Source organism: Cornus florida, unplaced genomic scaffold (assembly GCF_030987335.1).
Source record: "Cornus florida cultivar Cherokee Brave unplaced genomic scaffold, ASM3098733v1 CherokeeBrave_3.0.0_Hap2_Chr03, whole genome shotgun sequence".
In the NCBI taxonomy this organism is placed as follows: Eukaryota; Viridiplantae; Streptophyta; class Magnoliopsida; order Cornales; family Cornaceae; genus Cornus; species Cornus florida.
In genome coordinates, this window is record NW_026775573.1 from 7,445,716 (window position 1) to 7,734,073 (window position 288,358).

The 288,358-nt window shown below is 34.8% G+C and overlaps 24 protein-coding genes, 1 long non-coding RNA gene, 1 other non-coding gene and 1 pseudogene across 38 annotated transcripts; 16 read left to right on the forward strand and 11 right to left on the reverse strand.

Annotated features, from left to right (window-relative positions):
- Window positions 1-710: 710 nt before the first annotated feature.
- On the reverse strand, window positions 711-13,493 carry LOC132299269 (serine/threonine-protein phosphatase PP2A-2 catalytic subunit). 2 transcript variants are annotated; one of them, XM_059795786.1, is made up of 11 exons: window positions 13,220-13,493; window positions 11,493-11,549; window positions 9,623-9,706; window positions 6,113-6,184; window positions 5,137-5,208; window positions 4,879-4,919; window positions 3,628-3,694; window positions 2,146-2,337; window positions 1,977-2,066; window positions 1,773-1,880; window positions 711-1,258 (listed from the first exon to the last, which is right to left on the reverse strand). In XM_059795786.1, exons 1-11 carry the CDS (start codon window positions 13,307-13,309, stop codon window positions 1,193-1,195), a joined length of 939 nt encoding a protein of 312 aa, XP_059651769.1. In that variant the 5' UTR covers window positions 13,310-13,493; the 3' UTR covers window positions 711-1,192. The 2 variants fall into 2 exon arrangements, with proteins under 2 accessions (XP_059651769.1, XP_059651770.1); XM_059795787.1 differs by having other exon boundaries at window positions 9,499-9,706; window positions 13,220-13,302.
- Window positions 13,494-17,830: 4,337 nt separating this feature from the next.
- LOC132301028 (uncharacterized) lies at window positions 17,831-18,434 on the reverse strand. The gene is made up of 2 exons (XM_059798322.1): window positions 18,269-18,434; window positions 17,831-18,156 (listed from the first exon to the last, which is right to left on the reverse strand). Exons 1-2 carry the CDS (start codon window positions 18,432-18,434, stop codon window positions 17,831-17,833), a joined length of 492 nt encoding a protein of 163 aa, XP_059654305.1.
- A 24,217-nt stretch (window positions 18,435-42,651) lies between these two features.
- On the forward strand, window positions 42,652-43,311 carry LOC132301029 (RING-H2 finger protein ATL51-like). Its single transcript, XM_059798323.1, has one exon. It carries the CDS (start codon window positions 42,652-42,654, stop codon window positions 43,309-43,311), a length of 660 nt encoding a protein of 219 aa, XP_059654306.1.
- A 12,544-nt stretch (window positions 43,312-55,855) lies between these two features.
- Window positions 55,856-56,515, forward strand: LOC132301030 (RING-H2 finger protein ATL51-like). The gene has a single exon (XM_059798324.1). The coding sequence runs from the start codon at window positions 55,856-55,858 to the stop codon at window positions 56,513-56,515; it is 660 nt and encodes a 219-aa protein (XP_059654307.1).
- Window positions 56,516-69,061: 12,546 nt separating this feature from the next.
- LOC132301031 (RING-H2 finger protein ATL51-like) lies at window positions 69,062-69,721 on the forward strand. The gene has a single exon (XM_059798325.1). The coding sequence runs from the start codon at window positions 69,062-69,064 to the stop codon at window positions 69,719-69,721; it is 660 nt and encodes a 219-aa protein (XP_059654308.1).
- Window positions 69,722-74,306: 4,585 nt separating this feature from the next.
- Window positions 74,307-74,894, reverse strand: LOC132301032 (uncharacterized). Its single transcript, XM_059798326.1, has one exon. It carries the CDS (start codon window positions 74,892-74,894, stop codon window positions 74,307-74,309), a length of 588 nt encoding a protein of 195 aa, XP_059654309.1.
- A 10,420-nt stretch (window positions 74,895-85,314) lies between these two features.
- On the reverse strand, window positions 85,315-85,983 carry LOC132301033 (putative RING-H2 finger protein ATL71). Its single transcript, XM_059798327.1, has one exon. The coding sequence runs from the start codon at window positions 85,981-85,983 to the stop codon at window positions 85,315-85,317; it is 669 nt and encodes a 222-aa protein (XP_059654310.1).
- Window positions 85,984-87,266: 1,283 nt separating this feature from the next.
- On the reverse strand, window positions 87,267-111,894 carry LOC132299270 (putative transferase At1g60990, chloroplastic). Of its 9 annotated transcripts, none has more exons than XM_059795790.1 (10): window positions 111,812-111,894; window positions 111,565-111,670; window positions 111,061-111,094; window positions 109,599-109,731; window positions 109,431-109,495; window positions 107,456-107,543; window positions 107,262-107,327; window positions 95,392-95,557; window positions 87,601-87,684; window positions 87,267-87,530 (listed from the first exon to the last, which is right to left on the reverse strand). In XM_059795790.1, exons 4-10 carry the CDS (start codon window positions 109,599-109,601, stop codon window positions 87,433-87,435), a joined length of 570 nt encoding a protein of 189 aa, XP_059651773.1. In that variant the 5' UTR covers window positions 109,602-109,731; window positions 111,061-111,094; window positions 111,565-111,670; window positions 111,812-111,894; the 3' UTR covers window positions 87,267-87,432. The 9 variants fall into 9 exon arrangements, 4 of the variants coding, with proteins under 4 accessions (XP_059651773.1, XP_059651771.1, XP_059651772.1 ...); XM_059795788.1 differs by having other exon boundaries at window positions 111,767-111,894; XM_059795789.1 differs by having other exon boundaries at window positions 109,599-109,866; window positions 111,767-111,894.
- On the reverse strand, window positions 96,650-101,159 carry LOC132299271 (uncharacterized). 3 transcript variants are annotated; one of them, XR_009480055.1, is made up of 6 exons: window positions 101,068-101,159; window positions 100,821-100,926; window positions 100,317-100,350; window positions 98,842-98,974; window positions 98,674-98,738; window positions 96,650-96,813 (listed from the first exon to the last, which is right to left on the reverse strand). It is a non-coding gene; the product is annotated as an uncharacterized LOC132299271 (long non-coding RNA). The 3 variants fall into 3 exon arrangements; XR_009480053.1 differs by having other exon boundaries at window positions 101,023-101,159; XR_009480054.1 differs by having other exon boundaries at window positions 101,019-101,158.
- A 468-nt stretch (window positions 111,895-112,362) lies between the features above and the next one.
- LOC132301034 (E3 ubiquitin-protein ligase SIRP1-like) lies at window positions 112,363-113,265 on the reverse strand. The gene has a single exon (XM_059798328.1). It carries the CDS (start codon window positions 113,263-113,265, stop codon window positions 112,363-112,365), a length of 903 nt encoding a protein of 300 aa, XP_059654311.1.
- Window positions 113,266-114,288: 1,023 nt separating this feature from the next.
- On the forward strand, window positions 114,289-115,778 carry LOC132299272 (non-specific lipid transfer protein GPI-anchored 13-like). The gene is made up of 3 exons (XM_059795793.1): window positions 114,289-114,927; window positions 115,216-115,311; window positions 115,450-115,778. Exons 1-3 carry the CDS (start codon window positions 114,513-114,515, stop codon window positions 115,593-115,595), a joined length of 657 nt encoding a protein of 218 aa, XP_059651776.1. The 5' UTR covers window positions 114,289-114,512; the 3' UTR covers window positions 115,596-115,778.
- Window positions 115,779-120,253: 4,475 nt separating this feature from the next.
- Window positions 120,254-121,046, forward strand: LOC132298635 (uncharacterized). Its single transcript, XM_059795035.1, has one exon. The coding sequence runs from the start codon at window positions 120,328-120,330 to the stop codon at window positions 120,700-120,702; it is 375 nt and encodes a 124-aa protein (XP_059651018.1). The 5' UTR covers window positions 120,254-120,327; the 3' UTR covers window positions 120,703-121,046.
- Window positions 121,047-124,144: 3,098 nt separating this feature from the next.
- LOC132301035 (eukaryotic translation initiation factor 3 subunit A-like) lies at window positions 124,145-132,349 on the forward strand (annotated as a pseudogene).
- Window positions 132,350-138,494: 6,145 nt separating this feature from the next.
- On the forward strand, window positions 138,495-140,210 carry LOC132299273 (AAA-ATPase At4g30250-like). The gene has a single exon (XM_059795794.1). It carries the CDS (start codon window positions 138,563-138,565, stop codon window positions 140,090-140,092), a length of 1,530 nt encoding a protein of 509 aa, XP_059651777.1. The 5' UTR covers window positions 138,495-138,562; the 3' UTR covers window positions 140,093-140,210.
- A 1,879-nt stretch (window positions 140,211-142,089) lies between these two features.
- Window positions 142,090-142,686, forward strand: LOC132299274 (uncharacterized). Its single transcript, XM_059795795.1, has one exon. It carries the CDS (start codon window positions 142,140-142,142, stop codon window positions 142,563-142,565), a length of 426 nt encoding a protein of 141 aa, XP_059651778.1. The 5' UTR covers window positions 142,090-142,139; the 3' UTR covers window positions 142,566-142,686.
- Window positions 142,687-144,127: 1,441 nt separating this feature from the next.
- TRNAS-GCU (transfer RNA serine (anticodon GCU)) lies at window positions 144,128-144,209 on the reverse strand. The gene has a single exon. It is a non-coding gene; the product is annotated as a tRNA-Ser (tRNA).
- Window positions 144,210-144,314: 105 nt separating this feature from the next.
- LOC132299275 (E3 ubiquitin-protein ligase RING1-like) lies at window positions 144,315-148,628 on the forward strand. The gene is made up of 2 exons (XM_059795797.1): window positions 144,315-145,483; window positions 148,395-148,628. Exons 1-2 carry the CDS (start codon window positions 144,399-144,401, stop codon window positions 148,396-148,398), a joined length of 1,089 nt encoding a protein of 362 aa, XP_059651780.1. The 5' UTR covers window positions 144,315-144,398; the 3' UTR covers window positions 148,399-148,628.
- A 2,849-nt stretch (window positions 148,629-151,477) lies between these two features.
- LOC132298636 (VQ motif-containing protein 25-like) lies at window positions 151,478-152,117 on the forward strand. The gene has a single exon (XM_059795036.1). It carries the CDS (start codon window positions 151,515-151,517, stop codon window positions 151,971-151,973), a length of 459 nt encoding a protein of 152 aa, XP_059651019.1. The 5' UTR covers window positions 151,478-151,514; the 3' UTR covers window positions 151,974-152,117.
- Window positions 152,118-158,444: 6,327 nt separating this feature from the next.
- LOC132299276 (citrate synthase, mitochondrial) lies at window positions 158,445-169,345 on the forward strand. 2 transcript variants are annotated; one of them, XM_059795798.1, is made up of 20 exons: window positions 158,445-158,599; window positions 159,445-159,512; window positions 159,792-159,854; window positions 161,617-161,658; window positions 162,249-162,314; window positions 162,436-162,501; window positions 162,692-162,805; window positions 163,094-163,157; window positions 163,632-163,714; window positions 164,526-164,575; window positions 164,639-164,716; window positions 165,096-165,224; window positions 165,495-165,537; window positions 165,739-165,825; window positions 167,072-167,173; window positions 167,713-167,820; window positions 167,931-167,981; window positions 168,558-168,631; window positions 168,744-168,795; window positions 168,891-169,345. In XM_059795798.1, the coding sequence occupies exons 2-20, from the start codon at window positions 159,462-159,464 to the stop codon at window positions 168,987-168,989; spliced, it is 1,422 nt and encodes a 473-aa protein (XP_059651781.1). In that variant the 5' UTR covers window positions 158,445-158,599; window positions 159,445-159,461; the 3' UTR covers window positions 168,990-169,345. The 2 variants fall into 2 exon arrangements, with proteins under 2 accessions (XP_059651781.1, XP_059651782.1); XM_059795799.1 differs by lacking the exons at window positions 158,445-158,599; window positions 159,445-159,512; window positions 159,792-159,854 and adding an exon at window positions 160,219-160,293.
- A 1,482-nt stretch (window positions 169,346-170,827) lies between these two features.
- LOC132299278 (uncharacterized) lies at window positions 170,828-172,603 on the forward strand. Its single transcript, XM_059795801.1, has 2 exons — window positions 170,828-171,021; window positions 172,256-172,603. Exons 1-2 carry the CDS (start codon window positions 170,879-170,881, stop codon window positions 172,503-172,505), a joined length of 393 nt encoding a protein of 130 aa, XP_059651784.1. The 5' UTR covers window positions 170,828-170,878; the 3' UTR covers window positions 172,506-172,603.
- Window positions 172,604-173,390: 787 nt separating this feature from the next.
- On the reverse strand, window positions 173,391-176,753 carry LOC132299277 (uncharacterized). The gene is made up of 3 exons (XM_059795800.1): window positions 176,512-176,753; window positions 173,936-174,043; window positions 173,391-173,793 (listed from the first exon to the last, which is right to left on the reverse strand). The coding sequence occupies exons 1-3, from the start codon at window positions 176,581-176,583 to the stop codon at window positions 173,572-173,574; spliced, it is 402 nt and encodes a 133-aa protein (XP_059651783.1). The 5' UTR covers window positions 176,584-176,753; the 3' UTR covers window positions 173,391-173,571.
- Window positions 176,754-182,691: 5,938 nt separating this feature from the next.
- Window positions 182,692-228,445, forward strand: LOC132299279 (callose synthase 2-like). Its single transcript, XM_059795802.1, has 43 exons — window positions 182,692-182,861; window positions 183,353-183,589; window positions 185,433-185,533; window positions 187,358-187,479; window positions 187,582-187,675; window positions 188,627-188,737; window positions 188,831-188,947; window positions 189,029-189,118; window positions 189,225-189,316; window positions 189,588-189,714; window positions 201,283-201,420; window positions 201,518-201,594; window positions 201,673-201,769; window positions 202,454-202,576; window positions 202,674-202,791; window positions 203,996-204,330; window positions 204,525-204,577; window positions 204,657-204,717; window positions 205,665-205,746; window positions 205,872-205,921; window positions 206,016-206,102; window positions 215,413-215,547; window positions 215,719-215,813; window positions 215,978-216,062; window positions 216,174-216,334; window positions 216,426-216,549; window positions 216,643-216,740; window positions 216,825-216,954; window positions 218,233-218,384; window positions 221,128-221,237; window positions 221,352-221,477; window positions 221,579-221,647; window positions 222,561-222,750; window positions 222,832-222,985; window positions 223,527-223,646; window positions 223,733-223,848; window positions 223,987-224,070; window positions 225,178-225,290; window positions 225,382-225,611; window positions 225,695-226,489; window positions 226,602-226,652; window positions 227,551-227,736; window positions 227,911-228,445. The coding sequence occupies exons 2-43, from the start codon at window positions 183,403-183,405 to the stop codon at window positions 228,157-228,159; spliced, it is 5,835 nt and encodes a 1,944-aa protein (XP_059651785.1). The 5' UTR covers window positions 182,692-182,861; window positions 183,353-183,402; the 3' UTR covers window positions 228,160-228,445.
- A 1,533-nt stretch (window positions 228,446-229,978) lies between these two features.
- Window positions 229,979-231,624, forward strand: LOC132299280 (uncharacterized). The gene has a single exon (XM_059795803.1). It carries the CDS (start codon window positions 230,399-230,401, stop codon window positions 231,299-231,301), a length of 903 nt encoding a protein of 300 aa, XP_059651786.1. The 5' UTR covers window positions 229,979-230,398; the 3' UTR covers window positions 231,302-231,624.
- A 4,644-nt stretch (window positions 231,625-236,268) lies between these two features.
- LOC132301036 (uncharacterized) lies at window positions 236,269-238,014 on the reverse strand. Its single transcript, XM_059798329.1, has one exon. The coding sequence runs from the start codon at window positions 238,012-238,014 to the stop codon at window positions 236,269-236,271; it is 1,746 nt and encodes a 581-aa protein (XP_059654312.1).
- A 2,492-nt stretch (window positions 238,015-240,506) lies between these two features.
- On the reverse strand, window positions 240,507-242,415 carry LOC132301037 (uncharacterized). The gene has a single exon (XM_059798330.1). It carries the CDS (start codon window positions 242,413-242,415, stop codon window positions 240,619-240,621), a length of 1,797 nt encoding a protein of 598 aa, XP_059654313.1. The 3' UTR covers window positions 240,507-240,618.
- A 2,097-nt stretch (window positions 242,416-244,512) lies between these two features.
- On the forward strand, window positions 244,513-246,051 carry LOC132299282 (uncharacterized). The gene has a single exon (XM_059795804.1). It carries the CDS (start codon window positions 244,650-244,652, stop codon window positions 245,796-245,798), a length of 1,149 nt encoding a protein of 382 aa, XP_059651787.1. The 5' UTR covers window positions 244,513-244,649; the 3' UTR covers window positions 245,799-246,051.
- Window positions 246,052-263,471: 17,420 nt separating this feature from the next.
- LOC132299283 (homeobox-leucine zipper protein HOX11-like) lies at window positions 263,472-265,824 on the forward strand. Its single transcript, XM_059795805.1, has 4 exons — window positions 263,472-263,885; window positions 263,986-264,311; window positions 264,390-264,469; window positions 264,960-265,824. Exons 1-4 carry the CDS (start codon window positions 263,594-263,596, stop codon window positions 265,285-265,287), a joined length of 1,026 nt encoding a protein of 341 aa, XP_059651788.1. The 5' UTR covers window positions 263,472-263,593; the 3' UTR covers window positions 265,288-265,824.
- Window positions 265,825-288,358: the final 22,534 nt, after the last annotated feature.

Below are 288,358 nucleotides of genomic sequence, written 5' to 3' on the forward strand. Positions count from 1 at the left end.
GCGTACATATATGCCCACTCAACACAGTCTAGGCCCACCCTAATAAAAAAATCTAGGACCACTATTTAAGTAACGATGATACTATTAAGTACTTGTAAAATATGTTGCCAGGGACAACAGTTAGATTCTATAGAAGGGGGCCATCTTGAAAGACTTGAAATTCATGCCATTTTTAATGCTGAAACAGGTAATAGAAACTGCCAAGTTGTTTGGTAATATTTTGCATAGAATGACATGCCATTCAAAAGTTTCTGAATTTTATTTTTTTTCCATTTTAATCATTAATCCTAAATATTGTAAGCACCAATGAGAGAAAAAACAAAAAAAATGTAAATACATTATCAATTGCATCGATGAAGCGTACATCTATCAATTGCATGTTAATTATCGTTGGTAAAAACTTCACTAGGGTAAGCAAAAGTCTTAACATGAAATATCCGTGCAAAAATAGATCAAGTAAGAATGTTGACATTGCTTTGAAATGAACCGAAATGAGCCACTAATTTAGGAGACCAAGTTCTTTAATTCCCTCCAAAATGCTAGTACTTAAAATACCGTCATCACGATTTTTATTGCTTATTATAAGCGAGAGCATTACAAATTTAACAATAGCAATCTCGGCAGATTAATGTTTGACACAATAACCAATCCAACACAATTCAAAGGAAAAAGGAGAGTAGAGTAATTAATCACTAAAGAACAACTAAATGTAGAGGGCAAATAAAAGTTCATTAGCTATGCATAACAATTTAATCCATTTAACAAAAAATGGAGGAAAAAACTTAACACAACTCATTGACATTGAATCTCCTCTCACTTCTACAAATACCCCATCTCCCCCACCAACCCAAGAACAAAACAGCAAATATAAAACCAGAGAAAAATAGACCGAAAAATATTAAAATAAAAAGAAAAAAGAAAAATAAAAATAAAAAAGGGGAACATGCATGAAATGTTACATTATAGCATCGCCAGTCTGCTGCTTGATCTGACGAAACTAGGGTTAGAACATAATTTAATCGAAGGAGCCCCTATCTGCCCACTTTACATGCCATTTGGCCCTCCTACAACCACTAACAAGGGTATAGTAGCTTGAGTTTGATCATCTTAAAATCAATCACAGTAAGGACCTGCAACCACCTTATCCCAACCAGCATGCAGCCGCAACAGATCAGTAACTCGAGCAACTGAATTATAAGAAATAATCCGGCGTTCTTCGGGTAACATCAGGTTCTCCTCTCCTTGGAGCTGGCTCAAACTGCAACCATCAAATCATTACACAATTTAAACTACTATTTACTCTTAACATGCACAACTGAAGTCATATCATGGATTACATTTAGCATTTGATAATTCATGATGCCAAGATTTGGGAAAGTAGCACCTATGTATCAAATGGACTTTGGAGGATGGGGAATATTGATAAGCATATTTGCCATTCTGATGTTCAGAGTGATTTTTGACAATTCACATAATTTGAAGTTGTAAAAAAAGATCAGAAAATCAGATATGCTTGGATGGAAAGCCCAGGTGGCACGTCATATATATATATATAAATTTAAAAAAAAAAAAGGCCACCAGGTGCCACTAAGGCCATTTCAAAATCTTATATATTTTTCATTGTTTGGTGTGCATATGGGGCATGTTCATGGACACATTCACATGCTCTGTGAGTGTGCGCGCACGCACGGGCGCGCGGGTGTGTGTGTGTGTGTTTTTGTGTGCGTGTGTGTGTGTGTGTGTGTGTGTGAGAGAGAGAGAGAGAGAGAGACCTGGATAAATGTGTGCCCTTTACAGTCATCAACTTCCAAAATAGATGCCATGTTACCACATCGATAACAATAATTAGGTGCACTAAAAATGGTGACGACCTTTTGATCCTGTCACGAGCATAAAAGTTGTTTAAGCAAAACCAAACATTCCAAACAAATTATAATCAGCAGTGGCCTTCATAGTTGAAAGTATAAAATAATTACATGTCCCCAGTTAAATCCCTCCATAACCAACTGATGAGCTCGAGCAATCAGCTTTAGGTTGTTGGTATGATTGAATTGCTCAGATATGTCCTGAAGAAGTTATTACACGAGTCAGAAGAAATAATTAAGAGAGAAAAAACAGATTAAAGTATGATCATGAAAACAGTACTTGGCCAAAAGTATATCCAGCACCACGCGGAGAGATGCCCCAACCACAACGGTCATCTGGGTCAGACCATAAAAGATCACACATAGGGCCTTCATGTGGAACTTCTTGAACACGATCAAAATTCCGTATATTATCAAGTGTCTCAATGGATGGGGACAATCCACCATGCAGACAAAATATTTCTGACTCGACCTAAGATTTGACAAGAATAATAAAAATTAATAGCAGTTCAAAAACACTGGACATAAACAAAGGTTGGGCTATAACCTATAATAAACATAAACCAAAAACTTGATTTGGCAAATCGAACTGTTTGAGTAATATCTATGAAAGAAATTACTAAATAATTTTTTTTCCATCATGGAAATGCTTATATATACATGTGGCAAAACAATGTTCCTTTCACTATCCTTTTTGTCTGTAAATAAATGCATTTATTTGAAATTTCTAATCCGGGGGGGGGGGGGGGGGGGGGGGGGGGGGGGGGGGGGGGGGGTTGTCCTTCAAGTTCTTAGGAAGAGCAGTACAAGGCATCCAGGCACAGTTCAAGCTGTTCTATGGTTACTGCATCGGACACAATTTCAAATTTCAGATATTGACACTGCCTTACACCATATTACTTATAGAATTTTTAGTCATACTTTTGTTTTATGTTATTCATCTTGCTTTATATACATGGCTTTAGAAGTTTTGGAACCGTACTCTATATTCATCTGTCATTTTGTAAACATTGTAATGCTGCAATTCTATTTTTTTTGATAAGTTGCAATTCTATTTTATTGATACTAAATTATAGCAAGTATTCTATAGTTATGGGTATTTGTTTGTGATGCTGGTTAAGGTTGTTTGGATCAGAATGCTTCGTCAGATCTATGGGGGCTTCCATTGAGTTGTGATGCCAATTGAGGTTATTAGGACTGGAAGACTACATTGAATTTGTTTTGGGTTTTCTGCATTTAAAAAGCCGAAATTAGCTTCAGTAATAGAACAATTTACAACCTGTCTTGGTCGAGAATTGGAGCTTTTAAATTGTTTTATTATTGAAGATAATTTCGGCTTCTGAAATGCAGAAAACCCAAAATTGATTGGTTCCAATCCTAATAACCTCAATCAGCATCACAACTCAATGGAAGCCCCCATAGATCTGACAAAGAATTCTTATCCAAACAACCTTGACCAGCATCACAAACAAATACCCATTACTACAGAATACGTACTATAATTTAGCATCAACAACAGAATTGCAGCATTACAATGTTTACAAGATGACAGATGAATATATAAACTACGGTTCCAAAACTTCTAAAAGCCATGTAAACAAAGCAACATGAATAACATAAAAAAGAAGTATGACTAAAAATTCTATATGCTGATGAATGTAACAAAGTTTAAACTATGTTTTTACTGATTGAAAAACAAAAATGAAAGCCTCAATCAATCAATTAATAACTTGGGAGAAAGTCAAGTTAAAATGCTACTAACCAAGGCAGTCAATGGGAAATAATCAAATAGATCCGTAAATATCTTCCAAACATTAGCATTGCCATACCTGTAACAAAATGGTACAAATTAAGAATCTGATGATGTAAAGAGAAAGAGGATTCTGCACAACTCCACCTAACTAACCACAACAGACCCAAAATATGTATTGAAAAAAAGAAAGACCATGACACTACAAGTCTACAATTACATAAAATACCTGTGACACCAAGTGATATTTAGAAAATGAGCTAAATACGACTAGGAACATTGTTGAACCATAATTCAACAAGATGTAACATTACCCAGACTACTACTTTTTTGGATGTGTGATATTGTCCCAACCATTTTTAATCAGCTAGACAAAACATGTTTCTAGTTCCATTGTATATATTCAAGATAAAAGGTTTTGCAGATTCAGCCACTGGTTCATGAAACCTACTCAAAGGTTATCCATGCTTGGGGAAATTTACACCTAAGAAATTCATAAGTGTGATGTAGTGAAATTTTATTGGATATCCAGGGAAATTGCAAGTGAAAGCCAGCACATGATGAAAATTCATTTTAGTTTTGGATGGAGCAAGTACACAGAAGAATTACAATAGAGCATTCTAAGACCCACCACCAAATATTTGCAGTATTAGAATTTCCCACATTAGTGGATTGGTTGTGAAGAGTCCATGATTTCTCGAGGGAACAGCTTTACTGGTACATCCTTAATTAAATATTTCTTTCTTTGGCTGAGATGAACACTCTTCAACTGGAAGATTTTAATTAATCATCAGTTCTCACTAAAGTGATTTTCTTTTTTCAGCCATCTGTTACTGATATATAATTAAAGGCAAGTAACTTGACATCCAAAAAAATGGACCAACATCAACTCAATTGATGAGTTCTATGTATGGCCCATTCATGTAATAAATTAATAATCACCATAAAGGGAAGATGTTCTCAGTAGAAATGTAAGGCAATGGACGAGGCCTTTCCACCAGGAGGTAATTAAACAGTGCCATGGTAAAGCTTTTAGAATGAGGGAGTAAAGTTACTTGTCTTTACTAGGAATAGGGGTTCTGAGTGAATGATTTTTCTCTTTCTTCCCATGACGTACATTTTATCAGTATATAATAATATATTGTCCTATTTGAAGAGGCGAAAAAGGAGACGTCAGTAAAATTGTCTGCAAAAGTTTAGGCAATGAATCCTGCTGCAGCTTAATTTGGTTGGGACTTAACATACAAGGTGTAAGGAACTCACTTCCGTAGGCATTCATCATAAAACCCATAAACTTGAGTTATCTGCACACAAGTACAAAAAAGTAATATTCAGCTTGAATTACAAATATTCTAGCCAAGTCCCCCCCAAAAAAAAAAAAAAAAAAGGGTAACATGTCAATATCTAGAAAGTTGGCCCCCTAACAAAACTGATAATATCAGTAAACAAGAAAATGAACATCATGATCATTCAGATTTGAATTTTGACAGAGCCCAAGGAGGGAGAGAAGCAAGAGTACACCTGTCGACTTTCATGATTCCCTCTAAGAATTGTTATCCGTTGAGGATAGCGCACTTTCAGAGCCACCAGAAGCTGAAAAAAGAGAGCAAAATGGTATTACCCTAATTGTCACTATGTAAATCAATACCATTTTACAACTTACAGTACATGACAAATTATAATGGCAAATGCCATAAATAAAATAACAATGAACATGTTACAGCAAAGTGTTGAACAGAAAATGCAAATGTAAAAAGCTTTCTATGTACGTCTAAAAGACATTAAGAGCACATATTAGAACTCAGAATAGCATATTATGCATATACATATATATATATCAAGAAAATTTTAGCGAATTAAAAATTTGAGAGAATATTGTTTACAGTGAATGATATTTGACACATCAACTGAAACACTGATAATCCATGCCGTGCATATTTAAATCAGATATTATAGCATGTTTCCCTTCTTGTGATTTCATCATTAGAACCATATACACTTTGTTTTAATGCTGGGCCCTTTTTTTTTTTTTTTTTTCCCCCTTTTCTTTCCATCTTTTTCTTTTCTTTCTTTTTTATCAGGTAAGTACTAACACACTTTCCGCCCACTCGCGGCCTCCTGGGGTCGACCTGCCCTCCTCTGAGGATGGAGAGGTTATACCATTGGGATAGATGCCGTATAACATCATGAAATTCATCCAACATTGTGGTGATAAAAACAGTTTTAAACTAGTAGCAGGCAATTGGCATTATTGAACTATTCAAATTGCTACTCCTGCATTAAAAAGGGAATAAAAGAAAAATAAAAGAAAATTGCTATTGCATCAAGCTGAACAAATGCATACATGATCACTAGTGAATGGTTCCCAGAAGAGTGAATTTATACCAACTCACAGTTCTCTAATAGAAGTTTCTTTCTTTTAAAAAATAAAAAATAAATAGAAGAAAAAAAATATTCGCACAGTGTTAAAAGGACCAATGGTCCGACTGTTACTTACTGAGACAGTCTCGACTGAATAATACCCACGGTCAACATAATCTCCCATAAACAAGTAATTTGTATCTGGGCACTGTCAATAAGAAATGCACAACCATAGGTTAGATCCCTGAATAAAATAATTTGTAAGAAAAATAAGAATAATAGTAATGGTGAATGTATAACGAGATGGGGGTAGGCAACTCCAGATTACAACACAGTAGCAGCTGGGAATTTTTCTAATCGAATCCCTAAATAATAACTCTATCAGTGCACATGCATAGTTACCAAATAATGCATCCAATCGCAAACCAAACTCAACATCGTCTGTATTTTGAATTCTATTGTATTATGTACCATAAGAGACATTTTGATTTAGAATATGAAGTGAACAATATAACATATAAGCAAAAGCATCAAGTGACTGGGAACGAAACCCATGATAAGCAATCAATACATGAGAAATTAAGTGTCTGATATTCTAATATTTATATCACACGAATACAATCAGGCTATTTTTAAGATGTAATATCAAGATAAATTTTATTGCATTGAATACAAAGATAAGGGGCAGAAATGCGAAAGAACTAGAAATGATCACATTCGGGAGATGGTTGAAGTAGCACCAATTGGAGATAAAACCAGAAAAAATAGGTAAAGATGGTTTGAAATGTGCAAAGAAAACCTTTAAGTATGCCGGTTAGGAAAAATGACATAGTCCACATTGACAGTAATGCTAGGGGAAGAAGAATACCAAGTTAATGTGGGAAGAGTTAGTAAAGACAGATATGATAGCATGTAGATTGATTGAGGCTATGGCCTTAAATAGAGCAAAATGGAAACATAGGATTCCTGTAGCCCACCCCAAGTAATTGGGAAAAGGCTTGGTTGTTGTTGGTGGTGGTGTATTGAATATCAAGATAAAATGCAGAAACTTTTTCAATGGAATGAATTCTAAATATGTGGCGGATGATTCTGCCTCGTCTATTGTGATGCATTTGGAAGAAAAGGATAGCTGTCCTTTTGAGGGGAGGAGGTCTATTTGCAAAAGTATCTTTCTTTTGAGCTCTCCGTATTTAGTGCCTGGGAGAGAGATGCAAGTAAATCATTCTTTTGTGATGTTTGTAAAATATGAGAATATATCCATAAAAATATATCATATGTTGTGTTTGTTTTAAACTACTTTTCAATAAATTTCACTTCTCAACCAAAATTTTAAACAGATTATTTGCTTTTTAAAATGTTATTAATGTATTTACTGGTGCAACCTGATCGTTCCAACTACTTGTTAACCATGTAACAAGAAAAATGGTATGTAACTATTCTTAATAATGGCCTGTCATGGAAATCTTCCTTTTTCAAAGAGATCAAGCATGGCAGTTGAATAAACTGTTGATGTAAAGAGCACTCTTTATTAACTCCGTCATAAAACTTAAGATTCATAATCAGAGTAAAACACGTAAGACATGCATAGAAGGATACGAATTGCTACGACACCATTAGCACAAGTTCTCTGTACATGTGCTACGTAAGGTCATCCTTGTTCACGATGAAGTATCATCTTTTGAGCTCTTCGTATTCCGAATACCAGAGGAAGGTACACAGACTTGTCAAGTTCTAGTATATATGAGAATGGAAATGGATCCACAAAAATGCTGTGTTTTCTTTTTTACCTCCCTTCCATTTCATTTTTTATAATTCTGGCACAGTCTTTAATTTTTATTTTTAAAAAATTAGTTATAATATTGAGATGGAATTTTATAAATACAGTGTACCTTTTTAAAATGTCATTTCTAATGTACTTTAAGGTGCAACCTGATCACTTCAATTACTTTTTAGTTTTTACCCATTAAGCAAGTTGTAATAGCCCTTCAATGGTTTTGGAGGTTTGGGATTGAAAGGCATTGGCTTTGGAGGAGAGTTATCGCGAGCAAGTTTGGGGGGAGCAGTGGTGGCTGGTGCTCTCTGAGGTGCGTGGTCCAAAGGGGGTGGGGGTTTGGTCTTTCATTCGGAGGGGGTGGGATGTTTTCTGCAAGCATGTTTGTTTTCAGATTAAGGATGGCAGGAGGATCAGAGATTTTGGGTGGATCTTTGGTGTGGGGAGACTCCCCTTGCCCTCGCTTTTCCACGGCTTTATAGGATTGCTTCTCACAGACAAGCCATGGTGGTTGACTGTTATCACCTTGATAACGGGAGACTGACTTGGCATGTTCAGTTTAGGAGGCATTTTCAGGGCTAGGAGATTCTGTATCGCCAAGTGATCACTGGTGGGGAATCAGATTGTTGGTTTTGGGTTCCTAACTCTCAGGGCCGTTTCGAGGTTAGGTCCTTTTTTAGGTGTCTTTCGGTCGGCACCGGAGGCCCTTTCCCCTGGAAGTCTCTTTGGCGTTCTAAGGCTCTCCTTAAGGTAGCCTTCTTTGCTTGGACTTCCGTCCTGGGTAAAATTTTAACCCAGGATAATTTGAGGAGGAGGAACCAGGTGGTGATCAATCGATATTATATGTGCTTGTGCGATGAGGAGACAGTTGATCACCTACTTTTGCATTGCAGCTTAGCCAGAGACTGTTGGGATTTGATGCTTGGTTTATTTGGTGTCTATTGGGTTATGCCTTGTTCCTCCAGAGGTTTGATCGAGTCTTGGAGAGGAGTCTCTGTTGGGGCTATCATGCAAGATGCCTGGAGGGCTACGCCTCTTTGTATTTGGTGGTGCATTTGGCTCAAGAGAAATCGGAGATACTTTGAGGGAAAAGAGAAACCTTTTTCTATGCTTAAGTTCTCTATCATTTCCACTCTTTTTTGTTGGGTTTCAGGGAGGGATTTTAGATCTATTGAGGAGATTATTGTTTTTTTGGCCTCTTTGCCCTTGTGTTTGTTTGGGTTCCCTTCCCCTTTTGAGCATTTTCAATAAAATCTTACTTATCAAAAAAAAAAAAAAGGTTTTTTTGGAGTGGCCTTTCACGTAGTTCTTCCTTTTAAAAGATATCGAGCATTGTAGTTCACATAAACTTGTCAATATAAAGACAGATCATTTTAACTCCATTATATGATTAAATATTCAAGGTGAGGGTGCAATATATATTACATGCACAAAAAGGTAGCTCACTGGCATAATATGGTATTTCCCAAAAAAACGTACAATATTTGAATCCTAAAAATAATAATTAGTAAAAGACAAACCAGGCTGTATATAACTATATAAGTCATTTTTATGTGCTATTAACCCATTTTCTCAGGAACAAGTATTTAAAAATTCCAATACTAACATCCTGAAAAGAAAAATAAGTATGATGCTATAGCAGATTTTTTTCCAAACTATTAATAATATATAAATGGTTTGAATGACATAAGGGACCTTTTGCAACAAATATGGTATATTAAACATAAATGTATCGCTAATAGCATTTCAACCTGCAGTGATTTCATAAGACCACTTGCATCCTTAATCCCATTTCCTTGGCCGGTCTCAGAATTTACTCCCCCTAGCTCAAGCACAAAAAATGAGGATAAAAATGTTATAGCAAAAAACAAATACCTTCCCTCCAATGCGAAAAAGTTCAGCAAGATCGTGAAACTGCCCATGAATGTCACCACAAATGGTCACTGGGCTTTTTACAGGCTGCATAGAATAAAACGAAAGGGAAAAAAAAAAAAATCAAATAAGCAATCAGACACAAAAGTAGCCTAAATATGGTGAACAAGAACAGTAGAAAAGGGAGGAGGGTATGTACAACACAATAGAAATATAGACTGGCAAACACAAAACAATTCAAGTGCGTGAGAAAATACTAAAACTTTACCACAGAGCTTCCTCAAAGCATACGCTTCACTAACAGCATGTTATAAATAGTGTGAAACAATGACATCTTTCCATATACTCATTATGCAAAACACAAGGTTTATTCATATTTGAGCTTACCGATTCTTCTTTCACAAGTGTCCAAAAAAATTCATGTCAAAAATATGAACGCTCCGCAATGGGGAGCCATATGCAAGACGCACTAAAACCATTTCCATGATTAAATAAAGCAGTAATGTAAGCATTCAACAAAATAAAAAGATTGCATGCCTATTCATGCTTCATGTGGTAAAGAATTGAAAAGTAAGAGGAAAGCAATGTAAATTCCCGCTCTTCCTTCTTACTAAATGGTGTCCGGCATAGAACTTTAAAATATGTTGTTACTTCTAATTCAAACTGAACTCTATTTTCACCTTAATTGATCTATTTAAACGTAATCCTACCGCACCACATTTTAACAGTGATATTAATAAACACTAAGACTACAGCAATCACAATGAGTCACTCCATCCAATTTCTCCACTACACAAAAGATCCCATTCTTTCAAGGACATTTAGGAGGAATTCCAAATTGACATTCTATGTGCCTCTTGCATGCTATTAAGGAAACCCGATACAGTGACCAATGAAATCATCCCTTTATACCACAAAAGAAAACAACAAAAGGAAGGAAAATAAAATCTTGCTTTGGGGACAATGGAAAACACTATTGTTTTTTCCAACTCTTCTTCCAATTCAAAAAAAAAAGCTACATGATTAAGATACATAAAACACCTACAATAACAACCACTGCCTATGCACACATTCTAAAGTTATTTTCACTGCCTAGGGATAGTTGGACATGTTATTTTCAGTTGGAAAAAAGAGGCACAAAAATATACAACCGGAACCAGATTCCAGAAGACTATATCTGTCATATCTTTCCAACACCCTTTTATTTAATCCTCTTCACAGTCTATTAATGCTCGCACAAAAAGTGAGTACAAAGGATAGGGGAAAGAATTTCCCTCTTCAATCTTGTGTCACCAGCAAGAAAATACCCCAAAAACGTAATAGGATCATAATTCCAGATATCCTTGCACAGAGTTATGTGGCTCATTTCCTAAAAAAATCATAATACTTATCAATCCCCACTACATTGATGGGAAGGACTACAAAATACAACCGCAACAAAATAATGTCCATCATAGAGACACAAAAGATTAAATCATTATGGAATTCCTAATAGTTTCAACAATGAAAGGATACAAGAACTTAGCTAGCCACCACAAGACTTCAGAAGATATAGCTATTAAAGCTTAGCTAGCCACCACAAGGCTTAAGAAGATACAGTTATCAAAGCTTAGCTAGCCACCACAATGATTCGGAAGATACATCTATCAAAACTTAGCTAGCCACCACAAGGCTTAGGAAGATACAGCTATCAGCGATGGATGGAAAATTAAGTTCAACAGTAACACACAGAAAGGATATTAAAATTTACAATATACGAGATACGCTTGAAGAAATATTGGATAAAAAAATCCATTACCAAGATACATTATGATAGAAAAAGTAAAAGTAATGATACCAAAAAGGAAAGAAGGAGAAAAAGTATGGTTTATACCTGAACGTTACTCTCTTCCATAAGAATCTCTTTAGCCTTCTCACATAACGTCCTAACCTACATCCACCGAAAGATGGAGGCTGTTAAAACTTATGCTTTTAGCGGCAAGGGAAAACATATGTTAGAAGAAACATGACACACAACAAATACAACAAATCTTTTCTAGAACACCTTCCAGTTACAATCAACCAAAATAATCTCAAGAATCTCAACAATTTATATTTTATTGTATTAGTTAGTCCAACCAGAAGCTAAAATCTTGGATGATATTTTCTTCATTTTTTTTGGCACTGTGTTACTTACGTTATGAGGCAACTCAGATTTTGAGCTTTTGGTTGGAGTAATCGATACAATAAACTCAAACTTGTCAATCAAAATATCAAACTCAATCTAATTTCTATTAAAACAAATTCAAAGCGATTCCTGTCACACTACTTCACCTAAATTACTTTAAACCTTTATAATTAATAATTATAAACATACAAACAAATTAATGTCAGTCATTCTAATTTTTATTAAATTTCAAAGACATATATATATTAGTCCAAAATACTCTTATATATATCCAAAAATCCATCTACTAAAAAATATTGGTAAATCCCAATAATGAAGAAATCATATATAAAATAAAACAATGCCCAGTTTTGCCCCTTGTCACTATGATTTTATTTTGAGAATAACGTAAATGTATATTATAAGATATACAAAAGGAGCAAAAAAAACTTAGCCTATTAAGCATGAATTTCATATTCGAGTTTGAGGGTAGTCATGTTGTGCAACAATTAAGAGGAAACTACAATTAGTAATGGCCTCTATGTACATAAAGGAGGAAAAGCTGAAGATAAAAGATAAGATCAAATCAAATAATACAAAGCCGCAAAAATTACTCTGTACAAAACAAAACTCATAACTCTATAATATCAGCAACATAAACTCTTGAATTGCCACAGGGAACACCAAAAAGACAACACACAAACAATACAAAAAAACCCATCATTATAGACCTCTTCTTTCATATAAAAAATTCCTTTAGACTCCAGTACAAAATCTACATATTTCTCCATGCCCCAAAAAGACTAGTAAAATTGCTTTCTATATTTTCTCACCCTTCAATTATTACTTTTTTCCATCCCAGTCTTGAACTACATCCTTCAGTAGTTCAGTGACAAATGTGAAGAAGCAAGATCAAAGAACCTTCTAAAAAGAGGTTTTTCCATAGACACAGAGAGAGACAGGGGAAATGATTTACTTGTCTATTGATCCAAACGCATTTAAAATAAGCATAAGAAACATTGGTCTACAGGATCCATGCTAAAATATAAACTGAACTGTGAATAGTACCCCAATTATCAATACTTCATGCCCATTTAAAATTTCACACCATGTATTAGACCTTCATCACAAACTTCAGAAGTATAAATTAAAGATCAAAAGTTTGATTTCCAGCTAGCCCTAACAGATACGGAATTCTCATCATTACTAGTACATTCAAGAAATTAAAAAATTAAATTCTAGATAGGGAGTCACATAAGCAAATCTTGGCAAAATCAATGAGATCGCTTAGGGTTCAACTCCAAAATAACAGCAGAAAAATCCTCTCAACTAAAAATAAAGATAAAACACTCATAAAAGAATTAAGATTTATTGCATAAAAACAATCAAATGAAACTGCATATGAAACCAGAAATGGGGACGAAAAAAGTAGATAGATATATATAGAGAAAAACCTCAGGTTCGGACAAGGGCTTGCACTGCATGAGCTGTGAAATCTGCTCATCGAGGTTGCCATGTGAATTCGAAGCCAGATCCACACTCATTTTCTTCTCGATATACTCAAATTTCTTTCGATGAAAATCGGAGTTCGAATGTTCAGTACAACAATGCTATTCAAATGAATCAACAAAAGGAAATTGTGTTGAATGCAACCATGGTAACCCTAACCCTAGATTGTGACTACAGTGACCCGCAGAGAGAGAGAGAGAAGGAGAGAGAGCTAGCATATAGGTGGTGTATAAAAGAGAGAACCCCGTAATCATTCGAAAAAGAATTTGATGTCAACGGGCGGGTTCGGGTCAAGTTATCCATATTACAAACCCGCTCTGCCCGCCCCCATTCCTTCCAGAATTTAAATAAAAAAATAAATAAAAAATGATAGACTCAGTGAGAATCATATCATTTCTATTTTTATAAATAAATATAGTCATAAATATCTATCACATAACTAAATAAAAAATAAAAAATAAAAAATATATATGTTTATAATAATTTTAGATAAAATCTCAAGTGAAAATCATATATACCACCCACAATAATGAATTATATCAACTTTTTATTTAAAATTTTATATTATCATAAAAAATATTAAAAGATACAATGTCGTCATACCTTATCATAAACATATACTCCGACTGCATGAAAATCCGAACAATAGAAGCATATAGGGCCGCATGTGACCAATTAAATTAGCATTAGTAGTTTTATATATATATGAAATAATAATTTTATTTTTCAATTTTCTTAAATAAAAAAAAAAACAGAAAAAAAAAAAACAAACAAAACTTGTAAGAAGGAAAGAAAATTAAATCACATGTGCTCAATGATTCTCCCCTCCTTTCAAATCAAACAATGAATCATGAGTAATCAAATCAAACTTTGATCCGGAAATATCGACTTTAAAAAAAGTAGATGAAAAATTGGTATACCGTTGTAATCCTCCTTTAAATGAATTTGTTCAATTTATCCTAATATTAAAAAAAAAAAAAAAATGAAAGATTCCTAAAATCAATTTATGAATTATTCATATCAATATTGGCAACTTGAAATTAAATACAAAATTGAGAAGAGCAGTTGTTATTATTATTATCATTATTTTTTTTTGAAAGGTAAATTTCAGTTTATATATATTTGGACAAAAATGTAAAGGGCCAACACATTCAGTTAGCCGAAGGGAAAACAATAATACATGAGGCCATTCAACTAATAATAATAATAATAATAATCCATGAGGCCCAAATAGAGGAGGCCCAGTTGGACCAATCCAGGGAAAACAAATCTTGATCAAGTAGACCAATTCCTCCAACCTTCATCATCTTGATGATTGATCCGGCGGCTCTGGTGGGGGACGGAGGGGAGGGGACGGAAGATTGCTTCAGGCAGTTCCCATTCATTTGCAGTTCTTCGAGAGTTCATTGTGGGAGGAATTGTTGATACGATGAGTTTTGATCTTACAGAGTCCAAAGTGAGAGACGAAGGACTGAGTTTGCATATAAGCATTTCTTCTTGAAAATTCTGCTTACGCTCATTCCGCACATTGTACACTAGAGAGGCAAGACACATTTTTGAGATTGGATTGCTCTGGTATGTAGATTTGCCCTTCCATTGTTATTGAATGAACTATAGTCAGAACATAAGTTCATTGAGGTTTGTAACATAGCAGAAGTTCATATTGTGCAGCCTTGTAGTGTGTACTTGTGTTAGTATGTCATGCAATGGTACTGGCCCTTCTGGGATTTAACTGCCCGTATAAGATGATCGATACGTATTTTCTTCATTTTTGGGTACTATTTTTTCATGAAAGTGATTTGCCATTTGTTTTTCTCAGAATCCAATATGATCGAAAAAAAAATCTGTAAGACATGTAATATTTTATACGGGAATGATGGTTCACTAGTTTATTACCTTGGAATTGATTGCACGAAATATAATTTTTAGTTCCTAATTATTTATCATCATTCTTGTCTTTATTCCATATAAATTAGTTGAAACATGAATTCCTTTTTTTTCATTCTTTCCTATTATATACCATGATTCTTTTAGATTTAATTTTTTTTTTTTTTTAAGTTTTTCTTTATTTATTCATAGTTTTAGTCCGCTTGTGTCGCCACTTGCGCGAACTACTTTTCCTCTTTTGATCTTTAACTCCTAGTGATGAGATGAAATATAATGAACATATATTCAGTGAAGAATTTGGGCAGCTAGGTATAACTTTTAAGCATCTTTTTGAGTTTTTTTTTTTTTTTTTTGGAATAATTCTTCTCCCATTGGCATGCAGCAAGTAAGATTCCAGACATGAATCTCAATAAAAAGGTCAATTCTCCAATATCTATTATCTCCTGAACTTTCACATTTAATTACAAAACACTCTAATGGCTTGATTATATTTTATTAAAGGATTATAATGTCATTTCTTATTGAATTACACTTCATTTGTTTTTCCTATTGAAATAAATTATGAAAAATAATTCATAGTAATTTGATGACATATTTTCCATTAAATTTGCATAAAATTTACCTTTGATTTTTTAAATTAATTGTTTAAATAAAAAAATTAAGTAAAATTTTTAAAAACAATTTAAGTAATTTATTAATTTTTCATGAATACATTGCATTAAAAAGAGTATTTTTTATTTAAGTAATTTATTAAATTTTTATGAATTTATTGTATGAAAAAGAAGGTACTTTTATGGTAAAAAAGTTTGAAGTGAGTCGAATAAGTTTTATTACAAATAGTAAAGTTTTAAAAATAAATTAATCATTTTATAAAATTGTATTTACAAATATTTTTATTTATTTATATTATAAATTGATAGTAATAATATAATTAAGATATACGGTATAATTAATATTTTGATAAAAGAAAAGATAATAAAAATAATTTAATAAGAAGTTACAAATTTAATGAGAAATGCTAAAATAGTCTTTTGTGATGCGTTTGTCCTCAATTGCAACAAATTAATAGTTCAAAGGACAATTTGTAGTTTAGGAGTTACTTGAGGACAGCCCTAGGTAATAAATATTGCTGAATATTTATGTTCTGTGTGTTCAACAATAAGTACTGACATATGCACAAACACACAAAACAATCAGAAGAAGAATAGCTGGATGTGTACTGACGTATAAGAATATGAACACGACCTCTCTCGTCTTGTCCATGTTATATTTCCGAATAATTTTCATACAAAATGGGTAGGTTAAATAGTGTATACAACCAAAAATAAACATTTGACTGTTGTTCTACAAGTCAGTTTTGCACTATTTACCACCTAACCTAATAGACTGTCACTTCTGTTCCATCAGACCTGCATGTATGCAGCCACATAAAACAATCCCTCTTAAACCAAATGAAACCTCGAAAAACTGACAACCATATCTGAGGTAAAAGAGCAAAATGGTTCCATTTTTTTTTTGAATTGTAAAGCAAAAATGGTTCCATATTTGTTAAAGTCAATGCTTCATGATTTGACTAGATTTCACTAAAGATAATTGGTTAATTCTATGCTACACAATGTCCATTCAATGGGCTAACATACCATTGCAATTCAAAGACACCGAGAAGTGAGAAGTATACATCACCAACCAGATTCTAGACCTGCTCTTGGTTCTTCAGCTGCATACTTTACAGTCAAAATCACCTACATAGAGACCACAAATTTTATTTATTTATTTTTCATTTGGTAAAAGCTGAAATATACCGACCACATTTCTGTTATCTTTTCACCAGTCATTCAATTAGCTGCTAATACGTACACAGAACACAGAACCTTCATTGTATACCTTAAAACTGAAGCAAAACACATAAAAGAAATACCTTCATTGAATACAAAATATACACAGAACACAGAACCTTCATTGTATACCTTGTGATATCATATACAGCACAAAGAATCACAGAACCTTCATTGTATACAAAATATATTGAAGTGGCTTACAACACACAACTAAAACCTTCATTACATACATTATATACAACATCTAGTTTCATATATAAAAGCATCTTCAATGCTAAAACCTATTTTCACATGCCAATTCTATATTTTGACAAGTGTTACAGTGTCAAAATGTTACATTTTACCAATTCTGCTTAAAAAATAACATTTCACGCAAAATGTTATTTTTTAACACAACCACCATTTATATTTGTATCAGTAATATCAATATTAGACACATTTTAAGTCAAATTGTAGATATTAGAAGTAAACTAAAATTAAACCTAATTAAAAAGAAGTATAAATCTAAAATATCTGGTCAAAAAAGGACCAAAAATATATATATATACAAATTTTTTATAAATTTTTTAACACTATTTGTGAATTAATTTTTTTATTCAAAAATTTATATATATAATATAATATATTAAAAATTTGACAGCTACTATATATGAAAAGAAATTTGAAAATCTCAAAATTTGAGAGTTCAAATAAGAGCTAATTGGAGAGGCTTTTTTTATCCAAGTGTCATATTTTGAGTTTGAGAGACCAAATAAGAGAGCATTGGAGTTACTCTAAGACAACAATTAACCAAGAACATGATATAACTAAAAATAAAACCTAATGGATGAATTAGGTTTGCATCTCAAAACGGCACAGGGGACAGTAATGGCTGGTCTTTAGCCACTGATGAATGCAAATTCCATGATATAGATGATAACATGGCATGCTAACGATCGACTCCCCGTGACAAAACATCTCCAAACAAATCGAACATTTTTCAATAGAACCAGAACTATCAAATATCATCTCCTCCAAGGCGTCTAGAGATGACTGTGTTGCGGGAACAAACTGCAATGCCCTATAATCCTCCTCCATAGCCCAGGCCATTGAAGACTCGGGCTCGGGCTCATCATGTCCTTGAATTGTTACCACAACGACAACGAGGAATACCAGTTCTATCATTGTTCAGGAAACGAGAGAAAGATAGGAGCTGAGGAGATATGCGGTCTATCGTAGAAACTCCCATGCTTTAAGAGGATGGGAGAGAAGAATGATTGTGCCGCACACGTGGAACCAGGGAAAAATCGGAGAAATCGGGATCGGGATACTGACTCTGATTTCTATGTATATCTACTGCAATGCCAAGCATTTCAGACGTTCGCCGTGCTCCGTCGTCCTCTTGCAGCTGCAATTCATAAATATCTCGTTCTATCACCCATTCTTGCCCTACCATCTTCACAAACTGTATGCACAAATCAAGAAATCCAAAACCCTAGATTGGTAGTTCTGAAAAGCGCCTCCGAGACAAGAAAATATTAGCAAATCCAAAACCTAGATAGTGAGTTCTGACAGGGGGAATTGTTAGCAACCTAAAACCCTAGATGGAAGAGAAGAATGATCGATATTAAAACGCGGTATTGTTAGAATAATGATCAAAGTTGGGCAGGCCCAAACCGAACGGGCCAGACCGGGTTGGATCGAGGCTGCCAAACTTCGGCCCCTTTGTTTTTTTTTTTTTGGTTTTTTTTTCCATGCAAAATCACTTTTTCTCCATGGAATTTCTTAAAAAAAATTATTTGTCAATTGATTAATAGTATGCCATTTGAACTCATCAAACGCATGGGGTATTCTGATTGATTTTTTTTTTTTTTTTTGCTTCACTCCAGTTTTATTTTCATTAATAAAACAAAATTAAAATTCACCTTGTTTTATTTTTAAATATAAAAATAAAAATAAAATAAAAAATATCAATTTTATTTGTTATTAAAAAAACTTTTATTTTCAAATTAAGCAAATTAAGTATAATGTATTGAGTTTTCAACAAAATGAAAACTTTCTAGGGAGATAGTGTAATGACAAGACTTCCCATCTCACATTTTGAGGTAGGTTAGAGTTCAAATTTCTTACGTCCAGTTGATTATAAAATACTCTAAGGCACTTAACACTACCATCATTAAAAAATAAAAGAATTAGTACTTACTTGCCATTTTGACTTTAAGATATTTTTATATATACTAGTAAAAGGCACGTGCGATACACGTTATGAATATTTTTTAACTTGTATAATTTATATTTTCATATATATTTTAATTGTTTATAGTTTATATATATATATATATATATATATATATATATATATATATATATATATATAAAATAGGCAAAACAGTTTGAGGCCCAGAATGCCTTAGAGAGTAATAATTGTCACATCAAAATAAACAAAATAAGGTTTTCTATTGATGCATGAATGAAAACCATAAACATTTAACAAGTATATGAAAATAAAATTCTATAATTTACAAAATATTCATAAATAAATACTATATAAAAATTCTATATATTATAAAATCCAAAACTATAACTGTTTAAAAATAAAAGTATTCCTAAATTATTTATTTCTCAATTTTTATCTTTTTTGCATATCTCATTTCTTCATGAAATGAATCATTGTCAAGTGTCAATTCTTTTAATTCTTCTATCGCAAAATAAGTTTTCACGACTTGTTATTGAGTATTATTTATCTTCACCAGAAAAATAAATAAAAATTCTTTGTAGTTTGTCACTTTGTTGCTGAATTCATCCATATCTTGCAAAAAGAATAAATATAATTTAGAACTATTGAGAATTTAGAGCTATTGAGAAATTCAAGTAAATATTTTTTTAATTTAATTAAAATTTTATGAACAATGATGGAAAATTACCTCAATTTGTAATTGTAGTAAATTATTTAGTGAACAATTTATTAATGTTTGGCAATCATTGTACATTGTTAGGGTTGCAAGTGTTCCAATATGTTCCATACTTCACACTTTAATTATTATTATGAATCTGCACATAAGTAAAGACAAAGAATTATGTATTTGTAATATTATTAAACCATTGAAATAAATACAATAATAAGATTAATTTTAAAACATAATAATACTTTTGAAAGCATTTTGAATCTATTGTGTTGCATCAAGGATAGTATACTTTATCTTTTTCAACTTTAATTTTCTTATTGCATTTCTCATACGTGTTGTACCACGGTTCACGATCATTGATGACATTTTCAATTGTTGGAGTAATTTGTTTTCTACAAGTTGTGCAACAAAATATAATTTCTCAATATATAAATATGTGATACACAATTAAGGAAGATTAAGAAATATATTGAAATTTAATACCTCAAAAGATGTTGTAGATTTTCCTATTTCCTATTATGCTTGACGTTTGACTTTTCAGCACCATTGAATATCTTTATTATTTATGTTCTCTTTGGACTTGTCCAAATATAAAATTCTCTCTCTACAAATTTTTTTTCCTAATTGGTACTCACACACACAAGTCTCTTTTGAGACTTGAACCTCTGACCTCTCTTGAGGAAGTAAGAGGCCGATATCGGTAGGTCACTAACCCGTTGGTTTCTGTGTCTACAAATAGTGTATATATAATGTAAAAAAAGTTACAATAAATAACGAATCAATATATTAATGCTTTGACACTTTCAATATCCATATTAAATTGCAATGTAGATCATTTTTGTGTTTGAAGAGACAGGCCTGGAATATACATTGTTATTTGTAAAAATTTGTTATTATAGATTTACTTAATAATATATAGTGTAAATAATATCAATTTGTATGATAATTTACCTTTGTAGGTGTTGATTGCTACATGTCTTTCCTGTATTAGCTCCATGATAAAGTTTATTTCATTCTCAGCAAGATTCTCCCATAACGTCAAAATCATTGTCCTTGAACTGTAATAAAGATTAATTACTTTAGTCATTATATTATATTTGCATAATTATGATTGTATATGTAATATAGTAATAACGTACATCATATCTATTATAATGATTTGTCATTTTTTGGTTGTGCCTTTGTTATTCTTCCTACACATGTTCAATGAAGGAGATACCTCAATAACAATTTCCAAAGCATTTAGCAAGATTAAAAATAAAATATTAATGTTCATTTTAATTTTTTTTATATTTGTACAAGAGATAACATATATATGGAGAGTAGAGAATTAAACGATAACTAATCCATATTTTCTTTTGCATCAATGTATTTGTTCAGCTCCTTGAAGTCCACAAAATTAAATTTTATTGTTTCTAAGTTTACTACTTCAAGCTTCTCAACTTCAATTAAGGTGTTATTAAGAAACTTCAATTCAACAACTTCAATTCTATCGTTTTGAATTTGGCCAATCAAATAGTCAGTTTCTTCTCAGTTTCTTCAGGGTTAAAATGCTGACGATTATTCTATAGAGAACATCATATTCGGAAGGCATAAACCATGGACATATAAAAGAATTCATAACTCAAAAAAATAATAAAACAATGCATGATCTGGGTGTGAGACAAATAAAAATTAATAAAATAATTCATGATCTAGGTATGAGACAAATAAACAATAATAAAACAATGCATGATATGGGGGTGAGACAAATAAAAAATAATAAAACAATGCATAATCTGGGGGATAAAACAATGCATAATCTGGGAGTATAGACTTTTTTAGAAACAACAAATAGATAAAATAGGTAACTTAAATTTTATCAGGGAATAATTTTTAGAGTTTCTATAATTTGAAATATATTTTGTATTAGAGTTTTAATAAATATTTTATTTGAATTTTATTAGGTAATAATTTTTAGAGTTTCTATAATTTGATATACATAAATTGAAATGTATTTCGTATTAGAGTTTTAATAAATATTTTATTTGAATTTTATTAGGTAATAGTTTTATATTTTATTTGAATTTTATTAGATAATAATTTTTAGACTTTTTATAATTTGAAAAGATTAGCCAAAAGACCAAAAAAGTAATACTACACTTGATTTTAGCCAAAAGAAGAGGCTTCCATGTAATCCTTTTTACTTAATACCAATGTGGGACAAGAAAAATAAATTTCATTAAGTAATTTGTAATTTGAATTAAACTCTTTAAATTAATTTTTATAAATTTTATGAGGTAATTTGTAATTTGAATTAAACTGTTTAAATAATATTTAGATAATTTTTTGTTTATAAAAACTCTTTTTTTATATTAATAAATAAAAACTGAAAGTCAAAAGGCCGAAAAAGTTTACACTGGATCTTAGTCAAAAGACCAAGAAAGATTAGCCAAAAGGCCGACCCAAAAAAATTTAGTGCTACACTTGATTTTAGTCAATAGACCGAGAAAGATGTGATTATTATTTTTTTAGGTCTTATAAGAGACTTCCATGTAGTCTTTTTTACTTAAAATTAATGTGGGACAGACTTCAATCGACTTTAATTTCAACTGTAATGTGTGCTTAAGTTTTTTTTTGTACATGGTATCTTTTTCATACGTAAAATTCTGTAAAATATTGACTTTTTTTAAGGAGAAAGGGAAGGAGTTCCACAAAAATCATCCACGTTGCACCTTAATCACAATCTTAGTCGCAGTGATTCCAGCTGTAGTGTGTGCTGCTTAATTTCATACTTAACATTATGTCAAGACTGACTTTTCTAGAGAGAGAGAGAGAGAGAGAGAGAGAGAGAGAGAGAGAGAGCACAAGAATTATACATGCCAGTATCACACAATCTCACTCACGCAACAAGAAGAGATAATCCCCGTCAAACACAAAGTTGGTCCGTGAAAATTGTGGAATAAGTTAAGGACATATTCAATCATGTATGTATATAATTTAAAATAAAGAACAATAAAATCTAAATCCCGTCTAATGCTATACAAAAAATTTAAATAAAATCTTCAGATAGAATAAAATTGCGATGAGTAGAGAAGAGAGACGTTGTATGAGTAGAGAAGAGAGACGTTGTATTAGAGAGAAGAAAAGTAGTCCGTGAGAATAAGGGAAAAGAAGAAGGACAATACTTAGGGCCGAGACGCATTTTTCGCAATTAATTTTTATAAATTTTATTAAGTAATTTGTAATTTGAATTAAACCTTTTAAAATAATTTTTTGTTTATAAAGACTCTTTTTTTATAAAGCCAAAAGACCAAGAAAGTTGTACTATACTTATCTTTGCCAAAAGACCAAGAAAAGTCAAGCTAAAAAGCCAACCCAAAAAAATTTAGTACTATACTTAATCTTAGTCAAAAGGCACTTAATCTTAGTCAAAAGGCTGAGAAATGTGTGATTATTATTTCATTTGGTCTATAATTTTATAAGAGGTTTCCATGTAATCTTTTTTACTTTAAACCAATGTGGGACAAGAAAAATAGATTTTATTGGGTAATTTGTAATTTGAATTAAACTCTTTAAATAATTTTTGGCCAAGAAAGTAGTACTATACTTAATCTCAGCCAAAAGACCAAAAAAGGTTAGCCAAAAGGCCAACCCAAAAAAATTTAGTATTACACTTGATCTTAGCCAAAAGGCTGAGAAAGATGTGATTATTATTTCTTTAGGTTTATAGTTTTATAAGAGGTTTTCATGTAATATTTTTTACTTAAAACCAATGTGGGACAAGAAAAATAAATTTTATTAGGTAATTTGTAATTTGAATTAAACTCTTTAAATTAATTTATATAAATTTTATTAGGTAATTTGTAATTTGAATTAAATTCTTTAAATAATTTTTAGGTAATTTTTTGTTTATAAAAATATTTTTTTATATTAATAAATAAATATTGAAATACTGAAACACTTTACCCATTTAATAATAGTATAGATATAGATATATATATATAAACAAAGAAAAAAAGAAGAAAAATAAATTAATTTAAAAATAACAAAAACAACAAAATTTCATGGTCTGAATATATGAGGAACACAAGAAGATAGAGCCTTTGCTAATTGAATCGCAAAGCCATTGAAGACTGGCCACATGAAGGGATTCCATTTCCAGAAGAGCGACCCGTTGGGAGGAAGTTTGGTGAATAAAGCGAGAAATTTCGTACATATTTGGTGAACTAGGTCGAAATTTTGTTCCAATATGACCTTTTATTGTCATCATCTCTTTAATGATTTGGAACATTTTAGCATCCAAAATAACGTGAATTACATGGAATTAGTCTTGAAATTGGTAAAATTATAAATAATAATAATAATAATATAGTTTAATAGTTTGTAACTTTGAACTAAATTTTTATTTAATTTCAAAACTTCAATTTTATGTAACCGAGTATAGACTTAGTAAACTTAAGGGTACATTGAAAGTGAGACATTATCCTTCACCGGGCAAGTTTTCTCTGATAATAATCTTGCTATTACGTGGAGGAAATTAATGGACGCTGTTGGAACTTGAGAAATTGTACGACTTCCCTAACGAGTGAGTCAATTTTGAAGTCCTTTGCATCAAATGGAACACACAACTGATTAGATAGCTGGTGCAATCTCTAGCCCTAAATTCTTGTTTTTCTTACTTAATTTTCGACTATTCTCATTTTTTTTGTCTTTATTTCCAACAAATTGAGTCAGTATTAATGTTTCCTTTTGGGTTGCACAGAGAAAAACTAGGTTTGACACCCATTTGACACCCAGGGGAAGTATTTATTTTTCAAAAAAACCCAACAACCCATTTGACTCCAATCACATATTTATCCATACAATCATATTTAAATGTAGCCCTTTTCCAAATGTCCCTTGCAATGCATATCCAAGTAGAGATTCACTAATAAGGATGAAATTGCCATTGACCAAGTAGAGCATCATCATTAATATGAGAGAGAGCTATATTGCAGACCAGAAAAAGCACAAGGTTCAACATAGTAAATGGAGATCAACCTCTTGCATGTCAATTGGATAAATGCCATTTGGGTGAACTAAAAGACAAATATGAGAAGATCAGTTTAATTCAAATGCGTAATAAACTTCCATCATTTTTTTCTTTCCCTTTCATATGCAAGTTCCATCATACCTTAAACATAAATTTCAACACTAAAGGATACCATTGCGAATTTGTGACAAATTACATATTCATAGAGCATACCATATATTGTACCATAACATGAACAAGGAATTAAACAAATCTACCCCAAAATATCTACCGTGTGTGGAAAGAGAATTACCGAACATTCTTGGTCCTTGGAGTGCAACTATAAGGCACAACAACAGCCTTCTTTTTTATTTTTTGTGTTCGATCTCCAGAGGAGGGCAACTAAAAGGCACTGCAACTGCCTTTCCTTTGTCATTCACTTTGCCTAGAGGAGGGCAACTAAAAGGCACTGCAACCGCCTTTCCTTTGTCATTCCCTTTGTTTAGAGGAGGGCAAATGAAAGGCACTGCGACGCCTTTCCTTTGTCATTCACTTTGTTCAGAGGAGACCAACTGAAAGGCACTGCAACTGCCTTTCCTTTGTCATTCACTTTGTCTAGCGGAGGGCAACTGAAAGGCACTGCAACTGCCTTTGTCATTCACTTTTTTTAGAGGAGGGCAACTAAAAGGCACAGAAATTGCCTTCCTTTTCTCTGCAGTTTGTCTTCGCCTATAAACTATAAGAGGCTCAAATATCTCACTGTTTCCATCATCTGCCAAAACAGAAGATGAGAGCAGTAATATGTATTAGTCCCCTTCAAAACAAAATATATATACACTAGGGGTTTTAGAAATTACAAACAGATAAAGAGTAGAAATACATATTATCCGCCTTCAAAACAGACAATGCATACGCTATGGCTTTAAAAAATCACATTCAGATAAGAGTAGTAATAAATTTGGTTCCCTTCGAAGCAGACCATGTATACGCTAGGGCTTTCAAAAATTACCGTCCCATATTAGAGCAACTCTAATGGGCTGTCAAATGGGTTGTTAATCTCAAAATATAGCTGGTGGGTTTAACATGGGCTATTCAATGGGCTGTTAAATGAGCTGTCAAAATATAGTCTTGTCAAATCTTGTGCCAAATATAGCACAAACTATAACTATTGCTATTGCTTCTGCCAAACTGAAATATATGGGTTTTGAACTTCTTATTCTTGTAGATTTTGTAGTTTGGTGTTGTGCTTGTGTATATATATATGTCAGTGTTGGTATATATTTGTGTATATATGTTTGTGTTTATATATATATATATATATATATATATATATATATATATATATATGTTGTTAATACAAAAGTTGTCTAAATTTCAAGACTCAATTAGATTTGACAATTATTTACTTTGTAATACAATAAGCTAAATAAAATACAAACACTAAAAAAAAAAAAAACAAATGGTTGTTGAAAACTAATAGTTGGAAATGATACTTGAAAAATAATGGTAATTGTGTAAAAAAAAATAGCATTTTGGATGAAATGTATAATTGGAGCAGAATTACTAAAATATAACATTTTGACACTGTACCTTCTCTCAAAATATAAATTTGGCATGCAAAAATGACATTTTGCATTCGAGATGATCTTAGTAGTCCACTATTTCATTTTTAGACGTTCCAAATTAGTTGTCCACTTTGTAAAATCAAAGTAAAAAAGCTTTATCTTTCCATCATTGTCTTTATATTTTTTAAAAAATTTAGACTTAGTAACTGTACATATCTAAACTAAAAAGGACAAGTTAATTTTAAAAGGAAATAATGTATTAATTGTATATTCCTTTAAAAATTTTAATTTTTAAACATAAATATCTAATATGGGATGGAGAAAGTACATATTTGGGAAAATTATATTTTGGTGACCAAAATTAAACATAATTGTTCTATAGTGACTTTCAAGTCAAGAAAAGGTGAATAGTGATCAATGTTGAAACTTAATTGATATTAAGTGACCATTTGATGGTTTATTACCTAAATAACCTTCTTATAATATATTATTATGTAAGTGGACAAATTTACCCTCTACATTAACCTAAATAAACACTTACTTAAATTGACTAATAAAAAGATGACAAATTATTAGGGTAAGTCTCTGAAGAGAAGACCAAGATGGGAGAAAATTAAGGATGAATATTCTACATAGTTTTCTTCAAGGTTCTAAGAGGCAGGACGAGAAAATTGTAAATTTTCTTCTTATTCATTATTTTTAAGGTATAGTCATTATACTTTATAAGTTGATTTGTCTAAGAGATCTTCCTTAAGATATAAGATTGTAATTTTTAAGAATTTTTTAATACTACTTAGTTATAGTTTAAGAAATAATGACCATTGTTGATTAATTTCATAATTTTGCCAACTGTTAATGGATGTTTCAAAAGTATGATTTGCCACTGTAAATGCTATGAGCGTTTATGGTGGAGAGCCTTGAAAAATAGATAAAGGGTGGAAAAGAGATAATGTTGATAAAGAAATTTTAATTTTTTAAATTGGTAAACTGTAAACTAAAAAGAAAAAAAGAAAACATTAGATTAGAAAAAACATTGGATTAGAGAGAGTAGGAGAATGAATTCAACGACTTATTATTTCTATTAGATGGCAATTTTGTCATCTAAAATTTATTTTTTAAATGTTTATCAAATCTTTAAGTGTTTTTGACCAAATTATCCCCAAATAATCACTTAATTTACCTTTTCTTGACTCTAAAGTCACTATAAACCAATTATATTTAATTTTGGTCACCAAAATATAATTTTACCTACATATTTCACATATCAATTGAAAAGTCGTCGTCATAAACATTTAATCCCAGCCAACTTCACTGTTTCCCAATTAACCATTCAACGACATATATAGACAAAAATAAGAACCATCTATAAGCACTAAAGGGAGCAGAGCAGATCCGAAGGCAGGGATGGACCTAAGTGAGGTCCAGTGGGGGCACTCAGGCCCACTGAATTTTTAAAATACTTTATTTTTGCCTATAAATTCTTGGGTAATTTCATCTATGCCCCGATAAGTTTTATCTTTTGCCCCCATTGCTTTTTCTCCTCACTCGCTCGCACCCATGCACATAAACAGTAGCCAAGAACTCCATCCCTAATTTCCAACTCGACTATCCCTTTTGCATCATCCACGGCTCTCTCTTTGAATTACTAGATAAATAATTTTTTTTTTCGTTGGCAATCTATCTCTTCATGGAAGAAGTGCAAGTCATCCTAACGCAAGAAGAAAAGTCCTAATTAATTTATGATTTGAGATGAAAAGAGAAAAGAGTATACGAGATTGAGAAATACAAATTTAGCCTTTTTTCTTTTTATTTATTTATTTATTTTTTTTTGAAAATAACACATGTACACATTTTACGTACTCTTGTGGGGATTTGAACTTGAACCTTTTACTTTGAAAGGTAAAAGAGATACCATTAGCTATTATCCTTATTTACCAGTGTTAGCAACATTTTTAAATGATGGAACTGGTTGAGAATAATTGTGAATGTATTTTACGAAGATATTATCAACCTATAATCAAGTTTAATATTATTTTAGTTGAAATCTTTTTTTACCTTATTATTGTTTAAAGTCCCCCCACTAAAACAAATTTTTAGGTGCGTCACTGTCCAAAGAAATCACCAAGTATTATACCATTCAAAACTGAAAACTAAACAAAACAGTTACTATTCCAAAATAAACAACAAATTTGAATGTCATTACAAAAAAGCAATTGTCAGTGACGTTCAATGAAGAGTACTTAACTGCAAACCCCAGTGTTCCCAAACAATAAGTCGATCAATAAATTCATTGGAAAATTTAAGCAAACAATACATACATATATACAAATACATAAACATCGTAATATAAATAAATATATATATATATATATATCGAGAGAGAGAGAGAGAGATTACCAGGATTGGTAGATGAAGAATGTGGTGATTGGGCGCTAGGAGGGGTTGAAAATTGGGGTTATGGGATGGTGCTAGGACCGATTGGGGTATTGCTGTTGGTGTCGGATGATCCGACGCTGGTGTCGGATTGGGAGGAATTAGTGGGTGGCTTGTGGAGGATGAATGGTAGGGTTTGGGATTTGGTTTGGGTTTTGGAGTTTGACGACGGAGGAGGCAGAGACATTGCCGAGATCGGTGGAACGGATGAGGTTAGTTCGATCCGATAAGGGCTTTCTCTTCACTGATTTGCTTCTTTCAGCCTCCTTTGCTTCCCATTTCTTCAGCACATCTGACTTGATCTCTCTTTGAAGAAACTCCGAGTGAGAGAAACTATACAATTTTAGAGAAAGAAAGTTTAAGATGTGTGTGGAAGACGCTGGTCCAGAATGGCGGGAAGATTGGTGAAACTGAAATTCGACAAGAGGGAGAGAGACGACTGCGACGATCTGACTTAGGGTCAGTTTGGTGCAATGGCAAAGGGAGGAAAGGGAAGGGAAGGTGATGGAGGGGGATTAAAAAGGTGTGTTTGGCATAAATGGTGGAAAGGAAAGGGAAGGTGATGGAGGGTTTTGAAAGGATAACTCAAGGCATGAATAGTACTTTACTTAACCTCCCAAAAATGGGAGGAAATGGAAGGCTAGGGTTGATATGGGATCTCTGATGCCAAAGTTACCGTTACACAAAATTAGGATTTAGTTTGCAAAGCAAGAATTACAGACCTTGATTAGTTGATTTAGAAACAAAATTAAAACAAAACCCATACATATATACAAGTTAGAAGTTGCAGTGAGAGAGGGGGACAAGCTTGGAGGAGAGACAGCGGCTGAAGCTGGCGAACGGCGAACCCGAACTGGAATAGCGGGCGATGGAAACCAAAAGATATGGGTTTTGATTTTTTGAACAATCTGAAATGATATGCTGATATGGGTTTTGATTTTGTAGATTTTGTAGTTTCCAGTTGGAGAGAGAGAGAGAGAGAGAGGGCAAGTGTAGAGTTGAGAACGAGATTTACAGATAGAGGCCGAGGCTGAATTGATTTGTAAAGGCTGATTTTTTTTTTTTTTTTTTTTTTTTTTTCTTTTCTTGTGGGCCTAAAGACACTATATATATATAAAAGGGTATAATGGTCAATTTATTAAAATAATTCCATTTTTTTTCTTTCCCTTCTTTTCTCAAACGTGATTATTGTCTTTCCCTTTCTTTTCCTTCATTAATCAATCAAACACAATATCAAATTAAAAATTATCCTTCCCTTCCCTTTTTCTCATAACTAAAGTTATCCTTCCCCTTAAAACCCTCCTTACCAAACATAGCCTTAGGCCCAATTTGGTTGGAGGGCTAAAGGAAGGAAAAGAAAAAAAGGCAATGGAAGGAAACGAAATAATGTGTTTGATAAAGTAGTTTTTTTTAAAGGAAGAAAAGGAAAGATAGAGGGAAATGAAATAGCGTGTTTGGTAAAGTTTTTTTTTTTTTTTTTTTTTAAGCAAAGAAAGAAAAGGTAACGGAGGGAAATAAAATAGTGTATTTAAAATAGTGAAAAAGAAAAGAAATGATAACATTAGTTATGAGAAAAGAAAAGAAACAGAAGGAGATGATATTTTTAACTACTTACTATCTTTAGCTGATTAAGAAAGAAAGAAACAAAAAAAAGAATTATAGTAATCATGTTTGAAAAAAAAAAAAAGAAATGAAACTATTTTAATGAATTTATCATCATATCCGGTTTTATAAATTTTGTCTTTTATAAAAATAAGGGCAAAATTGATACTTCATCCAAACCTCATGCCATCATACCTTTTCTTATCTGAAATTTTATTTAATTCTAGTACTTTCTTATCCCTATTATTACACTTAAAGATGGAAAACTTTATTGTGTTTCCTTGCTTCATGACCAAAAATCTTAAGTCAAGTTTTTCAGTTTTATCTCAAACATTTGTTACTCTGAAGGTTACCAAAAAAATTTGACTTTCCCTTTTCCTATCACTCTGCAGAAAAAATGGGTTGATGAGAAGTCTGGCGGTTATTGCTTCATGTTGTACGCAATATCTCTCTTTGTTACTTGGGGTCAACATGAACAGCATTACTACGACTGGAAATGCTTTAAAGAAACAAGGTGATATAACTTATTCATGGGCATACATATATATATATATATATATATATTTCTTGAAAGGATATTTTTGAAGTATACATTCTCAATGAACTCGCTGTGATGAAAACAATGAAGTTGGTGCACATGATCTTTGAAAATTCCTTCTTTAAACGCGCTACCTATCTACATTCAGAAAGGAACAAATTAGAAAATTAATAAGCATGCCAAACTACTCCCACAAGCTTAGTGAACTTAAATGTCTAAGTTGCCTCACCTGGGTGACTAGAGCATACTAGCATAGAGAGGTAATGTGCTGTAACTGCATAGTACTTAAACAACCACCCTGACCAAGCAAGTGATGCAGTGAGATGGACCAGACAAAATGAGCATATAGTTATATATATATATATAGACAGATAGATAGATAGATAGGGTATCCTATAATAAGTCTTGGGATGATGTAGCCCAAATTCTCCATGATGCATGAATGAAATCCATATGTACTCGATCTGGGGAGCGGTTAATGACATAGTGTTAGTACTAAACCAAAATGCAGAAGACATTACCCAAATCCAAAAGAAGAAGCCAATCTCAAATTCATTTTCTATATTTCATACGAGTCAAGTAAAGTTCAAATTTTTATTTACGAATTTGATTTTATTAAATTATTTACGCAAGAAGCTCGAATGACTTACCACTAAAGTCATATTCGTGGGGTTGAAAATTTTTGACAGACGAATATCAAACCCAAGCCCCTTATACTCCAGGAAGGTACACTCTACCCCTTGAGAAAATCAGATAATGTGGACCCCTCCATTCAGTATAATTCCCATTTGATTGACTCTCTCTCTCTCTCTCTCTCTCTCTCTCTCTCTCTCTCACACACACACACACACACACAATGGTACCTAGAAACAGATAAGAACAAATTTAAACTTCACCATCCTTTTCATTATTTACAGTATTTTCTAATTAGAGTCTTTAGAGATAACCTGATTAGTCACCTTCATCAAAAAATAAAGAAAAAAAAAAAATTTAACATATGGTCTTAATGGGACATCTTAACTAATCCGGTCCCAATTGCGTTCCTTAGTCGAATTTGGCCGAGTGAATGTTATTAATTATTTGTTTCAAACCCTGCTTATTGCTAAAATGTTTTTGAATTTTAAGAATTAAAAATAATTTCCCAAGAAAAATAATTTTATTTATTTTATGTGAAATTTATTATTTTAAGTAATATCCATAATTCCATATTGCATTATTAAATATATTTAATTCAATAAACAAATTAAATATAAACTATTGAGTTTTTAACAAGATGGAAACTTTTTAGAGAGACATTGTAAAGAGAGTGTGTAATGACAAGACTTCCCACCTCACGTCACATTATGAGGTTGGGAGTTCAAATTTCTTATATTCACCCTAGTTGATTATAAAATACTTTAAGACTTAACACTACCATAATTAAAAAAATAAATAAATAAAATATTAGTACTTACTTGCCATTTTGACTTTAAAAGTATATATACAAATATATATATATATATACAAATATATATATATATATAAACAAAGAAAAAAAGAAAGAAATTAATTAATTTAAAAATAAATGAAAACAACAAAATTTCATGGTCCGAATATATGAGGAACACAAGAAGATAGAGCCTTTGTTAGTCAAAGCCATTGAAGACTGTTGTGAGATGTATGTGTGTGTGTGCGCGCACACACACACATACATAGAGAGAGATGTTAGAACCCTATAAAGTGGGTCAAGAATAAGACAAGCATAAAGCTGAAAAACGAGGAAACATCTACTTCCACCAAAGTTTATCATAATTGAAAAAGAGGACAGTAGAGGGTAGGTGATGACCCTTGCTTTCCACAATTCAAATATCTCTTTAGTTTAATATATGAAAACATCTACTTCCACCAAAGTTTATGATAATTGAAAAAGAGGACAGTAGAGGGTAGGTGATGACCCTTGCTTTCCACAATTCAAATATCTCTTTAGTTTAATATATGGTATTTCTTTACAGTTGAATTAAAAAATTAAAAGATATAATAAAACAGATGATAGTGCACGAATGAATGAAGTTATTCGAAATTACTTTCAAAAGTTAAATACTTACGAGATGGGATGACGCATAATAAAAAGAGATCTAGAATTCTTTTAACTTGTAGGTTTTGTAGACAATCTTCCTTTTAATATCTCCTGAATTGCATAATAAAACCCTTCAAACTTGGTAGAAATATTAAAGACTTCACAAGGGGTCATCCATCATGGTATTACTTTAGGTTAAACACGCTTAGTTTTGGTGGCCGGGTTCACAGTCATTACGGCTTTAAAATACCTTGTGCTATAAAAGGGTGTTAAACCTACGTATAACACTTGTCTCATTTACACTCAGACGATGTGGAATTGTGTACCTGTAGCTAGCCCAGTGTGATATCTTAATGGTGCTACCTACACACTCTCACACATGTCATAATTCCGATTACGAGATGAGATGACGCATAATAAAAAGAGATCCAGAACTTGTAGGTTTTGTAGACAATCTTTCTTTTAATATCCCCTGAATTGCATAATAAAACCCTCTTAACTTGGTAGAAATATTTTAGTAAAATATTTTAGATGGAATTTTTTGATAAAAAAAATTTAAAAAGAAATTTATTGCAAAACGCTATAAGTAGACACAAATTTTAATGCAATTCATCGTAAAAATAAATTAGTGTAATGCTAATTTTGATTTTTGCTCTGAAGTATAAGTTTGTAACTTTTTGTATTACTGAGTTGTTAGAGCCGATTTGGCCTAGTGCTTTTCTCTCATCCCATTGAAACCTAACTAGGGTTTCTAGTGTAGTACTGTCACACGTGTACTTAATTCTTACAGGAATGTCACACATAGACATATAAAAAGAAGTTTTACTTTATATTCATTTGGCAAGAGGAGGTTCACTTTTGCTACCAGTGATGGCTTTGGAGTTTGAGAAGCTTACCACACAGTGAAGTGGATTCTACCAAAAAAAACTGTCTTTTATTTTAAAAACCAGTGACCCAATTACTGTACGTGGTTGGAAGTGACTGGTAGAAAATATTATGTAGCATGTTATATAGATATACACTTGTTGTGAGCTCCACAAATTTATTAAGTCATACATGTAATCATAGTCTTTATGGCTTACAAAGAAAGATTGCTATGGAAGCGTAGTGAAGAAGCCATTATTGAAGCCTATAAAAGGCATTGGGCATGTACAATTTTGAAATGAAAAAAAATCTGAAGTCTCATTCTCTCTGTCTCTCTGTCCCTCTGTTCGTCCTCTCTCTCTTTCTCTCTGAGTCTCTTTGTTTGTCCTATCTCTCTCCGTTCATTATTCTCTCGCTATATATTTACACATACACATATATTTATTACACGTTATCAGCACGACGCTCAACCCATTTGAGATTTGAAGAAGAAACTTTCTCTCCCTCTCTCTATCCTAACTATATATCTATTTTGTGATATTAGTTTTGATAGATTGTTGGGTTGGTTTGCTTTATCGGATAAAATAATATTTCTGACTCCAAAGGGTAAGGAAATGTTAATTATGGATTATTATTCATAAAATAAATTTGTTCACTTAAATGATATATGTGCTTACACTATGGTCGGTTCTACCACCTTTATTATTTAATGATTTATGGGCCGGTTTTACCGCTTTTTTTTTTACTAATTTATTTACTATAGCTGGATTTACCACCTTTATTATTTAAATAATTTATATTATGTTATTATCTCATTTAATGTCATTTTATTTTATATACTATGCTAAATTATATTTTTATATTGTTGTCACATCTAGTTATTCTGAAAATGTCAAATTTGACAAAGCTGGAATTCGTGGCCCTGGATATTTCTGGCAAAAATTATTTATCATGGATTCTGGATGCTCAGATCCATTTGGATGTCATGGGCCTTGGAGACACAATTAAAGAAAAGAATGATGCATCATTGCAAGATAAAGCAAAGGCCATGATTTTTCTCCGGCGCCATATTAGTGAGGAACTGAAAAATGAATACCTCACTGAAAGAGATCCACTTTGTTTATGGAACAATTTGAAAGACAGATATGATCATTAAAAAACAGTTATCCTCCCAAAGGCCAGGGCTGATTGGCTGCAACTGAGGTTGCAAGATTTCAAAACTGTGGCTGAATATAACTCTGCCCTATTCAAAATCAGCTCTACATTGAAATTATGTGGTGATACTGTTACTGATGAACTTCTACTAGAAAAAACATTCACCACATTTCACGCCTCGAATGTACTCTTGCAACAACAATATCGAGAGCGTAGATTTAAAAAATATTCAGAGCTGATATCATGTTTGCTTGTGGCAGAACAAAATAATGAACTTTTATTGAGAAACCACCAGTCCCGTCCAACTGGATCGACACCGATCCCAGAAACATATGTTGCCTCATCCCGTGGTCGTGGACGTGGTCGTGGTGGTAGAAATGAAATGGTCGTAGCAAAAATAACTACCACAATAATGAATATGGTCGTGGTAGAAATCATTCTTATTATCGTGAAGGATATCAATCCTCACATTTTCGCAATCAGAGATCCACACCATATCCTCAAAGGAAAGATCATAATGAAATGAGACAAGTAAAAAGAAAGGATGTGGCTCAACCTTCCAAGGCTCATGATAATACTTGCTATCGGTGTGACATGACAGGGCATTGGCAAAGTATATGTCGTACACCGAAGCATCTAGCTGATCTGTATCAAGCCTCAATAAAAGAAAAGGGAAAACAAAAGGAAATGAATTTCCTTGATCATGATGAGCCAATTAACACCACAAATCTGGAAATGAATTTCATTAATCATGATGAGCCAGTTAACATCACCAATCTGGATGTATCAGATTTTTTTGATGATCGTGATGGAAGGATAAACTTCCTGATTGGTGATGGAAATGTCCACACCAGTTAATCTTATGTTTCTTTTATGTACTGTCTACTATGCTTTTTATTATCCTTGTACTAAAGTTTTTATTTTCTAGTTTGTGTTAAAGGTTTTTGTTATAAAAGTTTTTTTCTGATAAAGAAATTTGCATGAATAGGAATGGATCTGATTAGTTCCAAAATAAATGGTGAAGACATATGTCTTGCAGATAGCGGAACAACGCATACAATCCTTCGAGATCAAAAATATTTTTCCCACTTAACTCTGACAGACGCTAGTGTCAGTACCATATCAGGTCCCACCGACTTGATTGAAGGCTCCGGACGAGCCAACATCATTTTACCACATGGAACTAGATTACAAATCAATAATGCCTTATATTCTACAAGATCTCGGAGAAATCTGCTGAGTTTTAAAGACTTGCGTCGTAATGGGTATCATATTGAGACTGCAAATGAAAGAAATGTCGAATATCTCTACATTACTTCTATTACCTCAGGCAAGAAACTGATATTAGAAAAACTCCCTGTATTCTCTTCTGGGTTATACTATACAACTATTAGAATAATTGAGTCAAATGTTGTGATCCATAAAAAATCTTGTGACCCAAAACTTTTTATACTTTGGCATGATCGACTTGGTCACCCAGGGAGTACAATGATGCGTCGAATTATTGAAAATTCACATGGTCACCCACTAAAGGATCAAAAAATCATCTTACCAAATAATCATCTATGCACCGCCTGCTCACAAGGTAAGTTGATTATCAGACCATCCCCTTCAAAAGTCATTGTTGAGTCTCCTCCATTTTTACGACGACTTCATGGGGATATATGTGGGCCAATCCATCCACCATCTGGACCATTTCGTTATTTTATGGTCTTAATTGATACATCAACACGATGGTCACATGTTTGTCTACTTTCTACTCGTAATATTGCATTTGCTAAACTTCTTGCTCAAATCATCAAATTACGGGCACACTTTCCTGATTACCCAATTAAGACAATCCGTCTTGATAATGCCGCTGAATTTTCTTCTCAAGCTTTTGATGATTATTGCATGTCAGTTGGAATTTATGTTGAACATCCTGTTGCACACACTCATACTCAAAATGGTATGGCTGAATCTTTATTTAAAAGACTTCAGCTAATTGGTCGTCCTTTGCTTATGCGAACAAAATTACCTGTTTCTGCCTGGGGTCATGCCATATTGCATGCTGCATCATTAGTTCGTATACGACCAACTGCTTATCATAAGTACTCACCATTACAACTTGTTTTTGGACAACAACCAAATATCTCCCACATACGAGTTTTTGGTTGTGCTGTATATGTTCCAATTGCACCACCCCAACGCACTAAAATGGGTCCTCAACGTAGACTTGGAATTTATGTTGGTTTTGATTCTCCATCTATTATTAGATATCTTGAACCCCTGACAGGTGATGTCTTCAACGCACGATTTGCTGACTGTCATTTTGATGAGACTGTTTTCCCACCATTAGGGGGAGAAAAGGTATAGCAGCAACGTGATCTTACTTGGAATGCCCTGAAATTGTCTCATTTTGATCCTCGTACAAACCAATGTGAACGAGAAGTTCAGAGGATCATTCACTTACAAAATGTTGCAAATCAATTATCTGATGCATTTACTGATACAAAGAAAGTGATAAAATCACATATACCAGCTGCAAATGTACCAGCACGAATTGCTGTCCCTGAGGGACTTTCTGTCAGTAATGCAGTAAATGCATCTAAAACACGCCTGAAGCGTGGTAGACCAGTTGGTGCAAAAGATATTGTTTCTCGTAAGAGGAAATCACAAAGAAAAGTTGGCACTCCTGAAGAGGCCACAAAAGAGCAACAGATATTATTGATCAATCTGAGATAATAGCCTTTGATAAGGCAGATGCTCTTGATGAGTCTCAGGTACCTAAAAATGATGAAATAATAAATATTGATGAGGCAAAAGCAACAGATGATGATGTGGCCCTTGATGAGGCACATGTTCTTGATGAGGCAAAGGTACCTGAAAATGATGAGATCTCATTAAATTATGAAACGAGATGGAATAGAAATGAAATTGTTGTCGACAACATATTCTCATATCTTGTTGCTCTTGATATTGAAAATGAGGATCCGGAACCTCAAAACGTCGAAGAATGTCGACGAAGAAATGATTGGCCAAAATGGAAAGAAGTGATACAAGCAGAACTAAATTCATTAGCTAAACATGAAGTATTTGGACCAGTAGTCCAGACACCTGAGGGTGTTAATCCTGTTGGGTACAAATGGGTGTTTGTACGAAAACGTAATGAGAAAAATGAAATCGTGAGATATAAAGCCCGACTTGTAGCTCAAGGTTTCTCACAAAGACCTGGTATTGATTATGAGGAAACATATTCCCCTGTGATTGATGCAACTACTTTTAGATTCATAATACATTTAGCAGTCACAGAAAGATTGCATATGCATTTAATGGACGTGGTTACAGCATATTTATATGGATCACTAGATAGTGATATTTATATGAAAATCCCAGAAGGATTTACAATGCCTGAAACAAAACCACGTAATATGCACTGAATAAAATTACAACGATCCTTATATGGATTGAAGCAATCTGGACGAATGTGGTATAATCGCCTTAGCGATTACTTACTCAAAGAAGGGTATGTGAACAGTCATATTTGTCCATGCATATTTATTAACAAATCAGAATCTGGTTTTGTTATTGTTGCAGTATATGTTGATGATCTGAACCTTGTGGGAACATTGGACGAGATCGAAAAGACAGCCACATATTTAAAGAAAGAAAGATCTCGGAAAGACAAAATTCTGCCTTGGGCTGCAGGTTGAACATCTTTCGAACGGTATTCTCATCCATCAATCAACATATACAGAAAAGATTCTGAAATGTTTTCATATGGATAAAGCATATCCATTGAGCTCCCCAATGGTTGTCCGATCACTGGACATCAAGAAAGATCATTTTCGTCCTCATGAAGATGATGAAGAACTCCTTGGCCCTGAAGTGCCCTATCTCAGTGCGATTGGTGCTCTTTTGTATCTTGCAAATTGCACAAGACCTGATATAATTTTTCCAATCAATTTATTAGCACGGTACAGTTCTGCACTAACTCGCAGACACTGGAATAGAATCAAACACATATTGCGATATCTTCGTGGCACAACTGATATGGGCTTGTTTTATTCGAAGGCACCAAAGTCTCCATTAGTTGGATATGCAGATGCCGGCTATCTTTCTGACCCACATAAAGCTTATTCACAAACAGGGTATGTGTTTACTTGTGGCGGCACAGCTATATCATGGCGATCGATGAAACAGACAATGATTGCCACTTCTTCAAATCATTCTGAGATACTCGCAATTCATGAGGCAAGCAGGGAATGCATTTGGTTGAGATCAATGATCCAGCATATTCGAACAACATGTGGTCTCTCATCAATAAAAGAAAGTCCAACAATATTATATGAAGATAATGCGGCATGCATTGCACAGATGAAAGAAGGGTATATTAAAAGTGACAGGACCAAGCACATCTCACCAAAATTTTTCATGCACATGAACTGCAGAAAAAGGGTGATATTGATATTCAGAAGATACGTTCATGTGAAAATCTAGCAGATTTATTCACTAAAACGCTTCCAACTACAACATCCAAGAAGCTAGTGCACAACATTGGAATGCGTCAACTAAAGGATCTTCAGGGTTGATCTAATGAGGGGGAGCAATTCATCAAAGAGGTATTGGCATGCTGTACTCTTTTTCCTTTGTTCATGTTTTGTCCCACTGGGTTTTCCTAGCAAGGTTTTAATGAGGCAGTTTTAATCTATGCAATACCATTTTCAAGAGACATAAGAATTCTGTACTCTTTTTTCTTCGCTAGGGTTTTGTCCCACTGGGTTTTCCTTAGCAAGGTTTTAACGAGACATATTCTTAGTGTAGTTTTGTGGACCCCAATGGGGAGTGTTATATAGATATACACTTGTTGTGGGCTCCACAAATTTATTAAGTCATACATGTAATCATAGTCTTTATGGCTTATAAAGAAAGATTGCTATGGAAGCGTACTGAAGAAGCCATTATTGAAGCCTATAAAAGGCATTGGGCATGTACAATTTTGAAATGAAAAAAAATCTGAAGTCTCATTCTCTCTGTCTCTCTGTTCGTCCTCTCTCTCTTTCTCTCTGAGTCTCTTTGTTTGTCCTTTCTCTCTCCGTTCATTATTCTCTTGCTATAAATTTACACATACACATATATTTATTACATAGCAAGAGATAAAGGTTAAAGTGCGGCTCATTTCAAAAGGAATATATATATATATACATACACACACACTTACACACACTAGAAGTCACTTTCTCTAGTTTTTGCATCTGGAAGTTTAAAATTGTCAGTAATATTCAACTGGAAAGGGATAAATTTTTTTTTTTTTTAAATATATATTTATGTTGCCCAATTAATCTTTAATAAAAAAAAATTGCTTCAAGAAACTGTTCGAGACACTTAATAACCAAATTAACCATCATTTTCAGTAATGATTTATATCATTAACATAGATCAAAACAAAGATCAAAGAATTCACTTGGCAATAAGTGAACAATGAGCAATCTGAGTAGTGAATTACTTGGGCGGAATCATTTCAATTATGCAAGCTCTCTTGAGTACTTCCAATCTTTCTTTTTTTTTTTTTTAAAAAAAAAAAATACACATTTATTATCCAGGTGTCTCTAGTAAGACTTTTGATGCCTGTGGGACCATTTGTCACAAAGACATAAGTAATGAAATTGATATTATCAATACGCCAAGTTCAAATTCAAGTGATGAAATTGATATTATCATGTGAAGTCCACCTTCGCATCAAAACCGATATCTCATCTTAATTTCAAATTTAGTAGATTGACTTAAAGCAAATTATAAAGATTTCCCCAATTAGATGTTTTTACCCATTTATTGTCGTCTTCCTTTGGGTTGAAATGTTAATTTTTTGTGAAGATAAAACAGAGAATCAAAGCAACAAAACAACTAAAAACAATCCATGTAAGGCGACCAAAATGCTGGCCAATTTTAGTGCAACACTTAGGGGCCCAAAGCACAAGAAGTGTGTTTTTCTATGATGTGTTGCGTATATAAATTATTAACATTTGAAACTGTGGATATGTTAGATTGTCAATTTTGACCTAAAAAAAATTATTAAAATTTCAAAATATCCTTAACAATCAATATTTTAAGCCGTTAGTATTTTTATTTTATTTTTATTTCTATAAATTAATTTTAGGTTTTTCAAGTTTTAAATTAAGAAAATGTCTTTATTTGTTTAATATTTTAGAAAATGTAAGACTATTTTTAGACCAAGAAAATATTTGCACATTCAGTATATAACAGAGTATTTGTTACACTTTAGGAAATGCATGCGGAAAACCATTTCTGTTTTCATTTTCCTCTTTCACTTTTATTTTTTTATTTTTTTATTTTCTTGCTTATTTCACGGCCAATCATTACTCACAAGTGACTCTGTAATAAGATTGACATATTTGATTGTCTATTGGGTTATGATTGGTTGGACCACATGGTCCATAAATTTTCACATCTAAAAGAAAAAACCTAATCAAATTAAGATTTTACGTCATAATCTCAACAAATCCGACCCTTGACTCAAATTCTTATAAATGAAAAAAAAAAAAAAAAAAAAAAAATTCTTATAAACGAGTGCCTCGCTCACGCTCCACACATGATTAATTTTGCTCTTGTTCCAATTATGTGTAACTTAAATTTTATCACTTTCGTACTTGTATTTTTTCACTCTTTCGCTCCGTGCGATTTAAATTAATCCTTCCTTTTAAGTTTCCAACTTTGTAGATCAAATGTTAAGATTTTCACAAAAGTATTGGTTGAGGATTGTTCCAATGTGATGGATTAGCAATTTGCCCAATTTGTTTTAATTTTGGGTCATACACGATCACCCATTTGTGTCATTGGAACCTTCTGTTTGGTGTCTTCCTTCCTCCTAAATAAATTTATATATAAATATGTATGTATAAGTTTGTTTTAGGATTTTCTTTTGAAATAATTTGAAATTTTGGATTTGGTCTCACAACTTGTGTTAGTCGGACTTTCCTAGATATATAAATATGTTTGTTTTATGGTTTTGTTTTGGAATAATTTGAAAGTAAAAGTTTTTTGAATAACAAATAAAATTGTTATTATTTTTTTTATATTTAAAATAAAATAAGGTGAATTTTAATTTTGTTTTATTAATGAAAATAAAACTGGAGTGAAGCAAAAAATAATAATCAATCAGAATACCCATCCGTTTGATGAGTTCAAATGGCATACTATTAATCAATTGAAAATTAAATTTTTTTAAGAAAATTTTATATTTTCAAACATGGAAAAGGAGAAAAAGTGAGAAAAAAGAGAGAGAGAGAGAGAGAGAAAAAAAAAAAAAAAACAAAAAAAAAGGGCCGAAGTTTGGCGGCTACCCAACCCGTCCGGCCCATTCCGTTTGGGCCTGCCCAACTTTCGCCTACAAAAACCTTAATAATTCTTGTTTCGGAGGCAGCCACTGTGCATCCAGTTTGTATCTGGTTTGCTAACAATACGACGTTTTAGATAGAAAGCCCTAATATTTCGGCGGCGCTTTTCAGAAGTTGGGTTTGGATTTCTTGATTTTTGCATACAGTTTATCTGTGTGTGGTTGAAGATGGTAGGGCAAGAATGGCACCTAGACAGAGAAGTTTATGAATTGCAGCAAGAGGACGACGGAGGGCGAACGTCTGAAATGCTTGGCATGGCAGTACACGTGCAAAGAAATCGGACTGTGAATTTCGATTATTCCCTCTTTCCGGCGTGTGCGCTAGAATCTGATGAAACTGCACGATCATTCTTCTCTCCCATCCTTGAGAGGATGAGAGTCACGGTAGACATGATAGACCGCATATGTCCTCAGCTCCTATCTTTCTCTCGTTTCCTGAACAACGATAGAACTGGTATTCCTCACACTGCCATACCTGTAGTTATTCTTGCCATTAATGTCGATGATGAGGTTGAGTCCGATAATGAAAGTCAAGCTATGGAGGAGGAGGAGTCTTCAATGGCCTGGGCTATGGATGAGTCAATGGAGGAGGACTATGGGGCATTGCAGCTCGTTCCAGCAACACAATCATCTCTAGACGCCTTGAAGGAGATGAAATTCGATAGTTCTGGTTCTATTGATCACTGCTCGATTTGTTTGGAGATGTTTTGTCACGAAGACTTGATTACTAGCATGCCATGTTCTCATCCATATCATGGAATTTGTATTCATCGGTGGCTAAAGACCAGCCACTACTGTCCCCTGTGCCGTTTTGAGATGGAAACCTAATTGATCCATTAGGTTTTATTTTTACTTATATATGAAACTGAATTTTGTATAGAAGGAATGTAATGAAGGTTTTAAACTTTTACTTGTGTGTTGTAAGGCTCAATATATTTTGTATACAATGAAGGTTCTGTGATTCTTTGTAGATGATATCACAAGCTATGCAATGAAGGTTCTATGTTCTGTGTATATTTTGTATTCAATGAAGATATTTCTTCTACGTTGACTTTAACAAATATGGAACCATTTAGCTCTTTTACATCAGATATGGTTGCCAGTTTTTGGGAGTTTCATTTGGTTTAAGAGGGATTGTTTTATGTGGTTGCCTACATGCAGGTCTGACGGTGGATAACAAATTTCTCAAGGCTAGCTACTAATCCACTTCTGGTAAATGGTTCTTCATGAGTGTCATTGGTAACCAATTTTCATATACCACAGGACTGGATCGATATGAGATTTGATGATGAACTTCATGAGTGTCATTGGATTATCTTCTTCCATTTGTTTCTTTCCCATAGAGTGAAAGTATCAAGAAATTAATGATAAGAATCAATTAGCTGCGTAGATTAATGAGACCTCCTAATGAATTAAGAGCCTAGGATTAACTTTTCTTGGGGCTGTACGTTTGATTGAGATTAGTGCCTCGCTAGCCAGCAGAACCATATTAAAGTGGATCATAATTTTGGAGTGAATTTTCTTTCCAAGAAACTCAAATCCAAAATGCATGGAAAACATAATCTCACTGAAACCTGTTTGTGATGCTTTTTCGCAAGACTAACTATGCTCTTCCCTCTATATATACTTGAACATAATTAATTTCCTTGGCAAAGTTTTATTGCATCATTTTCAAGTTTATTCAGCATGTGGCAGGCTTTTATATCCAACCAGACAATTGGGTAGACCTCATTGCTTGGTGCTCTAAGTTTTGGACAACAAAACAATTCACCACCCATAAACTTGTACTATCTGCAGCCATTTACTTTATCTGGAATGAAAGGAATGCAGTAGGAAGATCCAGTGATGGCCCTTGTGGTAGAGTAATTGCAATGCACTGTCATTTACTTTGGGATGATTGGGTTGCTGTGCTTGGAGTTTTATCTGGTCCATGGGTTTAATTGCATGTTACTGGTACAAGGCAAGAGATTTGCTGAATTTAGGTTGCTTGATAGTTTGGATATGGTTGATTTGTATCTATGGTTTTTGCCTTCGGGCTGTACATTCATGTAGCTCTTATTTTTTCTTTATTAAACCTTACCCTTTCAACTGAAATAAAAAAAAAAAAAAAAAAGACCTACGAAGTTAGAACAATCTCTTGCAGTACATGGTAAAATATATAAGTCTATTAAATTATCTTGGGGTTTTTTTTTTTTTTTTTTTTTTTTGGTTAAAGATAAGCTTGTGCATAAATAGAATAGAATGTACATTGAGCCCCAAGTAGGGGGAAACACCAAACAAAACAAACAAAGACCAAGATTACAAAACAAACGAAGACTGCAAGTAAGAAGACATAAGAACAAAGTAGAGGGAACAACCAATCAACCCATGTCTGCACAGAGACTAACTAGTCCAAGCCATTGACACCATTTTTAATACCAGGTAAACTAGTGCAGGGCATTGACACCATGGTAAGTTGTGTTAACCTCAAGACAGTAACCAGTTGTGCCCACATGAGCTGTTCTTTTGAAATGAGTCTCAAATCCGAAGTTCTTCTTAGCTTGATGGTAGCAAGTCTTGTCATAGCGCTTGACTTAATCTGTGAGCTAATATGCTGGGGAGGGGCTGCAGCATTCCTAAAAACTATTGCATTTCTTTCTTGCCATAGAAAGTAAATTGCAGCAGACCATAATAGCTTGTGAGTCAAGAACTGAGTGGAGTTCCAGTGAATTGAACACCATTGTACCAAGTCAGACCAGCAGTTAGGAAGTATATAGAAGCCTACAATGCTCTGAATAAAATTCCAAACCTTAGAACTGTATGAGCACTTAATGAAGAAATGGGATGACCCAAAAACTAAAAAAAAAAAAAAAAAAAAAAAAAAAAAAAAAAAAAAAAAAAAAAACACTTCCCTCTCTGAAGCTGTTAATACTGAAAAGTTTATGGCTTGCATAAGAGTGGGTAATGCAATTGCTTCTTACTTTTCATCTCCAAGGACTGTCAAGTCATTGTTTGTGGTCTCTTCATACTCCATCTAACAAGTGCATACTTGGATATTTCTTTCTGTTTTTTTCTTCTTCTTTTTTTATTTGGAGTGGATATTTCTCACTTTTTCCCTTCTTTTTTTTTTCCACAGAAAATGAAAATTGAAAAGGAATGTCTGTCCAATTGGATGAGGTTCCAAACACTGTACGTGGTTGTAACTGTTACAAAAGATTATGTGGCAAGAGAAAAAGGTTAAAGTACTGCAGCTCATTTCAAAAGGAATATATATATAACACACACTAGTAGTCACTTTCTCTAGTTTTTGCATATGGAAGTTTAAAAATGTCAGTAATTAAAATGGAAAGGTATATAAAAAAATAAAAAAATTAAATTAAAAAAAGCACACATATTTACCTATAGTACCAATTGGTAGAGATAACCCACTTTTGCTATTAATTTGAACCCTAAATGTATTGGCAGTGCAACTTCACGGGACAAGAAAAAAATGGGATGTCTACAAAAGACATTCTAAGTCATAAAAATTCTAGTATTTGTGTTGACTACAGTTGTTCTTCTTCCTGTGAGACCCTGTGAGCATAGGTTTGAAATGTGAGGAATTGTCTCACTAGGTGATCACTTTCTGGAGGATGAGTGCATCACATACCCAGCACAGGGAAACATATCCAGTCCAGAGACTCATAACACAACTGATCACATAGAACCATCATCCATGAACATAGAAAACAACAAACATGAACATACAACCTTCATTAATTATATACAAAATTGTCTCATAACACAACTGAACATACAACAATGAACATTGAACAATACTATAGTCTGATTCAGTTAATTGGCATCTGAAACCGGCACAATGGGCAAACATGACTGGTCTTTAGCCACTTAATGATGCAGTCTTCATGGTAGAGGTGGGAGCACGGCATGCAAGTGATCACCTCATCCACTAGAAACGTCTCCAAACAAACCAAACACTGATGATTCATGCAACAAGAACCATCAAACTTCACCTTCTCCAACGTGTCGAGAGAAGATGGACTTGCCGGTACCATCTGCTTGGCCTCCTCCATTGACTCCTCCATAGCTCGAGCTATTGCATCATCATCGGTACTTCCATATATATAGTAATTGGACGGCCATCTTCGAACTTCTACGTCAAGAAAAACAGTGGGTATGGTGTTGTTGGTATATATATGGAAGGTTCTTACATCGTTCATGTGACGACAATGATCGAGGAGCTGATCCAAGAGAGGGCCATCTACAATGACTCCCATGTGAGTGAGTGCGGTAGAGAAGAATAAGCGTGCAGGCTCATCATCATCAGACTCTAGCACACAGAACGGCACAGCGAGCAATTGTGTGATCTCAGTGGGATTTTCTAATTCCACCGAATCATCGTGGTATGTATAGTGATAGGCAGATGCTATCAAGGGAAGAGAATGATCATGTGAGAAGGACCATTGGAAAGCATCAGGGTCAACAAAATCTTCATCTATCCGAAATGATTGTGTGATCTCCATATCGGAGTCAACATCATCTACCGCCTCCATATCCTCGATTGTTACAAGAAGAATAACAACGGGTAAGGCGTTATGGGCAATACCAGTTCTGTTGAGGTTCAAGACACGAGAGAGTGAGACTAGTTCTTCACACATACGGCCATCTACGGTGACTCCCATGGGAGAGACTTTGCCATAGAAATATGAGTACGCGGCTGCCGTGTCATCGGACTCTATCACAGACGACGGCATTAGGAACAAATCTCTTTGAGGGTAATCTACTTCCATCAACTCATTGTTGTCTGTTTGGATAACGTGATGCACACATACTTTCAAGACAAGCCAATCAGACGGCGGCAATTGAAATCCATGAAGTTCCATAACATCTTGATCTAATTCCCAGAACTGGCTTGGGTTTACCATCTTCAAACCACACACAAACTGCAGAATCGAAAGCTATCAACAGACAAAAGTGAGTTCTGAAAAAGTAATTAAGCAGGAAAAATGTGTATGTTTGGTAGAAAAATATTAGGGTTTTCTTTTGGAAAGTATGTAGGAATGGCGGCGCGGTTATTACATCTTATAAAGGGTTAAAAGGTAAAAGCAGCAGCCTGGGATCGTCGCTCCGCGTCCTATTTTTGATGTGGATATGGTGGCTATTACATCTTATAAAGGGTAAAAAGGTAAGAGCACGAGGCTGGGTCCACACTCCGCATCGATGTGGATACTTATCTCCAAAAACAGCGCATGCGGAGTGGCGGCGCGGTTATTACATCTTATAATAAGGGTAAAAAGATAAAAACAAGAGGCTGGGTGATCCACGCGTCGAATATTTTGATGTGGATATTTTCAAAAAATGTGGCCTTATAATTAATTGGACTCCTTCCTTGACAAAGTGCCCTGCGTCAAGTGCAGTTAAATCTTAACATATTTCATTTGACTATGTCACTTCTCTTCTGAGCATATTAATTGCATATAAAATTTAATTTTTTTAGTTTAGTTTGCCCAACTATTGAACCAAAAAAATATCCTCAACCTACTTACATATATTTTCTATAATAACTAGGGTGATTTTTGATAAAATTGAAAATTAAATATTAAAAATTTTAAGAATTAAATTTTAAGTGTTGAGTTTTTAAGTACTAATTAAAAAAAACTAGTAAATATTTTTTAAAATTTTTTTTAAAATTTTCAATTTAAGCATTTAGTTTAATTATAAGTGATGTCTCTCACTTAAAATTTTACCCATTTTAAATGGCACTTGTCACTGTTAATGATTTCAAATTTGTATTATAAGAGACACTTAATTAGATAAGTGCTTAATCCATTCAGAATTAAACGCATAATAGAGTTTTCAAAGAGCACTTAAAGTAAGAAAAGATGATTTATTTAATTTTGAAAAATTTGATATATAATTTTATTTTTTTGAAATTTTAAGGAGTTTGTATAAGTAATATGTAAGAGTGAGCTCAAGCTAGCTTCTTGATGTGGGATCATGCCCTTTCTACATCCAGGTAATGTGAAATTATACACCGATAACCTGTCAATGTCACGCTCGCACTGCTCACACATACCCACCATTTACCAACAAGGTTGCCAAAATTGATCATAACCTCCTTAAGGGGGCAATTACGTCATCGTTGGCCACACACACTTCTGACTGGGTGAGATTCTGATACTATTTGCATTATCCACTTCACCACATGATATGATATTATTCGTTTTGGTCCCGAGCTCACAATATAATATTTGTATAGTATGATCCCTGAGATTGCAGCTGAATGCTGGAGTGAACTATTATTGAGTATAGTCTCCATTAATTGATTTATATACCTAACAATATTAATTGTACATAGTGAATGCTTTGAGAGTTTGAACTTGCATTCTCATATATTTAAGAGACCAAATAATTCAAAGGTAAAAAAATGTGATGTTTGAATAGATTAAACTAAAAAAAATCCATCCATGAAAAATGCCAATTTAAGAATTCTCAAGTTAAGGGACATGACAAGAGGACTTGTTAAACACAGGGTTGGAGATGGAAGGAACACAAGCTAATGGTTAGACACCCTATATACTCACAGCTTCACATAATTGACAGTGAAATACTACAGCTGGATTCCCAACTTAAGGTGGAAAATCTTGTTGTTAACTCGATCTCAATGGGCAGTCCCAAGTTTTTTGCAGCAGATCCAATTCTTTCAGTCACAATCATTCTTGACTCAGATTCAATCCCTCCGACTTCCATCCACAGTCCCTGATTTGGTACAGTGGCTACCAAGTGCCACTCTTGATTACTCTCACAGGCTTACAATGGAATATTTTGCACCACCCTCTTTGGTATTTTCCTGGCAACACCTCGTCTGGTTCAAGAATCACATTCCAAAACATGGTCACATTATGCGGATGACATTCAAGGAAAGACTTTATACACTGGATTCTATTGTAATGAGGAAAAAACATTACACCAATGCTTGTTATCTCTGCCTTGCTGACTGGGAATCCTTGGACCACCTCTTCTTCAAGTGCAGATACAGCAGTACTATTTGGGAGTTTATACAGCATGCTGCGGGTTTCTACACCAAGCCTAACAGTTGGAGAGAGCTCATTGATTAGTGTTCTAGTACATGGTCCCATGGCCCGTGGCTTACCCACAAACTTCTCCTTTCAGCAGCCATATATCTACTTCCTTTGGCAAGAAAGGAATGCACGAGCCTTTAGAAATAGATCCTCTCCTCCTTACATCATCACAATAATGATCAAGAACTGCATCGATATCAAAGCCTTTAGAAATAGAGACGCAAAATGGCTTCAATACAACTTAAGTGTGGAGCTGATTTGAGAAGCATCATTACAATGAGGCAATTGCAGGATTTATTTGCCAAAGGATGTTCTTTTGCCAATGGTCAAGCATTATTATTGTTTTTGTTGTTCCTTTGGAGATTGTTCCTCATGTTGGTTATGTCCAACTTTGGGCCTGTAATTACTATCTTTTTATATAAAAGCTTACCCATTCCCAAAAAAATAAAAATAAAAATAATAAAAAAAAACCCACCTTTGGAACAATAGTACATATAGAAACCAAGCAAAACACGTAAAAATAAATAAAACTACATACCTTCATTGCAGACAAAAATTAATTCTCATAACTAACTTTCTACTAGTATTAATTAATATACTTTGACCCTTGTTAGTTAAAATGTAAAAAAATGAAAAAAAAAATAGAAATATGAAATGATATTTTTAACCATTTTTCTCATTCTCTTGGCTTTCTAAGTACGAAGATGTACCAGCTGCGACGCCACATAGCCCTCCATTGAATCCTCAATAGCCCGAGACATAGACTTCTCCATTTCGGACCCAACCTCGTCTTTTTCCATAGTATGGATTGTTACGTAAAGGATAACTAGGTTGGTGTGTGACAGTACGGGGAATACGAGTTTTATCATCGTTTAAGACATGAGAAAGATCGAGGAGATCACGACACATAAAGTCGATCATCTAAGGTTCCTCCAATGGAAGAGAGACAGTCATGGAAGAATAGGTATGCCATGTCATCAGATTATAGCATACGCGACAGCATATAGAAGCAATCTCTGTATTGAGTCTATTAATATTTTACTTCGTAATTAATTGTTGTGTGTATAGCGATCCACACATACTGTAAAGACGTGTAAATCAGAAGGTGACAATTGGAATTGCAATCCATCAATTTCAGTAACATATGTGACATCTCGGTCTAGGTCCCAAATTAGGCTCGGGGTTACCATCTTCAAAACCACATAAAACTAGCAAGAGAACAACGATGTATTATAATGAGTTCTGAAAAGGAATAAGCACAAATATATATATATTAGGGTTTATGAATGAATCTAATATTGTTAGAAAATTTTTTGGAGACGATTATATATGTAATTACAAACTAGTGATATTTGGAAAGTTGTATAAGCAGAGATATATTAGGTTGTACAACTCTTATATACTACCTCCGTCCCATAATAATTGTTAATTTTGAAAACTTTGACTCACTACCATCTTTTATTTTTGAATTATTTGATATCATTTTTAATCATATATCTTTAATATACTTATATACTACCTATATCCCATACTAGAGATCTATTTCGGTAATTAACTTTGACTCAAAAAAATTATGAGTCAAAATTTTTAAATTTGACAACTAATATGGGACGAAGGGAGTACGTATAATCCTAATCTTGTTAGGACATTTTGTTGTAAGCGGCTACTTGGGGACCAAGTGGGGTCCCACTTCCTTGTGGACCAAGTAAATTATTTTATCTAATAACCTAAAAATATTTTTTCATACTTACCTTATTAGAAAAGTTGTTAATACTTAATTACCAAAAAATAAAATAAAATAAAATTGTTAAAACTATTGGAAATTTTGGGAAACACTTTTGAAGGTGGACATATATTTTCAAAAATATTTCCTTATAATTTTTTTTAAAAAAATACGTAAAATGAGTTGAGGAATTGTGCTATAAAAGGGTGTTAAATCTACATATAGCACTTGTCTCATTTACACTCAGACGATGTGGAATTGTGTACTTGTAGCTAGCCCAGTGTGATATCTTAATGGTGCCACCTGCACACGCTCACACATGTCATAATTCCGATTACGAGATGAGATGACGCATAATAAAAAGAGATCCAGAACTTGTAGGTTTTGTAGACAATCTTTCTTTTAATATCCCCTGAATTGCATAATAAAACCATCTTAACTTGGTAGAAATATTTTAGTAAAATATTTTAGATGGAATTTTTTGATAAAAAAAATTTAAAAAGAAATTTATTGCAAAACGCTATAAATAGACATAAAGTTTAATGCAATTCATCGTAAAAATAAATTAGTGTAATGCTAATTTTGATTTTTGCTCTGAAGTATAAGTTTGTAACTTTTTGTATTACTGAGTTGTTAGAGCCGATCTGGCCTAGTGCTTTTCTCTCATCCCATTGAAACCTAACTAGGTTTTCTAGTGTAGTACTGTCACACGTGTACTTAATTCCTACAGGAATGTCACACAAATACATATAAAAAGAAGTTTTACTTTATATATACACTTGGCAAGAGGAGGTTCGCTTTTGCTACCAGTGATGGCTTTGGAGTTTGAGAAGCTTACCACACAGTGAAGTGGATTCTACCAAAAAAAAAAAAAACTGTCTTTTATTTTAAAAACCAGTGACCCAATTACCGTACGTGGTTGTAAGTAACTGGTAGAAAATATTATGTAGCAAGAGACAGTGGCGTAGCCACAGAGAGACAAGTGGGGGCAGCTGCCCCCACTGAACTTTTAGTTTTTTTTTAAAAAAAAATTAATTTTATATGGAAAGATTTTTATATTTATATAATTGTCTCCACTAAAACTTGACAGTGCACATATATATACTATATATATAACCAAAAGACCATTCACGGTTTTATAAAAAAAAAAAAAAGAATATAATCTTTCAAAAAAATATAATATTTTTTTTCCCCTTTTATTTCCTACTTTCCTCAAAAAAATAAGATATTCTTTCACACTTTTGACTTTATTACAAACAAATACGCTGTTTACTTCACAAAATCCAAACAAATACTGCAGGTAATCTGATATATATATTTTTAATAATCTAAATTTAAAATTATTATTTGATATTATAATTTTAATTAGAAAAAATATTAGTTATTACTATCAAAATTATTTTACGGCTTCTTCTTTCAAAATTTAGTTTGTATAATTGTTCTTTTAATGGAATCACATATTCACTTACTCTATCAAATTTTTCGATTGATTGGATTATCTGGTTTTAATTTATAAAGTTAGTTATCTTCATATCATGCTTTTTATTTTATTTTTTTATTTTTAATATGAATGAATTTTTATTATGAGTAGATTGACAGTCTGACATAATAGTTATTAAGAATGTTTGTTACCATAGAATTTTTTGGAATGAAATTGGTTATCATGTAATTTTATTTTTATTTTTTTTACATATGTAATATAGTAGAATTAGAATAGTTAGATTTAAGTAACTATGTTATAAGAGACAAGTGTGTATGAAGTACCAACAAGGAAAAAAAAAAAAAAAAAAAGTAACTATATTATTTTCTTTTTCATATCTTATTTTTGATTTATTGAATATGAATTTTTTTTTTAGTATATTTATTTGAATGAACTCAATTTTGAAACAGCAATGAATGATATTATGATTGTGTATATTGAGAGAGACATATTTAGTACTGTTGACAATAATGTTATTATTCAACGCTTTTAGAATATGAAAAAATCGTCAAGGGCAGTTATGAATGTACTAAATAAAAATATTATGAATCAATGTTTTAATTTTTACATATATTATTTTAATTCAAATTATATATATATATATATATATATATATATATATATATATATATATTATTGCTATTAAAGATTGCCCCCACTGAAGAAAATTTCTGGTTACGCCACTGGCAAGAGATAAAGGTTAAAGTGCGGCTCATTTCAAAAGGAATATATATATATATATACACACACACAGACTTACACACACTAGAAGTCACTTTCTCTAGTTTTTGCATCTGGAAGTTTAAAATTGTCAGTAATATTCAACTGAAAAGGGATAAATTTTTTTTTTTTAAAATATATATTTATGTTGCCCAATTAATCTTTAATAAAAAAAAAATTGCTTCAAGAAACTGTTCGAGACACTTAATAACCAAATTAACCATCATTTTCAGTAATGATTTATATCATTAACATAGATCAAAACAAATATCAAAGAATTCACTTGGCAATAAGTGAACAATGAGCAATCTGAGTAGTGAATTACTTGGGCGGAATCATTTCAATTATGCAAGCTCTCTTGAGTACTTCCAATCTTTCTTTTTTTTTTTTTTTAAAAAAAAATACACATTTATTATCCAGGTGTCTCTAGTAAGACTTTTGATGCCTGTGGGACCATTTGTCACAAAGACATAAGTAATGAAATTGATATTATCAATACGCCAAGTTCAAATTCAAGTGATGAAATTGATATTATCATGTGAAGTCCACCTTCGCATCAAAACCGATATCTCATCTTAATTTCAAATTTAGTAGATTGACTTAAAGCAAATTATAAAGATTTCCCCAATTAGATGTTTTTACCCATTTATTGTCGTCTTCCTTTGGGTTGAAATGTTAATTTTTTGTGAAGATAAAACAGAGAATCAAAGCAACAAAACAACTAAAAACAATCCATGTAAGGCGACCAAAATGCTGGCCAATTTTAGTGCAACACTTAGGGGCCCAAAGCACAAGAAGTGTGTTTTTCTATGATGCGTTGCGTATATAAATTATTAACATTTGAAACTGTGGATATGTTGGATTGTCAATTTTGACCTAAAAAAAATTATTAAAATTTCAAACTATCCTTAACAATCAATATTTTAAGCCGTTAGTATTTTTATTTTATTTTTATTTCTATAAATTAATTTTAGGTTTTTCAAGTTTTAAATTAAGAAAATGTCTTTATTTGTTTAATATTTTAGAAAATGTAAGACTATTTTTAGACCAAGAAAATATTTGCACATTCAGTATATAACAGAGTATTTGTTACAATTTAGGAAATGCATGCGGAAAACCATTTCTGTTTTCATTTTCCTCTTTCACTTTTATTTTTTTATTTTCTTGCTTATTTCACGACCAATCATTACTCACAAGTGGCTTTGTAATAAGATTGACATATTTGATTGTCTATTGGGTTATGATTGGTTGGACCACATGGTCCATAAATTTTCACATCTAAAAGAAAAAACCTAATCAAATTAAGATTCTGAGTCATAATCTCAACAAATCCGACCCTTGACTCAAATTCTTATAAATGAAAAAAAAAAAAAAAAAAAATTCTTATAAACGAGTGCCTCGCTCACGCTCCACACATGATTAATTTTGCTCTTATTCCAATTATGTGTAACTTAAATTTTATCACTTTCGTACTTGTATTTTTTCACTCTTTCGCTCCGTGCGATTTCAATTAATCCTTCCTTTTAAGTTTCCAACTTTGTAGATCAAATGTTAAGATTTTCACAAAAGTATTGGTTGAGGATTGTTCCAATGTGATGGATTAGCAATTTGCCCAATTTGTTTTAATTTTGGGTCATACACGATCACCCATTTGTGTCATTGGAACCTTCTGTTTGGTGTCTTCCTTCCTCCTAAATAAATTTATATATAAATATTTATGTATAAGTTTGTTTTAGGATTTTCTTTTGAAATAATTTGAAATTTTGGATTTGGTCTCACAACTCGTGTTAGTCGGACTTTCCTAGATATATAAATATGTTTGTTTTATGGTTTTGTTTTGGAATAATTTGAAAGTAAAAGTTTTTTGAATAACAAATAAAATTGTTATTTTTTTTTTTATATTTAAAATAAAATAAGGTGAATTTTAATTTTGTTTTATTAATGAAAATAAAACTGGAGTGAAGCAAAAAATAATAATCAATCAGAATACCCATCCGTTTGATGAGTTCAAATGGCATACTATTAATCAATTGAAAATTAAATTTTTTTAAGAAAATTTTATATTTTCAAACATGGAAAAGGAGAAAAAGTGAGAAAAAAGAGAGAGAGAGAGAGAGAGAGAAAAAAAAAAAAAAACAAAAAAAAAGGGCCGAAGTTTGGCGGCTACCCAACCCGTCCGGCCCATTCCGTTTGGGCCTGCCCAACTTTCGCCTACAAAAACCTTAATAATTCTTGTTTCGGAGGCAGCCACTGTGCATCCAGTTTGTATCTGGTTTGCTAACAATACGACGTTTTAGATAGAAAGCCCTAATATTTCGGCGGCGCTTTTCAGAAGTTGGGTTTGGATTTCTTGATTTTTGCATACAGTTTATCTGTGTGTGGTTGAAGATGGTAGGGCAAGAATGGCACCTAGACAGAGAAGTTTATGAATTGCAGCAAGAGGACGACGGAGGGCGAACGTCTGAAATGCTTGGCATGGCAGTACACGTGCAAAGAAATCGGACTGTGAATTTCGATTATTCCCTCTTTCCGGCGTGTGCGCTAGAATCTGATGAAACTGCACGATCATTCTTCTCTCCCATCCTTGAGAGGATGAGAGTCACGGTAGACATGATAGACCGCATATGTCCTCAGCTCCTATCTTTCTCTCGTTTCCTGAACAACGATAGAACTGGTATTCCTCACACTGCCATACCTGTAGTTATTCTTGCCATTAATGTCGATGATGAGGTTGAGTCCGATAATGAAAGTCAAGCTATGGAGGAGGAGGAGTCTTCAATGGCCTGGGCTATGGATGAGTCAATGGAGGAGGACTATGGGGCATTGCAGCTCGTTCCAGCAACACAATCATCTCTAGACGCCTTGAAGGAGATGAAATTCGATAGTTCTGGTTCTATTGATCACTGCTCGATTTGTTTGGAGATGTTTTGTCACGAAGACTTGATTACTAGCATGCCATGTTCTCATCCATATCATGGAATTTGTATTCATCGGTGGCTAAAGACCAGCCACTACTGTCCCCTGTGCCGTTTTGAGATGGAAACCTAATTGATCCATTAGGTTTTATTTTTACTTATATATGAAACTGAATTTTGTATAGAAGGAATGTAATGAAGGTTTTAAACTTTTACTTGTGTGTTGTAAGGCTCAATATATTTTGTATACAATGAAGGTTCTGTGATTCTTTGTAGATGATATCACAAGCTATGCAATGAAGGTTCTATGTTCTGTGTATATTTTGTATTCAATGAAGATATTTCTTCTACGTTGACTTTAACAAATATGGAACCATTTAGCTCTTTTACATCAGATATGGTTGCCAGTTTTTGGGAGTTTCATTTGGTTTAAGAGGGATTGTTTTATGTGGTTGCCTACATGCAGGTCTGACGGTGGATAACAAATTTCTCAAGGCTAGCTACTAATCCACTTCTGGTAAATGGTTCTTCATGAGTGTCATTGGTAACCAATTTTCATATACCACAGGACTGGATCGATATGAGATTTGATGATGAACTTCATGAGTGTCATTGGATTATCTTCTTCCATTTGTTTCTTTCCCATAGAGTGAAAGTATCAAGAAATTAATGATAAGAATCAATTAGCTGCGTAGATTAATGAGACCTCCTAATGAATTAAGAGCCTAGGATTAACTTTTCTTGGGGCTGTACGTTTGATTGAGATTAGTGCCTCGCTAGCCAGCAGAACCATATTAAAGTGGATCATAATTTTGGAGTGAATTTTCTTTCCAAGAAACTCAAATCCAAAATGCATGGAAAACATAATCTCACTGAAACCTGTTTGTGATGCTTTTTCGCAAGACTAACTATGCTCTTCCCTCTATATATACTTGAACATAATTAATTTCCTTGGCAAAGTTTTATTGCATCATTTTCAAGTTTATTCAGCATGTGGCAGGCTTTTATATCCAACCAGACAATTGGGTAGACCTCATTGCTTGGTGCTCTAAGTTTTGGACAACAAAACAATTCACCACCCATAAACTTGTACTATCTGCAGCCATTTACTTTATCTGGAATGAAAGGAATGCAGTAGGAAGATCCAGTGATGGCCCTTGTGGTAGAGTAATTGCAATGCACTGTCATTTACTTTGGGATGATTGGGTTGCTGTGCTTGGAGTTTTATCTGGTCCATGGGTTTAATTGCATGTTACTGGTACAAGGCAAGAGATTTGCTGAATTTAGGTTGCTTGATAGTTTGGATATGGTTGATTTGTATCTATGGTTTTTGCCTTCGGGCTGTACATTCATGTAGCTCTTATTTTTTCTTTATTAAACCTTACCCTTTCAACTGAAATAAAAAAAAAAAAAAAAAAGACCTACGAAGTTAGAACAATCTCTTGCAGTACATGGTAAAATATATAAGTCTATTAAATTATCTTGGGGTTTTTTTTTTTTTTTTTTTTTTTGGTTAAAGATAAGCTTGTGCATAAATAGAATAGAATGTACATTGAGCCCCAAGTAGGGGGAAACACCAAACAAAACAAACAAAGACCAAGATTACAAAACAAACGAAGACTGCAAGTAAGAAGACATAAGAACAAAGTAGAGGGAACAACCAATCAACCCATGTCTGCACAGAGACTAACTAGTCCAAGCCATTGACACCATTTTTAATACCAGGTAAACTAGTGCAGGGCATTGACACCATGGTAAGTTGTGTTAACCTCAAGACAGTAACCAGTTGTGCCCACATGAGCTGTTCTTTTGAAATGAGTCTCAAATCCGAAGTTCTTCTTAGCTTGATGGTAGCAAGTCTTGTCATAGCGCTTGACTTAATCTGTGAGCTAATATGCTGGGGAGGGGCTGCAGCATTCCTAAAAACTATTGCATTTCTTTCTTGCCATAGAAAGTAAATTGCAGCAGACCATAATAGCTTGTGAGTCAAGAACTGAGTGGAGTTCCAGTGAATTGAACACCATTGTACCAAGTCAGACCAGCAGTTAGGAAGTATATAGAAGCCTACAATGCTCTGAATAAAATTCCAAACCTTAGAACTGTATGAGCACTTAATGAAGAAATGGGATGACCCAAAAACTAAAAAAAAAAAAAAAAAAAAAAAAAAAAAAAAAAAAAAAAAAAAAAAAACACTTCCCTCTCTGAAGCTGTTAATACTGAAAAGTTTATGGCTTGCATAAGAGTGGGTAATGCAATTGCTTCTTACTTTTCATCTCCAAGGACTGTCAAGTCATTGTTTGTGGTCTCTTCATACTCCATCTAACAAGTGCATACTTGGATATTCTTTCTGTTTTTTTCTTCTTCTTTTTTTATTTGGAGTGGATATTTCTCACTTTTTCCCTTCTTTTTTTTTTCCACAGAAAATGAAAATTGAAAAGGAATGTCTGTCCAATTGGATGAGGTTCCAAACACTGTACGTGGTTGTAACTGTTACAAAAGATTATGTGGCAAGAGAAAAAGGTTAAAGTACTGCAGCTCATTTCAAAAGGAATATATATATAACACACACTAGTAGTCACTTTCTCTAGTTTTTGCATATGGAAGTTTAAAAATGTCAGTAATTAAAATGGAAAGGTATATAAAAAAATAAAAAAATTAAATTAAAAAAAGCACACATATTTACCTATAGTACCAATTGGTAGAGATAACCCACTTTTGCTATTAATTTGAACCCTAAATGTATTGGCAGTGCAACTTCACGGGACAAGAAAAAAATGGGATGTCTACAAAAGACATTCTAAGTCATAAAAATTCTAGTATTTGTGTTGACTACAGTTGTTCTTCTTCCTGTGAGACCCTGTGAGCATAGGTTTGAAATGTGAGGAATTGTCTCACTAGGTGATCACTTTCTGGAGGATGAGTGCATCACATACCCAGCACAGGGAAACATATCCAGTCCAGAGACTCATAACACAACTGATCACATAGAACCATCATCCATGAACATAGAAAACAACAAACATGAACATACAACCTTCATTAATTATATACAAAATTGTCTCATAACACAACTGAACATACAACAATGAACATTGAACAATACTATAGTCTGATTCAGTTAATTGGCATCTGAAACCGGCACAATGGGCAAACATGACTGGTCTTTAGCCACTTAATGATGCAGTCTTCATGGTAGAGGTGGGAGCACGGCATGCAAGTGATCACCTCATCCACTAGAAACGTCTCCAAACAAACCAAACACTGATGATTCATGCAACAAGAACCATCAAACTTCACCTTCTCCAACGTGTCGAGAGAAGATGGACTTGCCGGTACCATCTGCTTGGCCTCCTCCATTGACTCCTCCATAGCTCGAGCTATTGCATCATCATCGGTACTTCCATATATATAGTAATTGGACGGCCATCTTCGAACTTCTACGTCAAGAAAAACAGTGGGTATGGTGTTGTTGGTATATATATGGAAGGTTCTTACATCGTTCATGTGACGACAATGATCGAGGAGCTGATCCAAGAGAGGGCCATCTACAATGACTCCCATGTGAGTGAGTGCGGTAGAGAAGAATAAGCGTGCAGGCTCATCATCATCAGACTCTAGCACACAGAACGGCACAGCGAGCAATTGTGTGATCTCAGTGGGATTTTCTAATTCCACCGAATCATCGTGGTATGTATAGTGATAGGCAGATGCTATCAAGGGAAGAGAATGATCATGTGAGAAGGACCATTGGAAAGCATCAGGGTCAACAAAATCTTCATCTATCCGAAATGATTGTGTGATCTCCATATCGGAGTCAACATCATCTACCGCCTCCATATCCTCGATTGTTACAAGAAGAATAACAACGGGTAAGGCGTTATGGGCAATACCAGTTCTGTTGAGGTTCAAGACACGAGAGAGTGAGACTAGTTCTTCACACATACGGCCATCTACGGTGACTCCCATGGGAGAGACTTTGCCATAGAAATATGAGTACGCGGCTGCCGTGTCATCGGACTCTATCACAGACGACGGCATTAGGAACAAATCTCTTTGAGGGTAATCTACTTCCATCAACTCATTGTTGTCTGTTTGGATAACGTGATGCACACATACTTTCAAGACAAGCCAATCAGACGGCGGCAATTGAAATCCATGAAGTTCCATAACATCTTGATCTAATTCCCAGAACTGGCTTGGGTTTACCATCTTCAAACCACACACAAACTGCAGAATCGAAAGCTATCAACAGACAAAAGTGAGTTCTGAAAAAGTAATTAAGCAGGAAAAATGTGTATGTTTGGTAGAAAAATATTAGGGTTTTCTTTTGGAAAGTATGTAGGAATGGCGGCGCGGTTATTACATCTTATAAAGGGTTAAAAGGTAAAAGCAGCAGCCTGGGATCGTCGCTCCGCGTCCTATTTTTGATGTGGATATGGTGGCTATTACATCTTATAAAGGGTAAAAAGGTAAGAGCACGAGGCTGGGTCCACACTCCGCATCGATGTGGATACTTATCTCCAAAAACAGCGCATGCGGAGTGGCGGCGCGGTTATTACATCTTATAATAAGGGTAACAAGATAAAAACAAGAGGCTGGGTGATCCACGCGTCGAATATTTTGATGTGGATATTTTCAAAAAATGTGGCCTTATAATTAATTGGACTCCTTCCTTGACAAAGTGCCCTGCGTCAAGTGCAGTTAAATCTTAACATATTTCATTTGACTATGTCACTTCTCTTCTGAGCATATTAATTGCATATAAAATTTAATTTTTTTAGTTTAGTTTGCCCAACTATTGAACCAAAAAAATATCCTCAACCTACTTACATATATTTTCTATAATAACTAGGGTGATTTTTGATAAAATTGAAAATTAAATATTAAAAATTTTAAGAATTAAATTTTAAGTGTTGAGTTTTTAAGTACTAATTAAAAAAAACTAGTAAATATTTTTTAAAATTTTTTTTAAAATTTTCAATTTAAGCATTTAGTTTAATTATAAGTGATGTCTCTCACTTAAAATTTTACCCATTTTAAATGGCACTTGTCACTGTTAATGATTTCAAATTTGTATTATAAGAGACACTTAATTAGATAAGTGCTTAATCCATTCAGAATTAAACGCATAATAGAGTTTTCAAAGAGCACTTAAAGTAAGAAAAGATGATTTATTTAATTTTGAAAAATTTGATATATAATTTTATTTTTTTGAAATTTTAAGGAGTTTGTATAAGTAATATGTAAGAGTGAGCTCAAGCTAGCTTCTTGATGTGGGATCATGCCCTTTCTACATCCAGGTAATGTGAAATTATACACCGATAACCTGTCAATGTCACGCTCGCACTGCTCACACATACCCACCATTTACCAACAAGGTTGCCAAAATTGATCATAACCTCCTTAAGGGGGCAATTACGTCATCGTTGGCCACACACACTTCTGACTGGGTGAGATTCTGATACTATTTGCATTATCCACTTCACCACATGATATGATATTATTCGTTTTGGTCCCGAGCTCACAATATAATATTTGTATAGTATGATCCCTGAGATTGCAGCTGAATGCTGGAGTGAACTATTATTGAGTATAGTCTCCATTAATTGATTTATATACCTAACAATATTAATTGTACATAGTGAATGCTTTGAGAGTTTGAACTTGCATTCTCATATATTTAAGAGACCAAATAATTCAAAGGTAAAAAAATGTGATGTTTGAATAGATTTAAAACTAAAAAAAATCCATCCATGAAAAATGCCAATTTAAGAATTCTCAAGTTAAGGGACATGACAAGAGGACTTGTTAAACACAGGGTTGGAGATGGAAGGAACACAAGCTAATGGTTAGACACCCTATATACTCACAGCTTCACATAATTGACAGTGAAATACTACAGCTGGATTCCCAACTTAAGGTGGAAAATCTTGTTGTTAACTCGATCTCAATGGGCAGTCCCAAGTTTTTTGCAGCAGATCCAATTCTTTCAGTCACAATCATTCTTGACTCAGATTCAATCCCTCCGACTTCCATCCACAGTCCCTGATTTGGTACAGTGGCTACCAAGTGCCACTCTTGATTACTCTCACAGGCTTACAATGGAATATTTTGCACCACCCTCTTTGGTATTTTCCTGGCAACACCTCGTCTGGTTCAAGAATCACATTCCAAAACATGGTCACATTATGCGGATGACATTCAAGGAAAGACTTTATACACTGGATTCTATTGTAATGAGGAAAAAACATTACACCAATGCTTGTTATCTCTGCCTTGCTGACTGGGAATCCTTGGACCACCTCTTCTTCAAGTGCAGATACAGCAGTACTATTTGGGAGTTTATACAGCATGCTGCGGGTTTCTACACCAAGCCTAACAGTTGGAGAGAGCTCATTGATTAGTGTTCTAGTACATGGTCCCATGGCCCGTGGCTTACCCACAAACTTCTCCTTTCAGCAGCCATATATCTACTTCCTTTGGCAAGAAAGGAATGCACGAGCCTTTAGAAATAGATCCTCTCCTCCTTACATCATCACAATAATGATCAAGAACTGCATCGATATCAAAGCCTTTAGAAATAGAGACGCAAAATGGCTTCAATACAACTTAAGTGTGGAGCTGATTTGAGAAGCATCATTACAATGAGGCAATTGCAGGATTTATTTGCCAAAGGATGTTCTTTTGCCAATGGTCAAGCATTATTATTGTTTTTGTTGTTCCTTTGGAGATTGTTCCTCATGTTGGTTATGTCCAACTTTGGGCCTGTAATTACTATCTTTTTATATAAAAGCTTACCCATTCCCAAAAAAATAAAAATAAAAATAATAAAAAAAAACCCACCTTTGGAACAATAGTACATATAGAAACCAAGCAAAACACGTAAAAATAAATAAAACTACATACCTTCATTGCAGACAAAAATTAATTCTCATAACTAACTTTCTACTAGTATTAATTAATATACTTTGACCCTTGTTAGTTAAAATGTAAAAAAATGAAAAAAAAAATAGAAATATGAAATGATATTTTTAACCATTTTTCTCATTCTCTTGGCTTTCTAAGTACGAAGATGTACCAGCTGCGACGCCACATAGCCCTCCATTGAATCCTCAATAGCCCGAGACATAGACTTCTCCATTTCGGACCCAACCTCGTCTTTTTCCATAGTATGGATTGTTACGTAAAGGATAACTAGGTTGGTGTGTGACAGTACGGGGAATACGAGTTTTATCATCGTTTAAGACATGAGAAAGATCGAGGAGATCACGACACATAAAGTCGATCATCTAAGGTTCCTCCAATGGAAGAGAGACAGTCATGGAAGAATAGGTATGCCATGTCATCAGATTATAGCATACGCGACAGCATATAGAAGCAATCTCTGTATTGAGTCTATTAATATTTTACTTCGTAATTAATTGTTGTGTGTATAGCGATCCACACATACTGTAAAGACGTGTAAATCAGAAGGTGACAATTGGAATTGCAATCCATCAATTTCAGTAACATATGTGACATCTCGGTCTAGGTCCCAAATTAGGCTCGGGGTTACCATCTTCAAAACCACATAAAACTAGCAAGAGAACAACGATGTATTATAATGAGTTCTGAAAAGGAATAAGCACAAATATATATATATTAGGGTTTATGAATGAATCTAATATTGTTAGAAAATTTTTTGGAGACGATTATATATGTAATTACAAACTAGTGATATTTGGAAAGTTGTATAAGCAGAGATATATTAGGTTGTACAACTCTTATATACTACCTCCGTCCCATAATAATTGTTAATTTTGAAAACTTTGACTCACTACCATCTTTTATTTTTGAATTATTTGATATCATTTTTAATCATATATCTTTAATATACTTATATACTACCTATATCCCATACTAGAGATCTATTTCGGTAATTAACTTTGACTCAAAAAAATTATGAGTCAAAATTTTTAAATTTGACAACTAATATGGGACGAAGGGAGTACGTATAATCCTAATCTTGTTAGGACATTTTGTTGTAAGCGGCTACTTGGGGACCAAGTGGGGTCCCACTTCCTTGTGGACCAAGTAAATTATTTTATCTAATAACCTAAAAATATTTTTTCATACTTACCTTATTAGAAAAGTTGTTAATACTTAATTACCAAAAAATAAAATAAAATAAAATTGTTAAAACTATTGGAAATTTTGGGAAACACTTTTGAAGGTGGACATATATTTTCAAAAATATTTCCTTATAATTTTTTTTAAAAAAATACGTAAAATGAGTTGAGGAATTGTGCTATAAAAGGGTGTTAAATCTACATATAACACTTGTCTCATTTACACTCAGACGATGTGGAATTGTGTACTTGTAGCTAGCCCAGTGTGATATCTTAATGGTGCCACCTGCACACGCTCACACATGTCATAATTCCGATTACGAGATGAGATGACGCATAATAAAAAGAGATCCAGAACTTGTAGGTTTTGTAGACAATCTTTCTTTTAATATCCCCTGAATTGCATAATAAAACCATCTTAACTTGGTAGAAATATTTTAGTAAAATATTTTAGATGGAATTTTTTGATAAAAAAAATTTAAAAAGAAATTTATTGCAAAACGCTATAAATAGACATAAAGTTTAATGCAATTCATCGTAAAAATAAATTAGTGTAATGCTAATTTTGATTTTTGCTCTGAAGTATAAGTTTGTAACTTTTTGTATTACTGAGTTGTTAGAGCCGATCTGGCCTAGTGCTTTTCTCTCATCCCATTGAAACCTAACTAGGTTTTCTAGTGTAGTACTGTCACACGTGTACTTAATTCCTACAGGAATGTCACACAAATACATATAAAAAGAAGTTTTACTTTATATATACACTTGGCAAGAGGAGGTTCGCTTTTGCTACCAGTGATGGCTTTGGAGTTTGAGAAGCTTACCACACAGTGAAGTGGATTCTACCAAAAAAAAAAAAAACTGTCTTTTATTTTAAAAACCAGTGACCCAATTACCGTACGTGGTTGTAAGTAACTGGTAGAAAATATTATGTAGCAAGAGACAGTGGCGTAGCCACAGAGAGACAAGTGGGGGCAGCTGCCCCCACTGAACTTTTAGTTTTTTTTTAAAAAAAATTTAATTTTATATGGAAAGATTTTTATATTTATATAATTGTCTCCACTAAAACTTGACAGTGCACATATATATACTATATATATAACCAAAAGACCATTCACGGTTTTATAAAAAAAAAAAAAAGAATATAATCTTTCAAAAAAATATAATATTTTTTTTCCCCTTTTATTTCCTACTTTCCTCAAAAAAATAAGATATTCTTTCACACTTTTGACTTTATTACAAACAAATACGCTGTTTACTTCACAAAATCCAAACAAATACTGCAGGTAATCTGATATATATATTTTTAATAATCTAAATTTAAAATTATTATTTGATATTATAATTTTAATTAGAAAAAATATTAGTTATTACTATCAAAATTATTTTACGGCTTCTTCTTTCAAAATTTAGTTTGTATAATTGTTCTTTTAATGGAATCACATATTCACTTACTCTATCAAATTTTCCGATTGATTGGATTATCTGGTTTTAATTTATAAAGTTAGTTATCTTCATATCATGCTTTTTATTTTATTTTTTTATTTTTAATATGAATGAATTTTTATTATGAGTAGATTGACAGTCTGACATAATAGTTATTAAGAATGTTTGTTACCATAGAATTTTTTAGAATGAAATTGGTTATCATGTAATTTTATTTTTATTTTTTTTACATATGTAATATAGTAGAATTAGAATAGTTAGATTTAAGTAACTATGTTATAAGAGACAAGTGTGTATGAAGTACCAACAAGGAAAAAAAAAAAAAAAAAAAGTAACTATATTATTTTCTTTTTCATATCTTATTTTTGATTTATTGAATATGAATTTTTTTTTAGTATATTTATTTGAATGAACTCAATTTTGAAACAGCAATGAATGATATTATGATTGTGTATATTGAGAGAGACATATTTAGTACTGTTGACAATAATGTTATTATTCAACGCTTTTAGAATATGAAAAAATCGTCAAGGGCAGTTATGAATGTACTAAATAAAAATATTATGAATCAATGTTTTAATTTTTACATATATTATTTTAATTCAAATTATATATATATATATATATATATATATATATATATATATATATATTATTGCTATTAAAGATTGCCCCCACTGAAGAAAATTTCTGGTTACGCCACTGGCAAGAGATAAAGGTTAAAGTGCGGCTCATTTCAAAAGGAATATATATATATATATACACACACACAGACTTACACACACTAGAAGTCACTTTCTCTAGTTTTTGCATCTGGAAGTTTAAAATTGTCAGTAATATTCAACTGAAAAGGGATAAATTTTTTTTTTTTAAAATATATATTTATGTTGCCCAATTAATCTTTAATAAAAAAAAAATTGCTTCAAGAAACTGTTCGAGACACTTAATAACCAAATTAACCATCATTTTCAGTAATGATTTATATCATTAACATAGATCAAAACAAAGATCAAAGAATTCACTTGGCAATAAGTGAACAATGAGCAATCTGAGTAGTGAATTACTTGGGCGGAATCATTTCAATTATGCAAGCTCTCTTGAGTACTTCCAATCTTTCTTTTTTTTTTTTAAAAAAAAAAAAATACACATTTATTATCCAGGTGTCTCTAGTAAGACTTTTGATGCCTGTGGGACCATTTGTCACAAAGACATAAGTAATGAAATTGATATTATCAATACGCCAAGTTCAAATTCAAGTGATGAAATTGATATTATCATGTGAAGTCCACCTTCGCATCAAAACCGATATCTCATCTTAATTTCAAATTTAGTAGATTGACTTAAAGCAAATTATAAAGATTTCCCCAATTAGATGTTTTTACCCATTTATTGTCGTCTTCCTTTGGGTTGAAATGTTAATTTTTTGTGAAGATAAAACAGAGAATCAAAGCAACAAAACAACTAAAAACAATCCATGTAAGGCGACCAAAATGCTGGCCAATTTTAGTGCAACACTTAGGGGCCCAAAGCACAAGAAGTGTGTTTTTCTATGATGCGTTGCGTATATAAATTATTAACATTTGAAACTGTGGATATGTTGGATTGTCAATTTTGACCTAAAAAAAATTATTAAAATTTCAAACTATCCTTAACAATCAATATTTTAAGCCGTTAGTATTTTTATTTTATTTTTATTTCTATAAATTAATTTTAGGTTTTTCAAGTTTTAAATTAAGAAAATGTCTTTATTTGTTTAATATTTTAGAAAATGTAAGACTATTTTTAGACCAAGAAAATATTTGCACATTCAGTATATAACAGAGTATTTGTTACAATTTAGGAAATGCATGCGGAAAACCATTTCTGTTTTCATTTTCCTCTTTCACTTTTATTTTTTTATTTTCTTGCTTATTTCACGACCAATCATTACTCACAAGTGGCTTTGTAATAAGATTGACATATTTGATTGTCTATTGGGTTATGATTGGTTGGACCACATGGTCCATAAATTTTCACATCTAAAAGAAAAAACCTAATCAAATTAAGATTCTGAGTCATAATCTCAACAAATCCGACCCTTGACTCAAATTCTTATAAATGAAAAAAAAAAAAAAAAAAAATTCTTATAAACGAGTGCCTCGCTCACGCTCCACACATGATTAATTTTGCTCTTATTCCAATTATGTGTAACTTAAATTTTATCACTTTCGTACTTGTATTTTTTCACTCTTTCGCTCCGTGCGATTTCAATTAATCCTTCCTTTTAAGTTTCCAACTTTGTAGATCAAATGTTAAGATTTTCACAAAAGTATTGGTTGAGGATTGTTCCAATGTGATGGATTAGCAATTTGCCCAATTTGTTTTAATTTTGGGTCATACACGATCACCCATTTGTGTCATTGGAACCTTCTGTTTGGTGTCTTCCTTCCTCCTAAATAAATTTATATATAAATATTTATGTATAAGTTTGTTTTAGGATTTTCTTTTGAAATAATTTGAAATTTTGGATTTGGTCTCACAACTCGTGTTAGTCGGACTTTCCTAGATATATAAATATGTTTGTTTTATGGTTTTGTTTTGGAATAATTTGAAAGTAAAAGTTTTTTGAATAACAAATAAAATTGTTATTTTTTTTTTTATATTTAAAATAAAATAAGGTGAATTTTAATTTTGTTTTATTAATGAAAATAAAACTGGAGTGAAGCAAAAAATAATAATCAATCAGAATACCCATCCGTTTGATGAGTTCAAATGGCATACTATTAATCAATTGAAAATTAAATTTTTTTAAGAAAATTTTATATTTTCAAACATGGAAAAGGAGAAAAAGTGAGAAAAAAGAGAGAGAGAGAGAGAGAGAAAAAAAAAAAAAAAAACAAAAAAAAAGGGCCGAAGTTTGGCGGCTACCCAACCCGTCCGGCCCATTCCGTTTGGGCCTGCCCAACTTTCGCCTACAAAAACCTTAATAATTCTTGTTTCGGAGGCAGCCACTGTGCATCCAGTTTGTATCTGGTTTGCTAACAATACGACGTTTTAGATAGAAAGCCCTAATATTTCGGCGGCGCTTTTCAGAAGTTGGGTTTGGATTTCTTGATTTTTGCATACAGTTTATCTGTGTGTGGTTGAAGATGGTAGGGCAAGAATGGCACCTAGACAGAGAAGTTTATGAATTGCAGCAAGAGGACGACGGAGGGCGAACGTCTGAAATGCTTGGCATGGCAGTACACGTGCAAAGAAATCGGACTGTGAATTTCGATTATTCCCTCTTTCCGGCGTGTGCGCTAGAATCTGATGAAACTGCACGATCATTCTTCTCTCCCATCCTTGAGAGGATGAGAGTCACGGTAGACATGATAGACCGCATATGTCCTCAGCTCCTATCTTTCTCTCGTTTCCTGAACAACGATAGAACTGGTATTCCTCACACTGCCATACCTGTAGTTATTCTTGCCATTAATGTCGATGATGAGGTTGAGTCCGATAATGAAAGTCAAGCTATGGAGGAGGAGGAGTCTTCAATGGCCTGGGCTATGGATGAGTCAATGGAGGAGGACTATGGGGCATTGCAGCTCGTTCCAGCAACACAATCATCTCTAGACGCCTTGAAGGAGATGAAATTCGATAGTTCTGGTTCTATTGATCACTGCTCGATTTGTTTGGAGATGTTTTGTCACGAAGACTTGATTACTAGCATGCCATGTTCTCATCCATATCATGGAATTTGTATTCATCGGTGGCTAAAGACCAGCCACTACTGTCCCCTGTGCCGTTTTGAGATGGAAACCTAATTGATCCATTAGGTTTTATTTTTACTTATATATGAAACTGAATTTTGTATAGAAGGAATGTAATGAAGGTTTTAAACTTTTACTTGTGTGTTGTAAGGCTCAATATATTTTGTATACAATGAAGGTTCTGTGATTCTTTGTAGATGATATCACAAGCTATGCAATGAAGGTTCTATGTTCTGTGTATATTTTGTATTCAATGAAGATATTTCTTCTACGTTGACTTTAACAAATATGGAACCATTTAGCTCTTTTACATCAGATATGGTTGCCAGTTTTTGGGAGTTTCATTTGGTTTAAGAGGGATTGTTTTATGTGGTTGCCTACATGCAGGTCTGACGGTGGATAACAAATTTCTCAAGGCTAGCTACTAATCCACTTCTGGTAAATGGTTCTTCATGAGTGTCATTGGTAACCAATTTTCATATACCACAGGACTGGATCGATATGAGATTTGATGATGAACTTCATGAGTGTCATTGGATTATCTTCTTCCATTTGTTTCTTTCCCATAGAGTGAAAGTATCAAGAAATTAATGATAAGAATCAATTAGCTGCGTGGATTAATGAGACCTCCTAATGAATTAACTTTTCTTGGGGCTGTACGTTTGATTGAGATTAGTGCCTCGCTAGCCAGCAGAACCATATTAAAGTGGATCAAGTGAATTTTCTTTCCAAGAAACTCAAATCCAAAATGCATGGAAAACATAATCTCACTGAAACCTGTTCGTGATGCTTTTTCGCAAGACTAACTATGCTCTTCCCTCTATATATACTTGAACATAATTAATTTCCTTGGCAACAAGTTTTATTGCATCATTTTCGAGTTTATTCAGCATGTGGCAGGCTTTTATATCCAACCAGACAATTGGGTAGACCTCATTGCTTGGTGCTCTAAGTTTTGGACAACAAAACAATTCACCACCCATAAACTTGTACTATCTGCAGCCATTTACTTTATCTGGAATGAAAGGAATGCAGTAGGAAGATCCAGTGATGGCCCTTGTGGTAGAGTAATTGCAATGCACTGTCATTTACTTTGGGATGATTGGGTTGCTGTGCTTGGAGTTTTATCTGGTCCATGGGTTTGATTGCATGTTAATGGTACAAGGCAAAAGACTTTGGGCTGTACATTAAAGCTTACCCTTTCAACAAAAAAACAAAAACAAAAAATCTAAGAAGTTAGAACAACCTCTTGCCGTACATGGTAAAATATATAAGTCTGTTAAATTATCTTGGGGTTTTTTTTTTCTTTGGTTTAAGATAAGCCCCATTCCCCAAGTAGGGGGAAAGCACCAAACAAAACAAACAAAGACCAAGATTACAAAACAAACGAAGACTGCAAGTAAGAAGACATAAGAACAAAGTAGAGAGAACAACCAATCAACCCATGTCTGCACAGAGACTAACTAGTCCAAGCCATTGACACCATTTTTAATACCAGGTAAACTAGTGCAGGCCATTGACACCATGGTAAGTTGTGTTAACCTCAAGACAGTTACCAGTTGTGCCCACATGAGCTGTTCCTTTGAAATGAGTCTCAAATCCGAAGCTCTTCTTAGCTTGATGGTAGCAAGTCTTGCCCTAGTGCTTGACTTAATCCGTGAGATAATATGCTGGTGAGGGGCTGGAGCATTCCTAAAAACTCTTGCATTTCTTTCTTGCCATAGAAAGTAAATTGCAGCAGACCATAATAGCTTGTGAGTCAAGAACTGAGTGGAGTTCCAGTGATTGAACACCATTGCACCAAGTCAGACCAGCAGTTAGGAAGTATATAGAAGCCTACAATGCTCTGAATAAAATTCCAAACCTTAGAACTGTATGAGCACTTAATGAATAAATGGGATGACCCAAAAACTATAAAATAAAAACTTCCCTCTCTGAAGCTGTTAATATTTGAAAAGTTTATGGCTTGCATAAGAGTGGGTAATGCAATTGCTTCTTACTTTTCATCTCCAAGGACTGTCAAGTCATTGTTTGTGGTCTCTTCATAGTACTCCTCCATCTAACATGTGCATATATACTTGTATATTTCTTTCTGTTTTTTTCTTCTTCTTTTTTTATTTGGAGTGGATATTTCTCACTTTTGCCTTTATTTTTTATTTTTTTTATTTTTTTTGTTTCCACAGAAAATGAAAATTGAAAAGGAATGTCTGTCCAATTGGATGAGGTTCCAATCACTGTACGTGGTTGTAACTGTTAGAAAAGATTATGTAGCAAGAGAAATGTTTTGCATATGGAAGTTTAAAATTGTCAGTAATTAAACTGGAAATGGATAAAAAAATAAAAATAAAAAAAAGCATACATATTTACCTATAGTACCAATTGGTAGAGATAACCCACTTTTGCTATTAATTTGAACCCTAAATGTATTGGCAGTGCAACTTCACGGGACAGGAAAAAAATGGGATGTCTACAAAAGACATTCTAAATTATAAAAATTCTAGTATTTGTGTTGACTACAGTTGTTGTTCTTCCCGTGAGACCATGTGAGCATAGGTTTGAAATGTGAGGATTTCTCTCACTAGGTGATCACTTTCTGGAGGATGAGTGCATCACATACCCAGCACAGAGAAACATATCCAGTCCAGAGACTCATCACACAACTGATCACATAGAACCATCATCCATGAACATAGAAAACAACAAACATGAACATACAACCTTCATTAATTATATACAAAATTGTCTCATAACACAACTGAACATACAACAATGAACATTGAACAATACTATAGTCTGATTCAGTTAATTGGCATCTGAAACCGGCACAAAGGGCAAACATGACTGGTCTTTAGCCACTTAATGATGCAGTCTTCATGGTAGAGGTGGGAGCACGGCATGCAAGTGATCACCTCATCCACTAGAAACGTCTCCAAACAAACCAAACACTGATGATTCATGCAACAAGAACCATCAAACTTCACCTTCTCCAACGTGTCGAGAGAAGATGGACTTGCCGGTACCATCTGCTTGGCCTCCTCCATTGACTCCTCCATAGCTCGAGCTATTGCATCATCATCGGTACTTCCATATATATAGTAATTGGACGGCCATCTTCGAACTTCTACGTCAAGAAAAACAGTGGGTATGGTGTTGTTGGTATATATATGGAAGGTTCTTACATCGTTCATGTGACGACAATGATCGAGGAGCTGATCCAAGAGAGGGCCATCTACAATGACTCCCATGTGAGTGAGTGCGGTAGAGAAGAATAAGCGTGCAGGCTCATCATCATCAGACTCTAGCACGCAGAACGGCACAGCGAGCAATTGTGTGATCTCAGTGGGATTTTCTAATTCCACCGAATCATCGTGGTATGTATAGTGATAGGCAGATGCTATCAAGGGAAGAGAATGATCATGTGAGAAGGACCATTGGAAAGCATCAGGGTCAACAAAATCTTCATCTATCCGAAATGATTGTGTGATCTCCATATCGGAGTCAACATCATCTACCGCCTCCATATCCTCGATTGTTACAAGAAGAATAACAACGGGTAAGGCGTTATGGGCAATACCAGTTCTGTTGAGGTTCAAGACACGAGAGAGTGAGACGAGTTGTTCACACATACGGCCATCTACGGTGACTCCCATGGGAGAGACTTTGTCATAGAAATATGAGTACGCGTCTGCCGCGTCATCGGACTCTATCACAGACGACGGCATTAGGAACAAATCTCTTTGAGGGTAATCTACTTTCATCAACTCATTGTTGTCTGTTTGGATAACGTGATGCACACATACTTTCAACACAAGCCAATCAGACGGTGGCAATTGAAATCCATGAAGTTCCATAACATCCTGATCAAATTCCCAGAACTGCCCTGCGTTTACCATCTTCAAACCACACACAAACTGCAGAATCGAAAGCTATCAAGAGACAAAGTGAGTTCTGAAAAAGGAATAAAGCAGGAAAAAAATGTGATCTTTGGTACAAAAATATTAGGGTTTTCTTTTGGAAAGTATGTAGGAGTGGCGGCGCAGTTATTACATCTTATAAAAGGTTAAAAGGGAAAAGCACCAGGTGGGGATCGGCTTCCGCGTCCTAGTTTTTTTGATGTGGATACGCCGGCGCGGTTATTACATCTTATAAAGGGTAAAAACATAAAAGCACGAGGCTGCATATATAATTTATTTATTTTTAGTTTAGTTTGCCCAACTATTGAACCAAAAAAATATTCTCAACCTATTTACATATATTTTCTATAATAACTAAGGTCGTTTTTGATAAAATTAAAAACTAAATACTAAAAATTTTAAGAATTAAATTTTAAGTGCCGAGTTTTTAAGTACTAATTAAAAAATACTAGAAAATAGATTTTAAAATCTTTTTGAATTTTCAACTTTTTTTTTTGGTTAAAAAGGTAAGCTTGTATATATAATTAAAATGTGGAATGTACAAACAAACTCCAAAGGGGGGAAACAAAAAGGAACAGCAACTCCAGAAACAACAACTCCCTTTGCAACAACTAAGGAAAACAAAAGCATAACATCAGCCAAAAAATAATATTATGCACCCTCTCTAGCCTTCAACCATGGTAGCATTAACCATGAACAATCATCACCATTGCTTAAGATAGAGGCTAGAGATATCCATTAGATGTGGAGCAGCCCTGCTGGAAGAGTGTCTGAAGCTGTGAGGGAGAAGAGATCAGCCTTAATTCTGAACTACTCTTAAGCTTGAGTGAGGCAAGTCTGCTTCTTACACAAGACTTAATTTGAGCAATGATGCTGTGGGCAGTGGAGGATTGATTCCTGAATGCTCTGGCATTTCGCTCAATCCAAATGAAGTAGACTGCAGCAGACCAAAGAAGTTTGTGGAGCAAGAATTGTGTTGAAGCCCAGTGTATTGAGCACCAAAGCAATAAGTCAGCCCAACTGTTTCGCAAAATGTAAAATCCAATAGATTCTTGGATAAACCTCCAAATATGTGAAGTGTAGTCACATTTGAAGAAGAGGTGATCAATGGGTTCCCATGCTGTATGACAGAGATAACATCTGTTTGTGTAGTGCTTGTAAAGCATTGGTTTTGCATCAAGTGTATATAATCTCCCTCTAGCAGCTAGCCAAAGGATAAGGCTGTTTTTGGGTTTGTGGTGTTTGAACCACACCACTTTATACCAAGGAAAAATTGGGGATAAGGGGCTGAAGTAAGCAAGGGTATGTGCCATTGTAAAGACCTTAGAAGAGCTTGGTAACCTTTCAATGCAATCTGGATCAGCAGAGGGCTGGGGTAATTCATGTAACTGTGAAATGAAGCTTTTTGATTGGAAAAAGTTGTGCAGCTGGATTGAGTTTGGATGGACCCATTGGTGGTTGGAAATTAGGCTATCTTGAATTTTCAACTTAAGCATTTAGTTTAGTTATAAGTGATGTCTTTCTCATATAAAATTTTATCCCATTTTAAGTGACACTTATCACTTTTAGTGATTTCAAATTTGTATTATTAAACATGCTTAATTAGATAAACGCTTAATCCATTCTGAATTAAATGCAGAATAGAGTTTTCAAATAGCACTTAAGAAAAGATGATTTATTTAATTTTGGAAAAAATGATATATTATTTTATTTTTTGAAATTTTAAAGTATTAATTATGTAAGAGTGAGCTAAAGCTTTTTGATGTGGGATTATGTCCTTTCTACGTCCAGGTAATGTGAGATTGTACATCGGTAACCTGTCAGTGTCACGCTCGCACCGCTCACGCATACCCACTTGCAAGGTCGCCACAATCACAACCCCCTTAAAGGTCCAATTACGTCATCGTTGGCCACACACACTTCTAACTGTGTGAGACCCTGATACTATTTGTATAGTCAACTCCATCATATAGTATGATATTGTCCACTTTGAATCCGAGCTCACAATATTTTGCTGTTAAGTTTTACCCCAAAAGGTCTCACATCATTTGGAGTGAACCCCATCAATGACAGACCCAAAATATTTGTCGAGAGTGGGCGTCATTGAAGTTTTTTCATAGTTTCAATGGCTGCATTATCAAAATTAACAAAATTTATATGAATGTAATGCAAATTAAAAAATAAAAAATAAAAAATCAATGGGGGCCTAGTTTAATTACAGTATAACTTTTATATACTACTAGTAAGAGGAGTATAAAACTAAAATTGTTAGGACATTTTGTAGGCGTTACTTGGTCCAAGTGTCAAGGTGGGTCCCACTTCCTTCTATTTTGCTTACATGATCAAATTTTATGGATGAAGCAAATCTAAAAATCCTTTTTTTTTTTTTTTTTAACTGTATTATTCGGAAAGTTTTTAAAACTACAAGATAATTGAAAATTTTGGGAAACATTTTTGAAGGTGGACATTTATTTAAAAAAAAAAATTCTTTTATAATTTTTCCTAAAAATAAAATAATCCTAATTGAGAGTTGAGGAGGGTTTGTGAGTTTCCATGTAATTATCATACTAGTAGCATTTGGTTTATCGTAGTACTCCAGAAAAAAAGGCAAGAGTTTTGAAAGGGGTCACTGAGGCATAAAAATATATAGTAGGGCCTATAACAGTTATAAATCTAATATGATTATATACTTCCAAAATTATTCCCTTATAATTTGTTTAAATAAAATTGCATTCCACATACTGAAAAATTGAACTTTTATTGGGTATAGTCCCCATTAATTGATTTATAAATTAACCTAACAATATTAATTGTACAAAGTGAATGCTTTGGCAAGTGCACTGGCTTAAGGAGGGGGACCAGAACACTGCTTTCTTCATGAGGAGTTTTGGTTCAAAGGCTAACAGAAGGAAAGTCCAATCAATTTTTAACTCGTATGGCTCTCAACTGTTTGGGGAGGATATGAAGAACGAATTTCTCACCCATTTCACCACTATTCTTGGGCAGGATTATACACATTATCAAGCTATGGCATCTTTTTCCCATCTCATTACTAAAATTATTCCTAGTCATGTCATTCCTACCCTCACCTCTATACCTACTGGCCTTGAGATTCAAAATTGCATACTTTCATTTCACCCATTCAAAAGCCCAGGTCCTGATGGATATAACTCAGCCTTCTTCAGACACACATGGCATATCATTGGTCAGGATGTCATTTCAACTGTTAAAGACTTTTTCATCACTGGCAAAATGCTCACTGAGATCAATTGTTCTTACATTGCCCTAGTACCAAAGATCCCTAATCCCTCAACAGTTAATGATTTTAGACCAATCTCATGCTGCAACCTTATTTACAAAACCATCTCAAAGCTGTTGGCTAACAAGCTTGCACCTTTACTTCCATACTTAATCAGCCCAAACCAGAATGCTTTTATTAAAGGGAGACATATCACTTAAAATATTATTCTAGCCCATGAATTATTGAATGGTTACAATAAGGTTAACCATCCCCCTAATTGTGCTCTAAAAATTGACCTCATGAAAGCCTTCGATTCAATTCATTGGCAGTTTATTCTTGACTTCTTACATCTCTTTGGTTTTCCATCATCATTTATTCATTGGATATCTCAGTGCATCACCACCCCAGCCTATTCTATCTCCCTCAATAGTGAACTGTTTGGATTTTTTAAGGGTAGGAGGGTCATTAGACAAGGAGATCCCATCTCTCCATTGCTTTTTGTCCTTGCAATGGAGGTTCTTACTCTCACAATTAACCACCAAGTCAGGCAAAATCCTAGCTTCAAGTATCATTGGAGGTGCAGAAAATTGAGTATCACTCATCTCTCATTTGCAGATGACTTGTTGATGCTTTCTCATGCAAATTCTGATTCAGTGCAAAGTTTGGTGAATGCTCTTAACCTGTTTTGTTCATTTTCTGGTTTACAACTTAACCCTGCTAAAAGCAAATTTTCTTTTCAAGGGTGGATTCTCACACAAAATTCTCTATTTTATCACTCTTGCAATTTGATGCTGGTACTTTACCAGTAACATACTTGGGAATGCCCCTCTCTGCTACAGCAATTAAGGCAAGGGATTGTCAAACACTTGTGGGAAGAATCACTAAAACAATTGGCTCTTGGACATCTAAGTTTCTTTCTTATGCTGGAAGGGCAGTCCTCATTAAATCAGTGCTGTGTTCTATCCAAGCTTACTGGTCTCAAGCTTTTGTGTTACCTAGGAAGGTCTTTGATAAAATTAACAGGATTCTTAGGAGCTTCTACTGGTCTGGGGTTGAGATGAAGAAAAGGGGAGCTAAGGTTGCCTGGAATGCAGTATGTAGACCCAAAATTTATGGGGGATTGGGATTTCCTGACCTCGAGCTCTCTAACAGAATTGCATGCCTTAAACATATTTGGAAATTATGTCTAAGGAAGGAAAGTCTTTGGGTTGCTTGGTCCTATAACTATCTTATTACGGAGAAGAGTTTCAGGTACCTAAAGGCAACCTCACTCAGCTCTGGTTTTTGGAGGGACCTATTGAAGCTCAGAGAAATGGCTAGAAGTATCATTCATTTTAAGGTTGGCTGCGGAAAAGACACAAAGCTTTGGCTGGACTTTTGGCTTCCAAAGGGCACAATTGTAAATCTGTTGGGATTAAATGTGAAGTTTCCAAATTTCAGGATGTTTGAATTTTTTGAAATTTTGTTACCACAACCGCCTAAAGTTGCGGTCGTAGTTCTGTTATGCTTCTTAGTTGGTCCTTCTCCTTGTATATAAGGAGTTCATTTCATCTTAAGTGAGATTGGATGTCCATGGTTGGACGATTGATGAATAGAGTGTGACAGGATATCAGGTGCATTTAGGTGGGAATGGTAGTTTCTTGTGAGCTCGGGGCTCACTAGCCCTTTTCCTTTGTTTTAGTCTTGACTAGGACGTTAGTTGTTATGAGTTTTGTCTCTGTCTAGAGGTCGTGTGCGTTTGTGGGTGGACGGATTTGTGAGCGGGTGTTGCTTTATTGGAGGTCATCGATTGAGGTTTTGATTGAAGGGGTCGATTTACTTCCCCGGAGGGAGGTATAGCCTTTAGTTTTGCAATCTTTGTTTTGAGAATGGTTTAATTGGTAGGATGTGAGGCACAAATTGCCGAATGAGGATTATGTTTCTGATGATTGGTACTATTGGCGATGACTAGAGAACGTGTCATGAATTACAATTGAGGATAATTAAATGATGTGGCATGACTCATGTATTTGAATGTTTTCAGAAGGGATTGATTCTAATAGTGTCTTGAAGATAAATATTAGTATTGCTTGGGCGTTATACAGCTAGTGAATGATTAAGGGATTTCATTTAGGAATAATGTGAATGGTTGACTTTGTCTTGAGGATTTCAGCACGAAATGATTGTATTGGGTGTTTTGACGAGGTCAGAATCGAATCGAATAAGGTTATGAAGTTGATTACGTGTTGTGGACGATATGAGGTGACTGAAAGACTTTTAGGTTGATTGATGATTGGGATATTGGCGATATGTTACTTTGGCTTGTTATAATTGAGGCATGATTAGAGTTTTTAGAGCTAGTATGTGATTTTATTGTTGTCGAGGTTATGCATAGAGAGTGGGTTTCGTGGTTGTTTTGTGGATTGTATAGGGTTGTGTTTGAGGTTTAGACCTGAGGATAGGAATGATATCTGTGTTGAGGTCAGATCGATGATGAGAATGGCATGGCCAACCATTTCTCCTGAATCAATCCTTCTTTGACACGATGTCGGGTCAAAGGTCAATGATTACTCCGACTTGTTGGTGATAGTGAGAGTATGGTAACAATGTGGACTTTCACGATTTATCTTGAGTGCTGAGAGGTGTTAAATGGTACTGGGTGTTTGATAGCAGGTTAGTGGTACAATCATTGATTTTTGAGAATCTTGTTTTGAGGATCTGTGTTCAAATGCAGGGTGATGCATTTTATTGTTTTGGTGACTCATGATTATATGATTATTGCGAGATTCATCATTTAGTTATCTTAAGGTTGATCAGTATGATAATTATTGATTAGTGTGGTTGGTGGTCATTGTATGATGATGTAGTTGTATAGTCGTATGATTGATGACAGGTGTTGGTTTGGCAGAGATGTGTTGATCTGAGGTTAAGTCTGATCTTCATTGGGGCCTGGTTTGTCCTTTAAAAAGAGTGAACGGAGATAGAATGTTGTCATTATCGGGGGTCTTGTGACCATTTTTCTTTCGAGCCTTGTGTAACAGTATAGAAAGGACCAATATTGGTTTTAAGTCAAGTATAGAATTCAGTAGGTTTGGTGAGTAATGTTGTGAGTGATAAGTGCTCTCATAAGGTGGTGATCATTGGGTTTTCTGGCGGCAGAGCGTGATTGTCTATTGACATCCGGTATCAAAGGCAATAATGTCAGTGGATTCATAGTCTCGGAGTTTTGTAAGGTGTCCTGGGAGAGTGTGTGGCTGTTGTGCTTTCTTCTTTAAGGAGGGTAGGTTTCGAGGACGGAATCTCTTTAAGGAGGGTAGATTGTGAAGTTTCCAAATTTCAGGATGTTTGAATTTTTTGAAATTTTGTTACCACAAGGGTATTTTCGTCTTTTCACTTATCGACGGGATTGTGGTTGGGTCCAAGTGTAGTCTGTGCATCTTAATTTTCATGGGAGTGTAACATTTAAATTATGGTGTAATTTTATGTGTGTGGTGTAGACAATGGAATAAAGATAAAGTGAAAAGAAAAGAAAAGAATTTCAAGTGGAGCCCACCACTAACTCAAAATAATAGCCTAGACTCTTTTTTTTTCTCTCATTTTCTTTCTCTCTCCCCACTGAACTCTCTCTGCCCTATAATTTTCTTCATTTTCCATTTCTTTTAGAGACCAACCTTTGAATCAAGGTATCTCACTCATTGTTTGTCGGAATAAGGTGCCGTTTGAGGCAAAACGATGAGTGCGACAAGCTCTACGTACTAGTACCAACAATTTCCAACTTTGAGCTCTCCTTATAGTTCGAATTTGAGACCCATTTTCTAGGGTTTTGGTGCAATTTTGAGGTAGGGGCATCTTAATCCACTCCTTTCTTGTTCTATTGTGAATTATGACCCTATTGTGTGATAATATGCTTAATTTGAGAAAATACTTGCTTCCATAATGTATAAATTATGTCTAGAGAATTTCATTACTTTGATTATAACTTGTATCATGTGAATAACATGTTTAGATGATGACCTTGTTGTGTTAAATGTGTTGATAATTTAATTGAGGATGTTGAACATGATAAATGCCTAAATGTGTAGTGATGATGTATTGGAAAGTTTCTAAATGTTAAAATGTTGAATTTTTATGTCTACTTTGTGTTAAAATGCTAGAAATGATGTATGAGAGCATGTTTATTTAGATTGTGCCAAATTTTCCCTTTATCATAATATTTTAATCATTTATACATTCATGCACATGTCATTGGGATGCATGAAAAGGGAAGAATTGGTCTTGAAATGAAAATGGGGGATTTGGGAGATGATAGTTTTTGTGAAATGGTTTTGACAAACCCGGTCGTTGCGGAGTTACCAACGGGCCGGAGGTTAATGTAGCCTAGAGGGAACTAGGGAGAGTACCCTAGCGTGGTTGAGCTATTCGGGCCCCTCGACGGCGCTGCGGAGTCACCAAAGGCCTAGGGACGGTAGCCAATCCTTCTCTCGTCGCGACGGAGTTACCAAAGGGGGTTACATTAAAATTTGGAAAGTGATGGTTTTGAGAAAGAAAATGGGGAGTGGCATTAGCATGTATTGCACTTCATTGCATTGCATTGATTGTGTTTGGAGTTGACTAGTATGTTGTATTGATTCCCTACGTTGCATGACCCCCATTTCCTATTGGCCTATGCTTTGTTTGAATTCACTAGGACACAAGAATTGTGTCTTAAGTGTCACCTACTGAGCTTTACGCTCACCCTATTATATATATCTTTTTTTCAGGCCTTAAAAAAGAACCGGTGGACGACAACCCACCTCAACCATGAATGTTGCTAGAGGAACATTTTGTTACTTTTGTACTAGACTACACTTTTGTATACTCTCTATTTTTGTAAAACTTTGAGTTCTAGCAAAGTGTACCTATTTTGTTAACTAAGGAAATGTACTTTGGATCATGACGATGAATTTCAAATAATGTATTTTGGGACTGTAATCATGATAATTTGGATTAATTAATGTGTGGATGTTCCACCATGAGAGGAACTATCTTGAGATATAATGAACGGATGAATGGGATGCTGGAGTATATTATTTGTTTTGTGTGTTGGGACAGGTTGTTGAAGGACCATTTTTAGGGGAGGTCATGCCGAAATTTTTGTGTAAATGGTCAGTTTAGGGTCGTTACATTAAATGACTTGGAAATTCTTCAACTGGACTCCTCAGCCACAGTTGATAGCCTAATTTCCAATGGACATTGGATAATCCCTATATCTCTAGCTTATCCTTAATTTTTTCAGTCTGTTAATTTCCTTTCTCAGCTGTACTCTTTACAATCTCCTTCAGAGCAAATGGATAGTATTTATTGGTTGCCTAGTTCTTCTGGAGCTTACTCATTCTACCAAACTATTGCTTACTTTGCCCTTCCTTCTCCATCCTTTATTTGGCACAAATTAATTTGGTTCAAACATCACATCCCTAAACATAGTTGCGTTGTTTGGCTTGCTGTTAGAGGTAGACTGTATACATTGGATTCAAAGCCTATGCTTCACAAGCATTATATTAACATGTGTTATCTATGTATGGCTGAGAATGAATCAATGGATCATTTGTTCTTCAAATGTTGTTTCAGTTCACATGTTTGGATGGCTATACAAGAGGTTGCAAGATTCTATATTCTACCCAACTACTGGAATGAGCTGATTAACTGGTGCTCAACTCATTGGTCCTCTGGAAGATTTTTAGTTCATAAACTTTTTTTGTCTGTAGCAATCTACTATCTCTGGTTGGAGAGAAATAGAAGAGCATTCAGAAATGCATACTCCTGCCCTAATCACATCTTCTCACAAGTCAAATCTTGTGTTCGAGCTAAACTAGTAGCAATTAAGTTAAAAAATTGTGCTAAGCTAAGGGGGATTTCGGCTGAGGGTGATCTTCACAATTTGTTTGCACAGGCTTGTGGAGCAGCTTATGGGCACTCTTGGTTGATTACTTAAAGCTGAATCACTGGTTTTTGAGGTTCTAAAAGGTACAAGAAGCTATGATTGGAAGATAGCAGTGTCTCCCTTCTTTGTTCACAAGAAACAAGACTTGGTTTTTGCCATGTTTCAATGGTTGCTGTGTATTGTATAGGTCCTTTAACCTTTTGTTGTCTTTTTGTCTCTGTTAATGGCCTTGGCCTTCATGTGATTTTGTTTTCCCCTCTTCTTTGAGGGCTTCATGTATCTATTTTATCTTCAATACAAGCTTACCTTTAACTATAAAAAAAAACTCGCATTAAGAGTCTGAATAATTCAAAGGTACAAAATGTGATGTTTGAATAGATTTGAAACTAAAAAAAAAAAAAATATATCTATCCATCAAAAATACCAATTTAAGAATTTACAACCTTAGGAACAATAGTATATATAGAAACCAAGCAAAACACTTAAAAATAAATAAAAATTCCTTCATTACATACAAAAATTAATTCTCATAACTAATATTAATTAATATACTTTGCTCAACCCTTATTAGTTAAAATCTAAAAATGAAAAAATAAATAGAAATATGAAATGACATTTTTAACCAATTTTCTCATTCTCTTGGCTTTCCAAGTATGAAGATCAGTTGTTCCTCATGCTATTTTGTTTTGGTGACTTATGGTGGCTCAATCCAAAATTAAAAGGAAAAATTCTGATTGGAACGACATTAATTTCATGGACATATCTGATATTGATTTGAGGCTTTGAAATTTAGGAATGTGGTTATTGATCCATTTTTTATCTGTGATATGTGTTTTTTGTTGTGCCTTTTACGGAAGCTTTTTATTGTATCTATCCCTGTGTTGCAAATTAATATTCAAGAAAAAGATTAGCTGGATGTGATACAGTGCAGGATACGAATGTATTATAAATATAGATCTTTTTTCATTTACATTTATCGTTCTCAATTCTCATTTATAATGAACATAGTGTTGGGATTTATATGCCCTGGCATAGCAAATTCCTGTTTGGATTAATTGACATATGTTCCTGACATTTCTGAAATATTTATGTTTTATACAATTGGTGAATTCAATGTATTATATTTCGATTCACTATGAAATTGATAGTGTCCATGTAATTACAAGAAATATTTATATATATGTATGTGATGGCAATCAATGCATGATATATAAATAGTAATTATAAATTGTTCATAATCGGTAATTATGGATGGACTCATAATTAATTAAGACTTGAACTGGATCCGCGTTAGGTTGAGATAGATTGCGAGAGCCGTCGTATGCAATTACTCCCTATCACCGTCATGGCATTTGACTCTTAAGCATGAGAAAAGTATAGACTTTTTTATTAATTAATAATTACTTTGATTTGTTCGGCGGATTCTTCGGGATCCTTAGACCGACACTTCGGGTAGTTATGTAATTAATAGTTAGAGGGTTATATTTTCAATATTTGCATCATTGCTACTTGTATTTATTTTGTATTGATTATGGTTGATCACAAAGTAAATTCGAAGGCCTTCGTATGATTTTAGACAAAATGATTTATTATATATTTATTTATTAAATTATTATTTTTGTCAAACAAATGTTTTATTGTGATCGAGCCAGAAATAATCAGAGGTACCAAAATAGATATATTAATTAAGTAGTCGGATTGATGGCTTTATTTATCCGATAACTAATTATGCATAGAGGGGTCAAAGTGCAATATTGACTTAGAGGTTATTTATTATTTAATTGGAGTTCAATTAATTTCTTTTTAGTGGAGTAAAAATTAATTTATGAATTAATTGAATTGGGTCCATGGACCGGGCCAATTATTAATTCATTGTGGCCAATAAAATAATAGGCCCAATGGATTCTCACTCATAGCCCAACTTGATATTGGAATCATATTAGATTTGAGACATGTGAATTAGAGATTGAGAAGGATTAGTTGTTTCCTTTTCTTTACCTTTATGTTGCCTATAAATATACATGGTCTATGTATATTTTAGGGGTGATTTTTAGTAGAAGGAAAAAAAGGAATAAATATTTTCTCTCTCTAGAAAATTAGGGTTTATGTTCTCATCTAATGGAGGCTCCCACAAGCCTAGTTTTTCAAGGTCATTCATGAAGGCTTATGAGTGATTCCTAAAGGCAAAACAATTACCAAGAAGATGGAGATCCAAGAAGAAGGCATCTTGCTAAGGGATCTACAATAAGTGAGAACATTCACTTTAGAGGAAAGTTTTAAAGGTTTACTCAGACCTTTGATGTAAGTATTCAATCTGTTAATTGAATGATACATCATATTTTTATTTTTGCGTAAAACTTGTCTCTATGTGATGAATCAAGATTTATGAATCAAAATCCCTCGAAAAGTTTTTAAAAACTTGCACGTTTCCCAACACATAGAACCTTCTTTATATAAAAATTAAATAGAGCCTTATAACAACCATATGCAAGAACCTTCATTATGTACCAAAAAGAGTACTTTCATAATACAAACATGAACATAATTAAAAAAAAAAAAAAAAAAAAAAAAAAAAAAAAAAAACCCTAGCTAATCAAGTTGACATTTCAGAACGGCAGAGTGGACAAAAGTGGCTTGTCTTTAGCCACCGAACAATGCAATCTCCATGATAGAAATGAGAGCAAGGCAAGCAAGTGATCAACTCTTCATCAGAAAATTTCTCCAAACAGACCATGCATTGATCAACGGAACAAGAACGATTGTGTACCATCTTCTCCAAGGCATCAATAGATGATTGACTTGCGGGTACCAGCTGCGACGCCACATAGGCCTCCATTGAATCCTCAACAGCCAAAGCCATTGACTCCTCCATATCGAACTCAACCTCGTCTTCCTCCATAGTATGGATTGTTACGTAAAGGATAACTTGGTGTGTGGCAGTACGGGGAATATGAGTTCTATCATCGTCCAAGACATGAGAGAGATCAAGGAGATCACGACACATAAGGTCATCTAGGGTTACTCCCATGGAAGAGAGACGATTATGGAAGAATAGGTATGCTATGTCGTCAGATTCTAGAATACACGACGGCATATAGAAGCTATCTCTGTGTTGAGTCTGTTTTACTTCGTAATTGTTGTGTGTATATCGATCCACACATACAGTAAGGACAAGTAAATCAGAAGGTGATCCATCATGATCAAGTTCAGTAACATCTATTACATCTCGGCCTAGTTCCCAAAATAGGCTTGAGGTTACCATCTTCAAAACCACATAAAACTAGCAAGAGAACAACGGTGTATTATAGCGAGTTCTGAAAAGGAATAAGCACAAATATAGATATTATGGTTTATGAATGATACTGTATATATAAAAACCTAATATATATTGTTAGGAAATATTTTTGGAGGTATAATGTAATTACAAAGTAGTAATATTTGGAAAGTTGTATAAGCAAAAATATATTAGGGTTTACAACTCTTATATATAATCCTAATCCTAATCTTGTTAGGACATTTCGTTGTACACATTCAGAAAGATTCCGCCTTCCTTTGGTGGGTAGAGCTTAGCACCTTTCCGAAGAAGATCCAATGTTTACTACAAATAAAGTCAGTGAAAACCTTGCTAATCCGTCTTCGCTGTTTGGTCTTTTGATTACACACACCAACACCACTTGAAGCCTTACGAATTAGATCCATAAGTAAGTTGTACGCGGTTACCTGGGGACCAATTGGGGTCCCACTTCCTTGTGGATCAAGCAAATTACTTTATCTAATTAGGGTGAAAAATATTTTTTCATACTTACCTTAATTGGAAAATTTGGGAAACACTTTTGATCGAAGGTGTGGACATATATTTTCAAAAATATTTCCTAATAATTTTTTTTAAAAAAAAAAAACGTAAAACTATCCTAATTGAGAGTGGAGGAGAGTTGGCCAGTTTCCGTGTAGTTGCCATATTGATGAGTACTCCAGAAAAGCAAGAGAAGGGTAAAAAACATAGGAAAGAAGAAATATTGGATAAAAAAATAATATAAGAAAAAAGTAAAAGTAAAGTAATGATACCAAAAAGAAAAGAAATATTGGATAAAAAAATCCATTACCAAGATATATTATGATAGAAAAAGTAGAAGTAATAATACCAAAAAGGAAAGAAGAAGAAAAAGAAAGGTTTATTCACTACAACAATTATGTCTCTACCAATACTTTTATTTGCTGTAAAAAAAAAAAAAAAAAAATTGTTGTGCATTTATGGCCGCATTTGTATTTGCTATCATAACCTCTGTTGCAGCAAAAAATGACACTTATTTTTAAAGGTTATAACAATATATGTAAATGAAACAATTTTTTTTTCAAAAAAATCAAATTTTTATAATCAACATCAGCCATTTATAAACCAAATTTATTGATTAATAAGCCCAATCTACAAATTTTTTTTTTTTTGAACGGTAGAATGATAAAATTGATTAGAGCAAAAGATACAGTTGGTTAGCAACCAAAACATGCAAAAATACAGGGGAACAAATAGCCATGAGTAACAATATATTTTTAAAGGTTATAACAATATATTTAACGGAAATAAATTTTTTTATTGACAAAAAAGAAACAATCTCAACCATACAAAATATTTAATCCATGTATCATCCTGGACAAAAAAGAAACAATCTCAGCCATACAATTTTTTTTAGTGTCAAGTTTCGACTCTCTCCATTTACGGCTGGTGATGAGAGACAAATTCCCCATAAATTCTGCTTGATGCCATTGTATATAGGTTGAGTCTAGAAATGGTTTCTTGTCCCTTGTAACACCCTGAGGAAATTTTCGTGTTAGGTTAACCACAACAACATATATTCGGGAAGAGATTTCTGATACAAATCACCTTTGTTCATAGAAATTGAGGTCCACAGACCAGCCTCCAGAACATTATATTCATTAGTGAGTTCTTTACCAGGAGCAGGTTTTCCTGCACAAACTAATTTGGTTATAGCCATATAAACATGAAACCACAGTATTCTATCCCGAAGATGGAGACTATAAACTTCAAATAAATTATCATCTGAAATTCTTTTTCTTCATTCCTCCTTGTGATCTGAAATTCTAAGCACGTGGGGAAGGAAATAAAATTTGGATTCCTACGACGACCACTACAACAATTATGGTCTCCACCAGCTTTTATTTGTTGGCAGCATTTATATTTGTTGGAAAAATATATGACAGCAAATATAAATATTGCGAAAAATGACACTTATTTTTAAAGGATATAACAATATAGTTACATGAATGCAATTTTTAAAATAAAAAAAAAAAATCAAATTTTTAATATTAACATCAATCCATTCATAAACCAAATTTACTAACCAAACAAACCAAATCCATAATAATGACACTTATTTGTAAAGGCTATAACAATATATTTAAATGAAACATTTAAAAAAAAAATCAAAATTTTATAATCATCATTAATCCATTCATAAACCAAATTTACTAACCAAATAAACCCAATCCACAATAGTCAAAAAAAAAAATTACAATGCATTTATGAATGTAACTATGTCTCAAGAGAAATAAAAGAATTTCTAATGTCTCAAATCCTAAGGATATGCATCAAATCGTAAAAAAATAAGAGACTCGCAAATGACTCGATTGCCTAGTGGGTTAGTGCTTCTGATGGACTTGCATTTCAAATCCCCATCACTGGTCTTAGGGCATCCAATCACCTGAGTTTTCAAATTTTTACTCCTGAATACAATGCAACAAGTAATGTCTGACCAGTAGGAGTGCATAACAACTACAGAAAGTACAAATCAATAATCCCATTTTCAAAAATTCAGAGAACACAAAAGTAAAATTTAAAACAAAAAACAACCAGAGTTTTGATATAGAAAATGAAGAATTGACCTAAAGTTTTGGGCAAGGAGGCAAGCATTTGTATTCGGGTCGTCCCCACCAATTACAACAAGCCCATCCAAATCAAGTTTTAATGCCGTTTCTTCAGCTTGCTTAAACTGAAATCGGGTACATGTGAACTTGGTTAATTTACAAGAATCATAAGAGTAAAATATATTTACTGTTGTCCTAATTTAAAAGAAGCACTACGCAGAATATCTTGTGAAGCCAAAAGAAATATCACCTGTTCTGGGGTTTCAATTTTGTCTCTTCCACTACGGATCATATCAAAGCCACCATGGTAGAAAGAAATACAAATAGATTAGACATGACTCCTCTAATTTATTTGAGCTTAGTTCATGTCCCTGCCAATCCATTGCTCACTTTTTGTACTGTTGTCCCTTTATTTTCAAACAAAATGTATTAGGATATTGAATTTGAACCAAAACTACTCATGACTGAAGTCTGTCCAGCATGTCAAAAGATAATATACACAAACAGAGATCATGGATATACTAATAACTCAGACAAGAGAGAAAATATTCAAGCCAACTAGTTCTAATTTATTAAAAAAACTACAAATTATGCTTTAAAAAAAAAAAAGTCCTAACCTGATTTCTATATGGGTAAATAATCAGCGAGTTCAGCACCACATATTTGCATTTCATATAGTGTGCTTCCTTTGCAACAATCCTGCAAGTAATCTACCAGACACCAAAAAGACATTAAAATCACTAACAATCCAAATTAAATTAGATCCAAACTGATAACTAATACAGCGTATTAAGATCCTCACCGAAGATCCCAGAGATTACATTGTGTCCTCCAGGAGCTTGGCCTCCTGACAAAACCACTCCAATCTTCAAGTTTTTACCAGATAGGCACTCGGCTGAGTTGCCCGGTACCAACATTGCAGATGGCTGCCCGAAATGGCACGGAAACAGCTTCGCAATCTCATCTGCACTCCACATCACAATCACAATCAAGCCATTGCACATAATTTATTAATCCTAAACCTTCGTTTGGTTGTTGAGAAAATGAAGTTTTTTCTTTTTTAAAATCTAGTACAGAAACGCAATCAAAGTGCTAAACCAGATTAAAAGTGCCTTTAGAACTGCCAAAAACAAACGAAAAAGAAATGGTACAAAAAGCTTAAAGTTAATAAATCACCATCCTTTAATAAACAGAAATAACATAACTTCTCACATAAAATCAATTCATTGCAGAATATTAAGACAAGAATGAAGTCAGAATCATACCTTAGAAAGGCAAGAATGATCATTTATACCGTCAAAAATCTCATTTGAGAGTGTGACACGCATCTTAGGCCTCTCTCGACAGCTAATACGAACTTGTTTGGAGAAAATCTCACCATTTTTTTTTTTTTTGAAGTGATCAGAAGGTCAGAGAAACAAAAACAAAAATAAATAGAATGCAAAAGTAAAAAACCAGTCAACTATCTTGCTCAAATTATAGAGTCTGGGGTTCAAATTGAAGCCCAATTTTTTAAGCAGCCCACTAACTTCCAGGACAATCTGTTCTTTTGGCGCCTGCAAGGAAAGAAAGATCCACTATGATAAAGTTCTAACTTCTATCAAATGAATGCACAAAAATCGTAGAAGAGAAGAAATTATCATATTACTAGTAACTTCTTTTGCTGCAAAACCAATGTGCAATGACAATTAAAGGACCAGAAAAAAAAAAAAACAAAAAACATGGTCCCATCTACTCGTAAATCTGCAAGGGATCAAAGCACTTTATAGGACTATATGCATCACCAAACATATCGTAGATCTTCCCCAACATGAACCAACACAAAAGTATGAGAAACAATATGCACATTATCTTTAAAAATCTGTGTGTCTATCATATTACACATATCACTGGCACACAGTTTGATTGCTATTCGGTTAGGTTTTCTTAACAATGTCCCAAATATAACTCAAATGAAAAGCCGAAAAACATTAACAGTTAAAAGCCAATGTTCTTAATAATAATAGGAAAATTTTACAAACTTGCAACACCACTGAAAGAGGAGACGCTATCACTATACCTCGTGCATATAGATGAAAGGTTATAGGAACAATTTGAGAACTTCATTTAGGGACATTTGAATTCTGACACAAGCTCAACCAAAAGAAACTTAAGCCAAAAAAAGAAGGTATCTGAAGATTGATAGTTTACGGAATCCACTAAGAAAAAACTTCCAATCCTTGCATTTAAGGATTCATTTCATTAGAGATGGGGAGAGGGAGAGAGTTATGCCACAAAAAGGATTACCAAGATGATAAAGAATAACAATTAAGACCATCATTGTAACTATGAAGAAAGATCCAACACAAAATGCAAAAGCATGCCAAAAAGTAGTGTGGTTGTTACCAAATGCCACCTCAATGAATTTGTTAGGTTCACTATCACAAAATAAAGTGCCCCCAATTCACCAACCTCTATGAAGTAAAAGACGAACACAACCAGGAGTCAGGACTCCCTGCTTCATGAGGAATCCTTGTTTGTCACATCCACCCATAAGTTTGAAAACATAACCCATGAACTCCTGTCAAACAAAAGCATAGGTTTCAGCATGACTAGATTACTCATAATAAAATATTTAAGCAAATAGGAGGAGAGTGGTGGTAATAGTATACCTCACCAAGACAATCACCACTGACCTTCTGTGAGATCCGCTTGTCAAAGAAAGCACGGCTGTATATAAAAATGTCAGTTAAGAACGGCTGTAACTAGTTTTAAGTCAACAGATAAATAATATCAAGTCTAATATTATAAAGATGTAAAAATTCATATTATTCATACAACAGGTAGCAACTAGCATGAATAAATTCAAGAAATTAATCAAAACAAACATTCTTTACACTGCGACCCACTAATTCATTGGAGATCAAATATATATTTTAACCTTTTGTAGAATTGGACATACAATGTATCACAATATATAAGGAAATTAAGAATCAATAAGTCATTAGACAGCATAGCCCTTTTGAGTATCTAAGATTTTGACTGATCAATTGTGAAAAATAGATAAATAAATAAATTCCAACATATTACTTGTGCAATTTTTATTTTTTATTTTTATAAGTAACATATTACATGTGCAAATAACATGATTTATAAATTTTAAGCTAAGAAAAAACTCCGCAACAAACAATGAAGCTTAATTGCTCAAGGCAATGGCATAACATCACAGTCAGAACCCCTCCAGGAACCAACAATGCTTTCAGCCATCAAAGTAATGGTGTAAATGGATTATAAGTCACAAATTCATGATATAATGTCTTAAGTAAACAAATGCTAGATATTAGAAATAAAGTTATTAGATCAAATCATAATAAGGGTATTTTCTTTTTCTTTTTAAGTGCTAGAAAAGTAGAAATTGACCATTTTGGAACTACAAAAAGCACATACCAGATGTGCTATTGAGAAAAATGGAATGACCAGCGTTCCATGTAGGGCTGCAAGTTGGGTTGGCCCAACCCAGCCCAGCCCCAACCCAACCTCAACCCGAATCGGGTTGGGTTGGGCCAACCCGAATTGTACTTAACATGGGTTGTGGTCATAACCCGAATTGAATATTTTCGGACGGGTTGGGTCGGGTTGACGGGTTGAGTTTTTTTTTTTTTTTTTTTGGGAAATTTATATATATTATATTATATATATATATATATATATATATATATATATATGTATATTATATATTTTTGATTATATTATTATTAAATATATATATACTTAGGGCAAATCGATTCAGCCTCCCCAATTGCCGCCTCCAACTCTCTTCTCGTTCCCAACTCTAAACTTGCCTTCTCTCTCTCTCTCTCTCTCTCTCTGCAATTGCAAAGTACTAAATCTACAAGAATCAGAATTTCAAAACCTATATATTTCAGTTGATCTATCTATTGCAATAATCAAAAGTTCAAAACCGAATATTCTCAGTGTTAATTTTATTTATTTATTTTAAAACCCAGATGTGGTTCCTCCAAATCACCACCACCACTCGCCGGAATCTGATGCCAACTGCAGAGCTCCTCCTCCGCCGCCACCCGAAGAAGAAACCGTCAAAGAAGTGCCCTGCGAAGGTCTCAAAGAGACGGCCGTCCTCTGGCGAAATCGCCGGAGCGAGGGAGAGGAAACCCAGATCTCCGGCGAGAAGGCAAGCGCCATCGCCGGAAAGAAGAAGCAACATCACATCAAGGCCGGCTCAGGATCAGACAACCACGACCAGACGGCTCAAGAAGAAGCAACCCAGATCTCCGGCAGAGAGAGAAAGAGAAAGAAGAGAGAGGAAAGAGAAAGGAGAAAAAAAAAAAAATTTAATTTTGGGTTTTGGGTTAGGTTCGGGTTCAACCCGAACCCAACCCGAATATGTCTGGGTTTTGACAAAACCCAACCCGAACATAACCCGATTTGTGAATTGTATGTCCAGATTTCAAAATTTCTAGGTTGGGGCTGGGCTGGGCTGGGCTGGGCTGGGCTAACCCGCCCAAGTTGCAGCCCTAGTTCCATGGAAGCTCCAAATACTCTGCATAGATGACTACATTGGAATTGAACCTCCACGATTAACTAAAACAGACCAGCATCTAAATAAGGATAAAATTTTCTTAAAAAGAAAGAATCTCACATCCACATAACAAACATTTTGCCCTTCAATGCAGCTGGTCATCTTTTCAAGCTCGGGTAATACAAGTCATAAATGAACCAATGAACAAGACTTTTAAAGCCTCATACAGGAATTCTCTAGCGATTTTGCACGCTTTATCAAATATTGTACGAGTCCAATTTCAGATTCCTCTTTTGTAATCTCAATCTTTGCTGCCTTCAAAAAAAGTAGAAATTCAAGATCTTGAGATTCCCAGTACTCTAAATCAGATACTGGTGTTGTTGACTGAAACAAGAAAAATAATGATGTTAAAAACAAAAAGTGAGGGAAAAAATTAAAAGAAAAATGTGGAAGGATTAAAAATGATTGAACAGTTGATACATAATTGTTACTAATCTTACTTTGTGTGTTAATTGAATGCAGCATATAATGCATTTAGTAATGGTAATTTTAAGACAAATACAAAAACAACAAGAGTGGTAATAATCAAAATGCAAGCCGACCCCGGTCAAGATATACTCTTGGGCAGTATCTTTACTATTCAATAGTCTACATGCTGAGAATAGATTTCCAGTCCAACCAAAAAAAAAAAATCAGGCAATATCTTAACCCAAAGCAAGAAAATAAAAAATTTGGTGACTAGAACCACCTATTCATTCTCTTATTTTCAAATTTACTCCATATGAATATTTGATCCAAGTTAAACTCAAAAAACCTCAGCAAGTACTATTTAATTAATACCAACATTATTATATTCTGACAAGTTTCCTGTTAGATCGATTAAAAACTAGAAAAATACCAATATCAAGGTCAACTGACCAAGATGAAACTTGTGACCTCCTTCATAAACCTAATCACATACAACTCACAAATACCAAAGGATATAATTATATATATATATATATATATATGCAATATTGTAAAGTCAGTTGGCTTCGTAATATAAGTAAACTATCAACCCTAGTGAAGTGAAATGTTATGACAATTCAATGAATTTGTGAGTAAACTAGTGTTGTTCATATTATTAGAGAAAGATCTAACTGAAAACTAAGTAAATATTCAGAAACATCTGCGATCATACTTAAGTTCTTGCCGAAGGAGACGAAAGATGAAGACGTCTGACTCTGATACCGGCGGTCCATTTGGTCGCCCAGAAATAGGAGGAAAATGAACAGAGAAAAAAGAAGTTAAAACTTTGGACTCTTACGTTCATTTGGGTCGACAGAAAATGAGAAGGAAAGAGATTTCAACAAAATTCTCAATAATTTTAAATTAAATTATACATCAAGATAGATAAAATTTGAAACAGAGTTCTAAAATCAGCTTCAAACTCTAGAAAGCTAGGGTTTCATATAATATTAACATAAATCCCCAATTAAAGCATGAAATCCAACAAAAACAAAGCAATATTGATGGAATTTACCTGCAGGTGGATAGACTGATTAATGAACTCAACAGTATGGTTTGGATTTCTCTTTGAATTACAATCAAAACTCTGGATTGAAAATGGAAACAAAGCTCTCAAATTGAAAAAATTTCACATGGAGTGAGAGAAAGTGATGCGATCAGTTGATTGAGAATGGAGCTAGAGTAAGTTCATGACCTAGAGCGAGAGTAAGGATTTACCAGAGGGGAAAGAGGTGAGAAAAATGAAAATGAAAAAGAAAATAAGAAAAATTATTTGTGGGAGTGAAAAGCGGTGCGATGACACGTGCGGCATTTTTTTTACTTCTCACGGCATGTTTTTATTAAGTGCTTTTAAAAATGATTTTTTAACAGAATTTTTTAATATTTGCTGCTAATTTTTTGCTGCTAGACCCATCTTTTCTTGTAGAGGATGGCACCTCTATTTACAAGCCGGGTTCATGGTTCCTTCAAAATTATCCTATCCGCATGAAATTTGCATGGATACTGACTGTGTAAAATGGACCATGGCTAATCTAGCCTATCAACCCATGCACATTATATTGTCAATCAGAAAGCATATGAATGACATGCATTTTTACAAATGTTAACAACTTAATTGAGAATGTGAAACCATATCAGAAAAACAGGTTGGCATAAAAAAAAATAACCAACTACAAAACGAACATTCAAATCTATCAAAAAGCATATTAAGAAGCATCAACAAATGATAGATGAACCAAAACACTAAATCAAGATATTAATGACCTTGAAATATCCTTAATGTTTCCCAAGCATCAGAACCCATTAGGATTGCGCCCTGACTTAGAATAGCTTTCCAGACTGAACCAGCAACAGCAGGTGATATTAACAGTGAAAAACCTTCTTCAGAGATGACATTTCCCACTGCTACAGTTATTGGCATTCCACTCACCTGAAAATGGAAAAAATATTGAGGGAAAAATACCAAAAGAATTCATGAACTTTCACCACGTAAGTCATAAGTTAACAGGAAAGATGTATATCATACACTCAATCTTGTTAAAAATATTTTACATCTAGTTAAAATTAATGAGGTTATAGGTTTGCACAAGTACGGAAACTGTTGAAGGAACCAAGTAGAGTTTTTTGTACTATTTTCTATTTTCAGTTTTCTGAAAACAGAAACTGTTCTCAAAATTACAAACCAAACACAAATTTTTCACTTCTTCGCATTAGCAAGAAGTACATATTTCAGGGAAGGTTTCATGCAAATCCAAATTGGACAAATCATGAGTGAAAATCTTTATTAGATATACATAATACATATAAATATATGGTTTAGGCAAATCCAAAAACTTAGATATATGATGCTTAAAAAATAAAATACCACTACCACCACCGTCACTATTTTTTCATAACTTATAACAACAACGAAACAACAATCAGAAAATGATAATTATTTAGGTAAGATACAGATATAAAAGCACATATAGAAGTTCATTAGAAAGAAGATAGATGGCTAAATACATAGACAAATAGATTGTTTTATTGCAAAGCGCATAGACATGCCTGCACACAACTCACCCATAAACTTTTTTTCTCTGGTAAATTACTTGCCTATAAACTTCTTACATGCTGACCAAAATTAATTTATATGGCTAAATACATAGACAAATAGATTGTTTTATTGCAAAGCGCATAGACATGCCTGCACACAACTCACCCATAAACTTTTTTTCTCTGGTAAATTACTTGCCTATAAACTTCTTACATGCTGACCAAAATTAATTTATTAATACATTTATGCACGTTCAACAGGGGATGTTACACAGAAATTGAACAATAAAAACAAACCTGAAAACAAATTTAAGTAAAATAAATAATTCTCACAAAGGTGTTCAAACGAGGAGAGCAACTTGAAGATTACACTATAATGTTTGTGTGAGCCATATGGTTGTCCAAGAAGGTCACCAAGATTTAAATTCTTCATGACCTATTTTGCACCACAAAATATTAAAAGTAACATCCACAGTCAGATTAGAGGAAAAAAAAAACAGAAGAAGAAGAAAGGAAAGGAAAGGAAAAACTTCAATCAATGAAAATTTCATCACATCCCCTACTTTTTATGAGTTAGGTCCCACTAGTACAAACAAGCATGTTTCCTTGGTGATGTCATGTATTTCAACCTTATCAGCGAAAAATATATACCTACAAATAAAAACAACAAAATATTTAAGACATACAGCAACTTTCATGCGAATAAGGAAAGCTCAAAACATATTATTTTCAGGAGTAATTTCAGAAATTTCACTTTATGCTTAGTAGAGATGAACAGTATTTTAGTCTGGCTCCAGCTAGAGTATATAAGGTTTTCCATAAGCTTACGAAAATTATTCACTGCAAAAGTGCCTAAACCTTCAATATATGTAATACTTAGAAACCTAATACACCAGTACAGAGGGTTAAAGTTCCTCCCCCCACTCTAAAAGAAAGATGAACAATGTTTTTCATACGACCTCTAACTTAAACACCTTATGACGTGACTTCCATATTATCTCATTTGTCTTTCAATTAAGGTATTGACATCCTTGGGTTAAATTTTATTCAACTTAAATCCCTTCCTTCTACATTTTATTCCTATTGATATCAAGTGATGCAGTCCTTTTAGCAAGAAGTTGGAGCACTGCACTCACTTCTTTAGCTCAAACATTTTTTGAAGCATCAGGTTTAAGGTTCGACTCCGCTTGGCTGCAAAAAATTCCTTGAGGGGTAAGGGGGTAGGGGGTAGGGGAGAGGTGAGTAACAACTAGGGGGAAAAAAATAAAAATAAAAATAATAAAAAATAATTAATTAATTAATCTTTATTCTTTTGTTCAGAGAGTGCAATAATATATCTGTCGTGGATCTCATTTACTAATAACAGCAAAAATATTGAAAAAAAGAAAAATCAATTGATATGTTTGTGAGCAAAATCACACCATAACTGATCAATCATTTAATATTCTTTAAGTGATATTTTTTCATTAAAAAAATCTAGCATAAATGTCTAATATCAATTTTATCCAACTTTCCAAAACTGTAAATCTTTAAGATAGGAGCTAGGACTCTTTGATTGGAACTTAAAACTCATAACTCACAAAGGTAAGAAGTTGCCGCTTTCAACTTTTCACACAACTTTGAGGATTATCTATGACATAGCCTATTTTGATCTCTTTACAACATTTCAAGATCTAATCCTCTCAGTAGATTGGTTTTCATAACTGCTCTCCCCCACTGACCTATGCAATCGCCCAAGAAAAGTCTGCAGACACTAATGACCCCAACCTATCTGGAAAAAGAATAAACTCAGTGGCTCCCCATGCCAACATTTAAAGGCTTTGTCTTATACGTTAGCAAATTGATTCCAGTCTGGATAATGAAAGCTTAAAACCAAACTCCGATATGCTACAAGGTAACAAGGAAATGTTACAAATCATGCAAATAAGAATTTAATAAAACCCAGATAGTGGTGTATCAATATATAGCAAATCAATAGACCAACTTAAATCTCCATAAATTAATATAGCGAACAATTTAATTGTCCTTATTATAGTGCTAGTTTAAAATTTAAAACTAATAATCTTTTGAACAGTGCTTAATATGAGTAAGATACTCTCAAGTGAGTGCAAGGCATTTTGCTGAAAATTTGACTCTTCTAAGTGGCTTCAAGGCCTTTCTGATGATAGGAGATAGTGCCGAACTGCTGATGCTGGAAGAAACAAAGGTTCAAGAATTTCAGGACCCTTGACCCCATTCACACAACCGTCTAGTTAAGACTTGAGTATGCATGCAAAGACACCACGTCAGTAGAAGTGAAAAGATTGGTAGATAGTTGAAGGAGGAGATACAAAGCTCCTTCCCTCTAAAGTTGTCCTTTGGTTAAAAGTTATGATGATATGAAGACAAGTTCAAAGTGGGGTTAGTGGCAAACTAAATATCATCCAACAAGACTGAACCAAGCTAAGGAGATCAAAAACCAAACAATATATAGACGATATAAAGGAATCTACAAGAATATCATGAACATACTTCCTAAGCATTTCGGCTATGCTTCCACAGGTCACTGGAGAGACCACCAATGTAACTGTATTTCTCTATGAATGTAAAATTCTTATTAAAAAAGTAATATGTAATATCATCACTAGCATGTATAGAAAAGCCAAATATTATCAATGAAAGATGATGGCATAGGATTACCATAACCGATGCATTGGCAATATCTATTGTTCGAGCTGTCGGTGTCACGAAAACAATGTCACACCCCTATACGTTTCAACCATATTTAGATCCTGTTCCTTAACCTTCTAGGAATATCAACAGTAGAACAGAACTGTGGAGGAAAAAAAATCAAACATTTAAAGAAGAGTAAGTGTTCAATCTCCACAAAATACCTGTCCTTCCCAAAGGCATTCAAAATCTGCAGTACTTTGGTTATGAAGAAACTGAATACGGTTTTCTCCGTTGACTTCATGTCAATCAAACCCATAAAATTAACACAGAAGAAAACAAAAGTGCATCAAACTAAATACCATTGCACCTCAAATCCTCAATCCGTAAGGACTCAATTGAGGGATTTAATTGGAAAATCCAGAACATACCCAATAGAAAAGTAACCAGAACACTACAATTGACACTTGGATGCAGAAAGGAACAAAGTAAAAATCCATAACTACATTCCAAATTCAATTATGGGCTAGCATCTCAAAATGCAAAATGGAAGCATCATAGAACTATACTAACAATTACCAAAAAGCATTCTGCACACGAGGTATTATACTGACAAGGTTCAGAATTACACTATAAAAAACATAGCATTTATGACCTATGCCTTGGGATTTCATACTTCCAATGTGCTTTCTTTCACTTTGTCACAAAAACTGAAGAGAAAAGGATGATTTTTTTTTTTTTTTAAAAAAAGGTCTCCTAACCGAAACACAACCCCCCCCCCCCCCCCCCCCCCCCCCTCCCCAGGCGGCATGTGTGCGCTCTCTCGCACACCTACACAGATGCACATCCCATAGACTATTAGAGAAGAAACTTCTGGCAACAATACTTTTCCATTAAAATTTTTTTTTGAAGAAATGTGTCAGACTTCTCTAATAGATGGTCGAAAATAATTGAAATCCTTGATATATGGTGACTATCCATAAATTCTCCAGTATCGTTTCTTGTATTACTTTCCTATTTCTATGTAACTTCACTCCATTACAGGAACCTATTGACTTGATGACTGAGAAAATCAGACTATTTAAAAAACAGTTAGCATAATTGATCATGCATCAACTCATCCTAAAAGAAACAGTTTTAATTCAATATGAAACGTGCTTCCAGATGAGAAACAATGAATGGCCTGTCCCCTACCCAGCTCACATATCAAATATGACGCAAAACCTGATAGTTGTGTTATTATAAGAGACCTTGTCATCAAAACACATGGTCTGCAAAAAAAAAAAAAAACTATAGATCCTAAATCAAAAATTTATCATTTATAGATGCCTTTAATATAATCATGAAACACATTGTCAATGTTGAATATCTAAACATAGTATACTATCAGAAGTCTTATTTAGAAGCGTAATTGATTTCCTGATCATCAATATATACAAGTCACATTTCATAAAACATAAGGTGATGTCCTTCATTTATAGGAAGTGCAAGAGGGAAAAGTTTACCTCTTCTGCGGCCATAATGTGAAAGGTCCACAACCTAAAACATAAAAAAAAAAAATTGGTCATTTAAGCGACCAGTTCAAAGACGACTATCATCCAATAAGATATGCAGGCAATGCCCATAGAAATCGGGCTTCACTTATTGCAGATAAATGCTATTAGAGTGCTGAGACAAAGCGCACTTTCCAGATCAAAATAAAATTTCAAATTATACAACTTTAAGTAAACGGACTTTCCAGAACCACGGCCAGTGCCGCCTCCTCTCACCGTCTCAAATTTCACTGAAATTAATTAACACCACCATTATCAAACTTAAATGTACACAACAATGACCAACAGGGCTCTAAAACCAGTTTAAAACTCTTAGAAAGCTAGGGTTTTTACAATATCAAAGATCAACCCCCAATTAAAGCATGAATTCCAACAAAAATAAAGCAATCAGATAACAATGCACGTGCAATTAGACAAGTATCAGTAACAAAAATAAATTCAAACAAATGTAGTGACCTGATTTGAGGCTGTTAAAAGTGAATTCAACTACTTCTTGCTTCTTAATTTCAGCATTACAATCCGATTGCAGGAATTGGATCTGCCTGATTCAGAGATTGAAATCCTGGTTGATAATCAATAAAGTAAATTTGATTGATAAGTGAGATGCCGGAGAGAATCATGAGAGGGAGCATAAATATATATACAAACACATACATACAAATGAGACTAATAATAAATACTGTAGTGAAGTCCAGTCAATTACTGATCCTTTAGGGCTTCTTAGACGTCCATGGTAGAACTGTGCCCCATAACTTGAAGAGGCGAGGTTGATCACTTTGCTTAACCCTTGTTAGTTAAAATCTAAAAATGAAAGAATAAATGGAGATGTGAAATGACTTTTTAAACCATTTTTATCATTTTTATCATATAAAAGTGGGACCCACACCCAAAAAGCAGCCCTTAAGGAACATGGAGGATCGAAATAAATAAACAAAGATTTCTCCACTTCATGAACTGATGGACATTTATCCACTTTCAACCACAACATAGAACCTTCATATTATATATATATATATATACACACACACACAAAATAGTCTCACAACATAACTGAACATAGAACCTTCAATATATTTATACAAAGTAAACCCTTCTTTACACAAAATACATAGAATAGAAGAGCCTTACAAGACAATCACAACCATAGAATCTTCATTACATACAAATATTCAGTTACAAAATACATAGACTAGAAGAGCCTTACAAGACAAACACAACCATAGAATCTTCATTACATACAAATACTAGTCTGATTCAGTTAACAGCTGGCATCTCAAACCGGCACAATGGGCAAACATGACTGGTCTTTAGCCACTTGATGATGCAGTCTTCATGGTAGAGGTGAGAGCAGGGCATGCAAGTGATCACCTCATCCACCAGAAACGTCTCCAGACAAACTAAACACTGATGATTCATGCAACAAGAACCATCAAACTTCACCTTCTCCAACGTGTGGAGAGAAGATGGAATTGCCGGTACCATCTGCATCGCCTCCTCCAATGACTCCTCCATAGCTCGAGCTATTGCGTCATCAATATCATCATCATGCATCGCCTCCTCCAATGACTCCTCCATAGCTCGAGCTATTGCATCATCAATATCATCATCATGCATCGCCTCCTCCAATGACTCCTCTATAGCTCGAGCTAATATTGCATCATCAATATCATCATCATGCATCGCCTCCTCCAATGACTCCTCTATAGCTCGAGCTAATATTGCATCATCATTATCATCATCGGTAGTTCCATATATATAGTAATTGGACGGCCATCTTCGAACTTCTACGTGAAGAAAAACTGTGCGTACGGCGTTGTTGATGATGTTAGCTCTTACAATATTGTTCATGTGACGACAATTGTAGAGGAGCTGATCGAATAGAGGGCCATCTACAGTGACTCCCATGTGAGCGAGGGCGGTGGAGAAGAATAAGAATGCAGCCTCATCATCATTAGACTCTAGCACACAGAACGGCACAGCCAGCGATTGTGTGATCACAGTGGGATTTTCTAATTCCGCCGAATCATCGTCATATGTATAATGATGCGCGTATGCTATCAAGGGAAGAGTATCGGGTGAGAAGGACCATTGGAAAGTATCAGGGTCCACAAAATCTACATCTATCCGATATAGTTGGTGGCTTGGATTTGCCGCCATTCTTGAACGAGAGAGAGAGAGACGCCGCCGAACAGCAAGAAGCCAAAGCTATCAAGAGACAATCGTGAGTTCTGAAAAAGGAATATTAGGGTTTTCTTTTGGAAAGTGTATGTAGGAGTGGCGGCGGTTATTACATCTTATAGAGGGTTAAAAGGTAAAAGCACCAGGGGATCGGCGGCGGCGGCTTCGCTTGGCGTTCCTTCGGGCTCGCTGGAGTTGATGCCCTATTTGGTCCTTGGTTGTTTTAATGATGTCATTATGATGGTGAATGATGTCAACATACCAAGACCAATGACTTGTCCCCAGTAGCACATTAATAAAGTACAACTCTTGGTAGCAACAGCACGGCAATTAACCTTGCTTCGGGAATAGGCTCTTGTACTTTTCCAGACAACCAAAGATTTATTAATTTATTTATTTTTTTATTTTTTTTAATGGAAGTAAAAATAGTTGAAGAAGATTTAAATTTTAATCTAAACTATTAATACAAGGACTCAGTTTGCAAATACTTTTTTTCTCAGTTTATTATTGCTTTGATTAAGGGTTTTGCTTGCTTCTCTAAATTGCAATTTTATTAATGGATTTTTAGCATGTAAAACAAAACATTTGGGTAATGTTAGGACCAAATAAAACATGGGCCCAAATCGCTATATATGTGAGCCTTCTTTCATAAAATGCATTATGAATAGAGATCCAACTTGGGCGGGCCAACCCGAGTTCAACTTGAGTCTAGCTTGATTTTGCACAGGCTTGGAAAATAATTTTTTTTTTTATCTAAGATTGGGCTTGAATTAAAAAAGATCAATTCGAACTTAATTAAGATTGGGCTTCGTAACCCATTCCCGAATTATAATTTTATTATATATATATATTAAAATTACTTGTATATTTCAAATTATGATCATTCTTTCCTTTTCAACTTCCTTTTCAAAATCTTGATTTATTGTATATTAGCCTAAGAATTTGTTTGTAATTTCTTAGAAATTTTCACGAGTTATTTGAATTTTATATGCTTAGGAGTATCTAATTGGAAACTAACGGAGAACAACTAAATTTTTAGCCTAATTTCTCGTGCTTGAGCTTAACCCGAAAACAAGCATTTGAATATGAATTTATCTCTCTATATACACATATATGAGTGTACAATAATGTAAGATCTTTACTTTTATTTTGTGGGGAAAAAAAAACTAATGTATGATCCTTTTTATACAAAACTAAACCCTTGTGAAAAATTAATCCAATTTGACCGAATTAAATACTAACCAAACTAACTAGTCATGATAGAACTTGAGCTAACTCTTTCTAACCCATAATTGGGTATAACTCGAGTTTGGACAACATTGCTTAATAACAAATTAGATTAGATCAATTCTTCAGCTCGCCCAACCTACTCAAATCACACGCTCACTTATAGTGAAAAAATAATACACAATTATGTAACATAATCTATAGAAAGTGATGTGATATATAGAGTAGTATTCCAAAATAAAGAAAAAAAAAATGGTTAGACACTTGACTTCTTAAACCCCATTGAAGAAGTTAAAGGAGTTATTTAATGTGTGGCAATGTATAATCATGACCATTAAGGATGACTGTGGAGCAGTGTGACCATTAAGGATGTTGTGGGACCAAAATCATGACCGGGGGAAAAATTATGCTTATATATATATATATACATGTATACACACACACACACGCACGCAAATATAATACTTCAACAATTTTCGGATTTCAGAATTCCTTGATAATTAGTGGAAGACAGATTTACATTAGACTAAATATGTATGGCATATTTTTATATGTTTGTGATATGCACTAATGCACAATTAAACAAGTTTGCTCTGCATGTGTGTGGGCCAGAATATCTATAGAGAGTGAGAGAATATCTTATTACTTTATTAATGGGGGACAGAGTTATAGACAACAGACAGTACGGACAACGCACAGCCTTTAAGATCAAAAACAAGTCTAGTGGACCCTGTTTACTTGTGCATTTTCACTAAAATGGTAAAGAGGTGGTTGGATTAGCATGTATAATTAAAGATTTTAACTTCAATAAGTCATTTGACATGGAGCCCACATTTGCAATTCCAAAGCCAACTTGATGCAATCACAACCGTCGGATCCTCCAATCAAACTATCATCAAGGCCTATGGAACTTAATCAATAAAAGAAAGACACCTATAAAAAAAAAAAATTAAAAATTTATTGCAAAATGCTACAAGTCAACACAAAATTTTATGCAATTCATCCTTAAAAATAAATTAGTGTAATGCAAATGTTGGTTTTTAATAATAATAATAAAAAAATTTGGTTGAAGAAATTGTTTGAGACGCTTAATAACCACATCATCATTTTCAATAATGATGATATCGTTAACATAGATCAAAACAAAGATCAAAGAATTCCCTTGGCAATAAGTGAACAATGAGAAATCAGAGATCATTTCAATTATGCAAGCTCTCTTCAGTACTTCCAATCCTTCTTTCTTTTTCTTTTTTTTTTAAAACAAATAAATACACATTCACTATGCACATGTCTCTAGTAAGACTTGACCTCTCCACCTCCCCATCTGAAAAGGAGAGATTATATCATTGGGTTAGAAGCCCTTTAGACGCCATTATAAGACAAGGACACTAAATGTGTTTCTATACATGGCCGAAATTTTAACCGAAGTAAAGGATTGAACCGTATTGAAGTAGATACTTGGTGGTTTGTTGATTATTCTTTTTTTTTGAACTTTTACTAAAAGAAAATAATATGTAGTCAGACTTTCGATACCAGTAGGAGCATATGTCACAATAACATTATTGATGAAATTAATATTATTATGATATCACGTTCAAGTGATAAAATTGATATTATCACGATGCCAAGTTTACCTTCGCGTCAAAACCGACATCTCAGTTTCAAATTTAGTAAATTGACTTAAAGCCAATTATAGAGATTGCCCCAGTTAGATTGTTTTACCCATTCATTGTCGTCTTCCTTTGGGTTGAAATGTTAATTTTTTGTTGGGATAAAACAAAGAATCAAAGCAACAAAACAACTAAAACAATCCATGTAAGGCGACCAAAATGCTGGCCAATTTTGGTGCAACTCTTAGGGCCCAAAGCATAGGAAGTGCGTTTTTCTCTTGTGTGTTACTTATATAAATTATTAACATTTGAAAATATGGATAAGTTGGACCGTCAATTTTAACCAAAAAATTATTAAAATTCCAAAATATCCTTAACAATCAATATTTTAAGCCGTTAGTATTTTTATTTTATTTTTATTTCTATAAAGAAATTTTAGGTATTTCAAGTTTTAAATGAATAAAATGTCTTTATTTGTTTAATTTAGAAAATGTAAGAGTATTTTTAGACCAAAAGAATATTTTCATATTCAGTATATAACAGAGTATTTGTTATACTTTATGAAATGTATACGGAAAACCACTTTTGTTTTTATTTTCCCCTTTCACTTTTATTTTTATTTTATTGTTTTTAAGCTTATTTCCATCTAATCAAACAAACAAATAAAAAGAAAAGGAAAGAGAGAGAAATAATTAGATAGCTCATATATTACTCACAAGTGGCTATGTAATAAAATTGACACATTTGATTAATTGGACCTAATTTTCACATCTAAAAGAAAAAAACCTAAACAAACAAATAAACTTCTGGCAGCAAGTGAGCTAGGGCAACCAATTTACACAAAATTATGCCAAAAATGTGGCCTGTATTTGATCCAACCATTCCAGTACTCCACATTCGCTATGATCTTCTTATCTTTATGTTCATTAGGTTTAACTCTTTAAGATTTGTCCGTCACTTCTTCTGCTTGCTTGATTTCTTTTGTAGAAGCAATAGAACTGCCACCCTTGCCTTTCTGGAAAGAAGGCGGTTAAATCAAGAATGGCTAATAATGGAAGAAATGTTGAGGGAAAAATACCAAAAGAATTGATGTACTTTCACCTCATGAGTCATAAGTTAACAGGAAAGATGTATATCATACACTCAATCTTGTTAGAAATATTTTATATCTAGTTAAAATTAACGAGGTTATAGGTTTTGCACAAGTACGGAAACTGTTAAGGAACCAAGTAGAGTTTTTTGTACTATTTTCTATTTTCAGTTTTCTGAAAACAGAAAACTGCTCTCAAAATTACAAACCAAACACGAATTTTTCACTTCTTTGCATTAGCAAGGAGTACATATTTCAGGGACGGTTTCAAGCAAATCCAAATTGGACAAATCATGAGTGAAAATTTTTATTAGATATACATAATACATATAAATATATGGTTTAGGAAAATCCAAAAACTTAGATATATGATGCTCAAAAAATAAAATACCACTACCACCACCGTCACTATTTTTTCATAACTTCTAACAACAACGAAACAACAATCAGAAAATGATAATTATTGAGGTAAGATACAGATATAAAAGCACATATAGAAGTTCATTAGAAAGAAGATAGATGGCTAAATACATGGACAAATAGATTGTTTTATTGCAAAGCGCATAGACATGCCTGCACACAACTCACCCATAAACTTTTTTTCTCCGGTAAATTACTTGCCTATAAACTTCTTACATGCTGACCAAAATTAATTTATTAATACATTTATGCACATTCAACAGGGGATGTTACTCAGAAATTGAACAATAAAAACAAACCTGAAAACAAATTTAAGTAAAATAAATAATTCTCACAAAGGTGTTCAAACGAGGAGAGCAACTTGAAGATTACACTATAATGTTTATGTGAGCCATATGGTTGTCCAAGAAGGCCACCAAGATTTAAATTCTTCATGACCTATTTTGCACCACAAAATATTAAAAGTAACATCCACAGTCAGATTAGAGGGAAAAAAAAAACAGAAGAAGAAGAAAGGAAAGGAAAGGAAAAACTTCAATCAATGAAAATTTCATCACATCCCCTACTTTTTTGGAGTTAGGTCCCACTAGTACAAACAAGCATGTTTCCTTGGTGATGTCATGTATTTCAACCTTATCAGCGAAAAATATATACCTACAAATAAAAACAACCAAAATATTTAAGACATACAGCAACTTTCATGGGAATAAGGAAAGCTCAAAACATATTGTTTTCAGGAGTAATTTCAGAAATTTCACTTTATGCTAAGTAGAGATGAACAGTATTTTAGTCTGGCCCCAGCTAGAGTATACAAGGTTTTCCATAAGCTTACAAAAATTATTCACTGCAAAAGTGCCTAAACCTTCAATATATGTAATACTTTGAAACCTAATATACCAGTACAGAGGGTTAAAGTTCCTCCCCCCACTCTAAAACAAAGATGAACAATGTTTTTCATACGACCTCTAACTTAAAAGTGTTGTTCATACACCTTATGACGTGACTTCCATATTATCTCATTTGTCTTTCAATTAAGGTATTGACATCCTTGGGTTAAATTTTATTCAACTTAAATCCCTTCCTTCTACATTTTATTCCTATTGATATCAAGTGATGCAGTCCTTTTAGCAAGAAGTTGGAGCACTGCACTCACTTCTTTAGCTCAAACATTTTTTGAAGCATCAGGTTTAAGATTCGACTCCTCTTGGGTGCAAACAATTCCTTGAGGGGTAAGGGCGTAGGGGAGAGGTGAGTAACGACTAGGGGGAAAAAAATAATAATAAAAATAATAAAAAATAATTAATTAATTAATTAATCTTTATTCTTTTGTTCAGAGAGTGCAATAATATATCTGTCTTGGATCTCATTTACTAATAACAGCAAAAATATTGAAAAAAAGAAAAATCAATTGATATGTTTGTGAGCAAAATCACACCATAACTGATCAATCATTTAATATTCTTTAAGTGATATTTTTTCATTAAAAAAATCTAGCCTAAATGTCTAATATCAATTTTATCCAACTTTCCAAAACTGTAAATCTTTAAGATAGGAGCTAGGACTCTTTGATTGGAACTTAAAACTCGTAACTCACAAAGGTAAGAAGTTGCCGCTTTCAGCTTTTCACACAATTTTGAGGATTATCTATGCAAAGGCAAGAAACAACATAGCCTATTTTGATCTCTTTACAACATTTCAAGATCTAATCCTCTCAGTAGATTTATTTTCATAACTGCTCTCCCCCACTGACCTATGCAATCGCCCAAGAAAAGTCTGCAGACACTAATGACCCCAACCTATCTGGAAAAAGAATAAACTCAGTGGCTCACCCATGCCAACATTTAAAGGCTTTGTCTTATACGTTAGCAAATTGATTCCAGTCTGGATAATGAAAACTTAAAACCAAACTCTGATATGCTACAAGGTAAAAAGGAAATGTTATAAAATCATGCACATAAGAATTTAATAAAATCCAGATAGTGGTGTATCAATATAGAGCAAATCAATAGACCAACTTAAATCTCCGTAAATTAATATAGCTAACAATTTAATTGTCCTTATTATAGTGCTAGTTTAAAATTTAAGACTAATAATCTTTTGAACAGTGCTTAATATGAGTAAGATACTCTCAAGTGAGTGCAAGGCATTTTGCTGAAAATTTGACTCTTCTAAGTGGCTTCAAGGCCTTCCGATGATAGGAGATACTGCCGAACTGCTGATGCTGGAAGAAACAAAGGTTCAAGAATTTCAGGACCCTTGACCCCATTCACACAGCCGTCTAGTTAAGACTTGAGTATGCATGCAAAGACACCACATCAGTAGAAGTGAAAAGATTGGTAGATAGTTGAAGGAGGAGATACAAAGCTCCTTCCCTCTAAAGTTGTCCTTTGGTTAAAAGTTATGATGATATGAAGACAAGTTTAAAGTGGGGTTAGTGGCAAACTAAATATCATCCAAAAAGACTGAACCAAGCTAAGGAGATCAAAAACCAAACAATATATAGACGATATAAAGGAATCTACAAGAATTTCATGAACATACTTCCTAAGCATTTCGGCTATGCTTCCACAGGTCACTGGAGAGACCACCAATGTAACTGTATTTCTCTATGAATGTAAAATTCTTATTAAAAAAGTAATATGCAATATCATCACTAGCATGTATAGAAAAGCCAATTATTATAAATGAAAGATGATGGCATAGGATTACCATAACCGATGCATTGGCAATATCTATTGTTCGAGCTGTCGGTGTCACGAAAACAATGTCACACCCCTATACGTTTCAACCATATTTAGATCCTGTTCCTTAACCTTCTAGGAATATCAACAGTAGAACAGAACTGTGGAGGAAAAAAAATCAAACATTTAAAGAAGAGTAAGTGTTCAATCTCCACAAAATACCTGTCCTTCCCAAAGGCATTCAAAATCTGCAGTACTTTGGTTATGAAGAAACTGAATACGGTTTTCTCCGTTGACTTCATGTCAATCAAACCCATAAAATTAACACAGAAGAAAACAAAAGTGCATCAAACTAAATACCATTGCACCTCAAATCCTCAATCCGTAAGGACTCAATTGAGGGTTTTAATTGGAAAATCCAGAACATACCCAATACAAAAGTAACCAGAACACTACAATTGACACTTGGATGCAGAAAGGAACAAAGAAAAAATCCATAACTACATTCCAAATTCAATTATGGGCTAGCATCTCAAAATGCAAAATGGAAGCATCATAGAACTATACTAACAATTACCAAAAAGCATTCTGCACACTAGGTATTATACTGACAAGGTTCAGAATTACACTATAAAAAACATAGCAGTTCTGACCTATGCCTCGGGATTTCATACTTCCAATGTGCTTTCTTTCACTTTGTCACAAAAACTGAAGAGAAAAGGATGATTTTTTTTTTTTTTTTTTTTTAAAAAGGTCTCCTAACCGAAACACAACCCCCCCCCCCTCCCCGGGCGGCGTGCACGCGCTCTCTCGCACACCTACACAGATGCACATCCCATAGACTATTAGAGAAGAAACTTCTGGCAACAATACTTTTCCATTAAATTTTTTTTTTGAAAGAATGTGTCAGACTTCTCTAATAGATGGTTGAAAATAATTGAAATCCTTGATATACGGTGACTATCCATAAATTCTCCGGTATCGTTTCTTGTATTACTTTCCTATTTCTATGTAACTTCACTCCATTACAGGAACCTATTGACTTGATGACTGAGAAAATCAGACTATTTAAAAAACAGTTAGCATAATTGATCATGCATCAACTCATCCTAAAAGAAACAGTTTTAATTCAATATGAAACGTGCTTCCAGATGAGAAACAATGAATGGCCTGTCCCCTACCCAGCTCACATATCAAATATGCCGCAAAACCTGATAGTTGTGTTATTATAAGAGACCTTGTCATCAAAACACATGGTCTGCAAAAAAAAAAAAACTATAGATCCTAAATCAAAAATTTATCATTTATAGATGCCTTTAATATAATCATGAAACACATTGTCAATGTTGAATATCTAAACATAGTATACTATCAGAAGTCTTATTTAGAAGCGTAATTGATTTCCTGATCATCAATATATACAAGTCACATTTCATAAAACATAAGGTGATGTCCTTCATTTATAGGAAGTGCAAGAGGGAAAAGTTTACCTCTTCTGCGGCCATAATGTGAAAGGTCCACAACCTAAAACATAAAAAAAAAAATTGGTCATTTAAGCAACCAGTTCAAAGACGACTATCATCCAATAAGATATGCAGGCAATGCCCATAGAAATCGGGCTTCACTTATTGCAGATAAATGCTATTAGAGTGCTGAGACAAAGCGCACTTTCCAGATCAATATAAAATTTCAAATTATACAACTTTAAGTAAACGGACTTTCCAGAACCACGGCCAGTGCCGCCTCCTCTCACCGTCTCAAATTTCACTGAAATTAATTAACACCACCATTATCAAACTTAAAATGTACACAACAATGACCAACAGGGCTCTAAAACCAGTTTAAAACTCTTAGAAAGCTAGGGTTTTTACAATATCAAAGATCAACCCCCAATTAAAGCATGAATTCCAACAAAAATAAAGCAATCAGATAACAATGCACGTGCAATTAGACAAGTATCAGTAACAAAAATAAATTCAAACAAATGTAGTGACCTGATTTGAGGCTGTTAAAAGTGAATTCAACTACTTCTTGCTTCTTAATTTCAGCATTACAATCCGATTGCAGGAATTGGATCTGCCTGATTCAGAGATTGAAATCCTGGTTGATAATCAATAAAGTAAATTTGATTGATAAGTGAGATGCTGGAGAGAATCATGAGAGGGAGCATAAATATATATACAAACACATACATACAAATGAGACTAATAATAAATACTGTAGTGAAGTCCAGTCAATTACTGATCCTTTAGGGCTTCTTAGACGTCCATGGTAGAACTGTGCCCCATATCTTGAAGAGGCGAGGTTGATCACTTTGCTTAACCCTTGTTAGTTAAAATCTAAAAATGAAAGATTAAATAGAGATGTGAAATGACTTTTTAAACCATTTTTATCATTTTTATCATATAAAAGTGGGACCCACACCCAAAAAGCAGCCCTTAAGGAACATGGAGGATCGAAATAAATAAACAAAGATTTCTCCACTTCATGAACTGATGGACATTTATCCACTTTCAACCACAACATAGAACCTTCATATTATATGTATATATATATACACACACACACAAAATAGTCTCACAACATAACTGAACATAGAACCTTCAATATATTTATACAAAGTAAACCCTTCTTTACACAAAATACATAGAATAGAAGAGCCTTACAAGACAATCACAACCATAGAATCTTCATTACATACAAATATTCAGTTACAAAATACATAGACTAGAAGAGCCTTACAAGACAATCACAACCATAGAATCTTCATTACATACAAATACTAGTCTGATTCAGTTAACAGCTGGCATCTCAAACCGGCACAATGGGCAAACATGACTGGTCTTTAGCCACTTGATGATGCAGTCTTCATGGTAGAGGTGAGAGCAGGGCATGCAAGTGATCACCTCATCCACCAGAAACGTCTCCAGACAAACTAAACACTGATGATTCATGCAACAAGAACCATCAAACTTCACCTTCTCCAACGTGTGGAGAGAAGATGGAATTGCCGGTACCATCTGCATCGCCTCCTCCAATGACTCCTCCATAGCTCGAGCTATTGCGTCATCAATATCATCATCATGCATCGCCTCCTCCAATGACTCCTCCATAGCTCGAGCTATTGCATCATCAATATCATCATCATGCATCGCCTCCTCCAATGACTCCTCTATAGCTCGAGCTAATATTGCATCATCAATATCATCATCATGCATCGCCTCCTCCAATGACTCCTCTATAGCTCGAGCTAATATTGCATCATCATTATCATCATCGGTAGTTCCATATATATAGTAATTGGACGGCCATCTTCGAACTTCTACGTGAAGAAAAACTGTGCGTACGGCGTTGTTGATGATGTTAGCTCTTACAATATTGTTCATGTGACGACAATTGTAGAGGAGCTGATCGAATAGAGGGCCATCTACAGTGACTCCCATGTGAGCGAGGGCGGTGGAGAAGAATAAGAATGCAGCCTCATCATCATTAGACTCTAGCACACAGAACGGCACAGCCAGCGATTGTGTGATCACAGTGGGATTTTCTAATTCCGCCGAATCATCGTCATATGTATAATGATGCGCGTATGCTATCAAGGGAAGAGTATCGGGTGAGAAGGACCATTGGAAAGTATCAGGGTCCACAAAATCTACATCTATCCGATATAGTTGGTGGCTTGGATTTGCCGCCATTCTTGAACGAGAGAGACAGAGACGCCGCCGAACAGCAAGAAGCCAAAGCTATCAAGAGACAATCGTGAGTTCTGAAAAAGGAATATTAGGGTTTTCTTTTGGAAAGTGTATGTAGGAGTGGCGGCGGTTATTACATCTTATAGAGGGTTAAAAGGTAAAAGCACCAGGGGATCGGCGGCGGCGGCTTCGCTTGGCGTTCCTTCGGGCTCGCTGGAGTTGATGCCCTATTTGGTCCTTGTTTGTTTTTTGGGCCCAACTTGCAACCCAAAATTGGGTTGGGTTGGGCCGGTCCGAATTTTATCAAATGGGTTATATTCATAATCCGACCCGAATATTTTGTTCGGGTCGGGTGAGTTTCACGGGTAACTTTTTTCCTTCATTTTTTTTTTTTTTTTTTGAGAATTAACCCAAAAAAAAAAAGTTCAATTATTGTATACAAAATAATTTTTCATCACAAAATCATGAACATTTGTTCTTTTTGAATATTTTTGAATTTTTACAATTATATTTTGAATATTTATACAGTAATTTTTTTGTACACAAGTTGTAATTTCGATTTCCACCACTTCTAGTTCCAATTTCAAACTGATTACGTACATATCCAAAAGGAGAAACTATGGGGTGGGCCTTATATTGAGAAACGGTCTTTTGGGGTCAACTACAGTTGGGTTAGGCTAAACATCATGGGCCTTTATAATTCTTTTGTGGGCTGAAGTCCCAATGTTGTACAAAGTTATACATACATACACTTAATTACTCTAACTTCAAAAACAAAAATTAAATAAACAAGTACATACAATAAAATAAAATAAAATTATGTGATTACATCATTTTAACGGCAGATGACGCCATGATATAAAAACACTAGTGGAAGCTTCATCCATCATTAGCCTTCACAGGGTAGGTTTTAATAGTAACACTTTTTGATCCACTTTCATCCCCCACTTTGATACTTGGGAGAATATACATGCCCTATCTATAATTCTTTAGACATCATCATCAAACTCTCACCTCTCAAGATAGGGTTAATTCACAGGTGTCTAAGCTATCAAAATGTGTTCTCTCTCATCTTATTTGTGAACACTCAAGTCACCAACCCCACTATAGATACTTTTCCTCTTTTGTTGTCTTGCAATTGCCAATCATAGCATGCCAATTCATCCTCTGACATACATTTTTTCCCTGATATTTGAAGTTTGCTTTACTAGAGTCTCCAAAAATTCTATGAAGTGGCACTGTGAATAGTGATGAGAAGATTACATGATATATATATATATATATATATATACACATACATATGCATACACATACACACACATACACACACAATGGGTTCAGACTACATTAGAGTGGGACTCTCACTCCTGATGGTGTCAACACTGATGTCTAGTGCAACCTCTGATACAGCCAAGGACAGAGAAGAGTGTACACAGCAGTTGGTTGGGCTAGCCACATGTCTGCCTTATGTGGGAGGTAGTGCAAAAGCCCCAACACCAGACTGTTGCAGTGGTCTCAAGCAAGTCCTCAAGAGTAACAAGAAGTGTCTGTGTGTGATCATTGAAGATAGGAATGATCCAGAACTAAGCCTCAATATCAATGTCACTCTTGCTTTGGGCCTTCCTTCTGTTTGCTCTGCCCCTGCCAATGTCTCTCAATGCCCTGGTAAGTCCAAAACCCTAATTTGTGCCAACGTGTCAAAATGATTGCAATAACAAATTTGTTCGTTGGGTTTGCGTAACAGTTAATTGATGAATATTGTTTTTAAACTCGGTCGGATTCATGTTTATGATCAATCGGTATTAGTCCAGATAGTATGAATCTCAAAATAGAAGGAGGTTAACTGTTCTATTCCTGTTACCAGCAATAAACAATGACTGCGCGTGCGTACCTGCTTGAACTTGATCTCATATAGACCATAGGATTGATTTTTGAATTTTGTGGTGGATGCAGAACTTCTGCACTTGGCACCTAATTCAACAGATGCTCAGGTTTTCTATCAATTTAATCAGAGCTCTAAGGCTAATGCCAGTAGCCCAGTTGCTAGTGGTAAGACAATTGAACTTTTTCAATACATTGTTTATTTATTTATTTTTAATATAGTGGATATATATATATTTGATGAATTGGTGATGTTGGATTGTATTTAATTTGTTATTATGTTTATTTATTTGGGTACACTTAAAGCCAATACCACAAGTGCCAATAGCTCGGGAACAAGTGGTTCAAATAATAGTGCAAGTTTGTGCGGTGGGAGGAGGTGGTTGGGATTGGAAGTGGTTGTTGGTGGGGTCTTACTCATCTGGTGTTTCACTCCACACTTGTTCATATAGAATGATGTTGCAAAATTGAGATGAATCTTCAAATTATCTGTAACTTATATACTATTCTATCATGAGTGATGTCAATTATGATCTTAATGTATGTATAATTTCATTAATGTAATTCCCCGTTTCATTGATATTTCTGAAAAAGAAATTAAAATTATATTTCAATGGATATTATGAGTTATGACCCTCGCAGTCTTGTATTAAGGTTCCCACGAGTAGTGGGCTCCACCAAAGAGTATGAATACTTTTTTGAAAATCACAACCCCTGAAAAATAATTTAAATCTAATGATTAAATATGCATCTCCCCACTTTAATCCATCCCTCTTCTCCACCACCCACACCCACACCCACACCCACACCCATATTATTGAGAGGAGATTCTTAATGATGTCACTATGATAGTGAATGATGTCACCATACCAAGACCAATGACAAGTCCCCAGTAGCACATTAATATTGTACAACTCGTGGTAGCATCAGCACAGCAATTAACCTTGCTTCGAGAATAGGCTCTTGTATTTTTCCAGAATCAAATTTTTATTTTTTTTTTAATTTTTAATGGAAGTAAAAATAGTTGCACAAGATTTAAATTTGAATCTAAAGTATTAGTCCTGTTCATGGAATGTAATACAAGGACTCAATTTGTAATTTTTTTTCTTAGTTTATTTCTGTATTTCTTAGATTAAGGGTTTTGTTTCTCTAAATTACAATTTTATTATGGATAAATTACATTCACACCCCCTGTGGTTAGGTCATATTACACCTATATTAATATTTTGGTTTTGGATTTCACTTATATTTGAATGAATAGTTTAACATTTCACTTACACCCTAAATGTCAATTTTTAATTGAATCAGAATAGTTTTGAGGTGTTAAATGACTATACTAACCTTTGACCTCATATTGACTATTTTTATGACTAAACTGTCCATCACAATCACCACTGCCCACCCGCCTCTGTCATGAACCTTCCCCTCTCTCTCTCTCTCCCTCTCTCTACCTTCGACCAACCAGTTCAATCTTTGTTCACAACTAAAAGGGAAGTCAACGATGGGAAGATATTTAGCCCACCCAACCAAGAAAAATCTGCACTCGAGGCTACCGAATTGACAGCACTGTCGCCACCTGAATTGCCGCCACCGTCGCCGTCGGAGTTGCAGTGATGGACATCACGATTTTGGTGCGTTCACCCACGCGGCGCGTCAGATTACCATCACCAACAGCAGGGGTGCTTTCCGGTTTGGTTGATCGCTGATCTTCACGTTAATGGGCGCCGGAGTCGGAGAGGATGCTGGCGTTGACGGCGAGGATATTGACGACTTCGCCGCCGCTTGGTCTGTGTGGACACCGTTGAATCCGTGGTCACGATTTGTGGACGTCGTCAATCGATTCGCTGATGAGGATAGGTTTTAGGGATAGTGGAAGGTGCAGCCAGAAAGGAAAGCTGCAGATCGATTAGGATGGGTTTTGGGGATGGGTTATGTCGCAGATTGATTCGCCGATGAGGATGGGATTTTCGCTCGGTCGATTTTCGGTGATGGGTTAATGGTGGTGGTTGTGAGGATGGAGGTGGGGATGGTGGCAGTGGTTTGAGATATGTGGTGATGGATGTCAGGATGGAGATGGTGGTCGTGGTTTGGGATAGGTGGTGGTGGATGTAGGCGAACTTGAATGAGCTATATACAAATTGGTTCATAGATGGAGCCAAAGATGGTGGCGGTGGTTTGGGGGTAGGGATAGGGGCTCTTTTGTCATTTAAGATTATATATATTTTGTATTAAAAATTGAGGGTAAAATGGTCAATTCACATGATTAGGGTGTAAGTAAAAGTTAAAACCAAAATCTTTATCTGGCTGAAATATGACCTAACCTCAGGGGATGTCGGTGTAATTTACCCTTTTATTAATGGATTTTTAGCATGTACAACGAAACCTTTGGGTAATGTTAGGCCCAAATAAAACATGGGCCCTTATTGCTATATCTGTGAGCCTTCTTTCATGAAATGCATTATGGATAGAGGTCCAAATTGGGTGGGCCGACCCGAATTCAACTTGAGCCTAGCTTTATTTTGCATGGGCTTAGTCATTTTCGGAATTATAATTTTATTTTATATATATATTTTTAAATTACACGTATAAAGGTATTATATATATTTCAGATTATGATGGTTATTTCCCTTTCAACTTCCTTTTTAAAATCTTGATTTATTGTATATTAACCTAAGAATTTGTTTGTAATTTCTTAGAAATTTGCACTAAGTTTTTAAAATTTTATATGCTTAGGAGTATCTAATTGGAAACTGACCGAGAACTAAATTTTTAGCCTAATTTCTCTGGTTTGAGCTCAACCCGAAAACAAGCATTTGAATATGAATTTCTCTCTCTATATGCACATATATGAGTGTACAATAATGTAAGATCTTTACTTTTATTTTTTGGGAAAAAAAATAGTGTATGATCGTTTATATACAAAAATTAAACCGTTATGAAAAATTAATCCAATTTGGTTGAATTTATTACTAACCTAATTAACTAGCCATGGTAAAACTTGAACCAACTCTTTCTAGCCAGTAATTAAGTTCAACTCAAGTTTGGACAACATTGTTCAACCACATTTTTTAACTCGCCCAACCTACTCAAGTTGCACCAAAAAAAGATAATACTTAATTATGTAACACATAATTCGTAACGTGGAATGTGATATTAGTATTCCAAAAAAAAAATAAATAAATAAATAAATTGTTCGACACTTGACTTCTTGAATTTGTTTTTGGAGAGATAATCCCATAGAAGAAGTCAAAGGAGTTGTTTAATGTATCGCAATGTATAATCATGACTGTGAAGGATGACTCTGTGGAGCAGTGTGACCGTTAAGGATGTAGTGGGACCAAAATCATGACCGTTTAGGGGGAGACAAATTATGCTTATTTACACATAAATAAATAAATAAATAAATAAATTCAAGAAGTCAAGTGTCGAACAATTAGTGGAATAATACTTTAACCATTTTAACTATTTTCGGATGTTTAAAGTATTATGCTTATGTAGATATATATAGAGGAGAGTGAGAGAATATCTTGTTACTTTATTAGTGGGGGACAGAGTTTATAGACAACAGACGTTACTCTTCATATAAATTAGTACGTCCTACGCACAGCCTTTAAAAGGTCAAACAAGTCTAGTGGACCCTATTTACTTGGGCATTTGGGCATTTTCACTAAAATGGTAAAGAGTTGGATTAGCCTGTATAATTAAAGATTTTAACTTCAATAAGATGTAAATCATTTGGCATGGAGCCGACATTTGCAATGCCAAAGCCAAACTTGATGCTATCACAACCGTCCGATCCTCCAATCAAACTATCATCAATTAACTTGATGGGTACCAACTGCCTAAGGAACTTAATCAATAAAAGAAAGACACCTATAACTTTCTTTAATTTCATTGTTTGCATTTTCATAGACAAAAATTAAAGAAATGACATGGACACCCATCTCTAAACTTATTATAATGCAATGGCATCTCCTGACTCCTCCTTACTAAATCTAGCTATATATATATATATATATATATATATATCCAATAGTCGGTCCATGGTCGGTGACACGTAGCCACATATCACTAGTTAACTTTTTCTAACATGAATGAATCTCAACCATAGAATAGTAAAAAGTCTCACCGGCCTAATTTTTGTATGCATCAAAAGAATCCCATAACGCAACTAAAGCTGCCAATCAAAGTCTCCTTTTAGCTCATTTCTTCACATAGAAGAAAAATGTCAATCACACGCGCCTCGGCCCATCCATCTCACAATTATTACATGATCAATTATTGATCGACACCTGACAGTGCAGGGCAATATTTATTAATTTTATTTACTCATCGGTAAATAAGTCACAAATTGCCGATGTGTTTTAATCAAAAAAATCAACTAAATTTATTTCAAAAAAAATTATTGTACTTATCATTATTTTTTCGATTTTGTAATTATAGATTATGTATTTATTTATAAATAGATCACATCAGTGGTCAGTCCTACTCACCGATAAATAAGTAAGTACTGTCCACAAAGGTATAAGCTTTATGCCAATTTTATTTTACTTTTTACTTATGTGTTAATTGATAATTGATCGAACCAATGGTCTTTGTTGAGCTACTTAAATATTCAAGTTATATATTTTCTAACCGCTTAAGTTTTAAAAGTAAATGGTTATTAACATGGTATCAGTAGGCAAGTCCTGTGTTCAAACCTTACTATCACCTTAATTTAAAAATTAAATCACATGGTAGACTAAAAAGAAGATTCACATATGAGGGAACATGTTAAGGGACTTAAATATTTTCTCAATATCGCCATAATTTAAAAATTGAAACACGTATTGGATCCAAAAAAATGCCACATGTGAGGGGCTTGTCGAGAGACTTAAATATTAAAGTTACGGCACCCTCATAACTTAAACTTTTAAAGTAGATATTGACTAACTATAAGTTCCGGACTATATAATAATTTATTCAATTGATTAAGACACCATATCAAAAAATGGTTATATATATGGTCCATATGGATTGTGTTGATCACGCTCTCTTAAAGCGCGTGGAGTTTGTAATTCTTCCAAAACAAAGCCAAACCTAATGCCACCCACTATATAAACCATATTCACCACACAACTTTCTTCAGAGACCTAGTCACACAACTTCTGTTGAACACTTCTGAACATACTAAACTTGTTAGATATGTCAAGAGACTACTATTCATCTTCTCAATCTCAGCCTCCTTTGCCTCTGCACTTGTGCTTCTTTCTTCTTATATTGTTCATGTTTGTTAGCCTAAATTGGTACATGAGCTATGAGTCCATGTTTGAGGACTTCTTTGATCAAGTCAAGCTGGTTCTCATAGTGTCACCATTGTTTCTTCTGCTAGTTGTGCACTTCCTCTCCAACTTCGATCGCCGGAGGACTTCATTTTTCATTCCACTGCCGGAGAGAGACTCGCTCCACAGGGCCGGCGGAACTCCTTGGGGTGTTGGATTGCTTCTTGTGCTTCTCCTTTTTATGGTGTCTTACCAATCTTCTTTTCAAGAACGTTGGTTTCCCCTTCTCAGCAGATGACAACTATAAGCACAGTGCACGAAGCCCTCGTCAATGACAGTGATTGTATATGGCTATGTATGATGAAATGCATATTATGTAATTAATTGATGTATTTGAAAGGGTGAGATATATACCCTTGTGTTTGATTTTAAATTTGTGTATTAAGTTTTACTTAATTCTGTTCATTGCAGCTAGCTGCCAAGGAAGCTTCATATATGTTTTAAGTTTCCAGATTTTGGATTATTGTTATGATCGAGTAGTTCCCAACTTACTTGTAATTTCAAGCTACTGTATGTAATCGGTCTAATTATCATGTACCTAATTTCTGGTCAAGATTAATTGTGATGTATAATTTGTGCTTAGATATGCTAATATGATCCAGCCATGTTATTAACGAAAGTCTAGTGGGATTTGGCTTAGAAAATTAAATGGTAAAGTAACCCCATACATCATAAACAAATAATCAGTTAGATTAATCTAGGTTAAGTGGCGTGCTCTATCAAACAGACTTGACATCACCATCATGGTCGACATAAAATTAAAAATATATATATTTGAAATGTTCAACTCCCATAGTTCGAGGCTACGAAAACTACAGTGCGTGCGCTCCTGTGCGCTAGGGCTTGAATGAAAGCCTTACTACACTCCTGCCTTCGAATCCAATCTGAGCGATCGACCCTCTCTCTCAGCTGATGGGCATGAGTTGCTATTTGCTAGCAAAGAGATCCTATTCGACTACTAAGTAGCCAACTGCCCCCTTTACTTTGACCAATGGGTCCTCAAACCAAAAAGGAGATATAGATGACTTGTTAAAGTGGATTGTATTTCTTTATTAGCACATGGTCGGTGAATGACTGACTCAAATAGCACCTCTTATCCCAAGGGCATCATGGTCAATTCCACCATTTCAAGGGTAAGCTCTAGGTCCCCGGAGCTAATCCAAAATTACCTACTCGATTGACAGGCATAGCTTTGATAGCTGCTTAAGGACAGGCACACAATTAATTATTGCCTTGCAATTTTCACTCTAAAGATTAAAGGACAGACATGTTATATATATGTTCCAGTGATGCCAGTCGACTCCAGATAGCATTTTTATACTTGTTTTAATATTTGTTATAAATTAAAAAAATCCAATGGTTGATTAATTATAGAAAAGTTGGCCCCACTGATTTTTTTTTTTTGGTTACTCATTCTCCAACCCCAATTTTTGATAATATCTTACTACTTTTTTGTTATTCAAAGGGGCCACCTCCTCTCACGCGATTTTCTAAGTCACAAAAATATTCACTCCCACTCCTCCACCTCATTTTGAACTTCATATCTCTTCACTCGAGTTCGCAACGTCTTTGTTATAGTCGGATCACCTTATTTATTTAGGTAACTTACTTGAACACTTGACATGGTACCAGATCAAGGATTAAGTTTGACTCTAATATTAACGGTAACGGATAAACGTTTACCCATCTATTTATACCCATCATACTTCTATTTATATGAGACAAATCTCTCCTTATACCACTTACCTTATCTTATGAACAATTGTGAAAGTAAAAATCACCTTTTCAAATGATAAGTCTCATTTTTGTTTAAACAAAATGACTCCTAAAAAATGAGTTGAATTAAAGTTATGAACTTGACCGACAAACAATAGAACAATATATCCGTACTTCTTTAATTTTGATTAGTGCAAAGAGAATCAATTACAACTTCTTGAACATTAACAAGCATTGGCTGCATTGATAACCTAGCTACATTCTTACTAATTGAACCATTGATTACTTATTACAAGCTTTTAAGTCAACTAAGGTGAAAAATTGTAAGCTATGCTATGAAAGTAAGTAAAGCCGTAAAGGACGAGCAAAGTAATCTTGTAAATGCCAAGTATACGAGGCCTAGAGCCAAATAGGTTTGTATGAAAATTAAGTGTGTTGACAAAGGATCTCTTTAAGATCCGTTTGACATGCACTTTGTTTTAGGCATTTTAGTTTTGGCTAAAACAGAAATAATGTTTTTGTTGTAGGAGTGTTTTGAAAAAAAAATCAGAAACACGTTTGGAAACGATATTTTATGCGTTTTGTTTTTTGCCCGTGTTACGTTACTGTTATTGTTTTGGGTCATGAACAATTATCAAAACAAGAAAAAAAAAAACAAATTTTTGATATTTTGGTATAAAACAAGACCACACCAAACATGCTTTTGTTACTAAAATCGACATTGTAGTAACCAAAAAATAAAAACATCAGAAACAAAACGCATGTCAAACGAAGCCTAAATTTTACGTGCGTTCATATCTATATAATACATACGACTTTATATGATTTGAATAAGCCTAGTACATCTAGCCCATTCAAGACCTTCTCCTTTCTCTATATGGTCCTCTACCTAATTCCTAATTTAATTTAAATGCAAACACTGTTCTAGTTTCAATGTATATTATGTTATATTTGATTGTATAACAGTGTAATTTTTGGAGTTTCATTAATGAAATTGGTAATTCCAATTTTTTGGCATTTTATCATTTTGTAATCAACCAATTTCTTTGCAAGATCTCAAATGGCATTTCAATGTTGAACCCTTTTCGTATCTGTTTCTACAGTAATGAGATTGAGTAATATGTCCTAAACCCACCCGCCCGCAACTTAGTGACTTGGGTGATATACTCCGTTTTAAACGCGGGTCAGTATTACTGACCCGTAAAATAACGGGTTTATATGGCCATAAACGGGTTAAGTAAAGTCAACCCGGCTGACGACAACCCTAGCGGCGAGATCAGCAAATTTGGGTAAGTTCCTCTGAACTTGGAAATTCTACTTTTAGTTTCGAGGCGAACTTCATCTCTCTTCCAAGTTGAAATAGTAATATTTTTGCAATATGAGTTGTTTCTATGTGATGGGTCTCTGAAAAGTTTGCAATGCTTGTTGTTCCTATGTTTTTGGGTTATGGTTTTGAGTGGTTCTTGCATGCGTTAATAAGGATGGCAAAATCTCTTTAGATATGTCCAATGAGACTTCGTTTGTGGTGACCCTTCTCTTTTATTTTCTTTTCCTGCTTTTCCGACGGAGAATCGGAGGATGAGATAGATGGGCGTGATTGTGTGTATTCATCATCTTTGTTGAAGCCTTTCATGGTTTCATGGCACTGAAACTGAAAAGAGGCAAAATTTCTAGGGTTTTCCGAATCGGGTATATAATTATTTGGGGGTAACGGGTCGGGTATGAATAAATCCGATCCCATGGTGAATTTTGAAGTATACTGATTATGGATCAGATACGGGTTAACCACCCATTTAATGGAAACGGGTTACGGGTCGTTTTAAACGGGCTGTTAGTGGGTTATGACCCGTCTGCTCTGTTTTTATTCATATGTATAAATGCATATATTTGTACAAATTTATGCTTACCTTTAATTAAATGCAACAATGCTATGATGATATGTTGCAGGTTATTGTGGTGTGCCGTTTCTTGAGAACGGAACGTCTGATTGATTGACATGGCAATTTTTACTGAACTGGAAAATGCTCTGAGACGGGGCTGAAGGTCAGTGTTATATTTTTCTTTTCCCAAATTTTAATTTCTTTTTGAATAAGTATGCTATTGGAATTATAACTTCTGTTAGTTATATATATTTTTACTCCTGTTAATATTAGTTGTACAAATGTTTTTATGTTGGCCTTGTCAAGCCACATAATGTAAAGACACAGTGTGAAGAGGTTTGCTGAGTTAAAATTTATATTTATATATATTATGCAGACACTGATTTTTCTTTGCTTTTTGATTTTGACATGCTCCGGTCGGTTAATTATTTTTTACCTTTTTGTATTTTTGTATTGTCACTGAATGCTCAACTGGTTTTTTAATTTCGAATTCAACAACAAATATTTTTTTTATTTAGTTTTGGGAGTACTATTGGCTATCTTTGTTACCCATGATGACTTGTCAATACACGGATTAATGAGTTCATTATCTTCCAATGGCAAATTATTATATGCATTTCATGCCATTGAGATATAAAAATGCATTATTGTCAGACTTTAATTTCTGAATTTTTTATGCCTTGTATACCACAGCATGCTTTAGTCCCGGTGGCTAACAGATATTGATGCAAAATGTGGATTGGTTTTATGTTTTTGTATTTGACGTGACCTTTGGTGAAATACTCGGATGCAGAGTTTATAAATGTTGAGCAGAAGCAAGATGCCTTGCAAGTACTTCATGGTCTTATCACCTCAAAGAGGTGCAGAGCATGGCCGGAGACTCTCGAAAGGATTATGTTCAAGTATGTGGAGCTCTGCGTCGACATGAGAAGGGGTAGTTCTGTTCAGGATGGTCTGACTAAATATCGCATAGTTTGTCAGCAAGTTAATGTTATTTCGTTGGAGAAGGTGATCAAGCACTTCATGCGTCTATCCACTGAGAAAGCTGAATTATCTTGTGACCCCATGTTTTAAGTTCTTATGGGAAACCTATAGAACAGTTCTTGAAATATTACGGAACAACTCAAAGTTGGAGGCACTTTATGCGGTAATTTCTGATAAAAATAGATTCTTTGAGAAAGTTCAGTAGATCTATTGTTTTTTTATAACCCTTCTTCTCTTCTTTTCAAAAGGACGCGCCTGGTTTAATTATATGCTAATTTATCTTGCTATACCTATTTTGGGATATGCTACCGATAGTATCGGATAAATGATCTAGGATGGTTTGTCAGCCATATTATATGGAGTCAGGTACTTGTGTTTTGAGTTGGTAAATGTCAAAGCAGGTAACCGACTAAGGTTGAATATATCAAATACCTAAATCTGAGGACACTGTTAAATAAGAATTATTATTTTAATATTCTTCTATTATTGCCTTGGATGATATGTCTTTTATGTGACATTGAGATTTCAATATTGGTATTTCGCTTGTTTTTAAGTATTAATGTAACAGAAGGCAGTACAAGGTGGGTTTTGTGCAAATACATAGTATTTCATATGAAGGTGTCATGTGTCCGACTCACGTACTTCACACATATAGATGAGTCTATGTAACATATTTTGTCATGTCAAAAAAAATATATTATATGATGAGAAAATTTTCATTTCTGTAAGAGAAACAGTTAAATTTGCGACTATCTACTGTAATCAAATCTGTAGCGAGTGCCCTAGCATGCTTTATTTTTTTGTATTCATTTGAAACAGTTGGACACTATGTCAAGGGCTGATGTGGTTTCTTATTTCGCATGAAGCCATCCTAGTCATTTGAGGAATTCTGTTCTTTATTTACATAATCTTAATAGACTAATAAAAAAAAATACATAACGTGAATTGTTCCTGGGGAGGGAAATTATTGCACTTGATGAAGTATATGGTCAATAATAAACGAGTACTTGTACATTTTGCATCTCTCTTCTTTTTCTTTTTCTTTTTCTTTAATGTAGGTTAAGTGGCGTGCTCGATCAAACGAGTTCTTGTACATTTTGCGACTTTCTAAGATGATGTAAATAAAGAACAGAATTCAACATAATCCTTTCGAGAGGCAAACCTTAACAAATGCAGGGACCAGAGGGATCGGCCGGACCTATCAGCTCCAGAAAGCTTGCAATTGTATCTTGATACAAGATTTGAGCAGTTAAAGATTGCGACTGGACTTGAACTATGCCAGGTCTGTCTATGTTCTGATTTATATATGTTTTGATATCAAAGTTACATATAGATGCAAATTGGTGCTCACATTAATTTCACTATCTTTGTTGGCAAATGATTGTTTCTTGCAGGAAGCTTTTCGTTCTGTGGAAGAATATTATGGGTTTCATCTAGACATCTTTATCATGCTTATGCGTGGTTCAAGCTCTTCTCACTTCGGAAAAGTTTCAATAAGAAACTAAGTCAAAAGGATCTGCTATTAATTGCATCATCTGTTGTCTTAGCTGCGCTTTCAGTTCTTCCCTATGAGCACAAACGAGGCGCTTCTCATTTGGAGCGTGAACATGAGAAAGAGAACAATTTGAGGATGGCTAATCTCATAGGATTCAATCCTGAGCCTAAGCTTGAGAGTAGAGAAGTGGTAATATCAATCATTCAACTCGATTTGCTTTATCTTAGTTTTTATATAACTGTTTCCTCATTTTGAATTTGGTTCTTTTCCCAGCTTTCAAGGTCATCTCTTCTCACTGAACTGGTAAGATAAAGTATGTTTTATCATATTTTTATTTGTTTATCTATATATTTACCCAGTGGCTTTGGGTGGTTGGATGCCGAGATGGGGTTAATTTATAATCTTGTAATATATTAACGGCTTGCTGGTTGGTAAATTTTCATGTTTCTATATGCCATGTGGGACACATTGTATTTACATAGTTTTTAACTGTTGGAATCTACATTGTGAGCTGCTGGTTGTTTATTTATTAAGTTTTTGGTGATATATTGCTGGAAACTTGTTCATATTTGTCTAAGCCTTGTGTGTTGTGACTGGTGGCTGCTGAGTGGACAATTATGGGTTTAGCAATTTTATTAATTTCCAAAAAGAAAACAAAAGAAACACATTATATTAAAGAAAAAAATTAAAGAAAAGAGACAAGAAGAAACTACAGTTTTATTTTCCTGCCCTGAAACGTAAGCTCTGTTATCTTCCTAAGTATTGTGCTCTCCTTAGAGCTCACTTTGTTATTATAAGCTCCTAGATTTTTGAGTTCTCGCAAAAAAATGGTTGTTCTGAACTGATGTATGAGGCATACTTAAACATTAGTATAGTCAATGTTAGAAGATAACTTTGAGAGACGTGCTGGAACTTTATGTGGCTGAATCGAATCTATACAAAAGCCTGACATAACCAATGGGCAAGCATAGACTGGTTTTTCAGCGAATTGCTAGGGCTTGTTTTAAGGAATCCTGGAATGGCCTAAGTTCAGGTTGGACTTGGGTTAAGGCAGTTGCAAACTGACCTAATGCAAACAAAAGAACTATGTTTTTTAATTTATGAAAAGAGTGTATGTTTTTAAATTTGTCAGTATACAAAATTTGCATGTCAGTCAAATGTGTTAATGCTTTGTAAGATGTTAAAACATTTTGGTTACAGACTCTAGAGAAATTTTGCTAACTTTCTGTACCCTGTTCTTTTAATATATATACACACTTTCTTTTTTGGGGGGCCATCTCCAGGTACGTTTTGTTTTGAGTTGATACTTGATAGTAATCCCATTTTTGCATGCAAATACCCCAAAACAACTTGCATCTTTAAGCCCAATGAGTTGAATCTGAGATATTTAGTTTTTGCGCCATCATTTCAGCCAAATAACTTTTTTTTTTTTTTTTTTTTTTTTTTTAAGTAAAAATTTATTAAGAAAGCACTCAGAAGGGGAGCGAAACCCAAGAACAAAACAAAGGCCAAGTTATTATTTTCGTTTCTTTTTTCTATCTACAGATTGTTACAAGTTATTATTCTACTTCTTGCAAGTATTTCAATTCTTTTAGATTGTTGATACCTTTCTTTGTAAAATATGTTTTTAAGGTGTTCCAAACTCAAATAATGAACAGATTAAAAGTGCATGTCAAATGAGTATCGTATCAATAGGAAAGCTCATAATTTTATTCATCCAACAGAAATTACCCAAAGTGCTACTTAACCTGAGATTAGGTTGAATACCTTGAAGCTAAGGCAGGTTTGCCAGTTTCTTCAACCTCTCTGGGATTGAGTTTAGGGTTGTTCTTCAGGCTAACCAACCCTCCCTATTTCTAGTGCTTAACTCAAGCATCCATGTATGACTTGGTTCGAGGTATCCAGCACAGTGACTTTAAAACGAAATTAGCTTTGACTTGGTACCTGAAACTGTTTTCCTCATTCTCCAATCGTGTTAAACATTGAAAAGAGTTTCTTCTTACATTAGTTGTTCTTGACTGGTTTTGTTGTTACAGGTATCCAAGGGTGTAATGACCTGTGTAGCTCCGGAAGTCAAAGATGTATACCATCTTTTGGAGCATGAGTTTCTCCCTCTCAATCTTACATTAAAAGTTCAGCCCTTATTGACCAAAATTTCAAAACTAGGGGGTAAGCTTTCTTCAGCATCTTCTGTACCAGAAGTCCAACTGTCCATATACATTCTTGCATTGGAAAAGTTAGCCACCTTGAGATTGCTACAGCAGGTACACAGTTGTGTTTTGGTTTGCTCTTAATGGTTATTGTTTTTAATTTTTATTGGACATTATGTATACACGTTTTTCTTGTGCTTGAAGAATTCCAGTTCATGCCTTTTCAGGTATCTCAGGTTTATCAGACAATCACGGTCAAAAATCTATCTAGGATGATTCCCTTTTTTAATTTTTCTGCTGTGGAAAAAATTTCTGCCGATGCTGTGAAACACAATTTTGTTGCTATGAAAGTGGACCATATGAAGGGTGCTGTTATATTTAGAAATATGATAAGTTAATAATAAAGTTTTATCCAAACACATTGATGTCTGGTTTCACTTCATCATAGATGTGGTTGCACAGGGTGCTATTGCTGTGAGGAAGATTGGGACAGTAGAGAATCCGGCAGATATGATGACTAAGGTCATTCCTACACTCAAGTTCAAATGATTGGTACGTGCAGTTGCTGAGGCCCTTAGGGGCATGTGGAGGCGACGAAAGGAATAATTGGATGGAATTTGAGCCAAGATGAAGATTGTTGGAATTTGTGTCTCAAATTCCTATTCTAATTAGGATTCTATTTTAGAGTTGTATTCTATTAGGTAATGTAATTTCTTATTTGGCAAGTCTTGGCCTCTAAGGAATTGTAATCCTTGTCCAACAAGGAATTATGTTTGTAACTCTATAAATAGGTACATATGTTATGGGTTGAGATTTAAGAGATTAAGGTAGAGACTCTGGAATTCGTACAGAAACAAAGTGAGAGGCTGAAATCTTTACTTTTTTGTTGTGATTCTTGATTCAACTTTTACTTTTTTGTTGTGATTCTTGATTCAACTTGGGTTCGTTGCGCTTGTCATAACAAAAAGTAACTAAAACAATGGATTACCTGGAAAGATTGAAAAGAGAAGAGGCAACTCCCTTGATTGAAGCTGCATTTCAACAACGGCTAATGGAAGAAAAGGTGCTTCATGAACGTGAACAACAGGTATAATTTTGAAGTTTTATAGTTTCTTCACTCTACAGTTATTTGCAGTTAAGAGTATTGTTTCCAAAAGTTCTTTATCAAGTTTATTGTATAGTTCAGGGACCACCCATAATATTTAGATATATATCTACTTTTTAAACTTATGATATCCCACCTCACTTTAATCCTGAATCAATAGTCGTCAAATTCTTATCAGGAAGATGCCTGGTTGCCTAGGGTCCTAATCAGCCAACTAGTAGTTGCATTTTAGGTTATATGTACTTGTGTGCCTATTTATAACACTAGGCAGACATCTTCTATTTGTTCCAAATCACCTGGTGTGCTTTGCTTTTGGCTTTCTTCCAATATTCTTAAGTTACTAGGAATTAAATAATAAAGCTTATTCCGGTTTTTTTTTTTTTTTTTTTTTTTTTTTTTTTAAATTGTTAAAACCTCAATAATCCAATTCTCAAACATTGTTCGTTCGTTGCTGTCACTACTTGTTACAGTACATCAGTATTATAATGGTAAATTACACCTCTCCTCTTGGTATGGAAAATTATGCGAACCTGCCCTAAGTATTGGATTGTTACAATTACCCCTCTAGTTTGCAAGTTCAAAACAAACTGACTTCTGTCATCAGTCTCGCTACAATCAGACATGGCCATCTCTCTCTCTCCCTCTCTCTCTCTCAACTCTCCCCCTCTCCTGTGTATATACATCAAGTACTTATATATATAATATACACAAACTGTCACTTAAATTTTAGAACTAAATTTTCTGCGAGGCTAATTTACTAAATTCCCTTGCTTTGTTTTGGACGTCAACGCCCATCACTTACAAGGAGGTTAGACTTTTCTATTTGACGATTATATATATTCAACTAATCAACCCAAAAATTATTTTATACTATAATTGATATGACTTTTCTATTGGCGCTCCTCCTTATATATAGACTTACTGTGGTTCACTTTGCTACTACGCACAGCTGAAGATTGACCTAAGCAGACAGCGCCATGAAGGAGACCTCAAGGAGAAGAATAGGTTTCCCAGGATGTTGGGCCACAAGGTTGGTACCTATGTTATATGACTCATTCACATAATAATGCTTGGTATGATAGTATGTTTAATTTTAATTCCATCAAAATTTCTCCTGTGTGTTTACAGAAAGGCCTACAATGTTCATCAAAATTCCTTTTCTTTTTCTTTTTATTTCCTTCGATTTTTCATTCATCTTTGTCACCACAGACGGTGGTTTGCACTATAATTATTCATCATCATATGCCAAATTTTTTTTGCTTTTTAATTAAGGTGAATTTGATCATATGTTTTTTGTATAATGCTAAATATATATATATATGGTTTTCATCTTTTTCATTTTGTCCTGCTCTCGTTTGAGATTTGCGAATGGTTTTCTTTGGCCTGCTAGTCTTCACTAGTGCATTTTTTTTGTTTTCTTCAAGAAATGGTGGAACAAATATGTTTTTCTGTGATTCCCTTATGCAGACGCAATTTGAGGAGAGAGTGGTGAACCGTCGGCGTGCAGAATACAACAGATTGGGAGCAGAGAGAGAGGAGCGACTTAACCGAATCCTTGAGCAGCGGGGGCAAGACAGGGAATATAAGAGGAAAATGCTCTTCTATTTGAGGACCGAAGAGGAAAGACAGAGAACGTTGCATGAAGAGGAGGAAGCTCGCAAGCGTGAAGGTATTTTCTTGTTTGAACACTCTCTTAGATTTTCACCTTAGTGACAAAATATTGTTGCACATAGTAGAGAAATATGATGCTAAAGTACTAGTAAACCCAATAGCACTTGGTTCAAGGCTGAAAACCTTGCAAATCTTAATTAATTTTACCTTTTCTTGCAATGAGATTACACACAGAGCTTTTGGATACTAACCTTTTTTTTTTTTTTTTTTTTTTTTTTTGTTTACTTGGTATTCACACACACTCGCCTTCTGATACTTGAACTATTAACTTCTCTTTGGGGAGTAAGGGGTATCTTTTTTTAGTTGGTATTCACACACACTCATCTCTTCTGATACTTAAACCCTTAACTTCTCTTTGGATAGTAAAAGGCTGATACCCCTAGACCACTGAATACTAACCTTATTCCTGAGTTGTAGATATTTTGTATTTATTATCCTCTGACATTTTAGAACATGCAGAGGCTGAAAGGCGAAAGAAAGAAGAAGCGGAGTGTAGCACTACTCAAAGCGCCCACCCGTTACAGTTGGTATCAAAGTCAGAATCAGTCTTTGATCTGGTGCCACGCCAAGCGTCCAACCCGAAAGGCGTCTAGGTGAGCCACCTGGGTTTGGCAGGGTAGCCCGATCAATTATGAAATTGTGTGATTTAATTAATTAGGTATAAATAAGTGGATATGCAGCACTACCCAATAAATGTATCATGTTATCAGTATAATATTGTTTTCTAAAATATATGATGATGCTCGAACAAAATATTAATTAATACCAATGTGGAAATTATAAGATGCATTATACCAAAAATAATTATTAATAGTTATGTGCAGCACTTGTGCAACACATCATTTGGAGAATACAACATTCATGCAACAAATTTTATATAAATAACACTGTATCATCATTTTATTTAATAAAATGCTAACACTTTTCAACCTTGTTATATTCTTGATTTAATTAACTTGTGTGATGTTAGATTCTCTATCTATTTGTATACTAACAGTGGATCCATTTAGTAGTAGAAACTCTGGCATGTCTATCCATTTATAGCCCTTCATTTAAGAAAGTGTTTAGTCTGTATGTTCCAAAAGTATGAAATTGTTATTTACCCAAAATATATATATATATATATATAACGAGCCAAGATTTTTTTTTTTTTTTTTAAATTCGGCATAACCTCTTCTAAAAATAGAACTACCGCAACCTGTTTAAATGCATAATTAACCTGTCATGCAACCAATTCCCGAATTCACGGCAACAAAAGATAATGATACAACCTACTAATCTAGACAATGCTTCAAGTTAGGATTATCCTTCCATTCATCAACAAGTTACATATCATCAAGTTCGCATCCCATATGTCATCAAGTATCATAAGTGTATTACATGATCATGGTTCTTCAAAAGAAATTTATATCATTACACCTTTGGAATTTTACAAAAAATGAGGAATGAACAAAGGAGTAGTCTATTACAAAATAACAAGGAAAATGCTCCTCTAGCAACTTTCAAAGTTGGGGTGGATTGTCGTCCACCGGTTCTTTTTCAAGACCTGAAAAAAAAATATATAGATATAGGGGTGAGCATATAACTCAGCAGAGACACTTAAGACACAATTCTTGTGTCCTAGTGAATCCAATCAAAGCATAGGCCAATGGGAGATAGAGATCATACAACATAGGGGTTCAAATACAACATACAAGTCAATTCCAAGTATAAACAATGCAATGCAATGAAATGAAATGCAATGCATGTCAATGACACTCCCCATTCTCATTCTCAAAATCATCACTTTCAAACGTTAATACCCTCTAGGCTATATTAACCTCCGGCCCGCTAGTAACCCCGCAGCGACCTGGTTTATCAAAACCAAGTTTTCCAAACACATCACCCAAAATTCCCATTTTTCTTTTCAAACACCAACATCCCTTCCTATGCAACCCAATAAAATGTATGTATCTTACATGATGTCAATACAATGATAAATGGGAATTTAACACTCTACAACAAGTACCATTTCATATAACATTATAGCATGCTTGTAAAATAATAATCATGATAGAAACTCACTATATAAACATGCTATCCATTCAATCAAGTAACACATATTCACATAACATGGCATATTCTCAAATATCTCAGTTTAAACAAGAATCAAAGCAATCAAACATGCTGTAATACAATTAGAAGAGCATGATTCAATATGGAACAAGATTCCATGGCTTAAGATGTCCCTACCTCAATATTGCACCAAAACCCTAGAAAATGGGTCCTCAAATTCGAGCTCCCAAAGAGGACCAAAAGCTGGAATTTCTGATACTGGCACATAGGGCTCGTCGTGCTCGTCGTTTTGCCTCAAACGGCACCTAAATCCAGCAAGGATTGAGAGAGTAATCAAGGGTTAAAGTTTGAAGTGAAAAAAAAGAAAAAAAAAAAAAAAAAGAAGGAGCCGAGAGACAAAGATGGATGCGAGAGAGAAGATGAGGTTACAGTAAAAAAAAAAAAAAAAAAAAAAAAAAAAAAAAAAAACATGGTCTTAACATTTGTGGGTCCCACTTTTTTTTTTATATTTCTTTTCTCTTTTTTTTTTTCTTAATACACACCGCACACAGACATATATATATATATATATATATATATATATATATATATATATATAAAGGCACAAACATTACAATATATATATATATGAACTTTTATAAAAACTTCTAACATATAATCATATTCCAAGATACTCTTTCACATTTCAATTTTATTCATCAACCATATCTAATGTTAAAAATATCACATTGAAAGTGATAAGTTGCTTTCTTTCTTCTTCTTTTTTTTCTTTTTTTCACGAGACAGTGTGTGCTTGAAATATTAGTAAAATGGATGATCGAGAATTCAAGTAGTTTTCAGAGAAGGCATATATCATGAGAGAATATTAGGCGCTCGCCTTGAAAGTGGAGAACACTAGCTGAGACACTAGTAGATGAGTCTCTAAAGAGTATCCAAAGCTTTAATTTTTGTGTGGCCTTTTACTTTCTTTTTTTTTTGGTTAAGGCCTTCACTTTTATCTCTATTACACATAAAGCTCAACTACAAGGCATTGATTCAACTACTTTTGTTGCACATTTCTCCACCCCCAGCTAACTTGGTCAGGAAGACTCTTGTCCCTGATGACTAGTAGCTAGTCCTGAATTAATACTACTATGTGTCTGTGTGATTGTATATAAATCAATGGTTGTAAATAGGCCTTTGCATTGACAGAAGAATCTAGGCCGTTTGATCTTTGACATTCCACATGGTCTCTTTAGGGCTTTATTCTTGATTATCCTCGATCTCTATATTATTGTGCTTTTTTCACCTGCCTTACCCACCACCATTCTTGTGACTTTTGGTGTCAACTAAAACCTCCATTCTTTTTTCTCCTTTTAATTCCTTTTATCTTTATCAAATTTCAACAGGGTACCAAAAATGTATGTAGGGCTGTCTAGCACCACTAGATTTTGATCAGATGGTGCTCAAGACTACCCTATTCTATAAATATATATTGTCAAAAGAATTTCAAAAAATTGTATGTAAAAGAAGTAAAAATGAGGCTTTTTTCAAAAGCAATGGTCCAGCAAAGATGAAAAACATTGCAAAGTGGAAAAGAAAAAGCCTATTACATGTATCAGATGCCACTCTCTTCTAAACCTCCAAACTCGCAAGTTTACCTTTATTGGGGTGCAAAATTGTAGTGCCACCTAATTAAATAAATCCTTCAATTTGGTTGTACACATAATATTGTTTTGAACAAATATTAAACCCTTCAACTTTGAGTAATAAACTAATTAGAATTGTTCAACCAGGCATAATTCAATGGGCTCTAGCTTTAGATGGAATAAGCTCTCTTCTCTTTTTGGAGAGGTTGGGCCCAATCGAGCCCGTATTGATCAAATATATGGTGAATTTAGTTTTTGGTTGAACTTTTGAAAAAAATTAAATTAGATGGATATATAACAATTAGAATGAATGTTATTTTCTTCATCTCTCAGCATTGGTTAATAGGCGGATGCCTCGTAACCCAGTTGGATCAGAGCCTCCTGTGAAACTTGGAGTGCTAAGGCTCGAGTCTCTGCACCTACTACCATAACTTCTTGCCTTGCCAAAAAAAAAAAAAAATAGAAAAAAAAAAAGGAAAAGAAAAAAATGCATTGGTTAATAGAAAAGGAACATATGATCAGTAGGTGGTTGTCAAATTAACCAAAGCATATACAACATAATATTTATTTTAAATTTGTTTTAGAATTAGAAAAAAAAAATTAAAAAATAAAAAACAACACTTTTGGCGCAAAAAAGAAAAGAAAAGAAAAAGAAAAAGTTGGCACTCATCTATACAAGTTGAATTTCTAATAGAGTAGATTTCCAAGGAGGCCAAACATGCAATCCTTAAAGCTTTGGAGTTGTTTTCTACTTTCCCAATTTCCCTTTCATATTAAATCATATTTTTGGGACACAAAGGATCTTTTAGTATTTTCCTCTAGCTTTACATATATGCTGATGAAGAGAGGAATTTAAAGATGCACGATAGCACTAGCCATGATATGCCTCATCCATTTTTACCATATACCATTGATTGATCCCATTCCATTCAAATCTAAATTATACATTTAGCATGTGTGCTTGTGTGTATATATATACTAAAACGGGGTGTGAAGAGTTTTGCTCCGAATAACTCACGAGACTCGTGTAAAGTAATTTTTTTATACGAAACGGATAAAGTTGAACTATATTGTTGCAGACTCCTAAACAAATGAAAACTGTTGTTTTATATTTTATTTTTTGAAATGGGTAAGGTTAGTACTCACTAGTCACGCATTTCACCTAAAACTCAAGCTTTTCACTTCTCTTTTTTTTAATGTATGTATAGAAATATTATTATTAGACTATTGGCTCAAGTAATAAAAAATTATTTATCTACTAAGAAGGTATTAGATGCTATTAACCAGACTTATTCGAATAGTACGTGTAACATATATTTACGATATAAGTCACATAAAGTGGAAGCGGGAGCGAATTAAATAGAGAGTGAGTGAAAGCGAAAAATCGTGTCACAAATAGTAGGAACGAAAAAAAACGAGAAAGTGAGCACGCACGAAACATAAAAATAGAAACATGTTCGAAATGTAAGAACAGTACTGGTTGAGAAATAACAACTACTTCCGTCTAAAAAAATTGTATCTAAGTCACATAAAATAAGAACGGGAGTGAGAGAGAATTTGAGAGTGGGAGCGTGAAAGTGACAGAATTAAGTTATAAAAAATAAGAATTTGAGAAAAAGTGCGCTTGAAACGTGAGAACTATACTCATTAAAAATAATTGTGAGGATTGTATAACTTAGTTCACCACTGGCGACCCAGGTGGGAAGATTGACCGCAATGAGACCCCATGTTTCTTGCAGTAAGATTTGAATAACATTATGGCTTCGTTTGGATACACAGGAGAGAAAAGAAAGGAAATGATTATGAGATAAAAGAAATGAAATGAAAGGATTATGAGAGAAAAGAAAAAAAAAAAAAAAAAAATGAAATGAAAAGAAATGATAGATATAATAATATTTATGTTTGGATGGATAGAAAAAAAATGAAATGTATGAATAATTTATTATTTTATCATATCTCTCAACCAAGCTTGCCCCTACCCCTTCTCTCAAGGTTGTTTTTATAATTTGCTCCATTTCTCTCCAAATCCCTCCAAATCTTGTCAATTTTGGAGGAATTCCAAATAAGGGATTTGGAGAGATTGCTATCCCTCCAAATTTCTCCAAATCCTTTCTTTTCTCTTCTATTCCCGCCATCCAAATACACTCATTACTATCTCTCTCTTTCTTTTCTCTTCGAATCCTTCTAAATCCTTCAATCCAAACAAAGCCTACAGGAGTAAGGGAGATTGACTGCAGTGGGACCCCATCTTACTGCAGTAAGATTTGAATAACAATATTTACAGGAGTGAAGAGAATCATCTATTATTATCTCATCATAAATCATAAGTTATTTGTAGAGCGTTCGATCTCTTACAACTAAAGACCAAAATTAGAACATAAAGGGAAAGCTAGCTCGAACTAAAGTAGGAAACAAAGCAATTATCAAAAGCAAAAGCAATCACTCTCGTATCTTCATGCGTGCGCGCATCTGTTCTCCCTCTCCCTCTCCCTCTCCCTCTCCCTCCCTCCCTCCCTCCACACACAAAAACACACAGAAAAAGCTGTTGCATGTATAAACTTTGAAATTCTGTGATTAATTTGTTGGTCTGAGTAACTGAGCTAAATTTAGTATTTGCCCAAACCAGCAATGTAATAGATCCACGAGAATATTGGGAAAAATTGCTTCAACTGAAAAAGATTTTGGTACACAAATTGTTTCATGTCACGAAGAATGCTAAATACAGTTGTGACTTAGCAAGCTATGTGGGATTCTTGAAATTCATGAGTTTGTGTTTAAAAGGTGGCAACTGTGATTAGCATAGCTCTTAGGTGACCTAAATTTTATCCATGGTATAATTTGTATGCTTAGGCAACTATTCGTAATCGAGCTTAATTTTGTGTGTGTGTGTGTGTGTGTTTGCGGGTTAAAAACCTTGGTGTTGATTCATGACTCATGAGTGGAGTCACTTGTGGATATATGTTCCTTTGTGTGCTTTTCCTCTCGCCACTCAAACACACAAATCATTCTAAAACATTCCCAAGTGGAAAATCTGTGTGTGAATGCATATGACTGTCCTAATCTTTATTTAGCAATGAAATTAAAGTAATCTCATTAACATACGTTTACACTTTAGAACAAGGCATAATCTTGAAATTCTCTTCTCATGCAAACAAAAAGCAAAAGAAGAACCCCAGTACTCCATCTGCTTCGTCTCTTTATCTTTATCTTTGCTGCTTCTTTTTCAGCCCTCAAACAGTAACTTTACCTCTCTTTATACATCCCTATACATTATGCCAAATCACACATCTTCAAAATTCCAAAATTACCCCCACCACCGTCTTTCTTTCTTTCTTTGTCTTCATCTTTCTATATATATAACAGAGACAAAACCACAATTACATTCACTTCACTTACAACAAAAGATTTACTAAGATGGAGATATTGTCGCAAATGTGGTCTCTCTTAGGCCTCCTCACAGTCCTCCAAAACATCTTGCCCTCACAGCTTCTCTCTCTCTTACACTCCTTCTATGAGTCCCTCCAAGACTTCTTTAGCCCATATTCGTACTTCGAAATCCCCGAATTCAATGGCTACTGTGGCGTCGACGTCAACGACCTCTACCGCCATGTCAACCTCTACCTCAACTCCGTCAACCCCTCCACCTCCTGCCGCCGCCTCACCCTCTCCCGCTCCAAATCATCCAACCGCATTTCCTTCACCGTCGCCCCCAACCACACCGTCCACGACACCTTCACCGGCCACCACCTCTCGTGGACTCACCACGTCGACACCGTCCAAGACTCCCTGGACGAGAAGCGGAGCTTCACTCTCAAGCTCCCCAAACGCCACCGTTTAACCCTACTCTCACCCTACCTCGACCATGTCACGACGCGTGCTGAAGAGTTCGAGCGCGTGTCACGTGAACGGAGGCTCTTTACTAACAACGGCCACGGCTCGTACGAGTCCGGCTGGGCCTCCGTCCCGTTCCGCCACCCGTCCACCTTCGAGACGCTCGCCCTCGAGCCGGAGACAAAGAAGCAACTCACGGAGGACTTAACCGCATTTGCTGATGGAAAAGACTTCTATCATAAAATTGGACGTGCATGGAAGCGTGGCTACTTGCTGTACGGCCCTCCCGGCTCCGGCAAGTCCAGTCTCATCGCCGCAATGGCGAATTATTTATGTTACGACGTGTATGATCTTGAACTCACTAAAGTGTCAGACAATTCAGAGCTTAGAGCTTTGCTCATACAGACGACGAACCGGTCCATCATTGTCATCGAAGATATCGATTGCTCGGTCGATCTGACCCGTGACAGATCCTTGTCAAAGCTAAAGAAAGCATCACACCATGAGAAAAACCGGCGGGATGGCGAAAACCGGGACGAAAACGGCCGGGTGACTTTGTCCGGGTTGCTGAACTTCACCGACGGACTATGGTCGTGCTGTGGAGAGGAGAGGATTATAGTGTTTACGACCAACCATAGGGACAATGTCGACCCGGCACTGGTTAGGTGTGGGAGGATGGACGTGCATGTTAGCCTAGGCACGTGCGGGATGCATGCGTTCAAGGCGTTGGTGATGAACTACTTGGGCGTGGAGTCGCACGCGCTGTTTGACGTGGCGGAGAGTTGTATAAGGTCGGGTGGGGCCCTCACGCCAGCTCAGATAGGGGAGATCCTGCTGAGGAACAGGAGGAATGCTGACGTGGCGGTCAAGGCTGTAATAACAGCGATGCAGGCGAGGATTTTGGGAGCTGACGTTGAGCTGCCGGAGATGGATGCGGAGGAGTGTATGGTGGTGGAGAGAGGGTTGGAGTCGCCGCCGGGGAATTGGGAGACCTCGCCCGGGAGTTTTGGCGGGAAGAAGAAGAGAGAGGGATCCACATGGGAGAGAAAGGTCAAATTTCTTGTGAGACTTAGATCTTTGACCAAGTCAGACTCTGGAAGGAGGGGTATCTGATGTCTAATGTGAGCCAAGGTGTACACTACTGTTTAGAGGACACTCCTCCCAAAAGAGGGAGGTTAAGCGTTGGCTCAGCTTTTGGTTTACTAATCTAAATTTTAAGCCTTTGTTGTAACTTTTGTCGTGTTTATGACTTGAATTAGAATGGTGAATAGCGTATTTGACTTCACAAAAAAAAAAAAAAAACTTTCCACTTCTCTCTCAATTGAGGAGTGGAATATCTGCGTTACATGAAATGAAAGGAGAACACCCACTTTGATGAAACATGTGGCCTTGATTCATCCAGTTATTCTTAGGTGATATTTTGGTAGGTTTGGAATTGGAATGATTTTATTTTTAAATTTATGACCAATATAAGTTTAAATTATTTTAAATTATAATCATTGATGCGTTCTGCGGTCTTAAATTATTTGATTTTTTATTTTGATTAAATTGTTTGATAATCATATCATTGTTCGAAGATTGATGATCAAATATTTTAAGTTGTTTCAAAATTGAATCATTCGATGTTTTATTCGTTAAATTGTTGGGTGGGCATATCTTTATTCAAAGATTGATTGAATTCTTAAAGTTTAAATGCTTCAAAATGAGAATTCCCCACTTCAATATATTCTACAACTTTGAATCATTCTACGGTGAAGATTAATCAACATTTGAAAATATTTGTTCAGACCACAAAGCTATGTCCTCCTAAGACAGTAAACAGTGTTGAAAATTTGTTACAATATCGATCCATAAAAATCACTAAATTGAAACACGTGAAATATATACCAAAACAGATATTATAGGCCCAATTGAAAGGATATATTAGAATTTTTTCTATTAGTCTTTCTCATCCAGTAGTTACAAATATATATACTCCCCACTTTAATTGTCGTCTTCAAAATCATAATTCACATGTTCTCTCTGTCCAACTTTAATTGTCGCTTTCGGAAACCGTAATTCACAAAAATGTTTGTGAATTACGGTTTCCGAAAGCGACAATTAAAGTGGGACAGAGGGAGTATTTCACATTACAATTTTTTGTTTGAATTTATTTATGTATAAAATTATAACATAATAAATAATTATATAATTGATGACGTGATATTTTTATAATTATTAATAATTTAAGTATACTTAGAAAAAAAAAATTGAAGATCATCCAAATAGCATGGATGACACTAATGATTGTGTGTGTGTGTATATATATATATATATTGTAAATATAATGTGTCATAGTATATTTTACACAAAAAATTTGAACTAATTATTTTTACCTCTAACCATTATTTTATATATTTTGTGTAAAAATGTATTTGCTAATATATCTACCAACTACGTGCAGTGACGGCAGAAAATTTTGTAGGGGGCTTTTAATTTATTAGAGTAAACTTATATAGTGAGTTCATTTTTATAATTTTAATGGGGTTTTCTTCATAAATTTTTAAAAATTTAAAGTATAAAATGTAAAAAAAAAAAAAAATTAGTAGGGACGAATTGTAATTTTAGTGAGGCATCTTTATAAATTCTAAAAAAATTAAGGTATAAAATGAATAAAAAAATCCAGTGGAGGCATCCGCCCCCACTTAGCCTATGTTGGGTTCGTGCCTGACTACTTGTCATATGCAAGACGTAACTTTTACAATATACTTAATAATTAATTTGTTAAAGAAATGAGAAAAACAAAGGAGATAGAAAATATGTTAATGTAATTGTAAAATAATTAGTTAAAATAAAAAATAATTTTACAATAAAGTGACAATATAATTTAACATACAAAAAAAAATTATGTATATTTTATACAAAATGATCTTTTAAGCCGGAGATGCTTCAATATCATGAGATATTTTCTCTTGTCCTTTCAAATTACATTAATAATACCATCAAATATTTAAGTAAAAATAAAAATAAATAAATGAAAATAACAACAATTTTTTATGCCACATCGCTATCGGTGCATCGTAATCCATACGTTCTCTCCTCTACCCTCCATAAATATCAAAAGACGCACCCGCCTCGCCACCAAACAATTTAGAGCGAGAGAAAGGGGAGAGAGAGACAGATGGGAATCGTGGTAATAGACGGCTCGACGGTACGAGACTTCGTCACCGACGAGGCACAGTTCAACAAGAGCGTCGACGAGCGCTTTGCTCTGCTGGACCTGAACAACGACGGCGTTTTGTCCCGGTCGGAGCTCCGCAAGGCCTTCGAGTCGTTCCGGCTAGTCGAGGTTCACTTCGGCGTGGACGACCCGACGCCGCCGGAGGAGCTGACGCGGCTCTACGACTCCATATTCGAGAAGTTCGACTGCGACCAGAGCGGGACCGTCGATCGCGAGGAGTTCAAGTCGGAGATGAAGAAGATCATGCTCGCCATCGCCGACGGTCTCGGGTCGAGCCCGATCCAGATGGCGCTTGAAGACGATGATAAGAATTTTCTCAAGCAAGCCGCGGATCTCGAGGCTTCGAAGATCTCGCAAGGGTCGTGATTCGATTAGTCGGTTCATCCAACGGCTGAGATGGCCTGTTCTCACTCTTTTGTCTACATGTCTTGTAATAACAGTACTTTGTGTCTGTGAGTTTCTTATGTTATATATGAAGTTTTTTTCAGATCTTTTGATGCAAAGAAAAACGGGCACATTTTTTATTTAACTGAAAGGAGTTAAAAACAAAAACAATATGAATGTTAGGAAAAATTTGTTTCATGAGTGACAATGATTCAAATTGAAATCATGAATTCAATTTCTCTGAGTTTGTGATGAATCTGATGAGTTCAGGTAGGTTGAATTAATTTATAGATGTACTTCTTTATTTTACCAGTAAGTTAACAGTACTGTTTCTATTTAAAAAGTTTTTGTTTTGTTGGTTTATAATCTCTCTCATTGGGTAGAATGGAAAATTGAAGGGAAGGGAAGGGATGGAAGGGAAGGGATGGAAGGAAAGGGAATACAAACAATCAAACATTGTGATTGGAATGATGGGAATTGGTGAGATTTGGAATTCAAAATAAAGTATGAGGAGAGAAATGAAACAGAAGGGAATGAAATGATGTTATTAAATTATGTGATTGATTACTAAAGATAAATAAATAAATAAATTATAGTAATAATTTGTTAGGGAAAAGAAATAAAATGAAATTATTTTGATGAATTTGTTAAACTAGCATAGAGTGTTTTTGAAAAAATAAGGATAAATTTGATATTAATAAAATTTTATTAAAAATGTTAACCTTTTCTTTAATTTTTGTGAGAATAAAACTAACACATTATCCTTCTAAATTATTCTATTTCCTTTATTTTCCTTTAATAGTATATACCAAATTCAATATTTTATTTTCCTCCATCTAGGAATTAAAAATGGAATTGAATTTAACAGGATTTTTGAGTTTTCAAATATAGTGGGCTCAAATTCCTTAAAAAATGGTGGGGTTTGACATGATTTGTAAATCCGTCTAGTTGTAGGTTTGTGACACTCATTTGCCATTATTTTGGGAGAAGTATAATGTCATGAATTCTTGTTCTATATGGAATTCGATTTACTGTTAACATTATTTAATAGGGTAAGTTTTAAGTTAAATTATAATAAATGCACTATTTAAGTGAGAACGAAATCTCAGTAACTTAACTTTTAAGCTGTTCAATGTCACCAATTAGGTTGGGTTTGACTTTCTTCTATTTATACAATGAATTGGTAGCAAATTACTCTATTTTGGTTCCATTTCCAATTTGTGGCAGATAATCTGGCCTTATTAATGTTAACTTGGTTTTCTCGGCATGTGGGCTATTCTTCATTGGTTAATGTTCTGTATACGTGTCCAGTTTTAATTGGTTCGAACTTTTTGCCTTCACAAGCACCGCTCCACATCCAAACATCAATTCTTTAGAGCCCATGTAGCTAAATTAAGGGCAACACTATTACGTGATCCAAGGAGCCCAAGGGAGCGAAAATCCCCTTTCAGATGAATATCATGTATGATGCCAATTGATAAATCATGATGACAACGTATTTGATAGGGTTCGTAACGATGTGAAGATGGAGATGAAAAAAAAGACGTCGCCTGAGAGATTCGAACTCTCGCGGGGAAACCCCATGTACTTAGCAGGCACACGCCTTAACCACTCGGCCAAAGCGACGGTTGATGACGATGGCTTTCTAAGAAAGTATATATTATTATAGAAAATCACTATCGATGTTGATTGGCCCCACAGTGAAATGAAACAGAAGCAAACTGACCAACCATAGCACTCATTTGTCCTCCTCCAAACAAAACCCGAATTCCTTATCACGCACACAAAGGTGGAAACACACGAAGACAGAGAGAAATGTCGTCCTCACCCACCACCGGTGCTGCCTCCGGCTCCGTCACCGTGGATAGGCGGACATACTGGTGCCACGAGTGTGACATGAGCGTCTCTCTCCTCTCCCCTTCCCCCTCCTCTCCTACCTCTCTCCTCTGCCCTTACTGCCACAGCGACTTCCTCGAAGAAATGGATTCCCCTCTTTTCAACCCCAATCCTAACCCTAACCCTAACTCCAATCTCTCCCCATTCCCCTCATTCTTCGATCCATCCTTCCCCCTCCTCTCCCCTCACCAAACTCTAGCTACCACCGATATTGACGTCACCGACACCACCACTACCTCCTTCCAATTCCCTTCCGCCACCGCATCCGACGACAATTACCTCCTCGACAGCCCTTACCTCCGCCGCCTGATCCAACACCTCACCAATTCCGAATCCGATGACGCCGCAACTGCTGCAACCGCCGCGGCCACCACCACTCGCTACCACTCCCCCGCATCAAAATCCGCAGTCGAATCCATTCCGTCTATCAAAATCACAGCTTCATTGCTGGACCTTGATCCGGTTATTCTCTGTGCTGTTTGTAAAGATCAGTTTGTTGTCGATGTGGAAGCCAAGCAATTGCCTTGTAAGCATATGTACCATTCCGATTGTATTCTTCCGTGGCTTGCACAGCACAACTCGTGTCCGGTGTGTCGGTTTGAGCTTCCCACCGAGAATGAAGATTCGAGGGAGAAGAGGAGGTCCAGAACTGCGGCTTTGAGGTTCGGGGAGCTGATAGAGGATGAGGAATTGTTTGGATTTGGAAGTACATTGAGGCATATTGCTAGGAGGCACAGGCTTGTGTTTCCTGAGAGCCAGCAGAATAGCTTGGATTCTATTTTTTTGTCACCCACACAGGTGGGAGAAGCCGAGCCGGGGCTCGTGGAGCGTGCTAATAGTGTTGAGACTGTGTCGAGTTGGCCAACTTGGCCGGTAGAAGGAGGGGTAGGTGTTGGTGGTGGTGGTGCAGATGGAGACATAGCTGTGAGTGCCAGGATGAGTGAGGATGGTGATACTGTGATGTCTGAAGCTAGAGTTTCGGGATCTGTTTCAGCAAACTTGAGGTATGCTTATCTTTCAATGGCTCTATCGTGTTCTTTTCTCAATTTCCCTATATGTATTGTTTAGTGAAATTGGTTTACCATTTTTGCAAGCTATCATGGTTACTGGATTTTGTATGTACTCTCTTGTTCTGACAATCCTGATATTGTAATTTATTTATTGAGCTAAGTCTAGTAGGTTATGGACTGTTTCCTATTAGAAAAAAAGTTGTCTCTCTTGGTGGGGAGACCACGGTACACTGACATTGGACTTCTTTTTGTGTGTTGTTAAAAAATCCGGGTGTTCGTGCCAGAGCCAAGAATTCGCTTCAGTGGGTGCAACTTTGGATTTTGAACAATAATAAGAAATAAAAATTAAGTCAAAATAATAAATTCAAAAACTTTAGTTATTGTCTTCATTGATAAGAAAAAGAAAAAATGTGAATTTCGAATAGCGGTCCCGAATTCAAGTAGTAGACAATATGGCAAATTATTGCCTTTGTTTTTAACCTATAAATTCCTACAATGATAATGTCACCACTTGAAGCAATGGAATTTGGTTTTGCATATTGATTTATTGAGAAATCAACTGAAAGAGAGTTTTTTTATTCCTTTCTCTTTGTGCTTCTTCCTTTGAAAGAGATCCACAGAAAAATACCACTAAGACTCTGACTCTAGTACTGTCTCCTTTTCTTTTCAAATGAACAATTAAGGGTTCTAGTCTCCACATCAAGGGCTATAAACCAAAATTTGCTCTACCTTACAAAGTGGAAGGTTGAGGGTTCAAGTTCCTATTGAGGCAAATTGAGTGGAAGTTATTTGCCAACTGAGCCCTTGCTGACTCCATCCCAGGTGTTCTGTCTAACACTTCTTTGCCACTTGAAAATTTCGTGTTACCACATTAGAGTCTATAAGGTGAAGTTGACGTTGATAGTTCTAATTTGTAGTAATGTCAATGTGTAATTTAGCGCAGTTCTTCATGTGGTCTGCTTGTGGCTCACGTTTTGGTATGTTGAGAGTTGTTAGCATGTCATGTGATGCTTAGCAGTTGTCTTTTGAACCTTTATTTGTTATAAGTTGTTAGAAAGAGTGCACAAGGAAGAAATTTAACCTCCATCAAGATTAGTCAATATTCTGTAAAAGGAAAAAACTTGACTCCAAATTAGGTTTAGAGGAACCTTCTTCTACATGATGAAGAATCTACTAGAGAGGCCGCCATTTACTGACTTGCATAAATAAGGTTTTATGCTCCTCATCGACAATCCTAAATTTCTTTTTTTTTTTTTAATTTTTAATTACAAGGATAGATTTTCTAAATTAGTTTCGTCCCAATTCAAAATGAATAACATTTCATCCTTGTCTAAGTTCCGCCACCTAACTTGGGAGGCATAAGGCATAGGCCTTTCAATATGTAAATTGGATATGAGAAGATGGGGCTTAAGTGAATATGGATTTATCATGCCTTTAATTCTTACTTCTAAGATATCTCCCTTTATGATGGTTAAAGAGATTGGAGGTACTTCGAGGGTTGCCCCCTTTTGCTTATGGTGGGCTTATGGCGGGAGAGAAATAGGAAATCCTTTAAAGAGGGGAGACTCCTATATGGGCATTCAAATACTATCTTCTTACTTCATTATTTTTTTCAGATACATGTTTTGTATTGTAAATCTGTGGAGGAATTCATGCATTTTTTTTGGCTAGCTCTAGCTTGTAGTGGCCCTTGTGGTCTTTTGTGCAATTATATATGGGATGTGTTCTCCATTTTAGTGCTTTTCTATGAATACTTATAAAAAAAAATATTTACAGACATATCATTTAACCCATATGTTGGAGATTATTTTGTAAACTTTGCCAAAGTTTAGCTGGGAAAAGTGACTTTATAATAATGTAGTTTGTTATATCAGGCCATTGCTTGATGCAATGGTAAGCAGAAGGACATGGATTTGTGTAAGAGAGCAACCATCTTTTTGAAAATTAAATCCAAAGATCAGATATGTTTTCAGTCTTCTGCTCTTGGCACCCCGCGTAAGGACTGGCTTAAAAGGTGTTCCTAGTTTCGTCATTTGAAGGGAGAATAGGTGAAAATTTCTTTAAATTGCAAGTTTTGCTTTGTCCCTTGTCCTTGTGGCCTACGGATTGATTTTGGTGATTGTCAGGATTCCCAACTTTGTTGTTAGCAGTTGTAAAATAAATCCGAAGTTATATCAGCCTCTGGTCTTCTTTTAGTATTCCCTCCAGGTAGGTTGGCACTGGGTAATGAACTTTTCCAATTGTAGCCATAAAAAGTTTTCGTAGTTGTGCCGTCTGTAGAAGGAAGGGAAAATAGGCGAATAATTTTCCTTAAAATTGCAACTTTGCTTTATCCCCTGTTGCCTGGGGGTTGATTTTGGTGATAGTCAAGATTTTCAACTTCGTCACCAGCAGTTGTAAGTTTTTCCATATTCATAGAACCTTTGAAGTGTGTGTGTATATATTTATAAACATATAAAAAGGGTCAGGTCTTAAGTTGCAAGTGATTTTCTTCTCTTTTGAAAGATGGGCGTCCTTCAAATAACCAAATTGGGCTGAAAATGCCAGAACCTCAGCCTGCTTAGATCAATTCAGGCAGGTTCTCTACTATCTTGTTGCATTGGGCATAGTTTAGACTCCAATGTTGGACATATGTTTTAACACTATGACATGTAGCTTTATGGGAATCGTTTGGGCTCACTGCTCACACCCAAGTGATCACCTACTTGTTACATGTTCTCTTAATGGTTTTATTTGGTGAGTGGTATAGTTAGTGGTTAAATAAAACATGATGAATAAATTCTTTTTTTAGCAGCCCAATCAGTTATATATCTAATCAATGGAATATTGTGTTTAGTGAGATGAGGATATCTGATCTTATTGACTGGTTCTTTAACTTCTATCTTCCATTTTAATTTGTTTGCAGGTAATGTATAGAGGTAACTACGATTGTTTGAGGATACTTCAACACTATAAATCGTCCAATGAAGTGTAAATCTGCTATGGATGATCATTCCATTGCCCAATAACCTGATGTCTAGTTCTTGTGCTCTCTCTGTCTCTGCAATAGCAAAGATGGAACTTGTTGCTTGTAATTATACTTGTGTGAACTCATTTTTCCTTTGTTTCTGATAATAATGAGGATATTGAGTTGCTCCTACGTTTTTAATTACATTACAGTGGCCTTTAAACTCTCAACCCCAACGGGTAGGTGACCCAGAGGTCTTGTGTTCACCCCATACCCGTCGTCTGGGATGATTGTGGGTGAAAAGGAATTATTTAGGCTCCCAATCAAGTTGAGGACACCCTCCTTTAAACTCTCTCTCTCTCTCTCTCTCTCTCTCTCTCTCTCTCTCTCTCTATATATATATATATATAACTCTTTTATCATAAATATTTTTTGTAGTTTTATTTGTGTAATTTGGGGAAACATTTTATTTTGTTTAAAAAAATAATATTAGGCTTTGTTTGCGTTGCAAAGTTTTGGAGGGAAAGGAGAAGAGAATGAAATGGGAATTGATATTCTTTCTTGTTTCCATGAATCAAAAGGAGGACAAACCAAAATGCGGGGTACTTGTTTCATGTGTTACTGTGTCCAACCTCTTCTTCAATCAACAATACGACTCTGTCCATATTGAATTCATTTCTCTGTTGTTGATGATATGTTCTTTTCTTTTTCCTTGCCTATTTAATGTGTTATATCGAATTATTTTTTCTTCTATTGATAAGTGGGCATAATCTGATGATGTTACCGTGTTAATTGTAGTTCATTGAAATTCGGTGTAATCTAGACATAAACCTATTATTTTATTGATAATCGGAAAAATGTCAAAATGGTGGAGTTAGATTTAACACATGAAGTCTTTGGACAACCTGTTTTCTGTTGGCATGTCTGTTCAAGCCGGCGACCAATAAAATAAAAAAAAAAAATCGTCGTCACTAGTACAACATCAGCAATTGATGGAGTATGGTACCAAAGTCGCATTAATGTGAATTTATAATGTAATAGAATCAATTAATGAAATCATAATTTACTAATTAAAACTGCAACGTATTTGTATGACCCTTAATAAATTCCTGTTATTTAGTTGGAGAGTTTCAGTCGTCCGTACACTGAATGAGGGTTGCATTGTTTCCATCTCCTTCTTTCCCCCAATTATTGATTCATGGTCTACCTTATCCAAACACACACTCACATGTATATATATATATATATATATATATATATATAAGCTGACTTTAATTTTTTATTGAGATGTATAAAAGATATTGTTACAGTTTGAGTGTGTGACCTACCTACCAATGCTTGCATTTAGAACACAAATTGGCAAATAATTGGAAGATGCATATAATGTTACTACTATTAGGTGTTACTTTGGCCTGGGATGATGGAATTTCTGTCATGAGTTTTATTCATATAATAACACTTGAAAATTTATACATGTGATAGTATTAATAATATAACTTTATATACATCAAAAAAACTCTTATGGTTTCTTTTAATCAATGGTTAATCACCGTCCCCTTGGGCCATTAGGAAATTTTCTCGGTAATTGCCGATTGTATGTAAAATGGGACTGCCTGAGCCTGATAGTGAATACTAGTAATAATTATTAAAAAATAATAATAAATAAATAAATTATAAAAATTACCATCACCAACTCTTTCTCTCTCTCTCTCTCTCTCAAGTCAATTATGTAATTATAAGCAACTTCTTTTAAAGAGCTCCAGTTGCCTATAATTAAAATATTTGACTTTGTGTGAGTGACAGAATGCAACTTCTTTTAAAGAGCTCCAGTTGCCTAAATTTAAAATATTTGACTTTGTGTGAGACAGAGAATACAATAGGTGAGAACCAATTAAACATCAAATAATTCATATTATTGTCTAACAAAATTAACATTGTTGACCAAAATTTCAATCGCATGTTCCTAACTGCCTCTTGAAAATTTCCAGTCTTTCACGTTATATGCAATTGCTTGACGGAAGTCTTGAGTTTAACAAAATTAACATTGTTGACCAAAATTTCGATCCTCTTCTGGAAAACTTCCATTCTTTCAAAATATATATGTGTGTGTAATTGTTTGATCAGTTCTTCTGTCTCTCAATTCATTAAAAGGGCTTCTTACAAGGCACGAAAAATGAAGAAAAATATTAAAAATTAAATAATTTATGGACATTGCTATGTGAAAACGCGTAAAATACAGTTGACAGCTTTAATTACAAATGGATTACAAGATAATATATTTTTTATATGTAACACTAAACAATTGATTCAAATATTAGTCCACTTATCATTTCAAATGATCATTGGTTAGAATCTCACCATCAATAACTTCTTAACAATGAAACTTAAACAATTATCCACCCGACAACATGCATTTATACTCTGTATGTGTTGTTTTTTTAGTATTGATGATCCATGTAAATTCTAGCAAGTTCATTTTATGCCTAGTTTAGAACATAATAAACACATTCTCATGTAAATAATACGTTATATATTTCAAAGACTTATGATAGACTCTCTGAATAGAGAGGGCCGAATTGAATCGAAAGCATTGACCATTGTGAGTCCCAATTGAAAACATTAACAACGCTTATGCAATACTCGGAGGTCAGCCCTCCAATTTTGGAGGGTCAAATGGCCAATCATATCTCAATTTTCAAAACATCTTTGGATCAATAATCTATTAATCTTTCACATTGATGGGCCTTTTTTTCTTTCTTTATCACAAGTGCATAGTAATTTATAGCTCCAAAACATGGACATATATATATATAAATATATATGTAGGGTTATTTTTTATTGCAATTAAAACGGTAAGACAATGCTCCATCTAATGGTTGGTTCGAAAAGGCAGCTTCCTAGCTCCTACAGACTAACTTATTTTTCTTCCCAAATATGGACTTTAGTATTCCAATAAATAGTCATTTTAATTAATTAGAATTTTCTATCTATATAAGCCTACCATTTTCTCTCCCACCAAACACAACCAATCTCTCTCTCTCTCTCTCTCTCTCTCTCATTGTTTCCATAAGAGAGAGGATGAAGCCGCACTTGTGTGATCATACTGTTTCTTCTCCATGTAAAGCAGCCATGCACAAGGACTCACACATAATATCAAAGCTGCAGAAGCCGAAGATACGCATAATTCACCTATTTGCACCAGAAATCATAAAGACAGACGTTCAGAATTTCCGAGAGCTGGTCCAAAAGCTCACCGGAAAACCAGCTGACCACGGTGTTGCCACGAGAAGTTCTAGTGGTGCTGCTCCAATCAAAGCATTGAGGACTATGTGTCCCGAGCCGAGCATGGAGTTCATGGACGTCCAACAAGATGAGATTCAGATATTTCATAATGGAGATGTTATAAAGAAGGAAGAGACAGACATATGGGAGTTAGATGAGAATTCGAATAATTTTGTAGATGTGGATGGTTTTATTCAAGACTTGACTGAATTTCCTCTACTTCCTTTTAAGTCTTCTTTCATGAATGCATACTGAGCCTATTCCTTCTTTTGATTTTCATCATCTTCTTCTTCTTCTGTTTTTTTAGGGTATTGACTTTCTTTCTCCTAATGTGCACACAGTCGCGCACACACATGTATATTATACTTACTGTTCATTGTTATTCTTAGTGCTTAGAAATTGGATTTGTGTTGTAAAGCTTCTGCATTTTGTTGTTTAATTATAACTCATGTTCAAATTACTCTCTCCCTCCACAAACTTTTAGCAAAATGTTGAACTAATTAACTGCATCAACAGATTTTTTTTTTCCCCGTTAAGGATTAACTGAAATATATAGTGTTGTGTATATATTTTATATTTATACATATAAGGAGAATCCCTAACTAAGCTCAGACAACTCAAAGAAATTGAATTACCAGAAGGAAGAAACTTAATTATTAAGCAAAATGTATATAAAGAGCTTCTAATCATTTAAAATAGTTAATTAATTTACCCCCAAGTTTGTTGGCATTAAACAAACATTGACTTCTAAATAGCCAAAGTCAATTCCTAAGTAAAATTTTTATCCGAAAATTGCAAGATAGAAGTCTATTTAATTTATCCAAAAAAGTAAAAGAAAGATATAAAAGCCCAAATTAATTTTACAGGCTAAGAACCTAGCTAGCATTGACATATATTTAAATCATATAACCAAAAGTCAATGCATGCCGAGGAAAGTTTTTGTATATTCACAACTTGGGAGCTAGTTAGTCTGAATAATGCCCAAAAGTACGTGATTAGATGCACCTAACCAATGCAATGCAAATTGAAAGAATAAGGAAGACTTAACAATATGTTAATAACCATTCAAATAAAAAATAAAAAAACAATATGTTAATAATATTTCGAAAAAAATAAAATAAAATAATAACCTTTCGTAAAAAACAATATGTTAATAATAGACTCGTGTTTCATACTTGATCATAAAATGGCAATGAGCTAGCTATATATACCCTTTTATGCTTGACCTAAACTGAATTTTAATTAACTTAAGATCTAGCAGTCAGTCATAGGGATCGATGACAATAAACCTGTTTTTCAGTTTTTATTAGAGAATTTTGCATGATAAAAAATAATAATCTATTAAAAATAATAGACAAGAGTGAAAGATATATATATATATATATATATATATATATATATATATATATAATTGCACAATTTTGCACAGTTGTTTTCTTTTGGATGCCACTCATTTTTCGGGAGCAAAATTGATTTTCATTAATTTTGCACATGTTTTACTCAGTCTAGAATTACATCTTTTTCCAAATTTTCTTTTCCAAAGAGAAGCATCAAGTTTGATAATGACAGCAAATAAGTCAATAATCAATGTATGAATGTATATAAGTGTGTGTGTGTATATATATATATATATATATATATATATATATATATATGGAAAACAAGCTGACTTCCCCCCAGGCCACCACACAACCACAACCACAACCACACTTATACACCCAGCTGGCATCTGAACTTCAGGTTAGGTAAAAATTAAGACAGCAATGAAAAACCTAGCTTGCTTCCCCACACGCGCGCGCACACACGACACTAATACACCCAGCTGCCGTCTGAACTTTTTTTTTTAGTCCCTGAATGAATGGGGTATTTTTTTTGTTTAATAAATATTCAAAAAAGAGTACAATTACAATAGGAGACTGATCTCCTAACTCTGAACTTCAGGCTAGGTAAAAAATTAAGATAGCGTATGATTAAAATTTCATCATTATCTTCAATGTATAAAGCGGTAAAAAATGCGATCACAATAAAATAAAATTGAATTAATTTGTGAATTAATAAAACCCTCTCTCTCCTTTTGTGTGTGCCTATGAAATATGTTTTTATTGTATTCATTATCTCTTGGTGTTATAAAAGGAGACTTGTCTCACATCGGTTTCGAATGGATAGTGACATGGATATAAATGGGTGGATATATAACACTACCCAATATCTTAAGTTTTTGAATAAATGTGCAAACGCCCACCCATTAAATTGGTATTAAAGTCAGACCCAGTCCTTAATCCTATATCACGGCAAGTGCTCAGTTCGGAAGACGTTCGAGTGTGCTACTTGGATAGGCAAGGTTACTCGACTGTAATGAGGGCGTTGCGGTTTGGGTGAAAAATAATGTTATAAGGGGAGACTTGTCCTATATCAGATCCGGATGATAAGTGACATGAGTATAAATACATGAATATTCACCACTACCTAATAACTTAAGTTTTTAAATAAATATGCAAACATTCACCCATTGCTATAGGGATTTAATTCATTTGACTGCATAATGAATTGGACTAACAAATGAAATAGATGCCAGAAAATTTGACCTTATTTTTAGCCACACGAGATGGTCACGAATTATGTGACCTTATTTTTAGCCACACAAGAGATGGTCATGAATTATGCTCAACTATATAAGGTTAGTAGATCACCAATGATTTGTCTCCAAGGATTCATTGTCGGGCTAAAATCATTCCCTATAAGGGTCATTACCCAGTGTGGTCCCCTTAATAGTTATTAAGAATGTGGGGAATAGATATAGACCTAATTTTAACATATTTGCATTGATTTTCACCTTGAAGCCTTCAACGAAAGACTTCAGCCGTACCCGAGGGTGTTCAGGCCGACTTTGGCCATTGTTCTTTGTAGAAAGTAGCTAAGCAACAATTGGAGTGGACGAGTCAGAGTCGTAAAGAGGATTGCTCACTTCTTTCTCTCATTCAAAACCGTGCATGAGACTTTCATCTCACATGACTCCTAAATGATAAAAAGAAGAATCAAAATAGGGCGTGGTCAAGTGGTAATTTACAAGCGCATAAAAACCCCATTCTACATTATTGAATGTATAATTTTTAAGTTATATCAAGCTATGGGAGAATTTTATATAAATTTCTAGAGAGCTTAGCAAACTCAGATATAAATTTTGTGTACTAATAATCACTAACTACACTACACAGCCCAAACTTTTTATAAGGTTGCTAAAAGTAGCTGAATTAAATAAATTTTGTGTACTAATCATCACTCGGGGAAGTTAGCACCAAGGGCCCAATTCGCGAATGTCTATCTCCTATCAGACCTTAGTTATTACCAATTCCTGTGGTGGTTGGGCCTGTTATTGTCTCCTTTGTTGGGCCTGTTATTGTCTAGTTGGCTGGGCTTGTTGACTAACACTGCGGCCTTGTCTTTGTTTGTTTTATGTTCTTCGACTTGGCTTGTTTTCTACTACTACTTACTATATGGTTTTGCCTGATTGGTGTATTCCCATTCTTTGGAAGAAAAGAAAATAAAACAATCATCCAACACTTCGGCTCTTTTTTAATTTTTTGGTATTTGGCAGAGATTTAGGTATCCCTTAAATCGGGCATGTCGTTTCAGAAATTGGTAGGTACGGGCATGCTAGAACCAATGAACTTTGTTCAATTTGTAGAGATTTAATCAACTTGAAAAAAAAAAATTAACCAAAGAGAGAACATTTAACTTTTTTTTAATGGGTTCAATTGACTTAAAGTGAAAAAGACTTTTAAATGGAATGAATTGCAATATAAATAAACCAAATGAAATGAACGTGAACATAAATAACAGAGAATAGGAAATCAATTCTAAAAATAACGTAAACAAAATAAATTTATTTAACTAAAAATGTAGAATTAAACTACTTTACAAGGATGCTTCTACAATTATGTATAGAAAACTAAAAGCGTTCTAAAATAAATTACTTCCTAAATCTAAGCCATTGGATTACAATAAAAAAATTTCCCATAAATCACATATATAAATTATCAAAACTATTCCAAGTGTTAAGCCCTGCTAACCTATAAATCACGTATATTCCCTCTACTTCCTTTGTTGAAGAGTCTATAAATATATTCCCAAACAAACATAAAGATAAATATTAAGGATAATTATATATAAATTCTTACCAACTAAAAGAATTCTTATCGCATGGATAAAACTTGTATCTTCTCGCATGGATAAAACTTTTATCTCTGGATGATATTTGGGTCCTCTCCATTTCATTCTCTCAGTCGATGTAACCCAATACAAATTAGACACATGTTCAATTTTTAAAAATTTGAAATAATGATTATTATCCAACTTCTTTGTTTTTTTAAACCAGATTATCCAACTTCTTGGTAACATCAAATTTGCATATAATATTTTAAGTTCATATTCCTTCCCTTTTCAACAATTGATATACTATATTCTTTTAAATAAATTTAATAATTTTTCATTGAGTATAGAAACAATCGTGATTCTTTTGGAAAGAAACAAAAATACCTTTGGGATTTAATTTAACCAATAAGAAAATTGATAATGATTATTTTTTAAAATTTTATACGTGTGTCTAAATTGTATTGGGTCACATCAATTAGGAGATGAACTCCGAGAGGAGGACCCAAGTATTGTCCTCTATCTCTTCAACAATATCTTCCACCAATATTATCATGTGGATGCCGTCCTCACCAAATCAAAATATTGTTATAGATTCAATCTTTACATGACGTTGTCACAGCAGCACCAAAATAATCACCACGTAATTTGTCACAAAAAGGGTGTCAACAAATCCTGGGCGGGGTGTGTAAGGTAACTTAAATTTGATTAATTCTACTACTGTCATGCTCCTACTCCCAGCTTATGTGACTCGGTTTTTGATTAATTCTGTTGCTCTCTTGCTCCTGTTCATGAACTATACCCATTTAATTAAACAATCAAATACATATTTCACTTATTCATTTAGATCTCTAACAAGTATCATCCCTATTACAGTGGGGGTGGGACTGTGGGACTTGGCAAAAATTGATGAATAAGTTATCTTTATCAAATTTTAATATTTTTATTTTCTTTGTAAAATATATTTTCGTCACAAGAAAAAAATACTTTTAAAAAAATATTTTATATCCAAATAAATGGAGTCTTCGCGATAAAATTATATAGCATTAGATAGAACAGTATTTTATGTGAGTGATGAATAATGTTATATCCCCATTAAATATTTTTACTTTCTAATTGTGTATCACGACTCATCGCAACAATACATATTCTAAGCATATAAATTTCTCTTGTTATATGATAGTATTTAATCATCAATTAAACATTGAATGCTAAACTAAGTTGATTTCTCTGTATAAAATAGACCTGATAATGTTAAAATTGATATATATATATATATCAATTTTAACATTATGAGGTCTATTTTATATATATATATATATATATAATTTAATCAAATCCAAGCTTTGAAAACTCAATTAAAGGTAGAATATAAAGATAAAGCTGATCAAAAAAGGTAATTTTTCTTTTTCCCCTTTTTTTATACTTTATAATATCACGTTTATGTAAAAAAAAATAAATAAATAAGTATTTTTCTTTCTCCCCTTTGTTTATTCTTTATAATATCACGTTTATGCCATTAAATTCTGTTTCTAAGAGCCAACCGGTTGAGATGCGCCTACTTATGAAACCAGTCAAAATGACCATTCGCACCTTCTTTTGGAATTTTGACTAGCACACCACATACATTTGTCAAATTTTCAACCACACACTTGTCTCCTTATGAATTTTTTAAACCTATATCACATTTTAAGTTAGCTCCAATAAGATACTATTTAAATTAGTCCGCATATAAAAATTAAAGTCAAAATTTTGAAAGTTGACAAAGACAACCCTCGAAATTAAGTTGGGAGAATTGTTTACATTGGCTTTTGGTTGTCTTACAATTAAAAATGTGTCAGAAAAAAAAAAAATGTAATTAAAAATGTAAACAGTCTTTTTAGTAGATGAATCAAGCGAACGCCCATATGTGGTGAGGGTTCCAACGATTAAATTAGTACTTAATTATTAAATAAATGTTAAAATTTGTGGTGAGGGTGGAGTATATTCCAACGATCAAATTAGTACTTAATTATTAAACAAATGTTAAAATTTGTCTCTCCTCTTATCCAAATAAGTTGATAAGTCTTGAAAAATATGATTATCCTTATCTAATTATTGTTATCAGACTCCTAAATTATTCTAGCTTCCATATATCACATTAGTTCCTTAAAAGCTACACTTATTTGATTAGTAAAAATATGAAACTAAAATTTAAAAAGTATTATTTAAGGAAAATAATTATTACATCGATTTGTTACAAGTGAATTATTATACCTATTCATTTTAATTGGTCTATCCATAGAACAAATATGAAAATGATCCCTTCACTTACTTGTATTGTACATTAAAAAATATTCGATTAAATAATTCACTGTAACAAATCAAATCAGTGCAAATATCACTGCTCATTATTAATTATCTAATTCGAAATGTTTTTGTGGTCAAAATTAATTTTATTTAAAAAGGACATTCATGTCTAAAGAAAAACTCAACAAGTAGGCGAATAATCATCAATGAGAAGCCAAGTCATAGAGACGCACTAGAATTGAATGGTTAATCTCGCCAATTAAAGCCCAATTCAAGGGTATCTACGGAAAATGACCTCAATTCAGTAGTCAAATCACATGTTTCGTCCATGTTCATATATATCTCTCTCTCACTCACAGAGATCTCTCGAACATCTCTCTCTCGCTCTCTATCTCTTGCTAGTTCATTAGCAGTTTCTCTCTCTCTAAACTTTTTAGGTCAAGGTACGCCATTCTTCAAATTTAATTGCTCTGACTACTAATTTCTGATTAATTTTGTATTATCAACTCGCATTTGATTCACAATAACATTCTCAATTACACGATCATGAGGTTCAGATCAACTTAAATACTCTCTGATGAATTGTTGTCCGATGTTTTGCGTTTGATTGAACCCTAGCCTCCTCTTCGATCTTCAGTTTACAGAGCTAGTATGCTGAATTCAGATTAAGCTCTCTATGTAATATATATGACACTAACGGTTTGTAAACCGGTGCAGCATCCGGTTTAAACCCATTCATCACTATCTACGGTAACGGCATTGATTTAAGGAACTTCATCCACCTAGTGTGTGATCAGATGAGCGGTTTTCTTTGAGTAGAACTAACACTGTTTTATTGGGATATGCATTTTTGGCCTCGGGCAATATGGGTATGTTGAACTTTGATGGGTTAGGATGTTTTTAATGGCTTCTTTAGAGAGAGGGGGGGGACAACTAGACGGGATAACTAGGGAAGGTGGATAGAAACCGAATCTTTCAATAATCAAACAGTAGTTTTCAAACTTGTGATCATAATTTTCTATTAGGAACTTGCATTTGATTTATAAGAAAATTCTCAATTACACTGCAATCATAGGTTCAGATCAACTTAAATAATCTCTAATGAATTGACTTCCAATATTTTGGGTGTGATTGAACTCTAGCAGCCTATTCAATCTTCAGTTTACAGAGATAGTAGGCCTGAATTCAGATGAAGTTCTTCAATATTTGTCTATGTATATGTATATTTGTAGGTAGATTTTACTATTGATTTTTAATTTGAATTATGGCGATGTCTATGCTGGTGCAGTGGAATTGCTGTGAGCCATGGCGTTCTTTAGAAGTGTGTCCGCACTTTCAAAGCTACGGTCTCGTATTGTAAGTTATACACAATTGCTGTGGAATGTGAGAGATTGCTAGATAATTTCATTGGTTATAGATAGTTTATAATTTTTACTTGTTTAATTAGATATTCTATAATTTTCATTCATACTAGAATTGATTTTCAGATATATTTTTTTCTTTCTTTTCTGTTTACCTAATTGTTAGATAATTTTTTGTTTAGTTAAGTAGAAGTTCTTTAATTTTCATTTATACTGGAACCGAATCACTGATTGTTAGATTTTTTTTAATTATTTTTTACTCTATGTTTTACAGGGCCAACAGTCAAGTTTCAACGGGTCTGTACGATGGCTTCAAATCCAAACCTCTTCTGATCTTGTAATCTCTCTCTCAATGATAGTATACACACACACACGTGTGTGCGTTTGGAGTCGTTGCCTCTATCTTTCTTTGTTTATATATATTTGTGTTGAAATTCTTGGCACATTTATGTATGCGTAGTCACGCTACTAGATGTTCAGTATCTGTTATATTAGAAGAAAGACTTGCAAAATGTTAAAGTTAACCAGTAATGAAGTAGGTAAGCATAAAATTAGAAATAAATATGCTCGTTACTATATTTATAGATGTCAAAGTGGTGGAGGACCATTGGACCAATTGATGGTTTTACCATGCACCTGACCAGTCTCAGGCGAGCTGTCATATTGAATTAGACCACAAACTGTTCTATTAGGCTGTACTGCCGTAGGCAAGTTTATAGATGTCAAGTTTCAACGGGTCTGTACGATGGCTTCAAATCCAAACCTCTTCTGATCTTGTAATCTCTCTCTCAATGATAGTATATACACACACACACACACACGTGTGTGTGTTTGCAGTCGTTGCCTCTATCTTTCTTTGTTTATATATATTTGTGTTGAAATTCTTGGCACATTTATGTATGCGTAGTCACGCTACTAGATGTTCGGTATCTGTTATATTAGAAGAAAGACTGGCAAAATGTTAAAGTTAACCAGTAACGAAGTACGTAAGCATAAAATTAGAAATAAATATGCTCGTTACTATATTTATAGATGTCAAAGTGGTGGAGGACCATTGGACCAATTGATGGTTTTACCATGCACATGACCAGTCTCAGGCGAGCTGTCATATTGAATTAGACCACAAACTGTTCTATTAGGCTGTACTGCCGTAGGCTGTTTATAGAATGACAGCATGGCTCTCATGTAATGATATATACTAATGCACTTTTGCCTCATGAGTTCTTTTGAGAACAAAGAAGCCAAAGAGGCCAATGAAAAATTGTCCTCAATGTTTTGTTAAGTTTTAGCAACCTGGATATAGTATGATTTTCAGTGTGAAACAAAGTAGAACAACTTCCAAATAGTTCTGTAATTTTATCTAAAATTGGTAGCAAATCGAAACATTCAGATTCAGTTTTCATCGAGTGATCAAATGTGTCTTCTTTCTTCTTCTTCTTCTTGCTTTTTTTTTATTTTTTTATTTTTTTTATTTCTGTTTTTTTGGCATTTTGTGGTTGGTTTTATCAAGCAAAACACAGTTTTGTATTCTTATGTTTTGACGGTAGTTATAGAGTTAAGCAAGTACTATTATCACAGCCTAACTAGGTTTGAATTTCAAGTCCTTTGCATGAAGATGTCTGCTTGTTGAGAATTGAAAATCTATTTTGAATTTTCAGGGCCAAGTATTTAAGACTTGTAGGTGCGTAAGCGTGTATTAAAAGTGTGTGACAATGTTCATTGTCTGACCAAGTTCACAGCATAGAATTGTGGTCCTGTTTCTTTTCACCTGTACTGCATTCTCTTGCCTCTGATTATTTCCTACTGTATGAATATATATTGAAATGCCTGATGGCCCGTATTCTCTTTTATTTATGTCATGTAATTAAAGGTCTTAAGACTCCTAGCACACTATGGTATGATCCCAGCAAGGAAAAAAAATTCTGGAGTGAAAAGTTACAAATTATGCATTGGACCTACTAGAGCCCCCAAAAGAGCACACCTTTGATGGGTTGATGTTAATAAATTTTGCTTGTATTTGGAATTTGTAACTTTATTTTTATAATCAGTACTACTACTTACAAGAAGTTCTAATTATCTTACTGTTCCCTACCACACAGGACCTTCATTCTCAGCTGAAGGAAATGATCCCAGAACAACAGGTACATTCTACTAGATGTGACAGGTGTTTTGTTTACAATAGAGAGATTTTTCTTGGATCTTTTTTCCCCCTTGCTCCCTGATTTCTACACTTCTAGTGTGTTAAACTCAACCAGATTTTATTTTAAATGTCTCGTCTCCATTGGATTTGTTATTTGAGTTTAACCTTGTCCAATTTATATGCAGTTGCATTTCTCTCTCTCCCTTTTTTTTTGGCGTCATTGTCACGTTCTTTATTTGTTTAGTTGACCATATTTTTTGGGGGAAGGGATGTGTAATTTTGCAATTGGAACAACGTTTTTTAGCAATTAGCTTTACTAAGTTATAGTGTAATATACTCTATATTAAATGGGGCATGTTTATGCTGTAGGATTATGTTGTTTATACTTAAGATCCAAAATATTGTGTTGTTTTGTATTGGAAATCAAGTGTGATTGGGGTCCCAGGCATGGTAAACCAGTGACATTGGACTGCATAAATGGTACCATATGATAAAAGTTTTTTTTCTTACTAACGCTTCTGGTTAGATATGTACTCTCATATTTTAATTCAGAAAGTTGAACTTCAATACCTGAATTCAATTTTGTTATAGGAGCGCTTAAAGAAACTGAAATCAGAGCATGGAAAGGTTCAACTAGGGAACATTACTGTTGACATGGTAAGTATTGTTCTAATATCCATGGCAGAAGTGAATGATCATACTTTTCCCTGGTTATTGTGTGCTTGCAATGTCAGGAAACATGTTACTTATTTCTGTATTCATCTGTTACAATTGGAAGGTTCTTGGTGGGATGAGAGGAATGACAGGGTTATTATGGGAACCGTCATTACTCGACCCAGATGAGGTATATGTCCTGTTTACATACCTAGTTTTTTTTTTTTTTTTTCCTGAGATTTTGTTTGCAGTATTTCATGTTTATGAATCTATCTATATCCGCGCGCGCACACACAACAACAATTAGTTGGTGACTGCATGGTAACAAGATAAGTTCTTTTATTTTAACTGAAAGTTGGGCTTTCTCTCTCTTCCCCCAGGGAATCCGCTTTCGAGGTATGTCTATCCCCGAATGTCAGTCGTTATTACCAGCGGCAAAGCCTGGTGGAGAGCCATTGCCTGAAGGTCTCCTCTGGCTTCTTTTAACCGGAAAGGTATGTAGTCTTGGTGTTTGAGATGGGATGCCGTTATATATGTATACGGGGAAATAGGGGACAATAAGAAAGAGATACTGTAATTTGATGACGAGAATTCGCTAGATTTTGAGATCCTGTTTAAATATGGTACAAGACAAGCCTCACGTTTTGTCTTTGCCAATGTTACTTTATAAGCTTTGACATATAATCAAACCATTAACTCATTGGCTCTTCCTTTTTTCTGGATTTAGCACCTTTTTGTTTTTTCCTTTCTTCCCCTTCCCTTTATCGTTTTCCTTTATACAGGTACCGAGCAATGAGCAAGTACATGCATTATCCAAGGAATTACGAAGTCGTGCTACTGTTCCAGGTTCTGTAGCTTTTAATTTGTCTCTATCTGATCATAACTTGATGATCTGTGGGATGGTGTGGATACCACATTTTATCGTTGCAACTTGAGTTAATCTCCTTAGCTGGAGTTATTGTTTGTTGAATTCAATTTATACATTCTGTTTCTTACTTAATTAAACCTTTAATTATTATTTTTCTTTAAAATGGCATAAAAGGAAACGTAATTGAAATTTCACACCCCTTTCTATGGACTCTCTGGTTGATTGTGTTTTATCTCATTTCGTCAATTGAGACTATTAGAGAACTACACTGGCAAATTTGTTGTCGCTCTTCTAATTTTTTGACCGTTGCATCTCTTCAGTATTTTTACATGTCTTTGATTAGAGGTTCCACGCCAGCTGTCTACAAAAAATCCCCCTTTTATATGGTTTCTCTATCAGCACTGTGAGTGTTTAACACTATTCTGTGAACTTGTCTTTTGCTGTGGTTGCAGATCATGTGTATAAAGCCATCGATGCTCTACCTGTCACGGCTCATCCAATGACTCAGTTGGCAACTGGTGTTATGGCTCTTCAGGTTGATAGATGGACTTAACAACTTATTTTATTTTCATACTGCGCTGTATTATTTTTGTCAATGGTTCAAACTTGTTTTTGCATGTTCATGATCAATTTGAAATACTGGTTTTATATGCATCTCTTCATTATGCGCGTGGCGGCTTGGGACAGGCTTTTAAGTGTTCTCCTGAGTTGTATATGCTAATTGTGTTAAGCTCCTTCACTATCTAGAGCAAAATGCGAATCTAAAACAATAGGCTATATATGTCAAACATAAAAATTCTATTTTGTAATGAAGAGCATATTTTACTTAACTGTTTTCTGATCCGTAAATCATTCAAAATTATTTCAGCACATTAAACTTATTGGTTCAATTTTCCCATCAGTTTGTTAGGCAGGTTGGTGGTTTGGATAAAGGTACTATACTTTGGGTGATAGTTGGTGGTTTGGGATGGATGAATGCCTTATTTTAAATTAATTCCCTTTAGGCTCCATTTGTTTCGACGTAAAATATTTTTCTCATATAACATTTTCCATGTAAAATGATTTTTTTCATTTCATTTTCTGGTGTTTGGCTTAGAATCTGAAAATATATTTGGGGAAAATATAAATATATATATATTTGATAAGTATATTTGGGGAAAATATAAATATATATATATTTGATAAGTATATTTGGGGAAAATATTATTAGGGGTATCCACTTCCACCCCCATGAGTGGGAGGCACTGGGTTCAAGTCTTAGTTGGGATATATATACTCTTGATTGACTTTTTCACAATTTTCAGTTAGACATCAACTCAATTCAACCCCTGTTTGTTGTCTTTCAGGTTCAGAGTGAATTTCAAAAAGCATATGAGAAGGGGATACCAAAATCAAAGTGAGTTCTCCTGGGTCTTCCCTTCCACGGTTATGCAAACACCTAAGATTATTCAATTTTCAGGTACTGGGAGCCGACATATGAGGACTCTCTTAGTTTGATTGCCCAAATGCCAGTTGTTGCTGCTTATGTCTATCGCAGGTCAGTGGTGAATATACTTAGTACTGTTGATTTTGGACATGATCTATAATGATTATACATTATGGATTATAAAATTATTTCATAGGTGCTGTTTCATGGGTGCTAGACTGCTTTTATAAAGGCTAAGGATTTGATGTTCTTGGTACAATGATTTTATGTTTTTGTTCATTGCGTATTGTGTGACATTGTTGTTGTATGACATTTTGTTACTGTGTATGTTCGTGCATGCATGCGATGCCTCTATTTTCAGCTTTTTGTCTTCTAGTTCTAGCATTAAGGTCCATGGCTGCTTTATATTGCTTATTGCCTCTTTACATGGTGTTGTGTTTAGGAAGATTTGAATTATGTGTGGATTGACGACTTCCTTCTCTTTTTGAAGGATTTACAAGAATGGACAAACAATTGCCTCGGATGAGTCCCTAGATTATGGTGGAAATTTTGCGCACATGCTGGGCTTTGATAGTCCCGACATGCAAGAGCTTATGAGGCTTTATCTCACCATCCATACGTGAGTTTGCACTCTAATCATCCAAAATTTTATAATTTTTTTTCTCAAAAATATATAATTAGAGTATGTTAATGTGCTAATAACTTCAATTTTTAAATTTTGCTAAGACTATTTGCATAGAGGAATCTTTTACCTGACTCAGCAGACTTAAAAATGTGTCACGGTTATGTGACGTAATTCCTCAAGTTGCTAAAACCATGTCACTAGATAGAGCACAGTACCCCTCAACTAAGTTGTGACTTAAAAATGTTTTTTCATAATTTGTTGCAGTGACCATGAAGGTGGGAATGTTAGTGCTCACACAGGTCATCTAGTAAGTGACTTCAGCTTTTCCCTGTAGTTGAAACTAAATTTGTACTTTCTTGGATTATTGCATCTGTTTGTTTTACTTAAGTTCACCAAGTTTCACATCAGCAACTATGAAAGGCTGTTTATGTTTATAACCATTTTGGTCCATAACATGATTATGCAATTAGTAGATGCTGATATATGCACGGTTTCATGCTTAATTCAGGTTGCCAGCGCTCTTTCAGACCCTTATCTTTCATTTGCTGCTGCATTAAATGGTTTGGCTGGACCGCTCCATGGCTTGGCTAATCAGGTATTATATCTTCTTTGGGACATTGTTTCTTTCCATTTTTGTTTCTTTGAGAATAATTTGTCTAGTTATTTTTAGTTGGTGAAATTCATTTTATTTAAACTCCGCCTGCATGCACATGAATGCTTGTGGATAACTGGATATGATAGTTCACTAGAAGTTGCACAGCATCATAAAATCCATGAAGTGTTACAAAAATCTATCTGTTTGGGTGAAGCTGAGGATCCACTGCAAATTGATCATAGCTCAACCAACTTGTTCAAGCTCCATGTTCAACCAATTGAGCCAAGTTTAATTCACCCATTGAAATCTTCTGAGCACAAATGAAGAAAATACTGTCATAAGGTTATGCATATAAATGAAATCTTAAGCTTTTCCTCAAAAAATTGTGAAGATGGTTGATGCTCAGGGTTTTGCTTTAGTTTTGAGTTGCAGAGTGGGCTCCGGTCTTCTTTTTCAGGCCTTCTAAAGCCAAGGTAGTGTCAAGACATTGTGGTGGAGCAGTTCAAGAAAAAACTGGCAGGTTGAAAGAGGCAATATTTATCAAAAGGATGCAAACTCATTTTTATCAAAGATTATTCCTGTCATTTCAATTCTGGTTGGGGAGAGGTTTGAGAATCTGTAAAGGGAGATTTTTTATTTTTTATTATTTTTAAAGGGGGGGTGGTTATATGAAAAAATTATCTACTTGACTGAATAAGATTTAGTCTAATTACCAAAAAGGAGTGGGATTAGTCTATTCTGGGGGAAATTACAATCATTTGAAGATGTCTATTTTGAACAATGCACGAAGCAAATACTTTCTGGCTACCGAAGCCTGATCTCAAGATAATCAGTATTGCTTTGGGATTCTGTACCAAAATAAACCCAAAATATTATGTCCACAGCACCGATGTAGATGATACTTGTTGCTTTCAAGTTGGATTAGTAGGCCCAAACATTATTTGTACTGATACATGTTGCTTTCAAGTCGGATTAGTAGGCCCAAACATTATTTGTACTTGCATCTTATCATAGGAGGAGATGAGAAGTTAGTGGCCCAAATCAGGCACAACTAGACATATACTAGTGATTGGCTTTGACAGGGCCAACTCATCATGCAGCATTAAAAACCAGAAAATTTGAAAATGAGAGTTATTTTAAAAAATTTCCTATTTTGGAATTTATAATGAGCTTTTCTATTTTTGCTTCATATTTTTCTGATTTTATTTGATTTGTCGTCCTTACTTTCACCATAATGTGGTTACAGGAGGTTTTGCTCTGGATCAAATCTGTGGTTGAGGAGTGTGGAGAGAACATAACCACAGAACAGTTGAAAGACTATGTCTTGAAAACATTGAAGAGTGGCAAGGTAATATAGAACTTTTTGCTATATTTCCAAAGTTTTCTCTTGCAATCTTAAGAAATTTCAATGTATCCTATGCAATTCTATACACTATAGACATACCTGTTGAAGTAAAAATTTGAAACATGGCAATACTGATTTCTGAATTCAATGGTTAAATTTCTGTAGGTCTTAAATTTTGTAACACTTCGCATTTCTGAATCTTAATTGAAAGCAAACTCCAAGTGAGACCTTTCTGTCCAACTCCTTTCAGCTGGCTGCATATGTTGACTGTTGGGAAAAAAAATTAGTGTTCTAGTAGCTCAGTTCTCTACTTTTGCCTATTTTCTGTATATTTCTCAAGAAGGTCCACCCTTAGATTTGCTGTTCTCTATACTCGCTTCTACCTCACTGTTGGACTTCTCTTTTCCACTCAAAATGGAGCTTTTAAATTCACCTACTATTATCACCGTCCCAATTCAACTTTAGACCTTCTAAATGCCTTAATATGAAGACTATTAATAGTTTATATCTAATTTCATGTCCTTTACTCGTAAATTTTGCAGGTGGTTCCTGGATTTGGGCATGGAGTTTTGCGTAAAACAGATCCAAGGTACATGTGTCAGAGGGAGTTCGCGATGAAGCACTTACCTGATGATCCACTGTTCCAGCTGGTATAACTTAAGCCCTGATAAGATAATGATGACGTGCCTTTGTGTCGCATAAATAGGTGCATATTGCAATCTAATCATTTGATGATCTAATCTTACTTTTACTTTTATAGGTTGCAAAGCTTTATGAAGTGGTGCCTCCTATACTTACTGAGCTTGGCAAGGTAACTTGTTTATTTCTATATAAACATTGAAGTGAAGATTACTAGACATAACTCACATATAAGATACGCATCCTTTGCATAAACTCTTTGGATGTGCAATTACTAATGTATTCCTTACGTAATTAATGGCCAAAATAATAACATGAATGTTATTTTTGTTCCTTCCATATTTTTGACTGAAATCTGAAATCTATGCACTATAGACTTGCAATCTTGGACTGATGAGAATTGGAGTGGAGACCTGGATTGGCTCATTTGAAAGATGTTAATTACGGAAACCATCATAAGATGATTTTGAATTATTTCCTTTTCTTTTAATGCATCATTCTTTTATTTTAGTACCAAATTAAATAAAATATTTAATGAGATAATTCAAATTTCTAACTACTGAAAAGAGGATTTCAAATTTCTGCCATATCTATACCTTGTATGGGATTTGTCTATATTGCTTTTGAAACTTCATATCCAATTTTTTTGCCAAAAATTCATCGTCGATAATTTTTTTTAATTATTTTAAATTTAACTTCACATGATTCAAGGAGTGAGCTTTACATATTCTTTTTGGGATTGTTGTAGGTGAAAAATCCTTGGCCCAATGTTGATGCCCACAGTGGGGTATTGCTGAACCATTATGGCTTAACCGAAGCAAGGTAAGTTACTTGTTATTCTAACTGGTCTGTCGTGACCAGTGAAAGAGTTCTTTTAACCTACTTGTTACTATTTCTAAAAGATAGTAATCTCCTTAAAAATTAATCGTGACAGATATTATACCGTTCTTTTTGGAGTATCAAGGTCTATCGGAATTTGCTCTCAGGTTCTCTCTCGCTATATATATGATATCTGCTGCTTCTTTTTTAAATGTGTGCGTGTACTTGAGTTTCTCTGACTTGTTTTCTTTTGTTGTTTTAGTTGATATGGGACCGAGCTCTTGGGTTGCCGCTTGAGAGGCCGAAAAGTGTGACAATGGAATGGCTTGAAAATTACTGCAAGAAGACAGCTGCTGCTTAATCTTGAATTTCACATGCACAGAATATAGTATCGTTTTTCTCAATAATAATATATGAAAGAGCATAGATCTATGGGGGAAAGGCATGGTGGTCTAAAACTGGGACATTCACTGATGTGATTGTATTTTAATAGGCTTTAGAAATGGATTTGTTCTGGTGCTTCTTTCCCAAATTTTTGAATTTAGTCAAATGTATTTCCTATTTTTGCTTTCTTAATCCATGAATGATTGATTGGAGACCAGCTCTGTGCGGTCGGTGATTGTCTTCTCCGTTGTTGATCTTGAAAATGTATAACAGGTTAACACTAGACATCCTTTGGTCCCTTTTGGATGATTTGAATTTAAAGTTTTTCTTAAAGATCAGCGTGCAACCTGAAAGGAAAGTAATTTTCTTTTTTTCTTTTTTTCTTTTTTTTGTTAAATTGGTTTTCCTATTGATCAAGTATTCAAGTAGTTGATTGGTGTCTCTATTGCCTTGAGTAGAATATTTGAATCTTGATTGTCTTTCTCAAATTGGTAGAATTGTCAACTGATCATTGTTCCAAGAAATGCAACAATAAAAAATATATATTTATGGCATAGTTGCTCTTTAAAAAACTAGAAGTAATTAAAGCTTGCTTGGTTTGTAATTTTTAAAACAGTTTTCAAGAATTGAGGTAACAGAAAAATCTTTCTTAAAAGATAGTTCTTTAAAAATAGGACCTTTTAGTTTTTATAAAACGGTTTTTGGAAAATTGAAACAAGCAGAATATTTTTTGTACAATTTTTTATTTTCAATGAGTTACAAACCAAGAATGATTTAAATAAAATTAGTTTACTTTTTATCTCTCTTTTTTAAAACAAAATTAATTATCTCTAATGTTCTCAAATTATAATAATTATTATTACTGTTACTGTATAAAATAACCAAGAAGTCCACTAGTTGCGAATTGGAGACAGTTTCAATTTCTTGAAGAAAGTGTCAATTATTATCTTCTAAAGGAGTGCTAATTGAAGAAGGTGTGTATAATTAGGATTGATTAGTTTTGAATACATTAATAATTTTAAATTTTTATTTTTATGGGATTATACTATTATTATTTTTTAGACAAAAATACCCTTTTAAATCATTTAATCTTTCTTCCTCTCTTCTTCTCTCCTCTTTTTTAATAGGAAATGAGTGGTTAGTTATGTGAATGGATTCCTTCACCAAAAAAAAATATATATACGTATATAAAACTAATTTTGTATATATATTTTTTAAATCTCAGAATCTATCTTATTCTTTTTACTTCTTCTTTTTTGGATTTTTTTTCTATCTCTTTTTTTTTTTTTTTCTTCTCAGGATCCATTTCTTATGAATGGATTATCATATCTAACTTTTTTTTTTTTTTTTTTTTTTTCTTTTTCAGCATCCATTCACATCACATTAGTTGTTACACAATATGCACACATTCCTGTATGAATCGATTAAAATAAAAAATAAAAAATAAATAAAAAAACATATTTTAAAAGGATATTTTTATCTAAAAAATAATGTTAGTAAAGTCCCATAAAAATAAAAACTCAAAATAATTAATAAATTTTAAACTAACCAATCCTACACGTGATTACGAATAAACAATCGTTTGCGCCGACTGCAATTAGTAAGCTGATTGCAATTAGTACTCCTCATTCTATTTCTACATTTGTTGGGCATAAAATTAAATATAAAAATAAATACTGTAAATAAACATTACCGACGATAACCTACAAAAGACCATGGAAGTGATTGATTAGGGTTGTATAAAATACTGTGTAATTGGCACGTGGCATACTATGGCAGATAGCAACCATCCAATTCAATCTTTCAAGGGAGGGCCATATGCTTCTCAATTTTATTCACATCAGATCGTGTCCCAGTTTGTAAAGAATGGTCTCGCTTCGTTGTTCTGCCAGTCCTTTCCAATCTACCCTAGGGTTTCATCATCCGAGTTGCAGGGCTGACTTTCCCGCCATCACCGTCCTTAAGCTTGGGTTCACTATCCCTCCTACTCCTACCGCTTTGAATTTCAGGTAACCTCTTCCAATTCACACAACCTGTTGGTGTTTTCTTGTGTCTTTCAAGGTTTTTCTAATTTGATGTGATTTCATTAAGAGGTTTCTATGTTTCGGGTTTTCACTAATTGAAGTTAATTAGTCCACTTCACTGATTTCAGCCATTCTCATTGTTATTCTTATAATGTGTCTGTAATGGTACTTAACCCCTTATTTTCAGGCTGTGTTTTCGGCTTTATTAGAAATCTATATAGTGAACTTGCATATGTATGTGATTGTTTATTCCTAAGTTGAACATTGTTACATCATATTTCTCATTAATGTTTTATTTGATGAATAGATTTATCGCATTCCTAAATTGCCATGATGATGATGATATCTGATTAGTGCTTCTTTTATAAAATTTACCATCAAACTCTTTTTGCTACCTAACATGAGGGTTGAATTTATAATATTTTTAATCTGATTCTTGGTTTATTCTCTCTTTCTTAATTGTGTATCCTTGTAATTGTTTTAAATGTTTCTCTTTATTTTCATATACTCAATAGGTGATTTGTTTTTGTACATTTGTTTGTGCCGGGGAGGGCTTTGCATAACATGAGTAGGGTAGTCCGCATGTGTGTGGAGATTGTAGAGGAATTGAGGATTCTATATTCTATAACGTTGAAGAAGTCCGTAGATTAAAGATGATTCAAGAATGGTAGACATATATATAGAGTTGTAAATATGTAGATATATGGTGGAGAGTTCTAGATACTGATTTTAACCATGGATTATAATGCATCCTAGTTCTTCATTAGGGAGGGGATACCTATAAATAGGTGAGGTGTCATTTATAGAAATCAAGCTACAAAAGTAAGATTGAGTAGAAGAAGTGAGGAGACTGGATTGACCCGTAATTTTTTCTAATTATATTTTCATTTTAATTCATAGGTCGATGTAATAAAAAGTTATAAGGGAGAAAAGTAAACAAATATGGTCACAATGGTTAGGTAGTCCTAGATTTATGAGCTATCTAACCCCATTCGATCGATCAAAATTTAGAGAATTGTCTGCAATCACCTTGAAATAAGACAAATTGTTGAAAAAAAAAAGGCTCCAAAATATTGGAGAATTTGCTTTAATTGGCAAAAGCTGAAAAATTAATACTGAGTTCACTTAAAATTAACTTCCCTGTTGCTTTTGTGCTTGTGATCAGTTGGTTAACTTCTATGGATTCATTGTCAAATTGTTTATTAATTCTTAAATGTAGGGTCAAGAATGACATAAAATTGCAATTAAAACGGAGGTTGCTTAGGCCTTCTGCATCAAACACCAACCCTTCAGATGGAGACTCTCTCAAAGAAGAACCAGATGGTGGGAGAAAAACTGGTGATGCCACCCAAGGCCCTCCATTCCTTACTATTTTGGCTGGTTTGTTGGTCTTTTTTGTCATATCTTGGGTCATTGGTTCCATTGTTATGTGGCTGATTGGCCTAATTGTCCATCTGCCTCCTAAATAAGGTTGTGCTTTCAATGCCATCTCAATATTAAAAAAACTTGTACAAATTGCTATTAATCCTGGCTCAACTTATTCTATTGGATTGCATACTTTCCTCTTGACCTTGTTCCTAGAAATAAGAAGCACTCCCTACAAATATGTTGCATTTCTCTCTACCAGTAGTGATACAATATAGTTGCTTTTCCTATTTCCAACCGTAGACATGAGAAGCACTCTTGACAAACAATATGTTGCAGCTTCAGTCCATGGTGGTCTTTAATTCTTGGATATCAGTGATTATTCAGTATTGCTATTATGTCGATATCCATTTCAGCATGTGAAGAATTCACAGAAGTTTTTTGTTTAGCAGCATGGCAGGTGCACAACCTTGTTCTTTCGTGACTCTGATTCGGATATGAATCGGATATTTCTAGCCGGTAGGTTGAAGCAAATTAGCAGATCTGCTATTCTAAAGATAAAATTTGTTAGCACCATTAGATCATGCTAACAATAATTATCAAGTAAGAGGCACTTCTATTCTTCAAGCTTTAGTGAAGTAATCATATTGAAGTATAGGAAAGGAATGAATAAAGCAAACCTATTCGGGAAAAAATAAAATAAATAAAATGGAAATGTAGGATGTTTGCTATCGTAATCCAATAGAAAGAAGTGTTTTTAGCTCTAGGATAATGGAACCAGAGGAAGGTTCAGATACAATGGTCTCAAAGCAATCCTTTGTTCCAAGTTCCAACCCTTCAGTTTTCATACACATTCCATCTGGATCAGAAGATATGTTATGCCTGTCTAGAGAGCAACTCACAAAGAATGGAGCCAAAAGTAGAAATGGTACTTGTATGAAGAAGGATGAATCTCATCCCCAAATCTCACAACTAATCACATCGGACCAGACAGCAAATCAACATAAAACCTTCCATAATAATGTAGGAATTAGGACGAACCTCTCCATTGCCAAAGCACAAAGATTGGGGACAGAAGCATAAATGCATTAACCGCAGAACTTTCATAACACAGATAATTACATTTATTTGAGGCAAAGAGAAATTGAAAAAAAAAAAGACGACAATGATTTAATCAGACTCTTTTCCTTTCACTTCATGACCATCTTCGTCAATTGATGCTTTAAAATTACGCCTTTCATCAGAAGTAGCAGTGATGACGGGCATCCATGTATCAGCTGTACTACTCAAAAGAGACTGCACCTGTGGGTCTGCGGCCATGGCTGAGGATATCATCTCGTCCACGTCATCCAGCTTTGCCGATAATTTATCCAACTCCTTGGCTATCTCCATCTAAAGGGACAATAAATAATATATGCAAGAAACACACACAATGTTAGGTATCTGCACCGTTAAAATAGAAATCTTAAAAGAGCAAGAGAGTGTTGGACTAAAAAGCCATTTGAAAGTGGTCATAAATGAACCTCAAAACCACCTCATTAAGATCATTTGCAGACTTTGAAGGAACTTTCTTCACTTCCAATCCAAGTGCTTCTATTTTGGCACGCAATTCAACTTCTTCTTGATTGGTTAATGTTTCCACCTGCAGAAAACTAGTGGTGAAGAAGCAAGCAAGAAAAGATACATGCAGATGCATGAAATAGAGATGCCAGAATTTTTATTTAAAAATAAATAAAACTGGTCTAACTTGTTTTCCTTAGTATTATTATTAGAGTAATGCTATTAAGAGAGTTCCAAATCTCAAAAAATTGTCTCAATCCAATGGTTAAATTTGGAGAGCTCATGACTCGTCATGAGGGAGCTCTCTTGATAGCTTTACTCATCTTCTTGTTATTATTGCGGCGCACAACTAGTCCCAGGATGGTTTGGCCAGTTAGCCTGCAATTTACTTGAGCAATTAGAGGTTCTAGTGAATTTCTGACACCCTTAATTAAAAGGAAGCACCCAACTTTGTAATATTTAAGCATAAAAAGAACAACATGTGAACCAGTAATTACATGTAAAATTGGAGGTGGACGATTTGGGAGGAAGAAACTCGGGTGCTTGGGATATGAAGAACATGCATAAAAGTTAAAAGAAAATTAGACTTTCGGAGAACAGTCACAGCCCCAATAAATGGGGGGTTCCAGAGAGATCGCCAACCAGCAAAATGCTGCCAACGAGCCATTGCAGCCGTGATGCCGCCAGTGACGAATATAAATTTCTTCTTCTTTGACTAGGCCCTTACTTAATCTATAATCTGCACAAAGTTCTCTGTTTTGCACAGAATCGTTTTCAACCAAAAGGGACCCATTAAAGCAACTTCCTCCCCCACATGAAATTCCCCACATGAAATTCATTGTGCTTAGTAAAAAGAGAAGAGAAGTGAACACTGAGCCATTTCTATTTGAGATGCCACCAGACCTAATTTGTGGATATGGTTTAGATTGTGAAAATTCTAAGTTATATCTACCCTAATATGATTCCATCCAAATAAGAGACTAGGATATGACTAGCCATATTGAAAACATTAGACAAGGATACTCGGACATTTAATTTAGTTAGAAGTACTTAAAAAGTTTTAAATATCCAGTCAAGATATTTGAGCTCATTAAACAAAATCTCAATTCTCTCTCTATATATATGTGTGTATACAGTCACACACACACAAACACGAGTTCAATGTCTTGTGTGAAGATGTAACCCAATTAATTGTTTGTAAATTGCAACATTTTTTAATTTTAATCACATTTGTTTTTTGCTTAATGAATATCTTGCACATAGTTATAGCTCATTCGAACAAGTTCAATTGCTCATTTTTTTCCATTATGTGATCTAAGTGCTAGACACAAAGACTTCAATGGAGGGAAAGCCATGGGTCACATCAATGACACACTGAGACACACCCTAATTTTGTGAGGGTTGATGGGGAGGGCACAAGTTTGGGAGCCATCCAGCATAATAAGAAAAGGCTGTTGTAGCTCACGTTAAGGGATCTGTCCTCACTTGTCCTCCAACCTTCTCTTATTATTATGACCATTAGAGAGGATCACTTTTAAATTTTTAATTACGGACGGTGCCAAAGGCCCTAAACACATGTAAAGTATTACAATCATTACACCAATTTTGGAATTTTGAAGAGCTTGGCCGTAATTCTTTAATTTTTTATTTCTTCAGATATGCCCCCTATTAGAAGGTTATTACAACATTTAATTGGCAAATATATCAATTCTTGTTATGTAACCTACTTTGGATTATAGCCAACTACAATGAGCAAGGAAATTCTCTATCTAGAAATTCTTGTACCAAACCAATAAGAAAAGAAAATTGTATCTATAACTGAAATTGTATCTATAATTGCATATTTTTATTACACAACATCTCATGTTGACTATTTTTATTATTGTTAACCATAAGGAGCATTCGAAAGCAGCAATTCAAGTTGGACCCTTTGATCCTTATAGTGTGGCAGCTAGGTATAACAGAAATTGAAACAAAAAAAGGGACCTGCAAACACAAACACAACGGCGTAGCTTCGAACATTACTTTGCAAAAGATTGTCCTAAAGCTGACTACAACAGTTCTTGAGAACTGTTGCAGAATGTGAGATCTAAGAATTCAAATATTAAAAATCTCTATAAACAACCAAATTAGATTACATGGCTAATTTTGCAGATGGTTTGATTTGGGGAATATAAATAAATCGCCAAAGGAATCCTTCAATTCACCATGTAGTACTTTGATTTGAACAGTGTGAGCGGAAGGCAACATAAAAAACTGAAATCTAAGAACAATATGAGAGAAAACTAACATAAACATTTAAAATCTACATAAAAAAATAATAATAATAAAACCAAATTCAATGATCTAAGTGAAAACAGAGAATGTATAATCAATCAATCTCAAATACCCAGATCAGGAAATCATCAAATAACCACAAATTAATCTGTACATAATTGATCTCAACTACATCCTTTGCAACTTGTTACATATACATATATATATATATATATTGTATAAATATACGCGCACACACATAGGTACACATATATGTAAATTACACATGGGTACCTGCTGAAGGAGACCGGAAAGGAGCCTAAAGAGCTGAACATCGGGTGCCGCTGAGTTTCCTTCTTCGGCCATCTGATTCTTTGTTTCTTCGCGTGTTGTTGGGAATGGGTTTTCTCTCTCCTTTTTTACCTGTCTATTTTTCTGTTTGGTTTGCGGGTTAACTGAGGTTAGAGAGAGAGAGAGAGAGAGAGGAATTGTTCATGAGGAGAGGGAGGAAGTGGTATATTATTTTCTTTGTAAAAAATAAAATTATTAGATTGGAGGGGTCGAATTTGAAACACTATGAATGTGTTTGTGGGTGAAAAATATAGAAATTACTTCTCTTAAAAATAATGATATTTAAAATTAAGACAATACTTACTTATTTATTAGTGAATAAAAAACTTATATGTAATGTAAAATTAAATTGACAAATATTATTACATTTAAAATAATAAAAAATAAATAATTTAATAATTAATCGATTAAATTTAAATAAATTTGAATCAAATCTTAATTCTCTCTCCTACCTTTCTAATTTCATCCGCCTCTCCTTCTCCCTCCCCCTCTCTCCAGCGCTCTCATATTTTAGAGAGAGAAACTCCTCGAGCTCTGTGCCTATGCCGAAGCTGAAGTGACTCGTTCCTTCCTTCTTTCCTTCTTTTCCTTTCACAACTTTTAGAATGCACTCTTTTCTGAAAGCAAATCTTTATTTATTATAAAAGAAAACTTTGCAAAACCCTGGGCCGGAATAGTTATTAAATTATTTATTTTTTTATTATTTTAAATATAAAAATATTATTAATTTAACATTGTGTGAGTTGTGTCACATAAGAAAACTTTGCAAAACCGCTGGCAAGACCCGAATAGCTATTAAATTATTTATTTTTTATTATTTTAAAAGTAAAAATATTTATTAATTTAACATTGTGTGACTTGTGTCACATACGCAGTGAGTATAAGTTTCCTATTCATTCGTGAGTTGATAAGTATTGTCCTTAAAATTATACTAATTTTTTCCTTATTTTCTCTAATATATATAACATGAAAAAAAAAAAAATTGTTCATAAGGAAGTGTCATACTTATGAAAAAGAATATATATATATATATATATATATATATATATATATATATATATATTCTTTTTCATAAGTATGACACTTCCTTATGAACAATTTTTTTATTGTCCTTAAAATTATACTAATTTTTTCCTTATTTTCTCTAATATATATAACATGAAAAAAAAAAAAAATGTTCATAAGGAAGTGTCATACTTATGAAAAAGAATATATATATATATATATATATATATATATATATATATATATATATATTCTTTTTCATAAGTATGACACTTCCTTATGAACAATTTTTTTTTTTTCATGTTAAGAATATATATATATATATATATATATATATATATATATTCTTTTTCATAAGTATGACACTTCCTTATGAACAATTTTTTTTTTTTCATGTTAAACATGAAAAAAAAAAATTGTTCATAAGGAAGTGTCATACTTATGAAAAAGAAAAATGATTTTCAACATAACAATATGAATGTGGATGTGACTTTATCTCCAAAAGAATATTCATCATTTTTTTTACAATTTAAATAAAATTAAAAAATAATGACATTTAAAATTATAATTTTTTTTTCTTATTTTCTCTAATCTTGTTTCTTACTATATTACATAATAATTCAAAGGGGAAAAAAGTTGTCCGCTTGCCAAAAGTTGTCCACTTGCCATAATAATATACAGTTGTGTGATAATGTAATAGATATGGCTGAAATAATATCTCGATGGTAGAAGTCAATAGCTTTATAAAGTGGAACATCCTAAACTTAACCTGAATAATAATAGTCTCATAATCTGTGTGCGCGCTATATAAAACGTTTTTAAGATCAAGTTTATTGCAAGCTTAATGAAAAATCCCTCACAGTAATTTATTTCTATTTGAAATTCATTTTTAATTCCCACGTATGCATAATTGTCTGTCATGTTTGAGTTTTATTTTATTTTTTTCTAGTTATTGTAATTAGAAGGAATATATATATATATATATATATATATATATATATATATCGGGCAGAGTACAAAAAACCCTCCTCGATTTGCAGCATTTTTCAATAATTCCCCTGTCTAATTTTTTATCAAAGAATCCCCCTCAACTTGTAACCGTTTCTAATAAATCCCCCCTGTCTAATTTTTTATCAAAGAATCCCCCTTAACTATCTAAGGGGTGTAAAAGAGTTGATATTTGGACCAAAATACCCTTTTATTTAAATCTTAATTTTTCCGAACTTTAAAAATTCATATATCACAAACTTTACATCTAAATATTGCAAAGAATATATGCATGGAAAGCTTATAAAACAAAAATTCCAGAAATATAAGATTTGTTTAACAAAACTTCATAACTAGAGAAAAATAGGCAATTTAAAAATCTACTGCAACAATCTTATTTTATTTTATTTTTTATAAAATACTCTGGTTAATTTGTAAGAAAATTTTCAGAATTATTCATTTTCATATGGAGCATAACATATAAAAAAATTAGCCCCCATAGAGTCCAAATATTCATTTTTATATTTTTTTGAATGGCAATTCTATAAAAGAATGAAAATACTTTGACACAAAATATGATATCTCATTAAATTGATCTCTGTTGGGGTTAAATTTTTTATATATTCGTCTCCATATGTAAATGAATAATTCTGAAAATTTTCTTACAAATATCTCAAGTATTTTACTTTTAAAAAATAAAATAAGATTGTTGGAGTAGATTTTTGGATTGCTTATTTATCTCTAGTTATGAATGTTTGTTGTACAAATCTTATATTTCTGGAATCCTTATTTTATAAGCTTTTTGTGCATATATTATTTATAATTTTAAATGTACGGTTTGTGAGATATGAATTTTTGAAATTCAGGAGAATTAAGATTTAAATAAAAAGGCATTTTGGTCCAAATATCAACTCTTTTACCCCCTTCAGATAGTAGAGGAGGGTTTTTTAGTAAAAAATTAGACAAAGAAAATTTATTGAAAAAATGATACAAGTCGAGGGGGGTTCTTTGGTAAAAAAAAATAGATAATGGGGTTTACTGAAAAAGATTACAAGTTGAGGGGAGTTTTCTGTACTTTGCCCTATATATATTCAATACTTAAAAAGATTATTTAATAAGCAAGAAATTAGGACATTCACAAATACTCATAACGTTTTTACATGTCAATTGAGTTTCATGACCAGCTATTCTTCAATTGCACCTTCGTATCCCTTCTATGGCGTTTGATTAGGTACAAATGCAAGATCTATACAACAATTAAGAATTAGGACAATCTAGTACCATGGATCAGCAACCTGTGAAAAGCAAATACCCCTACTAATCTACACGGAAAATTGTGCTTCTCTACACTAATGTATTATACTTGGGAAGAGAGGAATGTCCAAATTTATAGAAGTCAAAAGGCTTCGTAAAGGGTCGTCTGTGTTAAGATTTCCTCCACCATTGCTGCAATTTTGAAGTTGGGATGTCTTGGAAATTGCTCTTTATCAAAATCGATTTTGATGGAATGGAATATCTCCCCGTCTTGTTGCAGACTGTCCCCATGTCCACCGAACTATGTTAAGGTAGCATAATCGCTTCAATAATATCACCGGACTGAATTGATGATCCTCCGGCTTCTTGCCGTTACTGGTAGTTATTGTTCAACTTATGTTTTGGCTTTGTCCGATACATGGACGTTATCCTCGTGCTGGGCCTTGCCCTTGCAGCCTATGGGCTTGTAATTTTCCTTTTTGGGCCTAAGGCCCACTTTTTGTATATTCCTCTTATCTATTAAAGTTGCTTAAATTTTTTAAAAAATAAAAAATCTTTCTACAAGCAGTAAGAATTTAGTATCGTAAAAGTACTAACCCTAGTTGATATATTACACAAAGAATACGTTAAAAGGATTTAGTTGGTGTAATGTAAATCATATGATAAGAACCTTAAAGACTAAGATGACAGATTTGAGTATAAAATTGGTTCAAGAAAGAGTGACATATGGTCAAGAAATAAGTGGTGACAAGAGCACCTCATGTGTGACTTATTCAAACCGACAACTAAGAGATTCAATTGAATACTCCAAATACCATGATTATTAATTTAAACATAATTTAACAATTTCCATAATAAGAATTGAGCATTATGAGAAGATTTTTATTTTTTATTTTTTTTCCCTACTAGTCTACTCCGCTCATCATTACAATTAAAATAAAAGTAAATTCATTCAATAATACTACGAAATGTTTGTCATCTTCTTATTGGGTACAAGCCAACACTCGCAAATTATACGTGAGACTATCTCTATCATCATAAAAAAAAACAATTGGAAAATCATCTGGACCCACATTAGCCCACACATGGCCTTGTCCTTGTCCTTTTTCCACAAGCTTCATCCCTATCTCTAATCAACAGTACTGATATAGTATCATTTGATTTAACATCTACCAAACTTCAATAATTCATCATCACTCCTTTAGAATGTGGGAGTATAAATCTTCCTTATAAGACAGAATTACAGCAGTTGTTGTTATCTATGGATTAGCTTTTTGATATTAGTGCATCACAAAACTTTAGTGCAGACATCCTTTCATGGCTTTAAGTTCTTTAACTCTCTCTTATCCCTATCCCAAAAATATATAATAAATAGTAAAGTTTGAAAACAAAAAGAGAAACACATGATAGAAAATTTGGACTAGTTTTATCTAAGTATGACTAACGGATATTTAATGGGACAATTTGATTGTCTGTTTTTAATTTTTTATCGTATGCGGGCCTTATCAGGGTAAGTTAATTTCTCACAATCTGTGCTTATTCAACTCAATAAACATTTTTAATGAAAATAAAGTCAAGTATAATTCATCAATTAAAGTTTTATGTAGATTTTAAATTGATAATCCTAATGTTAGAAATGTTAATAATACCATGATGACCTCAATTCCACCCACATGGTGAAAGTTGTTCGAATTTGACTCCAAATATTTGACTTTTATGTAAAATTATAGCAATTGCATGTACAAAAACTTACTATAATAGATAGTATATAAAATGAGAGGGTAATTGCTGTTGCCATGGCCATTTTGAATCCTTGTAGGGAAGACATCCCCTTTATGGCTTAAACTCTCTCTCTCTATCCAAAAAAAAAAAAAAAAATTAATAATAATAAATAGTAAAATTTGAAAACAAAAAGATAAACACATGATAGACAATTCCGGCTACTTTCATGTAATTGGGACGTTACAAAATTATTTTTGGCCAGTAGCATTACAAATTATTATACCACCAAGTGCAAATGATAATTATATATATGATGTTGACTAGTATTGTTGCTCTAATGATAACTTGTTAATAAAATTCATGACCTAACGGTATATTCTCTCATTTTAACACAAAAGGTAGAGAGTTCGGAACTCTTTTAAAACTTTCATAAGTGAAAAGTAGAGAGTTTGAATCTCCTTACAAAAAATAGGTTTTTACAAGGATTAAAAAAAAAAAAAAATAGAGTCCCATCTATAATTATAGGGTAAGTAGTCCTAGATTAATTTTTAAGTTACATGATCTCCCTAAGTTTCTTTAGGTTCAAGTACATGAAAATCTTTCTAGCATAGATATGAGAGATTTTTTTTTTTTTTTAGTATTATCAATCAATTATTATATTATCACGTGCATTTGTTTTAATGTCATAATTTAATCAGTTAGCAGTAGTATGTTATTAATTTCGCATAAACATTAAAGTATTTATTTAGATATGGTATGCGTTCATGTGTGTTTGTGTGTGTGACACACACCTTGAATAACTTGTCCTACATTTCATTTACTTCGACCGGTCTCTCGGTTGTCCTTTTCTGCGTTATAATCAAGCTTATCACATATCTTTACATGTAACAATTCATAAGTCATCCTGACTCATCCATGACAAGTCTTTCTATAATCAACAACATACACCCATCGTTACTATTCCATTAGGGTAAGTTTACAGTAAAAAATGACTAAATTACTCCTCCAAAGCAAAAGCATACTAGTACTTCAACACTATTACATAGGATGTGGCATTTTTGTAATTATGTTTCACATTTTGTAATTTTTACTAGCTTTTGCTGTTACGCGCGTTGCTGTCCTTCGTGTCAGTTAGGTAGCTCTTTGGAAGAAGCACCGTCCCTTCTCTCTCTATACACATATATAATATACACACTGATTTTTCACTCTGTGAAACTGATACTTTACCTATTATCTTGTTTCTCAGTCAATGAACAGTTGGAATTGATCATTTCTACGATGTAAGCGACTGTAATCTGAATATTTGATCGTTTCATCATCATCTGGTAATTTTTGTACTCTGCTTCTCTTTACCACAATCGAGTTCGCATGACTTATCTAACTTTCTCTCTTTGATTACAAAGAAAGAGAAAACTCTGTTGCAAACTTCCCATTTCCCATTTGAATTTGTCATTTCTTCAATAACCAGACAAAGTGTTTTCTAATTCAGTGTAATTGAAGCTTTTTGTGATTTGGGTTTAATGGGTTTTGATTGTTTTTCAGATAACTCAGAATAGGAGTTTTAAGTTATATTGTGAAGGGTTTTAACAGAAAAATGGCTTACAATAGAAGGGGGTCTGATCATTTGAATTTCTCAATTCTTCAATAATCAGACAAAGGGTTTATAGAATTCAGTGTAATTGAAACCTTTGGTGATTTGGGTTTAATGGGTTTTGATTATTTTTGACAGATGACTCGGAAGATGAGCATAAGTTATATTAGTGTAATTGAAGCGTTTGGTGATTTGGGTTTGATGGGTTTTGATTGTTTTTGACAGATTACTCAGAAGAGGGGTTTTAAGTTATATTGTAAAGGGTTAACAGAAAAATGGCTTACAATAGAAGGGGTTCTGATCAGCCGCCGACGAGGCGGATTTTGCGGACACAGACTACAGGTAATTTAGGAGAGTCTATGATGGACAGTGAGGTGGTGCCATCATCTTTAGTTGAAATAGCTCCGATTCTTCGCGTGGCTAATGAAGTCGAACCCAGCAACCCCAGGGTTGCTTATCTTTGTAAGTCACTTGCACTTATGTATTCACATGTTTCAAAGTAATTTATTTAGTCTCTTTGATCAGTTTAATTTTGGAGCTCGTAACAAAACTTCGATGCAGTTTATTTCTGACTAATTATGCGAGATGGTACATCATTTCTATTGTTATTTTTCCTTCATAATTGGTGTTGCTTGTGTTAAAATGAAGATTTTCGGGGAAAAAAAAAAAAAATGATTTTTTCTGTTAATAGTAGAAGTTCCAGAGGCCTATTTAACCGCATTGCTAGGGCATGTTTGGGGCACAGTGTGCAGACATGGAGTCTCTGTCTTGCTTAAGCCCTAGTCGGATTATTCCTTTGTATACTTTCTGTGAGAGAAGTAATAAAGGATGGGATTGTTTTTTTTGGAATTTTAAAGGTTGGGATTGTTGTCCTGTATATTGTGTATGCCTTGTTCATTGTGTGCATTGTGTGGTGTGTGGGCTGAGACTCAGTGGGCAACCAAGTGTCATTACAAGGGCAAAAAGTTAGGTGAAAACTTGACCTTGAGTCTTTCTGTATTTGTTAAATACATATGCAGCCATCGAATGTATATGTTTAATTGTCTTATGGGAAGTGAAGATTGTTAGGAGCCTATTTGCTCTGTTGGAGCCACCTACCATTTCTAGTATTTTCTCATTCGGGTACCTCTCCATAGCCTATTGCATCATTGTTCTTGCTTTATACCTCTTGCATCAGTTATTGAGGAGTATCATATTAATTTAATTTATTCACTTCCTATTTTAGTGCTTGAGTAAAGGTCTGGATAGCTAATGGTTTATTGTCTTCTCTGTTTGGTAATGGTTCCATTGTTTTCTGTTCATTATATATCTTTCCTCTGAATATATGTATTTTTTAACAATTCCACTTCCATCAGTACCAGTGCTTGAAATGCCGTTTGACATTTTTCCATTTTGCTAATTGAGAGAGTGATTGCCAGTTCCACAGGGAGGAATGACCTCTACCTATTAGATCCACATTCATCTGGGGTAAAATTCAGTCATGGGTGCTCTTTGAGCCGATGGTTATGATTTTCTGTTTATGGGTTACTTCAATGGCATAAGAGACTAGACCATCCGCCCCTATCATTGTATACAAATGTTTCTATGTTGAACTTTGCTAGTTATTTTCAACTCTCATGTGAATTTATGAACTTGCTAAACATAGTAGAATTAAATTATCTCCAAGTTCAGATAGGAGCTTCACTCTCATGGTTTAGATTCAGTCTGATGTGTTTGGTATCCATAATTTGACTCTGTCTGAATATGAATGGCTCTTCACATTTATTCATAGCTTTCTTGAATAACATCGCCGTATCTTTCGAAGGAGAATGGTGTACTTCAAGTTTTCAAGAACTTCCACAAGATGGTTTCAACCCGGTTTGACACTAAAATCGTACAATTTGGGTTTTGGGGTGTTGGGGAAGCACATGTATGGTGGTGGCTTTCCATCATATTTTATTGAATATACCTTCCTTCATTAGAAAATCTGTGTTGATAACCCATAAAATGGAATGGGTGAGGGAAAGAAGATCTCAGTTGGTACAGTGAAGGATATTGTTTAGATGATTTGTTTTTTTTTATTTGGTTTTTGTTCTTCCTTTTTACTCATGGATCCTTGTTTTTGGCTTTTGCCTGTTGTATGATGATTCATGGTTTTACTTTTTCAAGTTCCTTTTGAGCTTTATCTCTTCCTTGCTTACCAGAGTATAGGTCAGATGTTTTACCATGGGTGAGAATGTGAGAGTACTCTATTATATTGCTGTTCTAAGAAGGAACTTCTGAACATTAATGCATATCTAAACTTTGATGGCTGTGCTGGAATCAGGTCGGTTCTATGCCTTTGAGAAAGCTCACAGACTAGATCCAACATCGAGTGGACGTGGAGTTCGTCAGTTCAAAACTGCTCTGCTTCAACGCCTAGAAAGGGTATGTTGTGCTTTCACTTGTACAATGGATGTGCTCATTACATTTTTTTAACCTATTTTTCTCATACAAACTGAACTAATAAGAATGTTGAGATGAATAAAAATTGACACATTTAATTTGAGAGCTAAGTTTTACCCCTTGCACAGCCTTCATGAATATATTTTCATGGCATTCAATTTTAGGTGGCTGGAACAGGAATATTTTCTTGTAATAGTTAAGGAACACAAAAGTACTAATTGATATATAGAAGTAGTAGGAAACCACACAACTATTTCATTTGATATATAAATAAGTGCTAATTTGGTCTTTATGAAACCCTTCCACAAGCTGAAGATTAACACGCTGTCCTCAAACAAGAAAAAAGAGAGGCACATAAGAGGTTAATCGTTGATGGTCTCCTCTACATGGAGTGTTGGGAGAAGAAGATTGGAGAGGATCTAGCCTTGGGCATTATTTTTGCATAAAAGCCATTAGGCTTTTGTGTTATTTTTGTACCAATATTTCAGCTTCTCAAATCTAATAGTCACAGACATGTTTGCCAAAAATAGGTGGACTAGATTTCACCATATTTATTTTTTAAATGCTTCTCTTGCTGTATTAGTCTAACTAAATGGACCAAATTTCTTGCACTCTGTGATTGGCACCAGAATGGTGCTTAAATTTTGAATAGATGACCAAAACAGTAGGTGTTCCATGAGAACTTTGAACTTCACAATATTAGGATGGGTATTAGAAGAAATAGGCAAGTCATCAACTATGGCTTTGACCTTGTCACGGCTCGCTTCCACACCTTTAGAAGACCAACAAGGCACAAGAGATACACGTCTCATAATGGTACACCTTTTCAGGTCGATGTAGAAATCAACTTTAAAAGTTTGTGATCAATGCTTTAGTTTTTGAATGGTCCTCATTTTATCAACTATAAATAAGAATATCTTCTAAATGCAACACTGACAGACATTCCAATAAAAGAATATATTACCTGCCTCATATGCTGCAAGAAAGTGCTTGGTGCATTGTTAGCGGAAAGGTCAGGACTAACCGCTCATGTGAACCATCTTTTATCCTGAATGTTGTTTTGTATTCCATCTTCAGGGTGGATATATATTTGATGGTCCCTGTTTTTTAAAAAAAAAACTTTGAGAATATTTGCTCCCGTTATCATGTTTGGCATGTTGTCAAGTTTTGGATCCTAATTTACTCTCTTCCCTCTTCACCAAACACAGAAATGTTAACTATATCAACTAAGATTGCATGAAAATTTGCATGTCTTACCAAGTATTAATGATAACCCTTGCCCATCATGGTAGTCTCTAGAGGCATTTGCTATGAAAGTTGTTCATAATAACCAAGCTACAATAAGACCACTGCGATACCAATTCAGACACCACAAAAAGTCATTTTCTTAAAAACAGACGCATTATTGTTTGAAACTTCAGGAACCAAAAAAACAAAGAGAGGAGGAAAGAAGCCAAATACATACTCTGTTTACATGGATATAATCTTAATTAATTCACAGAGAATAATATTGTTTTTGAATTTCTTATCGATGTGAAAAATGATTCATCTTTTTTAAGTCAACTTAAAATTATGTCTAGTTGTTATGTTCCCTAGTTGCACGTTATACAATGGTTTTTCTAAGATGGTGAATTTCAGTTTGTAACGGTGTGTGTTGCTAGTTGTTTTCTTTCTTAAAATAGTCTGCTTTGCAGTAAATGACTTGCATGAATGTTTCTCTTTACGCATCTATTGTCGCAACATACCTTTTCCTCTTTTCTAATAGGGCTTGGAGTTAAAAGATCAATAAACCTTTGTTCTTTTCAGGAAAATGAAATGACCTTAGCAGGAAGGACAAAAAGTGATGCTCGTGAGATGCAAAGCTTTTATCAGCATTATTACACAAAGTATATTCAAGCTCTGCAGAATGCTGCTGATAAAGCAGATCAGTAAGTTGTTATTGAATCACATTCATATTCTTTTATCTGCTGAAGATGAAAGTTTACTGCATTATGCTTTGTCTGATAGGATTCTTTTTCTCCCTAATTCAGTGCTCGTCTTACAAAAGCATATCAAACTGCTGCTGTTCTGTTTGAGGTTTTGAAGGCTGTTAATCTGACAGAAGCTGTTGAAGTGGCTGATGAGGTAAGACAAATGCTTTTGCTTTGATAATTCTGAAGAATGTCAATTCTGTGAAGGCATGGGCAGAGCCACATGGTTATGCGCCGGGTCAGCTGACCCACTGAAACAAATATTAAGAGAAAGTCACACCTTTGAGCAATTAATCGTTTAGATTTTATCTTCTTTGCTCACTTATATAGACTGGCACAACATTTTTTTATTTTATTTTTTCTGTTTATGCTTATTATTCTGTTGTGATGAACTGAAATTGATTTACTATAATTGTTTGTATAGACAATAGGAACTGAAGCTTTGGGTCCTCTATAGTAACACGGAGTTAGCATTAGGTAGAGACACCAGTTATGAAATTATTAGGTTTTCACTGTTTGGCATTTTTTAACTTCTTAAATCATATGTAAGTTTCAATCATCTATTTACCATTTAAAAAAATTTCATTGATTTCATAAATCTGATAGGAAATAGAAGTAGACTGTTATAACAACATATTTTTGAACTACCACCAAGGCCTGTGGCCTAGTGATATCTCCTCTCCTTTCAAAAGTGAAAGGTGGAGGGTTCGAGTCTCCCCAAGTGCATGGTGGGAGTTATTTGTCAGGACAACAACGTATTTTGAACCTTTCAAAAAAGGGGGGAAAAAAGTATTTTGAAGATGGTTTTTTTTTTTTTTTTATTCAAAAAAAAGAAAAAGAAAAAACCGTTCTTGATTGAAGATTGTTGATATTTGTAAATTATGTAATTGGAGATTGATGTTATATATTAGTTGTAGATTGACCTCAGTGGAAGAAGATTTTGGTTCACCCTGATTGAAGCAACTATTATCACAAAAATGTGTTATCCAGGCTAATAACAGACTTGCATAAAATACTTTCGTGTGCTTATGATAGTTATCTTGCATGTTGATTGTTGATGTAATTACTGCTTTTATTCAATTTCTGTACATGTTTATGTATGTAGATTTTGGAAGCACACACTAAGGTTGAAGAAAAGACAAAGATATATGTACCTTATAATATACTTCCTCTTGACGCTGATAGTTCTAATCAGGCAATTATGAGATACCCTGAGGTTAGTTTACAATTTCTTATTTGGTATTCTTGAGTTTTTTAAAGTCTAGTATTTTGCATACTGTTTTAAAACCTTAATTATATAATTTTACAGATTCAATCTTCTGTTGCTGCGCTTCGTAACACCAGGGGTCTGCCATGGCCCAAGGGCTACAAGAAAAAAGTGGATGAAGACATTCTTGATTGGCTTCAGGCTATGTTTGGTTTTCAGGTGACTAACTTGTTGGTTATCATTGACTTATTTTCTGATGTTTCATGACCAAATATGTTCCTCTTGTAATTAATTGTGTAGAAAGATAGTGTCACAAATCAAAGGGAGCACCTAATATTGTTGCTGGCAAATGTGCACATTCGACAACCAAAGCTTGATCAGCAACCTAAGGTAAGACACACACACAAATAGTGTTGGCTCATATTTATACTTTTTAAAAGTATTTATTCACTCATTACATAGTTTTATAATTTCACCATAAATTTTTCTTGTTTAGTTGGATGACCGTGCACTTACAGAAATCATGAAGAAACTTTTCAAAAACTACAAAAAGTGGTGCAAGTATCTGGGTCGCAAAAGTAGTCTTTGGTGAGTGAAAGTTCCGATTTGCAAATCAAATGAATTCATATATATGTATATATGTTTGATTAATATTAATTCTGAATGGAGTGGGACTGTTCTCTTATGAGTTCCAGTTTTCTTCTGACATTATCCTTGGTAGTTCATAGAATTTATTATTATTATTTTTTTTTGGGTAAGTATATTACATATTGCCTTTCTGGTTTTGTTGAATTTAAATTTTATATTAACTTGATATTTTTCATCACACTGTTGTGTACGTTGCTCTTGTTACTTGCAGGTTACCAACTATTCAACAGGAAGTGCAGCAGCGCAAATTGCTATACATGGGTCTATATCTTCTAATATGGGGGGAAGCTGCAAACTTGAGATTTATGCCAGAATGCCTTTGCTATATCTATCATCATGTATGCATTGAAATGTTACTCTTTTCGTTCAATGTGACTTACTTTAATATAGTAAAATATTTTTGCTTCAAAGAGTCTATTTAGATTTTCATTTGACATGTATCTCTACTTTTTGCAATTATTAAACTGGGAAATTCTGGAGAACTTCAATTTTGCTCATAATCCTTTGCACGCATGTTTAGAATAAACAAGTATTACCAATGGTTGTATTGGATTAAGGTCTACTATGTTTCAATGTAACATTGTTCTTTAGTTTGATTAGTTATGATTGTTTTAGATTATTTTAAAATATATATTTGATGAATACACAATTTCAGATATTTGGGGTTGTAATCTATATATACCATAACTTGGGTTAGAGTCAATACTATTATCCTTTCTTTTCGAACATGGTGTTTAAAATCTCAGGTTTCTTTTTTCATGTTGGCAGTGTCTTTACTGCATGGTTAGATAAGCTTTTGTGGTTTTGATAGTCTGATGAGATAAATGTTATATCTTTTGTTTGATCTTCTTTGTCCTGTCAGATATTGTCCTTAACTAGTTCTTTAGCTTCTTTGATATGTGCTTCCAGTACTGCTATTATCCGTTTTTCAACTACTTGTGAATTCGTAATCTGTTCATTTATAGTTCCTGTTTGTGACCTTTTTGTCATTGCCCCCATGTTGAGCAATTGTTACTGCTGCTGGTTCATCACATTCACACTTGCCATTGTTTCCCGTCAATTTAGCTTGTCCAATCAGCAAAAGTGTTCTCATTGTGGCTAGTTTTGCCAACTTCAGTTTTCTTGTGTTCTAACCTGTGTAATTTTTGTCATCTCTGTTGAGGCTTGATTTACTGTGTGAAGACGCGTAATAACTTCTTGTGTGAAAATCATGTATTTAACCCCTTATTTGAAAACTAAACAGATATAGTATAATGTGTAAAGTGTTGGAAGATATATTTTTTCCCTTGATTTTCGGGATTAGATTGATTTCTGACTGTTGTAAATTAGAACAAGTTTGTAGAACAGATTGATTGCAGTAAAATAGGATAGATTGATTGTCTTAAATTAGGAATAGATTGTAGGAAGATTTTTTATTCTTTTCCTTCTATAGCTTTCCCTCGTTCCTATATATACTTGTACAAGATGTTAATGTATTATGAGAATATTTACAGAGAGAAAATTTCTACATGGTATCAGATAGGGATGACAATTCGTGTTCGTGGGTCATAATCGTGTCGTATCGATGTAAACTATTATACTAAATAGGTAAATCCAAACCCGACCCATTTAATAATTGTGTCAAGAACCCTCAACTCTAACCCAACCTGTTTATTAAACAGGTAAACGTGTTAGCCCATTTAATGACCTGTTTATCAAAACGAGACATTTAATATTTAATCAAATAATAAATAATAGAAAAAATTTGTGACAATTAACCCAAATATTCAAAATAAGAAGAAAATCATAAGGCGTAGGCAAGGTTTATGTTAAAATGACTTAACTATCCATAGTAATTGGGTTCAAACAGGTAACATATTACATATGTCATATTCACGATTATAACATGTTGAGTTAAACGGGTTACCCGGGTTGAACCCCTCAACTCTAACCCGACACGATTAAGTAAATGGGTTAATCGTGTCAACCTGTTTATGATCCGAATCCGTTTAAGGTAAACCCAAACCTGCTTATCTCGTGTCGTGTTGGCGGGTCGTGTCATAATTTGCCACCCCTAGCATCAGAGCAACAGTGTGAGAAAGAGAGAATTTTCACGGGTCTGAGCAATTACCGCTGACCTATTCTCCTTGTCCTCCCATTCTTGGTCTTTTGGTGTGCAATTGTCTTGGACAACACCCTAAAGCCTCGATTTTAAACACCATAGACATCGAACATGTCTATCGTTACCTCTAAATCTTCTAATTCTAGTACAACACCGCCCATTCCTTTTACTATAACAAATCAATTTGATAACATGAGTGTGCAGATGACTTCTTACAAACTCGATGAGACATATTATTCTGCTTGGTCCCAATTTGTGAAGTTGTACATCACAGGAAAGGGAAAGTTGGGGTACTTAACAAGAGAGAAGAAACAACCGGCGGATACTGAACCTTCCTCTCTACTTGGTTGGAGGAGAACATCTAGGCTCTGATACCATGTTGTAAAGCATGAAATAAAAGTGAAGAGATAAATAAAACAAGTAGGAACATGTGGGAAAATAAGATTTATTAGTTGTGTAAAGGCTGTTAATAGCTAGGGATTTATTGGTTGTGTACAGGCTGCTGTTAATAGCTAGAGATTTACAGGCTACAGGCTGTTAATAGCTAGAGATTTATTAGTTATTGCAATCCCTGATTTCTAGGGATCAGTTTTTATTAGCTTCCTATAATAGCATTATTCTGATGTATATATAAGAGTGTATTCCCAATTCTTTAATCAATTGATTTGATTACCAATTTCAGTAATTTTGTCATGGTATCAGAGCTCTAGGCTCGTTTTCTGGGTAATCGTCTTCTCTTGGCCTTCTTTGCTAGTTCTTTTTTCCTAGTGTTCTTGTTCTATGAAAATCCAGTGTTATCAAACCTGTGGATTCCATCTCTCTCTCTAAATCATGTCAGCATCTACTGAAACTAGCAACACTTCAGAGATTCCTGTAATTGGAAGCAACAGCTTTGTCCCAACAGGAGAATTGCAGAATATCCAGGCAGCGTATAGATTGAACGGGAAAAATTATCTGAAGTGGTCTCAAATGGTCCGCATGTTCTTGAAAGGAAGAAGGAAACTGAGCCACTTGCTCGGTAATGGTCCAGAGAAGGAGGATCCTAAGTTTGATGCTTGGGATGAACAAGACTCTATGGTTATGTCATGGTTATGGAACTCTATGTTACTAGAAATCAGTGACACTTGTATGTTTTTGAGCACGGCCAAGGAGATATGGGAAGCAGTCAAGCAAACCTATTCCAAAGTACGTGATACTGCACAGATCTATGAGATCAAGACCAAAATCTCCGCTACCAAACAGGGTAATCGGTCAGTCACCTAATATTCCAACCTCTTGAAGGGTCTATGGCAGGAGATGGATCATTATTACTGCATTCAGATGAAGTGCAGTGAAGATGCAGCCATCCTTAAGAGGTTTGTTGAAAAGGACAAAATTTATGATTTTCTTACAGGTTTAAACATCGAATTTGATGCTGTAAGAGTGCAAATACTTGAAAAAGAAGATCTGCCAACCTTAAATGAGGCAATTGCAATTGTTCTTGCTGAGGAAGGAAGAAGGGGTGTTATGATTGAAACTCACACAGTAGAGAGTTCGGCCTTGGTGTTAAAAAACACGGCTGTGAAGAATTATGGCTCCGAACAGTGTTTTAGAGAAGGCAATGGGCAAACTGATATGTCAAAACCATTCAACAAGGATTATTTGTGGTGTACATACTGCAAAAAATCCCGCCATACTAAGGAGAAGTGCTGGAAGCTCCATGGCAAGCCTCAAATTGTGAACAAAGCTTGGTCAAAAAAGAGTGGACAGCTAAGGGGACAGGGACAAGCACATGTGGCAACCACACAATCCAACAGTGAAGACAATCTTTCAATCCCATCTGCTGAATTCAACAAAGAAGAGATAGAGAAATTAAGGAGCCTATTGGGAACGTTGGAGAAACCGTCTACAGCAGGTACTTGTTCTTTAGTGTTCTCAGGTATTTCCTCTCCTTCCCCCTCTTCTCATGTTTTTAGTGCTTCGGATATAGTCTCCTCAAGCTCCTGGGTCATTGACTCAGGAGCTATAGATCACATGACCCATTCCTCAAAAAAAATTATTTCATATACCCCTTGTCCTAGCAATAGGAAAATAATAACAGCTGATGGTTCAGTGACAACCATGGCTGGTCAAGGAGATGTTTTTTTGAATGACCACCTTCACTTAAGAATGTCCTCCATGTCCCAAAACTATGCACCAATCTTGTGTGAATCCAGAAACTCACTACAGATTCTAATTGCAGTGTGACGTTTTATCCTCTCCGTTGTATATTTCAGGAACAGGGCACGAAGAGGATGATTGGACATGCTTGGGAGAGGGATGGTCTACACTACCCTGAAGAATCAAATGGACAAAATAGAGTTGAGCGTTTGTCACCATCATCATTTCTTTCCGAGTCATTCAAATCCAATAAAGATAAGATATGGCTTTAACACCTTTGTCTTGGTGACCCATCATTTAGTGTTCTCAAAATAATGTTTCCTTCATTGTTCAAAAGTTTATCCATTGAAAATTTTCATTGCGATGTATGTGAACTTACAAAGCACAAACCTACTTCTTTTCAAATCAGCAATAAAAGAACTTCTGTTCCATTTACCTTGATTCACAGTGACATTTGGGGACCTTCCACTGTTACTAATGTTTCTGGGGCAAGGTGGTTTGTCTCATTTATTGATGATTGCACTCGTGTGTCTTGGATTTTTCTGTTAAAAAAATAAATCGGATGTGAGTTTTGTGTTTCCAATTTTTTTCAATATGGTCAAAACTCAGTTTGGTGTGGTGATAAAGAGATTCCGATCTGACAATGCTAAGGACTACTTTAATCAAATTTTCTCTCCGTATTTCCAAAAACAGGGCATAATACATGAATCCTCTTGTGTTAGCACACCTCAACAAAATGGGGTGGCCGAACGAAAGAACGGCCACCTTCTTGATATTACAAGAGATTTCTTGTTCCAAAAAAAATGTTCCAAAACAATTCTAGGGGGAGGCTGTTTTAACCGCTGCTCATCTCATCAATCGGCTTCCTACAAGAGTCCTTGGTTTTAAAAGTCCAATGCAGGTCCTTACAGAGTTCTTTCCCAATTTTAACGCATCTAATAATCTTGTTCCAAAGATATTTGGTTGTGTTGCCTTTGTTCATGTGCATTCTCAAAACAGGGGAAAACTTGATCCTCGAGCTCTCAAATGTGTCTTTCTTGGCTATTCCTCCACCCAAAAGGGCTATAAATGCTATCATCCTCCGACAAGGAGATTTTATGTGTCTGCTGATGTTACTTTTGTCGAACAAGATTAGTACTTTAACGGTCCTTATCTTCAGGGGGAGACATCCTTTATAGAAGATAAGGATAAGGATTTTTTTCTCCTTGAGTTTCTAGCCCCTATCTCTCATCAATCCGAGTCAAACATACTCCCAAACATACAGTCCGAGCCAAACACACAGTCAGAAGCCGAGCCTCATACACCCAAATCATAAGGAGTGTTACATGGGAATCAAACTCGAGACTCTACTCGTCCATTGCAGATTTACTCAAGGAAAAGAGCACCAATCTCTCAACCTGTGCAAGTTCAATCACCCAAATCTGTTCCTGATAATGTCGAGGTAATTACTCAACCCAATGATAACACTAATGAAACCTCTGAACAAAATGATTATGATGTCCCTATTGCAAATAGAAAAGGAACTCGAACTTGTACCAAACACCCTCTTTATCTATTCATGTCATATAAGAATCTTTCTCATAACCATAGGGCCTTTCTTACTAGCTTAAATACAGTCCCTATTCCCAAAACTTTATCCGATGCATTAGGAAATGAGAATTGGGAAAAATGCTATAAAGGTTCAAATGGAAGCACTTGAGAAAAACAAGACTTGGGACTTGGTGAGACTGCCTAGAGGGAAGAAGCCGGTTGGGTGTAAATGGGTGTTCACAACCAAATACAACTCAGATGGCTCTTTGGAAAGGTATAAGGCAAGATTAGTTGCCAAAGGGTATACACAAACCTACGGCATAGATTATCTTGAGACTTTTGCTCCAGTTGCTAAGATGAATATTGTGAGAATTTTGTTATCAGTGGCTGCAAATTTTGTCTGGAGATTACAGCAATTTGATGTCAAGAACGCCTTCTAACATGGCGATCTTGAGGAGGAGATCTATATGGAGATTCCGCCTGGGTTTGGCTCAAATGAAAAGGAAGGAATGGTATGCAAGCTTAAAAAAGCTTTGTATGGACTGAGACAATCCCTAAGAGCTTGGTTTGGGAGATTTACCAAAGTGATGGTGAGCATGGGACATAAGCAAAGTCAAGGTGATCATACATTGTTTGTAAAACACTCAGCATCAAGGGGATAGTATTGTTGGTCTATGTGGATGACATCATAGTAACAGGAGGTGACTTGGAAGGAATGGAGAGTTTGAAGAAACAGTTAGTGAAGGAATTCGAGATCAAAGAGCTAGGAAAACTGAAGTACTTTCTTGGTATTGAAGTAGCCCACTCTCGGCAAGGGATTTTTATATCACAACAAAAATATGTGTTAGACTTGTTGGCTGATACAGGCAAGCTGGGATGTAAGCCAGTTGAGACATCTATGGAGTCAAACCACAAACTTTATGATGCTCCAGAAGACATGGCCGTGGATAAAGGCTCTTTTCAGAGACTTGTGGAGAAGTTAATTTATTTGTCACATACCAGGCCGGATATAGCTTATACTGTGAGTGTTGTGAGTCAATTCATGCACAATCCCAAAGAATCACATCTCAAAGCTGTGTATAGAATTCTGCAGTACTTAAAGAGTACGCCAGGAAGAGGAATTCTGTTTAAGAAAGGGGAAGGACTGACTCTTGAAGCCTACACAGATGCAAATTATGCAGGATCCGTGATTGACAGAAGATCAACCTCGGGCTATTGCACCTTCCTAGGTGGTAATCTCGTTACTTGAAGAAGTAAAAAACAGAATGTGGTTGCAAGGTCCAGCGCAGAAGCTGAATTTAGAGCGATGGCACTTGGGATATGTGAACTGCTATGGCTAAGGATAATCCTGGAAGATTTGAGAGTCAGATGGGAAGGTCCAATGAAGCTTTACTGTGATAATAAATCAGCCATCAATATTGCACACAATCCTGTGCAACATGACCGCACAAAACACATTGAAGTGGATAGGCATTTTATTAAAGAGAAGTTGGATAGTGGCCTCATTTGTACTCTTTTTGTTCCTACTGGAGAACAGCTAGCAGACGTGCTTACCAAAGGATTGCCTGGTACCGTTTTTCAGAGAATAACCAACAAGCTTGGAATGGATGACATCCATTCACTAGCTTGAGGGGGAGTGTGGGAAAATAAGATTTATTAGTTGTGTACAGGCTGTTAATAGCTAGGGATTTATTGGTTGTGTACAGGCTGCTGTTAATAGCTAGAGATTTACAGGCTACAGGCTGTTAATAGCTAGAGATTTATTAGTTATTGCAATCCCTGATTTCTAGGGATCAGTTTTTATTAGCTTCCTATAATAGCATTATTCTGATGTATATATAAGAGTGTATTCCCAATTCTTTAATCAATTGATTTGATTACCAATTTCAGTAATTTTGTCAGAACACATAGATATTATGTGGTTCAGCCACTAGGGCCTAAATTCACGGCACAAAAAGCTCAAAGGGCTACATCACTTTTATAATACTCTCTCAATTCATATACAATACAATGATGGAGGCTCCTTTATATATGAGAAGAAATTATGAGAATGGAAAGAATTAGAAAATAGGAAACAAGGAGGATTTTTCTCCATTGATTCTTCTAGTAACACCAAATCTTCGATAATAGGAAACAACATCAATTATTGAAAGATTTTCCCTCACTGATTCCTCCATTAAATCTTCAATATGTTCAATGTTCGTCATTTGATTCCTTATCAAGGTGACTCTTCGAGCGAGGATGATGCTAACTTGAGGTCAAGTTTTTTCTCACCTGGAGGGACTGATGCAGAGCAAGTGGAAGAAGACTATTTTCAAATAGTTGAACACTCTAAAAAGACGCGACCGAGTGCCCATTAATAGACTGAGTTTCCACAAATAGGGGCATCTAATGATGAGTCCGATTATGTGATTGTTTTTAGTCTTGAGTCATTTATAAGTCTTTAATCTATTTTTATTTCATGCTTAGGATAATTTTGCCATTTGGTTTTATTTTATAAGTCACGTGCCTTTTAAGTGAGTCATGTGACTGTTTAAGGGCTGTTTTGTAATTTTTAGCTCTTTATTCTGTTGGAGAGAAAACTAACCTTTAGATTACATTTATTTGAAGGGTTAGGATTATATCTTTGCTAGTGCATCCCTTGTGGCTTATAAAAGGGTTGTTCCAAGTTGTAATGAGCAGCTTTTTACGTAGTATCAATAAATTTCAGCATGCTACTGCAACTTTTACCTCTCCCTTTCTTTTGGGATTGAGTCGTGGGTGTTTAAGCTATTATTTTAGCTTGAATTAGGTCTCTTTTTTCTTCTTATATATTTTATTCTTTCTCTGTTTTTTCCTCTTATAGATTTTATTCTTTCTTTCATAGCTGATTGCATTAGTTTGTTTCCTTTATTGATCAGTGCACTCATGTTTCATGGATCTATTTGTTGAAAGAAAAAAAAGTGATGTTTTTTTCACCTTCTAATCCTTTCACCAAATGGTTTTGACCTAGTTTAACATGGGAGTACATGTTATACGATCAGATAATGGAGGGTAGTATTTTAAGAGAGGGCTTAGTGTTTATTTTCAGGCTCACGACATCATTCATCAAACTTTGTGTGTTGATACACCCTGGCAGAATGGAGTAGCAGAGCGTAAGAATCGCCATCTCTTAGAGGTTGCTAGAGCATTACTCTTTGCTATGAACGTTCCTAAAACTTTCTGGGGAGATACTGTCCTTACTATAGCATAAAAGGCATTAAGTTTCAAACTCCTCTTCAGACATTATCCAAAGCACACACTATTCCAACTCTTCTTCGCATCCCACCCAAAGTGTTTGGCTGTGTTTGTTGTACTTATATCCACAAACAACACCGGAGTAAACTGGATCCAAGAGCACTCAAGTGTATTTTCTTGGGGTATTCTATGACACAAAAGGGATACAAATGCTATCACCCTCTTTAGCAAAGCTGATTGTGTCCATGGACGTTACTTTTGTTGAAAATCAGGCTTACTATTAAGGGGGAGATTCAAATGCTTCTCTTCAGGGGGAGAATTTGGGAAATGAAGAGATGTCTTGGGAGGTGCTGCTGTTACCATTAACCAGTGTATCATCTTCTATTGAAACTTCGACATTGACTTAGAAGGAATTTGCTACTGAAAATTCTGCACTGACTTCAAAGAAATTCCTTGAGCCACACAAATTTGTATACTCAAAAAGGGAGAAAACACAGACAACTTAGCCACCTCTTGATTGACCCAATGACCAATTAAGTGCTCTTGTGACTGGTAATCCTGAGGTAGTTCCTTCCTTTAAACTCTCTATTGATACTTTTATTAATAAGTCAGCTCATTTACCTATTGATCAACTTGATCAACCACATGATGCTACTGAATTAGTTATTGAGAATCAGGCACGTTATCCCACTCGAGAAAGGAAACCTCCTCCTTGTTTTGGTTTTTCAGTTGTAAAATATCCCATCTCTCATTATGTGTCTGCACATCATTTATTTTCATCTTATAAAATATTTGCAAACCAGTTATCATCCGTGTCTGTCCCTAATAAGTTACAAAAAGCTTGACAACCCCAAGTGGAAAGCTGCCATGATTAAAGAAATGGAAGCTTCACAGAAAAATTCTACATGGGAACTTGTTGAGGTACCAGAGGGAAAGAAGACAGTTGGTTGCGAGTGGGTATTCAAAGCGAAGCACTGAAGCATAAGGCAAATGGTTCAGTGGAGAGGTTCAAAGCAAGATTGGTAGCTAAAGGTTATACCCAAACCTATGGGATAGATTATCAGGAAACATTTGGACCGGTGGCAAATATAAATACTATCAGGGTCCTTTTATCCTTGGGTGCAAATTTATAGTGGCCTCTTCAGCAGCTTGATGTGAAGAATGCATTTCTTTACGGAAATCTAGAGGAAGAAGTATACATGGACTTTCCTCCTGGCTTTGCTAATCCCTCTAAAAGAGGTAAGGTATGCAGATTGAGGAAATCCTTGTATCGACTCAAGCAGTCACCTAGAGCTTGGTTTGGCAAGTTTACTCAGGGCATGAAGAAATATGGATACCACCAGAGCCAGTCTGATCACACTCTCTTCCTCAAGCATTCATTTGGAGGTAAGATTACTGCCTTGATCGTGTATGAGGATGATATTGTGGTGACTGGTAGTGATGGTGAAGAGATGGGTAAGCTGAAAGCATATCTGGCAAAAGAATTTGAGATTAAAGACCTTGGGTCTTTACGATATTTTTTGGGTATTGAAGTTGCTAGGTCAAAGCAGGGGTCTTTGTTTCCCAACGAACACATGTCTTAGACTTATCGGCTAAGACTGGAATGTTGGCTTGCAAACCTGTGGATACTCCAATTGAACAAAATCATAGGTTAGGTGAATGCACAAATGTCATGCCTATAGACACAGAGAGAGATACCAAAGGTTGGTTGGGAAGCTAATATATTTGGCACATACTCGCCCTGATGTAGCCTATGCGGTGAGTGTAGTAAGTTAGTTCATGCATGCTCCTTGCAAAACCCACATGTTGGTTGTACACAGGATTCTCAGGTATTTAAAATCAGCACTTGGGAAAGGTTTGCTATTCTCCAACCATGGTCATCTCGAAGTGGAAGGATATACAGATGCTGATTGGGCGGGATGTGTAATAGATAGAAGATCACCTTCAGCATACTGCACCTTTGTGGGAGGGGATCTAGTCACATGTCGTAGTAAGAAACAATCTGTTATGGCCAGATCCAGTGCTGAAGCAGAATTCAGAGCCATGGCTCATGGTATATGCGAGATGTTGTGGCTGAATGCTTTGTTAAGGGAGCTGGGCTTTAGTTCTAGGAATCCAATGAAGCTTTTCTGTGATAACAAAACTGCCATTAGCATTGCTCACAATCCAGTTCAACGTGGTCATACTAAATATGTTGAAGTGGATAGACACTTTATCAAGGAGACGTTGATAGGTGGATTAATTTGCACTCCGTTTGTGAAGACAGAACATCAGCTTGCAGATTTTTTGACAAAGGGAGTGTCAAGTACGACTTTCAATTTGGCACTTGACAAGCTTGGCATTCGAGACATCTATGCTCAAGCTTGAGGGGGAGTGTTGGAAGATATATTTTTTCCCTTGATTTAGGGATTAGATTGATTTCTGACTGTTGTAAATTAGAACAAGTTTGTAGGACAGATTGATTGCTTGAAATTAGGAACAGATTGTAGGAAGATTTTTTATTCTTTTCCTCGTATTGCTTTCCCTCATTCCTATATATACTTGTACAAGATGTTAATATATTATGAAAATATTTACAGAGAGAAAATTTCTACATAAAGTTGTGCATAAGGGCAATTTTGATATAAAGTTTGTTTAATGGTGTTTGAGAACTTATATTTAACATGTGGTTTCTTTGAAGTTTAATATGTTTAAACCCAAACAAAAAGCATGTTCTCTTGGGTTTTGAACTTAAACCTGGTTTTCACATTTTTTTGTCCGCAAAGCCAATCAAATTGTCTGAATGTATTGTAATTTTTAAAAAATTACTGGAATATTCTATGGTTCCAAGTTATTGTATATTTCTCTTTGTTCATTGTCTTTATAGTTTGATGTGATTCTCAGATACATTTTTTTTCCTCTTTCGCATGCAAATTTTTAGATGGCATTTGAACTGTACGGTATGCTGGCTGGGAATGTTAGTCCCATGACCGGTGAGAACGTTAAGCCTGCCTATGGTGGTGAAGAAGAGGCTTTCTTGAAGAAAGTAGTTACTCCAATCTATAATTCAATAGCAAAGGTGTTGCTTCTGCTCAGTTGATTTTGTCTGTAGTTCTTGTTATTGCATCCTGACTTTCAGTTAATATATCTATGATTTGTCTGTCTATGTTTCACAGGAAGCCAGAAGGATGAAGGGAGGAAAATCAAAGCATTCTCAATGGAGGAACTACGACGACTTAAATGAATACTTTTGGTATCTTGCTGTTCAAATAGCACTTTGCTGTGTTCAATATCTGAAATGTGAAATCAATTCTTTGGTGCGACATTGTAGGTCAGTTGATTGTTTCCGGTTAGGTTGGCCAATGCGTGCTGATGCTGATTTCTTTTGCCATCAGCCGATAGAACAGCTTCGAGCTGATAAAAGTGATGTATGTAATATTTTGGGACTTACATTATTTTTGAATTTTTTGCCTTCCAATTTTCTTGTTTATGAATATCTGGTTGTTGGTTCTTTTAATATGAAAAGTCATGAAATATTGTTCCTTCTCTTTGCAAGCCACATTTTCCCGTGTCATGTGTAGCCCACCAGTATAGAAGCTTGCTAATACCTTCTTCATTTTATTTTATTATTATTATTATTAATTTTTTTTTTTTGTTAAATTAGTTTAATAATAGGAATGTGAGACTTAAAATATAATTAAGAAACACTTACTATAGTAGTCCGTATTGTCCTGACATTAGTAAAGGTATTTTAGCCTCCTGTTCAACATAAAGTCACAGCTTCACCTACCATGAGTTTCATCTTATTTTGGATTGACAGCTGCACATGCATCCTTTCCAACATCCTTCAATGTCCTTTTAGAAAGAATTTGAGACATCAGTGTTGGACTTAATGAAGCAGGGCTGGTTTTTGGCTTGAATTTGCTATCCGAAGAACTTTCCTATGAAGTTTTGAAGCAATGTTGCTTTTTGGCCTGAATTCGCTATTCCAGAGACTTCCCTATGTTCTTGAAAAATAAAAATGAAGATTCTTCGTCTTCTGTTTTTCTTTTCTTTGTCAACCATATTTTGAGTCAAAGTACTGTCTTACAGTAGATATTGATGATATTCAGGAGAACAAACCAGTTACTGGAGATCGATGGGTGGGAAAAATTAATTTTGTCGAGATACGCTCATTTTTGCATATTTTCAGGAGTTTTGACAGAATGTGGAGCTTCTTTATTCTGTGTTTACAGGTGATCTTCGTTTTATATCTATTCTATTTATTTATTTGTTAATACTATGTCTTCTGTCTTCTTGATCTGACACGTTGACATAAATTTGACATTTAAGGCAATGATTATCATTGCTTGGAATGGTTCGGGACAACCAACTTCTATATTTAAAGGTGATGTGTTCAAGAAAGTGCTGAGCATCTTCATAACCGCTGCGATATTGAAACTTGCACAAGGTAAATAGAAACAGATAACATTGTTCAGTGATATTCCCAAATTTTCTACTCTAATGCCTTTACGTAATTTTTTTAAATCATTAAGTTCATGATTGTACTCATTAAGCTTTCTGCTTTTTGAAATTTGTTGCTTCCTGATAGAAATGTTCCTCTTCATTCATTCAATTTTGTATTCATTCTTTATAAGAATGGCATGTCTGTGTCCCTATCAGAACTTGAACCCTGCATCTTTATTTTTAATTTGTTTCTTCTTGATACAACCATTGATCTGCGGTTATTTTTGTATTCCTGCTGTACACCAATCTGCATGGAAATTTGACACGCATTGCAATTCTTTTGGAAATATAAGTGGGATCTTTCTTTATTTGAGTTAAAACTATCAGTTTACATAACTCACATTTGATTGAATCTTGATGCATACTACGATTTGTGTTGCCATTTCGACACACAATGCCCCACATTTACCAGATTCTATACACAGTACCTATAATATATATATATATATATATATATTTTTTTTTTTTTGTTTTTTTGATAAGTGAAGTTCTATAAATGTGACTCAATGATGTCATTGTCTATCTAAAAGAATGAGTAATATTAGAATCCATTTTTATTAACCATGATTATAAAATGGGGTTTAAGCTGATTCCCGGGAAAATTAATGATTCATTCTAATCTCAAACGTGGTCAAAGTTTTCAATAAATTAAATACAAATCTTTAATATGACCTTTGTCTATAAATATACGTTATCTCTATACTAAAAGAGATCCGTTTCCAAACAATATAGGTTTGTTTTTACGCGTTGGGAGTTACTGAAAAGTGTTGGTCAAATGTCCAAAATCAACAGTTTCCTGTCATTTGCTTCCAAATTATGTCTTGAGAAACATAGATCTCTATCCATGAATTTTCTCCAATTTCATTGGGGTCTCGCATATCTTTTTACTTCAGAATAGTTATGGTAGTGCAATTCCAGGTTTTTATGCATTCATAATCAAAACTATCAAAGGCTGTTATGGCATTTGCTCTTGGCGCAATATGCAATTGCACTGTCTTCAAAGAAAAGAAGATGAAAGCTAAGTTTTGTGTATAAAGGACCGAGCATACTATCTTATCCACAATATGCCTCTGCGATCAGCTATTATTTTGACAATATTCTACTTCATTGATGCTGTGACTTTAATGATTCACTCTTCATGATTGCAGCTGTCCTTGATGTAATTATGAGCTGGAAAGCAAGGCATATCATGTCATTTCATGTCAAGCTAAGATTCATTTTGAAGGTTGTTTCTGCTGCAGCATGGGTGATCGTTTTACCAGTAACTTATGCATATAGTTGGAAAAATCCTTCTGGATTTGGTCAGACAATTAAGAATTGGTTTGGGAATAGTCCCAGTTCACCTTCTATGTTCATTTTGGCAGTTCTCATTTACTTATCTCCAAACATGCTCTCCACATTGCTGTTTCTGTTTCCTTTCATCCGTCGGTATCTAGAGAGGTCAGACTATAAAATTGTGATGCTCATGATGTGGTGGTCTCAGGTATGTAGGAACATCTCTTTGTTATTTAATGTTGATTAGTGTTTTTTGTGGTTCCCCAGTCAAGAATTTATTTGTATCTGTAGATATATTACCTGAAACTGTAACATCCTGCCTTTGAATATATAATTATTATGTTCAGTTTCTTTTTATTTTCTTTTTTAGTCTTTATATTTTATTTTTCTGTTGTATTGCAGCCTCGGCTCTATGTTGGAAGGGGAATGCAAGAGAGTGTGTTTTCTATTGTTAAGTAAGTACAGTATTGAACAATAGTTTGATGTAAATCTGCACTTCACTTACTAATTTGTTTTGCCTGTTTCCACTTGCAGGTACGTTATTTTTTGGGTTCTCCTCATAGTGGCAAAGTTAGCATTCAGTTTCTATGTAGAGGTCTTCCTCTCATTCATCTATGATTGTTAGGATCCCATGCATTGCCACTAGTGGGAAGGGAATCTTGATTTTCATTTTAACATAAGCTGGACTTAAGCTACTAATCTGGCAGATTATGACAATAAGTTAAATAGATTCATACTTTCGTAAAATACTGTTACTTATTTGACAACCAAAATTTGGAACCTTCCCCCTTATCTAATGAAGAAAAAAGAGTTGAAGTATCATGAACAAATAAACCATTGTATAATTCACAGAATAAAGAAATAAGAGTTGAAGTCTGATGAACAAACTAAACAATATATAACTGACTGAATATCTAAATATCAGTTACATATTTGTAGAATGAATACTCAACTCAACTCAACAAAGCCTTTTCCCAACTGCTTGGTGTCTGCTACATAAGTCCTATTTTTCCAGCCCAAATCATACGGCATGTTATCATATCTTTCGTTACTAACTTTAACCATAGTACTTTTGGTCTTCCTCTTCCCTAGCATTATCGTTATTGTGGACCATGTTACTCTTACTAAATGGTGCACTTACCGGTGTTATTTATACATGTCAGACCATCTTAATCAATTTTTTGAATAAAATACATTTTCATATAGATATATTTAGTAGTACATTTATACATTTTTGGGCCCACGCGAAAATCTTTGGCTGTAAACTTGGTTTTGGGAGATTTGAGTTTAAGGGCAGCCATGCACCCAATTAGCAACCATCACGATGCTTTTGACAAGAACCAACTTTCCTTGTTCTAGTTGGTGAAGTTTTTCAAAATTACCAACAGGCTTGTGGTCAGGGGTTCGAACCTCAGTGGAGGCATGTGTGTGTGAGTACCAACTAGGAAAAAAAAAAGTTTTTCAAAATTATGATAGAGACTCAGATTGATTTTTGTTTCACATCGTACAACAGCAAATTGTCTAACTTTTTCTCTTTTGCAGATACGGCCTCTTGTTGGTCCAACAAAAGCCATTATGAAAGTCCACGTAAAAAAATTCCAATGGCATGAGTTCTTCCCTCGAGGTAATCAAGATGAAACTCTCTCTCACACACACACACACACATATATATCAAATATATACAGACATACGAACACACATATATAGCACATCCAGATGGTTTGTGATCTTATTATTTGCTGTTTGCAGCCAAGAACAATATTGGTGTTGTGATTGCAATCTGGGCTCCTATTGTCCTTGTATGTTAACATCTCTTTCTGTGTTGGATCTGTCCCACTCAGTTTTTTATCCAATGCTCATATTGTTCTTGTTGTCTAAATGATTTTTTTACAGGTCTATTTCATGGATATTCAGATTTGGTATGCTATTTTCTCCACAATATTTGGAGGTATATATGGTGCATTTCGCCGTCTCGGGGAGGTTGGTGGAGTCTCCTATCCTCTAGCTCTCATGTAAATAAGTTGGTTGTCTTTTGTTGTTCTGCTCCCTATGAAAGCATGAATCTGCAATTATGTTGTCATCTTCATTATTATTTTTCTCTTGCTCCCAATTGAATGGGATTGGCCACATGAACTCTCTTCTTTAATTTTTTTATTTTTTATTTTATAATACAATACAGCACCCCACATTAGTTATGGTCTGTCTCATTATCTTTTACCTTTTATTTGCTAGTCTGTCTTTTCTTATTGGTGCATCCATCATTTGCTAGCCTATTTTTATCTTAATGTATCACTTATAGTGTGCTTACAATAGACTAATTGGGTGGAGAGATAATTAGAGCTATTGAAATACAAAATCACAACTTTATTACATTTGAAAAAGATGGACAGAGCTTACTGAAAAGAAAAAAAGGTAGACATAGAAATAGAGTAAAGATAAATTAATCAACACTTCAAAAATATAATTCTGTTACAGTTATTAGAAAAGGGGATAGAAAGATATTAGTAACCCTTGTACTAGGAGGAAATATATTTAGTATAACTAAGGCTTATGCACTCCAAGAAATACTAAACGAACATATTAAAACACAATTTTGAGAATTTGTAGATGAACTAATTCAAGTACCTAAAGAACAAAAATAGGTTTACCAAAACTTTGATGGTCATGTGGGAAAAGATGGTGGAAAATATGCAATTGTGCATGGTGGACTCGGTTGGTAGATTTGAATGATGCTGGATAAGGTATTCTAGATTTTGCAATAGCATATAAACTTATGTTAGTAACTACCTATTTTTTTTAAAAAAAAGAGAGATCAACATTTGATAACCTTTAAAGTGGATTAAATACTAGTCAGAATGATTTCTTTCCTAACTAAAAAAGTAAACAGCCACACATATAAAAAATGTAAAGTTATTCTAGGAAAGAGTTTCATTACAACATAGTTAACAGTCTTGGACATGTGAATCAAAGGACAATCAAGGAAGAGGAAGAATTAATCAAAGAACTAGATGGTGGAATTTTGAAAGGAGACAATGTAGAATTATTCAAGATGTTAAAATAAATTACATGGAATTCGGAAGACCGAAATAATATAATGTGGTGTAAGATGGTTGAAAGTATTAAAAGGATAACAAAAGAAAGTTTGGAGGAATCAAAAGAGGGCCAGAAGGAACTTTTTCATTGGATGAGGATGTCCAAACAATTGTATGAACGAAAAGGGAGTGTTTTAGAATTTGGCAAAAAAACTAGTGTTGTTGGGAATATTAACTCCTTCCAACTAGGTTTGATACCAGTTGTTGGGAATTAAATCCTACCCTCGTTCAATCACAGCGGAAGTATATCATAATCACATCAATCACACACAGAATGAAGATACTATCATACATCAATCAAGCACACAATCAACAAACATATTTACATGGTTCACCCAACCTTTAGGGCTGCATCCATGGAGAGAATGAACTTTCACTATTATGGATCAAGGCCCCACTCACTCGCTCATCATCTTTTGAGGCTATATCTCTACACACAGGAATTACATATACTCTCTCCTCTCCTTACAACGCTCGCACCTTCAACCCATCTTCTTCTTATACCTTCTTCCTTTAGCCAACTCCACCTTTATTTATAAAGTCTTCAACCCATTACTTATTTAACAAGGACTCCCATACCTTCTCTAACAACAAGTTACCAAATTGATCACAACTCTAAAATAGATGCCTAATGAGACACAACTTCCTCTCCAAGTCTTCAGCCTTGCTCCACAAGTCTTCAGCCTATAGGAAAGTAAATCTTCTAATTAAGAAAGCAAATCCCGCAACTCATCAAGCAAAGTGCAATCGATCCGACTCAAGTGCGACCGATGGGACTCAGCCACGTGAAACAATAGAACCAAGTTGGACCAGTGGGACTTAAGTCTAACCGGTGGGACTTCTTCAACATTCCGCAATCTTCAAGAATTTTAGACACAACCCAGCAATCTCTACCTTGGCTTAAATTTCTATCCGCTCCATTTGACTTGTCAAGGTTGCCAAAGACTGCTTTGCCCAAGATTGATATCTTTTTTCTTCATGCCATTCTTGGGATTAGGATTTCTCCTGACTATTGGAAGTCAAAGTGACCAAGAGCAAAGCAGCTCGACCAAAGGAAAAGGGGGGCGGATAAGAGTGTAATCGGGCCGCCTACCAGAACATTCATGTTTGGGGCTTTTTAAACTTTTATTAACATCCAGTCAATGGCTATCCCATCTCACTGGAAGAACTACACGCTCTTCGAGTTTTTCGTTCACATGGTGCAGCTTCAGATAAGGGAACTCCACAGTGACTTGACCGTGTGTTCTCTCCTAGTTGGGTGCCCTGTGTTGTCAGGGGCTTATTTGTTATTACTTATATAATGTTGGGTGCTTATGTATAATTTTTGGAACTTGTTATTATAAATAGAATATGGTGGAAGGATAAAAGTATTCTTTCATTCTTTCTCTCTTTCCCCATCTCTCTCTCTCTTTCTCTCATCCTCTTTCTTCTTTTTTCTTCTTATTCTTATACTTTACTCTTGATTTGATTATTTCTTACAGTCTGCATGATATCAGAGCATGATTTGTAAAGCTCAAGGTGTGTAGTTGAAACCCCAGGACAAGTTTGTGTAAACCCTAGTGGGTGTGAAAGGTTTTGAAGAGATTCCAAGATGGGATATATTTGCAAGGAAGTAGTGTTAATCACATCCACACGTACCGTTGTTCGGTGTTATATATTTGGTTCTGCAACAGTTGTTTTTTCTTCGTCATTCGCGATTTTTGGTATGGTCTACATTAATGCTTTTTGGGGTTTGTGTGGTGACTCTGTGATTGCTTATCCTAGTTGCAGTTGTTTGTGTTAAAAGAGGTGGTTCTCTACGTATTTTGTTGTTTTTTTTGTTTATGAGGATTGCATACCCAGAAATTGTTTGATAAAATGTCTGGCTCAAAGGTGATTTCAAAAGAAGCTGGGTCTTCTCTTAGTCTGACTCTAGTATTGAGAGGTAGTAGTGACCACCATCCAGGCCTTTGTATTATGATTGTTAGGCTGGATGAGACGAACTATATGGCGTGGGCTTAATCTGCTCGTATGCATATCATTGGTCGTAAGATGATCGACCATATCGAAGGGACTATCATGTATCCCTCCAAGAGTGATCCTGAATTTAAAGAGTGGAGTGTAAATAATGCACTAGTTATGATGTGGTTGTTGCAGTCAATGTAGCCACTGATCAACAAAGGGTTTTTGTTCGTGAAAAAAGCTAAAGAGCTATAGAAGGTTGTGGAAGAGACGTATTCCTCAGTTGATAATTTTGCAAAAGTGTATGAACTCCAACAACAGATTTCAAGATTTAAGTAGGAAGACCAAACTCTTGCTACATATTACCACACTCTATGTGGTAAATGGGAAGAGTTATATCACTACCAAGACTACATACCTATGTGTGCAACTGATGTTAAAGCCTTTCGTGCTATGGGATAAAAGAATCGAATCTATAAGTTCTTGGGTGGTCTGCATCCGAGATACGAGCATGCCAGGGTACGAGTGTTAGGCAGGTATCCAGCCCCTGCTCCTGTTAGAGACGTGTTTTCGTATATCCAGGCTGAGGAGAGTAGAATGAAGGCTATGTCTGCACCTGTATACACTAAGCCTGAGCTAGAAGTACCATTGTCTGAGCTCTTGCCACACAACAATGGAACAAACCCAATCCTCCAAAAAGAGGGAAGCAGGATGACAAGAGCAAGTTGAAGTGTAATCAATGTCGTCATATGCGCCACACTAGGGAAACATGCTGGATTTTACATGGTCGCCCTACTCTAGCTCCTGCTCATGCGAATGCTAGGCCAAGCACTAGTCCATTTAGGGGGTTATCTACGGCACATACTGGTCGGGCTGAAGTTGATGCTATTCGGCATCTTCTAGCTCAAAATGCCTCTATTTCCACCTTTAACTTCACTCAGACAAGTACCTCTCATTCGGCACATCAGGTTTCCACATTATCTGGTGGCCCATCCTCGATCATTGATTTAGCCACTGATCACATGATTGGTTTGTCATCTGATTTTTCTTCATACAATTTATGTTTTGGTAAGGATAAGGTTAGAGTGGTTGATGGCACCTTCACTTCCATTGCGAGGAAGGTCACTGTTTCTGCCTCTCCTAATCTTACCTTATCCTCTGTTCTTCATATCCCAAAGTTTACCAATAACCTCATTTCTGTTAGTCACATTACAAAAGGCTTGAATTGCAGTGTAACCTTTTTTCCGTCTCACTGTGTGTTTCAGGACTTGGACACGAGGAAGACGATTAAAACTGGACGTGAGGACAATGGCTTGTATTTGCTGAACACGAGGCCAACTTGTTATTATGTTTCAAATCAATCTAGTGTTAGGAATAATAATGTCAATAAAGATCTGTTAATGCGATGGCATAATAAACTAGATCATTTACCTCTTCCTATTTTGAAGCATGTGCTTCCCCAGTTTGCTTATATTGAATCTTTTGACTTAAATTGTGAAACATGTGTTCTTTCCAAACAATGTTGTATTTCTTATCGTACTAGTATTAATAAAAGTACAACTCATTTGCAGCTTGTTCATTCTGATGTGTGGGGTCCTGAATCTACTACTTCGTTATTTGGTTTTCGTTACTTTATTGTGTTTGTTGATGGCTAGTCGATATACTTGGGTTTATCTTATGAAAACCAAAGATGAAGTTCATTCCATTTTTAAAACCTTTCATAAGATGATATGTACTCAGTTTGGTTGTCCCCTCAAAATCCTTTGATCTGATAATGGAGGAGAGTTTATATATGGTGGTCTTGCCTCTTTTTGTGCTGATAACGAGATTATCCATCAAACCTCTTGTGTCGATACATCACAATAGAATGGTGTAGCTGAAAGAAAACACAGTCATATTACGGAGGTGACTCATTCTCTTCTAATTGGGATGGGAGTGCCTAAAAGTTATTGGGCTGATACAACCTTAACAGCTGCATACCTTATCAACCGCATGCCTTCTAAGGTTTTTGGCTATCAATCCCCCTTTTTTGTCGTACACCATCACATCGCCTTGGTTACTATCCCTCCGAAAGTGTTTGGTTGTGTTTGTTATGTTCACATTCATCATCGCAAGGACAAAATGGACCCTAAGGCAATTCGATGTGTCTTTCTTGGATACTCCACTACTCAGAAAGGGTATCGGTGTTATAACCCTACCACTCATCATCATTTGTTTCCATGGATGTTACATTCTTTGAGTCTGTTCCTTTTTTTTCAACTGCTCAGGATTCTCTACAGGGGGAGACTACTATACAGGTAGAGAATCTGTCATCCATTTAGAGGGAATGCCCCTTTCCTTTGCCTGTTCCCATTCAGGGGGAGGTTCTTACTGAGGTGCCTATGTAATTCCTCAGTTGACATTGATACTCCTGTTTCTTTTCTCGATAACATTCCTGTTGATCTTAATGTCCTGATTGCCTATCGTAAGGGTGTTCGCAGTTGTTCAAAACATCCCATATCTCAGTTTGTATGCTATGATGCCTTATCTCCAACATATCATGCTCTCTCTTCATTCTGATGTTGTCAGACAAACTCCATGGAAGAAAGCTATGCTTGAAGAGATGAAGGCCCTTGAGAAGAATGGTACTTGGGATATTGTTCCATTACCTAGGGGTAAGAAACCAGTAGGCTGCAAATGGGTCTACACAATAAAGTATCATGCAGACAGAAAAATTGAGAGATAGAAAGCCCGGTTAGATGTAAAAGGCTTCACTCAGACCTATGGGATTGATTATCTGGAAACATTTGCTCCAGTTGACAAGATGAACTATATACTTGTCCTTCTTTCTTTGGTAGTTAATTTGAAACGGCCTTTACATTAGTTGGATGTAAAGAATGTTTTCCTTCATGGTGACTTGGAGGAAGAGTTGTATATGACTATGCCACCAGGGTATAAGCTTGCCAATGGGGTAGAATTTAGTGTGCAAGCTAAATAAAGCCGTGTATGAGTTAAAGCAGTCGACACATCCTTGGTTTGAGAGGTTCAGCACTGCTGTAAAAAGAGTAGGTTACACACAGAGTTAGATAAATCATGCTCTCTTTATCAAGAAGCACTAAGGCTGCACCACTGCCCTTATTGTATATGTTAATGATATTGTTATCATTGGAAATAATCCAAAAGAGATTCATCGAATGAAGTCATTCTTGGGGTTAGAGTTTAAGGTTATAGATCTCGGATCATTGAGATACTTTATTGGCATCGAGGTATACAGATCAAAGAAAGGGGTGTTCATTTCTCAGCGGAAGTATGTGTTGGATTTGTTGGTTGAAACAGGCAGGCTTGGAGCTAGACTTGTTGATATTCCCATTGGGTAGAACCATAGGCTTAATGATGTAGATGGAGGCCCATTAGTTGATGTGGGAAGATTTCATCGATTGGTTGGGAGACTAATTTACTTATCTCACACGCGTCTGGATATTGCCTACGCTGTTAGTGTGATTACTTAGTTTATGCATGCTCCACGTACACCTTACCTTGAGGCAGCTCATCATGTTATTCGCTACCTCAAGGGTTCACCTGGTAAGGGGATATTATTTGGCCGTTATGGCCACTTACGTGTTGAAGCCTATACCTATACTGATTGGTTAGGGTCTATGACAAATCGACGATATACTTCAGGATGTTTCACATTTGTTGGAGGTAATCTTGTTTCATGCCGAAGCAAGAAACAGTCTGTAGTAGCTAGATTTAATGCAGAGGCTGAGTTCAGATCCATGGCACATGGATTTTGTGAGTTGTTATGGCTACGAACTATGTTGGGTGAGTTGGGTTATCCTGTTCGCGAGTCAATGAAGTTGTATTGTGACAACAAGGCTGCTATTAGCATTGCACACAATCTAGTTCAACTTGACAGGACAAAGCACATTGAAGTCAATCGACACTTCATCAAGGAAAAGCTTTGTCTTGGGCTGATTTGTACTCCATACGTCAACACACATGATCAGGTTGCTAATGTTTTGACTAAGGGTGTGAGCAAGACTTGCTTGCAAAATATGTTAGTCAAGTTGGGCGTGATAGATATCTTTGCACCAGCTTAAGGGGGAGTGTTGTCAGGGGCTTATTTCATTACTTATATAATGTTGGGTGCTTATGTTTAATTTTTGGAACTTGTTAGTATAAATAGAATATGGTGGAAGGATGAAAGTATTCTTTCATTCTTTCTCTCTTTCCTTATCTCTCTCACTTTTTCTCTCATCCTCTTTCTTCTCTTTTTCATTTTCTTATACTTTACTCTTGATTTGATTATCTCTTAAAGTCTACACCCCGTTGCCTCAAGTAGTTGAGAATCATCTATTGCAGTGCCCAGTGATCCCTTTCCCAGGGTCCGGACCTGCTTGGATTCATGAACCAGCCAGCGTGGACCTCTACTGAATCAGCTAGTGCGCTTATCAAAGTCCATTTTGAAAGACCATATTTTGGCATGGTAGGTAATTTGTCATGGGGCGGATACCACCTAAAGAGTAATGGAGGTTATTTTGGCTGGCTGGTGAGATGAGAACTATTCCAGCACTTGCCCCATCATTGTGTAAAAAGCTACTCAATCAAACCCGGTACCGCCAAGCATAGTGATAGTAGCCTTTTATGAGCCTTGTCCATCATCACGCGCTCCTCCATAGCTCCACCTCAACTAAAGATTCCTCTACCTCAACCAACCAAGCGTCCATTCTTTTCTCATCATGCGACTCCATCTCTAGATTATAAAAGAATGAAGTAGGTTACTCTATTCTGTCTTACATTGGCTGAACATCTATATCATTCTCTAAAATTCTGCACTTTTTGCCTGAAGAGGGTTTGTATGGCCATAAATATTGGGCAAGTTAAATGACAACTTGCTCAAAAGATAGTGACTCAACAAAGCCTTTCCCAAGTATTTGGAGTTGGGTAATATTAAAAAAAAAAAGAAAAAAGAAAAAAGAAAAAAGAAAAAAGAAAAATTAAGATGAAACAAGGAGGTTAAGATGAATGAGTGGGAATCCCAAAACGACCATGAAAAAGAAAAATAATAGAGTATGAATTTAATGCATAAATGGAAACATAAATTTTACACCAATTGAATAATATTCTAGTTTGATGATTAACCAACGACCAATGAATGCACCTGCACACCAAGTGATTCAAAACAAGTTGAAGATGGCAGAAAGACAAGGTACAAAAGAACATTGACAATTCTATGAAGAACGGAATTATTGCTAAATATCTAATAGTGGATATGGTTCTTGTTGTAAATAATAAAATATAAGTGAAGAGAGAAATGAAACAAGAACACAAAGATATTCTGTGGTTCAGCCACTAGGGCCTACATCCACGGCACAAAGAGCCCAAAGTGCTACATCACTTTTATAATATTCTCTCTTAATCTTTGTATACAATGATCACCTCTATTTATAGGTGAAATAATACAAACATGTGAAAAATATGGTATATATATATATATATATATATATATATATATATATATATATTTTTTTTTTTCCCTAGTTGATACTCACACACACATGCCTCCTTGGAGGCTTGAACCCTTAACCTTCCTTTGAGAAGTAAGGGTCTGATACCGCTAGGCTACTAGTCTATTAGTAAAATATATATATATATATATATATAGGAAACATTCCTAAAATCACTCCCATGATTCACTCATATCAATATTCTATCGATCACTCCTATTATGATATTCTCCAAACATAACATCTTCCAACATTTCTACATGGAGCTGAATGGTGGAAAAGAATTCCTGTCGCTGCCTATTAGTGTAAGGACCAGAATGGTGGAAAAGAACTCATTAAGTTGACCCAAACTAGTTGGGATTATGGCTTTGTAAAATTGAGTTTTGTAAATTTAATTTATCTCCACATAAGAGCATTCCCAGCAAAGACTCTCGAGGTTCGTATTTTGCTAAATATGATGATGAAGCACCAGGCGTGATGTTGTACATCTAATGGGGGCATGCCTTTTGCGCGAGGATAAGTGATTTGCTGACCATTTTGTTTCTTTGATGTAATACGTTCATTTTCTATACTATTTGAGTTCCTCAACACAAGTGTTCCATTTTAGTATCAATAGCAGACTGCAACTCCTTCATTTAGTGGTTCTCCTAAAACTATCAGACAAGCCAAGTGAAGAAAAGATGTCTTCTTTCTTAAATAATGGCGTCCATTTGTTGTTGATTGTTGATACTTGAATTGATGAATTTACTTGCTCTAATTTGCATTATTCAGATACGAACATTAAGATTGTTGAGGTCCCGATTTCAATCATTGCCGGGTGCTTTCAATGCTTGCTTGGTTCCAATGGAAAAGAAGGAGCAACCTAAGAAGGGACTGAAGGCCACATTTTCTCGCAAATTTGATGAGGTTCAGTTACAGTTTCTTTTAAATAAATTTTTTCACTATTTATATGCATATGCAAAATGCATGTATATATTTTATGGTAGTTATCATCAGTTGCTATATTATACTGACAAGTGTTAGTTCCTGTCCCTTTAGTTGATTCATTAAGTTCAATGTGTCGGATGTTCATGTCAGATCCAATCTAACAAAGGGAAGGAGGCAGCAAGGTTTGCTCAGTTGTGGAACAAAATAATTACTAGTTTCAGAGAAGAGGATCTTATAGATAAAAGGTAATATGAGGACACCAACACCAGGAAGTGTTTCCCTACTCAATAGGGGAATTGAATTTTAGTTGACTTCTGCAACTTTCTTCATATTATTTCCTTTTCACTTTTTCTTCCTTTTTATTTATTAGGCATCATTTTAGAATGTTGATTTTTCTGTGGTTTTACAGGGAAATGAACCTACTGCTTGTTCCTTATTGGGCAGATCGTGATTTGGACCTTATCCAGTGGCCTCCGTTCTTACTTGCTAGCAAGGTCTTTAAATCCCTGAGCTACTTTCTTTGATTCATTTTGACAATTGATTTATAAATCTGTCATGTAACCTTGCTAAAAAAATGTATGCATCTATTCTGTGTGTATTTTTAGCTTCCTATAGCACTGGATATGGCTAAAGATAGCAATGGCAGAGACCGTGAACTGAAAAAAAGACTGAATGCAGACAATTACATGCTCTGTGCTGTTCGTGAGTGCTATGCTTCATGTAAAAACATCATCAATTATTTAGTTTTAGGGGAACGTGAAATACCGTAAGTTAATTCCCATCTGAAACATTTGATCAAACAACAAGCGGAACTGTTATTAATATCTTGTTATTAACATGTTGATTAATTGTTCCAGCGTTTTAGAAGAAATTTTCTCCAAAGTAGATCAACACATACAAGACGATAATCTGATAAGTGAATTGAATATGAGTGCTCTCCCAAACCTCTATGAACAATTTGTTCAGCTTATTGTATACTTGGTAAATGTTTATAACTGATGAACTTCCACATTATTGTTCCTATGGAGTTAAGGTTGATAGTGAATCTTAACTGAATCAGTTTCAAATCTACAGAAAGAAAATAAACAAGAGGACAAGGATGAGGTTGTAATTGTCTTACTGAACATGCTAGAGGTTGTGACCAGAGACATAATGGAGGACCAATTTCCTAGGTAAATCACGTTGAAGCAATTATCTTGTCCAGTATGTTTTACATGTTAATATAAATATGATATGCTCATTGTCTTATCAAATAGTTTGCAAGATTCAAACCATGCTGGATCTTTTGGAATGGATGAAGGAATGACACCTATAGAACAACAATATCAGTTCTTTGGTTCTCTTAAGTATCCAGTCACAGAAGAAGCAGAAGCTTGGAAAGAGAAAGTAAGTTTTACTCACAGTATAGTACAACATACGAGGGTTTTCTGATCATTTTGCTAGAATACCAGTCTGATGTTTAGACAAAGGGGGGAACCAGACTAAAAAGATTGCGAGAATTTCTTATGGCTGGTTTCTCTCCCCTTCCCATATATCTTTTTTTCCCTTTTTTAATCTATTATATTTGTTTCCCAAGAAACACAGTGATTATTAAAATCTCATTTCCTCTTTGATTTATACTTCTTACTTACTGTAAGGGCGTGAGTTTTGGAAGTGTCGTATTTCCAAGGCTGACATAAGACGGAAGAAAAGGGAAAGGATGAGAGGGTAGGGGAGAGAACTTAGGCAAGGGAGTAGGGATGGTGGCATAATCTCGAGGCAGACCAGAAAATGATTTCCCTGTCGTATCATCTGGCACGATTATTTATAACATTCATGGCACGTGTCAGAGTACAGACATTCTCCACATGTCAGCGTATCCATGTGCCATTTGTCCCCCTATTATTCCCCAGTCAGGACACGAGCGCTTCATCCTCTTGAGTCATGGGTCAGCCCCTTCGTCCCGCCTTAGTGAGCACCTCATTCAATCCACGCCTCGAGCAACCCCTTTTTCCGCCTGCTCTCATCATGGCATGAGAGGCGCCATACTCAGAGCTCCTTAGCAATGACACTTTGTGCACAAGTATCAGAACTCTCCCAGATGGTGCCTTAGCGTAGAAGGGTATGAACGTGCCACGGATCACGTAATGGTTACCATACCTGGACAAGCATCCTCCCAGGCCAACACCCTTCATTCAGTTTTCCAGTAACCACTGACCCCGGACTACATTACGAGACTCGCACATTTGCAACAGGTTAAATTAGTACCTGGTGCTTTTCCATTCATACTCCTAACCTGATCCTGTCAAGGATCTTCTTGAGGTCCTCCTTGATACCTCAGGCTTTTCGCCAAGTCCACACCAAATGTCGAATGCATTTCTGCCTGTCCGAATTTCATATAAAAGGGGTGCTATTCCAGAGGGTGGGTCCCCATTATAAGGCGCCCCTAGCAGGCGCCTTTACTGGGCGATGCTAGCGGTGCCCCTAAATGGGTGCTTTTGCCAGGCACCCCTCACTGGCGCTATCACCTGGCACTACTTGGCAGGCGACATTTTAATCTTGGCTGGGCTGGTGTCTCACCATTTCTTCTTCTTTTTCTTTCATCCTTTCGACGTTATTATTATTATTGTTTGCTTATTTAATTTTTCTGACTCCTACACTTACGAAACTTGTTATTTTCTCCAGATCAGAAGACTTTATCTATTGCTTACTGTGAAAGAATCTGCTATGGATGTGCCAACAAATTTAGAAGCTAGACGGCGCATTTGTTTCTTCTCAAATTCATTGTTTATGGACATGCCACCAGCACCTAAAGTTCGGAATATGCTTTCCTTCTCGTAAGTTCTATCTTTTGCATGACTACTGCATATGTTTGAGTATTTGATCGGGTTGGGGCCTTGTATTTGAGGGATGAGAACCTTATGCAGTTGTTTGCATGATTCATTATCAACATAATCATCTGGGAGGTTCATGTAATACTGACACACACAATAGTTATTGTCACTTCTGGAGTTACCATGATGGATCATAAATGTCTCTAACTGCTTATACCACTGTCTTGGAAATTGCTGCAATTAATACAAGACTTTCTTTGACAAGCAAACATGGTCTTCCTTTCCGTAAAGATATAATCCTTACAAAATCAAGCACGACAGATTTAGTTGAATAAGGATGGCAACCCCGGAAAAGGTAAATCCTCCAGCTCCCTACTTCCTGTCAACAAAGCAAACCTTGTTAGCTCAACTATATAATACCGATCTTTCTTATATGCCCTAAATGCATATGCCACCACCGAATAAACTCTGAATCTAAATCCCTAACAATGACGCACCCAAAATACCTGTCACTATGCTTCCCCAAAGAAAGTAGGTGTCATTACTTTTCTTCTCTTTTATCACAGCCAGGCATCCATGGAGACTCTCCATTAGAATCAGGATTGTTGTAAACAATGGCAAAGAATATTTGTAGAAAAGTTAATAGAATAAAATACAAGGCTACAATACATTATCTTCAACAGAGAAAGAAAAACATCAACAGAGTGCAACCATCTCTGTAAACAAAAAATCCGAAAAGGAGTTCCCAGAAAACACACAGAAGACAACCCAAAAGGCACTGTATTCTGTCAGTTTTTTTTTCTCTCACAATTTTTTTTTTTTTTTAATACCCAACATGTTGCCCAAAAGAATGAAGAATCTAAAGGCAATTGAAACTGCCAAGCGTTAAGCCTTTTTGGCTTCATCATATGATAGGATTTCCTGAATATGAGATTTTTCTTCAAATCTAGAGCATGGCGAACACCTATCAAAGTCCTCATTATACCATTATGTATTCTAATCCTTATAGGGCACATTGTGTTTTAATGAGTAAAGATTGAATCTTCTCCATTAAGACACTACTGTCATTGGTAGACTAATGAGGTAACTGATCTTATTGGACAGAAGTTATAGGAGCAACCAAATCAATAGCATTTACAGACACCAAAGAACATTTCACCAGCTGAGGAATTTTCTTCACAGCCTTGACAATATTAAAGGACTCATCCTCTTTTCTCTTCCTTATCATTGAACTTTGGACACTTTCTTCAAATGGCCAATCTTTCCCCATTAATAACATGCATTCTTCTTTTTAGGCCTAGACATCAATCTATATCGACCTCTGATTGTCGAATCCCCTTTCTTTCGGCTTGATGCATGTACTATTTCTTCATCCCTGAAAGAAGAAAGATAATGTAAGATCTTCCATAGAAACATTCTCTCTTCAATAATGAAAGTAGGGTCTGATCAAGTAAAGAGGCTTTGTTTTAGATACAACTGGTTTTTGAATGACTTTGGTATGTAATTATGTATGAGCTTATCCTTGCAGACGAGCTTCTTGTGCAACCTGTTATAGAATTTCATTATCCATCTGGCCTCCTGGGTTCCTGTTGGGTTATTTCACATTACATGTGAAGTAAGTAACATCCTCAACATCAAGGGTTCAAGGCTTGGTAAAGCAGGTGAAGGAAAAAAATAAATCATTATCCACAGTACAGCTTCCTTGTCTTTGTTTAACATCGTTGTGGGTAGCTTCTCCTTACCCGTTAGGGCTTTGTGTAAATCATGTTGAATTAACGGAACTCTCTTTTTAATAGACCGGAGAAACAATTCTGCCCATCAGATTTCTCCATTTCATATTTTGCCAGCACCATCTTGAAACCCCAATCGAAGCAACCTGAGAACTCCAATACCAGTTAGTTACAATTTCACTAAGATTTCGAATGGCGGTCCCAAATTCAAGTTGATTATATTTCGCCTCTTCCTCAGAGAGAGACGATCAAACAATTCCCAATCATGGTCCTTGTGGATCGGATCATCCATATCAGTTCTAAAACTAAGGTTTGAAATTAGTGGAGCAAAATACAAAATCAATAATCATGCAAAGCATGGACAACAATTTACATGGTGTGGCGTATAGCCTGCATCCATGGCTGAAGACAACAGAGAAATTTTGCTACAGAAATGTAGGGAATGCAAGATGATGGCTGATCAATTTCACAAATTATAACATCTTTATAACAATGAGTTCTCTTCCCTTTAAAATACTAAATGTAACCGGGTCTAAATACAAGATAAACACCCAAAAAATAACCTAATAAGAACACATGCAACTGGATCATATCGCCCAAAAAGTCGCATCAGAAAAGGCCATTTGGACTTGGAGTTTAGGACACCATCAAAACATATAGGTTCAGTTTTATGAGAATAATTTTATGTTTTCAGAGAACTGAAAAACAAAAAACAGTTCAAAAATCCATTGAGTTGACAGTTAACTATCTTTCAGAGTTCTTGAAAACTAATTTCAAATAACTAAAGCAAACCGACTGATACTTTTCAAGCAGCCAACTCTACCGAATCATAATTGCTTTCAGAAAGAAAGAAACAAGAGGAATATGCTACGTGTGGCAAGATTTCTGTTAATATGTACAATTAAAATGTTTTCATAGTTAGGGAGAGGGAGCCTACTGTTTTCAACTCAGGCTTGCTTTAATATGATTTTTAATATCAAATATGTAATATCTGATGTGGCCATATTTTCTTGTAGTGTCTTAACTCCTTACTATACAGAGGAAGTTCTTTACTCAATAAACCTCCTAGAAAGGCAGAATGAAGATGGTGTGTCTATCCTTTTCTATCTGCAAAAAATTTTTCCAGGTTCGTTTGTTTTTCTTATTTGCTATTTCTTTAGAATTATGCATTATATGATATGTTTTGCAATTAAACTATTATAATACTGTTTCTTTTCTTATATGAACCTATAATATACAGATGAATGGACCAACTTTCTTGAACGGGTCGGATGTAGCAGTGAAGAAGAACTTAAAGGAAATGCCAAATTGGAAGACCAACTTCGTCTATGGGCATCATATAGAGGCCAAACATTGACCAAAACTGGTATAATATTTACTTTTTTGACTTTGAAATTTTATGTGGCATGATCACTTTGAATTATAACTAAGTTTTTACGCATATTTCCACTCATCCAAACAAATAAGTCCGAGGTATGATGTACTACCGGCAAGCTTTGGAACTTCAGGCCTTCCTTGATATGGCGAAGGATGAAGGTACTCTTTTCTATTCTCTTTTGTTATTTATTCTTTTTTTCCAAAGTGACGTTTCATGTACATGCAACATCTGTCCAACAGCGACCCCAAACGCTTAGATGCTATTAAATTGTTTTCAAAATCTAAGAATAGCCTTTCTTATTCCTCAAACATTTTTATAATTGTTGGATTCCTTTATATTCTCTTGGATTCGTTTAGATGCTTTTACATTGCTTTTCAAATCCAATAATAACCTTTCTTATTATTCTTTTCCTCACTTGGTAGGATCTCCAAACTTACAATCTAATCCTGTTGAGCCAACTAACGACTTAATGGAAGATCCCAATTTTAGCAATCTTGTTTCTTGTTCTTTGGACAATTTTCACACTCTTTGCTTTATTTTGTAGATTTTTTGGCTGATTTGAGTTGTATATATGGATGTAGTTCTTGGTTCCAATATAAGTCACGTGTACTAGTAGGTTTAATAGCTGCCAAGCTAAATATTTCCTCCACCTCTCTTATTGAAATCGTCTGTGTTTACCAAATCAATCTTCAAATATGATATTGCTTTAAAGCTAAGTAAGACATACCTCAAGTTGTCTAAGTGCACTATTTTGAGGGGCAAAAAAAGTGCTCTACATTGCTCCACAAGAAAGCAATAACAATTCTGCGAGGAAGAGATGACAAATGGGAAGGGAGATTACCCATTTAAAATTTTCAAAGCTTCCACCACCTTCTCTTCAAATAAAGCCTCTTTATCTCCATATTTGTTTACTCAAATCATATTAAATTCTAACCCATCTAACCTGGGCCAACACTGATTAGTCTTTGCGTACAAAACTAGTAATACTTACAGGAAGCCTGGTTGTAATTCCCTCACCATAAGGTACTTGAATTTTTTATGCTGTGTATCTTAGTTACTGATTTTCTGCAGAGTTAATGAAAGGCTATAAGGCTGCTGAATCAAATACTGAGGAACACCTTAGGAATGATAGGTCATTGATGGCACAATGTCAAGCGGTAGCTGATATGAAGTTCACATATGTGGTGTCATGCCAGCAATATGGCATTCAGAAACGATCTGGTGATTCTAGAGCCCAAGACATTCTGAGGCTTATGACAACGTATGTCTTTAGACTTCTTGTTTAGTTGTTTATTTTTATAGATTTAATTGATGTTGCATTACTTTTTATTCTTTGTGGCAGGTATCCATCTCTTCGTGTGGCTTACATTGATGAGATTGAAGAAACTAGCAAAGATAGATCCAGAAAGACGGTTGAGAAGGTTTATTATTCTGCTCTTGTGAAGGCTGTACCAAAGTCTGCTGACTCTTCGGATCCTGTTCAAAACTTAGACCAGGTACAAATTTCAATCACTGAAGTTGTTGGAACATAAACATTGGATCAATCATTTGATTCTATCTACAGTTTATTCCTTTTGATATTTTCTTTTCTGGGAATTGGTTGAAATCAAACTGTGAAAGTGGGAATTGAGTTTTCAAGGTCTTTTTACTTTTTGGTAGTTAATTGTGACTCTGTAAGCAAAGGATATTGCTTTTTGCTTGTTTTTCTGCACTGAGAATCAGTGGATTTTCAATGAAGTATATGATACTATTGTTACTATGTTGAGATTTAAGCTTGAAATGGAGACAAACATTAAAGGGATATGCATCTCCAATCCTCCATTTTCTTCCGGTGGGTAATATTTTGATTGCCACTGACGAGAATTTAAAAATCTTCTTTTCTTTTGATTTTTTCAATTTACAGTTCTGAGAGTTGCAATCTGTTATTTGTTCTTTTATCTGAAACTTCTTGTGGTTGTTTTATTGCTACAGTTTCCAGTATGCCTTCCCAATATAACGTAATGCTTTGCAATTGACTGTGCAAGTCTCCTCGTCCAGGTTATTTATCGCATAAAACTTCCAGGACCAGCTATTTTGGGTGAGGGAAAGCCAGAAAATCAAAACCATGCAATAATCTTCACGCGTGGGGAAGGCTTGCAAACAATAGATATGAACCAGGTAGTATCTTAATTATATCTACTTAACCTTCTAATAAACACGACCTGTCCGCCTAAAGTAAGTTCGTTAAATGTTCACCTCAATAGGATAATTACATGGAAGAAGCCTTCAAAATGAGGAACTTGCTGCAAGAATTTCTTAAAAAACATGGTGTAAGGAATCCAACAATATTGGGACTTAGGGAGCATATATTCACTGGCAGGTACTTCGATTACTATTTCAAATCTGGAACTGAGTTCTATTTGCCGTGATTCTGTAAACACACATACATCTCACCTCAAACATAGTAGTGCAAATATATATTTGTTTTTTGTTTGATTCATTTTTTTTATTGGTGCAGTGTTTCTTCTCTTGCATGGTTCATGTCAAATCAAGAGACTAGTTTTGTAACAATTGGGCAGAGATTGTTGGCTAACCCTTTGAAGTAAGTTTTGTGGTTTGATATGTTATGAGAATTTCTACATGGCTATGGTTCTAGCAAGATATAAATCTGTGTTTTTGCATTAGAAGGGTTCCTGCTGTGCACCTCGGTATAATTTGTTGGTCAAATATTGAGGTATACGAAGATCACACAATGTACCAGAAACACTCTTCCATTTAGCGCATTATGCTTTGATTTTATGATTAATATCATCTCCAATTTATCTCTGTTTGTGCGTAATCAAGCCAACATAATGAAATATTCACTTTTTAATATCCTTTACGTATAGATCTTCACTGCATCCTTGTGTTTTTAATTCTACAAAGTTACATCATATATGTATATATACATATTCTATTTTGGTCCTTCTCATCTTAACCCTCTTGATTCTAGTACGTCTACATAGACTTCTAATTGTAGCACTTATCTCTGCTCTGGTCTCATCAATTAACTGCTATCATCAGCAAATAATATACACACCATGAAACCTCATTCTGAGTGTGTTTTGTGAATTCATCCATAACCATGGCAAAAAGATACAGGCTTAATGCTGATCCTTGATGTTAGCCTACAATAATTAGCTCTAACAATGGTGTACTTATCCATTTCTAGGTATTTCAAATTGATTTAATGTCATCTTGCTTGATGACTTGAGCATTTGTGAACAAACTAAGAATATAACAAGTCAGCAGCAACACTGATGAAAGAAATTGATACAAGGTTTCAAGCACCATATTATGTGATGCAAAAAATGTTATTGAATTACTGTTGAAGACAAGTTTGTAACCGAGAAGTGTAATTTGTTATATATCATTTCTCAAATGAAGAACTTTAAGCGGTGGTGGTGATTGCTGATATCTGAATATACGTTCAAGGAAAAATATGGCGTGAGATAGAACAGAACGGCACAATAAGAGAAATGAGTTTGTCCCAAGTAGTTGGAAAAATGTTGCAGTTGTGTTTATCATGAAATGAGTGTATAGTAGTCCACTTCCCCATTATGGTCATAATGTTTTTCACTTAATGTTGACTCTAGTTTTTCTATTTCTTTGTGGTTGTTGACCTTGTCCAATGATGTTTCCATAACTATCCCCGTCTCTGATCATTTAGGGTTCGCTTCCACTATGGCCATCCAGATGTGTTTGATAGACTGTTTCACCTGACAAGAGGAGGTGTCAGCAAAGCTTCCAAAGTCATCAACCTAAGCGAGGATATATTTGCAGGCATTGTCATTACTGCAAAAAGTTTCCTTGTTTTTCATTTTGTTAACATGTCTTCAACATTCATTTACTTTCATCTTTGTGTCGTGTGAAGGTTTCAATTCTACGCTACGTGGAGGCAATGTTACTCATCATGAATACATCCAAGTTGGCAAAGGGAGGGATGTGGGCCTGAACCAGATCTCAATGTTTGAGGCAAAGATTGCTAATGGAAATGGTGAGCAAACGATGAGCCGTGACATATATAGGCTTGGACACCGATTTGATTTCTTCCGAATGCTGTCATGTTATTTCACTACTGTGGGATTCTATTTCAATACCTTGGTATGACTTGAACAATACTCTCTTTACTCTGTAAATTTTATTCACTCACAGTTTTCTAAATCACTGTGGTTCTGATTTGCCAGCTAACCGTGGTTACAGTCTATGTATTTCTCTATGGTCGACTTTATCTTGTTCTAAGTGGACTTGAAAAAGGATTGAGTACCGAACCAGCTCTTCGGGACAATAAGCCTCTTCAAGTAGCTCTTGCTTCTCAGTCTTTAATGCAAATTGGATTTTTGATGGCATTACCTATGGTGATGGAAATGGGTCTCGAAAGTGGTTTCCGAAAAGCGTTTAGTGACCTCATACTCATGCAACTACAGTTGGCTTTTGTATTTTTTACGTTTTCTCTTGGAACAAAGACCCACTATTATGGGAGAACATTGCTTCATGGTGGTGCCCAATACAGAGGTACAGGTCGTGGTTTTGTTGTGTTCCATGCCAAGTTCGCTGACAACTACAGACTATATTCCCGTAGTCATTTTGTCAAGGCAATTGAGCTGATGATTCTGCTTGTTGTTTATGAGATTTTTGGTCAGTCATATCGAGGTGTGGTTGCATATATATTGATTACCGTGTCAATGTGGTTCATGGTGGGGACATGGCTATTTGCTCCCTTCCTCTTCAATCCCTCAGGGTTCGAGTGGCAAAAAATTATTGATGACTGGGCAGATTGGAATAAATGGATAAACAACCGTGGAGGAATTGGTGTGCTTCCAGAAAAAAGTTGGGAATCATGGTGGGAACAGGAACAAGAACATCTTCGTGATTCTGGGAAGCGTGGTACCATTGTCGAGATCTTGTTGTCATTGCGCTTTTTTATCTATCAGTTTGGACTTGTATATCACTTGGACATCATAGAGTCCAAAAGTTTTCTGGTACTAGTTCTTCTTCTGCATTTTAATTCAGTACATGTATTTGATGAAGTACGGTAATGTTCACGAAGCTGGAACTAACATTAATTTGATTTTCTTTTCCCTCGGTTTACAGGTTTATGGTATCTCATGGCTTGTGATCTTTGTTGTACTATTTTTGATCAAGGTGAGTTCCAAACTCTTCATGTTCCTGGCATAATTTGGTGTCGAGTTTCCATGTCTTGAAAATTCTTCTTGAGATGTTTCTCCCTTCACATGACAACCACAATGAGATACTTAATCCTGATAGTTACCACATTGAGGGCTTTCTACTAGGTTGAGATAGTGGAGAAATTGAGAAAAGAGGTGTTTCTGATCTTTCTTATAGCTCTTATTGGTGCTTTCGAAATATTTTGCTTGGAAAAAGAGAGATAAAATATAACAGTGCCTAAAATGCATCAGAACTACAGTTAATGTGTATCCATGCTTGACAAAATTGGTGGGAACGACTTTTATCTGTCTTCCAAAAAACATTTCTTGAAAATTTACTTCTACAACAACTAAATTGGAAGAATAATTGCAAAATGATCCAAAATAAAAATAATAAGTAAATAATAGTTGCTATCACTGAGACTTGTGATCAAGGAATGACAGACTTGAGTTTTCCATCTTATGACCAAGGAATGACAGGCTTGCGTTTCCCATCAAGGAGTGAGTTGATTAATCATCGTATTACAACTTCGGTCTGAGCATAATACATAGTGCATATTTGTAATTCAATAAATTGCAGCTAAGTTTTTGCTCTTCATCATGTTGTATTCATCTATTTATTTTTCTCCTTAGTATATATTGTCGTTGGATTTTCTTACAATGTTAGAATTCATAAACTTTATCTTGTTAGGGCATCATCAGCAAAATTGTTACACATATATTAGAACTGCGGTTTGTCAATATGCATAATGTCACAAAATAATGATTTGATTTGTATTATAATTTTACTTCCTAATAGGCTAATGCTTCTGTATATATAGATTTATATTGATGATGTCTTTTACCATTTGGTATATAATATTGCATTTTTGCAGGCTATGTCGGTTGGAAGGCGAAAATTTAGTGCAGACTTTCAACTTGTCTTTCGATTGATCAAGGGGGTCATCTTCCTTACTTTCATTGCTATTCTGATTACTTTAATTGCACTTCCCCATATGACATTTCAGGACATCATAGTATGCATTCTTGCGTTCATGCCTACCGGATGGGGATTGCTTCTGGTGGGTGACTTCTTCCTTGATCCTTTCATTTTACCTATTTACTTTGTTATTCTCATTTCTGTAGAAGAATGAGCTAATGCCAATATAGTTAACAACATTGCTCCTATGATTTGGTGAATTCTCCGTATTTATGACTTATTTTGTTTTCCCTTTTTCTCTCTCTCCCGTCTGAAGATTGCACAAGCTTTGAAGCCTCTAGCTCAACGAGCTGGAATCTGGGCATCTGTTCGCACTCTTGCTCGTGGTTATGAAATAGTCATGGGCTTGCTTCTATTCACTCCTATAACAATCTTGGCTTGGTTCCCATTTGTTTCTGAATTCCAAACGCGGATGCTTTTCAACCAAGCATTTAGCAGAGGTCTACAAATCTCTCGTATTCTTGGTGGACACAGGAAAGACCGCTCCTCCAAGGATAAAGAGTAATCGCAGTCTGCATCCAAAACAGCAATTACAGCAACTTAAATATATACGCACTGATTTCTGTCATCTGGAAAAGTCAGCTTCCATTGGCATTCTTCAGTCTTTCTATATTCGAAAGAACGTAAATTTCATTGTAATTATATACTAGAAATGGTTAGCAATATGTAAATTGTGGTTGTTACAATAGTACATGCATAGACTGGGGCCTTGCAATCTTCTGGGGGGTCAAATAGTAAATTTGTAAACCATTTTCAGTCAATCGAATGCAAATAGATTGATGATTTGTATAGCTTCTAATGCCATTTTTGTTGGTTGTATTAGTGAGGAGTTTATGGGTAACCGACTACTCACAATGGCATGTGTGGGCCTCATTATATGATGGGGTCACACATGCTTCTGTTACTAATAGGTCATTAGGAGTGTATGGGTAACGATTACTTACGATAGTCTGTGTGGACTTTACAATAATGGGATCCACACAGGCCTTTGTTAATAATCGGTAGACTTTCATAATTAATGTGATTTTCTGAGAGATATTCATGTCTATGTTTTGGATATATATATCTTCAAATTTCTAAAATTTTGAAGCATACCATCCGGAGAACACATAACATGGAAGGCTTCTTTCAATTTCATTACAATTTTTTAAAAGAGCTAAAAAGTGTGTATAAATATTCTAGGGCCTGGTTTTGGCATAACTTTCAATATACTGTGATATTTACTCTTACTATATATATATATATATATATATATATATATATATATATATGATTATAAATAAAAGAAGTGCGTATCTTGTATCCTTTAGTCAGTCTTGATTGATGGAATGATTGAGAGGGAGTGATTTAGAGAAAAGGTTATCATTATAGCTTTTTCCTTAAAATTACTTTTGATTATTTAGGACAAAGCCAAATTGTCCTGCCTTTATATAATACCCTAAAGGTACAAAATATATGGGTTCTTATTCAAAGTTTTGTTTGAGATTCATATGTCCATAAAGTATGTCTGCTACTTTTCTTTCTTCAACTCTTCATGATTAGCGAGACGGCCTAAAACCTTATTCTCATAGATGGGATACCATTATGAAACACTTTTTAAATAAATACACAGGAAATGAAAAAAAATTATTCTTGTCAAGAAAGAGTCGACCCACTAAATATTCTCCGTTTGAGTATGAGTTTGCATGATTTTGTTCTTAAATTTTATTCAAAAGAGCTTATATCATTTGGAGATTACTAATTTTAACTATATAACACTTTTTCTTTTCATGTCAAGAAATGTGAGGTTATGTTGTTGTAGCCTATGAGTGCCTCGTACCTACTCACACACACTCATTACAAAATTGTCACAATTTATTTGAGCTGTTTAATCGTTCTTATAAGTTCAAAATCCACTCTATCCAAATTCGATATAAAAGAATAATGCCTCTAACAATAATCATAATCTTGTAGAAAAAAATAGTGCATGAATATGACAATTCTATTTTTACAATTATAAAAAGCTATCGTGTTGTCTATTTTGGGCCTCTAGCTGAATAAAAATTGGAGTAGGATTTGCCATAATAAATAGCCACAATAAAGAGCCTCCATTACAACAAGCTCATGTAAATGTCATAGTGATCGGGGTCATTTATGTCATAGAATAAACTATGGCTTCTACGTAATTCAACATTTATTCAGGGGCATTAAACTTCTTCAAATTCTCCAAATACGGATCTTAATAAATAAATAAATCATAATCTCAGCCGTCCAAACAAAAACTCCAGAATCCTAACCGTCCATTTCTCGCTGTCCCTAAATTTAAATACCCACCTCCCACGTACCTAATCCATTCCCAATCTCCACACAACACGTTTCGCGTTACATTGTTTATCTCCACGGACCCACGTGACAATCACGTGCCTGCGTTGTCGTTAACGTTCTGCAACCAACAAATCCCCAACCATCACCACCACATTTCTAGGGTTTTTAGGGTTTCATCGAACTCCTAATTTCGAAATTTTCCTATTCCTGACGGTCTGATTTCACATTTCTAGGGTTCTTAGGGTTTCATCAAACTCCTAATTTTTTTTAATAAAAAAAATCCAATTCCTAACGGTCTGATTTTCAGTTACATGACCAATCCATGGCGTGAATTTGGATTTTCCTGCGATTTTCTAGGGTTTAGGTGTCGTGATGTCCTGTTTCGCAGTGGAAATTAGGGTTTTAAATGGTTTAATCATATGATTGAGTAGTATAAGAACATGGATCAGTCTCAGATGATGAATCGAAGCTACGGACTTTGGCTGCAGCCACCACCACCTGTTACTGAAGATCCGACCAAGTTTCAGAACTCTCAAAGACCTAATTTTGCATTAACAAAGCCTGCATGGAGCAATTGGAAGGGCAAAAAATCCGAAATGCGCCGAAAAGACCCTCTTGGCATCGGCAACCTCACCGCCGGTGGCTACGGACCTCCGAATCTCAACGAATTGCAGTCTCAGAACCGCTTGAAAGCTCGCCGATTTCACCCGAAGAAGAAATTCAACCGTTTTGCCCCGTTTGCGCCGCGAAACACGACGTCGTTCTTAATCCGGGCGAAGAAGTCCGGGGGTATTGCTTCGCTTGTCTCGCCGTGTCCGGTGACTCCGGCGATACTGCCGACGCCGATATTTTCACCGTCGAGGGAGGTTTTGGTTGATATGGCAAAGGAAGAGTGGGGTGTGGATGGGTACGGATCGATGAAGGGCTTAATTCGGCTTCGATCGCCAGGACACGAAGCTGAGGATGAGGAGGAAGGTGGAGGCTCGAGTGACAGTGATGCAGAAGAGCACGTCGAAGTAGAGAGGCGATTGGATCATGATTTGAGTCGATTCGAGATGATATATCCCAACAGTGGTGATGAACAGAACAATCTTTTGGAGAACCGAGTAGATGATCAGGACACTCATATATCACAATTGGAGGAAGAGAATTTGACCTTGAAAGAGAGGCTTTTCTTGATGGAGAGAGAGTTGGAGGACTTGAGGAGGAGGGTTCATTGTTTGGAGACGACGACCGTGCAGGTGAGGAATAACAACGAGGAGGCTTCAGAGAACGCGTCGGAGAATGAAGGAGGTGGTGATGTTTGCTCGGAGAAGAGTGTCGGTGATGGCGATGTTGTGTAAAGGAGGTGAAGTAAGTCTCTGCTCTGAAGTCTTGAACTGATGATGATGACAACTTTTTAGGAATTTCCGGGTTGCTTCTTTGTTATTGTGCAAAAATTTGTATATATGTTGTCTAGGTTGTGGTAGTTCTTGTTGTAGTTACTTTGTGGTTCCTGCTAATCTGGGTTGGACTAATTAGGAGTAGAAATGTTCAAAAGAGTCTAAACTCACTCCTCTCTAACTAATATAGTTGCCACTTTGTTGTTTAAATGGGATGTGATGATAATAATTGTTGGTTTTGGAATATAGTTTTTATGCAGTGGGTACTCATTCTTTGATATCAATCTTTCGTTAATCCCTTATGCATGTGTTGAATTGTTGTTTGATTGACACTGGGAATTTTCACCATTCATGTTGATTGTTAATTGAGAAAGCCCAAGCAGAGGGACAATCACAGTTTGCACAAATGCTTGGATATATATATATATATATATATATATAGGTCTTAAGTTCCTAACTTATAAATGTAGAAAGAATCTAGACCGAAGGCCTCGTTATATTTCGTTGCTCTAGAATATGCCTGCAATTGCTTGTGTTAAGTTGCTTGCATTAATTTTTGTGCATAAGGGGATGACATTGCTATTGTCTCTTGAACTCATCTGAACAGATGAGTTGCATATTGTTTTTTTGATATGAGAAGACTACTGCAAAGATCTGAACCTTTTCCAGAGGGAATATTGATGTAAAAAAATGGGGTAGTAAAGACAAGTGAGTTCTCATTGACCAACATACCAGTGGCCTAGCGGTATCAGGCCCTTACTTCCTAAAGGGAGGTAGGGGTTCAATCCTCCATGGAGGCATGTGTGTGTGAGTATAAATTTGGAAAAAAAAAAAAAAAAAAAAAATGGGAAAAGGTAGAGTTCTCTGTTGTGCTGGTTATATATTTGCATGTGAAATTCATGCTTCTTGTAGATGGTTGCTTGAGGACATAAATTGGAGGTTCCAGAGGCGTAATCTCTGTTTTCGCAGCCAACTGAAAATACGAATATGGAGTGACTAAAAATCCACTGGTCTTGTTGGAAAGTTGTATTCTTGCATTTGTTTGCAGTGACCCTAAAGGAGATTGAACCATTTTATCACTGTAAATCTGAATTGAGCTTGCTGTCTAGCTTTGCCTTAATAACATGGAGAGAGCACCCATCATCTGGGTTCCTCTGTCCATTGCAAATTTCAAATTTATTCTTCGCATTGCTTTGCTTAAATATTGTTTTAAGAATTTTGTTGAGTATATTGCACTGTGGAATAAGTTGGAAACTATTGTCATGGCCTACTGCTATCAAAACATGGACTTTCATGCATCAACTGGTTTTTGCGGTAGAATTATTGTGAAGAATTATCAGCGGATTACCTATATTTGCTACTCGAGTGCTATAGGTAGTAGTTGGAATGGTTGGAGGTTGATTTAGGGCTGTGGGTGAGAGTTGTCCTAGTGTTGAAATGTCTTTGATGTGCATCTCTACCTGGCTCTAGCCTCTAGATGTAGTTAGGTTTGTGCACCAGAAATTTGGCATCCGGAGAAGATTGAATTGTAGATACAATTAAAATTGTGCATCGGAAGTTTGTTTCCGGTGCCCTCTGGATTCTGGAGGGGATTGAATTTTACTCCAGTATAGAGTTAAGTCGGATATTGTTTAATTTGTTTACTTTTCCTATATAATCTTGAAGGTGATTGAATTTTTACTGTTGTTTGATTATAAGTTAAATTTGGTACCCCCCCCCGGGCGGACCCCGGCGGATGTTTCAGCATGTGAATGTCCATTAATATAAACTTTCATGTGACTCGTGTTTTTTTCTGTCTTAATATCGATTTGTCGTGTTTGCTCAACAAGCTTCATAAGGGCCTAATCTTAGCTACTTGTGGCTGCTGCGGCACAGTCTTGCTGATGATGACGACGCTTTCTGTTTCTTTTGTGAAGAAATGACATCAAATGGAAGTGTTAGTGCCCCAGCAGTTCATGCTTCAGAGAGGTGAGGTCTTTCCTTACTCGTTTTACAAATCAAAGTGTGTTTCCTTCTTTTTCCTTCTATGGTGCTCATGCAAAGCATCATCAGTTCATGTTCTGGTGGTGACTTGTGGATGTAAATCGGGGACATTGTTCTACGGTCCAAGTTCATCACATGTTCTCATGTGTGGACCAGGCCAATCTGAAGGAGTCCACATGTGTGTAAATAGTCGATTTGACAGGATTGAAACTGAAATTTTATATCTTCATCCATTTATTTATGTTATGTCTACATAGTTACCATGTTTACGCATGTTGATTTCTTGATTGGTCTTGATGGAAGGTTTCACTAAAAAGAATCAAAATTTCAAGTTAGTGGAATTCAACTCATGAACGTGAAAATTTACTTGAAATTTCGTTTTTTTACTAGGGAAATTTATCCTTAAAAGAAATCAAATTTGTACGCTTTAAATTCTTGCGATAAAACTACTTCATCCCACCATTAATGACCTTATCTTTTTCTTCTCTCCTCTTATTCTCCTTTCCGTCTCTTCCTCGGTCTCCTAATCATTTTTCTCATATCATTTCGGACATTGCTATACACCGAACTGGTGGGTGGAAGAACACACTAACCGAAGGATGCCTTTGGTTTCACGAAAGTGGGGCCCACTATTTTGCCAACAACCGATTTGAGTATTCTTCCTGATGCATGTTTAAATCAAAGCAATTACTCTCCATTGAACCCCATATTCAGGTATACAGATCATGGGTGCTTTTTGATTTCTAAATTTTCAAGCACTTAAAGACGGCCATATTGCGTTATCAGCTTGCAACGGAGCAAACAGTACTCATTTGAGCATAAGAAATTGCCTTCTTTTTATTTGGAACATGGTGGTGTTGTGTGGGTTAGGATCATTGAGAACAGAGATTCATGTGTGGCTTGTAAAGAATATCGGGCACCAGAACTTAGTGTTTAATTGGGGTTACCGATAGACTGGTTCAGTTTAAGAACATTAGGATTTGATTCATAAGTGTTATTTTGTAGCAGGTAAGGGTAATGGGCACTGAAACTGGATGTTCCATTGGGAGGAAGAGACGAGTGTGATTTAGAATAGGAGCAATAGAACATGATTCATGATTTGCAGTTTCAGGCACGTATTGGGCAGAGAAATAGGGTGTTTGGTTGGTAAGTGTGTGATGATGTTGGTTGTGAACATCAGGATATGATTCATGGATGGTTGTTTGGGGCATTTAAGCACAATGGACAGGTGAAACTCACAGATGGTACAACTGAAGGAATAATCCAGTTCCAGCTTGGTTGCAGGAATTGCAAATGAAGGAACAAGATGTTATGACGAATAACGCGAACCAAAAACACCATCAAGTAATCGATAGAAAAGTAAACCCACACAGAAATTTACTTGGTTTTTAAAGATTTCTCTATGCGAATAATAAGAGATTACAAGTTTCAGCCCCTAAACTTTCTCTCACGACACAATCCAAACCTTATATACTGGGCTATAAGAGAGTTCTGGAACCGAGTCCACGACCCACAAGAGAAAACAGGTCAAAAAAAAACTTTGACCCACAGCATCACACCAAAGAGGTAATTGGATAGGGAACCAGGGGGGACAAGGGTTAGAGGGTGCAATGGTTGACAAGAGTGTTCGATACCAAAGAGGTAATTGGATAGGGAACCAGGGGGGACAAGGGTTAGAGGGTGCAATGGTTGACAAGAGTGTTCGATAGAGCGGCTTTCGTGAAAGCATTGTTCATGGAGAGGACGAAATTGCATTGCGAGCAGAACTTCTTATAGCTCCTCAAGTTGTAACTTTATTCACACACGTCGTCACTTGAGCTTGAATTCTCAATCTTCCATTTGAAGTGTGGAGGAGAATTGAAGAAATCTAAAGCTAATTGTTGCTTACAAGTAAGAGAATTGAAGAAGCTACCTCCTCTCCCACTCCATTGACCATTAGAATCCTATTAAGTTATCGTCAAATCGTCACACTAGCTTGCGATAAGCCATTGAGATCTATTCAATAGTCAATTCCAAACATGTATTAATTTAATCATTTCAATCTTAGGCAAAAATGAGTGGTTTAAAAAATTTAATATTTTTGTTTTCATAAAATTCGATTGCATGATTAAATTTATATTCTAGTACTTAAACATGTTTCCCAGCAAGTCCTGGCTGTTATTTCCACTTTTCTGCTAAATTGAAAGCCCTCTAAAGAAAGATACAAGTTACATGTTATTTAACTAATTAATCTATCACATCATTAGTTGACTGGTTTTTAAAGTCAATAATGTGTCGACTTTAATTTGATGAGAGAGAGAAAGAGAGATAGGGAAGCCGAGTTTCCAAGACCTGTAATTAACCATTTCCTGCAGTGGACATTTCTTATCAATTGATAATGGACTTAGAAAGGTTTCTTCTTTCTTTTATCTTTTTTCATTTTTCCCGGAAATTAGAAAGGCTTTTTTTCCTCGTTATGAAGTGTTATCCTTGTTAATGGAGGGCGCTAGGAAGGATAGATTAGATCCATTGCACCAAGCAATGGCCCATATAAGCTTCCTTTCCTTCATAATGGTTTTTAACTGATATAATGTAGGTGTTGTATAAGTTATGTAAAGTTGTTGAATACGCGATGTAAATGCACTGGACAGAGACAAAGGATGGAAACGACACAGGAGAGGATTCGGGTTCTTCTTTTTCCATGCTTTTCTGTTCATGCTTAGACTGGGAGTTATGATTGATGTCGTTGAAGTTAATACTATCATACAAAACAAACAATTGGAACTGTTGATATCATATAATGAACTTTATAATTGAATGGGCAAACTTGCAAAACACAACATACATATATTGAAAAACACAATCACTAAAATAAGAAGAAAAAGCAGCAAAATCATAATCCAGCCCAAAGTAGACCAAACACACACAATTTCCAACCCAGAGGAGAACAAGATGCATAAAATCTATCAAACTAGGTTGACCAAATTTTGTCCCATGCTGGCCATCAATTGTGCAGTTTGCTGACTCATTTGCACTTGAAACTGAAGCCTTTGCATCTCAAGTTGCATTCGGAGTTTAGCTGCAAAAGGTGACTCTTCCTGTGCTGCTTCTTGGCTTATTTCAGCTGTCACGCAATCCAAATGGGTGCCAAAGTCGCATAATTCACAGTAGTAGATCCAGCAGTGTTCATCAACCGTGCATCGACATACATCACAATCGAAGATCATCTCCTTGCCATCGTCAGTTACCTTTTTGTATGAGGGGGAATACAACAGAGTAAGAGTGTGTTCGTGATCTTCACGTTTCACAGTTTCGTGCAGGGAAGAGCATTCAACATGGAGATCAAACTTGCAAGTTGAGCAATGGTAGGTAAACGCGCTGCCATTTTGGAGACAGGCATTGCAAGTGAACTCCCCATCTTCATAAGCCGGGGAGGATAGAAGGATGAGAGGGTGCTCGAGATGAGACTTGTGTTGGATCTGCTTAGGCAATTCAAAGCATGACTTGTGGAGGTTGAAGTTGCATTTTGACTTGGAGCAATTGTAAGCCGAGCCTGAAAGGTCTTGTTCACAACCAGAGCAAGCAATCCCATCTTCCTCTTGTACTTCAGATAGATGCAGGGCATGTTGATGACTGAAATGCTTCGCATTTGAAACATGTGTTGGCTTACTGGCCTGTGACAGTGCCTCGGTGCTAACAGCATTTGGAACAAAGTGTTGTTGGCTAGGACCACTTAGAACAGATTCATGGGAGGCAGTTTCAGGCTTGTAAGAATATTGGGCATTGAAACCAGGAGTTTCAACGGGGTGAGAATGATTTAGGTTGGGAGCAATAGGGTAGGGTTCATGGGTTCCACATTGATTTGGGTTAGGAACATTAGTATATGGTTCTTGGGTGTCACTTTGTAGCATGTGTGAATATTGAGCATTGAAACTAGGTGTCGCGGCGGGGGGAGAGTGATTTGGATTAGGAATATTAGGATATGGTTCACGGATGTCACTTTGAGGCATTTGAGGATATTGAGCATTGAAACTAGGTTTCGCGATGGGGGGAGAGTGATTCGTGTTAGGAATATTAGGATATGGTTCATGGATGTCACTTTGTGGCATATGAGGATATTGAGCTTTGAAACTGTTGTTTGGGTTAGGAACATTAGAATACGGTTCATGGGTGTCACTACTTTGAGTCATGTGAGAATATTGGGCATTGAAAGAGGGTGCTGAATTGGGTAGAGAGTGATTCAGGTTAGGAGCTGCAGAGTATGAGTCATGGGTGGCAATTTGGGGCACGAATGGGGCATAGTGATCAGGTGTTTGGTTGGTGAGAGAGTGATGTAGGTTATGAACATAAGGGTATGATTCATGGGTGGTTTGGGGCACGTAAGCGCAATGGACATGGAGGTCAAACTCACAATTGGCACAAGTGTAGGAAAAGCCAGTTCCGGTTTGGTTGCAAGAATTGCAAATGAAGGAACCAGAGGGGTAAGTTGGATAGGGGACAAGAGTGAGAGGGTGGGATGGATGAGAAGGATGTTCCATGGACCGGCTTGCACGAAAGCATTGTTCATGGAGGAAGAAGCTGCATTGCCAGCAGTTGTAGAGTGAACCGGAGCTCGATGACTTGCAACCTGAACATTGGATTTCTGGTGCACCAGCTTGTTGCAGCTGCTGGAAACTCAGCTTGTGATGATGGCTGAAATGCTTATACACCATTGCTCTCTCTCCCTCTCTCTCTTGCTCTACATTTACATGTAATATATAGAAGTTTTAGCAAGTAGAGAAAGTCCTGGCATTCTTTTCCTTCGCTAGAAAGGTTGGCTTGGAATTTTATTATTTGAGTAAGAAGTCAACTTATAAGTTTATGCCATTAACTGGTTTAGACTTTAAAAAATTCCTAAGTGTTTAAATAATTCTGTAAGAAAAAGTAATTTTGATTTCAATTAATGATAATGCAAGTATAAATTAAGAAACAGCAACACAATCTTTGAAAAATGAACCCAAAATCTACTTGACAGAAGGTTGTAACTTGGGGTAGCTTCTTGTGTAGTTCCTCAACTTGTGGCTGACTTGCAACTAGATATTTTTTATTGTCCACCAGCTGCAATTGACTTTTTCTCTCTCTGAGATACAAAGTTAGCATGATATAAAAAGCTTCTGTGAGGAATTTTAGCGTTGGTAGTTTACAAGTGTGTGAATGATCAATCATGCTTGAATATCTTTTATTGAATTCAATTTTCTCTAGCTTGTAGATGGGATACACCAGCAAGCATCGATTTCAGAAGGTTGCTTCTTTTAGGGGTCATTTATGTAAAAATCAGGCCGAACCTGGATTCTCTTATGTGTCACAGGATGTCCTATGCCAACGCAACAACTTTACATCGCTTATGCAACAACTTCACATTACTTATGCAATAACTAATTTAGATCGCTTACGCAACAGTTTTACATCGCTTATGTAACAACTTTATATTGTTTATGTATAACTAACTTAGATCGCTTACGCAATAACATTATATCGTTAATTTGTAACCGATGTATTGTGTTACATAAGCGGTACAGGACAGAAAACACAAAATCTCAACATAGGAAGTGATCTGATTCAAATCAGCCTACACGGTCCATTAAATGCAAGAAAGTGCTGAAGAGTACGTTTATCATGAAGATGCCGTTTGAGCATCCTGTAGTGTGAAGAAATTGAAGGGTGGGTCTTGCTTAAAACAAGGGGATTGAAAGTTATATACGCCCATGATCAACCACTGCAAATAATAAATCATAAATTCTTTTGATTTGACCATTTCAATCATTGGCTAAAAAATATGCAAGTGGTTAAAAAAATAAAAAAATAAAAATAAAATAATTTTTTTTTCCTATTAACTATTGAATCGAGATGGTTTTTAAATCTGTAAATGTTACGAATCTTTTAATAAATCTCTCAATCGAACTCATTTGTATATTTCTGATTAACTACCTGGGAAGGGTTTACTTTCTTTGATGCTGGTATTACTCTTTTCCTTTCAACTAATTATTTCCTTTCTACAGCCATTTGATTTACTGTGGGAAGGAAAACAACAGAGTAAGCTGTTCAGGTTTCACAAATTTGGGAATGGAACCCCATCTTCCTCTTGCATTATGGACAACTGCAAAGCATGATGGTGGCGAAAATGCTTCACCTTTGGCTTTGGCAGTAATGTTGGTTTATCGGCCTGTGACAGTGCCTCGGAGCATATAGTACTCATTTGGGCATAAGAATTCAGGTTTGTTTTACAAATAGACTGATTTAGGTTAGGAACATTAGGATAGGATTCATAAGATGAAAACTGAGGCTGTAGTGGTGGCTGAAATGCTTACAGTCCATTGCTCTATCTCTCTCTGAGTTGATCCATCACATAATTAATGTGTATTTATATATACTAGTTCTAGCAAGTAGTTAAGCAAGTAATCTCAAATAAAAAATAAAAAAAAGTAGTTAAGCCGGTTTTTTTTTGCTGAAAGGTTTAGCTAGTAAATGTATTAGTTTATTCACTTACTAGATTAAACTTTAAAATTGTACTGTTTTAGACTTTATAAGTTTAATTTTTAAAGTCAGTTTGGGAGGCAATATATATAGATCGGAGTTAGTTGTCTTGAAACCCACGTCTGTTTTGGAAGAATTTCTCTTTAAGATGAGAATAATGACTTTAGAGCCAATGCAATGCACCAAATGGTGGAGCCGAAAATTTCTTATTAATTGATAATTAACTTAGAAAGGCTTTTTTTCCCCTCATTATGCAGTGTGATCCTCATTAATTGAGGGGACTGGGAAGGAAAGATTAGAATCATTGCACCAAGTGAAGCAATAGCCCATAGCCAAATCAGTGAAAGAGAATGTGAACTAAGCTGACTCTTGTTCGCTTGCTTCTCTTTTTCCGGATCCGGATCCCCTCCTGTGGAGGGAATCCTATGCACCCGCCTTGAATCGCTAGTGCAATAGTTACAAAGAAAAATGCACCACCAACAACAACGATATAACGTATTTGTTACATAAGCGAGGTAGAGGTAGAGAGGCACAGGATGGAAACAGCATAGGGAAGGATCTGGTTCCTCTTTTTCCATGCTTGGATTGGGAGTTATGATTGGTGTTGTTGAAGTTAATACTCTCTCATACAAAACAAACAATTGGAAATGTGGGTATCATATAATAAACTTTATGTTTGAATGGGCAAACTTGCAAAACATCACTAAAATAAGGAAGACAGAGCAACAAAATCATAAATCCAGCCAAAAGTAGACCAAACACAAACATGATTTCCACCCCAGAGGAGAACAAGATGAATAAATTTAACCAGCTAAGTTGGACATACTTTGTCCAATGCTGGCCATCAATTGTGCAGTCTGGTGACTCATTTGCATTTGCAGCTGAAGCCTTTGCATCTCGGCTTGCATTCGGAGTTGAGCTGCAAAAAGTGACTCTACTTCTGCTTCTTCTTCTTGGCTTATTTCAGCTGTCACGCAATGCAAATGGGTGCCAAAGTCGCATAAATTACAGCAGTACGCCCAGCAGTGTTCATCAACTGTGCATCGACATACATCACAGACGAAGATCACCTCATTTTCATCCTCATTTACCTTTTTGTGTGGGGAGGAATACATAAGAGTAAGAGGGTGTTCATGATCTTCACGTTTCACAGTTTCGTGCAGGGAAGAGCATCCAACATGGAGATCAAACTTGCAAGTTGAGCAATTGTAGGTAAAAGCAGTGCCATTTTGGAAACAAGCGTTGCAAGTGAAGTCCCCATCTTCGTAAGCCGGGGAGGATAGAAGGATGAGAGGGTGTTCGAGATGAGACTTGTGTTGGATCTGCTTAGGCAATTCAAAACATGACTTGTGGAGGTAGAAGTTGCAGTTGGACTTGGCACAATTGTAAGCCGAGCCCGAAAGGTCTTGCTCACAACCAGAGCAAACAATCCCATCTTTTTCTTGTATTTCAGATAGTTGCAGGCCATGTTGGTGACTGAAATGCAGATGCTTCACCTTTGAAACTTTTGTATTAGAAGTCGGCTTTGTTTCGTTTGGAACAGAGTGTTGTTGGCTAGGACCACTTAGAACAGATTCATGAGTTGCAGTTTCGGGCTTGTAAGAGTATTGGGCGTTGAAACTAGGTGTTTCAATGGGGTGAGAATGGTTTAGGTTGGGAACATTAGGATAGGGTTCATGGGTTCCACCTTGTGGCATATGAGAACATTGAGAATTGAAACTGGGCTTTTCGACAGGATGAGATTGATTTAGGTTAGGAACATTAGGATAAGGTTGTTGCGTGTCACTTTGTGGCATTTGAGAATATTGAGCATTGAAACTAGGTGTCGCGATAGGGGGAGAGTGATTCGTGTTAGGAATGTTAGGATATGGTTTTTGGGTGTCACTTTGTGGCATATGAGAATATTGAACATTGAAACTAGGTGTCCCAATAGGGGGAGAGTGATTTGTGTTGGGAATATTAGGATATGGTTCATGGATGTCACTTTGTGGCATTTGAGGATATTGAGCATTGAAACTGTTGTCTTGGTTAGGAACATTAGGATATGGTTCATGGGTGTCATTACTTTGAGGCATGTGAGAATATTGGGCACTGAAAGGGGGTGTTGAATTGGGAAGAGAGTGATTTAGGTTAGGAGCAACGGAGTATGAGGCATGTGTGGCAGTTTGGGGCATGTATGGGGCGTAGAAACCCGGTGTTTGGTTGGGGAGAGAGTGATGTAGGTTATGAACATAAGGGTATGATTCATGGGTGGTGGTTTGGGGTTTGTAAGCACAATGGACATGGATGTCAAACTCACAGTTTGCACAAGTGTAGGAAAAGCCAGTTCCAGTTTGGTTGCAGGAATTGCAAATGAAGGAACCAGAGGGGTAAGTTGGATAGGGGACAAGAGTGAGAGGGTGGGATGGATGAGAAGGGTGTTCCATGGACCGGCTTGCGCGAAAGCATTGTTCGTGGAGGAAGAAGCTGCATTGCCAGCAGATGTAGAGTGAACCCGAACCCGATGTCTTGCACCCTGAACATTGGATTTCTGGTGCACCAGCTTGTTGCAGCTGCTGGAAACTCAAGCTGTGATGGTGGCTGAAATGCTTATATGCCATTGCCCTCTATGTCGCTCTCTCTGTCTCTCTCTATCTCTCTCTGTGGATCAATCACATTTACAATTATATATACAAGTTATAGCAAGTTGATAAGCAAGTTGAGGCATTATTTCCTTGCTAGAAAGGTTGGCTTGAAATTCTATTATTTGGGCAAGAAGTCAACTTATAAGTTTATACTATTAACTGGTTTAGACTTTCAAACAAATATATAAAATAAAATTCTATGGGTTTAAATAATTCTGTGAAAAAAAGCATTTTTTTATTTCTATTAATGATAATGCAAGTTAAAGAGTGTGAATGATCATTCCATGCTTGAAGATTTTTTACTGATTTCTATGTCCCCTTGTTGGTGGGAATGGGATGCACCAGCAAGCATTGACTTCAGAAGGTTGATTCTTTTAGCATTTATAATTAGTGTATTGTGTGGACTAAAGCGTCATTTACGTAAAAATCATCCCCCGGAGTCCATTCGATGCAAGAAAATAGTGAAGACTGAGTTTATCATGAAGATGTTGTCACGCGCTCTCTCAACCGTTGGATTGACACGCTGAGAGCATCACATTTTTTAAAATATTGGTGCAAAGAAATTGAAGACTGAGTTACAAATCATGAATCATTTTTTATTTTACCATTTCAATCACTGACTAAAATATGCAAGTGGTTTCATTATTACGTGCATGTTCAAATGGTATTCTTCTAACATGTCCCCCTTGCACATCAAAGGTTGCATGTTGACTTATAACGATTTCCACAACCCAATTGAATCCTCCATTAGATGACTTGGTCATCCCCATTGATACCGCGTTTGATTATATACAAAATTATTTTTATATAATTTTTCAATGTTCTATTAATTTTTTGTGCAATTCTAATAAATAGTGTCCAATAAAGATTTTTATCAGTAATACATAAGAATAGATTAATTTTTAAATATAAAATAAAATAAAATAAAATGGATCAACAAGGTTATCTTTTTTTTCCCATTTAACCTATTATTATTCATCAATCACAGCATTAGATGATTTTGCTTGCTAAAGTCAAGAATGTGTTGACTTTGATTGCATAACATGTTTTCACTGCAAAAAAAGGGTGAAGAGGGGAGGAAGAAGAGCTGTATTTTTATGCTTGAAGATCTTTTATTGAATTCAATTTTCTCTTAGCTTGTGGGTGGGATGCACCAGCAAGCGTCGACTTCCGAAGGTTGCTTCTTTGGCATTTATAATTAGTGCAGGTATGGAGTGAAGGGTCATTCTTCGATAGAAATAATTAGCCCGAGACTTTAACCGAGACATTTTTGCAATTCATGTGAGACTTGTGTGGATCGTACATGAATGTATCAAATGGCCACAAATGAATCGGCTAGTTATTTATGCCTATATAGCATGGTTCTTTAGGTAAAAATCAGCCTACACATCCGGGAAATGCCAAAAAACACTGGAGTAAATTTATCATACAAATGCTGTCACCTGGGACATTGTCGGAAATGCAAGTGAAGAAATTGAAGGGTAAGCCTTGCTTAAAACAAGGAAATTGAAGAAAATCATAACAAATACCAAGTCATAAGTCACTTTGATTTGACCATTTCAATGTTTAAAATATGCATGTGGTTTCAAAATAGTACTCTTTACATGAAATCTGATTACGTGCATGTTTAAATGATATTCTAACATGTCCCTAGCAAGTCTTCCTCCATTAGCTGGCTTACTGTTCTATTCCTTCTTCATTCTAAGTACTCTAACATCCCACTTGCACGTCAAAGCTTGACTTTAAAATAGCCACAACTCAATCGAATCCCCCAATGACTTGGTCATCCCCATTGATACCGCGTTTGATTCACTTCGGAAATGTAGCAACCACTCACCACCTTCATACCAATCACACATTGACTAATTAACATATTTACCAACCCCTCGTTGAGATATTCTCCGATCTCCATTTGTTTTTTTGTGCGATTTTAATAAATAGTGTCCAACAAAGACTCTTGTCAGTATTAGATAAGAATACACACTCTCTCATTTTAGAATTTTTTAATATTTTTAAAAGAGAGAAAAATCGATCAACAAGTTTATATTTTTACCCTTGATTACATATCTTTAAATACAATGAACTGATTCATTTAACCTATTCATCAATCAAATCATTAGTTGATTTTGCTTGCTAAAGTCAAGAATGTGTTGACTTTGATCGCATAATATGGTTTCGGTGCAAAAACCAATTTGATCAGAGAGAGGGAGATGGGGAAGCTGAGTTCACAACCTGAACCTACAATCAACCATCTCAGCCATCCACATCCCTTGCAGCTCTACAACTATCAACCCCTACAAACCCTAAACCTAGCTTCATGTTCAGGCTGCAAGCTCAATGTTGCAGGATGGGTATACACCTGCACAACCTGCAACTACATCCTCCACATCAAATGTTCCGAAATGCCTCAGCAAATCACACATCCGTTTGACCAAGGCCATTGCCTCACTCTCAACCCAATCCCCATCTACCCCGAAGGCTGTTTCAAGTGTGATGCTTGTGGGTTGCAGGGTAATTCATTCTCCTACCATTGCAAAGCTTGTAACGTTGACCTTCACATGCTCTGCGCCGCGATGCCATTGATTCTCACTCACCAATCTCACCATCACCAGCTCAACCTCACCTTCTCACCTCCTTACCTTAACAAGGGCTTTTCTTGTGATATATGCAGGAACGCAGGGTCCAACCACTGGCTCTACCGTTGCAACATTTGCGAGTTTGATGCACATCTGAATTGTGCAACGACGAAGCCAAGAGGTCCGGTTCAAGCTCATCCAAGTCCAATACAAGCAATTCAGATGCAACAAGCTCATCCAAGTCCAATACAAGCAATTATGATGCAACAGCCAGTTCAAGCTCATCCAAGTCCAATACAAGCAATTCAGATGCAACAGTGCCAAACTAGACTAGGCGTCCCTAGTACTCATCAGGTTCATGTTCTTGGGACCCAATACACAGCAAGGCCTAATTTGCAGAATTGCGTACCAAATACTTTATATGCAAACAACACAAGTGTTTATGGACAACCGAATTGCATACCAAATAATTTGTATGCCAATCCAGGTGTTTATGGACAAAATGGAAGAAATGGACAGGGAAGTGTGTTGCTGAACCAGGTGATGCAGGGTTTAGTTAGTGGTGCTTCTGAGGCTGCAGGTCAGATTTTGGTGCAGGGATTAATGGGTATTGGTGGAGGCGGTGGCGGTGGCGGCGGCGGCGGTGGCGGAGGTGGTAACTTGTTTCAGGGGTTTATTGGTGGAGGCAATGGTGGCGGAGTTGATGGTGGTGGTGGTGGTGGTGTGGATGTTTCTGCTGGTGGAATTGATGGGGGTTTTTTTTCTGCATTTGACACTAGCTGAAATGGTGCATGTGATGAGAAAAAAATCAATTGTTAATGAAAAAAAAAAAAAATGGTGTGTTGTTTTGTATTGTAACAAGTTTGTGTTTATTTTTCCTTCATGTTAATAAGGTTGGGCTAATCATGAATCAAAATCATTCATGATATAGGTTCATCCCAGGTTTAAATGTTGTATCTTTTCATTTTTGAAAATTTGCAATTTGTGATTGGAATTCTTATGTGTTCTTTAAAATAAAATTGGATTCGTTTGACTTTTTTTATGAATCTTCTAATACTATGTTTGGGAGTATCAAATTTCTATTTTAAATTTAAAATTAGAAAAATAATAATAATTCAAACTACTAAGTTTTTTTTTTTTTTTATCTAAATCCAATTTACAAATTCGTTATTCCCAAATATTTTTTAAAAATTTCTTCGAAGTTTTGAAGAATTTCTGTAACTATGAGCAAGAGTTGAGAAACGTGAAAGTGATTCAGCAATGGGCTTGGAGAGATGGACCTACTAAATATTACAAGGTGTTGTTTAAATTGGTCTCATTGAGAATCCAATTTGCAGTCCATTGGATGGCTTGGTTTGTAATGGGTCTAAGCCCACGAGACTTTGTGATTATTAATTGGGCCGACGATCCAACTAGAATGGCTACAGGGAAATAGGCTTGATTTCATCACTGTCGATGACCCAACTAAGATAGTCTACAGGCCTTATTTCCAAAACACGAGGCAATCTAAACAATTACTATTTATTTCGAACTAGTTAATTTTGAAAGGCCCGTTTCTTGGAGATTTGTTGTTTTGGGCTTAAAAAACGTCAGCCCACTTTCGTTTTGAGCCTGGACTAACTAAAGAGGAATACCAAATGGCAGGGACTAAAGGGCTAGCCCAACCAAAAGCCTTATGGTCTACTAATATATTATCTTCCTTCCAAAGTAAATGGTAAGGGTTCGAATCCCCAAATAGTCAAAGTAAGTGTGTGTATTTCTTACTAATGGAAAATAATCTTTTACTCCCTAACGAGCAAGAAATGCATCCACATCAAACCCTAATGACCATTAAATTTGATTGCTATGTTTTTTGGTACTCAAATTACATCATCATTATGGTTATGTGGATGGATCGTGAGGAAGAGATGATTTTCCATGTTTTACAATAATGATCAATAACTCCATCCCGCAATTATGAGAAAGAGATTTTGGTATTATAATTTTATGGATTGTGGAAATAATAATTCTCTATAAATTGAGTGGCCATCAATACATGGACCTAATAATTAAGCTGTGTGATTGTGCAAAATGATGATATTTGAGAGTGTTGTTTACATTACAACAGTGTATATTAAATGATGAATATATATGACTTTATAAGTTGATATTCATGATCAGTGAAAAGCATTTGATGTATTGAGAGATTAATGAGTTGGCAGATGCACACCAATGTTCGTACATATATAGTAAAAGTTTTAGATTAATGATAGACTTGTTATTGTCATACTAATTAATCACGTTTAAGTTTCTAAAATTCTTTTTTCTTTTCAACCTAACTTACTGTCAATTTTTTTAAATAAAAAGAAAACCCATGTGAATAAGATAATTCTTTATTTTAATTTTATTTGAAATTTGCCTAGACACATTCACATATAAAATTTGAGAAATATATAAGAATATTAATATATTAAGCAATGGTCAACCGACCAGTAATCTAATAGTATCATGTATTTATTGTACTTTTTTAAAAGAAAGCCAGGAATTTAAGAAAGCCTGCGAGAACCAACTACCAACTATATATATATATATATATGTATGTATGTATGTATGTATGTGTGTGTGTCTGTGTGTGTAATTTTGTCATTTAAAGTCTGAATTATCAAACTTAACTTAGATGAGACACCAAGCACAATTCCCTACGAACCTGCCCAGATTGTCAGCCATCCTACATACAAATGAATTAAAATAAGTAAATTCCATGATACTGGCAGTGTGTGCGTCTAAAAAGTTGGGTGGTGGGGCCAAAAATGAGGCATTTCTTGTGAGGACCATAATGATGGGGTTGATAAATGAACCAAAGGAAAAAATGTTACCTTAGAAAAAAATGAATTGAAAAATGTGGTCCATGATTGTTCGAGACAAAGCTTATGATTGACCACACGGGAGGCTTGTGATCACCTTTTATCACACACCCACCCCCAGCTGCTTTTAGAGTAAACACCTCCTCCTGCTCTTTCCTATTTCTAAATTCACCCGTTTACACTTTAAAGGTTTACGAGAATGCCACTATTCAATTTTCACATATTCTTAACTTACCTAAAACCATCTACGTTCTTCAATTATCTAAGTCCGACCAAACTCATCCATTTATCACTCCTGAGTAGAAGATGTATATCTTCTATCATGCAAAATTAGAAGTATGAGAGTTTTATACTCCCTTCATTTGAAAATAAAATAAAATATCTTTTTTAAGAAACCGTGACTTTTCAACTTATGAGAGTCGCGATTTTTCGAAAAAAACATTATTTTTAGGACAGAAGAAGTATAACTTAAACATCAACCATGGAAAGCAAATGAATCTCTCAAAGGTCCTTTACCACTTTAACCCTTTTTTATGGATCCTACTATAGCCAAAAAGATCTTTTTAGTATTTTATGTTTTTGTAGAGAGCATAAACAGGTCTATTTTGTAATTTACAACAATTCAAAAAAGAGTAATTTTCTCGTCACTAAATTACAAAATAGACAAAGATTAATTATACGTTCATTTATCACTCCTGAATAGAAGATGTATATCTTCACATATTCTCAACTTACCTAAAACCATCTACGTTCTTCAATTATCTAAATCCGACCAAATTCGTTCATTTATCACTCCTGAATAGAAGATGTATGCAAAATTAGAAATATGAACGTTTTATACTCCCTTCGTCTAAAAAAATAAAATAAAATGTCTTTTTTAAAAAACCGTGACTTTTCAATTTGTGAGAGTCGCGATTTTTCGAAAAAGACATTTTTTTTAGGACAGAAGAAGTAGGACTTAAGCATCAACGACTATGGAGAGCAAATGAATCTCTCAAAGGTTCTTTACCACTTTAACCCTTTTTTATGGACCCTACTATAGCCAAGAAGATCTTTTTAGTATTTTATGTTTTTGTAGAGAGCATAAACAACTCTATTTTGTAATTTACAACAATTCAAAAAAGAGTAATTTTCCCGTCACTAAATTACAAAATAGACGAAGATTAATTATACGAACTAGTTGTTATTAGGCTTTGGTAACCAACATGAAATTAAATGATTAAAGTTATGACTTGAACTGAATCTAAACTTAACCAACACAAAATTAAATAAAGAAAATCAATAAATTCATTAAAATAAAAAACGTTGAACGAATTTATTTATATATAACTTATCCAAATTTTAAAGAAGGTCAATATAATTTAACTATCAACAATTTAGAATTTTATAATATTAACCTTGACATTGATTGTAATATTTATTTTACTTTATTGTTATAAAAATAATAAATTAAATAAAGACAAGTTTTAGTATAATTATTGAAACAATGGAAACATGCTACTACTATAATTTTGACAGAACTTCAGGGTATGTTTGGATTGAGAGATTTGGAGGGATAGTGAGGGAAAAGAAAAGAAAGAATAGTGTAAATTGTGTTTGGGTAGGTTAAAATTAGAGAAAAGAGAGGATAAGGAGCTATCCCTCCATATCCTTCATTTTCTATCTCTTCAAAAATGAGAAGATAAGGAGAGAAAATATAGTGTTTAAGTAGTATTTTCATAATTTCGAAACTACCCTCAACAATTAAAAGGAAGAAATTATTATTCCATTCATATCTTATCTATTTTGAAGAATATGATAATAATTTTATTGTTATCTTTTTTCTTCTTTTCTACTCTCTATCATATCCAAACAAGAATACTATACTTTCTTTTCTATCTATTCAAACATAAATAGAAATTATTGTTATCTTTTCTTTTCTTTTTTTTCATAACTAATGATCGTCGGAGTGCACCCGGCCGGCACCATGCCGATTATCACTTCTCTTGTTTTGCAGGAATCGCCACCGACTCCGAAACGTGTAGATTTTTGACATCAACAATTAATATTATCATTTCTTTTCTTTTCTCTTCTATTTATTTAAACGCACCTTAAATTTACAAAAATATAAAAATAGGTAAGTAAATTCGGATTATAGAGAGTTTTGAAGAGAGCCTCTCGAGATCAGCCTAGTAGTTTAAAAAAGAAGTGGAATGATGATTGATTGACCGAAATCATCATCACGCATGCTTGCGGAACCAGCTGATTTTGACATTTTTCAAGTGGGGTCCTTAGTTTCCCGCTTTTGATCTCTAATGCCGATGCACCACGGTCCCACATCAGTTTCAATTCAATGGTCCTGATCTTACTTTTCCAATAATTTTTTTTATGGGTAAAATTCACTGACCTTTTCTCACGCTTGGGCAAATTCACACTCTTGTTATAGTTGACGCTATCTCAATAGTTGATTAAAAAAAGAATATTTTGAAGAGTGGTGCATGATTTGCAGTAACGGTTATGATTATAGTGTAATAAATTCGAATAAAATTAATATAAATTGGTTGACATGAATCGCATATCAAATTTTTTAAAAAATCGCATATCAATCGATATATCGCGTATCAAACAATACACAAACTATGAAATAATATTATCAATAATGGTGTTGCAGTATATAGCATATACTCGTGTTAATGGTGGTAGACACTAATGACAATGATTATGCAGGAAAATACCATCGAAACATTAATTCCATCATAAATAAACTAATTATTTATAGAATTAAAAGCCTTGATTTTTATTTATTTTTTTCTCCTCAAACTAGTTATGAGTTTTTTTACATTTAATTACTAAATTCAATAGTATATTAAATTATTTATTAAAATTTTTATAAAATTTTAAAAATTATCTCAATTTAATAATTAAATGTAAATAATTCGTAAATTTAAATAAAATAAATGATACTATCAGATTCAATAATGACATTGATAACTTACAGAAAGTATTATGCGGCAAGTAACTATGGTTGGAGCTCCAAAAATAGCATCTACCCGTTTGAAAAAAAACCTTATTGAGGATAAACTACAATCTAAGTACTATAAGTCCTCCTTCCTTTTTTGAGAGGTTAAGTGTTTGCTAAGGGTGGCAATGATTTTACTTAAACTTTTGTATTCTATCTCCTTGGCTGGGGGGATGTGATGTTTTTCTTCCGACATTGAATATTTGATTTAATTGTGACTTGCAATTTTTTTTTTTTTATTTGATTGAATATTAAACGTCTTATTTTAGTAAATAAATCACTAAACATGTTAACACGTGTAACTTGTTTAATAAATTGATACGATTATTAAACGAATCGTATTTAGATTTACTTATTTATTAAAATATTTTTAGGTTTACACAACGCAATTATGATTCAGGAGTACAAATTGTTACTCTTAGTTTTTGAACCCTCAAATATGTATATATATTTAGGTAATAGCTCAACATATAATCCTTAATTAAAAAAATTTACATATATATTTAGGTGATAGCTCAACGTATCTTAATTAAGAAAATCAATGTGTATATATATATATATATATATATATATATATATATATGTTAAGTAAATTTTTTTAATTAAGGATTATATATATATATTGTTAAGTAAATTTTTTTAATTAAGGATTATACGTTGAGCTATCACCTAAATAAAATAATTATCTTTTACCTTCATTTATTGTGTTTGATTTGTAGGGTGAGACATTTATTTATTTATAATTATGGTTGATCGTATTAGTTATTTCGTAAACTTTTTTTAAGAGTTGGATATTACTGTATTACACATGTCTATAAATTATATTTATATTCATCTGAATCGAACCCAAATAATCATCATAAAAATAATAATAATAATAATAAAAATAAAAAATCAATGGTCCTAAGACAGTAGTTTCCCTTATGAAAATGTGGAGAGAGAGAAAAAGTGGTGTGGTGAAGTAATGATGAGGGAAGAAAGAGAATATTAAAGGTGGGGTTGAGGGGACGTGTGAGCTGAATTAATTCTGAAAAGGATAAAGACCAAAGAGACAAAGGAGAGACAATTCAATCACTGCCCTAATAATTGCTCATTAGGGGGGTGGCGGTGGGCCCACACCAAACACATCATCAAATATAATAAATACTATATAATTATGTATGTAATTATGCATGTGTGTGTAATATATATATATATATATATAATTGTATGTATAGATTGAGAAATTATTACTCCTCAGTAGAGAGAGAGAAAGTAATTTTGTAAGTTGAAGGGGGTCGCAAGCAAATAAAAAAAGAAGAGAAATAGAGGTCGTAGTAATGATTGCTTGTGCTGGGAGTTGTCTCCTTCAGACAGTTGATATGTCCCCATCTTCGCCGCATCCATTCATCATCGTTTTCTATATGCCTCGCCTCGCGCCCCTCTATAGTCAATACCAATCTCTTTTTCTATTGGCCCACCTCATCTCCTCCATTCAACTATTTACCCCTATCCCACACCTTAGCAAACCTCACCACCCCCTTCACGTGACCTTCTCCACAACCCCACTTTTTTTACATTATTTACTCTATTATTATTATTATTATTATTTTTTGAATGATAATTTAATCTAATTGGTAATAGCATTTCTAATATAAAATACTATTTTTTCATGTCAAAAGTATATTTTACAGTGTCAAAATATTATATTTTAACAATTCTACTCTAATGATGCATTTCATTCAAAATACTATTCTCTCCATCTCAATTTAAGTGTAGATTAGTAATTTTTAAAGGGATATGTGAGACATGCATTATCTGTTTCGAAAATTATTAACTTTTTTTTAAGTTTAGAATATTCAAGTTTAAAATTTTAAACTCAAAGGATATATATGGAAAGGTGTGAAATATATTATTTGAAAAAGGAAAAATAGACTATTATTTTGAGACAGATAAAAAAGGAAAACATGACACTTATTTTGAGAAATAACATTGTATGAGAAAAAAGAGAGTTCTCAAAAAAATTTGAGAACTGTTATATATGGCAATACTTTTGACAATTTCAAAATATAAAAGGTCTTTTGAGAGTCCATTGGAGTGTATTATTTTCATTCACCCTGTATTTTGACTTTGAAAGGGCATTGAAGATGCTTAAGGATTGCGATCAGGCATACATATAAGGTATACAACTCCTAATACATTCTAAAAATATATATTAATATTTAATTTTTGAATAAACAATGACTTGGAAACTAAAAAGAGTAAAGTGTCAGTCTATAACTGAATACAAAAATGATAAAAAATAATAATAATAATAATAATAATAATTAAACGTGAAATGACTAAAGTGTCTTTTTTTTTTTTTTTTTTTATTTTATATAAGGATCATATTGAAAGAGAAAATGGTATATTCAAAATTTTATATCTTAAAAATGACATGTGCCTTAAATAAATTTGTAACCAAACACTAACCTCAAATCTTTCTTTGACCATTTTTCAAATTTAACCCATTTATATACCCAAAAAATACTTTAGGAGTGATATTTGCCAAAATTTTAAACATTAGGTTGTCTTTCTCGCTTTGCCCAATTTTTAATTCTAATAAGTTCATTATTTTCCAATTAATTAAGTATATATTAAAATATTACTTGGATATTTGAAAAAAAAAAAAAAAAAAGAGACTTATTATTTAAAATAAATACTTTGTTAGCTAAATTTAAGGTAAGAGCTCGTCTGTTTAAAATGTTTCATATAAAAGTCATAAATATATATATCTTCAATATTCTTGAGCTAATAAATTAAGTTGGAGTGTATCTTGAGAATTTGGTTGAGCTAAATAAAATCAAGCACTACTAAAATATAAATGAGTCGAGTATCAGCACTTTCAATTTACGCACATTTGTAGCCAAATTTTCATCTCCATTTTCTTTCTTACTTGATGCTTTGTTTGGTAAGAAGGAAAGAAGAGGGATGGATGGAAGATACGAAGGAAAAAACAAATTTCATTCATTTGATATAAAGGAGGCAAGAAGAGTTCTTCCTTCACAAATTTTTATTCCTCAAAATATGGACGGAAGACACAAAAAAAGAAAAACAAGTTATTATAAATGTTTTAAAATTACAAAACTTTCATTATAATTAGCACTTTTTTTTTTTCCTTATAAAATAAGATATTGTTATATTCTCTTTCATCCAACCAAACAAAAAGAAAAAATAACATAATATCTTTTAATATTTCATTTATCTCTTCTTCTCTCATTTTCATCCAAATTTCTTCCATCCTATCAAACAAAACATAAGTATCACTAAAATAGAAATGGGTTGAGTGAACACTTTTGGGTTTCACGTATTTATAGTCAAAATTCTCTCCCTCTTTTCTCTGTTGCTCAAGTATTACCATTTTAATGTAACTTTTGGAAATATTATGTATAATTTATCCCCATACCAATTTTATTTTTTTGTTCATTGGCAATAAACTCACGCACGCCGTTATGATTTTTTTTTTAATTACATTTTACACCTCTAAGTTTGTATTTTTTGGCATTTATACCCATAAAAATTTAAAATTGTCCCCATTGAAATTACGAAAAAAAATCATATAAATTTGTCCCCCAATATGAATTTTTAGATCTGTCTTTGGTAACAATGGAATAGTACTCGATTCTGGTGGGTGAGGCATCCAAGGGTGATGAAGCCACTAAATGGAGTTGCAATTGCGAACGGAAAGCGTCAGTGACGTCAGTTTTGGCGAGCCCTTCTCCCACGGAGGGTGTGGGGGTTGTGGTGGTATGTATGTATAATAATAAGGGATATATTAGTCATGTATGTAATATGATATTCGGAAATAAAAGAGATTAAAAATTTAAGATCTTTTTATATATTTTAATAAAAATGTGACAGAAAAGTGAAAATTAACTTAAATAATAATTATTTTTAAAAGATATTTGATAAGGAAAAATGACCAAACTTAAAGAAGTGGGAAAGAAATTAACCCAAAATAAAAAGGTGAACACTATTGCGTAATGAACTTTGGTATTAGCGCGGGGCTATACGCGACTTTTCGTGTCAATTACTAATCCGGGGTATTAAGAATGTCCTGACAGGTCCTAAAACTACAATTACACCCTTCCATTTTGACCCTACTGTGTTGTGTAAATGTGATCGATCTCTGACACCATAGAGTTTTGCTTTAACCCCATCTGGATTCACCAGAGATCCTTGGAGATTTGTCTTCAATTAGGTCTTCAAGTTGAACAATTTCAATTTTCCACGCGATCCGTGGAACGTGGTTTTGCTGCCTCTATATAAATAATAATTATAAATAAATAAAATTGTGGACTAATTAAATATTAAAACTTCGCACCCAGTAATTTACCATTGAACACATATAATCTTTATTCCACACGTATGAGATAATTATGAATTTTTAGAAGAATTTGAACTCTAAACTTTCTTGATGTGACCTTTGTAAGAAATTAAGTGTGTCGTTATAATTATTTCTTTCCTATACAAATATATTATCTTCAAAATTAGTGTCTTAAAATTAAAAAAAAATAAAAAATAGTTCAAAATAAACCCATGACGCCAAATTCATGCCACCAAACATCACATAATAATTTTTTTATATAATAATTTTTCATATAAAAAAAATTTTAAATTACTTCATGTGTTCTATAATAATTAAGAATTTTAGGAACTGTAACTTATTAATAGAGTGCTTTAAAAATTATGACTCACAACTCACAAAATTGTGAGTCACAATTCTTAAATCACCCAATTATTATATTATAGGATAGAATATTAGACTGACAAAGTGTGAAACATTGTATGATTTTTTTCATCAGTGAAATATGGATGATAAATTGAATGGAAACATTAGTAGGTAATGAGTAAACTTGTCAAGCCGACAAAACAATGTAAATAAATGATGACCAATGGTCATATCATATGGGTAGCATATGATGATTTTAGCTCATCCACTTTCATTTGTCAATTTTACCGTGGCATCCATAAATTGACTAAATCGTTTTTATTTATTATTTAATTTTAAATATAATGAGTATTTGTGTGTTGTTTTGGTCTATCGATAAATAAATAAATAAATATATATATATATATATATATATATATATATATATATATAGATGGCCAATGGTCATATCATATGGGTAGCTTAAGATGATTTTAGCTCATCCACTTTCATTTGGCAATTTTACCGTGGCATCCATAAATTGACTAAATCGTTTTTATTTATTATTTAAATTTAAATATAATGAGTATTTGTGTGTTGTTTTGGTTTATATATATATATATATATATATTGTTTAATAACGTATAAATATTTATTTTATTTTAAAAACTGTAGAGGTTTTTTTAATGAAAATTAATATTATTCAATAAAAGGGAGGATATCTGAATGCAAATGGATTTACAATTTCAGGAATCTCTCCCGGGACTTGAGCGTCTCAAACCTTATTTATAGGCTCAGGTCTTTACACAAGTGGGGGAAGTTCCTGGAGACTTCTATTAGGGTAGTTATGATGACTCCACAAGATACCATAAGGGTATTCTAGTCCTTTTGTTCTAAGGATATGTACCATTATAGTAAATACCTATCTCTTTGAAGACGGCGGTGTGACTGTTAGTGTCGCGCGTGAGTTCCTTGTCTTTTAGTTTGCCGAAGTATCTGGCTCGAATGGACTCTGGTGACGTAAGGTGTGCCAAGTGGCTTGGCGGGCTTAATTCCCTACAAAAACAATAAATAAAAAAACATGTTGGTTGATCTTAAACTGTTTTTAAAAGATTTCGACGTTAATTTTAAACAAATAATAAAAGTATTTATGAAGTGTCCAATTATTCTCTAAGAAGTTTGCTCACAACCTTAACAAATGAGGTGTTCGGTAAAAAACTATTAATCCTTAGTGGAATGCGGCCTATTGATTATCTAAAGCCATAGAGAATTATGTTAGTTTTGTTTCTTAACTCTTATTTTTTCTTCATGCAATAAATAAATAAACACATAATCATAAACGTGATTTTAACTAATACTCCGTAAAATTATTTATCGTTGTCCCCTTCAAATTATTTAAAAATTTTAATATTACCCCTCTCATTTGAGTTTCTGAATCCGCCCCTAACACAACTCTATGAGACTGATGATCAAATTTATTAAGATGGAAGATTGGTTGACAAATTGATACTACGTATTATCTGCATATGTGTGAGGATGCGGCAAATGGCATGGGCCGGATATGGTTCGCGGGAGTGAGATCGGGTTGAATGATTGAAGTAGGATCCATGACAAAGCGCCCAAGAATGGGCCGAACCTGAGGGATCCACCGAGGAAGGTCAAGCCCCTTGGAAGACCAAGCCCAGAAGGAAGAAAGCTTTCGAATATAGGCCCAATGTAATTAGTTAGCAGTAATAAGGGTGATGGCCTATAAATAGACCATGACAGGTAGAAAGTTAGGGGAGAATGCTAGAGAGAGGGAGAGAGGGAGAAGAACCGAAATCTTGTATCTTTAATTGGCGGGATATCACGTTCGGCCTAGAGGGCCTAACCCTCTGAGACAAGGGAATGTCATCTATGCTAAGGGCATTGTCAGGTTGATGCCTCTTTCCTCTGGCCTTTTCCCGTGCGGAAGCAGCAGTAGAACCAGGAGGATTGTTGACAGAGGAGGTAACGTTCGGACTGGCAGTCGCCATGTTAGCGACCGGGTCAGCAGCCATCACGGATGGATCGGTGGAAGGAGTGGTATCAGAAAGGGTAGCGGAGGAAGATGCTGAAGCCGGTGAGGAATTTGATGCAGGGGTGATAGCAGGCCTGGGGACAATTTTCTTCCTGCCGAAGGAAGGAATCTAAAGTTGGCTCATTGTCTTGCCGAGGACTGAGATATCGAGGAGATTATCTGAGGTGAGAAGGTCCGAGCAAGAGGGAACCATGGTCAGAACGTACCGCTTCAAGTAGTTATCCCTATCCTTGCACACACTGTAGCTCAAGTCATCATAAGGAATGCCTAAGGAATGGCACAAGAAAGTACAAAAACAAGGAATGCAAATCTCGCAAGGACAGTCGCTCTTATGGTTTTTATATTTCTTGTAAAAAGAGACAGAGCACTCTCCGAAAGCGCTCGGGATAGGGAAATCCTCCGCAGCTGGAGAGAACCAGGCTCCCCTAACCCCAATAATGTTTTTCCTCCAACCCTTCTCGGATTTGATCTTATCCGTGCAGATGGACCTCTTCTCAATGGGAAAAAAGTGGTAAAATGGTTCGTCAGTTCTGATATTGCTGACCTTGTAACAGAGGAGAAGATCTACGAGGTTCAGATCCAGACCTCTGTCACGAATCAGGAGAAGCATAACAGATAAAATCCTAAGGAAATTGGAGTTTACTTGTAAAGGGGAAAGATTTAGCTTGTTAAAAACATAACAAAAGAAAGGATGTAAAGGAAATCTAAGGAGATTGAGATGGAGGAGTGAAAACAGGGCCTCGCCGGGAAGAAGGCCAACACCGGTTCTAATATTCACTTCTCGGGGGCAGTTTCTAATTTCTACATCGTCAGGAAGGTGAAGTTTCATGCGAAGAACGTCTAGATCTACTGTCATGGTGAGAGTGGATGAGGATTCCGGGGAGGAGAAAGAAATCTTCCAAAAGAAAAATGCAAATGAAACTAACCTTAGAGAGTGCAAACGGCAGAAAGTATTGCAAAGCCACTGGAAGGAAGATATTTCGCAAGAAATCGCCGGAGAGGATTCAAACAGCAAAAGGTGAGATGGAGACGGTAAAGAGGATCGATGGAGAATCAATGGAGCTTATAAAGACGAGAAGATCCCAAGGGCCGAGGAGTCAGGAAAGTGATGGGTTGTCTCGTTGAATCTCGAAGCGCCGACCCCTGGATCTAACCGTCCATTCTCCCACACGATCTCCTCGAGCCGTCAGGTCATCATTAGCAGCCACTAATAATTATCTCCTAATCAATAAAGGGTAATTATGGGGGCAGTTGAGGATGCGGCAAATGGCATGGGCCGGATATGGTTCGCGGGAGTGAGATCGGGTCGAATGATTGAAATAGGATCCATGACAAAGCGCCTAAGAATGGGCCGAACCTGAGGGATTCACCGAGAAAGGTCAAGTCCCTTGGAAGACCAAGCCCAGAAGGAAGAAAGCTTTCGAATATAGGTCCAATGTAATTGGTTAGTAGCAATAAGGGTGATGGCTTATAAATAGACCATGACAGGTAGAAAGTTAGGGGAGACTGCTAGAGAGAGGGAGAGAGGAAAAAGAACCGAAATCTTGTATCTTCAATGTGCAACGTAATATTTTTATTCTTCATAAAGCCTAACAAGTAAGATTAATAAAAATGTCGTAATATAAACAAAAAAATTATAGAGGTTGATGAAGCTTTTGAAAGGTCATTTCCCCCCCCTCTCTCTCTCTCTTCCCCCCGTATAATACACACAAACAAAAATATACATACACTCCATATAACTTATTAATGCGTGCATGCTATCAATTATTGCACTGACCTTAAAAGCATGACATTTGTTGCTCTGCTACCCCCATATTTACCGATCACCACCATTCCATGTTATATTATTAAAGTCTGCATAATGGAGTTACTTTCAATTGTGGCAATGACCTTAAAAGCATGACATGTGTCCACAATAAATACAATATACTTGCCTTTGTCCACCTTATATATGTATATATTGACACCTATATATTTAAATATCGCCGGTCAACCCGATACCACATGCGTTCAACTCAAATCCCCGTTCAATTTGGGTAGATTTTTATTTATTAACTTTGATTAAGTTCAACGTGATCCAATTATACTCGAATTTATTAAGTTACATTGGGTAAAATTAGTTTATAATAAAAAGCTTTTTTCTTATTTGTTTTTTCTTTCATGATGTGACATCAATATAGTAGTATTGTAAAACAATTTGACTTGTTATTACAGTTGTGATTTTCATTTTCAAATTATAATAATGTAATGTGGAAAATTATGTCATGTCGTTTGTCAAGATCTAATATATATATATTTTTAATTATATAAAAGTCAAATATCAACAATGGTTGCAATGATTGAAACACATAATACTATTATTAGTATGTGTGCGTTTCAATCACTCCTCCACAACTTATATTACACCTTGAAAAAAAAAAAACAAAAGGATAATGGCTCTTATAAAAAGGGAAACTTAATAAATATTTAATTTGCAAAAAAATAAAAAAATTTAATAGCATACTAAATAGTACTCCTACCATGCATTCATATATAATCAATCTGACTTATATGCGTATAAGCATCATTTTATATGTAGATAAAAGGAAAAAATTCAATTAAACACACATAATATTCACTTAGTGACGAGTGTTTGTTATCTAATGTTATAATTTAGTGATATCTTCTTAATTTTTTAAAATAAAAATAGTTTTGATTTGAAATCCTAATGGATAAATGTGTGCACGAGATGAATATTTTATCCAGTGACCTAATTAGTATAACGCTTAGCTCTTCAAGCGATATGTCCATTCTCTCTCTCTTTTAATTTGTCAGGACAAAAAAAGTATTCATGACCTTGCTCCTGAAAGATAAAAATGTAAGGAAGAGGAGGAGGATGTGATGACCTTGTGGGTGGGTGCGAGAGACACTGTCAGGCTACCACACTGGCGAAGTACGGGTGTACAATCTCATATCGCCTGGGTAGAGGAAAGGTGAAGTGCTTATATCTAAGTGTATCACCTCCAGTTGGTATGAGGCCTTTTGGGGTGAAGTTCAAGAGCAAAATCGTGCGGACTCAGGCCCAAAGTGGACAATATCATAGCATGTGATGGAGTGGGTCGTTACAATGATATTAGAGCCTGACCCAGCCGGAAGTGTGCCGACGGGGACGTCGGGTTTCTAAGGGGGGTGGATTGTAACGACCTTGTGGGCGGGTGTGTCGTGGGCGGGTGCGAGAGATACTGTTAGGCTACCATACTGGCGAGTTACGTGTGCACAATCCCACGTCGCCTGGGTAAAGGAAAGGTGAAGTGTTTATATATAAGTGTGCCACCCCCAATTGGTATGAGGCCTTTTGAGGTAAAACTTAAGAACAAAATCATGTAGATTTAGGTTTAAAACGGACAATATTATACCATGTAGTGGAGTAGAGGAGTACGGAAAAAAGTAATCATGACCTTGCTAACGAAAGATAAAAACTGAGGAGGAGGAGGACAAAAAGTGAAGTATTCATGACCTTGCTATTGAAAGATAAGAACTGAGGAGGAGGAGGAGGAGGTGGTGGTTTATCCATTAAATAATTCCATTAAGAATAAATAAAAATGAAATTCCTGGTTAGCATGTGAGATTGACTGCAAGATATTTCTTGGATAGATAGAAGGATCAAAGACGAAAAGTAAGACAGAGATGTGATTGGACATGACACATGCCTGGTTGAAAGGGAAGCTGCAGAGCTAATTATGAGTCAAATCAATATTTTTCTCATGCTTATCTTCTAAATTTCCAATGATATTCCCCAATTAACTTTTTTTTTCCTTTGCCCAATCACATCGTTACACGTATCCATTATTGGTCATTAATAGTCATGATGAGTCAGCATTCTTTGTTCTGAATTCATACTATCAATTAATCCCTAATTTGTAATTTCATATAGTCCCACAAAACTTTTGCACTTTGGCCCCTCTACCTGACTTTAGTTTATTGATAAGAAAATAAGGGTATGTTTGGCAACTATATTTTTTATTTGAAACATAAATAATTTTTATTATTGTGGAGTGTGTTCAACAATGCATGAGTTGCTCTCTATAGTATGAAGTTCATGTTCAAACCTTATAACTTTGTCACTCATCTAATCACTAACATAATAAAGAAAACATGCATGCATGTTTTTAAATATTACTCTTTTTAATTATCCATTTTGTATACTGTGATTTATATGTAAGTTACAGTATACGAAGTGGACAATTAAAAAGAAATGAAAGGAGTACATTGTTTTAGTTGCAATACAAATATTACGCATGTATCCAACCATTCATTATTGTACCGATAACACATACCGCGTCATGTGAAAAAATAAAAAAACCTAGGATCCTCTCAAATAGATATATATATTTTTTAAGCATGTAATAAACATATCCAACCATTCATTACTGTAGACGGATAACATAGACGGTCGGAATGCACCTGTTTCGCATTGTACGGCACAATAAAGTTTTCCTCCACAAACATGCCGCAGGGGACGTTTGCATGCACCAAGCCACCTTCTATCAAAAGTTCAAACCGACGACCATAATAAGTCAAGAAGCAGCAGACAGACCCAATAAACGTGGGACTAAAATCGACCATTGTTGAACACGCGCCATATGAAAGAATAAAAGACCTCGGATCCTCTCAAATCTAAGATGCCAAGGAATTAGGCCCTTTCACGTGCGTTTGTCAACTATGTTTTATTGGTCAATCTGGTTTTTCACAACTCAAAATTGTGTATGATCCTCTATAAATTCTAAGAGAAGAGTAAATTTTTTTTTTTTTGGGAAAAGATGATAAACTCTCTTTTAATCAATTGCATTATTATTATTACTATTAACTTAAATGACAAAATATTTTTCTACTCATGACTTAAAAATAGTTTTGTTATTTCATTTTAAATTTTACTTTAATAAGAGTGCAGTGCATTTGATTAAAAAAAAACAAAACAAATATATCAACCACACTTTATTTTTATTTTTGAAAGGTCATAAGAGTCTATATATACTAATTATATAAATATAGATTAGAGAGTAATGTCATCTCTAAATAGAAATCAGTTATAGTTAATGGTCCAAAATATCTTCTTTTATAAATAAGATACAAAAAAAATAAGATCAATTAAACAATAAAAAATGGTTAATAAATACATTCATTGAAGTTTTATATGTCTTAACAATATTTATTTGTTATATAGATATTTTTTTGTTTTACTAATTCAAGTTTCATGAACCTCTCCCAATTTTTACTAGGTAGTATTATTTTTTCAAAATTCACCTCCGCTCTTTAGATGAATTAGACCCTCTCTATATTTACGGTTTTAAAAACAGTCTGTACAAATAAAAGGCATGCCTTTATTTTTTCCGAAATAACAATACATATTACTTTTTTCATCTCATAATAATAGTCCATTATTCTATTTTTTACATGTCTCAAATTAATTGTCCTCTTTAAAAAGTCAAAACAAATAAGTTTTATATTTTCATCATTGTCTTTTATCTTTTTAAAAAATTTTAAACTTTGTAACTATATATATTTAAATTAAAAGAGACAAATTGATAATTTAAAAAAAAAAATATATATTAAATACACGTTTTCTTAAAAATTTTAATTTTTAAATATAAACTTTTAATATGTGACAGAGAGTATTAGTGTTTTATTTACGTTATGTTTGTGAATTGGTCCGTATTAAATGTAGTTGAGTGGAATGGAAAATCACTCCTATATCTTTTTCATTTTCTTTTTTTTTTCTTTTCTTTTCTTTTTTTTTTTTTTACAGAGAAACAAGTTTCTAAAAAAGCTATTGTCTAATTATTACTCCCTAGTACAATAAAATAATTAATAAAACAGATTGGATAGAATCTCTATAAAGACTCTTTCTAGTGGCATTCAATCCAAATCTCCTCTATCGCCTCCTCCTCTCCCCCTTTCTCTCTCTCTCTCTCTAACCCACCTGACCGCTCCTCTTCCTTTTTCACCCTCCTATTCCCACAGCACAGAGAGATGGAGCTTGGCTTAACCTTAGGTCACGCATCAAAGCCATTTGGCTTCTTTCCTAAAGATCAAGAAATTAACACCACGACCAATGTTCTAGCTTTCCCATTAGCCTTAGGTATCATCTCTAATGGAGGAAAACAACAACAGCAACAACATCATGAGAATGATGAAGACGATGATGAATCAGAAATCAGAAGTACAAGAAACATTAGTCACGAGCAGAGAGTCTCCATCGAGCTCGATCTCCTCCCTCTCGCTCCAGTTCCCCGTCACGCATGGCCGCCGCCTTCTGATACTGGTAAAACACATAGTGTGGTGTATTGTGTCTTATATATGTATGTATATATTTGGCTTGTGGGTTGATTTGATCGATTTTGATGTGGTGGTTGTTAAAATAGGGAGTTCGGAAGGGGGTTCATCCGGAAATACGGGTTTTCCGGCGATTGCGATGGCGGAGGAAGTGGCGGCGCCGACTTCTCCCAACAGTGGAGCGTCGTCGTTTCAGATGGATTATTGTATCTACAGAGGCGGCGGAAATATTAGTGGGAACAAGAGAGACGCAGAGGGTATTGTTGTCGGAAACGACGTCGTGGAGGTGGAGAGAGCGTCGTCCAGAGCCAGCGACGACGACGAGAACGGTCTGAGTCGGAAGAAACTCAGACTCTCTAAGCAACAGTCTGCTTATCTCGAAGAAAGCTTCAAAGAACACAACACTCTCAATCCCGTAAGTTCTATATAGATATAGATAGATAGAGAGTCCCTTTTGGATTTTGTTTACGATGGGTTTTCATTTTTGGTGCAGAAACAAAAGCTTGCACTTGCTAAACAGCTTAATCTTCGTCCTCGCCAAGTTGAAGTCTGGTTTCAGAACAGAAGAGCAAGGTATATATATTTATATATATTATGTTTGCTAGTTTTTGTGTTTGTGTTTTAAGTTAGTCCAGAGAATTAGATGTACAGAAGAATCTTATGTTTTTGAATAATTTATGAATCAAGTAGTTTCCGGTTTTAGACCGGAATTTGAATCTCGGGTGTGGGGATCTGATAAGTAATGTGAAAATAATTACGTAAATGTAATGGCACATGATGCGACACAGTGTAGAAATGAGTCAAATGACACCCGAGGTGATTCGGGTTTCTCGGGAGCTATACTCCCTAAAACTTTTGCAATACAGAAGTAATGCTTCCTAATTTGACAAAGTGACCAACTGGCCAGATTCATTTTCATTTGTTGTTAATTATCTCATTAATAATATTAATTGATTTTGTTTTTAAAATAATTTTCTACTGGCATGTCTGTTTTCACGTGCAATCTAAGGTTGTGAAATTTGGATTTTGATGGAGTATAATTTAATATGTGTTTTATATATAGGACGAAGTTGAAGCAAACAGAGGTGGATTGCGAGTACTTGAAGAGGTGTTGTGAGACACTGACGGAAGAGAACAGAAGGCTAAACAAGGAGGTCCAAGAGTTGAGAGCTTTGAAGACATCGAATCCATTTTACATGCAACTTCCAGCCACCACTCTCACCATGTGCCCCTCTTGTGAGCGTGTAGCCACCACTACCTCCGCCTCCACCACTGCCCCTCCAGCCACCACCACCACCTCCAACCCCACAGCCTTCTCTCTCTCTAGACCCAGGTTCTATCCATACTCTCACAGTACCCAAAACAATCCCCACCAGTCTGCTGCCTCATGAATTTGAAGACACTACTTTTTAGAGTGAGAAACCATTCAACAACCACTTTGTTAATGTTATGCAAATATTTGGTGTGTGTAAATAGTCAAAGTGCTTGTTGGGTGCCTAAAGAGGGTACACCTTGACCTATTGGTATAGTTGCTTGCTTGGGAATCTGTTTCCGATTCCAAATCCGAAACAATTTAGAGATAAAGATTGTGCACATCTGACACAAGATGCGAAATGCGCTGAGGAATGCTCTGAATTAGCCCTTTCATGCACGCATTTGTTGGATGATAAGTTCGCTTGATGTTATGGTTTTGTCAAGTTAGGACTTTTAGCTCACTTGTGAATTTTGTGGGTTAGAATTTATATCTTAGAAAGAAAACAAAAAAGGAAGTTAAGAATTAGATTATTAGAGGAATTTCCCTGATTTTCCTTCATTTTCTTGGGAAGTAAAGTTGGGAAGAAAATATTACTAGAAAGTTTTTGTTTAATTAATTTGATTGTTGTTTGATGACGATGTTATTAAATTAAGGTTTTGTGGTTTGAATTGAATTTGAGTCTGTACGTGGTTCAAGACATTGCTTTAAGAAAGGGGCAAACTAGTTGTGGCCCCGTTTTCAATGATTTCATTCAAACTACATTCATGAGGAGGCGTGGGTGGTGGTGGGGCGGGGAGATAAAGACTGATCGGGGACAAGTTTGTCATATTAATCAATGTGTCGGCCAAAGTTGGGTACCCTTTACAACAAAACAATTATGAGTACACACGAGCTAAGTACAAAACTCATAATGACTGACTGCTAAGGTTGTATGGCACGTGACTTCTCACGAGACATGTCTCTTCTCATTACTTTACACCTAAACCACTTGCCTAATTTTTAAACCCATTTGTTTCAATTATGCGACCCAAGTGAGAGTTCCATGGTAACTATTCAACGGTTAAGTACGGATCAAAGGGCTCAATGGTTCAATCTCTGTCCCTTAAAGGTGTACGACGATAATTTGAATATATTGTGAATAATAGGTGTACGTATATGTTTTTGTTTTTATTTTTATTTTTATTAATTTTTTATTTTAAAAAGTCTCCATTTATGCTCAAAATGTAAAATTTCAAAGGTGGAGAAAAATTATTGCAACACTAGTTTTCATTCTGTTTGAATGAAGAAATGATTAAAATGTTATCAAAATTATATATATTTTAATAGTTTAAATTTTTAGAGCAGATTTCATAGAATCCAGTATACCACATGCATGAAAGGGTGTCCCGTTCTGTTGTTATTGGGTTTAAAGAATATCGTATGATCCTAGTAGGGTTTGAGATAGTTTTTTTTATTTTTTATTTTTTAAAGGGAAAATTACATATAAATGGAGTCAAAGTTCCATATTTACTTAGAGATTGAGTCAAAATTCCATATTTCTCTAAAATGGATTGCTGAGGTGGCACATGATTTTTTACTGTTTAAAAAATTATGGTGCCTAAAATGCCCTTTCCTAACAAAAAAGTAGTACATTCAGTTCAAAAAAGTAGTACATTCAGTTCAAAAAAGTAGTACCTTCGCGGTGTTTAAAAAACATGGTACCTGGACGCCAAAAAGTAGTACCTTCAGTTCAAAAAAGTAGTACCTTCGAAGAAAAAGTAGTACCTTTCCGGAAGGGTATTTTAGGCACCACAATTTCTAAACAGTAAAAAACCATGTGCCACCTCAGCAATCCATTTTAGAGAAATATGGAACTTTAACTCCATTTATATGTAATTTTCCCTTTTTTAAACCTATGATCTTTAAGTCATAACAATGCAACTTAATAGTTGAGTAAGGTCACAACAGTGCAACCTAACCGTTGAACTAATTTATAAAGTGGTGCGGTCAAATTTTTAGAGGGACGATGGTTGATCAGAAAATTAAAATTTGAGAGGATGGTTGTAATTAAAGTTCATCTCATTCACCGTTTGACAATTGAATATGGACAGAGCAAAACAACCCTCCCAACAAACACTTTTCTTGTAATTAGGGCAGCTCCAACACACCAAGTTTCATTCTTCAGTATTGCATCCATTGGCTGCCTGGCCGGCTCTCCATTGCATGCTATGTGAGATCATCGGAGCACAAAGACGTGAGAGGTTTTCAAACTGAATAAGTTCGACAATTTTGACTAATTTATATAACGAAAGTTATCATTATTTAATATTTGTTATATTATAATAATATCAACCCTTACCCGTACAAAATTAATCAAATTTATCTGACAAACTCTATCGGTACTCTTATAGTCTTATACTCCCTTTGTTTCAAAGAGACTTACTTTTTTTTTTGGGACAAAAAAAAACATGATACATACATCACGTATATATAACCTATCATGTCCCATTTCACAAATCATTTTTGAGAATTATAAGGTGGTAAAAGAGGACATGACCTAATCACCCGAATGAAAAGTTGAAATGACATTAATTATTACATGTCCTCTAATGATTTTTGTTCCGTGATTGCATATGCATAAGCATCTCTTAATTATAAAGTCAAGTATAGGAGTATCTCAAATTTCTTTCTTGGAGACAAAGACAACCATAATTATTTTGTCATTCTATTTATTAAAAATTTAAGTTTAGTGTAAATACAGAAAACTCTGTGAAGATTATTATTATTATTATTACTTTTTTTTTTTGCAAAAATGTGTTTGATCATATATATATATATATATATATATATGCCATCTGTTTATTTTTTTTAAATTTTGTGTGGAGTTAGTGTCCATCATGGTAGGATCCACGTGTTAGTAAAGAGTTACACGTGTCATAAACGTCAATCCCTTGCTTTTTCATTTTCATATATATATATATATAAATCAAGGGCTTTGTCTTTGGTGGTAGTTCAAAAGCTCGTGAAATGGAATATGGAAAATGTTTATGATGCTGTGCCCACTTTGTTTGTGGTTTGACAATGTTGTCAAAAATCATTATCTTGTGTTAGAAAATCAAAGAAGACTATTTTTTCAGAATGACGTGGGGAAGTTTTATTTTCCCTTTTTTGACCTTTTCAACAACCAATTATATTTACCGACATAAAATTATTAATCTGAGAATCTTTATACTAGGATCATATCACCCCTTTTATGAAGAAAAAATTGAAAAGCTTTAGAAGCCTCTCTATTTTAGGATATGGTTGAGGTTTCTTCACTAGGCAGAGATTAGAATAATGATAAGATACTTAGAAATGGTTGAAAATTTCATAACTCAAAAACTTAAACATTATATCAATTTTAGACGGTTAGCTCTCATCTTCTTACCATCACTTTAAAAGAACGATCACATTTTTTAACCTAGGACTAATTAGTATGATATTCTTTTGTACACTCTCTTATCTACATTTTATTTATGTAAATTAGTCGGAATTGTCCGGCTCTTATTGTATAGGACAATAGAATGTATTTCTGGTGGAGGAAGAAAAAGAAAATGAGAGAGAGAGAGAGAGTAATTTAAACAAGAAAATCATGCAATTTGTGGTGAATTGGAGGTCCACATTGAAGGCGCCATTTACCATACGCAATTTGTGATGAATTTGACTTTTGATGGGAAACACTTGGGAGAAAAAAAGCCCTTTGACTATAAGAAATATTTCAAACCTCATTCTTTTCCGTTGAATTACAGAAAGTAAAAGAATGATTCTCATTGAGAATTTAAGATTGTAAAAGGCGAGTCTAAGAAATTTAAGATTTCTGGTTGGTAGTTCGTAAGGTCACTATATACATGATTAGTATATATATAATTATAATGCCGAGAAAATAAACATGTTCGGAGGTCTTTGATGGGGTATTCTTTGGTTTAGATTGCTTGAGACATTATTTAATATTTCACCAATGGGACCATTGAATACTTGAATGTACAAAATGCAACTAATTTGAAAATTGGTGCAGTTTATGTAATTATAACTCTATTTTTATAAGGAAAATGGTTGAGCCTCTTAATTCGGAGAATGTCAAATGAGAGGGAGAATGTCAAACGAGAGTGATTTGTGCAGTTTAAGTAATGGTACATCTGAGTAAGAGCGTGAGCCCCACGTGGAGCATTTATTCGACATCCTCACTCATTTTCGTGCCAATGGGTATTAATCAGAAGGTACTCCAAAAGATAATTAGGTCCGTGTGTTCAAGTCCTGGAACATTGTGAGTGAATGCGCGTAAAACAAGACCTCTGTGTTTCACCAATTTAGGTTACAAAAGAAAAAGGCAAGGGAATTCTATGGGCCTGGAACCATATAGAACTTACACATACAGCATACGTTTATGGTAGTGTGTGTATATATATATATGTATGTATAATACACACTTTTCTTCTAATTCGAATAATATACTACCACTGAATCAAGTACAATCTAACAAAGGATACAACTACAATTACATAATACACACATTGAACCTTCATACAACAATTGTACAACTAAAGGGCAACGAAGGATTTCATTGAATAACAAGTCAAACTTCCATATGGTAAATATTGGTATCCTCAAGTTCTTCCTAAAAGCACCACTCATAACAAATTAAACATCAATGTAATATCCAAACACACTCAATAGAACTATTGGCAACGATTACAACATCAAGTAAATTTGAACAGATAATAATAGTAAGTAGACTAAAGACTGCAACTATAAAGCTAAACAACAGTTTAAAAGTAAACTCGTTCAAGTTTGAGAAGTTGCTAATGGTGCTCCTTTCTGTTGGTTGCCGCCAACTTTCCACTCGCATTATGCCACCAAAATTTGAGTGCCTCGGCCCTCAAATCTGCACTTGTAGTGGTGAGGGAGCGAAATATCCCGTGTCAGGTCATATTGGTGTTCGTCATCTGTCAGTAGCCAATGCCATTTCTGAAATGTTGCTCTACAAGTGGGGATGGAGAAGAGCAAACCTAGTTGTAACGTTGCAATTCGTTGTAGCAGCTATTCACTTAATCTGCAGGCAAAACATCAAAGTAGATAGATTCATGTATGCAGTATATAGTGTCCAAATAGAAATTGGTAGTCTAAGAAATACTCCATGCACAGTATCAATAATCATAAACTCCTTTTCTTTCCTTTGTTTTCTTTTCATTTTTTCTTCCTGGTGTGGTTTGAGAATTGTAGTGGTTGTGGCTGTTAAATATAAAAACAAAGTAGTACACTTCGAAGTTTTTGAAAAACATTTAACTGTGGAGCTCAACGGTAAAAGGCTCGTGTTCTAGCTTCCAGCAGATGCTATTTTAAATACCGTGTTGCATTTCTCCCAGGATGGATTGAATGATGGATCTAAAGTTTCAAAAAATTTCACAATTTCTATGTGATGTATTGCAAACTTATATTTCAACTTAGTTAAAATAATTAATTTCTCATATTATATGTCAAGTTATTTAGTGCATGCATATACTAAAGAAAATAGGATCACTAAATTGTTAAGTATCCGCAACACTTGAGCTTGCATAATTGATAATACCATCATACGCCATGACTCAGTGAGAGTTTTAAGTTTTAACCATACCAATATACCCAAAAGCGTATTGGTATGTTTAACAGAAACTAAACATAGCGGTGGTGACAAAGTACCTGTACCTACAGCAGACTATCGTGTAAAATCTCCACAATGGCAATACTTTCCGGCTATCATGTAAAAGCTCAATGTGTGTCTGTAAGAAGAACAATAAAAAAAGGCCCATTATTGGAGCATTTCCTTAAAAGAAGCATCCCATGGAAGTTCCAAAAGGATTTCTCTGGAAATTGAAGAATCAGTTGGTTGAAATTGAAGGAATAACCTGACACAAGAAGGGACAAAAATGTAGAGATAACAAACTCCATATACTAAGAAAAACTGTTTCAACTTCCGACATATAACAGGAGAGGAGGGGGACCCTGAAATATTTTTCTTTTCATAGCTGGACCGTAGTGAAAATCAGAGGTCAGCGGCTGTCCCCTCCGGCGAATAGCAGCAGTAGAGGGATGGAAAGTAATCTTCTCAGGAGAAGAAACGTTCTAGGATAACATGCCAAAATCGGTTTAACTTATTGTCAAATATCTCTTGTATGTGACAAGATTCAACTTCTAAAAACACGATGTCAGTCACATTAGACGGATTCTTACCAACTTCAGTTGCCATTTTCAGAACCAAGATGAGAATGACCCACACAAATAGCAGCATAAAAAGTGAACATTGCACCAACAGAAAGCAAGAACATCAAGAGTTGTCAATGTATATGCAGAGCAATTAGAAAGACGTGATACCCCTCAATTCTAGAGTCACGGGTGATCAAGTCCGAGCACAGATCTAAGGGATACCAAACAATCAATATGTAAACAAGTAAGAATAAAAATTGAATTAAGAATAAAATAATAATGCACTGAAAGAAATCTAAAATAAAAATCAATATGTAAACAAGTAAGAATAAAAACTGAATTAAGAATAAAATAATAATGCGCTGAAAGAAATCTAAAATAAAAACTCTCAAACTTTAAATAATAAATTAGTATCATTTAAATCCTCCAAATCTGTACAACTCGGGAATCCAACTAGTGGACCCCTAATAATCCCAAATGATAAAACTTTACAGAATTAAAATCCAAAACTAAAATTAGAAAGAAAATCCTATTTAGTTGGAAGAGTGAGTGACTGTATCTGCATCACTATGAACAAGCTCTAAGCCTGGTACTGTTGAATACCTGAAAAATAAGGGTGGGTCAGGCCCACATGCAAGTTCCATGCTACTGCAATCCATACATAAACCCGATACGCAGATACATCTTAGATAGCTCAACAATAGCTAAAGTAGTCCATATATATATAAGTACACACTATAGAATGTTCACCAGCCCATATAATCCGTCTCAACCCGAGTAGAACAACTAGGGAAACATCATCAGGCCTGGTTATCAATCCTAGGCGATATACGCACCCTAACCGTGATCAGGAGATTCAAGCTCATATCATGGTACTATAAGTATATATATAAATTCCTTCCTAGTGCAAAAAAGAAAAAACAAACATCCATTATGTCGTTCAACTATTTTAGTTGACAGGACATGCATCCATGTAGGATTTAACGGTTTTAGTTAATCCATTCCTTACGTATGAAGAGGTAGGACTTAACTTTTTGATCTAATCCATCTCTGATATGCCACCGTCCCATACCGGTGCATATAATGCACATGATCCACAGATGATGCACATTCAAATGAACATCAAATATATCAAGAAACCAGTATAATAGAAAACAGATATTATTAAGATCCCATCATGCATCCAGTATATGATTATAATTATAAATCCTCCAAACAAATTGTTAAGGTAATGATAAACAATTTATATTATCCACGTCATGTAATGTTTGTAATTTATGTGCATGTGTATTTGTGTGTGGTGGAAAAGAAAAGTTTTAAATAAAAAGTGATGGGACCCACCACTTTACATATAAATGGCAAGGAGGCCACATTTGGGCCTCATCATTCTCTCTCTCCTATAGCTCACTGCCTTCCCCTCTTATTCTTCTGTTTTTTTTTTTTTTTTATTATTATTTTTTTTTTACAAGATTCAATCATAGATTTCTCCCTCAATTTTTGGTATTTTTAGGAGTCGTTTGAGGCAAAACGAAGAGCACGTCGAGATCTACGGTTTGATCGGAGCAATTCTTCATTTGGTATACTTTGGAATTTCGAAATCTAGGGCACAAAATCGGGGGTTTTTGCAATTCTTGAAGTAGGGGTTTCTAATCCATAACCTCTTAGATTTTGTGAGTCAATTCTTTATAATTTGTATTATTACATGATTAAATTGTGTATATTTCATACAAACTTTGCTATGTGTTGTATATGAGACGCATTTACATTCTAAGTTGATATGTGATGAAGAAATATGTTTAAATGATGATGTTTTCAAGCGTATTGTGTTATAAGTGATGAATTTTGTGATTAGAAAGCGTGAGATATATTTCTAAAATTTTTCTTTGGAATTAAAGCATGTAATTTATGTGAATTAATTGATATTGTATGAGAAAGCATGTTTAAGTGGTGAATTTCTCTACCTATTGTGTTGGAATTGCTAATTTTCAATATAGAGACATGTTAGTTATTATTAGAAATTTCCTACAAAGCTTGCTATATTGTGAACACATGACTTGTATGGAATTGTGTAATAGCATGCTTATGTGAAACGAATTATGCTTTGTATGCTCGGTATGCTAAAATAATGTTGAAAAGAAACATGAATTACCTATTTTAGAAATTTAATTTGCAAAGCATGTGTGAAATTCTATGGTTGAATTCACGATTAGGAGCGTGAAGTATTCATGCATCCATTGGGAAAGGAAAATGGGAAAAATGTTTTGAAAACAAATGAAATGATTTTGGGAAAATATTTTGAAAAGTGTTTGCGAAAACCAGACGCTTAGGAGGCGCCTAGTGGTCCGTGGTGTTAGTGTAGTCTAGAGGGGAGTATGGTTGAGCTAGTTAGGCCGGATGCGGCGCCTTGGAGGTGCCTTGTGGTCGTGGATAGTTAGCCAATCCTCCTCTCGTGATGCCATGAAGGTGTCTTGGGTCGGATTACACTAACGGTTTGGAAGTTGAAACGAAAATGTTTCGGAAATGGGGAGCGACATGAGTATGGCATTGCACTTCATTGGCATACATGGTGTATTTGTGACTTGGATGACATTTGTGTTTATAATGGATGTTGTGGTTATGGTTTACATCCCCGATATAGTATGAACCCGTTCTCTTATTTTCTATTCTATATGTGGATTAACGGGGTTATAAGAGATGTGTCTTAGACACTTCCTACTGAGTTTATACTCACCCCATCATTTTAACATTTTTCAGGTCACGAGAAGGAGGTAGCAGACGACGTTCCTCCATAGGTTTTGATGGGTTAGTGGACTGTTTGACATATTTTGTAGCCATGATCTCATTTTATAATTATTATTATTATTAATTACAAAGCCTGAGATGACACGTATATTATGTATTGATATAAGAAAGGGTGGTAGTGCTCTTAGTTGACTTCGGGTTCGGGTAAAGACCCGGTTAGCAATTCGGACCTTCGGGTTCGGGTCGTTACAAATTTGGTATCAGAGCGATGGTTCGAATACCATTAGGACAACGGGTAGAGGCCTACCTAGGGTTGTGTGGGAAGTCATTTGCATTATTTATGTGACTATTTACTAAAGTGTTTTGTTATTTGAAAAACATGTTTAACTGTCTAATTATTTACATGTTTATGTGCTTATGGTTTTGAAAGACATGCTTCCTTGCTATGTGTTTACACGTTTATATGCTAAAGTTTATGTTACATGGCCATGTACAAGGAATAGTTAGATGATCTAACCATGTAAATGAAATATGAAAGAAAAAGAAAGCATGTTGATTGTGTATGAGGAGTATGGTGACGAAAAGTGGTAGGCACGGTATGTGCAGTTCTAAATTAAATGCTAATGTGACAACTAATGAATATGGTATATGCAAACATGTTTTGTGTAGCATTGTGGGTTTCATTCATTTTGTGTGTATATATATATATATATATATATATATATACACACACACACACACACATTCATATATGTTTATGCGATTGAGCATTGGGGTGGTTGTTAGTACGGTAGAGTACTTGTCACGGCATTAATGGTTATGTGAGTTTTGACTTGAGTAGGCGAGGAGCTCGGTTGCTCCAAGGTTGTTTGGGTACCAGTTCTTATCGAATGAATTGCTTGGTTTTTAGCTCGTGGATTAAGCTATTTGGTGTGTAATCATTTTGATTTTCTTGTTGCATTTATGCGGTGCTTAGAGCATGACTTCAGAATGGGTTTGTTTTTCATGGCACAGTGGCTGTGTTGTGTATGAGTTTAATGCAGCGGTGTACAGGTTCTTGTGACCGTGGGGGTCAGGTGTGTAATACCCCTAAAATTAAAAAGGATAAAATTGGGATTTAAATTTCACTCTATGTGCATTTTTGTCTATTGATTTTGTAATTGTTGTATTTTGTTTGTTTTATTTAATTATTTGTAAATTGTTACTTGTATATTTGTATTTCCTTATTTGGTTAATTATTTTCTTTATTTGAATTATGGTTTGTTTAGTTATTTGAGTTATTGTATTATTTGTCTTATTTTAAATTGTATTTTAAATGCCTTATTTGGTTAATTATTTAATTGTCTTTAATAAGTGCTTAAGTAGAAGTTGAATTAACAGTTTTCAGTTAGGGTTTCTTGAAGCCGTCATACAAGTATTTAACGTGTATGTGACTTAAGTTTATGGACCGACTCTAATTTAATTAGGGTTTTCTAAAGGCCTATATATATATAGTTTAATTAGGGTTTTCTAAAGGCCTATATATATACGTGTATGAGTTTCACTAAGGGTTTTGGAAAAACCCTATTCACGGCACAGTAAAAATAGAACGTAACAGAGAGAGAGTTGAGAGAACAGAGGCAATTGTAAGAGCTACCAAGGATAAGAACAGAGAAGGTCAAAGGAGGGTTGTGGTGGATTAGATCACACCCATAAGAGGCTTGAAGAAAGTTAGTAGTTGCCGGAAACTTAGAGACGACGCCGGGATTTCATAACTGAAATCACATGCAAGTTCTTCTCTTTCTCCTTCTCTTTGGCTCGTGTTCTGTGCACCTAGATGATCTCTAGGGTTTAATCAATCAATAACTGGAAGTTATATGTTTAATATATGTTATATGAATGATCTGTTTGCGGTAAATTCAAATCTGTTTACAGTTCATGTATGGTTGCTCCTAGTTTTATTCTTAAAAGCATATTAAGTTCTGTTGTAATGTTTGTTACTGTACTTGCTTCCATCTTCTATAAAAGAACCATGGGGATGTTAATGGGGTGATAGAAGACCTTAGGTTCAGTATTATTGAGGAACAGAGGGGTTGGAATGGAGCTGTGGTTGCAAAATAGTTTCAGTGTTTTCCCTAAAGCATGTCTAGTTCGGTAGCAAATTTGATCTATGTAATTGATTTAAATGGTTAAAATCAAACCTTTGGGATGCTAGTGGATATTAATCAGACCCTTAAGATCAGTTTTTGAAACCAACTGAAGGGCAGAAACATGCCGGAGAAGAAGCATAAAGTCAGAACGGAGCAGAACGGGGACAGAGGCTCTCAAAGGAGGTGAAAGCCGGCTCCATGGATGTGGGAGCCGGCTCTAAATTCTATAGAGCCAGCTCCAAGCTCAAAAAGAGCCTGCTCTTGGAATTTAGAGCAGGCTCTTTCAAATAGTGGTTTTCTGAATTTTTTTTTTACAATCTGTTTGCAACTGTTGGAGCATGGGAACTGTCTGGATGGGTCTGGGTCTACATAGAGGTATTAAGAAATTTATTTTGGGTGTAATTAAGACCTTAAGTTGATTAATGTTGACCTCTAAGTCAATGGGACAAACAGTATAAAATTAAGGAATTTTCTACGCTGTTAACGGATGGAAGAGAAATAAATTGCTTAATTAAATTTCAGCAATTGTTATGGGATTTACTAAGTTATTAAAACTTATATTATATGCACGGTGAAGTATTTTAATTAACCAATTGGACTTATGGCATAGTGTATGGCTCTGTGCTAAAAGATGAAACAGAATACAAGTATACAACTTAGTACGCTGTTATCGGACGAAAGGAACTAAATTGCCTAGGTTAGTTTAGGAATTGATTGGACTATAATATGATTATAAACTTAATTGTAATGCATGATAGAGTCATTGATATATTAGATGTGATCTACGCATGATTTGGATGCTAGTTGTTAAACCTTTAAACCGTTTCCTGCAAATACATGGTTTAACTCTTGGATTAAATTGCTGAAACTATAAATAGTCTCCTGCACATATTTAGGATGGTTCTGGATTGTAAATTACTAAACTGTTAATTATGTGTTGTAATTTACATAGGTTGGATGTTAATTGTGGAATCTTATATATTATTCTACAGTTAATTGGATTATGGTTTTGAACTGTAATTGTTGTGGCATTGTATAAACTATTCTGCAATGATATGGATAATTGGTTTTGGACTGTAAATTACTTGCTTATTATTTATATGTTGTAATTTACATGGATATGGAGGATTGTATGCACCGGTATGGGACAGTGACATACTAGGTATGGTTTAGTTCAAAACGCTCATTCCTACCTTATGGATTTTAATTGGTGAACAGTTTTACCTGTTCAATCAATTATATGGATTTTGTGGATTGTATGCACCGGTATGGGATGGTGGCGTACTAGGGACAGACTGATTCAAAATAACTCAATCCTACCTATTTTGGATTAAGGGTTTGAATTATAAAAACATAATTCTCCTTATATTTAAGTCTGTGCAGCTGAATAAGTTAAACGACTTATTGGATTTCCTATGGATGGATATGAATGGATTTTAAATATATGTTTATGGTACCACGAGATGAACTTGAGTCTCAGACGTGTTGGTTAGGGTACGTATATACAGTGGATGCGTAGCTGGCTATAGTAGGTTGAGGTGTACCTTGTTAGGTCTAGGTACTCATGCCCACCTTTAGGTGCATTTTCGCATGTTGCCTTCTATTCAGGTTGAGACCCCTACTGTAGACCAGTGAATGTCCCTTAGTGTGGATATATCTATATGTATGGACTAGATAGCTATTCTTGAGATATCTAGGGTGTATCTGCGTATCGAGTCACTGTTTGGATTGTAGTTAGAGAAGAATTTGCATGTGGGTCTGATCCACTCTTATTTTTACAGGTGTTCATTAGTTCTAAACTTAGAGCTGGATCGTGCTGAGCAGATACAGTCTTCACTCTACCGATGACCAGGATTTTATTTCATATTTTAGACTTGGGTTTCATTTCCAATCTTTTGAGTTCAGTGAGATATTTTAGGGGTCCACTAGATGGATTCCCGAGTTGTAATAGAAATGGAGAAGTATGATGTATCTAGAATAATTCTTTATTAATAAAATTTTATTCTGGGGTTTTTGAATTATTGTTCTAGTTTCTTTTCAGCAATTTATTTATTCCTATTTCTTAATTGTATTCTGTGTTCGATTATTACTAATTGATTTGATATCCTCGGGTTATCGGACGTGGGCCTGGCCAACCCGCATCCGAAAATCCAGGGGTATCACAAGGTGTGCGAGTGAAGGTTTTGTGGGAGAAAGGTGTTACCTTAGGGGGTTAGTGTTTGTGACTTGGGTCACGGTTTGGTGCAGAGGTTCTTTTCGAATTGGTTTGAGGTGGGTATAACAGAGGTTGCTTGAGTCACGGGTGTAGTCTATGGGTTGTAGATGTATATTTCAGGTATTTTGGTACGGTCTAAAGAAACATGTTGGTTTTGATTGTTAAAGGAACTTGTTGGACTTTGTAGGTTTAGGGTGACGTAGGACCAGTTGCGGGATGTGGATCATTTCATGGTCATGTAAGAGTATGTCTGAGAGACTGGTTAGTCGAGGGTGGTTCCTATTTCGGGAAGCTACAGGAGTGTGTTATGGGTAATCGACTCTCGGTGAGTCGGTTGCATGGCTCGGTCAATGAGCGGGGTTCTAAGTTGACGCAGTTGTCTAGAAAATCTTGAGGTGGTGTATAGTGGTTAGTTTTAGTTGTGTAGTGTAGGATTGTACAATAAGGCAGGTAGTATGGGGTCATTGGAGTGTTTGGTTGTTTGCGGATGAAGTGACAGTTGGTGAGTATTGTGTTGTCAAATGAATTGTGGTTTAGAATTTGAATGTTGTGGATTAGGGTTGTATTTTAGATTGCGTCTGGAGTATCAGGAAATAATGCTTGTTGTTTGAGGATTCGAAGAGATAGACTAATGATTGGAGTGATTCGGACGAGTTGATTTTATAGGTTAGTTGGTAGCCCCATTTGATTTTTGTCGGGGCCAAGGATGTTTTAAGGAACGGGAATGAGGAAAAGTAATGATGTTGAACTTAGGATATGAAGTTTTCTTGTTTGGATGCGTAGATTGCTTAGAAAGAGTAGTTTGGTGTTGTCGGTTAAGCGTTAATGATTGATGGCATCGTTAATGGTATTGAGGTGACAATTGGGTGTTGAGCATTTTGAGATTTGTACTCATTTTGTTTTGAGGGTTTGTCGGCATGACATTGCCGTATGGAGAATCTTTTTTAATGGTATGCAGTGATCATTATGGGGAGTATCGAGAGTAATGCTTATTTTTTGTTACGATGATATTGTCTTAAGTATATTCTAAAAAAGATCCTTTAGTAGTGGCTTGATGGTCTGGTGGGATGATAGGATAGAAGTGTGGTTAGAATGAGTAGTAGTGAAGGTGTTGTGGTGTTGTAGTGTGATGTTTAATGTTGAGGAACAAAACGGTTTAGGGTGTGATCCGAATATGACTTAGGGATTGAAGGTTGTTTGTTGTGTGCTGTCAGGAATGTAATGGGATTGTACGCCAGTTGAGGTGATGGTGGACGTCTTAGTCTTTAGAACCAGTAAAGATGATGTTGCCAGATAGATATCTTTTTCTTTTAACGAGTCAATAAGTTACTGTGACTGAGGTCACGAGTCTTGTGTGCACGGTGTTTGAGGGAGTGTCGCCTTGAAGGGTAAAAGTGGAATGGGTGGTAAAAGTGTCGTTTTATAGTATGGAGGTTGTCATTTGGGGGTGATGGTTTTCGAATGAAATGGGATACAGTGTCTGATGGGTAGAGATTGTTTTTAGTGTTGGTGTGCCATAAGCGTTGGTGCTTTTATTTGATTGGTTCTGGTTAGCATGGGTATCACGATGTAGAGTGTGTGAGGTTTCAGTGTTTATAGTGTATGATGGTCCGTTTGTAGCGAGGTCGCTAGAATTGAGGTCGTAGTCTTGTATGTGTTTCCAGTTGGTTCTTTTCCTTGTGAGTAAGGAGTTCTTTTCATCTCAGGTGAGATTGGGTATCCATGGTTAGACGATCGATGAGTAGCGTGTGACAGGTTATCGGGTGCATTCAGGTGCGAGTCGTCAGTCTCTTGTCAGTTTAATTCAGGCAAGGGCATCGTTTATCATGAGACTTATACTCCATCTAGGAGTTGTGCGTATTCGTGGGCGGACGGATTTGTAAGTGGCTTGTTACGCTGCTGGAGTTCATCGATAGAGGTCCTAATTGAAGGGGTCGATTCACTCCCACGGAGGGAGGTGAAGTCTTCAGTTTTTGTAGTGTTTGTTTTGAGAGTGGTTTTGACTGGTAGGATATGAGGCATGAGTTGCTGAATAGGTGTTGTGTTTATGATGTTTTGTATTAGCGGTGATGGCTAGGAAATGTGTCGTGAATCGCAACTTGAGGATAATTAGGTGATGTGATGTGACTCATGTATTTGGATGTTTTTAGAGGTGATTGATTCTAGCAGTGTCTTGAGGACAAATGTTGGTATTGTTTGAATGTTTTGAAGCTAAAGCATGATTATGGGATTCCGTTGAAGAACTGTAGGAATGATTGACCTTGGTGGCATGAGATAGTCACATTGTGTGTTTTAACGGGGTAGGAATTGAATTGAGAAATGTTATGAGTTGTTTACCTAGTATGGATGTTATGAGGAAATTAGTGGTCTTTAGTGTTGGTCGACGATTGTGATGTTTGGTGTCGTGTTGCTTTTAGCTTGTTATAATTGTGTGATCGAGGAATAATTGTCGTGTTGCTTTTAGTATGTTGATATGTGACTGTATAGTTGTTGAGGTTATGTGGAACGATGGACGGATAGTGAGTGGATCTCTTGGTTGTTTTGTGGACTGTGTGGGGATGTGTTTGAGGTTTAGACCTGAGGACAGGGATGACATCTGTGTTGAGACCGAATCGAGGATGAGAATGGCCTGACCAACCATTTCTCCTGAATCAATCCCTCTTTAGCACGATGTCGGGTTAAAGGTCCATGATTGTTTTGGTTTGCCAGGAATAGTGAGAGTACGGTATTGCTGGTTGAGTCAGTGAGACAGTGTGGATTCAGGTGGTTGTCTCAGGTAACAAAGTGTGCTAGGTAAGGCCAAGTGTCCGACAAAGGGGTTTGTGGTACAATTACTGATTATTGCAGATTTTGTTTTGAGGATTTAAGTCATAGGTACAGGATAGTACGCTTTATTGTCTGGTGACTCATGATTGTATAGTTGTTGGGAGATTCAATATTTAGCCATCTTGAGGTTGTTAAGTGTAATGATTTTACCGAATGGTGCGGTTGGTGGTTGCTTGTACCGATATGTGGTGGTGTAATTGTGTGTTAAGTGGCGAGTGTTTGGTCTGATAGGGACGTGTAGATTGAGTTTGAGCTTGATTGTGTAATGAATAGGATTCCTTATTTGGGATTTTGTGTGTCCTTTAAAGGATGGGCAGAGATAGGATATTGTCATGTTTAGGGGTCTTGTTACCGTTTTTCTTTCGACTCCAAAGCCTTGTGTCAGTGTTGGTTTTAAGTTGAGTGCCTAATCCAGTAGGTTTTGTGTATAATGTTGTGGGTGATGTTGTGAGTACCCTCATAGGGTGGTGAGTATTGGGTTTTTCTGACGACAGGGTGTGATTGTCTATTGGTATCGGGTGTCAAAGGCAACAAGGTTGTTCAGTTCTTAGCTCTACGGTTTGGTGAGGTGTTTCTTGGGAAGATGTATGGTTGTGGGTCTCCTTCTTTAAGAAGAGTAAATTTCGAGGACGAAATCTTTTAAGGAGGGTAGATTGTAATGTTTGTAATTTATGTGCATGTGTATTTGTGTGTGGTGGAAAAAAAAAGTTTTAAATAAAAAGTGATGGGACCCACCACTTTACATATAGGTGGCAAGGAGGCCACATTTGGGCCTCACCATTCTCTCTCTCCTGTAGCTCACTACCTTCCCCTCTTATTCTTCTTTTCTTTTCTTTTTTTACAAGATTCAATCCTAAATTTCTCCCTCAATTTTTGGTAATTTTTAGGAGCCGTTTGCGGTAAAATGAAGAGCACGTCGAGATCTATGATTTGATAGGAGCAATTCTTCATTTGGTACACTTTGGAATTTCGAAATTTAGGGCACAAAATTGGGGGGTTTTGCAAATCTTAAGGTAGGGGTTTCTAATCCATAACCTCTTGGATTTTGTGAGTCAATTCCTTATAATTTGTATTATTACATGATTAAATTGTGTATATTTCATGCGAACTTTGCTATGTGTTGTATATGAGACGTATTTACATGCTAAGTTGATATGTGATGAAGAAATATGTTTATATGATGATGTTTTCATGCCTATTGTGTTATAAGTGATAAATTTTGTGATTAGAAAGCATGAAATATATTTCTAAAATTTTTCTTTTGAATTAAAGCATGTAATTTATGTGAATTAATTGATGTTGTATGAAAAAACAAGTTTAAGTGGTGAATTTCTATACCTATTGTGTTGGAATTGCTAAATTTTCTATATAGAGACATGTTAGTTTTTATTAGAAATTTCCTGCAAAGCTTGCTATATTGTGAGCACATGACTTGTATGGAATTGTGTAATAACATGCTTATGTGAAATGAATTATGCTTTGTATTCTCGGTATGCTAAAATAATGTTGAAAGAAAACATAAATTACCTATTTTAGAGATTTAATTTGCAAAGCATGTGTGAAATTCTATGGTTGAATTCACGATTAGGAGTATGAAGCATTCATGCATCCATTGGGAAAGGAAAATCGGAAAAATGTTTTGAAAGCAAATGAAATGATTTTGGGAAAATGTTCTGAAAAGTGTTTGCGAAAACCGGACGCCTAGGAGGCACCTAGTGGTCCGTGGTGTTAGTGTAGTCTAGAGGGGAGTATGGTTGAGCTAGCTAGGCCGGATGCAACGCCTTGGAGGTGCCTTGTGGTCGTGGATAGTTAACCAATCATCCTCTCATGATGCCATGAAGGTGCCTTGGGTCGGATTACACTAATGATTTGGAAGTTGAAACAGAAATGTTTCGGAAATGGGGAGCGACATGAGCATGGCATTGCACTTCATTGGCATACATGGTGTATTTGTGACTTGGATGACATTTGTGTTTATAATGGATGTTGTGGTTATAGTTTACATCCTCGATATAGTATGATCCCATTCTCTTGTTTTCTGTTCTATATGTGGATTCACGGGGTCATATGAGATGTGTCTTAGACACTTCCTACTGAGCTTTTACTCACCTCATCATTTTAACATTTTTCAGGTTACCAAAAGGAGGTAGCAGACGACGTTCCTCCACAGGTTTTGATGGGTTAGTGGATTGTTTGACATATTTTGTAGCCATGATTATTATTATTAATTATAAAGCCTAAGATGACACGTATATTATGTATTAATATAAGAAAGGACGGTAGTGCTCTTAGTTGACCTCAGGTTCGGGTAAGGACCCGGTTAGCAATTCGGACCCTCGGGTTTGGGTCGTTACACATCCATACAATTGATCAAACAGAAACTAAACAGTTCATCAATTAACATCCATAGTATGGTATAATGATTATCAGAATTATAAACTAAGTAACATTATATTAGAATTCCCAACCAATTCTTCCTTACTGGTTCATTCGCATTGATAAAACGAAGACTAACATTTACAACCTTTTCAATCCTTGACGGCATGTAAATTAATCTTTAAATCCAATGACATCCATTTAATCCTTAATTATAAAACCTGTGTATGGTATAAAGACACTCAGAAGTCTAAACTGCACATTATATGAAATCCCAATAGTGTTTTATACTAATTCATTTAAATTGGTTAAAACACAACCAGCGAAGGAAACTCCTCAACTCCTGACAGCATGCAATTGAGTACCTAAAGTTCATGATGTCTATAACCACATCCTAAACCAACCTTTCTGGCCTTCATTAAATTATATATATTATTTATATAACATCTCAGAAATAATTTAACACCAGTCCGTTTAAGTTGCTAAAACAAACTAGCGATTTATACCTTCCTCCTTCCTTCCTTGACAATATCCCTATAATTTGTTTATATTTCATGATGCCCCTTAGGATTATCACCCTAGCATAAACCAATTATTTTAAGGCTTTAACAAGTTAGTTTTAAACATTTAAAACCCCACAACATTTTCAAGAAATTCCATTTAAGCCCCTGAACTCAGAAAATTACCCAAAAACAATTTCTGGGCAATTCAAAAGAAGAGCCGCCTCCAATTTCAGGTTGAGTTGGCTCCACCCATATTGGAGCAGCCTCAATACCTTGTGGAGCCGCCTCCACTTCAATGGAGCAGCCTCCATTGAAGGGTGGAGCCTTCTCCACTCACACAGCCTCCATTTTTCCTTCTCCGCTTCCTCTGTTTGCCTTCTTCGCTTCCGGCAAAGTTTCAGTCCTCTGTCCCACTTTTGTTAAAGATTTTTAAGGTTCAAATTAAGTCCTAACAATCCTAGAAACTTCTCTAATTCCAATATGAATTACTTGACAAAAGCTTAAACCATGATCGAAACAGTTTATGCTTCCTCTGTTTATCTTCTTTAGCGAAGTTCAATCCTCTATTCCAAATTTTCTTAAAGTTCTTAAGGTTCAATATAAGTCTCAACAATCCTAGAAACTCCTCAAATTCTATTGTGAATTTATTGACAGAAGTTTAAAACAAAAACAACACAGTTTATGCAAGAAACCGATTTCATTTATTTAAACGTAAACAAGTTACAGTCCGATATAACATATACCAACCATCAGTTTTAAAAGTTGAATTAATCCCTACTATATAGAACGCACAGAACACAAGTTTACAGGAAGGAGATAGAATGAAACTTGCCTTCGGTTTCAGCTTTGAAACCTAAACCACCGTTTCTATATTTTCCGACAGATTCCTGACTGCCGTTCAACACCTCCATTGCTCTTGGTTTCATCCAGAAGCAACCCCTTTTCTTCCTCCTTGAGCCTCTCTATGTTTCTCTCAAAACCATCCCTGCTTTCCTCTCCGGACCCTCTCCGTTTTTCCTCTCAAGACATTATTATGTGAATAGGGTTTTCTAACCCTAGCAGACGTATACAAGAATATCTATATAGGCGTCCCAACCTTAAGTCAGATCATAACCGTATATTTATAAGCTTTAATTAAATCATAATTTAAGTCGGCGACTACATGAAAATAAAACCCTAAACCTAAACTATAAATACAACACACATAAATTATATAAGCTACCAAAAATTACACGTCAATTAAGTCACTAATAATCAAATATTTAAATTAACCAATAATTAAATTAAAAACAATTATAATTAATTTAAACAAATACAATTACCAATGAAGCAAATAAAACTATTAAACACAAAGCCAGATAATCATATTTAAATACACACAAATCAAATAATCAATTAAAATGCACATAAAATAAATAAATAAATTTCAGTTATATCCTTTTGAAAATTAGGGGTATTACATTCTTCTCCCCTAACAAAAGGAATTCCGTCCTCGGAATTCACGAAATTCTGAATTTTTTTTATTTTAAATTCATTTCCATTCTGCTATGGACTTTACCTCTGTTTATGGGCTCCACTGAATTCCCACTCCTTTAAGAAATTTATGGTTCCATTAGTTAAGAAAACATCACAAACTACACATAAGTTGTTTTGCACAACAAATTATCCTTACCCAATATCTATACCATGGTACCAATCTATAGTCTTCCAAGTGCCATAGAATATACGCACAAAAGTCTTAGGCATACAGCGCTTAACAAATTGGTAACGCTAAACTATAGGCTATTGCCTAAACTGAGAAACAAAATTCGTGAAAAGTCAATTTAATATTTAAAACTGACCTTCCGCCAAACAACACATTGCTTCCTACATGGAAGACATTCCAACCAACCATTTCCTGATAAAAACTTTACTGCACGAGTTCAACTATTTACAAAATCTGACTGCCGCCTCCAAACCACGCGCAATCCTTTATAAAAGAGAGTATTTCTCTCCGATGTATCCTTAAGTAAAGTCAAGGTTCTTATTATAGAACCTCGTTTCCATGCCAGACCATCCAGTGAGAGATCTACACCACCTACTATCCAAAAAAAAATCCCAAACATTGTCGCACTGACCTCCTTGTGCCAACAATAGCATAGATAATAACTGAAAAACGAGATAACACTTTCAATTACCCATGCAAACCTAGGATACGTATGTCCTACGCATATCCTCTATGATCAAGTATAATGTCGCGACCAAATTGCCCGTCTGGAGATGCAAAGCAAAGTTGTTGCTCCAACATCTTCAAAAAATTCCTGTGACATAGCACATTTTATCTACTATAATGAGTAACCACATGCTATAACTCCGTTATCAGTGCAATGTGCAACTGATAAGAAACTCCCAAGTAAATACTACTAGAAGTAATATACACCACACTTAATCAATAGAGAATTAAAATTTTAACCAATGTTGGTAATTTCGACCAACCATCCACTCCTTCCGAGTCCTACTCCCATTTTGACATAGGAAGTGGCTAAAACCTCCAATGACATCCAAGTATCAATTTTTCATCTTGCTAACCAGGGTTAGCTCCAACACTCCAAGTTGACATTTTCCAATTTCCTTAGTAATAGCAAGTGTTATGTTTACATATGCTAAAACTCAATTAATTTCGCACTAATCACCGAAGGTTCAATTACCAAATCGGTTGATAAGATTATCATCCTCCCAATAACTTCCACCAGACGAAACTTAATGCAAAGTGTGAATCACCACATCCATCCATCTAAGCCGTCTCGTGAGCCGTGCTATTTGTATGAATTGATATCTTACCAGTTCCTAATAGACAAAGCAAAGCTGATTTAATTTGATCAGTCAAACAATATCCCAACCAGAATCCTGACCCTTGTATAGAACCAGCAACCCCTCAACTAAATCCATGGAAACTACTCTGTCGTTCCCACTCTAGTATGAGAAATGGCTGCAAGGATCTAGCGATCTCTGATGGTCCATCTGGATTATCTAATAGATATCCAATGGTGAGGCACAATCACTGTGTCCCTCCTCCTGTTTGTCCTCCAAACATCTACTTCATTCTGTGAAGCATCATGTTTCCTCCAGGATCAATAAAGAACTAAGAGTTGTGAACCTCAGTCCTTACATCCTCCTTCCAATTTGTCTAATGAAAGTATCGTTAGTCTGGTAACACCAGCTTCCATATTTAGATGTTTAATCTGACCTTCAAGTCTTTGACATCCTACTTCCCTAACACAAGTAAGTGTCGGTTAGACTTCTTGTCTAACTTTAAGGGATATGGAATCTTTCCATCCTCCAAATAGTCAATAATTCCCAGCAACAACTATTTGTTGCGAACTGTGACCTAAAAAAAAAAAAAATCCATATAATTTGTTGTGATACCCCTCGTTTCTAGAGCCACGAATGATCAAGTCCGAGCACAGATCTGAGGGATATCAGACAATCAATATATAAACAAGTAGGAATAAAAACTGAATTAAGAATAAATTAATAATACGCTGAAATAAATCTAAAATAAAAATCCTCAAATTTTAAATAATAAATTAATATCATTTAAATCCTTCAAATCCGTACAACTCGAGAATCCATCTAGTGGACCCCTAATAATCCCAAACGATAAATAAATTTACAGAATTAAAAACCGAAACTAAAATAAGAAAGAACATCCTATGTAGTCGGAAGAGTGAGTAACAGTTTCTGCTCAGCACGATCAAGTCTACGACTGGAACTGTCGAACACCTGAAAAATAGAAGTGGGTCAGGCCCACGAACAAGTTATATCCTACTACAATCCAAACAGAGACTCGATACTCATGTATATCCTAACCAATCCAATAATAACTAAATAGTCCGTAGATATATATATATATATATATATATATATATATTTATTCGCACTACAGGACTCTCACTGGACTATAGGTCCGTCTCAACCTGACTAGTACGCACCATGCAAAACGCACTTGAGGTGGGTATGACTACCTAGACCTAGTAGGGTACACATCTAACCATCATAGCCAGCTATGCATCCCAATGCATATACGCTCCCTAGCCAATGACTCTGAGACTCAGGCTCATATCGTGGCACCACAAAAATATATTTAAATTCCATTCCAAACCAAAGTGTCACTCAACTTTTTAGTGATCTGACACAAAATACAGGTAGGACTTAACTTTTGTAGTTAATCCATCCCTT

Coding starts and splice junctions, on each gene's coding strand:
- LOC132299269 (XM_059795786.1), bottom strand. CDS start 13,309: ATGAGTGTGGATCTGGCTTCGAATTCACATGGCAACCTCGATGAGCAG. Junction 2,338..3,627: donor ATTTCCCATTGACTGCCTTG/GTTAGTAGCATT, acceptor GTCAAATCTTAG/GTCGAGTCAGAAATATTTTG. Junction 1,259..1,772: donor AAGGGCACACATTTATCCAG/GTCTCTCTCTCT, acceptor TGATGGTTGCAG/TTTGAGCCAGCTCCAAGGAG.
- LOC132301028 (XM_059798322.1), bottom strand. CDS start 18,434: ATGGTAGGGCAAGAATGGGTGATAGAACGAGATATTTATGAATTGCAG. Junction 18,157..18,268: donor CGATTTTTCCCTGGTTCCAC/GTGTGCGGCACA, acceptor GAACAATGATAG/AACTGGTATTCCTCGTTGTC.
- LOC132301029 (XM_059798323.1), top strand. CDS start 42,652: ATGGTAGGGCAAGAATGGCACCTAGACAGAGAAGTTTATGAATTGCAG.
- LOC132301030 (XM_059798324.1), top strand. CDS start 55,856: ATGGTAGGGCAAGAATGGCACCTAGACAGAGAAGTTTATGAATTGCAG.
- LOC132301031 (XM_059798325.1), top strand. CDS start 69,062: ATGGTAGGGCAAGAATGGCACCTAGACAGAGAAGTTTATGAATTGCAG.
- LOC132301032 (XM_059798326.1), bottom strand. CDS start 74,894: ATGGCACATACCCTTGCTTACTTCAGCCCCTTATCCCCAATTTTTCCT.
- LOC132301033 (XM_059798327.1), bottom strand. CDS start 85,983: ATGGTAACCTCAAGCCTATTTTGGGAACTAGGCCGAGATGTAATAGAT.
- LOC132299270 (XM_059795790.1), bottom strand. Junction 107,544..109,430: donor ATAGCCGAAATGCTTAGGAA/GTATGTTCATGA, acceptor TTTTATTTGTAG/GTATATATTTTTCGCTGATA. Junction 87,531..87,600: donor CTCAATTTCTATGAACAAAG/GTGATTTGTATC, acceptor AAATTTCCTCAG/GGTGTTACAAGGGACAAGAA.
- LOC132301034 (XM_059798328.1), bottom strand. CDS start 113,265: ATGGCGGCAAATCCAAGCCACCAACTATATCGGATAGATGTAGATTTT.
- LOC132299272 (XM_059795793.1), top strand. CDS start 114,513: ATGAGAAGATTACATGATATATATATATATATATATATATACACATAC. Junction 114,928..115,215: donor CAATGTCTCTCAATGCCCTG/GTAAGTCCAAAA, acceptor TGGTGGATGCAG/AACTTCTGCACTTGGCACCT. Junction 115,312..115,449: donor CAGTAGCCCAGTTGCTAGTG/GTAAGACAATTG, acceptor GTACACTTAAAG/CCAATACCACAAGTGCCAAT.
- LOC132298635 (XM_059795035.1), top strand. CDS start 120,328: ATGTCAAGAGACTACTATTCATCTTCTCAATCTCAGCCTCCTTTGCCT.
- LOC132299273 (XM_059795794.1), top strand. CDS start 138,563: ATGGAGATATTGTCGCAAATGTGGTCTCTCTTAGGCCTCCTCACAGTC.
- LOC132299274 (XM_059795795.1), top strand. CDS start 142,140: ATGGGAATCGTGGTAATAGACGGCTCGACGGTACGAGACTTCGTCACC.
- LOC132299275 (XM_059795797.1), top strand. CDS start 144,399: ATGTCGTCCTCACCCACCACCGGTGCTGCCTCCGGCTCCGTCACCGTG.
- LOC132298636 (XM_059795036.1), top strand. CDS start 151,515: ATGAAGCCGCACTTGTGTGATCATACTGTTTCTTCTCCATGTAAAGCA.
- LOC132299276 (XM_059795798.1), top strand. CDS start 159,462: ATGGCGTTCTTTAGAAGTGTGTCCGCACTTTCAAAGCTACGGTCTCGT. Junction 159,513..159,791: donor CAAAGCTACGGTCTCGTATT/GTAAGTTATACA, acceptor TATGTTTTACAG/GGCCAACAGTCAAGTTTCAA. Junction 163,158..163,631: donor AAGTCGTGCTACTGTTCCAG/GTTCTGTAGCTT, acceptor CTGTGGTTGCAG/ATCATGTGTATAAAGCCATC.
- LOC132299278 (XM_059795801.1), top strand. CDS start 170,879: ATGGTCTCGCTTCGTTGTTCTGCCAGTCCTTTCCAATCTACCCTAGGG. Junction 171,022..172,255: donor CCTACCGCTTTGAATTTCAG/GTAACCTCTTCC, acceptor TCTTAAATGTAG/GGTCAAGAATGACATAAAAT.
- LOC132299277 (XM_059795800.1), bottom strand. CDS start 176,583: ATGGCCGAAGAAGGAAACTCAGCGGCACCCGATGTTCAGCTCTTTAGG. Junction 174,044..176,511: donor TTTCCGGTCTCCTTCAGCAG/GTACCCATGTGT, acceptor AGTTTTCTGCAG/GTGGAAACATTAACCAATCA. Junction 173,794..173,935: donor CTGCAAATGATCTTAATGAG/GTGGTTTTGAGG, acceptor TTGTCCCTTTAG/ATGGAGATAGCCAAGGAGTT.
- LOC132299279 (XM_059795802.1), top strand. CDS start 183,403: ATGGCTTACAATAGAAGGGGTTCTGATCAGCCGCCGACGAGGCGGATT. Junction 183,590..185,432: donor CCCCAGGGTTGCTTATCTTT/GTAAGTCACTTG, acceptor TGCTGGAATCAG/GTCGGTTCTATGCCTTTGAG. Junction 222,986..223,526: donor CTGTTCAAAACTTAGACCAG/GTACAAATTTCA, acceptor CTCCTCGTCCAG/GTTATTTATCGCATAAAACT.
- LOC132299280 (XM_059795803.1), top strand. CDS start 230,399: ATGGATCAGTCTCAGATGATGAATCGAAGCTACGGACTTTGGCTGCAG.
- LOC132301036 (XM_059798329.1), bottom strand. CDS start 238,014: ATGGTGTATAAGCATTTCAGCCATCATCACAAGCTGAGTTTCCAGCAG.
- LOC132301037 (XM_059798330.1), bottom strand. CDS start 242,415: ATGGCATATAAGCATTTCAGCCACCATCACAGCTTGAGTTTCCAGCAG.
- LOC132299282 (XM_059795804.1), top strand. CDS start 244,650: ATGGGGAAGCTGAGTTCACAACCTGAACCTACAATCAACCATCTCAGC.
- LOC132299283 (XM_059795805.1), top strand. CDS start 263,594: ATGGAGCTTGGCTTAACCTTAGGTCACGCATCAAAGCCATTTGGCTTC. Junction 263,886..263,985: donor GCCGCCGCCTTCTGATACTG/GTAAAACACATA, acceptor TTGTTAAAATAG/GGAGTTCGGAAGGGGGTTCA. Junction 264,470..264,959: donor TTTCAGAACAGAAGAGCAAG/GTATATATATTT, acceptor TTTTATATATAG/GACGAAGTTGAAGCAAACAG.